Source organism: Festucalex cinctus, chromosome 17, assembly GCF_051991245.1.
Source record: "Festucalex cinctus isolate MCC-2025b chromosome 17, RoL_Fcin_1.0, whole genome shotgun sequence".
Taxonomy (NCBI): domain Eukaryota; kingdom Metazoa; phylum Chordata; class Actinopteri; order Syngnathiformes; family Syngnathidae; genus Festucalex; species Festucalex cinctus.
Genome location: NC_135427.1, coordinates 17,561,195 through 17,839,967, shown reverse-complemented (window position 1 = coordinate 17,839,967; position 278,773 = coordinate 17,561,195). Strand labels below are relative to the sequence as shown.

At 40.8% G+C, this 278,773-nt stretch overlaps 26 protein-coding genes, 8 long non-coding RNA genes and 1 pseudogene across 63 annotated transcripts in view; 19 read left to right on the top strand and 16 right to left on the bottom strand.

Annotated features, from left to right (window-relative positions):
* grnb (granulin b) overlaps nt 1–1,589 on the top strand; it is a 6,040-nt gene extending 4,451 nt beyond the window's left edge. For all 6 annotated transcript variants that reach the window (XM_077503326.1, XM_077503323.1, XM_077503327.1 and 3 more), the window contains exons 9-11: nt 241–486; nt 847–1,053; nt 1,306–1,589. In XM_077503326.1, the coding sequence (XP_077359452.1) occupies nt 241–486; nt 847–1,053; nt 1,306–1,407 (555 nt within the window). In that variant the 3' untranslated portion in view covers nt 1,408–1,589. The remainder of the gene's footprint in view (nt 1–240; nt 487–846; nt 1,054–1,305) is intronic.
* A 643-nt stretch (nt 1,590–2,232) lies between these two features.
* LOC144005020 (uncharacterized) lies at nt 2,233–3,449 on the top strand. The gene is made up of 3 exons (XR_013279485.1): nt 2,233–2,643; nt 3,013–3,099; nt 3,181–3,449. It is a non-coding gene; the product is annotated as an uncharacterized LOC144005020 (long non-coding RNA).
* A 442-nt stretch (nt 3,450–3,891) lies between these two features.
* Nucleotides 3,892–5,229, bottom strand: LOC144005019 (uncharacterized). Its single transcript, XR_013279484.1, has 3 exons — nt 4,933–5,229; nt 4,289–4,519; nt 3,892–4,016 (listed from the first exon to the last, which is right to left on the bottom strand). It is a non-coding gene; the product is annotated as an uncharacterized LOC144005019 (long non-coding RNA).
* Nucleotides 5,230–6,506: 1,277 nt separating this feature from the next.
* LOC144005032 (mitogen-activated protein kinase kinase kinase 14-like) lies at nt 6,507–17,490 on the top strand. The gene is made up of 15 exons (XM_077502878.1): nt 6,507–6,806; nt 7,595–7,819; nt 7,891–7,966; nt 9,226–9,664; nt 10,850–10,984; nt 11,032–11,182; nt 11,245–11,370; nt 12,936–13,040; nt 13,127–13,293; nt 14,266–14,416; nt 14,587–14,982; nt 15,055–15,140; nt 16,408–16,516; nt 16,577–16,677; nt 16,767–17,490. The coding sequence occupies exons 2-15, from the start codon at nt 7,633–7,635 to the stop codon at nt 16,929–16,931; spliced, it is 2,394 nt and encodes a 797-aa protein (XP_077359004.1). The 5' UTR covers nt 6,507–6,806; nt 7,595–7,632; the 3' UTR covers nt 16,932–17,490.
* Nucleotides 17,491–18,291: 801 nt separating this feature from the next.
* On the top strand, nt 18,292–25,684 carry arf2b (ARF GTPase 2b). The gene is made up of 5 exons (XM_077502884.1): nt 18,292–18,448; nt 20,520–20,677; nt 23,084–23,194; nt 23,286–23,410; nt 24,544–25,684. Exons 2-5 carry the CDS (start codon nt 20,530–20,532, stop codon nt 24,703–24,705), a joined length of 546 nt encoding a protein of 181 aa, XP_077359010.1. The 5' UTR covers nt 18,292–18,448; nt 20,520–20,529; the 3' UTR covers nt 24,706–25,684.
* A 672-nt stretch (nt 25,685–26,356) lies between these two features.
* LOC144005031 (SRC kinase signaling inhibitor 1-like) lies at nt 26,357–50,682 on the top strand. Its single transcript, XM_077502877.1, has 22 exons — nt 26,357–26,782; nt 27,257–27,430; nt 27,528–27,714; nt 28,810–28,936; nt 34,870–35,114; nt 37,813–37,839; nt 40,602–40,797; nt 41,823–41,952; nt 42,080–42,257; nt 43,069–43,835; nt 43,934–44,023; nt 44,804–44,844; nt 45,008–45,031; nt 45,348–45,517; nt 45,591–45,766; nt 46,324–46,454; nt 46,608–46,755; nt 47,052–47,250; nt 48,664–48,925; nt 48,998–49,128; nt 49,193–49,330; nt 49,415–50,682. The coding sequence occupies exons 4-22, from the start codon at nt 28,915–28,917 to the stop codon at nt 49,550–49,552; spliced, it is 3,213 nt and encodes a 1,070-aa protein (XP_077359003.1). The 5' UTR covers nt 26,357–26,782; nt 27,257–27,430; nt 27,528–27,714; nt 28,810–28,914; the 3' UTR covers nt 49,553–50,682.
* Nucleotides 50,683–51,670: 988 nt separating this feature from the next.
* On the bottom strand, nt 51,671–54,912 carry ccr10 (chemokine (C-C motif) receptor 10). The gene is made up of 2 exons (XM_077502883.1): nt 54,370–54,912; nt 51,671–53,112 (listed from the first exon to the last, which is right to left on the bottom strand). Exon 2 carries the CDS (start codon nt 53,109–53,111, stop codon nt 52,110–52,112), a length of 1,002 nt encoding a protein of 333 aa, XP_077359009.1. The 5' UTR covers nt 53,112; nt 54,370–54,912; the 3' UTR covers nt 51,671–52,109.
* On the top strand, nt 52,492–60,096 carry LOC144005356 (uncharacterized). Its single transcript, XM_077503482.1, has 10 exons — nt 52,492–52,536; nt 52,582–52,697; nt 52,761–52,917; nt 52,974–53,127; nt 56,243–56,422; nt 56,492–56,560; nt 56,656–56,709; nt 57,659–57,760; nt 57,857–58,013; nt 59,779–60,096. Exons 1-10 carry the CDS (start codon nt 52,492–52,494, stop codon nt 60,029–60,031), a joined length of 1,287 nt encoding a protein of 428 aa, XP_077359608.1. The 3' UTR covers nt 60,032–60,096.
* A 332-nt stretch (nt 60,097–60,428) lies between these two features.
* Nucleotides 60,429–63,400, bottom strand: LOC144005033 (C-X-C chemokine receptor type 1-like). Of its 3 annotated transcripts, none has more exons than XM_077502879.1 (2): nt 63,025–63,400; nt 60,429–61,982 (listed from the first exon to the last, which is right to left on the bottom strand). In XM_077502879.1, the coding sequence occupies exon 2, from the start codon at nt 61,978–61,980 to the stop codon at nt 60,889–60,891; it is 1,092 nt and encodes a 363-aa protein (XP_077359005.1). In that variant the 5' UTR covers nt 61,981–61,982; nt 63,025–63,400; the 3' UTR covers nt 60,429–60,888. The 3 variants fall into 3 exon arrangements, with proteins under 3 accessions (XP_077359005.1, XP_077359006.1, XP_077359007.1); XM_077502880.1 differs by lacking the exon at nt 63,025–63,400 and adding an exon at nt 62,408–62,524; XM_077502881.1 differs by lacking the exon at nt 63,025–63,400 and adding an exon at nt 62,097–62,204.
* A 1,897-nt stretch (nt 63,401–65,297) lies between these two features.
* On the bottom strand, nt 65,298–68,004 carry LOC144005538 (uncharacterized). Its single transcript, XM_077503789.1, has 3 exons — nt 67,796–68,004; nt 65,847–65,969; nt 65,298–65,776 (listed from the first exon to the last, which is right to left on the bottom strand). The coding sequence occupies exons 1-3, from the start codon at nt 67,987–67,989 to the stop codon at nt 65,350–65,352; spliced, it is 744 nt and encodes a 247-aa protein (XP_077359915.1). The 5' UTR covers nt 67,990–68,004; the 3' UTR covers nt 65,298–65,349.
* A 2,228-nt stretch (nt 68,005–70,232) lies between these two features.
* Nucleotides 70,233–71,784, bottom strand: LOC144005564 (DELTA-thalatoxin-Avl1a-like). The gene is made up of 3 exons (XM_077503836.1): nt 71,617–71,784; nt 71,445–71,554; nt 70,233–70,743 (listed from the first exon to the last, which is right to left on the bottom strand). The coding sequence occupies exons 2-3, from the start codon at nt 71,546–71,548 to the stop codon at nt 70,317–70,319; spliced, it is 531 nt and encodes a 176-aa protein (XP_077359962.1). The 5' UTR covers nt 71,549–71,554; nt 71,617–71,784; the 3' UTR covers nt 70,233–70,316.
* Nucleotides 71,785–74,095: 2,311 nt separating this feature from the next.
* Nucleotides 74,096–97,112, bottom strand: plaub (plasminogen activator, urokinase b). The gene is made up of 18 exons (XM_077503480.1): nt 97,035–97,112; nt 96,876–96,930; nt 96,692–96,793; nt 95,191–95,344; nt 93,169–93,260; nt 92,989–93,042; nt 92,864–92,908; nt 92,052–92,209; nt 84,010–84,026; nt 83,935–83,945; nt 83,677–83,830; nt 81,655–81,746; nt 81,475–81,528; nt 81,350–81,394; nt 80,506–80,695; nt 80,282–80,430; nt 74,499–74,794; nt 74,096–74,407 (listed from the first exon to the last, which is right to left on the bottom strand). The coding sequence occupies exons 1-18, from the start codon at nt 97,098–97,100 to the stop codon at nt 74,249–74,251; spliced, it is 1,893 nt and encodes a 630-aa protein (XP_077359606.1). The 5' UTR covers nt 97,101–97,112; the 3' UTR covers nt 74,096–74,248.
* On the bottom strand, nt 76,851–80,271 carry LOC144004993 (general transcription factor II-I repeat domain-containing protein 2A pseudogene; annotated as a pseudogene).
* A 3,407-nt stretch (nt 97,113–100,519) lies between the features above and the next one.
* On the top strand, nt 100,520–113,355 carry hid1b (HID1 domain containing b). The gene is made up of 19 exons (XM_077502765.1): nt 100,520–100,649; nt 102,785–102,934; nt 103,560–103,727; nt 103,867–104,013; nt 105,722–105,822; nt 105,914–106,024; nt 106,104–106,293; nt 107,195–107,251; nt 107,326–107,466; nt 110,485–110,575; nt 110,645–110,796; nt 110,863–110,941; nt 111,012–111,176; nt 111,880–112,110; nt 112,203–112,339; nt 112,429–112,557; nt 112,774–112,865; nt 112,973–113,131; nt 113,214–113,355. Exons 1-19 carry the CDS (start codon nt 100,584–100,586, stop codon nt 113,275–113,277), a joined length of 2,430 nt encoding a protein of 809 aa, XP_077358891.1. The 5' UTR covers nt 100,520–100,583; the 3' UTR covers nt 113,278–113,355.
* A 1,131-nt stretch (nt 113,356–114,486) lies between these two features.
* Nucleotides 114,487–119,972, top strand: fads6 (fatty acid desaturase 6). 2 transcript variants are annotated; one of them, XM_077502769.1, is made up of 6 exons: nt 114,487–114,825; nt 116,471–116,637; nt 116,762–116,942; nt 117,015–117,202; nt 119,238–119,394; nt 119,511–119,972. In XM_077502769.1, exons 1-6 carry the CDS (start codon nt 114,627–114,629, stop codon nt 119,684–119,686), a joined length of 1,068 nt encoding a protein of 355 aa, XP_077358895.1. In that variant the 5' UTR covers nt 114,487–114,626; the 3' UTR covers nt 119,687–119,972. The 2 variants fall into 2 exon arrangements, with proteins under 2 accessions (XP_077358895.1, XP_077358896.1); XM_077502770.1 differs by having other exon boundaries at nt 114,493–114,825; nt 119,215–119,394.
* Nucleotides 119,973–120,798: 826 nt separating this feature from the next.
* Nucleotides 120,799–133,297, top strand: trim16 (tripartite motif containing 16). The gene is made up of 7 exons (XM_077503578.1): nt 120,799–121,209; nt 122,688–123,046; nt 125,726–126,055; nt 126,143–126,314; nt 129,311–129,412; nt 130,699–131,073; nt 132,830–133,297. Exons 1-7 carry the CDS (start codon nt 121,068–121,070, stop codon nt 133,054–133,056), a joined length of 1,707 nt encoding a protein of 568 aa, XP_077359704.1. The 5' UTR covers nt 120,799–121,067; the 3' UTR covers nt 133,057–133,297.
* A 553-nt stretch (nt 133,298–133,850) lies between these two features.
* Nucleotides 133,851–137,393, top strand: tvp23b (trans-golgi network vesicle protein 23 homolog B (S. cerevisiae)). Its single transcript, XM_077502354.1, has 7 exons — nt 133,851–133,959; nt 134,199–134,278; nt 134,351–134,495; nt 135,605–135,694; nt 135,779–135,904; nt 136,566–136,694; nt 136,803–137,393. Exons 1-7 carry the CDS (start codon nt 133,948–133,950, stop codon nt 136,827–136,829), a joined length of 609 nt encoding a protein of 202 aa, XP_077358480.1. The 5' UTR covers nt 133,851–133,947; the 3' UTR covers nt 136,830–137,393.
* Nucleotides 137,394–138,833: 1,440 nt separating this feature from the next.
* On the top strand, nt 138,834–140,463 carry LOC144004738 (uncharacterized). The gene is made up of 3 exons (XR_013279438.1): nt 138,834–138,914; nt 139,188–139,211; nt 139,276–140,463. It is a non-coding gene; the product is annotated as an uncharacterized LOC144004738 (long non-coding RNA).
* Nucleotides 139,983–150,403, bottom strand: LOC144004736 (uncharacterized). Of its 4 annotated transcripts, XM_077502212.1 has the most exons (7): nt 149,479–150,403; nt 149,347–149,376; nt 144,586–144,655; nt 141,536–141,627; nt 140,463–140,491; nt 140,190–140,376; nt 139,983–140,088 (listed from the first exon to the last, which is right to left on the bottom strand). In XM_077502212.1, the coding sequence occupies exons 3-7, from the start codon at nt 144,630–144,632 to the stop codon at nt 140,054–140,056; spliced, it is 390 nt and encodes a 129-aa protein (XP_077358338.1). In that variant the 5' UTR covers nt 144,633–144,655; nt 149,347–149,376; nt 149,479–150,403; the 3' UTR covers nt 139,983–140,053. The 4 variants fall into 4 exon arrangements, 2 of the variants coding, with proteins under 2 accessions (XP_077358338.1, XP_077358337.1); XR_013279434.1 differs by adding an exon at nt 141,087–141,190 and having other exon boundaries at nt 140,190–140,491; nt 144,586–144,648; nt 149,346–150,403; XR_013279435.1 differs by adding an exon at nt 141,087–141,185 and having other exon boundaries at nt 140,190–140,491; nt 144,586–144,648; nt 149,346–150,403.
* On the top strand, nt 149,910–164,222 carry exoc7 (exocyst complex component 7). 8 transcript variants are annotated; one of them, XM_077502209.1, is made up of 21 exons: nt 149,910–150,290; nt 150,425–150,490; nt 150,642–150,826; nt 150,896–151,001; nt 151,985–152,210; nt 152,564–152,731; nt 153,713–153,805; nt 154,770–154,838; nt 156,416–156,561; nt 156,632–156,784; nt 156,861–156,959; nt 157,026–157,088; nt 158,428–158,494; nt 160,117–160,155; nt 160,258–160,323; nt 160,416–160,536; nt 160,610–160,705; nt 160,778–160,841; nt 162,022–162,063; nt 162,143–162,276; nt 163,931–164,222. In XM_077502209.1, the coding sequence occupies exons 1-21, from the start codon at nt 150,231–150,233 to the stop codon at nt 164,031–164,033; spliced, it is 2,166 nt and encodes a 721-aa protein (XP_077358335.1). In that variant the 5' UTR covers nt 149,910–150,230; the 3' UTR covers nt 164,034–164,222. The 8 variants fall into 8 exon arrangements, with proteins under 8 accessions (XP_077358335.1, XP_077358329.1, XP_077358328.1 ...); XM_077502203.1 differs by lacking the exon at nt 153,713–153,805 and having other exon boundaries at nt 149,911–150,290; XM_077502202.1 differs by lacking the exon at nt 154,770–154,838 and having other exon boundaries at nt 149,911–150,290.
* On the bottom strand, nt 161,875–164,897 carry LOC144004737 (uncharacterized). 2 transcript variants are annotated; one of them, XR_013279437.1, is made up of 3 exons: nt 164,588–164,897; nt 162,366–162,546; nt 161,875–162,268 (listed from the first exon to the last, which is right to left on the bottom strand). It is a non-coding gene; the product is annotated as an uncharacterized LOC144004737 (long non-coding RNA). The 2 variants fall into 2 exon arrangements; XR_013279436.1 differs by lacking the exon at nt 164,588–164,897 and having other exon boundaries at nt 162,366–163,010.
* A 10,485-nt stretch (nt 164,898–175,382) lies between these two features.
* On the bottom strand, nt 175,383–179,521 carry kcnj2a (potassium inwardly rectifying channel subfamily J member 2a). Of its 2 annotated transcripts, none has more exons than XM_077503502.1 (2): nt 179,349–179,521; nt 175,383–177,392 (listed from the first exon to the last, which is right to left on the bottom strand). In XM_077503502.1, the coding sequence occupies exon 2, from the start codon at nt 177,249–177,251 to the stop codon at nt 176,016–176,018; it is 1,236 nt and encodes a 411-aa protein (XP_077359628.1). In that variant the 5' UTR covers nt 177,252–177,392; nt 179,349–179,521; the 3' UTR covers nt 175,383–176,015. The 2 variants fall into 2 exon arrangements, with proteins under 2 accessions (XP_077359628.1, XP_077359629.1); XM_077503503.1 differs by lacking the exon at nt 179,349–179,521 and adding an exon at nt 179,138–179,201.
* A 706-nt stretch (nt 179,522–180,227) lies between these two features.
* On the bottom strand, nt 180,228–185,125 carry kcnj16a (potassium inwardly rectifying channel subfamily J member 16a). 3 transcript variants are annotated; one of them, XM_077502615.1, is made up of 2 exons: nt 185,098–185,125; nt 180,228–181,917 (listed from the first exon to the last, which is right to left on the bottom strand). In XM_077502615.1, the coding sequence occupies exon 2, from the start codon at nt 181,907–181,909 to the stop codon at nt 180,770–180,772; it is 1,140 nt and encodes a 379-aa protein (XP_077358741.1). In that variant the 5' UTR covers nt 181,910–181,917; nt 185,098–185,125; the 3' UTR covers nt 180,228–180,769. The 3 variants fall into 3 exon arrangements, with proteins under 3 accessions (XP_077358741.1, XP_077358739.1, XP_077358740.1); XM_077502613.1 differs by lacking the exon at nt 185,098–185,125 and adding an exon at nt 183,778–183,839; XM_077502614.1 differs by lacking the exon at nt 185,098–185,125 and adding an exon at nt 182,860–183,192.
* Nucleotides 185,126–185,992: 867 nt separating this feature from the next.
* On the top strand, nt 185,993–212,755 carry LOC144005101 (uncharacterized). The gene is made up of 4 exons (XR_013279495.1): nt 185,993–192,805; nt 194,477–194,560; nt 204,303–204,456; nt 211,677–212,755. It is a non-coding gene; the product is annotated as an uncharacterized LOC144005101 (long non-coding RNA).
* Nucleotides 195,568–207,278, bottom strand: map2k6 (mitogen-activated protein kinase kinase 6). 3 transcript variants are annotated; one of them, XM_077503018.1, is made up of 12 exons: nt 207,007–207,278; nt 205,491–205,554; nt 204,504–204,552; nt 204,324–204,437; nt 198,608–198,727; nt 197,715–197,850; nt 197,586–197,637; nt 197,381–197,477; nt 197,239–197,316; nt 196,789–196,928; nt 196,664–196,709; nt 195,568–196,596 (listed from the first exon to the last, which is right to left on the bottom strand). In XM_077503018.1, exons 1-12 carry the CDS (start codon nt 207,113–207,115, stop codon nt 196,516–196,518), a joined length of 1,086 nt encoding a protein of 361 aa, XP_077359144.1. In that variant the 5' UTR covers nt 207,116–207,278; the 3' UTR covers nt 195,568–196,515. The 3 variants fall into 3 exon arrangements, with proteins under 3 accessions (XP_077359144.1, XP_077359143.1, XP_077359142.1); XM_077503017.1 differs by having other exon boundaries at nt 197,381–197,508; nt 197,715–197,831; nt 207,007–207,277; XM_077503016.1 differs by having other exon boundaries at nt 197,381–197,508; nt 197,586–197,850; nt 207,007–207,276.
* Nucleotides 199,678–204,092, top strand: LOC144005298 (uncharacterized). Its single transcript, XM_077503397.1, has 2 exons — nt 199,678–201,065; nt 202,630–204,092. Exons 1-2 carry the CDS (start codon nt 199,723–199,725, stop codon nt 204,044–204,046), a joined length of 2,760 nt encoding a protein of 919 aa, XP_077359523.1. The 5' UTR covers nt 199,678–199,722; the 3' UTR covers nt 204,047–204,092.
* Nucleotides 208,868–214,091, bottom strand: btbd17a (BTB (POZ) domain containing 17a). The gene is made up of 4 exons (XM_077503014.1): nt 213,964–214,091; nt 212,117–212,402; nt 211,215–211,917; nt 208,868–210,869 (listed from the first exon to the last, which is right to left on the bottom strand). The coding sequence occupies exons 1-4, from the start codon at nt 214,058–214,060 to the stop codon at nt 210,498–210,500; spliced, it is 1,458 nt and encodes a 485-aa protein (XP_077359140.1). The 5' UTR covers nt 214,061–214,091; the 3' UTR covers nt 208,868–210,497.
* gprc5c (G protein-coupled receptor, class C, group 5, member C) lies at nt 212,814–223,591 on the top strand. The gene is made up of 5 exons (XM_077503015.1): nt 212,814–214,242; nt 215,557–215,786; nt 217,782–218,773; nt 221,872–221,978; nt 222,053–223,591. Exons 3-5 carry the CDS (start codon nt 217,804–217,806, stop codon nt 222,173–222,175), a joined length of 1,200 nt encoding a protein of 399 aa, XP_077359141.1. The 5' UTR covers nt 212,814–214,242; nt 215,557–215,786; nt 217,782–217,803; the 3' UTR covers nt 222,176–223,591.
* Nucleotides 223,592–224,346: 755 nt separating this feature from the next.
* oxld1 (oxidoreductase-like domain containing 1) lies at nt 224,347–228,261 on the top strand. Of its 2 annotated transcripts, none has more exons than XM_077503019.1 (3): nt 224,347–224,430; nt 227,332–227,685; nt 227,794–228,261. In XM_077503019.1, exons 1-2 carry the CDS (start codon nt 224,377–224,379, stop codon nt 227,665–227,667), a joined length of 390 nt encoding a protein of 129 aa, XP_077359145.1. In that variant the 5' UTR covers nt 224,347–224,376; the 3' UTR covers nt 227,668–227,685; nt 227,794–228,261. The 2 variants fall into 2 exon arrangements, with proteins under 2 accessions (XP_077359145.1, XP_077359146.1); XM_077503020.1 differs by lacking the exon at nt 224,347–224,430 and adding an exon at nt 226,077–226,383.
* A 905-nt stretch (nt 228,262–229,166) lies between these two features.
* Nucleotides 229,167–233,488, top strand: pde6gb (phosphodiesterase 6G, cGMP-specific, rod, gamma, paralog b). Its single transcript, XM_077503022.1, has 4 exons — nt 229,167–229,754; nt 231,498–231,674; nt 231,769–231,809; nt 232,984–233,488. The coding sequence occupies exons 2-4, from the start codon at nt 231,529–231,531 to the stop codon at nt 233,058–233,060; spliced, it is 264 nt and encodes an 87-aa protein (XP_077359148.1). The 5' UTR covers nt 229,167–229,754; nt 231,498–231,528; the 3' UTR covers nt 233,061–233,488.
* A 691-nt stretch (nt 233,489–234,179) lies between these two features.
* On the top strand, nt 234,180–249,079 carry nploc4 (NPL4 homolog, ubiquitin recognition factor). Its single transcript, XM_077503219.1, has 17 exons — nt 234,180–234,330; nt 236,270–236,350; nt 238,034–238,143; nt 238,224–238,469; nt 238,873–238,921; nt 239,547–239,641; nt 241,017–241,140; nt 242,719–242,898; nt 242,976–243,062; nt 243,146–243,217; nt 245,367–245,493; nt 245,567–245,727; nt 245,797–245,868; nt 246,853–246,945; nt 247,028–247,144; nt 247,214–247,316; nt 248,821–249,079. Exons 1-17 carry the CDS (start codon nt 234,316–234,318, stop codon nt 248,994–248,996), a joined length of 1,908 nt encoding a protein of 635 aa, XP_077359345.1. The 5' UTR covers nt 234,180–234,315; the 3' UTR covers nt 248,997–249,079.
* A 4,473-nt stretch (nt 249,080–253,552) lies between these two features.
* Nucleotides 253,553–255,028, bottom strand: LOC144005354 (zinc-binding protein A33-like). Its single transcript, XM_077503479.1, has one exon. The coding sequence runs from the start codon at nt 255,026–255,028 to the stop codon at nt 253,553–253,555; it is 1,476 nt and encodes a 491-aa protein (XP_077359605.1).
* A 3,383-nt stretch (nt 255,029–258,411) lies between these two features.
* On the top strand, nt 258,412–264,503 carry LOC144005529 (uncharacterized). Of its 5 annotated transcripts, none has more exons than XR_013279599.1 (6): nt 258,412–258,602; nt 260,243–260,307; nt 262,177–262,260; nt 263,641–263,944; nt 264,043–264,116; nt 264,294–264,503. It is a non-coding gene; the product is annotated as an uncharacterized LOC144005529 (long non-coding RNA). The 5 variants fall into 5 exon arrangements; XR_013279596.1 differs by having other exon boundaries at nt 264,043–264,153; XR_013279598.1 differs by having other exon boundaries at nt 263,641–264,116.
* Nucleotides 263,974–265,157, bottom strand: LOC144005531 (uncharacterized). The gene is made up of 5 exons (XR_013279600.1): nt 265,041–265,157; nt 264,736–264,759; nt 264,534–264,582; nt 264,164–264,200; nt 263,974–264,099 (listed from the first exon to the last, which is right to left on the bottom strand). It is a non-coding gene; the product is annotated as an uncharacterized LOC144005531 (long non-coding RNA).
* A 2,195-nt stretch (nt 265,158–267,352) lies between these two features.
* On the bottom strand, nt 267,353–268,065 carry LOC144005228 (uncharacterized). Its single transcript, XR_013279528.1, has 2 exons — nt 267,766–268,065; nt 267,353–267,684 (listed from the first exon to the last, which is right to left on the bottom strand). It is a non-coding gene; the product is annotated as an uncharacterized LOC144005228 (long non-coding RNA).
* Nucleotides 268,066–278,773: the final 10,708 nt, after the last annotated feature.

Below are 278,773 nucleotides of genomic sequence, written 5' to 3'. Positions count from 1 at the left end.
ATGGCCCTGGTTGATCTCTTATACTCTGCTGCCACCTGCTGGCCATTTTTGGAACGACTACCATTGCTTCAAACATTTTCTTCAGTTCAGAGGCTGTATCAAAGTCTGTATGCTCAAGCATAAAAAAACATATAAATACGTCTTTGGGAGCAATGCATTATTTGCAATAGAACGTATTCATACGTTTTTGGGAGCCAATCGAGTTAACGCGGCCTGTCAAATGTTTTGGTGGCCCACCAGGCCGTGTGCTGCGACGACGGCGCCCACTGCTGCCCTCACGGCAAACGCTGCAACTTGGAGGCGGAGACCTGCGACGACCCGTCGGGTGCGGCCCCGCCCCTCCGCTGGCGGGCCAAGACGCCCGCCGTCATTGTCCGCCCGCCCGCTGTTGGCGACATCAAGTGTGACGACAAGAGCAGCTGCGCGGCGGGCACCACCTGCTGCAAGTTGCCCAGCGGCGAGTGGGGCTGCTGCCCGCTGGTCAAGGTTGGCCCCGCCCTTTTCTCCTCACCTTCTCAAGGTTGAGATGGGGAAGTTGGAGCACTGATCTATATTATAGGACTGGATAGCCGGTAGTCCAAGACTTTTGAGGTGGCGAGGCGGCCATATTGCTCCTCCCAAGAAACGTTTCTCGCCATACCTTCCGATACATTTAGAGTATACAAATTGGAAAACATTTGTACGTATAGCGTATAGTTGTAGTCTGCTGACGAGGTGGGAGTAGCAAGATGGCCGACCTGTGTCGTCAACGGCTTGCACGGGCATGTATGGGCTGTCTGCTATCTACTCGTATATACAGGTCAGTGAGTTGGATGCACGTGTTATACTTTTTGCGCCCGCCCGCAGGCCGTGTGCTGCGAGGACCACCTGCACTGCTGCCCGCAAGGCTACTCGTGCAACATGGCCACGGGAACGTGCGAGAAGCCGATGAAGATGAAGCCGATGACGAAGACAATGGTCCCGTGCGACGTGTCGGCGGCCTTCGCTTGCGACGAGCGAGAGACTTGCTGTCGGACATCCGCCGGCCAGTGGGCCTGCTGCCCCTCCCATCAGGTACCGCCTTCTGATTGGCCAATCGCATGTGTGCAAATGACTTGTTTTCATCCAATATGACGACAAAATGTGAAAATATGAAGAAGGTCTTTTTTTTTTTTTCGATTTGACGTCTAAGTAAATGAAGTGGGCCACTGAATTGAACTTGCAAGTCAAGCCCCCACTGTAGTTGACAGGGCAGATCTGCCACATCCAATATGGCGGCCGCGCTTGACGAGCTGTGTGCATTGTGGCCGTGTTTTGTGTCCGCAGGCGGTCTGCTGCGCCGACATGAAGCACTGCTGCCCCACCCACTACTCGTGCGACCCAAGTGGCGGCTGCGTGCGGGTAGCGCCCACGTGGGCCCGCGTCTGACCCCCCTGGGCGCCACTTCCTGTTTGCAGAGGCCGGCCGGAAAGCCTCCTCTAGTGTTGCTCGGCAACAGGAAGTCCACTCAGTTGGACTGCTTTGATGTCGTGATTACTGCAGGCCAATCAGCTGCCGTTTGTTAACATCAACAAAATGAGTTCCATTTCAATAAAATAAAGTGAAATTGATTGTATTTATTATTTTTTGTAGCAATTTCAAGGAGTTTTGAGGCATGTTTTAATCAAAACGTTTTGATGAAACATTTTTGTCCATGGTGGGATCGGCTCATTTCTTGCCCACATCAGTTTTTCAAGTTTGTTACGCAAGCACGTTGCTAATTTTTCTTGCTATTGTGACAGGAAGTAGGCTCAAACAATATTGCTCAACAACACTATATATAAAGCACTTTCAAACGAGCATTGGGGTATATGCCACGGAAGAGGCGGGACTGTTTTTGCACATCAGTTTGTTTCCGGTTCGTTTTGCGACATGTGGGCTGCATCCAAAATACTTGTGCTTCTGACTTTGTGCCCCTCGGTTGCGCGTTCGCAACCCGGGCTGGAAACAAACTGATGTGCAAAATCACGTCCCGCCTCTTCCGTAGCATATACCCCCATACAAAGTGCATGGAACAGAAATCGCTCATGCAGTCAAGATAAATACAAGAACAAAACAAATATAAGTATACAAATAAATAAAATTTACATAAATAAATTAAGAAGTAGGTGAGTGAATAAATACATAAAGCGAATAAATATCAAATTTGTAACAAAATACAGCACACACATTACACATAAGCACTGCAACACGATCAAACCATTGACAATAGGTCGCTTGCACATCGTAATGCATCATGGGAGTTTTTCCTTCGGGCGCCATATTGGGTGTCCGCCGGTTCACAAGGTACACTCGCGAGTTACACGGTAGAGCTTATCAACCTGATGTAATTTTCGCAGTATTTTCACGATTTACCGGAAGATCAAAAACAACGATACAGGCAGAAGGTGTCTCTGTGTGGCGGGATTGATCCTAATTACGTCCTGACCAAGGGTGATTTTTTTTTTTTGACGGAGAAAGCTTGCTGGCCAAATGTGACATCATGGACATCTTTCCCTACCTCGTGTTGACAACATGCTCCATAACACGCCAACAAATCCCTGGAGGCTTACAATTATTTTGTAAGCGGGTGGATACAGAGTGTAAACTTTAACATCGCATCAGAAGAAACGGTTGCTGTTGCACGTAAGTAAACCACATGGTGTTGGTAATTCTGCACACAAAAATGTTGATTTGTTCTCAGGCTTCCTGTTATCATTGTGTTTACATGCACAGCTAGGTTTACCTGATGTGGTTTTTCTAACAATTTTATAACAGGCAAATATGGCAGAGCGTATAAGAATAAAAAGTAACTATGCACAGCCTCCCCGTGGCTTAATTAAATTTAATGCTACCCTTTCACTAGTTACATGTTACTTAATCAACTTATTCTAAATGGTTAAGGTTAACCACTCTCAGAGGACGTATTTTTAGTTTCAGTTTCCAGTACAATAAAACGTGTTCATGGTAACTACTGAGCATACTGACAGCTTTTCTTATGATCTCACGGTTAAGGAGGCTGTCACAACACCCAATTTCTGTCTGGTGCCAGATGGCAACAATTCCCATCACTTGTCACGACAACACCAATAGTATTACCAGGTATGTATGGCTTTACTTTTTGTAGTTTCTTATTTAATTCTATGTTTCATATTTTCATTACAATGTTTGTAATATTTTCAGATTCAGGCACAGATGAGTTTAACTGGACGGACTTCTGCGACTTTGTGGTGTGGACAAAGTGTGATTGAGCGAGTCCACCCAGATCGCTCGTTTTGGCCAGCTGGAAAAGCCAGAGTTTTTTTTTCCCAAAGTCCCCTCCTTACCTGAACTGCTCGGGAGAGCATTTACTAGATCAGCAGTGGACTTCCAGTGTTCCTGCTCAGCCGCTGTCACCTACCACTTGCTCATGTACTTCAAAGATGCGGAATAAAGTAGTTTTTTGTGCTGCAGCAGATTGTAAAATCAAATGATATCACTTGAAGTGTGCCAATCTAGACTGCCAAAAGGACAGTGGTTTTGTGACAAGTGTGAAACAAGGATTATTGGGAAAACTGTAACACAGTACTGGTACTTGTCTTACATTAAACAAATTTAAAAGAGAGCAACTTTTTCCTCTGTACATAGCATAATGAAAGTCATTGCGTACCCCATCAACATTACATCATACCGTCATCAGGATGGTAGGCACCTGTGCTAAAATAAACTACATTAATTAACAGTTCAATTTTTAACCCTGAAATTACTACATCTAATCATTATTCACTTCATTTTTTGTGCTTTTAGAAATAATAGAGATTTATGCCATTACTTTAAGAGGGACCATATTGCACATTGAGTCAAATCCTGTCATTTGTATTATGTATAGCTTTGTAAACAAACCCAACAATAGAATTTGTATAAACGCTGCCTTTATTAGCGCCAAACAAACAGTCGCATGTTGTCCTCCTCCAATGCTTTGATGCTCGCCTTCGTTTCCATCATGTCATTGGCAATCAAGTCGGTGTGGCATGAGATCCCTAAAGAAAAAAATAAATAAAAAAATCACAAAAAAATACTGTACCAGTAATAGGTTTAATATAGTAAAGTAGTATAGTTTTTTTGTCAGTGTAAAAGAAATGTACACATTTTGTTGCATTTTTTAATGTATGAACATTGCTACAGGCAAATACTTATTTCTATAAACACTTCCAAATGTCTCTAAAATATAAGGTGCGTGTACACACACAAACAAACACATACATTCACTCATGCATACAATATATCATGTAATGAATTCTGAGTGGCATACCAGAGTCAATGATGTCAGCAGTACTTGAGGGTACAGGTTACTGGAGCCATCTGGCTGCATAACTGCAACAATCTCTGCCACTTCGAGTCGTCTTTTCTTTGCTTGTCTCTCCTGTGCACGTTCATATCTTGGCACCGACTGGGCTGAGACATAGATGATGTAACTTGGGACCCAACTTTAATGTTGGAGCCCAGTCGGGATGATTGGACAGAAAAACGGGCGCAGGGCGACCTGTTAAAATAAACAAATATATAAACAAATAAAATATGGAAAGACTGGTTATTTTACCGCAGTAGGGTGGCCGTGAATAAGTTCTTTAGCATGATGTGTAGGCTACCGGGGGTCTGTTTTCTTGCATCAGCCCCTTCTGTCTCATTTTTTTCCAAGTTTACATTTTGCCACCAAAAAACATGTTATCGGCATTAAGAGCCCAAGACTAATCAATCCAATTTCAGCAGTAAACACTTTGCACTGGCACTACTTGGGTGAAAATGTTCGATGTTAGCTTTCGGCTAACGTCCGCTAGCCAGCTTGTACTACCGAACTTGCTTGCTCATGAATCCAAAACATAAGCAACTTGCCCATATATGGGCGGTCGAAACGTTATTAATCCTCATGCATTAAATAAAGGTAAACAAGCTTACCGCTCACAAAGTGATCGCTGCACACACGAGCCCAAAGTAACGACTTCCCTCCGGAGTCCCCACTCCTGTCTCCAGGCCCTGGTTCCTAATTATTTTCGGAATTCGGAAAAAAGACCGACCATTTTCCCCCTTGGCTTTGTTCGAACAGCCAACGATGCAGCAACAATGTACCATTTTAAACGCAGAAAACAAACGTGATAGATACGTGTTAGACCGAATCGCTACGTAAATGGAGGCCACCCAGCATGGCGACTACGAGAAATCCGAGGCGGAAGTGACGACATGTGCAAGCGACCTATACCTGGATCAATACAAATTGGTGACGACTTTTTTTTTTTTTTTTTGCAAAAATATGATGTAAATAATCCATCCATTGAAAAAAGCAGGACATGATTTCATTCAACTTGACAGTGCAGCAAACTTGCTGAAAGAAAAAGTGACGGCGTTGCAATTGTTCCGTTACGTTTGTCAGAAAATGCAAACAAAGATGAAATTAACGACAGTGGTAGTTGATTTAACAGAGTTATAGTTTTTCAATTTTTCATTTGAGTGAGTTTTGATTTTGTTTTGAGGTTTGCTTTTTTTTTTTAATGTTAGTTTTAATAAGTTTTCCAGGTGGTTTTGTTAGTTATTAGTTTTAGTTATTTAATAAATGCTTCGTTTTAGTTTGGTTTTAATTAGTTTTAGTTTTTTATTTATTTATTTTTTTACGTGTATTATTTGTACGCTATATTTAGAAAAACAACAGGGGAACGTCGTCATCTGAAGCTGCGTTTCTATTGGTTGCTGCGAGATGACGTCACTTTGTGACACTTTAAAATGTCCTTATTCCGGGGCTCCAGGTGGAGGAATGGAACCGTCGCTTGCCTTCAGTGCCGGTTGGCGCGGGTTCGCTCCACTTCCTGGGAGACCCCATGTGGCTTACATGAAGTAAGTGTGTGTGAGTGAGTGGTTTAAAAAAAAAAAAAACGAACAAAAACGTCCTTATTCCAGTTAATATAAAAGATAAATCTACTTGAAGTCATATTTCAAATCATCCCCAAATTAATTACCAAAGACGAAAACGACATTTTTGCTATCATTATAGTTTTAAATTAGTTTTGTAAACATCAAATGTAGTTTGTTTTTTCTTCATTTTTTAAAGCATTTTCGTTTTTATTTTAGTTCGTTAAAAAAATGTTTTATTTTGTTCGTTTTATTTAACTAAAATAACCTTGTTGATGTTACCCCTCTAATCTTGACTAAAAGTAAAAAAATAAAATAAAATAAAAATCTTGCTTTTTCCACAGCATCCCGAAATGAATCCTGAATAAACAAATGACTAATTTAAAGTACTCTAATATCAAACGTTAGCTATATGATCTCCGTACATTTGAAATGGTTTACATTTTCAACATTCGCTTCTGTTAGCTTAGTTTGCGATTATCTAGAAGCTGAGCGACTTTGAGCAGCTGAGCAAAGCGAGAAGTCGATGACGTTTGAGATAACTTGAGCGTCTCCATTGGTCCCTTGCTGTGACCCCTAAGAACCCCCCTCCCAAAAAACCCCAAAGCTGCCTCTCAGCATGTTGCCAGGGAAAGAAAACACAAACACACACGCACATGTATCAGTGTCACTGGGTGCACAAAAAAATGTAGTGGGGTGGTGGGGGGCAGACTTGTTGGACACGTCAAAAGTTGTTTGGGCCAATGGGAGGCCTCGGTGGGCGGGGGCAGGAAGCGGCGAGGCGACACTTGACCCACAAAGACGCGTCAAAAACGCTCAGGAAGGACCAGCACCCCAAAACTTGTCTGCCGGACCTGCCTCACGAAGAACGCAAGAACGACAACCCCACCACACCTCTCCGCCCGACGTGGAGGATCGACGACGCGCAGGTAAGCGGAGGAAACGCGAAGTCACGGCGTCATCGGGAAAACAATGACGTCATGACACTCGTCATCACTGTGATGACTTTTGTCATGTTTATAATTATAATTAAAGCCCTCTATTCTACTTTATACAACACCTAATAAAATACAAAAAATAAAAATAAATTCTAAAGTATTTGCCCTATTTTTTTCGTGTGTGTGAATTCAATGGACGTTGAGCTGCTCCTTCTGCTGTGCGCTCCTTGACCGCAAGGGGGCGGCCGAATACAGACATCATGGATATGCAGTTGCGATAGGAATTGAAATCATTCCGCGACAACACTCGTCTCTAAACATGAAATAGTCTTTCCTCCTTGGAACCGGCAGAAATTCATCGGTTAAAAAAAAAAAAAAAAAAAAGTTTGCTCTCGGCGAAACCTGCTAAGAATGGAAAAGCACGAGTGTACCTAATGTATTGTCCTCACTTGTTGTTTGGCGATTGTCAAAGCAGCGCCACCAAGTGACATTTTGTTTCCACTGCAAGGAAGCCGGCGTGAAGTGACAGTCAGAGTTTGGAGCATGCGCGCATTTTGGAGAAAAGAAAAACAAAAAGCCAGTTGGCAAAATCCCAAATGGGCTCACTCGTATCTAAAGGCAGTGACAACCTTGCAAACTATTTACTTTGGATGTCCACACTGTCTAAAAAGCAGAACTGATTGATCGAGACATAGTTGAACAGCTGCACGCCGGCGTCAAAAGCCACGCGGCTATTCTGGGCCCCGATGATGACGTCACTCGCGTTTGGCACTCGGCAGGCGGGAAGTCAACATTGGGAGGGGGTGGGGCCGGGGCCATGCTGGACCCCGGCCGAGGCTCCGGAGTCGAACACGAGTGGCGGCGGCGGGTCGGACGGGCCATGCTGCTCGGAACCGCCAAACTGCTGGAGGTGGACGCCGCCGCCGCGCAACCGCCGGAACCTTGCGGGGAAACTTCCGTTTCCGGGGAACCGTCGCCTCTGTCCGTCGTGGCGCAGGCTGAGAGTGAGACAAACACACACACCCACACACAATGGTTACTTTTGGACGAGTGTGACTGTTGTGTTGATTGACAGGCGAAGACTTTCAGGAGTTCAGCCCGACGCACGTCCGCCATTGCGGCTCGCGACTCGGCCTTCTCCACCTGTTCACGTGAGTGACGTCACGCGTCGCACTTGTTCCTATTGGCCCAAGCGGCATGCAAGTCTTCTTTGCAGTCGGCAGGTTCCGATTCCGAATCCGGAATCCAGTCCGGTGTCGGTGTCAGATGAGCTCGAGCTGCCAGATCTGATCGGGGTCGCCTGCCGATGACGTCACGCTACAGGATTGCCCGGAAATTGTCCGTTTACATTTGGGCAAAAATAAAATTTATGGACTAAAATTGTAAAAAAAAAAAAAAAAAAAAAAAAAAGCGTAAATAAACCTAAAAATATTAAAGCTTGATACTTTAAGAGTGGGGAAAAAATATATATATAGATTGAAGCGCCTGCCGGTGACGTCAGTACAGCAGCGCTAACGAATAGCTTCGGTTTGGTTTCTTTTTTTTAGCTGTTCATAAATCAATCATTAACAATCTAAACTGACGATATTTGTCACATCTGAGACAATTATTTTGTCTATTTAGTCAATTTATTTAATTATTTATTCAACATATTTTGCGTTTATATTCTTCGGGTTATTTACATTTTTACAATTTGAGCCTGGACATTTTGTGATTTAAATAACATCTTTAATGTTTTCTTTCAAATGTTTGACGTCAACTGGATCATTTCCAGCCAACGTATTGATGAAGTGCCCTGCGATTGGCTGGCAACCAGTCCAGGGTGTACTCCGCCTATTGCCCACAGCCAGCTGAGATAGGCTCCAGCACTCCCTGCGACCCTTGTGAGGAGCAAGCGGTTCAGAAAATGGATGAATGGATGGATATTGATGAAGTTGTTCAGTTGTTGAAACATATTGATAAAACGTAGGCTGCATGAGGTTTTGTTTTTTTTCCCCCCAGAATTCCACGGGAAATTGACTATTATGGCTTTTGGTTAGTGTTTGTGTGAATGTGTTTGGAAAAACTTTATCAAGATGTTTCAACTTGATCAATACGTTTGAATAACTATCAATACATTTGAATGATTTGATCAATGCGCTCCAGTCTCTTTACCAATAAGTCCAAACAACTTGAACGACTTTACCAAGACATTAGAACAACTTGATCAATACTTTTGAACGACTCTGCCAGTTTCTTAGAACGACTTAATCAATAATTTTGCAGCACGTTGGAAGGACCGAATTGTTGATGGTCACTTCAACGTTAGCTTCTTCGGCAAATTCCAAATTGTCAGCGACGGTGCGACCGCTAGGTCCATTGTTTGTTGTGACGGGCGACCAGTCGTCAACCTGTTTGTGTTTGCGTGCAGGAAAGAAGCCACGCGAGCGATTTCCCACGCACGAATGGAAGAAGAAAGAGACACGCTCACGAGTCTGCCGGCTCAGGACGGCCGCGTGATGACGTCATGCTGTGACATCATCACCCCGCCCCCTCAGTTTAAAGACTCGCACGACGGTGGTGGTGCTGACGACTCATCACAATTCTTCTTTTGGTCCCGACCAAGTGAAAGTGAAAGTGAAAGTGATTGGTCGGCCAGTGCGGAAGCGCGGGCAACCTGCACTTTTAGCTCCTCCTCCTCGTCCTCCTCCTCCTCCTCCCCTCTCTTGGCTCACAGAGAGTTTGGCTCCGCCCCCTCGCCTGCAGGCAACGTCGTATGGCTTGGAGCTTCCGCTACGCGTGTTGACGTGCGCCACCTGCTGGACTGGAGGGAAAACGCGCAACACAACCGAGGATTCCTCTTGCACGAGGTCGCCAAAAATACACACACCCACAAACACAACAACACAACACACGTAAACATCAACACAATACTCACTCGACACGTGCACACACAAACATATTCTAATTTTGGAATTTTTCATTTCAGTAAGTTTTGATTGTAAGTTTTGTGTTTTAAATGTAGTTTTAATTCGCTTTCAGGGTGGTTCTGTTCTTTTTATTAGTTTTAGTTATTTAATAAATGCTTAGTTTTAGTTTAGCTTTAGTTAGTTTCAGTATTAGTTTTAGTTTTTTCTTATTATATATATTTTTTGTATTTTAAATGTGTATTTTTAAAGTTTTTTTTAAATTTTTGTTTGTATTTAAATGTGTAATTTTTAAATGTGTATTTTCAGGTTGGTTATGTTAGTTTTTATTAGTTTTAGTTATTTAATAAATTCTTTGTTTTAGTTAGTTTCAGTATTAGTTTTAGTTAATCTTTAAAGTTTTTTTTTTATAAGTGTATTTAAATGTGCATTTTTTAAATTTGTATTTTCAGAGTGGTTCTGTTAGTTTTTATTAGTTTTAGTTATTTAATAAATGCTTTGTTTTAGTTAGTTTCAGTATTAGTTTGATTTTTTTTTTAATTTAAATGTACAATTCTTTTTTAATTTGTATTTTCAGGGTGGTTATGTTAGTTTTTATTCATTTTCGTTATTTAATAAATGCTTTGTTTTAGTTAGTTTTAGTATTAGTTTTTTTTAAATGTGTATTACTTGTGCGCAATATTTAAAAAACAGCATGGGCGTGACGTCATCTTTTGGAGCTTTTCTATTGGCTGCTGCTCGATGACGTCACTTCTGTGTGATACATTTTCAAATCTTGGTTAATATCAAAATAAATGTACTTCAGATCACATTTCAAATCATCTCAAAAAGGCTCACGCATGAAATTAATTACCAAAGACTAAAAGCAAGGACATTTTTGCTACAATTATAGTTAATTTTGTAAACAAAAAATGTAGTTTCAGTTATTTTTTTTTTTAAACATTTTATTTGATTTCGTTATTGAAATTGTTTTTTTGAATTATAGTTTGTTTTTTTCCTCAGTTTTAGTCAACTAAAATAGCCTTGCACACAAAACATAAAAAACACGGAATGTCATTACGTACACGCACACATGCAAACAGGCATCAGTACTGATCGCGAGTGTTGTTGTGCGTTTGCGTTGTGTAGAAGTTGCGTCCGGTGTCGGGCCTGTACCGAGAGGGTCGCGAGTACGACGTCTTGCGCCACATCCACAGCGGCGCATACGGCGACGTCGTGTGCGTGCGGGACTGCGCAACGCGCTTCACGTGCGCTGCAAAGAAGGTAGGCCGCATGCGCGTGTGTGCGCGTGTGTTATTTGTATCGTTCAGGTTGCGTGTTTGTGCGTTCAGGTTCCCGCCAGTCGCTTCCGGCAGGAGGAAGTGACGTCGTGGAGCCTGGCGGCATCCCCGCGGGTGCTCCGCCTGTTTGGCGCCGTGAAAGAGGGTCCCAACGTCGTACTCTTTATGGACATGAAGCCAGGTGACCTTTGACCCTTGTCCCTCTCCCTGCCTCACCCCGCCTGACTGACGCTCGCTCCTCAGCCGGCCTGGCCCAGCTGCTTGGCGACGGCGGGCTGCCCCGAGACCTGGCCCTGCACTACCTGCATCAAACTCTGGGGGCACTGCGACACCTCCACAGCAGGAATGTGCTGCACCTCGATGTCAAAGGTCACCACAATGACGCCTACACTTCAACACACTGACCTGTATCTATGACTGAATAGCTGCTAGCCCATACTTGTCTGTGCAAGCCATTGAAGTCACAGGGCGGCCATCTTGCTCCTCCCATCTGGCAAGCAGACTACTGTATCAACTGGACGCTATACGTACACATGAGACATATACAGCTCAGAGTCGGTTAGTATAAGCCCAGGGGTGGGGTGGGGGGGGTTGTGCCGGGGTGCTCACTATTTTTTTAACAAGTAAAACAATGAATAAATTAACAAGTGTATGATATGTGCAGCTTTGAAGACCCCCTTTTTCTTTTATCGCTCAATTCTTTAGACCCCAATATTAGATTTGGCAGAAGCATTTTTTGTTGAATTACAGTTAGAATTGTGAAAATAAATAATAAAATAAATAAATAAAATAAAATAATAAATATAAAACAAAAAAATGTAAATACAATAATACATATAAAAATCATAAAAAAAAGTAAAATAATAAAAATAAAATAAATAAAAGTGTTTCAACATAATCCCATGACTTCATCCCATTGATCTATATATATGACTGGATACCCGCTAGGCCAAGAGGCGGCCATATTGCTCCTCCCAACAAACGTTTCTCACCATACCAACAATACATTTACAGTATCCAAATTGGAGAATATTTGAGGCACTACTTAGTAGAAACAGCATAATTTATGCTGTTTTAAATGTATTAAACATAAACAAGAGGACTTCAGACATTCAGACATAAATAATATGCTTAATGATGTTTAGTACAGGAGGAAAGTTTTATATTATTTTTAATTAAAGAATTGTAACTGTAATTCAACAAATGATGCCAAATCTAATATTGGGTCAAAGGAACTGAGTGAGAAAAGAAAAAGGGGGTCTTCAAAGCAGCACATACCATCCACTTCCATCCATCCATTTTCTGAACCGCCTGCTCCTCACAAGGGTCGTGGGGGTGCTGGAGCTTATCTCAGCTGGCTATAGGCAGTAGGCGGGGTACACCCTGAAATGTTTGCCAGCCAATCACAGGGCACACAGAGACGAGCAACCACTCACAAGCACACCTAGGGACAATTGGGAACGCCCAATTAACCTGCCATGCATGTCTTTGGAATCTGGGAGGAGACCGGAGTACCCGGAGAAGACACACGGAGGCACATGCAAACTCCACCCAGGAAGGCCGGAGCCTGGACTCGAACCCGAGTCCTCAGAACTGGGAGGCGGACGTGATAACCAGTCATCCTCTGTGCCGGCACCGTCCACTTGTAAATTATTTATTTAATTTTTTACTTGTTAAAAAATAGTGAGCACCCCAGCACAGGCCAAGCGCCTCTGGCCTTTTACTAACTGCCTCCGAGCTGTATATGTCTCATCTGTACTATACCATATAGTTAGTCTCCTCGCGAGGTGGGAGTCCCAAGATGGCCGCCCTGTGACTTCAAGAGCTTGCACGGGCATGTATGAGCTAGCAGCTATCTAGTCATATACATATACAGGTGAGTGCTTCATCCGAACATCGGTCTGATTGCGTGCGGTGCACGCGTGTGGCTGCAGTGGACAACGTGTTGCTGTCAGCCGACCTGACCAAATGCTTCCTGTGCGACTTCGGACACTCTCGCGTGCTGGACGAGCGCGAGTGCGGCGCCAAAGGCATGATGGGTAACACGCACGCACACACACACACACGACTGATCATGTGACTGACCCGAGCACAACTAGACAAAGACGACTCCGTTTCTGTGCAGGAGCGTGTTTCCCGGGCACGGAGAGTCACATGGCCCCCGAGGTGGCGCGCGGCGAGCGTCGTCCCAGTGCCAAGGCGGACGTTTGGAGCAGCTGCTGCATGCTGCTTCACTTGCTCAACGGGCGGCATCCGTGGATTCGCCGGTTCACGCCGCCACTCTGCCTGCATGTAAGGCACTGCTTGCTCGACGCACGTGCGCAGAAAATGTGGCGGAATGCCCTGACGTGTGGGCAAGGAGAGCCACAGTTGCCAATGCACTTTTACAACAGGACGAAGACACAAATAGAGCATAAACCACTTACCTGTATATATGAGTGGATAGCCAATAGCCCATACATGCCAGTGCAAGTCGTTGAAGCCACAGGCTGGCCATCTTGCTCCTCCCACCTCGCAAGCAGACTACTGGATCAACTATACGCAATGCGTACTAATGAGACATAGACAGCTCGTAGGCAGTTAGTATAAGGTCGAAGGCGGGGTGGGGGGTTGTGCCTGGGTGGTCACTACATTGAGAAAGGAAACCACTTCACAAGGATGCAAAAAAAAAGGAGCCAAATGCAACATTCACAAGTTGGGGAAAAAAAAAATATGACAGATTTATTGAGTAGTCAACATGAATCTGAAAGTCAAGAAGGCGTGTCGTATGTTATTGTGTATGTGTGTCAGACAAGTCCCAGCTAGTACACCAAAGCATATTGTCTCATTGCCGTGGAGACAGCCTTCAATCTTCAAGTTAGGACACAGAAAGTCAACCAGAAGGCTTTTTCACCTCATTGATTTGTTCCAAATGTTCCAAATACATTTTGGGTCTTTCAGTATTGTATTCCATATAGAGCTGAAATAAAAGATCCATCCATCCATCCATCCATCCATCCATCCATCCATCCATCCATCCATCCATTTATTCATCCATCCATTCATATATCCATCTATTCATCCATCTATTAATCCATTCATTAATTCATCCATTCATTCATTCACTCATTTAGTCATCCATTAATTCATCCATTCTTTCACTCATTCAGTCATCCATTTATTCATCCACACATCATCTATTCTCCATTCATTCATCCATTCATCCATCCATCATCCATCCATCCATCCATCCATCCATTCATTCCGTCTGTTTGGTTTTGTCAGATCGTCAGGCAGCCGGCGCCGCTGTGGGAGGTGCCGTCCGACTGCGACCGCTTCACTCTCAAAGTCTTTCGTGGTGGACTGCGCAAGGATCCCGACAGGCGGGACTCGGCCGCGCAGCTCAAGAGGAAAATCGCCGCCGCCCTTGCAGCCGGTCTGTCTGCGCGAGTGCGTGAAAAGAAAAAAAAAACATTTCCAGGTTTTGCTAAATTCAAGTCAGATTGGAATTGGCTGGCATGTGTGGGATCGCCGAGGCGCTTCTGCGACCTGATTGGCTCTTGCATGTCACGTGACCACGTCGTCTTCTTCTTCTTGGCTCCGCAGCCGGCGGCGTGAGCGGCGCCTCGCTGCAAACGGCCCGCGCCAAACTCAACGCATCCCGGTCGGCGCCCGCCATGCACTGGGTGAGCCCCTGGCGGACGGCGGCGGCCGACGAGGACCACCCGGACGACGAGGACGACTCGCTCGCCCTGGAGCGAGAAGGCCGGCCCACATCCCTGCGGGACCAGCCCGCCTGGGACTCCGACTCGGATTCGGAGATGGAGGACATTTACGTGGCGGACGATGACGGCGACGACCACCGCGACGACTACGAGGGGGACTGCGAGGATGACGAGGACGAGTCATCGTCGTCACAATACGTCCGAGCCCTGCTGGACGTTTTCCCGGTTTTGCGGCGAGGACAGTGGGCGGGCTCGGAGGAGCCGCAAATCCTCCCAGGTGCTCGAGCGGATGAAAAGCGCACGTCACGAAACCGTCCGTCACTTTCACACACCACCTTTGTTCCCGTAGGCGTGGTCCACGCGCGGAGCCCCTCCCCCGAGCCACGAGACGACCCCCCCTCCTGCTTCAGCAGCTCGTCACAGGCCTCGCAAAAGGTGTGCGCGTGAATGCGGCCGCCTGATTCGTCTGCAGTTCTACAGAAGACGATTAGGGCCATGGAAGAGGGAAAAAAAAAGTTGGGCAGGATTCTCACTTTAGTCTCAGAATTCTCACTTTGAAGTCAAATCAGAATTCTGAGATTAAAGTCAGAATTATCACTATTCTCAGAATTTTCACTTGAAAGTCAGAATTAAGTCAGAATTCTGAGATTAAAGTCAGAATTCTGACTTTAAAGTGCTCACTTTAAAGTCAGAATCTGGGATTAAAGTCAGAATTCTCACTTTAACTTCAGAATTAAGTCAGAATCTGGGATTAAAGTCAGAATTCTCACTTTAAAGTCAGAATTCTGACTTTAATCTCAGAATTTAAATCTTAAAATTTTTAAAAAGTCAGAATTAAGTCGGAATCTGAGATTAAAGTCAGAAAAGTGAGAATTCTTACTTTAACACATTCACTGCCAGCCCAGCAAAAATGCATCATTTGATGTATTTTTCCGTCAATGGCAGTGAATGAGTTAATCTCAGATTAAAGTCAGAACTTTAATTCTCACTTTAAAGTGAGAATTCTGAATTTAATCTCAGAATTTTAAATCTTTAAAAAGTCAGAATTAAGTCAGAATCTGAGATTAAAGGGATAGTTCAGATTTTTTTACATTTCATCCTCACCTCCAGTGTGTGCGATCAGCACTGACTTACCCCTGACAGCGTTCTGTGACACGAGTTCGGGTCCAGTGTTGGTCGAGAGGGCAGTAGTCCGGCAAGTTGGCTGGGGCCACTTAAATAAAGCGTTTTTCTTCTGAAAATAATTTGTGTTTAAAAAAGTGATAAATTTTCATACAAAACTTCCTCCTGAAAAAAAGTCAGATTCCATTACAGCCGGGCACTATTTTTCTGTTGGTTCGTATCACTGCGCGTCACCCTGTAGACAGCTGATCCGCGCGCCTTCTGCCTTCGAAAAGACAAACAACTTGTAGATTAATTAGTGCGCGTCGATCAGCTGTCAACAGGGCGACACGCAGTGGTACGAACCAACAGAAAAATAGTGCCCGGCGGTAATGGAGTCTGACTTTTTTTCAGGAGGGAGTTTTATGATGCAAATGTGTCACTCTTTTGAACACAAATTATTTTCAGAAGAAAAAACCGGACCAGAATTCGTGTCCCAGAACGCTGTCAGGGGTAAGTCAGTGCTGATCGCACCCACTGGAGGTGAGGATGAAATTGAGATTCATGCAAAAAAATCCGAACTACTGTTTGTTTGACGCAGGACTCAGCGGACTCGTCTGACGACGTCAGCTCGGGGGCCTCCTGCTCCGGCAGGCGTCACGCCGAGATGTCGGCGTGGGCACGGGGGCCCCCCTCGCGCCGCTTGGACGGTAATGCCGCACAACAGCGGCCAATGGCGAGTGTCACATTTGGTCACGTGACCCCAGCAGGCGTGGACGTTTGGATCGAGGACGCCCGTGGGCGGCGCGTGAGGATTCGGGAACGGCGGCGGGTGCGAGTCGGCCACGTGGCTGTCGGGATCAGCGAGCAGGTGACGACCGCGCCCAATTTCGTTAAATTTTTCTTTGATCGTACTTCCATCGTACCGATTGTTGACATTACTTCCTGTTGTCCAATCAGATGTCAGCGAGCGCCTTCACCTTGGAGATGCTCGACAGGAAGCCGGTGTGCTTCCGGCGGGAGATCCGCGAGTCTTGTCTGTGGCTTCGCTGCGTGGACGCGCCCGACTCGTGCCCGCGTTGGACGTGGCGAGTTCGAGGCGGCAAGCTGGAAGTCCGTCAATGACGCCTGATGTTTTACTCCGGACCGGCAGAGGGCGCCGTCTCATTCAGCTGCGGCTGGAAAGTAACAAATGCTAACTTCCTTAGCATCAAAGTTTTTTTTTTTTCTTTATTATTATTTTTTTTCCCCACTGGCACCCCGGATGAGGAGAAGGGAATGTTTTTTTTTTGTTTTTTTTTTCCCCTTATCATCAAAGTAAACGTCCAAAGATGCTGATTTTTGTTCGTGTTTTAAGAAGGCTAGCTAGTAGCCTAGAAACAAGCTAAGGTGATCAATTTTGCTTGGGACAATGTCATTATGTGTTTGAAAAGGAACTTGACTTTTTCCAATTGTAAATTTCAACTGCTGGACACTTTCCTCTCATTTCAAGCGTTTCGATAGAGCAAGTGACCTACTGAGTGAACTTGAGTGAACTTGAGGGGGGAGAGGTGAGGGCCACTTAAAGATATGACGTCACACCACCAGGACACACATGACATGAGCAAAAATGTCAACATTTTTGGGGATTCATGTTTAAGCCCCCCAAATTTTCATTTGTTGAATAAATCAAGTCTAAAGTCAAGTTTATTTCTCCAAGGCTTAATCACAATTAAGAGTCTCAAAGGGCTTCCCAGGCCAGTTGACAAATATTAACAACATCCCCTCACATCTAAACCCCTTAATTGAACGATTCGAGATTACCTTTGCCTGGTCTTCAAAAATTCTACGTCTAATCTAGAAAAAAAAAAAGTCCCCGCCCCCCATGTCATTGATAACTAATACTAATTAATAACTAATTAACCTTGAAACTGGTCGGTTCGAGTTGTTAAATGGGGGGACTAGAGCTCAAAGCCCGTGAATGTCAAAATAAGTTACACGATTGATCGCTTTTATTTATTACATTACTTCATTTGTTTCAAATATCTAACTTAATGTAGGGCAACGTCATTTGTATTTGTACTTGCATTTGTACTGTCATTTCATTTCATTTGATTGCGTGAACCAGAACAACAATTTATCGTAATTAATTACTGGTCGCCATATAGTTTAGATAAAGTGTGCCTTAATTGTTTGTAATTGAAAAAAAAAATAATTACTGGTAGCCATCTTTGTTCATTGGCCTTGGCGTTTGAGGCGAATATTTTTAATTTTCAGTGTTTTTACTTTTACTGAGGAATTGAACGATTATGTCTTTTTAAAAACGCAAGCATTCGAGTAATAAAAAGTTGTATGTTATTTTTTTGTGTGCTGTCACGCCAAAAAAAAACGTCAAAGAATTTGTTTTGTTTGCTTGCACTTCCGCGACATTTTGTGCAACGACAGAGACAACGTCCGGGGCGGGCGCGCTGCGATTGGACGGCGGCGTCGAGGAGGCGGGATCACAGAAACTCTCCGCGCGCTGCGATTGGCTCCCGTCAGATAGTAGGGACGAGCTGGAGCGCCGGCGTCTACCCGGTTGCGCAAGACGCCATTTTGGTGTAACGGACAATCTAACGGAAAAGAACCGAAAGATCCGCAAGCGAGCCTTTGACATTGACAAGGTAAAATCGGCCCCCCGGAGCCCCCCGGCGGCTCAGCGACGCTCGTCCGTCGTGATACGACGTGACGACGCATCCGAACGCGGCGTTTTAATCGAGGGTTTGGCGTGAGGTGACGCTCGCCTGTGCTGTGACGCGGCATTTAGCGGCTAGGCTAAGCTAACACTTTCTCAACCGGCCGATTCGAAAATACTCGTCTTGAAAGTTTTTTTTCCCTCGTTTTCGCTTCTTCCAGTGGTACTTTTATTAAATGTTCCTACTAGATGCTCAAGTTGCGATTAAACAGCATTGTGTTTGGTAAACGTGATTTTTTTTGTTTATTTTTTGGGATCGTGATGATGACGCCCGTTCTGGGGCAGCTAATGCTAACGGCTAACGTATCCGCCCTGAGGGAATCTAATGCTAGCGCCCAATAACTTCCATCTTTTCACAATTATTGTTTTCAAAAGACATAAATGACCCTTAGTTGTTTGTATTTCTCTTCCCGCTGTAATTAAACCATTCGAGTCAGCAGTTGGGGCTCAAGTTTGTGCTTTTCCGCTGCCCTTCGGGCGTTTGGTGACGTTCCATGGTCGACTGTGGGCTAGTTAGCGGGCCGCTTAAGTGATTCGTCAGCTTGGACGAATGGAAGTCGACGACAAACCATTGCGCTTCAACACCTGGCAAATGCGTGACGTCACCCAGCTGTTAAGTTTTTTTGTTTTTTTTTTAGATGACAGGTAAACAATGTCGGCGCGTGTGCCAAATGTCAAACTCGCATGAGAGCAGCAGGACAACACCGGATACCGATTATCACTAGTCGAGGACGCCGAGAATTCTTTCACTCACTCACTCACTCACTCACTCACTCACCATTCACTCATTCCCTACTCGCGATCGCCACTTAAGTGGACATTTTAGGGAACTAAGTCCACAAGTTGAAGTCACCAGTCTAGCACGACTCAGAGGCATTTTGACATAAGGTCACTTTTGGCAAATGTTATTACCTTGTTTCTTCAAATAATTCAAGAAAGCCAAAGGGCACAAGTTTATAAAATAACAGTTAAGAGAAGCTGACATTTGGGTGATGTAGTGAGATGAAGTTTGACACTTAAACATGTAGAGGGGAAAAAAAGAACAAACGCTCCATAAATTGTTAAAAGAAAACATGACAAAGAATAAATATAGCATAGTTTAGACTGAGGCATTTTTTGTTTTGTGTAATTAGCCTCGGAAATGATGGAAAAGATGAGCTAGCATGTTAGTTCTGAGTCACATCTCAACGGACCTGGCCAAAAAAAACGTAAAGCCCTTTTCACACTGCACTCGCTCAGTATGAAAAAGTCGCAGGAACACGAATGAGCGGATTCCCGTGTGCACACATTTGAAAGTGCTTACGTCGGAGCCTACCAGGATGTAAATGCGGAGAGTTTGCAGCCTGCCAGTGAGACCACGAGATGTGTTTAATTGTTGCAAAAGAAAATCTCAATTTTATGGAGGTGGAGGATGTGCAGCAGAGAAAAACTTGGATAGTTTGGTCATGTCCTTACTTGTAAATAAGTCTGCCAAAATAACAGTCAATCTCGCTGCCAGATTCTCCCCAATTGGAGTCTGACATGATGTCATGCCGCCGCCGCTCTCCAATCAAACATTTTCTAATAGGCCCGTAACGCTCCATTGCGTGATCCTTGCCGGGTTTGACCACGATCATGGTGCGAAAGTGCACAAAGGACTCAATTGGACCCGTTGACGTCACATTTGGCACAAGCTTAAAACGATTCTTTCGCAGCCGATTTATCACCTCCAACTTTCGGAGGTAGGTTTGTCAACAATAAATTGAGGATGTGTTTTCTCACTATTATGATGCATGTCTAATATTCAAATAACAAACATTTTAAAGTCTTGTTCAAGGTGAGTAACGCGGTGACGGGTAGAAAATTGGGTGCAGCAGTTCCATCGCCACCACAAAGAATTTGGCTTGCTTCCACCTGCCGAAGTTAAAAAGTGGAGATTGTAACTCTGAAACGATGAATGAATTCATTTTCCTATCTGTCTGTCCGGTCGGTCCACTAACCCGATGCGTTCCTCCCGGCAGCGCTGTCGTCATGGGGAATATGTTTGCAAACGTCCTGAAGGGCCTGTTTGGCAAGAAGGAGATGCGGATCCTAATGGTGGGCCTGGACGCCGCAGGGAAGACCACCATCCTTTACAAGCTCAAGCTCGGAGAAATTGTCACCACCATTCCCACCATCGGTACGTCGCACTGCCAAGGAAACGTTTGTCTGGAGTCGGCCTCTCAAGTTGGATTAGCGATACTGTTTTTTTTTTTTTTTTTTTTCTTTCAGATGTTTGCAGATGTCTATCCCAATTACTAGTAGTCAAGGAGGCTGATAACTGATATTTCAAGCCCATAATCATTTGCAATACAAGAGAAAATAGCGTAAAAAATAAATAAAAAAGACTTAAACATAGAAATATACAGCTTTGTTTAAAAAAATTGAACAGTAATTATAGAAATTGTAGCGAGCTTCCAGGGTCATCAGCATGTGCTAAGCCTAAATTAAAAACTAAGCAAGTAAATAAATAAAATTGTTTTCTAAAGTTTTCTACTGTAAATAAAGTTTTGCAAAATTTCAACATAAATTCTCAATTTAGTGGTAATTATTATTATAAATTAAAAAATGTTGGGGCTTCCCATTTTTATAAAGTGGAAATTTACATAAATGCATACATGATTTTAATAGGGCCCCCCTATAAATGATTGTGCCAAATGTCCCCCCAAAAGAAGTAAAGTAAGAATTGGACATAAAAACACAAAATGTACTATTGCTGTGTCTCTAATAATAAAGTAAAATTGTTTTCATTTATTAACAACTGGAAGCTTAGTATAAAATCTGCCACAGGAATGTGTCGTGTTTTAGCTACTTTATTGACATAGCGCTGTGGTTGTAATTGATTTCAATTATTATTTATGGTTGTGATCATGTTCAATAAAACATACATGATTAATGTAACTGTTTTGGATTAAATTATATATGTAAATATTGAGGTTTTGACTAATGCACCAAGTAAGAGAAACAAGTTTTGACTATTTTGCAGCATTGCAACTTGTGGGAATGTCTTCCATATCAACGTCAAATTTGTAGTGGATGAAATCCTGAACTGAATTGAAAATCAATGTGAATTGAATGGAATCGTATGGCTTTTGGAAATCTGAATCGATACCCTATGGAGGACCAACGCAGCCAAAATTTAAAATAAATAAATAAATAAATAAATAAATGACTACAAGTGAAAATAAAAATGAATATTAAAAACATATAGTTCGAAAATTAATTAAAAAAATAAATATAAATGGAAATAAATCCGTTTTTATTTTCACTTTTAGTCATTTATTTAGTCATTTATTCATTTAGTCATTTATTTATTTATTTAGTTATTTATCTATTTATTTAGTCATTTATTTATTTAGTTATTTATCTATTTAGTCATTTATTTATCTATTTATTTAGTCATTTATGTAATCATTTATTTATTTATTTAGTCATTTATTTATTTAGTCAAGTATTTAGTCATTTTTTTATTTAGAATTTTGGCAGTTTTGGGCCGTACTGCCAAGTCGAAATGTTATTCAAATGAGGGGGTGGTCCTAAGTGTGTTTTGGGTTGGACTCCACCGTTGCAAACTGCCCATCATTGGTCGAGTGAGCAGCACGGCGAACAAGGAAGTCTCGCCGGGTTGGAATGGAGAGCTCCAGCAATGGGTGACATTCGTGTCCACTGTCACCTCAACTTGCGACTTGAGTTGCTAGACAACAAGTGAGAGCAGACAGTGGACAAGATAGTCGTCCATTGCTGGAGCTCTGCAAGCCGGCGAGACCGCCTCGTTCGCCAAGCTGCTCACTTGACCAATGACTGCCGTTGCAAACTGCCTGTCCAACCCAAAACACGCTTAGGAGAAGTTAGGACCGCCCCCTCATTTGAATAACATTTCGACTTGGCAGTACGGCCCAAAGCTGCCAAAATTCAAAATAAATAAATGACTAAATGAAAAAATAAATAAATGAAAAAATAAATAAATAAATGAACAAAATAAATAAATTAATGACTAAAATAGATAAATAAGTGACTAAATAAATGAAAATATAAATAAATAAATAACTGACTAGATGAATAGATAAATAAATGACTAAATAAATAGATAAAGAAATGACTAAAAATGAAAATAAAAACGGATTAATTTCCATTTATATTTATTTTTTTTGGATATCATTTTCGAATTATATTTTTAAAATTCATTTTTATTTTCATTTTTAGTCATTAATTCAGAATTTTGGCAGTTTTTGTCCTCCATAATACCCAGCCCTAATTTTCGCTGCAAATTGCATTGAAGAGCTCAATGCAACTGTACCTGACAAGGTTTGATGACAACAACAAAAAGTTGAAGCCAGACTAAATGTTGTGAGTCTTTGGCGTGGCAGCAGGGGGCTCCCTCTTGACATGCTGCTGAATGTCCTCCTCCAAAAGTGTTTGTGTTGTTCATGAGTTGTGTTTTCGTCGAGTCGTGCATCCGGAAATGTTTGGCTATGCGTCACCTGGTCCACGTGCAAACCTATATATATATATATATTTTTTTTTTTTTGGTCTGGCCCATGTGCAGGTTTCAACGTGGAGACGGTGGAATACAAGAACATCAGCTTCACCGTGTGGGACGTGGGCGGCCAGGACAAAATCCGCCCGCTGTGGCGCCACTACTTCCAGAACACGCAAGGTCAGTTCAGTCAGCTTGCCGACCTGCCGCCCAGGTGAATGCCGTTGACGTGCGTGCTGACGTGCGTGCTGGCGTGCGTGCGCGTTCGCAGGCCTGATCTTCGTGGTGGACAGTAACGACCGGGAGCGCGTCAACGAGGCCCGCGAGGAGCTCGTCCGGATGCTGTCAGAGGACGAGCTGCGAGACGCCGTCCTGCTGGTCTTCGCCAACAAACAGGTCCCACCACAACCACCACAACACACGCACACGCATGCATCATTGGGAGTTCATTCGTTTGTTTTAGCTAGCATGCTAGCTATCAAGGTTGTTTAAACTCACAATTGCTACATGCATCCATCAGGACATGATTGCAAATATATGACATTTGATTTTGCAAGACAATTTGATGAGGTCCACACTTGGTGCTTTTTGTTCTGTAACAGTCAAAAAATTTGCAAAATGTTTGCAAATGTCTTGAAAAGCAAAAAAAAAATAATAATCTGTCTGCTTTCATCCAAATATTTCCGGTAAGAATCTGAAAGACATTTGGACAATTAATTTCATGTGAAACGAGCTCACGAAAAGAGTTGACCAGTTTCTGCGCACAAACATTTTTTCAAAAATGTTGATTGTTGTCAAACGATTACATTTTTTAAACAGATTAATCACATCTTAGAATTTTGATTTTATATCACTTAATTAAAAAATTTTCTCATCAACATTTTTTGCCCACGAAATTTAAAGATCCCGTTATGTGTTCATTTTTTCAACTTTTAATGTTATAAGGATATCTTCAAAAAAAAAATAAAAAATTATCCACTGCACACGCTCGTCCTCCTTTTTCTGCTCAGTTAATTACTTGCATCATTTCTAATGGGAAAAAAAATGACCAATAGTTTGACATCAACAAATATTCAGAATGTCATACGTAAACATGTATTAAATGCTTTACTTGAATACGTGCGGTTATGTGTACAGTATTGCTCAAACACAACCTGTCAAGATGAAGGCTCATCTGTGGGTCAAAATTACGAGTGTGATTAATCTGCGTTAATACATGATTAATGCAATCATTTTTTAATTAATTAGTTAACTTTGACCGCAATAAAAGCAAATGTTTTATTTTTGATCCAAACAATAAATACATTGGAGAATATTTGCTGAAATTCGGACAATTTTACATTTTAAAAGGTTATTGATCAATTTGATCGGTGACTTGTTAATTCATCATGGTAATGTTGATGAATATTGTAATGATGTTGATGATGATTGACAATCAATACGGTTGGCGTCAAACAAATGCACCCTTTGTGCTCGAGTGACGTTTGGCGCTGTCTTGTCCACCCCGCCCTGCCCCGCCCCCTCCTTAGGACCTGCCCAACGCCATGAACGCGGCGGAGATCACGGACAAGCTGGGCCTGCACTCGCTGCGCCAGCGCAGCTGGTACATCCAGGCCACGTGTGCCACCAGTGGCGACGGCCTCTACGAGGGTCTCGACTGGCTCTCCAACCAGCTCAAGAACCAGAAATGAGCCTTCCTCATCGTCCTCCTCCTCTTCCTCTTTTCTTTCTTCTCTTTCTGCTCACAGCGCCTGGCACCCTACCCCGCCCACTCCAACTACCCCCTCCCCATTCGTTTCGGGGGTCCACTGTGGGCTGGGATGGGAACGATGTTGCCCCACCCCCCACCCCCAGAGGAAGCATGGTTTTCAATGACCCCTCCCCCTTCACTGTATTAAACGCCTGATTGCGAGATGTCATTTCAGTCCTCTAAGAAGCATTTAACCTGTATCAGGTCAGAGTTCACGACCCCCCTCTCCTTCCCCGCCTCACCCCTGCTGTCAATCATGAAAATCATGCTGTCTCTGGAATCATAACCCCTACCCCTACCCCCCCAGCACAACAAGGCGCGTTTGTGGGAGGAGTCAACGAGACTGTGACGAGCTTCATTGTCAAAACGTTTCCGACAAACTTTTTTTTTTTTTTTTTTTTCTTCTTCTTGTTCCTGTCTTGATTGATTGATGGATTAATTAATTGATTTGATTTGTACTTGTGATTGCGCAGCCAACCAAAAGCGTCTTCTAACAAACCCCCACAAAACAAAAACAGGAAGCAGTTTCAAGTGGCCAACGAAGGATTTGGGCACCTGACTAGACGGCCGCTCAGGACGGGCACTGGGTGGGCGGGGGCGGAGTCACGGGGGGCGGGGCCACACATGCGGTCCCTCCCCTGCCTGCCCGCCCACCGCACTGATTGTAAATGCGTAAACTGTTTGTGTGGGCTTTCCTTAACGCAGAAAAAAAAAAAAAAAAAAGATTTGATCCAAAAAAGGAAAAGAAACGCGCATGACGTCATCACGCACCGTTCGGAAAAGGTGGTGTGCCAAGCCGACCCGGCCGCCAGGTGGCGCCAAAGATTTGGAAAAGTTAATTTGGGCCACAGTGTGCGTTCCCCCCCCCCCCATTTGGTTTGGATCACTTTTCATCCGAATAAATGTTTATTTGTACAACACGCAAGCTCTTTCACTTCATTTCACATCACGTTTACTTGACTTTGCATTATAAATTAATTGCTCATTTATTTGATTCCAACATTTTTACGACATTTCGTTATAATAAATGCTTATTTGTGCAACAAAGGCAGTTTTTATGTACATTTATACCATTTTGATTTTTCATCCTCTGTACGGTGTTGGCAAGTATCGCAAGATTTGCTATAATTATATAATTAGTACTAATTTTCAATAAAGCGTTTGAATACTTTAAACAATAGCAAGTCAAAAGTGCATGCACAAAAGTTATGGTTTTCTTGATTGGAATAAACATTCATTGCTTTGGCAGTCATTGTAATCAATTGTCACTTTTCATCGCTCATTGGAAGTGATTGGTAAGTCACTATTTTAAAAAATTAGAAATGGTTGGCTGGAATTTGTAATTATTTTCACTGCTTAAAATGTTTATTTGGACAACCATTATTTTGTGTTCATTAGAATGAAAGTTAATTCAAGTTGTATTCAATAGGACCTTTACTTTTTTTTTGTTTCTTCCTCCCTCATCCGTGGGTTGGCAGGTGCCACGTCCGATGCTCAGCTGTCCGCGTGTGGCTCCTCCCTCCGCAGCCGACCCGCCAAAAGTAACCTCAACGTCGCCGTGATGACTTGCTGAGCGGATTACCCAGAATGCACTGCCAGTTGCCATATTGGTGGGAACTGGGAAGGTCCAGCTAGCACTAGCAGCGAGCAGAACGTGTGTGTAATCGTGGGCTGTATTAGCCAGGCGAAAAGAGTTTTTTTTTTTTTTCCCCTGTAGTTTTGTCTCGTCGTGTGTCTGCCCCGTTGTGTTTGTTGCACGCACGTAGGCGGCGTATCCCGCCGCGTGGTGACGTCACATGAAAATCCGCGAGAAGTATGTGGTCGCCGCTTGCATTCGAAGCCCCACTAAAGACAAGCCCGCGAGGACTTTTTTTTTTTTTTTTTTTTTTTCCTCCCGTTTTTGTCTTTTACAAGGTGTCCCAAAAGAAAAGTTTGGTCAACGACGTCCGACCGGAAGTGCGCCGCTCCCAGCCAATCAGCATCGTCTCCGCCAGCGGTACGTTCGTCAACAGCAGCAGGTGCGTCATAACGGACCCTTGATGAAGGGACACATGATGACCACTCCGCTTACATGAAGTGAGCTTGTGTGAGTGTGTGAATGAGTGATTACCATGATGACCACTCCTTTCTGAAAATCACCGTTTTTATTTAAAAAAAATAAAAATAAAAAATGCTGCTCTCTATATATATTTTATTAATTTTATTTCTCTTTTTTTTTTTTTACAGGAAATACCATAAAATATCTAAACTATAGAATAATACTGAAAAGAAATGTGAGTTTGCAGGACTGTCGTTTAATAAAGTTGTAATATCACCACTGATCACTAGATGGTAGACACGGCTTAGTTGCACTGACACTGTGTTTGCCTTATTAATTTGTTTTTTTGGTGGATTTGGAATGATATGCAGGACCAAGAGAGCAGCTTAATAATAATAATAATAATCAGTGAGCAGTCCATGTTTGTTGCTTCTTTTCATGCCTTCACATTTAGTGGCGACCAGTCTGTTTGATTTTTGGAGTGGCGGCGCCCTTTCCCGTGGCGAAAGGCGCGAGCGCTTGTCGTCGCCGGCTCTGCCCGTACCCGACCCCCTTCCCGGAGATGTGCGACCCCGCCCGCTTCCCCGTCGCCATGGCGACGCTCTTGCCGCCGTCTGCTGACAAACATGTGAGTTGTCCGCTTGTTGTCGTTTGTCTGATGCGTGACCAATCATCTTTGTGCTGGGGTACTCACTATTTTTTTTTTTTAACACACAAAAAAAAAGAAGGAAGTGACTTTGGATTGGCTGCATAGGATTGGTTGCATAGAGTCTTCCCCTTTCACCATGCATCCATGACCTCTGACCCCACTTCACTTGACGAGGACGCCACGAGATCTGTGATGTCACCGGCAAGTGCCAAACCATGATGACATCGCCATGTTTTGGCGTAAGGAGTCTCACGTACACGCAGGCATGTTAGCTTTTTGCTGCAATTGATTATTTATTTATCACCAGCACTCGAAGCGCTGAAAGCCGCCCCAAAAATAACACTCGCTTCAATTTATGTATTACATCACACATGCACACGCGCATCCATAGACATTAGAGGTGGGAACCTCTGGCTACCTCACCGTACGATATATGCGATACAGGGCTCACAATAACAATGATCTCACGATATGACGAAACCACGATTGACATATTGCTTATCTAATAAATCCACAATAATCTACGATAAAACTAATCGTATAATAATAATAATAATAATAATGTAAATAAATAATATATAAAATAATAATATAAATAAATAATAAACATATAATAATATAATTAAAAAATAAAATAAATACATAATAATAAATAAATAAATAAAATAATATAAATAAATTAATTAAATACATATGAATAGATAATAATAATTCATAATAAAATGATATAAATAAATAGAAATGCATAATATAATATAAAAAAAACGTATATTTTATATATATATATATATAAAATATACGTTTTTTTATATATATATATATATATATATATATATATATATATATATATATATATATATATATATATAAATTAATGAAAAAAACTAAGCTGATGAGTGTTCTTCGCCTGAAGACTTGCATCCATTTCCCTGGCACTCTTATGAGGCGCTCCCCCTAGTGGCCTGCCCAGTAATTGCTCAATAAGTCATCAATAATGGAGCCGTTATAGTGGCTGGATATTAACTTCAAATATTGCGATACTTGCGTAGACGTATTGATAATCTATCGAGAGACAATGTATCATGATTTATTGCAATATCGATATATTGTCACACTCCTAATAGACATGAGCACCAACACACACAAATGTGCATAGACAGACGCAGAAGCGCACACACAAGACAGTACATAAACAAATACACACACACGGTGTGTGCGCGCCGAGATGAAAGTTGTCGCAGTTGGGGTGTCGTCCCTTTAAGAGGCTGCGGCGCGTGCGTGCGTGCGTGCGTGTGTGGGTGGGGGCATATGCGCATCCATAAAAGCCGACTTTATCCCCGCGTCCGCCGTCTTGGCAGACGAGCTGCGTGAAGATGGCGAGACCATGACGATGAGCGCGGAGGAGGAGGCGGCAGTGGCGGCGTGAACGAGGGGAAGAAGAGGAAGAGGAGGCTTCCCCCGGAATGGGCAACTCGTCCTTCGCAGGCACGTAGCCGCCCGCCCGCCGCAGGTATTGTCAACTTTGCCGGCGCTCGGGACACTTCTCGCGCGCACGTGCAGCTCTCACGTGCACGCTCACGTGCGCATCTCCTCCGCCGTCCGCGGTCTTCGCTTTGCTGCGGCAGCAAGCGATGCCAGCGAGTCTTTCGTTTGCCGCGTCTAGCTTCCCTCTCTCTCGTCTCAATGACGACGCCGATACCTTATCGCCGCTCTCCAGATACTCGCTCGGGATCTTTTTGCATTTCCGAGGGCACGTTGAAAAACAACACAAACATGTTTGAATGTTTATTTTGGGAGAGGCCGAGAAGAAGAATATTGTACAAAGTGTGTCACCACAATCCCCGTTGACAGGAAAGAAATCACATTTTTTTTTTCTGTAAATAAAAAATTCTGCCCAACCGTGAGAACAATCAATCAACAGCCGTCGTCTTGTGTAAGCGTAAAAAGCAGGATGAAAAATCGCTTTGCATTCAATTATCGTCAGATCAAACTTCCTAAATAAAAAGAAAACTGCACCATCTGCTGGCCAAAAGTGTAATTGCGTCCAACATAACCAAATAACTTATTGGTCGTACAAAATGAAATTCACCAAATTGTGCAACGTACAAGCATGGAATCATGGAGGCGGGTTTCCTAATGCTGCATTCAAGGAATGTGGGAAATTGGACTTTTTCCGACCTTTGCATGGGAACGCCCCTTGAAAGGGGTACTTGACTCATTGAGACATTTTCAGCAGTGAAAAGTTCATATTTTGTCTATAATTAATGTAAAAAGTAATTGTTCTACTTGCTGTCGACTGCTGATGACATCACCTGTGCTAACGGCTAATCATGGCGCACCTGTTCTCTGGGTTTCGTCAGCAAACCGAGCCATGATTGGTCATTAGCACAGGTGATGTCATCATTAGTCGACAGCAAGTAGAAAAATGACTTTTGGAAGGTATTCATTGTACATGAAAAAATAATGAAGTTACCACATTAATTATCAACAAAATATTCACTTTTTACTGCTGAAAATTGATCATATTGCCATATTGCTCCTCCCAAGAAAGTTTTCTCGCCATACATATACAGTATCCAAATTGGAGAATATTTGAGACAGTACTTCGTTAAAACAACATCATTTATGCTGTTTTCAATTTTTATTTATTTATTTTTTTTAAATTAAAGAATTATAATTGTAATTCAACAAATGATGCCTCTGCCAAATCAAATATTGGGGTCTAAGGAACTGAGCCATAAAAGGTAATATTGTTGATTTTTTTTTAAACTTGTTAAAAAATAGTGAGCACCCTGGCACAAACCGTATTGTTGATACAGTGGTCTGCTGGCGAGGTGGGAGTAACAAGATGGCCGCCATGTGACCTCAATGGCTTGCACGGGCGTGTACGTGCTATGGGCTATCCACTCATATATACAGGCAAGTGCTTCAATTTGACGCCACTGAAAAATGACGACCCCCCCCACATCGAGACGCACATCGTCAATGGCAATCATGATCGACACCATTGATCGTTTTAGTTCTCCTAACGTTCATTTACTTCTTGAAAATTAATAACTTGACGTCCGTTCAGCAGAACAACAAACAATCGACAGCAATCGGCCATCTTTGTTGTTGACGTTTCGCTTTGAGGTGGTGACTTGCGTCAGTCCGAGTGGGATCGCTCAAAATTCCCAGCATCCTCAAATGCACCATTTGCACTTCAAAGTCTTTTTGTTGTTTATTTGGGATGCGAAGGTCACAGCACGATGGCGTTGGCAAAAAAAAAAAAAAAAAAGTTGTGAAGATGCCACCGCGTGTCTCTCGTGTCCCGGCAACGAGGCGTCGTCATATTTTTTTGGAAGTGCGGCGGGTGAGCGAGAAACTCTGCGGCATGGCACAAGACGGTGAGTGAGCGGCATCACTGACTGGTGTGGGGGAGGGAGGAGGGATGGGGGGGGGGGGGGCTCGCTAGGGGCACATGTGCGGCGCTCAGATAGAGAAGAAGAAGAGGAGGAAAAGTGGAGCGAGAGATAGAAGCTTTGCTTCATTCTCCGCCAGAGAGGATTAAAGAGGCGGCGGGCAAGGGCGGGAGGGAGGCGAGGAAAGGGGAGTCGTCCTCCCTCCACGCGCATGAAGACGAGGTTCGGCCAGCGGGGGGCGCCGGCCCGCCCTCTCCGGACCGCCTGCCAGGTACGCGCCCGCCAGGCTTTCTCGAACCCGTGCACGTGCAGGTGTGTGCCCCGTCGCACGCGTTTTGCCGTCACGGAAATGGCGCGGTGGCATTTGTGGTTGCCCGTGTTGGCCTTCCACGCCGGACGCGTTTTCGCCGTCGACACCAAGAAACGCAACGTGACCGCTCGCCGGTTTTCCCGCCTGCGTGAATATTTCCCTTTGAAGATTTTCCTTCCAATCTGAATGCCGCAAACGCGTTCCAGCGGAGCCGCTGAGACGATTTTTGTGGCGAGCGTGCACGCGGACGACTCGTGCAGCAGTGACGCCGGTGCCGAGCGAGCGTCCCGCCGCCGTCACGTGATCCCCCCACGAGATTGCCGCCACTTTGGCGGCCAATCAAAGACCTGCGATGTAGCGCCGACACGGCTGCCTGCACCGACACCGTTTTTTTGCTCAGGATTTTGAGGTTGCAGCAGCTCATTTGAATAATCGCTAACTAATTGATGATCCAAATCGTCAACAGCTATTTGAAAAATTGATCAATTGGCTGCTGATTCCAAAACTGTACTCATTTTTTTTTCAAGCAGGTCCATTTTTTTTTCTTCCCAGATGAGCCAAATTCAGTCGATTCCGATTGAACTTCACAATCGAAATTGCATTGGTTTGCGTGTGTGCCTAAAAGGTCGATGCTGGCAACATCCGACAACCACAAAACTAATCAAGACGATTCACGACTTTATGGATGGAACCATATCCAAACATTACCATACGATCATTATCACGATATGAAGGTCACGATATGATAATTATCACGATATTGTGGGGAGGTTGACGATCCAAAAAAAAGATCACAATATTGTACAAAAAAAAAGAAAAGAGCTGTTACTTAAAAAAAAAAAAAACACCCACCCACATTAGTGTGAATTTGAAACATAGAAGGGCCAAAACATGCCTTGTGAAAATTAAACTGCACTAAAAAAAGTAGCCAACAGAGAGTGCTAGAAGTGCACAAATGTAATTCAACCTGACTTTTTTTTTTAACAGATGTGCTGCTTTTCAATATCGTGACATGACGATGACGATATATTGTGGCGGTTTTAATATGGTGATATCACGATATTGCCGGTGTCGTTACATTCCTATTATTCATGATCTTTTCTAAGCATCTTCATTATTTTATTTTCCATCCATACACTTTGAAAATTTCTTCACAAAATTGAGATCATGTCAAACTTGACCTGATGGCCAAAAAACGTCAGATCTGTTTTGGATTCGCACCCCAAAATAAGTTAAAAAAAATTACAGTAAAAATAGTTTTTATTTATTTTTATTTTATTTTTTAAAGACATTTGCAAACAAGTGCTTTGACTCAACATTCAACATTTGTGCCGCTTTTCAGGCGGGCCAAACCAGGAAGTCAATCATCATCATTTTTTTCATTTCTCTGTCAATTTCTAAATCAGGCCCCAAAAATGTCCAAAATATGTCGTTGGTCCACTTCCAATGAATGCAAGCTGTGACGATTGAAACTTGTTTATCCTTCAAACGCTTGACGATCGGCCAAACATTTTGCCAAACGTTGGTCACGCTTGCAGATGCGATGGTGAGTTGAAGGAAACTCGGACGTTTGCGTTGTCTTCCCCCCGCTCGCCGGCAGTGCGGATGTTGATTGCGCGCAGCCCACCTGCCTGCATCAAGCCATAAAAGCAAAGTGACGGCGCCTGGCTCCTTCACGCACACGCGCGGAGGAGCACGTGTGCGCGCGTGGACGTTTTGGCCTCGATGGAGTGCGCGTGAAATACGAGTCACTCGCTCACTCGCCTGTTTGCAGCCGTCTCGCAAAGGAGATGAAACATCCGTCATGTGCCCGCTTGAAATCTTTACCTGTGCGCGTGCGCACGCGTGTGCGTGCACTTCATTTTCATTTCAAGCACACAGATGAGAAACACACACGTTAGCAACATAGAGAGAGAGAGAGGCCGACTGAACATCATCTTTCAATCGGATTGGCTGATTGCTTAAGCGTGCGTGTGTGTTGTGTCTTCTTGTACATAATACATTGTGAGGACCAAAATACGTCTTTATCCAACAGAATGAGGACATTTTTGTGAAGTGAGGACATTTTGGCTGGTCCTCACTTCGCAAGACCTCTTTTTGAAGGTCAAGACTTGGTTTTAGAGTTTTAGAGTTTAGGTTGGAATTGGGTTAAGGTTGGGGTTAGGGTTAGGCAATCATTTTTGATGGTTGGGGTTAGGGTAAGGGTCTAGGAAATGCATTATGTCAATGGATGTCCTCACAAAGATATATGTACAAGGATGTGTGTGTGTTTGTGTGTGTGTGTGAGAGAGAGACGGGCGTGGGGGGGGGGATTAGGTGTCAGTGGTGTGTGCCAACAGGGGCATCCCCACCGTTGACAAAAACCTTTCTGGGCAAACATGCATTCGTAAAACATTTTACAGTTACTTACGTTATTATATTGGTATTATTTATTTATTTATTCATTTATTATATATCTTGTTTAAGAGTGAATCGATTCGATCTCAATTCATAGGTCACGATTCGATACAGATTAGGTTATGGAATTTAAGTTGATTATTGGGATTTTTTTGTTTGTTTTGTTTTGTTTTGTTTTTGTTTTTACTCAAAGTTCGAAAATACTAATCAGTATATTTGGACACGTAAACTGTAAGATTTGTATGAAAATATATTTAACTTCAGGCTGCAATCTGTTTCATGTTTGACAAGCAATGAAATAAAATATGAATGTTCCATTAATATAACATTCTTCTGTGCTTAACGTGTGAACCTATAACAGTAAGTAAGATGTTTTGTTGAATATTTCTATCAAACAAATATTTAAACATCGATTCTGCCGCATATTGAAATGATTTTATATTGAAAATGTATATTTATTCATTTATTTTAATTATTTAAATTATATTATATCATATATATATAAAATTATTATATTTTATTATTTTAAATGATATTTAAACATCGATTCAGCTGCATATTGAATTTACTTTAAATTGAAAATGTATATTTATTTATTTATTTAAATTATTTATATTATATTTTATTTATTAATTTATTTTTATTATTTTATATTGTATTTAGAATTTATTTATTTATATTTCATTATTTATTGTATTTTATTTATTTTAAATGATATTTAAACATTGATTCGGCTGCATATTGAATTTATTTCATATTGAAAATTTATATTTATTCATTTATTTTAATTATTTATATTCTTATTTTATTTATTTATTTTTATCTTATATTGTATTTATAATTATTTATTTACTTATTTGTTTATATTTTATTTATTATTTTAAATGATATTTAAACATCGACTTGACCGCATATTGAATTTATTTTGTATTGAAAAATGTATATTTATTTATTTATTTTAAATATTTATATTTTATTTTATTTTATTATATTTATATGTATTTTTTTATATTTAATTATTTATTTACTATATATTTTTTTCATTTATTTATTTATTTACACAATTTATATTTGATATTGAATCAATACGAGAAATGCGCGCTGTAATATCGTGATGTATCGCCAAAATGTTTTTTTTGTTTTTTTTTAAACACCCCTACTGCATATCAATTGCATTTTTCAGCCATTTTATTGTACGGACAGCTGGTTTGAAAAAATTGACGCGTAGAGTGAACGCGGCCGTTTAGTGGGCCGCCATTTTGTGTGCAGTTTTTGCCACCTGACGTCGTTTTCTCATCTTCCCGACGCAGGTGTGGAGAAGCGAACGAATCCCATGATCTCCGCCAGTGATGGCGACTTCCCGCCAGATTACCGCGCGCCGGCGGGATCCCGGGGGGGCCGGCGCTTGGCCGCCAACGGCAGGTCGGCGTCGCCGTCGCCGGACCGGCGCCGCGACTCCTCGGCCGACGGCGGCGGCCCGCGCGACATGAACGGCGTCCGCGAGGCCCACGCCGGCAACCACATGTCGCTAGGGGGCGCCGCTCAAGGACGACAGGTACGCTCACGCACCACGACGCGTTCAAGTCCTCACTAGCAAGAAGACACTTTGCTGCTATGGCTTCACAAGATATCAATACAAATATTGTCATGGCGAGAATGGCCCGTGTAATATCGCAAAAAATTTCACCATCTAATAAGTCAACACGTGCTTACTCACATTACAAACACAAAATCATCTTCAAATAGATTCATTACTGCAAGGTTTTATATATATATATATATATATATATATATATATATTAGTGCTGTCAAAGTTAAAGCGTTAACTACTTAATTAAAAATTATCGCATTAACCATTGTATTACCACAGATTAATCGCACAATTAATTTTGACCGCAGATGATCCTTTTAAGCCAACAGTGGATGGTCACATTAAAGGTAGCTGTTGGAGTTTGAGCAATAAACATAACTACATGCATTAAAATAAAGCATTTAATAAATGTTTACATATGCCGTAGGTCATTTTTTCCCATTTTAAATTATGCAAATAATGAATTGATGAGAAAAAGCAGGATGAGCGTGTGCAGCGGGCAAAAATGTTGGGGGAAAAAAAGATTTTTTTAAGTCAGTGATTAATCATGATTAATCAAAATTCTACGATGTGATTAATCTGATTAAAAAATGTAATCGTTTGACAGCTCTTAAAAAAAAAAAAACCTGCAACTCTCCACCAACCGCCACTAGTTTGTACCTCTGTAAAATTGTTTTTTGGTCACATCTGGAGAAGAGTCACCTCTGGAGAGGAGCAAAAACTCAAAACGATGAGATCACCACTGCCACCGACTGGAGTGGATGTGGAATTACGCTTTTTCTAGTATGCCCCCCCCCAAAAAAAAAAAAAACAAAAAAAAAAAAAACACAAATTGAGAAGGCCTGCACTACTAGTATGTGAAATATCCCAATAATATTGAAATTGTAATATCGTAAATTGTGTTTTTCCGATATCGAATGGCCTTCCTAGATACATTTTACCTTGGGGCGAACCTGGAGCGGACTCCAAAAAAATTCAGCCCACCAATTTTGGTGGACGGCTTTACGGCTATTGTAAAATAAAGAGTAATTGCACCTCCACTTCATTAGGTGGCAGTAGTGCTCTCATTTGTGTATTGTTTTTTGTTTTTGTTTCAAGCAAACGGATGCACTTCAAATCTTTTCTGATAGACGAAAACTTTGGCGTAAGAAAGTTAATATTTCTTGGATTTTTTTTGTTTTGTTTTCTTGAATGTTCAAAAGGATATTGATTTGTTATTGATTATTTATTTAGTACGAGAGCAACATGTGACATCAGCAACATGCTAGTGCCGTGATTTTGCGTCATGTGAAGAAATGTTGTCCGTTTACCTGCTGGGCTTCATGCCGCGACGTGAAGGAGCGTTGGCGTGACGGGATTGGCCACCGGAAGGGGGGGCTTTTTTTTGTTTTTTTGTCAGGGGCGAGAGACACTGACAGACAGCTGAGAGAGCGAGAGAGGAGGGGGAGGGAGGGGGCGGAGGGAGGCGAGCAGGATGCGGATCTCCTCCCAGGCGCCTCCGCCGCCGCCGCCGCCGTAGCGACCAGTGAGGAGGAAAAACCACCACGGAGGGGGAAAAAAAAAATGGAGCGGCGGGAAAAGGAGGAGAGAGGACGACGGATGCGGCAGCGGGCGTGCTCGCTGAGTAACCACGGTAACCGTCTGCGCTCACTTGGCAGCATGAAGGACGGCACTGTCGTCGTTGTCTTGATGGTGCGCGCGTGCGTGATGTCGGCGTGCACGTGCGCACGCACGCGTTTGGCCGCAGAGGAAGAGGAAGGGCGTGTGTCAAGATGGCCGCTTGCGCGTTTGTGCTGACGATGATGTCACTTCCTGGCGAGCGCGCAAATATCTCAATGATGGCAAATGATACCGGGACGAGTCATCAATCTTGAGTGCACATCGATACCAAGTAGCGATACCACGAGTGCTTTTGATACATGAAATTGTCGAAAAAATGTCTTCGCGTTCGGACGATCGTCTGATGTATCAAACGGCGCCAACTACTGGCAAGGATGACATTTTTTGTATCAGTGTAATTGAAGACAGCAGCCTGCACGAGTACTCGATACTTGGAATATTTATCATTTATAAATAATAACTTGTTCATAATAATAATAATAATAATAATAATAATAATAATAATTATTATTATTATTAATTGTTAATGAGTTGAATAAATATTTTAATACTTACTTGATAATTGTCGAAAAATGTCTTCACCTTCTGATAATCGTCTGCGTCAAACTGCGCCAACTACTGGCAAGGAGGACTTAGTACATTTTTTTTGTATTGGTGTAACTGGTGTCAGGAGTCTGCACGAGTACTCAATACTTGTAATAGTTATCATTTATAAATAATACATTGTTAATAGGTATAATAATAATAATAATGAAAATGATAATAATAATAATAATAATAAGAAGAAGAAGAATTGTTAACAAGTTGAATAAATATTTCACTACTTTGATAATTGTCAAAAAAAAGTCTACACCTTCTGATGATTGTCTGATGCGTCAAACTGCGACAACTACTGGCAAGGACGACGTAGTACTTTTTTTTTATATCGGTGTAACTGGTGTCAGCCTGCACGAACGAGTACTCAATACTTGGAATATTTATCATTTATAAATGGAAGCTTGAGTGACTTTTTTGTCTTCCTTGTTTGTTTTTTGTTCCTCAGCAACAAGCTAACTACTGGAGCTTCAAGGTCAGTGCTTTTCCTTCTTTTCGTTCTCCTTCCATCCTGCCTCGTCTTCATCATTTTCATCATCCTCTTTGACCGCCGTCGCGGCAAAAAAAAAAAAAAAAAAAAAGTCAAATGTGCGCCACAAAATTGCGTAAACAAATTCAACATTTTTTTTTTTTAAATGTTCTATTCAAATTCCGGAAGCTGCCACAGCAAAATAAAAAATAAATAAATAAATAAATTCCAAAGTGATCAATTTTCAATATTCATCACAAAATAAATGATTTCATCACATGAAAGAAATGTGGAGGACTTAAGACAAAAACAAAAAGCTTTCAAATGTGTTCTTCCTCTTGCTCTTAATTCTGCTGCATGTCTTGTTTTAGAGCTCAGTGCTGCCCCGCATGTTGTGGCACAAGGTGGTACTGCACTCTCAATTCACATCACAAGAATGCAAAAAACAAACAAAAAGCGCAATTGCATATGGACATGCGCCGCCGCTGATGAACACAAAAAGTCATGACAAGAAGGGGAGAGCGACGCTAATCCTTCACTCGGCTTGCCGAGATGGCACCGTGACCAACCGTTGTCATGGCAACGGCCGTGCAGGCGAGCTGCGGCCGCGTCTGCCAAAAAAAAAAAACGCACAAACAACACGAAGCATGAGGCCAGCATGTTCCTGTTGACCATTACGCTAGCGGGCACTCAAATGTTTGTCTTTGTATCTTTATGGGGACTTCTCATTGCTTTTTCCTAAGCTCAAGCATGAAAACTGATTGCCCGCCCCCATTCCTTACCCTAACCTCAACCCTAAACCAATTCCAACCTAAAACTCGAAAAGCAAGTCTTGACCCTCAGAAAGTGGTCGAACTTGTGGGGACCACCCGCCAAAATGTCCCCACAATCCAAGTCGGTCCCCACAATGGGAGTTCAACCTGTAACAAATGTGTGTGTATGGGCCCAACAATGTCGCAAAGACAAAGCGTGCACGTGCATGCACACAGCTACAAAATGGAGCAAAGATGAGGAAATCCGTCGCTGACTTGACACCCATCCTGTGTGCGCCTTTGTCTTTGCTACATTGTGGGGCCCATGCACGCATGTTTGTCCGGGTTTAACTCCCATTGTGGGGACATTTTGGTGGGTGGTCCCCAAAAGGTCAGACCTCTGTTTGAGGGTCAAGAGTTTGAGGTTTGAATTGGGTTATGGTTGAGGTTAGGTTAGGCTATCATTTTGGATGGTTGAGTTTAGGGAAAGGCATGATGTCAATGACAAGTCCCCACAATGATACAAAGACAAACGTGTGTGTGTGTGTGTGCACACTCCCAAAGTGCAGATGTGAAACGCGTCCATCATGTTGTCAATAATTGTTCCTCGTTTGTGAGCCGGTGCTTGTTAACGTCGCCACGGCAACAACGCTGATCCCCCCCCCCCCGAGTGTCATTCAGAACCCAAGTTTTTTGTTTTGTTTTTGTTGTGTGGGAAGGACTCGACCCGGACTCATCGGTCCCAGTGAGCCGATTTGAAGGATTTGGACTCGTCTTGCTGCCGGCCAGCTGATAATCGTAAATCGCTATTCCCGGGTCGGCCCGAGTGAGTGAGGCTCGCGTTCTGGCTGTCGGCGCTGGTCCGGTTGCGGGAAGGCCACAAACAAGAAGACTGCAAGCGGTCACATTTTTGTGCACGTGTCTGATTTGGTTCCGACACATTCACTCATTCTGACGCACAACTTTACTGGACTTTTTTTACTCAGTCCACAGTTGGATCCAAAATAATGTGCCAAAAAATCGATTCTCATAAGAATGGCAATTCTCATTTAGTACAATTCAGAATCTATTTTAAATGTCCTGAAACGTATTTGATTTCAATACAATTTCTTGTTTGTGTGCTGGGATTCATGTTGTACCCGATTTGGCCACTTGGGGGCAGTGTGGTTCCGTGCGTTCTGATACAGTTAAGTTGTAGTCAAATTAGAAAGAAGAAGGAAAAAGTCAACATTGAGTTATGCCAGTAAAAGTAGATATTTTTTTCATATGCCGGTGAGTAATGTGAAGATGCTTCTCGGTATACATTCTTGAAGCGTTTTTGTATGAATAGTTGTTCTTTTGAGGAATAAAATTGCCTCCAGTAGTGCGCTAATTAGCATTAGTAAGTAGATCATGACAAGTATTTGCTCATCTATAAAATGAAGCAGAAATCATCGTCAATCAAATCATTTCCGAAAATCCATTCTGAATCCAATCGCAGACCCACAAATTGGAATGTGGTCGAATCGTGAGACAGTCAAAGATTCCCACCACTAAAAAGAACCCAATTTGCATATAAAATTAATAGACCAATCAATCCACTATTGGGTCAATTTGAGCCAATTTTCAGGGTTATTTTGTAGAAAACAACCCAAATATTTGGGGGTTGTTTTGTGCAAAACATTTTTATTTCTGAACTCAAACGTTTGGCTTCAAATATCCCAATATGGGTCAAAATGGGACTGAGCTAACTTTGGAAGTTATTGATTGAAGTCATATTGATATTTGATGTTTGGTGAAGCCAATTTTTGAGTTGAGGACCAAACAAGACCATTTTTCATGTTGTTTATGTTTTGGGATTGAACATAAAAGGCAAAAAGTTGGGTCAGTCCCTTGTTGGCTTATTTTTGTCCGAACCGTTTTGAGAATGTGGAGGATTTCCTCATTTGAGGTCGGCTTCCGGTTTGGGGAGGGAAAACGTCTCACGTGGGTTGCTGGGTAACCGACGGTGTTGTGTTGTGGGCGTGGCACCGGCAGAGTCGGACGCCGGCGCGCGGCAGCCGGCTGAGCCCGACGCGAGGTGGCAGAGTTTCCTTCTCGTCGGCCGAGCACCTGGACGACGACGCCATGTCGGATCGCGAGCTTCCCGTGGCCTTCAGCCGCATGAACCGCCTGCGCCAGAGTCTCCCGCTGGCTCGCACCGCCGCCGGACAGGCCAAGATGCACGCTCCAGGTAGACGCGACAAATTCCTTCCTTAAATTCCTTCCTTCCTTCCTTCCTTCCTTCCTTCCTTCCTTCCTTCTTTCCTTCCTTCCCTTTTACTCTTTTCCCTTTTATTCCTCCTTTCTTACCTGCTTCCTTCCTTGCTTCCTTTCTTCTCCTTCCTTCCTTCACCTCTTTCAATTCTTGCCTCTTTTCTTTCTATCCTCCTTCCTTCTTTCTGCTTAATCTCCTTTCCGCCTTCCTCGATTCTTTCCTTCCCTTCTCCCTTCCCTGCAATTTTCCTTTCCTGCCCTCCTTCCTACCTGAACCCCTTTCTTCCTGACCTTGCTTCCTTCCTTCCTTGCTTCCTTCCTCGTTTCCTTCCTTCCTTCCTTTCTGCCTTCTTGATTCCTTCCTTCCTTTCTTTGTTCCTTCTTTCTTTCCTTCCTCCATTCCTCCCTTCTTTCCTTCCTTGCTTCCTTCCTTCCTTCCTGCCCTCTTCTGTTTTTCCTTTCCTTCCCTTCCCTTCTACCCTTAACACTTCCATTCCTTCTTTCTTGCCTGCTTCCTTTTTCCCCTTCCTTCTTTCACCTCCTTCAATTCTTGCATCTTTTCCTTCTCATTTCCTTCGTATTTTTCTGGGTTGTCTCCTCTCCTCCTTCCTCAGCTCGTTCTCTCCATTCTGCCTTTCGTTTTTCTCTTCCGATTTTTTTTCCCCTGTCCTTCTCTCCTTCCTGACCTTCCTTCCTTTCCTTCCTTCCTCGCTTCCTTCTTTCCCTTCTACCCTCTGGTCTTCCATTCCTCCTTTCTTGCCTGTTTCCTTTCTTCCCCTTCCTTCCTTCTTTGCCTTCAGCTCTTGCCCCTTTTCCTTCCCATCCTTGTCTCCTTTCCTCCTTCCTCGGTTCTTTCCTTCCTTTCTGTCTTCCCTTCTCTCTTCCTTCCAATTTTGTTTCTCCTGCCCTCCTTCACCCTCCTTGTCTTTCCCTCCTTTCTACCTGAATGCCCTTCCTCCTGACCTTCCTTCTTTCCTTCCTTCCTTCCTTCCTTGGGAGCAGGCATGCTGTTCCTGCAGCTGGGCGAGGAGACCCGCCGCGTGCACCTGACGCACGAGCTGAGCAGCCTGGACACCCTGCGAGCGCTGATCGTGCACATGTTCCCGCAGAGGCTTAGCATGGCCACGCTCAGGTGCGCGCCCCGTCGTCTTCTCCTCCGCCGGACTCGACGCAGCCTCAGCGCCGTCGGGATGGAGCCGATGAACTTTGGGCACGGTCCCCTCGTTCCCGTTCCGACATTTTTTCCCCCCACTTTTCAGGTCTCCCAGCACGGCGCTTCTGATCAAGGACGAGAGCCGAAACGTTTTCTACGAGCTGGAGGACCCGCGGGACGTTCGGGACCGTTGCGTCATCAAAATCTATTGCAAGGAGCCCGTCTACGGGACCTACCCGGGACAGCGACACAACTCGCACCTGCTGGCCAACGGAGACCTCAGGGTGAGTGGCGCCGCGCTGTGCCGTCCTTCAATGCCGCCTGCTTTGACGTCCGACGCGTCAACAACGAGGACAAATGTTCCGCAAGGTCTGATGACCGTCCGCTCATGCTTTCGTCTTGCTTCCATTTAGGCTTCACTTCCTCCTTGTCTCCTTCTTTCCTCCACTCCACCCATCCTTCTCTTCCTTCTTCTTCACTTTTACCTTGTTCCTACCTTCCTTCTTTACTTCCTACTTACCTTCCCTCATAAGAACCCTCCTTTTTTCTTAGTCTACTTTTCTTTTTTCCTTCCTTCCTTCCTTCCTTTTTTCCTTCCTTCCTTCCTTCCTTTTTTCCTTCCTTCCTTCCTTCCTTCCTTCCTTCCTTCCTTCCTTCCTTCCTTCCTTCCTTCCTTCCTTCCTTCCTTCCAACATGCCCTTATAAGAACCCTCCTTTTTCTTCGTCTACTTTTTCTTTCTTGATTTCCTTCCTCCCTCTTCCCTGCGTCTTTTCTTGCTCCATGTCACCTCCTTCCTTTTCTTCCTCGCTTCCTTCTTCATTCACACCTGCTTCCTTGAGTCCTTTTTTTTTTTTTTTTTTTAAATATAAGAAACCGATGGAGCCGTCAGGCTTCCTGTTCTGTCTCCCTCTGCTGGTGATTTTTTTTTTTTGGTGTTTCTCAGACTGTGAAGACAAATTCCTTGCGTGTTTGCGTGGCGTGCTTGTTCCGTCTTTCCCTCATTGCTTCCTTCTTTCCTGCATGACGGCACCCTGTTGCAATCCCGCGGTTGCTTGGATACGGTAAGCGTTTGTGTTTTGTGTGTGTGGTTCCAGCGCGAGATGGTGTACGCCCCCCAGGACTCGCCGCCAGGCCGGCGTCTGGCCACGCCGGCCGTGTCCTCCCAGCATCGCTCGGCGTCGTCCTCGCCGCCTCAGGGCTCGCCGTCGCGAACGCGCCTCCTCTACGGCGGCGGGCGTCCCTCCTCTTACGCCGGGCCACCGCCGCCGCCGCACCATCACGCGGCGTCGCTGGCGCACCATTCGCCCCCGCTGCCGGCCTTTGGCGCCTCCTCTAGCGCCATCCTGGAGCGTCGCGACGTGAAGCCGGACGACGGCGCGCTGCTGCTGCGTGGCGACGAGCGCGGCGGGGGCGGCATCTACGCCGACCCCTACTCTCTGGGCGTGGATACCCGCGTGGGGCTGGCCGGGGCGCCGCACTCGCCACTCCCCGGCCGGAGCGACCCGTACGGCTCCTTGTACCGGCGAGGAGCGGGCGGGGCGGTGTGTTCGCTGATGGAGGGCGGCGGCGGCCTCTACAGGGCGGGCGGCGCCATTTACAACGACGCGTACGCGGCGTCGGTGTTGGCCGTGGGCCTGCGCGTGCCGCCACCCTCCTCGCCGCAGAAGATTGGCGACGCCTACGCCAGCACGCTGCCATCCCGCGGCTCTCCCGCCAGGGGCGAGCGGCGCCGAGACTCGGCCATGTCGTCCATGGGCGGCGACAGTCCCCGAGGGCGGGGCTTGGCCTCGGAGCAGCTGTGCCTGATGGCGGCGGTGGCGGGCGACGGGGGCGTGGTCAGAGGAGACGAGACAGAAACCAGGTGAGGTGAAGTCTGAAGTCTGAAGGTGGAGGACGATGACGATGACGATGACGATGACGATGACGATGACGATGATGATGATGATGATGGGTGTGAAGGGAGCGCATGGAGGTGATGGAGAAGCAGATCGCCAGCCTGACAGGACTGCTGCAGCGAGTTCTCAGCAGAGCGCCCGAAGACCACAGCCCGTAAGACACACCTTCATTCCTTCCCTACATCTTGCTTTTCCTTTCTTTCCTTCTCACCTTTTCTTTCTTTCCTTCCTTCTTTCCATCCTTTCTTCCTTACATCCTCCTTTTCCTTTCTTCCTTCCTGCTTTTCCTTCCTTCCTTCTTCGCTCCCCCTTTTCTTTTTTCATTGTCCTTCCTTCCTTCCATCCCTACATTCTACTTTTGCTTTCTTTCTTCCTTCCTGACATCCTGCGTTTCCTGTCTTTCCTTCCCTCCTTCCTTCTTTCCTTCCTTTCTTCCTTACATCCTCCTTTTCCTTTCTTCCTACCTGCTTTTCCTTCCTACCTTCCTTGATTACTTCCCTCCCTCCCTATATCCTACTTTTCCATTTGTTCTTCCTTACATCCTGCTTTTTCTTTCCCACTTTTCTTTCCTTCCTTCCTTTTTTCATGCATTCTTTCCTTCCTTACATCCTGATTTTCCTTCCTTTCCTTCCCACCTTTTTTCCCTTCCTTCCTTACATCTTCGTTTTCCTTTCTTTCTTTCCTTCCCTCCTTCCTTACATCTTCCTTTACCTTCCTTCCTTCATCCTCAATTTACTTTTTATTTCCTTCCCTTCTTCCTTACATCTTCCTTTTTTCTTCCTTCCTTCCTTCCTTCCTTCTATCCTATTTACTTTTTCTTTCCTTCTGTCCTTCCTTACATCCTCATTTCCCTTCCTTTTTCCATGCCTTCTTTCCTTCCTTCCCTCCCTCCCTCCTCGCATCGTGGCCTTCTCGCCTCTGTGTTTCCCGGCAGGGACAAAATGGAGTCGGCCAGCGATGGCTCGGGAACGGAGCGTAAGTAAACTGAGCAGAGCCGCTAGCATGTAGCCGCCGATAGCTAGCTTGTAGCCGCTAATTGCTGTTAGTATGCTAGCTTGTAAAGGCTAACGTGTAGCGCACCTCCACTCTGTGCTAACTGCTGCTAGCATGTAACTGCTGATCATGCTTCTTGTTCTAGCTGGACCCGCTAAAAAAAAGAAAGGTACACAACAATTGTCGTTTGGCAAACATGCATGCATGCATTGCTATGCATGTCTGTGTGTCTCTATGAGAGTGTTAGTGTATGAGTGCGTGTGTGTGCGTGCACTGTTAGCATGTATGTTTCTATGTGTGTGTGTGCGCATATGACATGATGCAATTGTGCATGAATGTCCATCGGTAAAAATCAAACCATTAAAAAAACAAGTTTTAGTTTTGGCTCCCAGTTGTGCCATTTAACAAAGCAAAAAAAGGAAAAAAAGAAAAAAAAGAAGCGATATTGTGTATTTGTCAAACGTCTAAATGTTGATTTGCGGCAGCCGCGACGCCGTCGGGCCCCCTGGCGCTGATGCCGCCGCCCCCGTCCGTGCCCGCCGACGGCGAGCAGCCGCTCAGCGTGTCCCGCTTGCAGATGCAGCGCCACCTGCTGGGCCTGCAGCAGAGCACAATCGCGCTGCGGACGCAACTTTCGCAGTTGCGCAACATGCAGGTGCGTGCGCGTGTGTGCGCTTGCGCGTGTGTGCGTTGTTATGAAAACGTTGCTCGTGTGTGCTCGTGGTCAGCTGGAGAATCAGGACTGCGTGGTGTCGCTGCTGAGGCAGACGGAGGCGGAGCTTAGCGTGCTGATGCAGGACTCGGCCCGCACTCAGGAGGATCCCCTGCAGCGGCAGCGCCTCCTGGTGGAGGAGGAGCGCCTCAAGTACCTCAACCAGGAGGAGACGCTCGTGCACAAGCTGCAGTCAGTCCATCCGCCGCCTCGCATGGCATCACATCGCCTCGCGTCCGCCAAAACCTCCCTCCCTCCTTCTTTAATCCTTCCCGTAAAATTACTGGGTCAAACATAACACAACTTGGGTCAATTGAAACCAACTTTGCTTTGTTTTGTCTTATACAACAATGTTTCAAATCGGCTCAAACTGACCCAAGTAGCAAGTTGGTCCATTTTTTTCAATTTTTTTCCCCCCAAAAGTTGGCTTATTTTTTTACTCAGCAGTTTTAAAGGTGTACCTTCCTTCCTTCCTTCCAACCTTCCTTCATTACTTCCCTCCCTACGTCCTACTTTTTCTTTCTTTCCTTCCTTCCTCCCTTCCTCCCTCCCTTCTTTCTTTCCTCCCCTCCTTCCTTCCTTCCTTTCTTCCTTCCCTCCTCACATCCTACTTTTCCTTTCATTCCCTCTTTCCTTACTTCTTTCCTTCCTTCCATCTTTCCTGCCTCCCTCGCTTTCTTCCTTGCCTTCCCTTTGCCGCCGCGTCGCCTTATGTTGACCTCTGACCTTTTGACCCCGGTGCACGGCAGCGACCTGGAGCGGTGGGTAGAGGACCTGCAGAAGAAGTCAAGCGCGACGAGGCCGCCGGTGAGCCAGCAGGACCTCCAGCAGAAGACACAAGAACTCAAAACGCTGGCCGACACGCTCGGCAGCCTCAAGAGTGAGTATACTCGAGTACGAAGGGGAGGGACTCCTCGAGTACCCCTCTCGAGTATGTCAAGTTGAAAGTCCTGCATGGAATGTCATCTGGTCTTCCTCCTTTTCTGTCTTTTTTGTCCTTGATGCTGTTCCTTTGTTTGCGATGGCCGGTCAGGCCAGTTCCCGGGCCTGCAGAGCAAAATGCGTGTAGTCCTACGAGTGGAGGTGGAGGCGGTCAAGTTCCTGAAGGAGGAGCCTCATCGTCTGGACGCACTGCTGCAGCGCTGCAACAACGTCCGCGACACGCTCAGCACACTGCGAAGGTAAGCCAGGCTGCGCACGCACAACATAACAGCCATCGAGACAACCGCAACGCTGCTCTTCCTCTCCTCCGCGTCATCCCTGATTTTACTCTTTACCTTCCTTACTTCCTTACTTTTCTTACTTTTCTTCCTTCTTTACTTCGGTTCTTCCTTCTTTCCTTCCTTCCTTCTGTCCTTCTTCCCTTCCATCCTTTATTCCTTTCTTCCATCCTTCCTTCCTTCTTTTTTTCCTTCCTTCCTTCCTTCCTTCCTTCCTTACCGCCTTCCTTTCTACTGCCGCCCCCCGGCCCACGCAGGCAAGCCAGCGAGAAGGAGCAGGAAGATGTGGACGACCAATCGGAGACGAGTTCTCCCCTCAGCCTGCCAGACGAGCCGAGTGATGAACGGGTGACGGGTGGCCCTCCCGAGCCGGACAAGACACCACCGATGAGCTTCCGAAGTCGCGTTGGGGCCGAGAAGGGCCTCAACGCTCACGTGTCGGCCGATATCACGCTGGTGAGTCACGCCACCAGATTGGCTGGCTTCTTTTTTTTTTTTTGGCTTGACTTGTGAGTGCAAACTTGAGAAGAGCGCTGGCAGTTGACTCCATTCATTTGGATTCAGCGATTCTTCCAAAAATGAGTCTTCAAGCTGCTTGTTGCCACTCCGGGCTGAAGTTTACTCTAAATCTAAACAGGAAACAAAGACGACAAAAACACCTTGACACCTTGTGTATTAGTTTGGCCTTAGGAACCCTTCCACTAGCTTCATGCTAGCACATTATGGGGTATATGCCACAGAAGAGGCGGGACTGTTTTTGCACATCAGTTTGTTTCCGGTTCCGTTTGCGACGTGTGGGCTGCGTCAAAAATACTTGTGCTTCCGACTTTGTGCCCCTCGGTTGCGCGTTCGCAACCCGGACCGGAAACAAACTGATGTGCAAAATCACGTCCCGCCTCTTCCGTGGCATATACCCCATAGAAAATGACATAGACAGGCTAATGATTAGCATCTGTGTGGCGTTGTTGACAGCCATTCAAGCTGTACAGATTTGGTGATGATGATGACTGTGATGACAGATGGTGATGATGAGGATGATGGTGATGGATGATGATGATGGATGGTGATGATGATGATGATGGATGGTGATGAAATGATGATGGTGACGGATGATGATGATGGATGGTGATGATGATGATGATGGTGACGAATGATGATGATGGATGGTGATGATGATGATGATGATGATGATGACTATGATGATGATGATGGTCATGATGATGATTATGATGAATATGATGATGGATGGTGATGATGATGATGATGGTGACGGATGATGATGATGGATGGTGATGATGATGATGATGGTGACGGATGATGATGATGGATGGTGATGATGATGATGATGGTGACGGATGATGATGATGGATGGTGATGATGATGATGGATGTTGAGGATGGTGATGACAGATGATGATGGATGGTGATGATGATGATGATGATAACAATGACGGATGATGATGATGGTGACGGATGATGATGATGATGATGGTGATGATGGTGACGGGTGATGATGACGACGGATGATGGTGACTGATGATGATGTTGAGGACGGTGATGACGGATGATGATGATGGTGATGATGATGATGTGACGGATGATGATGATGGTGACGGATGATGAGGTTGATGATGATGATGGATGTTGAGGACGGTGATGACAGATGATGATGATGGTGATGATGATAATGACGACGATGACGGATAATGATGATGACGGATGATGATGGTGATTATGAAGACGATGGATGCTGATGATGACGGTGAGGGATGATGATGATGGACGTTGAGGACGGTGATGACGGATGATGATGATGTTGATTATGACGACGATGGATGCTGCTAATGCTGCTAATGATGACGCGCGTCAGGCGGCGGAGCGCGACTGGGCGGAGAAGCGCGCGAGCCTGACGCAGTTCAGCGCTCAGGACATCAACCGGCTGCTGGAGGAGACGCAGGCCGAGCTGCTGAAGGCCATCCCCGACCTGGACTTGGCCGCCAAGACCGTCACCAAACCCGCCGTGCCCCCCAAACCGCTCCTCGCATCCGCTGAGCCGCCGCTGCCGGGCAAAGTTCAGCTGGCGGCGCAGAAGCTCAACAGCATGGAAGGCGTCGCCTCTCAGCGAGCCTCAGGTAGAAGAAAAAAATAAGAATATTGACCACAGGTCATGTGACATCATTTCATATTTTCCGGTGTGTTTGCAGTGGACGCGGGCGTGTCCCGGTGCCGCACGGACAAGCCGTCCAAGTCTCCGCCGCCGCCGCCGCCTCGTCGGAGCTTCCCGTCGGCGCTCGTCGCCAACCGCGTCGTCACCGACGACCACAAGAGCGCCAAGGTGAGCTCCGAGGTCCTCTTGCAGCTGGTGGCGATCCGCCGGGTGACGCCGTTGTCCTTGAAAGATGGAGGACGGCGAGCTGCCCACGGCGCTGGTCAAGCTGAGACGGACCGCCCCCTCCGACGCGCCCCGACCCGCCTCCACGCCGCCCGCCGTGGCACCGTCGGGCCTTCGGGATGACAACGACGGCGTGGACAAGGAGGTAGCGTTCGTCTGCATTCGGAGTTGTTGCCATGACGATAACATTTGACAAAAGTCATGCAAACGACGTCCGCTTGTGTCGTAGGTCGTCGGCAGTTCGCCGGCGTCCATCAAAGGTCCGACGGTGGCGGCCCGCCTCAAACATCTGGAGCAAGGCGGACGCAGATCCAAAGAGGATGTCCACACGTTTGCGGCAGGCCAGCAGCAGGTTTTTCATTTCTAGAAGCCACAGTAGCGCTTGGCGGTCGGGCAGGGGGCGCCACCGACACTTTTTCTTCTTGGCTCCTTTTTCCTTCTGCGTCTTGTTTGGAATTAGCTTCATGCTAACGTGCAATAATCTACGTCTCACCATTCGTCGTCTTATTTGAAATAAAAAAACAAAAACAAAAAGTGAATGAGAGACGCTAAACGCCGCTGGCCTGATTTGCACCCACACGCACGCGCGCTGGGAATGACCGATAAGCACAAAAGGGTCATTTGGGGTCATTCCCGCTTTTCTGACTTGGTCGGGATCTGCTCGGACGACCTTTCAACTCATTTGCATGACAATTCATCCGTAGTCACATGATCAGTCGGCGCCCGACGACCCGCTGACCCGCTGACCTTTAACCTCTGGCTCCTCCTCTTCGTTGCGTGTCCAGCTCGTCTGATTTCGCGGCGGTGCTGCGACATCGCGGGTGATGACATCACCAGTGATGTCACCGGTGATGACATCACCAGCGACACGGCAGTGTTGATATAGATTTTAGAACATATTGATGTTGTGATTATGAAGATGTACAAAAAAAAAAAAAACAAAGTCAAATGCCATCTATGTTTTCTACTTGTTTTCTATTTTTATACGCACGTAACACATCAACTGTGTAAATGATTATTTTTATGATTTAGAGATGTTTTATTTTTTCGGACAACCATCCAACTCATTTTGGAGCATGAAATGGCGAGCATCCGTCCATCCGTCCATCCGTCGATCATCTTCCTCGAGTAGCTTCCATGGACTTTTGACGTCCGTTACAAGAATCAAATCCAAGTGGCATGCAAACCGTACACACGTGCACGATGACGACTTATACCAAGAATTATAATCATCATAATCGTGATCGTAATGTCGCCGATTCTGTGGTCAAAACTTGAGTGTTCCAATGTACTGTACAGCCGGATAGAGTTTTATAAATCGCTATTAAAAGTGGGAATCAAAGAGTAAAAAAAAAAGTTTGGTGTGAAACTTGAAATCGTGATGCTCGCTGTGTGGGTCCCTCGTGACGCGTGGCAACGCCGGACAAAACCTTGTGCTACTTTTTCTACGTCCTCCTTCTCGTGTTTTGTGACAATAAAAGTAACCGGCTCGTCTGACACGCTTGTCTGCTCTTTCATGCCACCGGCTTCACGCCGCATGTCAACTTGAACCGCTTTCACACCACATCAACTTGAACCACTTTCACACCACTTGAACCACTTTCACACCACTTGAACCACGTTCACACCACGTCAACTTGAACCATTTTCACACCACATAAATTTGAACCACTTTCACACCACTTGAAGCGTGTTCACACCACATCAACTTGATCCACTTTCACACCACGTCAACTTGAACCGCTTTCATACCACTTGAACCATGTTCACACCACGTCAACTTGAACCGCTTTCACACCACTTGAACTACGTTCACACCACGCCAACTTGAACTGCTTTCACACCACTTGAACCGCGTTCACACCACGTCAACTTGAACCATTTTCACACCACATAAATTTGAACCACTTTCACACCACTTGAAGCGTGTTCACACCACATCAACTTGATCCACTTTCACACCACGTCAACTTGAACCGCTTTCATACCACTTGAACCATGTTCACACCACGTCAACTTGAACCGCTTTCACACCACTTGAACTACGTTCACACCACGCCAACTTGAACTGCTTTCACACCACTTGAACCGCGTTCACACCACGTCAACTTGAACCGCATTCACACCACGTCAACTTGAACCTCTTTCACACCACTTGAACCGCGTTCACACCACGTCAACTTGAACCGCTTTCACACCACTTGAACCGCGTTCACACCACGTCAAATTGAACCGCGTTCACACCACGTCAAGTTGAACTGCGTTCACACCATGTCAAGTTGAACCGTTTTCACACCACTTGAACCGCTTTCACATGTCAACTTCAAACCGCCTTCACACCATGTCAACTGAAACTGCTTTCACACCACTTGATCCACTTTCACACCAGAATCGGGTGTGAACTTGTGAATGGAAGGTGAATGTGTGAATGATGTGAACTAGTTTGACACCAGAGGCAGGGCAAGTAAAAGAATGTGGATTGTATCCAAGCATTTAATAATTTCATACAAAAAGTCTAAGCATTTTGCCTCAGAATACGTGCATGTAATCCGATTACAATGCCTGTAATCTGATTACGGTGCCTGGACTTGCATTGTAATTGTATGAAATCCAATCTGAATGCATGAAATCAGATTAGATCAGAATGCAAGAAATCGCATCACAATGCGTGGAAGCAGACTCGGACGTATGTAATATGATCGCATCAGATTACATCATGTAGTCAGATTACAATGTAGATTTTAAGATTAGCACAAATGGAATTAGATTGTAAAACACGGAATCAGATGAAAACGGATGGAATCCAATTGGAATGCACGGAATCGTTTTCTGATACTTGTAATCAGATTACAATGCATGAAATGGTATCAGAATATTACGCCGTCAAACTAACACTTAATCAGACTGGAATGTGGGCAATCAGATTAGCTGGCACGCGTGGGCGGTGAGAGCGAGGCGGCGCCGTCGTCCCGGCGCCCGCGGCAGAGGAGCCTGTGCGCGTCCCTGCGGAAGCGCCGTCCCGCCAGGACGTACACGACGGGATTGAGGCAGCAGCGGGCGTACGCCAGACTGCGCGTGACGTACTCGGGCAGCAGCGCGCAAAGCGGCCGCGCCATCTTGACCGCCAGCACCGCGCTGTGCGGCAGCTGGAAGAGCAGGAAGAGCGCCACCAGTGCTGCCATCAGCTTCAGCGTGCGCCGGCGGCGCCAGCGCTTGGCCCCGCCCCCGCCGCTCCCCGCCCACAGGACGCGAGCGATGCCCGCGTAGCACGCCGCCATCGTCGCGGAAGACAGAGCGAAGACGGCGATGGCGGCGGCGTTGGCCGCCATTTTGACCCGGGCGGCGGCCAGCGTGCCGCAGTAGGCGTCACTGCCGGAGCCCGCCACGCCGGAGAAGAGGATCTCGGGCAAACTGAGGAGCGCCGCCACCAGCCAGACCGCCGCTGACGCCATTGACCTCCAGAACGCCGCCGTCCGAGCGCGGTGGCGCGCCGGGCGCGGGACCACTGCCAGGTAGCGGTCGGCGGCGATGCACGCCAGCAGCAGCAGGCCGCAGTACGTGTTGACGGCGTAAAGGGCGCGCACCGCCTTGCACGCCGGCGCCGAGAAGATCCAGCCCACGTTGGTGTCGGCCGCCTGCAGCGGCAGCGTCAGCAGCAGCAGGAAGTCGGCCAGCGCCAACTGGAACAGGAAGCCGTCAGTGGCCGAGCGCCGGCGCCGGTACGCCGCGAAGGTCGCCACCACCAGGACGTTTCCCGCCACGCCCAGCAGGAAGATGGCGGCGAATAGGCACGTCTGGAACACCTTGATGGCGGACTCCTGCTCGCCCGCCTCGCACCAGTCGCCGCCATCGTCGTCGAGCGACCAGTTGGCGTAATCGGCAAAGTCGTATTCGTCAACCGGATCTTCCCCGATGCCCGACGACATCCTGCCAACAGTGCACGTGAGTGTTAACAACTTCGCCGGGTCTTCATGTTCACCACACGCCAACGACATGCCAATGTACACGCAAGTGTGGAAGTGCACACGCCGACTGACAAAAACGTTTCAATGTATTTGCAAGTACGGAACGTTTTTATTTGCACATGTAAAGCAACGACAAAAATGTCAAACGGAAATCATGCACTGCAAAATTATGAATACTTCATTTACCAAAAGCTACCAAAAAAAATACATTTTTAACTTGCGCATGCTAAAGTTGTTGATACATCGCGGAATTATTGGAAAAAATGCTAAGATTTTAGCAGGTAATATTTATACTATAATACTAATAATGATATCATGAATACAAAAATTTATGGAGTTTTACAAACATTTATATACATCAGAAATGAAAGGTGAGGATTCAGGATAATTTCTTAAGTCTGTCAAATTCAAATGTTTATCAGAACAACAAAAAGAATATTTGAGTAATAAAACGTTTGCTAGTGATGAGATTGGAAAAAAGAAAAGAAAAAAAAAGATTCCAGGACCGGATAGCCTTCCTCTTGAATTTTATTCAATATTTTGTCCCAGTATTAGATCTATTTTCTTCTCTTTTTTTTTCTTTTTCTTTGTTCACATAGATCTTGGTTTAGCTTGTTTGTCAGATTGTTTATTTATTTATTTGCTTTTTTTTTTTTTTTTTTTGGTGTTTGTTGGTTATGTTTGTAACTTTCAGATTCTCTCTTTTTTGTTGTGTTTTTTAATGGAAAAAAAAGAAATGTTTCAATTACAGTTAGTAGTTGTCTCATTTATGTTTATTTCATTGGAGCTGTAGGCTAATTTAAATATTCATGTACAATATGTACAAATGCATTTAATACATATTTGCAAGTATGTTTGAGTATGTTGAAATGTACATGAAAATATGTATGAGTGTATTTCAAATTTAAAGACATATAGACGCATTTGCAAGTATTTTGCCAGGCAAAAATGTTGAGCAGTTCTACATTTCTGAAAATATTTAAACTAATCAACCATTTATGAAATTCCGCATTGAAAAAAAATGTCTAAAGCTGCTATAGTTTTTTTTTTTTTTTTGTTAGTGACTTGAGTTGTTTTCATTTCATTTCATTTTCATCAATCAATCAAAAAATTACAAACGGATAAAAACAAAAGTGTAAGCGTACGGCCTCCGTCCAAATTTTCAATTTATATATAGTACAATATTTCATATAATATTTCAAGTATGTGTCAGCCTGACCTTGCCGTTGTGCTGTGTCGACGATTTGTGTCGAGGACGTCGGCGTCATCTTCAATCTTGTCCGATTCCGTCAGCCAATCGGGTTGCGGCTGTGTAAGGGTGACCGACCCCGTGACCTGGCAGGCAGCTGGTGGCTTTCGCTGACCTCTGACCTCCGAAAGTTGAGCCGGCGTTCAACCCTCTTTCGACGGGCCTTCGAGCTCGTCACACCCAAGCGAGCGTTCCACCGCAGAAAACAAAAAAAAAAAAAAAATCCACAGTGAAACTTTTGGCTTGGTGTGTGCTTTTTTTTGTGTGTGTACTTTTTGTGTGTTTGTTGATGACCTCACCCAGGAAGTTGAGACAAACAAAATGTCCAAGTCATCTTTCGGTGCGAGGCCAACGCAACTTCCTGATGCCATTAGCCGCACGCTAACATCCTGCTCTTGAAAAACCACAACACAACTGTGTGTGTTTTCTCACACGCTGTGCGGCCCCTTGACGAGGGAGGAAATCCCTAAAGAGGTTGTCGGGCTCTCTGAGTGCCAACAGGAAGTTGAGGTGCCGCCCTTTCGCCCTCATCGACGCCACTTTGTCCGCCACGCAAACTTTCTATTTTTTTTTCTCTTTTTTTTCTTTGCTAGCGTGCTACGCTACACTTGTTTGTTGATGCAAATGACTCCTGATTCACTAAAAGTTGTACAAAAAAAGACATCTTCCTGTTCAGGGTTATTATAGTTTTGGAATTTTTCATTCAGTTAGTTTTGATTTTGTTTTGAGTTTTTTTTTTTTATAGGTAGTTAGTTTTAATTAGTTTTCAGGGTGCTTCTGTTAGTTTTTATAATCCATCCATCCATTTTCTTGACCACTTATTCCTCGCAATGGTCGTGGGGGTTGCTGCAGCCGATCTCAGCTGGCTTTGGGCAGTAGGCGGGGGACACCCTGCATTGGTTGCCAGCCAATCGCAGGGCACACAGAGACGAACAACCATCCACACTCACAAGCACACCTAGGGACAATTGGGAGCGCCCAATTAATCTGCCATGCATGTCTTTGGAATGTGGGAGGAGACCGGAATACCCGGAGAAGACCCACGTAGGCACGGGGAGAACATGCAAACTCCACCAAGGAAGGCCGGAGCCTGGACTCGAACCTGAGTCCCTAGTTTTTATTAATTTTAGCTATTTAATAAATACTTTGTTTCAGTTCGTTTCAGTAGTAGTAGTTTTAGTTTAAAAAAATGTGTATTACTTGTGCGCAATATTTAAAAAACAGTAAGGGAGCTTCACACTTCTGTGTGACACGCCTTCAAATGTCTTTATTCCGGTTAATATCAAAGTAAATCTACTTAAAAATCACATTTAAAATCATTCCCAAAGGCTCGTGCATTCAATTAATAAAGACTAAAACGAAGGACATTTTTTTTTCTATAATTACAGTTTTAGTTTTGCAAATAAACTATAGTTTGTTAGTTTGTGTTTTTTAAAGGGCATTTTATTTTATTTTGTTAACCAAATTGTTTTTTGAATTTAAGTTTGAATTTTTTCCTTAGTTTTAGTTAACTAAAATAACCTTGTTCCAGTTGCTCCTGATTATTATTAATTTTTTTTTTACACGAAATCAAGTTTTCCAAAATGTCAAAATATGTCAAATGTTAATTTGTCACTTCTCTTTTTTCATTCATTTCAAACAAAACGAGGTATCCCTTGGAAAGTTGATTCAAAATGTGAAAAGTTCTCCATCCAAGTTAGCTGTTCTATTTGTCAAAAATGCTGAATATCGTTGCCGATAATCGGCCTGGCCGATAATTGGTCTATCCCTAACTTATGCACGCGGATGGATGTGCACACAGATACACATCTGCACTTTGACAAATATGCAAACACACTCGCAGCAGAGAGGGCAGGGCTTCTCCCTCTGCGGCGCTGGCATCCGTCCGTCCGTCCGCCCGGTTTCTCCACTCCAGACGGATCTCCTGAAGACGACGACCACGTCTGCCGGCTGCGTTTTCTTTGCCTTTTGTGCGCTGGCTACCCGATGGCGTCGGCGTCGCTCGTCGCGTTTGTCATCACGAGTAAGTGCGAGCGCCCGTCATCGTTTTCCGTTTTTGTGCGTTTGCACTCGATTGTTTGACTTGTTGCAGGTTTGTTGAGCGTGCGCTCGCTCCAGCAGACGCAAGTCCTGCCGGATAACCAAAGCATCCCGGAGCAAAGTAAAAAAAAAAACAAAAAAAAACAGCCAAACTTCCACTTTTGTCTCCACTCTTTGATTGTGCCGATGATGTCATGATTTGGCGTCTCCTTGCAGCCAGCGTCCGGAACCTTCCGGAAGTCTCCACCGGCTGGTATCGTGCAAGCACACGTGAGTAGCCAAAAAGTCGTCACGGCTTTCAAAGTTCAACACTCAACTTGCGCTCATCACATCCATTTGGATCTTGATGATTGACATTTTCATGTGGTGGTGTTTCCCGTCTAAATGTCCGCCATCTTTTCCTTTCATTTTCGGCTTTTGCTTTTCAATTCTAATTTTTACAAAAGAGGGTTAGGGTTAGTGAAGAGAGGAAAAAAAGAGGTTGGGAGCATTCTGACTTAATTCTGACTTTAATTACAGAATTCTGACTTAAGTCAGAATTGTCACTTTAAAGTCAGAATGCTGAAATTAAACTCAAAATTCCAAGATTAAAGTCAGAATTCTGAGATTAAAATCAGAATTCTAAAATTGAAGTCAGAATGTTGAAATTAAAGTCAAAATTCTAAGATTTAAGTCAGAATTCTGAGTCAGAATTTTAAAATTAAAGTCAAAATTCTGAGATTAAAACCAGAATTCTTAATCAGAATTCTAAAATTAAAGTCAGAATTCTAAGATTTAAGTTAGAATTATGAGATTAAAATCAGACTTCCGAGTTTAAAAACAGAATTCTAAAATTTAAGTCAGAATTCTGATTAAAGTCAAAACTCTGATATTAAAATCAGAATTGTAAGATTCAAGTCAAAATTCTGAATCAGCATTCCAAAATTAAATTCAGAATTCTGAGATTTCAAAAAAATCTAACATTAGTCAGAATTCTGAGATTAAAATCAGAATTCTAAGATTCAAGTCAAATTAAATTCAGAATTCTAAAATGGAAGTCAGAATACAGAGTTAAAAATCAGAATTCTGAAATTAAAATCAGAATTCTGAAATTAAAATCAGAATTCTAAGATTCAAGTCAGAATTCTGACAAAGTGAATCCTACTTAACCCTCTTCACTGGCCCTAATCCTCTAACATAGATTTTGTCTTTTGCGTCATGTTTTGTTTGTGGTTGGCAGATGCGCCTCAGGTGGGAAAAGAAAACGCGAGCCTACCGCAAGACGAGCTGACTCGAGTTCAGGACCAACTTGAGAAGGAAAACGTCATCACCGAAGATGACGGTTGGTTGACGGCAAAAAAAAACAAAAAAACAAAAATTGGAAAAAAAGTGACAATGTTGCAACTGACGTGACGTGGGCGCGTGTGCGTGTATGCAGAAAACTTTCAGGAAGTTGAAGACTTTGCGCCGCTGGGCGTGGCTTGCCGCGCGGACGCGTTGGCCAAGTTGAGCATGTCCGTTTGCGCTTCACCGTTTGAGCAGCAGATGGCGCCGTTGGAGGCGGACGCGCGCTGCGTTCTCGACGACGTCATCGGGTAAGAAGGAGTCTGCGCTGAGTGATGATGTCATCAATATGTGGCGATGAAGGCCGCCATGGGATTGGTCCACTCGTTCCCAAACAATCGTGATTAGGGAGTCGGAAGGATCCAAATCTCTCTGCAGGGGCAACTTGACATACGAGTGATCCCACTTGCAAGTTTTTCCAGACAAATATGACTTTGACTTGCCAGCAAAAAAAACATTTTTGGATTTGTCATTTTCAGTGAAGCCAAGTGAAGTAAAACTCAAAGACAATCAGGGACATTTTTGTTTCCCGTTTTGCAGCTTCGCTTCCTGGCCAAGGAAGTCAAATGTCCTTCCAGTAAGATGATCCTGTGTCGGAGGTGTGTTGAGAGTCGCGATAATCGGCTCCCAAACAGGCTGACGATCAGAAATATGAATCGTTTTCTCAAACCATTTGACGTTTTCTTCTGTGATGTGAACAGATATGAGCCAATCGAAGAAGTGTCCTGACTGATCACCCCCAGATGGTGCTAACTTGTTCCACCGAATGAGTTTTGGAATTTGGGGGGGTGGGTTCCCTCAACGGCAGCAAGACTTTTCGTGCCATCCTCTCTGGAAACATTCAGCAAGCATTGGCACATGCCCGGCAGCGTCCGCTCGTCTTGGACTTTATGAGATCATGTGCCAACTCTGATGACCTTGGAGGATCTCAGAGGGCCTTGTAGAGCCTCTGAGGATCTTGGAAGATCTCGAAGGATCTTGGAAGATTTTGAAGGATTTCGGAAGGCCTTGTAGAGCCTGAGAGGATCTCGGAAGATCTCGGAGGATCTTGGAAGATTTTGAAGGATCTTGGAAAGCCTTGTAGAGTCTGAGAGGATCTCGGAAGATCTTGGTGGATCTCTGAGGACCTCTGATTGATTTCAGAAGATCTCTGGTGGTCTCTGTAGATCTCTGGGGACCTCTGGGGATCTCAGAGGACCTCTGAGGATCTCGGAGGACCTCTGGGGATTTCAGGTAATCTCTGGAGATCTTGGAGGACCTCTGGGGATCTCTGAGGACCTCTGAGGATCTTGGAGGACCTCTGGGGATTTCGGAAGATCTCTGGAGATCTTGGAGGACCTCTGGGGATCTCGAAGGACCTCTGGAGATCTTGGAGGACCTCTGGGGATCTCAGAAGATTTCGGAAATCTCGGAGGATCTCAGAGAACCTCTGAGAATCGTGGGAGATTTTGGAGGATATCAGATATCGGAGGATCTCGGAAGATCTTGGTGGACCTCTGAGGATCGTGGAAGATCACGGAGGATTTTTGGAGGATCTCTGAGGATCTTGGAAGATCTCTGAGGATTTCGGAGGACCTCTGGGGATCTCGGAAGATCTGTAAGGATTTCAGTGGACCTGGAAAGACCAGATCCCAGACCTCTGGTGGAGCAGAATGTCCACACGTGTGGCGTGTGTGGATATGATTGCTCAATGTGAGCAAAACAGTTTGATGGCATATTTTCAGATCTTTTTTCTTTCCAATCTTTGAAGATTGGAAAGTCTTTGTGTGCGTACACCAAGTGGGGTCACTCGTCTGTCAAGGCACGACGAACTCTTGCGGATTTGCCGAAAGGTCGTCCCTCCACAAGGAAGCTTGCGGCCGCCATTCGGGAGTCGGGAATGATTCCGAAGGCAGTCGTCGCCGACTCCCAAAAGCCGGCCGAGCGATTCCTTGCGGGGTACGCGGCGAGTGTGTTGATTTGCGTGGCGATGATGTCATCAAACGTGACAGGGCGGTGGGTGGGTGTCGCCCGCAGCGCCTACAACCAGCTGAGCGGGTGCCTGGAGAGTCTGTCGCACTGGTGCGGATGTTACTACCCCAACGCCGCCGTGCACGCCGCCTTCCTGCGCGTCCACGCCGCCTTCTTCCGCCGCTGCCCCCCGCAGTCGGAAGAACGCCACCTGGAGGACGCGCCCCTCAAGCTGGTCCTGGGCCTGACGCTGGCGCCCGTCGCCCTCGTGCCACTGCTGGTCTACGCCGTCGGACGGAGGAGCAAGGTGGACAAATAACCGCCAAAAAAATAATAATAATTCACCGCCACAAGCCAAAAAATAAATAAAAAGGTGACATCTGATTGATTGGTCGCACTTTTATTTTATTAACAGAAAGGAGATTTTGGAGTCTTTTGGAGTTTCTGTCATTGTATTTTTGGTTTCTATTGGTGCTTTTTGCGGTCGTCTGAGTCCTGGTTTTTGACTTGTCATTCTTGATTCTGTTTTTATTGGGGGGCTTTTATGACGGGAATTTTTTTGGATGATTTTTGATCCAGGATTTTTGAGTGTTGGTTTATGAGCAGCATTTTGTTTTTTGTTTTTGATTTTTAGATTCCATGAAATTTTGAGTTGTGACTTTTGAGTCATTTTTGATTAATGAATGAGTCGTTTTTTTTAAGTGTTTTTTTTTTTTTTTTTTTTTTTTTTTTTTTAAGTTTCTTTTTTTGATTCAGGGATGTTGAATGGTGCTTTTTGAATGTTGGAATTGCGTTTTTGAGTGATAGTTTTGGAATCCTTATTGTTTCATGTTCATTTTTGAGTCCCCCCAAGTGTGGGTTTTAGAGTTTTAATTGTTTGAGTCATAGTTTTGGAATATAGTTTGAGTTGACTTTTTTTGATTGGTGATCTTTGAATGAGTTTTTTGGGGCTTCTGGCTCATTATTTTCTCATTTTTTGTTGTTTTTGACCTGTGACATTTGAATTGTGCTCTTTCAGTGATGATTTTCAAGTGTTTTTTTTTGTTTTTGTTTTTTGTTTCAAATATTTTATTCCATCGAATGCTTTCGTCACATGATTTGTGTCTGGCTTTCATTGAGCCAAAAAGAGCCGCCACATAGGGCGCGGTTGCGGAGTTGCAGAGTCTTCACGAGTCATCACGCGACGGCGCCTTGTCCGTCGGAGGTCTGCGAAGTGGACCTGCTGGCCCTGGACCCCGGCGGCGGGCGCTCCCGGCACAGCAGCGCCCTGGCGTTGCGGCGGAACTTCTCGCCCACGAAGGCGTAGAGCAGCGGGTTGACGCCGCTGTGCAGCAGCGCCAGGCCGTTGCTGAGCACCAGCGCGGCGCTGAGCGAGCGTCGCGCCGCGCAGTCGAAGTCCACCAGCCGCGCCCGCATCAGCGTGTCGGCCATCAGCACCAGGTGGTACGGCGTCCAGCACAGCAGGAAGGCGGCCACCACCGCCGTGATCACCCGCATGGCGCGCTGCTTGTGGAAGCCGCGCGTGCGCAGCAGCCGCGCCACCGTCACGCCATAGCAGGCCAGCATGACGGCCAGCGGCAGCAGGAAGCCCACCAGGTGGCGCAGGGCGCGCGTGGCCACCCGCCACGCCCGGGCGCTGCCCACGTCGAAGCTCTCGGCGCACGTGGCCCGGCCCGAGTCGCCGTCGGCCGGCGCCGCCTCGTTGAAGAGCGCCGGCAGCGCCAGGGCGGCGCCCAGCGCCCACACGCCGGCGCACGCCAGCCGGCTGCAGCGCCGCCGCCTCTGCGGACCGTCCCCGCCGCCGGCGCGCACGATCAGCAGGTAGCGGTCGACGCTGATGCACGCCAGGAAGAGCACGCTGGTGTAGAAGTTGGCCTCGAAGATCAGGCTGAGCGCTTTGCACGGCCCGTCGCCGAAGATCCAGCCGTGGGTCAGTGCCGTGGCCCAGAAGGGGACGGTCAGCGCCATCAGGCCGTCGGCCAATGTCAGGTGGAACAGGTACACGTCGGACGTAGTCAGCCAGTGCCGGCGCCGGCGTCGCGCGATCACCAGCGCCACCAGCAGGTTGCCGGGGACGGCCAAAAAGAAGATGGCCGCCAGGAGCGCGCTCAGCGTCGCCACCGCAGCGCGGCCCGGCGGGCTCGCTTCGCACACCAGCGTGTCCGGGTCCAACTCGAACACAGACGCGTTGGAGCGGGGGCCGTGCGAGTCGTTCAGTACGTCCGCGTAGTCGCCAAAGTCGAACGGCACGATGATGGATTCCGACATGGCTGCGGGGGAGGGAGGGATTCAATTGATTAGGACGCCCGGAAATTGGTCACACAGGAAGTTGACAGGACATTGACTAGGTAGGAAGGAACGCACAAGTTTATAAGTATGCTCACGGAGTTGATTAGGAAGCACAGGAAGTTGATTAGGCTACACAGGACGTTAATTATGACACACAGGAAGTTGATTAAGCCAGACTGGAAATTGATTGGGGCTGTACAGGAAGTTGACTAGGACACACAGGAAGTTGCTTAGACTACGCAGGAAGTTGTTCAGGACACGCCGAAAGTTGATAGGGCTGCACATGAAGTTGATTAGGATACACAGGAAGTTGATAGGGGCTGTACAGGTAATTGATTAGGACAGACAGGAAGTTGATTGGGGATACACAGGAAGTTAATTAGAACACACGGGAAGTTGATCATACCAAGTTAATTATGGCTGCACAGGAAGTTGATTTAGACACACAGCAAGATGATTAGGACACACAAGAAGTTGATTGGGACTGCGCAGGAAGTTGATTTGGGCACAGAGGAAGTTGATTAGGGCACACAGGAAGTTGATTGGGGCTGCACAGGAATTGATTTGGGGACAGGAAGTTGATTAGTACACACAAGAAGTTGATAGGGCTGCACAGGAAGTTGATTAGGATTTCACAGGAAGTTGATCAGATCACACAGGAAGATGATGCATGACCATATTGAGTGAAGGCCCATATTTCACATTAGAAAACAAATTTCACTGCCCACCATCAAAGAAAAAATGTCCCAAAGGGTCAATTTGGTGCCAAGCAACTAAAGATGTAAGTTGAAGAGCTTGACTGAGACAAAAAGCAGTGCTTTGCCACCATCTTCTGGCATTTATAGGCAATTTGAACTCTTTATCGGAGAGGTGACAATATTTTTGGTTGCGATTCACAACAGATCATTTTAGTTTGGGAATAAGCAGTCTAACAAGAAGTTGATGTTAGTGTCAGCATGTAGGAAGTGGATTGATGTTTGGCAAAAAAAAAAAAAAAAAAGCAGACAGAAAGCAAGAACTCACCTGCTGATGGGTCGCCAGAAGACGAATGGCGAGCAAGACAGTTGGACACGGCAAATGTCTTTTGCCGTCTTTCCCAATTTCCTGTTTACCGCGCAACGAATGGCTTCCTCCTCCAAGACCCGCCCACTTCCTGTCATGCGGCCATGGTAGCCACCTGACGACGTTTCCATGACGACGCCCCACGGTGGCAATCATTTCAAAATCATCAGTTTGACTCTCACGCAAAAAATTCTGCTTAAGACATAACTTATTTGGTCAATCAGCAATTTAACTAACGAGCATCCATTTTAATCATTGTTTGGAGCCACTGATGAACTTAAAATTGTTGATTTCATGTGAAATTTTTGTTTTGTGCTTTTTCAAAATTAAACATCTGTTTTGCTTTGTAAAACATCAAGTGAACCAGGAAGTGAATCAATTTTAAAACAACAATAATTGCTTCGCAAACAGTAATCAGGAAGGAAAAAAAGATTTTCTGATTTTTATTTATTTATTTATTTATTTTTTTACTTAATGCAAAATGAAAGTTTAAAAGGATCGTTTAAAATAGGTCCATTTAAATAGTCTCTGGGCATTTTTGTTTGTTTTGAAATTCCAAAGTAAATACAAAATGGTGGACTTCCTGTTAAGGCTTCATTTTTTTCAGTGAAATGTACAACCTAACAGTGTAAATGCTTTCATAAATTTGCAAAATGTTATTAGATTAAATTCAGGAATTTAGTTTTTATTTGGATTACCACCTATAACCCGGAAGTGGTTGTTCGCTCGGCGGATGTGACGTGGCGCACGCTGAACAGTCCAAAAGTAGAGAGCGGGAGGAAAGGAAAGACGAGTGAGAGCAACGCGATCGACCAAGCTTCAGTAAAAAAAAAAAAACGTCTTCAACTCGTCAAGGTCGGTTGTCTTTATTTCATAAAATGGCTTTAATTTCATGTTTGGTTAATACTGACAGTATTTGCTATCATTGTGTGTATAGTAACAGCAAGTGCATTTATGACGTTTTGGGACTGTATGAAAGGTCTTAGCTACGATTAAGATAAGAAGTGGTCTGATGTTATTTAATGTATTTTCTTGATGACAAATATTCATTTTATTTTCATTCCTTTTAGTGTGAAACTGCATGAAAGAATTAAAAGACACAAAACATGAGTATGAAGCGTGGTTGATTGACCAGGGTGTAGCTACAAATGGTGCTTTGTTTAAAAAAAAAAAAAAAAAAAAAGCTATTAATTGCTGATAAGTCAAATTCCTGCTTAACGAAGCATTCTCAGTTGTACGTTTCACCTGCAAGCAAGACTCACAAAAATTGGGAAGCCATACAAAGTCTTTCTAAAAATTGGTTTGTGATCGTCTTCATCAATTGGCTCTTTTATCTCAAGATTATTTAATCTGAACCAGTATTGAAAGCTTATTTTGTCTCACTCAAAAGTAAAAACTCATGAAACTTTGCGCACACTTTAGGCCTGGCAAAAATCAAATGAATTAGAAAATTATTTACTGTGTGATTTCTTTAAAAAAAAAAAAAAAAAAAATGGCTCAGTAGTGCCCCCTAGCAATTACCAGAAATTTTAGTTGCTTTGTATTATGTTTTGAGTTTTGTTTTTTAAGTTTGGTTCGTTTTAATTAGTTTTCAGGGTTTCAGGCTGTTAGTTTTTATTACTTTTAGTTATTTAATAAATGCTTAGTTTTAGTTTTTAATTTTAGTTTGGATTAGTCAATTTGTTTTTTTTTTTAAATGTATATTGTGCGCAATATTTAAAAAAACCGCATGGGAGCGACGCCATCTTGAAGGTGCTTTTCTATTGGCTGCTGCGAGATGACATCACTTCTGTGTGACACTCGAACGTCCTTATTCTAGTTCATATCAAAATAAATGACTCAAAATCAAATTTAAAATCTTCCCTAAAGGCTCATGCATCAAATTAATTACCAAAGACTAAAATGTGGGACATTTTTGCTGTCATTATAGTTAGTTTTACTTCATTTTGTAAACATCAAATGTAGTTTCAGTTAGTTTTTGTTTTTTAAAAAGCATTTTCGTTTTTAATTCGTCAACAAAATTGTTTTTGTTCATTTTTTTCCGTTAGTTTTAGTGAACTCAAATAACCTTGGTTCGGACCAATCACAAAGCAGCAATGTGTTGGGGGGTGGGATTAACCCCCAAAACTTTCATGTGCCGCTTTTCAACTTTGACCCGCTGGTGAAGTTGTGGGCGTTTTTTCTTGTGTGTTGAATGTTTTGTGCGGATCATCCAGCAAAAAAAAAAAGAGACAAAAGAGCAACTTGTTTTTATTGATCATGGATTGAGTGACCGTGTTTGCGCGTTCAGGGGTGGAAGTGCAAGTCCCACATCTCCACCTTCATGATGGACTTGCCCATGGGCGACATGGTGACCTTGACGTCCATCTTGCCGCTCTCGTAGGTCAGACCGCAGCCGTTGGCCTCCTGGCGCAAGAAGCTCTCCATCTTCTTGTCGTTGTACATCTTGTTGTAGAGCTTGTCGTCGGTTTCGCAGCTGAGCGGGAAGATGCCCACCGCCACCCAGTTCTTGTAGAAAGTGTAGTCGTAGGGCACGGAGAACATGATGGCCAGCTTGGCGACGGCCGTCGAGCCCTCGAAGATCTCGTAGGTCAGCACGCCCACCGCGCCCGAGGCGGCCGCGTCCGTCTTGTTGAAGTTGCACACTTCGGTGCGCATGGGCCGCACGGTGGGCTGCGGCGGGCTGTGGCAGTCGCCGCTCTCCAGGTACACTCTGGATGGAAACGCAAAGTCACGACAACACTCGCCGGGCGAAATGTCGAAATCGCGCGTGTGAGTCTTACTTGGGGTGCCTGAGGACGAAGCCGTTGGTCAGGTTGGTCATCTCGATGGTGACGTTCCTGCGGCTCTTCTGCGTGGCCGCCAACGCCTCGGCGGACTCCATGGATGGACGGCAAAGGTGACCTCTGGGGGGAAAAACGGGTCGCCGTTTTTACAAAACAGACCTGAAAAGTTTGTCCGCGTGGCTGTTGGGGAGTCGGGAACGAGTGAACGATTGAGACGGGACAAGAAACATCGGCTCGTTTTGCGCGTGCGCGCGGGGCAGCAGTGGGCAAGTGGCGACGTTTTCGACGTGCCCGGACCCGCGAGTGGCATCGTTGAGATTAGGGCTCGGTACCTCAAGATACGATATGCGATACAAGGCTCACGGTAACAATTATCTCACCATATGATGATACCGCGATTATACATGATACATTGCTCAGGTAATAAATCCACGATAATCTACGATAAAAATAATAATATACATTAATAATAATAATATAAATGAATAAAAAATATACATATTAATAAATAATAAAAAATAGATAGTAAAATTAATAAAATAATTCACAATAAAAATAGAAATAAATAGAAATAATAATAATGATGATGATGATAATAAAAACTAAGCTCAGTCTTCTTCGCCTGAAAACTTGTCCATTTCCCCGCCACTCTTGAGGCACTCCCCCTATAGACCTGCCAAGTAATTGCTCAATAAGTCATGAACAATGGAGTATATAAACTACAAATATCGCGATATTTGCATAGACGTATCGATAATCTATCGAGAGACGAAGTATCACGATTTATCGCGCTACGGATATATCGTAACACTCCTAGTTGAGATGCGTACAAAGGACGGATTGTTACGATTTGCCCGAGTCGGTTTTTACCAACTATTTTGTCGGCATGTTTGAGTCTCATTTAGTATCTGTAAGTTTTATGCTTCATTCGAGGATGGTCGGAAATCTGCCTATTCAGAGTTGGACCCAGGACGCATCTACGGGAACAAACTCGGAAATTCCACTTGCGAAGTCGGGGAGGAAAAAAAAGGACTACAATGTGATGTCACTCTCCGATGGTGACTCCTATGCAAAAACAGACCGTGAACGCTAAAACACAATTGACCTATTAGACATAAGTTCACGTAACACAACGTACGTGACAGTATGCTGCTTCTCCCAGCATGGAATTATACTATTTAATTGTATGGAATGCTTATGAAATAAAACAATAAATGAAGCAAAATTGTGAGCAACTAAGTTTGCTGGAGGTTAAAATGAGTTTCAAGAACCAAAATAGAAAACAATTTACCACTATCCACCATTTTGGTTGTTTACTTTTGACTCAAACGCTTTCAGGTCGGAACTGGGAAAACCCAACTCTGATATATCCGACTTCCGACCGTCCTCCAATGCAGCATTAGCATTGCTTCGCTAATTAGCACCAGCCAAACCGATTTTCGCTTAACAGCTTTTTGGTTCATCTGCTTTGGCAAGTGTACGCAAGTTAAGTGCAAATGTGGAGCCACGCCCATCCAACAAGATTGGTCAGAACAAAGGAGGAAAAACCAGACGGGAGTCCAAGTGTGGAGCAGCAAGACAAGACTGCATCCTGCTTCTCAAGCGCTTGTCAAACGCTTCAACTTGTTTTGGCCAAAGCGGGAGTTGGTTGCGCGTAACCGCCACGACGTTAACAGCCAGTGTGTGGAAAAGCAAAGTGCCAAGTAACTCCGTGAAAACGCCGGCCTGAGGAGCTACTGAGCAAAACCAGTCCAAATATCAAGACACGCTTCTGGTCAAAACCAAGACCACATTGGAAAGCGTCCAGGACTTTGCGAGTTGAAATTGTGGCTCCCCGTTGTCCGACAAGTCTGAAACATTTTGTGACCGTTTCTGGTAATCCTGAACAAAGCCATGTGTAGTCTACCTGGCGACCGATCAACATGGTTGTCACAAAATCTTCTTACCTGGAACGATGGCACAGGTGCTGGCTGGCTGGCTGAGGGCTGGCTGGGCAACTGCTGAGCAAAAATCCGCCGCCGCTGGTTTCTCTGCTGCCGGTGGGGGCCGGCGTTGACTCCGCCCACGGCGGGGCGCGGTCGGACCAAATGTCCCCGCTTGATTGTTCGACGGGCGGTTTTGGGGCCGGCCGGGCTGGCATTCCTGCCAGCAGTGCCGCACCCCGCCAACCGTTTTGCGAGGTCCCGCTCGGCCGGTGCGCAACCGGATGCGCCGCATTCTTGTAATTAGGTGGCCGCCGTCTGCCTCGCCCGGCTCAGCGTGGCCTCGTCAGACCGCATTCCATCATCTTCATGCGGATGGACTCAAAAGTTGACTTGCTGATGGCATTCGATGCCTGTTCAGGCCATGTTGAGGTTTCGGATGAAAGAAAATTTGCGTTGCCAATGGGAATCCCCCAAAAAAATTTCCTCAAAAAACAAACAAACACATCCAGACTGAGCTTTCGTGCATGTTGTTTGTCCACATGTATGTTTCATGTGCGTCTTAAATGTGTGTTTAGTACATCTTGAACACTCAGTTTCAAATGTTTTGTGAATTACTTTTGTCTTGTTGTACAGCATGCTTTGTATGTTCAAGGCATGTTGAGTTGGTGTTTGACGTGTTTTTAGTGTGTATGACACATGCTTGTGCATGCGTTAACCATGTTTTTTCTGTCATGCATGTTTGGTTTGTCTTTGCATGTTTCCCATGTTTATCTCTGTTCCATGTAGTTGTCGTGTTTTCCGTGTGTTAGCTGAATGTTTATTGCACGTTTTTTATGTTTGATGCGTGAATGTTATGTGTCCGTGACTCCGCCTATGTTACAGGCATGTTTACTTTTGTGTTTAATTGCGTGTTTAATTCATGTTGTGTGTTTGGCGTCTGCCTTGTGTGTTTGCATGTTTGACATGTTAACTGCATACTTATTGCATGTTTCGTGTGTTAAATGCATGTTCCTTGCGTGTTTTGTGATGAATGTGATTATAGTGGTGTGTGCTAACTTTTTGCTTGTGTGTTCAAAGCGTGTTTAGTATGTGTGTCATGAAATCTTTGTGCGTTTGTTTCATGAATGTTAGTACATGTGTTTATTGCCTGTTTTGTGTATTTAGTGTGTATTTAATTCATGTTGTGTGTTTGGTGTCTGCCGTGTATTTTGTATGTTTGACGTGTTAACTGCATATGTTGCATGTGTCAATGCATGTCTCGTGCGTGTTTTGTGTGGAATGTGTTTAGCGTGTGCTAACTGCTTGCTTGTGTGTTCAAAGCGTGTTTCGTATGCGTTTCATGAAATCTGTATGTTTCATGTGTGTTAGTACACGTGTTTATTGCCTATTGTGTGTTTAGTGTGTTTACTTTACTGTTCCGTGTAGTTGTTGTGTTTTTCATGTGTTAGCTGAATGTTCATTGCACGTTTTGTGTGTTTGAAGCGTGTTTCTTGTGTGTCCACTACGGCTGGGTATTGCCGCCTACCTCACGATACGATACGTATCACGATACAGGTGTCACGATACGCTACGTATCGCGATACATATGTATCCTAATACTTGATCTTCAACGTGATACGTATCCTGATATATTACATTAATTTTCAAAATATTTTTCTTAGCAGCTCTTCTGGTTTACCACCAAGCAGCTTTCACAAACACGCCGGGAAACTTAATAGACATGAGCCGATATGAGCAACAACAAAAAAAAGTATTAAAATTACAGCTCTAAAATGTGCTTATTTGAAATATTTGGGGAAATAAAAACAGCATTTTTTTCATTTTTTTTCATCTAACACATTCTATTTCGTTTTTAAACAAAATATACGAAAATTGGTACATTAAGACACGTGCCACATGTTAAGTTTATAAGTAAATAAATTATATTCTTCCTCTGCATTCATTTTTCTTAGCAAGACAGTGTCCAATCACTGGTGATCTATTTTTGCATTAATTGAATGCAATTAACTTCAAAGATGCTGCTGGTTTTTATTTTTTAGGTACAACGCAAGCTGCAAAGGCAAATGTTAACTGCCTATTTAAAGTTAACGAGCAATATCGAATCTGACGCCTGCGTATCGATACGTGTATCGTAATGAGGCCCGCAACGATATATTGCCGTATCGATTTTTTTGAGCACACCCCTAGTGTCCACGTATGTTTAATTCCGTGTTTGATGTATTGCTAGTGCGTGTTTAATTCATGTTTTGTGTTTGTGTTTTTGCGTGTTTTGTGTGGAATGTGTTTGGCCTGTGCTAACAGCTTGCTTGTTTGTTCAAAGCGTGTTTAGTTAGTCTTTGATGAAATCTTTGTGTTTGTTTGATTAATGTTAGAACGTGTTTATTGCCTGTTTTGTGTATTTACTGTGTTTAATTTACATTGACGCGACAGAAGAGACACCGAGAGTTGCTTTGGCATGTTTTTTTTTTTTCTTTAATTTTTTTATTGAAGCAAGATGAGGACGGGCGGGGCCGGCGGGTGTCGGTCAGCTCCCCGCCCCCGTTCAGGCCCTCCTGTCGTGGATCTCCAGCTTGATGATGGCGTGGCCCTCGTCGGACATGCAGGCGGCCACGTCCACCTCGCGGCCGCGGAACTCCACGCCCGAGCCGTCGGCCTTGTGGCGCACAAAGTTGGTCTCATCTTTGGATTTGTACATGAAGTCGTAGAGCTTGTGGTCGGTGGCCTTGCCCTTGGGGAAGAGGCCCACGGCCATCCAGTTCTTGTAGATGTTGTAGTCGAAGGGCACGGAGAACATGACTGCCAACATCTCATTGCACATCTTCTTGTGCATGTGGAAGAGCTCGTAGGTGAGCAAGCCCACAGCGCCCGAGGCCGTCTTGTCGTCCTTGGTGAAGGAGCAGACCTCGCCGCGTTGCACGCGCACGGTGGGCTGCGGCGGGCTGTACGGGAAGCCGCTCTCCATGTGCACCCTAGAAAGCGCAACGCCAAGCAAACCTTTAAGCAAATTGATCGCTTTTTGTTTTTTTGAATAGGGCTGGGTGTCGGTTTGGATTTCCAAAATCGATTTGATTCAGAAAGGCCCGATTTGATTCGATTCATGATTCATCTTCGATTCAGATTTCATGCAGTACCAATTTGACTTTGATACGGAAGACATTCTTAGAAGCACCGCTGCTGCAAATAAGAGAAACTACTTGCTTTTACGTGGGGCATTAGTATGAACAAAAAAAAATGTGAATGTTTACATTTAAAATTGATTAATCACGTATATTTTATTGAACATGACCTGATCAAAACAATAAACTATAAATGAAATTGATTACAACCACAAAACACAAAGCTCGTCTTGGGCTAGAAGGTCACATTTGCATTTGGTAGCCATATTTAAAAGTATCGATTCATTGTTTTATGAATCAATATTGGGCTATGAAAAAGTATGATTTGATATCGATATGTAGATTTGTTTTTTTTTTTTTAAACCCAGCCCTCGTTTCGAAGGACACTTGCAATATTTAGGTAAGTTTGTCTTGCTGAATGTTCGTCGAGGCCGAGCGTCCGTCTGGACCTGGACATCGTCAAACAATTGCCTGAACCGGAATCAATCAAGTCAAAGCGGGCAATGGCAAAACCTCAGCAAGATGAATTGGAAAAGAAGCAGTGGCAAACTCACATTGGGTTGTGGAGGCAGAAGGAGGAAGTCAGGTTGAGGACCTCGATGGTGCAGTTGCGGTTGGTGGTCAGGTGGAAAGCGTGCGACTCGGCCGTCTCGGGCATGATGGCCTAAAATCATCATCATCATCGTAACCATTAATCAATAATCACTCATCATCCCCTTTACTCACTTTGATGGAGGTCACACGATGACGAAGACGATGGCAAAGACGATTTGAGTCCCACGCGCACAAGACTGCGTCTGCCGAAACTGTTCGCCGTTCGGCGTGGTGACGATCCGGAGGACACGCCTCAGCCGACTGGGCGGGTCCGGCCGCTCCCCTCTCTGCCGATGAAGACACGCACCAAACTTCTCAGGCAGGTTCATACGCGCGCACGTGGTCCAACCAGTTTGGTCAGTGAGCGAATCTGCGACCGTTTGTTCAGGTGCAGAATTAGCACCACCCCAAAAAACAGCAAAATAATTTTGTCGTTGCCCACCATGGCCACCTGGGGGTAGTAGAAGGCGGTTATGCAATCCATCGAGACGTCTTAACTGTTCGCTGCTTACCAGCATGGCACGAATGTTAGTCGATAAACAATATCTGACTGAGTCCTGGGACTTTCTATCACCGTGTGTTGTTGCACGGTTGGTGTTCAGTCTGTTGCATAAAGTGTTATACAAGTCGCGCCACAATATAGAAGCTAATTAGTAGGGGTGTGCCAAAACAAATCGATTCTCACAAGAATCGTGATTTTCATTTAATAGTGAGTCATGTTAAGATGTTTTGTATGTATGTATCTCAGTTGTGTATGAATAGCTGTTTTTTTGAAGGATAAAAGTGCCGCAAGTAGCGCACTAATTAGCATTAGCCAGTAAGGCTGGAGTAGAGCATGACGATTATTTGCTCATCTATAAAATGAAGCAGAAATCATTGTCAATCAAATCATTTGGAATCGAAAATCGATTCTGAATCGAATCGTGAGACAGTCAAAGATTCCCACCCCTATTAATTTGTGTTCGCAACTGAAAGGCTAAGGTACGTGGTTTTTTTAAATCCACAACGTGTAATGAATGATCTTTGTTTTTCCATTGAGTTATAGAGTCTGCTTCAGCCAGGCGTGGCAAGAAACGACTTCCAGCTTTTTGGGGGGCGTGGCAACTCTTCACAATTTGCTCTTTGTTGAGAGAGGATGTGGTGGTAGGGGGGGGAAGTCTCAACTGATCAAATGTTACATGTTCACGTGTTGATGCGTGAGTGAATGTGCACACGACGCCCCGCCCACTGCCGTTTTGCGCTTGTTGCATGCAACGCTGCCCTCTGCTGGACATTGTCAGCTACTTCTCACTTACCCCGCTTGGAAGTTTTCTGTTTTCGTCTTCAAAGTCCAACTGGTGAGCAAAATCATTTCTTTTATCGATGGCGAGCATTTCCTATATTATTATTATTATTATTATTATTATTGTTATTGTTGTTATTATTTTAATATAATTATCGTGCTGTAGTGATTAGAACATAATTCACCCACGGAACCTTGGGACGAAGGAGGAGTTGGACGGGATGAAAGGATGAAAGGATAAAAGAACAAAATGTTGGTAGGTCTGTGAGCCTCGCGCAGAGTTGTGGTTGCTGTTAAACGCTGAGAAGCTGATGTCAATAAATCGCCGGTCTTTGGCTCCGGACTTCAACACTCTGCCTCCGACTCCCGTCACTGCTCGCTACATTGTGCAACAACCAATTGGAAACCAATTTGATTGGCCCACTGCGTAATCAGTGCAAAAATGAATATGGATCATGTCTAAAGGTTAGAAGGAAAAAAAAGTGTTTCGGGATTGGTTGTAGTTTAAAAAAAAATCAAAATATAATAAAAGAAGTAAAATTTTGCGACGGATCACACTTGACAAAAGATTTCACAAACGGTTCGTGTTTGACGCGTGACGTCACATGTCCAGCAGGTCTTGGTGTGACGAAGCCCCGCCCACTGTCGTCTTGCGGTTGTTGCGTGCAACACTGCCCTCTACTGGACGATGTCAACTACTACTTCATTAGCTTGATTGGAAGTTTCCTGTTTGCCTTTCAAATGCAACTGGTGAGCAAAAAAATCATTTCTTCGTAGTTGGCGTCATCGACAGTGATCAATGACAAACATCTCTCATATTATTTTTTATATAATTAATATTCAACAACCAATTGGAAACCGGTGTTGACCTGCTGCGCCTTTTTGATTGGCCCGCCGCATAATCCAGAAGGAAAATGAATATGGCTAATATTGGAAAATTTAAAAAAAATTAAAAATCTGATGTTTATTTTATTTTATTTTTTAAGGTAAAAAAAACATGACCAATTGTCTTTTATTTATTTACAATAGAATAATAACTTGTAGTTTTGTCATATTTTAAAAACTTTTCATTAAGCAACAAAACTGTTCCGATATCACTTTTTTAAGATAGCATTTTTTCCCCAAGTTAAGAAAAAAAACATCCAAAATATGTCACATTTCAACTTTTTATTTTTTTTCAATTAAAGAAATTGTCACACTCAAAGTAACATTCACATTTTAAAAATTTTGTGTGTGAACCTTTTTTTTGTGTAAAAAGTAAAGTAAAAGTAAAAAAAAAAAAAAAAAAAAAAAAAAAAAAATCAAATCATAAATAAGTTTGGAATGGAATCAACTTTATTAAAATTGGGGAAAAAAGAAAAAAATTCCTTTGTTACCAGGAACACAAAGCAGTTTTCCCCTTGTTGAAATGGGGGGGAAAATGGACATGGTTGTTGACTGGTTGCCACGGTAACACATCAGCACATGTCGCCGCCCTAGTGGTCAAATGCCGGCGTGCTGGCGAATCCATTGTCTGTAGTTGCGGACTTTGGCGTAGACGCCGGGTCGGCGCTGGCGGGCGCAGCCTTCGCCCCAGCTGATCACGCCCACCGCCACGAAACGTCCGTCCACCTGGCACGCCAGGGGACCGCCCGAGTCGCCCTGAACGCAACACGACAAAATGTCACCCTGGAAAAATATTCCAAGATGGCGTTCGGGAGTCGGGACAAATCAGACTTGCCGCCGGTTTTACCTCGCAGGCGTCCTGCGACCAGTCGTCGCGTCCGGCGCACAGCATGTTGACGGTGATTTTGTCGCCGTAGTAATCGTGTCGGGCGCACACTGCGGCATCCAGCAGGTTGACGTGCGCCCGCCGCAGGAACTGCGAGTGGTACCACAGGCCGTACTTCTCCTTGCCGAAGCCGGCGATCTCGCACGGGAGACCCGGCGGGAAGTTTTGGCCCTCCTCGGGCAGGCACAGACGACGTACGCCGGGACTCTCACGGGCGCAGCGGCCGTCTTGTTTTTTGGACTTCAGCTTGACCAGCGCTGTGCAGTCAAAGTCAGGTGTTACCACTGACCTGAATATATGACTGGATAGCCGATAGGCCAAGACTGTTGAGGTGGCGAGGCCGCCATATTGCTCCTCCCAAGAAACGTTTATCGCCGTACTATCCGATACATTTACACTAGGGGTGTTAAAAAAAATCGATTCGGCAATATATCGCGATACTACATCGCGCAATTCTTGAATCGATTCAATAGGCGGCTGAATCGATTTTTAAACTTCCATTTTTGATGGAAATATATTCAACAAAACGTCTTACTTCAGGTTAGGGTTCACACCTTAAACATGGAAGAATGTTTTATGAACTGAACATTAAGCCTTAATATTTTATTTTAATGCTGCTAAAACATGAAACAGATTACAACCTGTATAATACAAAAGTTTCAGATAAATAAATAATAAATTTTCATACAAATCTTACACTCTACAAGTTTACTGATTAGTATTTTCTAAATTTGAATGAAAAAAATCGCAACAATCGACTTATGAATTTGTATCGAGATTAATCGGTATCGAATCGAATCGTGACCTGTGAATCGTGATACGAATCGAATCGTCAGGTACTAGACAATTCACACCCCTAATTTACACTATCCAAAAAATGTGAAAACATTTGAGACAGGACTTAATAGAAACCGTATGATTTAGATTGTTTTATATTTATTAAAGATAAACAAAAGGACTGCAGGGATTTTACAACTTGCCTTAAATACATTCAGAAATTATATGCTTAATGATGTTTATAGGAGGAAACTTGGACAAAGAAAAAGGGGGTCTTCAAAGCAGCACGTTAATCATGCTAAGTTAGCATGCTAAGCTAATGCTGAAACTAATGCTAATGTAGGAGCCATATAGTACGTTTTGGTGGGTTCTTCCTGTTGTGGGTGTGTGTGTTGTACACGTACTCAACTTCCACCCGCACATTTTACTACCACGATGATTGGCGGTGTCACAACTCACCAGTGGGAGTGGTCTGTCTTGCTTATTAGTAAGTGGACTCACCTGTGGGGGGAAAGGTGTGTGTGTGTGTCTGTCATTGATCACCTGGTAGGGTGAGCGTGTGTAAAAAACTTTTTGTTGACAGCACCAATGCGCATCAAAACAAATCGCTATCTTGGAATAAACTCAAGAACCAACTTGGAACCGTGAAGTGCAACCAGGAGAACGTCGCTTCAGGCTGTGGAGGAACGAGCTGCGCTTATTAAAAGGTACCTTGTTCTGCAAACTAAGTAAGTGCCTGTGTTCGCGGTGTTGTGGATTAAAATTGAAGCAAGTAAACTTGGTCAAAGGTAGAAGAAAACGGAGTGCGTCAGCAATGTTTTAACTCCGCACGTCTTAGCCTGCCGTGGCGTCACAAACAACTAGACGCCGTAATAGATAATATTAATGTTAAGTTAGCATGCTAAGCTAATATTAAGCTAATGCTAATATTAATGCCAAATTAGCATATTAAGTTAATGCTATACTAATGCTAATATTAATGCTAATGTTGTTAGCATGCTAAACTAATGCTATGTTACTGTTAAGTTAGCATGTTAAGCTAATGCTAAGCTAATGTTAAATTAACATGCTAAGTTAGCATGTTAAGATAATCCTAAATTAGCATGGTAAGAATGCTAAGCTAATTCTAAGATAATGCTAAATTAGCATGTTAAGTTAATTCTAGTGCTGTCAAAGTTAAAGTGTTAACTAATTAATTAATCACAAAAAATTATCGCATTAATCATTGTATTACCACAGATTAATCACACTATTAATTTTAACTGCAGATGATCCTTTTTAGCCGACAGTGGATGGTTACGTTAAAGGTAGCTGTTCGAGTTTGAGCAATAAACATAACTACATACATTAAAGTAAAGCATTTAATAAATGTTTACATATGCTGTAAGTCATTTTTTTCCCATTTTAAATTATGCAAATAATAGATTAGAAAAAGCAGGATGTGCGTGTGCAGTGGATATATATTTTTGAAGATGTCCTCATAACATTAAATGTCGAAAAAATTAACACATACAACAGCTCTAGTTAATTCTAATGTAATTTAGCATGACAGGTTAACATAATAAGCTGATGGTAAGCTAATGCTAAGCTAATACTAATGTTAATTTAGCATGCTAAGCTAACGCTGATGCTAAGCTAATGCTATGCTTTCAATAAAACAATTATCGGCTTATCGGTTGACATCTGCACTTTCTAAATCAGGCATGTCAAACTCAGTTTGGCTCTGGGGCCGGATCCAGACTTTCTGTTCTCAGGTGGGCCGGATCAGTAAAAGAATGTCAACTCCAACTATTTAGTTTTGTTTTTCAGTACTATGCTTTATCATTCAGCCTACATTTGTAGCCCACCCTACATATTATAATCACGGATGACAAGGGATCTTTTCTAAGCACAACACATTTATTCACAAACAATGGAGAAAAAAAATGATTTTCATGTTTGGCATTGAATGTGTTAACAACTGGTTTATTTTAACAGTTGAGTGAATGCAGTTTTACACCTGAACCAACTCACCACACTAAACAAACTCAAGTGGGAGCTATGAAAAAAAATGTTTTGCCTTAATTGTCATACTGCTTTGAAATAATAATAAATAAAAATATATAATAATAAATAAAAATACAAAAGAAAAGTTTTAGCAGTGCATGGGCAATAAGATTATACTACATCAGCTCAAACTACTAGGCTGGGCCTACTGAAGCTGAGAATATACTGCACAATATTAATTGTCTTTAATATGAAACCAGATTAATCTTATTTTTAATGATCTGTATTCATGAGTGCAAACAAATGTCGTGTCATCACACTTTTTTCTCTCTCTCACTGCACTCCTGCAGTCTACTTGCTGCTGCTGGCTCCTGAAACTTGGCATCTTTTTGCCTTTACAAGTGCGTCGATATCAGGTTTCAAATCCTGAGTAGCAGCACATTTAACAATGTGATTCAAGTGTTCATTTGTTAACCTTGAGCGCTGCTTTGTTTTATTATTGTTCATCACGGAGAAAACCTGTTCACAAAGATAAGTAGTCCCAAACATGGAGAGAACGTTTGCAGCCATGGCTGTTAATTTGGGGTAACCTGGCACAAGATACTGATAAAACGTATCCAATCCCACGGACCCAAATTTATCCTTCATAGCGGAATCGCACTGGAAGTCAATAAGCTCGAGCTGAATGTCAGCTGGCACATCAGAGGGCTTCACTGTAAATGGCGAGCGAAAAAAGCCGAATTTGTTCTCAAGTTCACTGAAAACCTGAAACCTCCGCTCAAACTCTCGCAGCAAATCTGTTATGTTGTCTTTATATTTATCCAAATCGGGACGATCCGGTGCCTTCGGACGCACAGCTGTGAGACATGAGAAGTGCGTGGTGTCACCGCTGGATAGCTGCGTCTCCCACAGCGACAGTTTCATTTTGAACGCACTTATGCTGTCGTAATATTGAGTGACAACTCTATTACGGCCCTGCAATGTAGTGTTAGGTGTATTCAAGTGTTGCGTAATATCAACCATGAAGGCAAGATCCTGCACCCATTCCTTGCATTGAAGTTCCTTTACTGGGCGTTCTTCTCCATGAACTGTCCAATTTCGCCTCGAGCTCAAAGAAGCGCTTGAGTACTGCACCTCTGCTTAACCAGCGCACGTCAGTGTGGTATGGTAGGCCAGCATGAATGTCATGATCACTGAGAAATGAGTCAAACTGGCGGTGATTTAGACCGCGAGCTCTGATGAAATTGACAGTTTTCACAACCACGCTCATAACATGGTTCATTTGCAGTGTTTTGCAACATAACGCCTCCTGGTGCAAAATACAGTGAAATGCCCAAAACTCCTGTCCTCCATTTGCGGTCTGTACTTTGTCACGGAATTTTGTGGCAACGCCTGCCTTTCTCCCCACCATTGATGGCGCACCGTCGGTCGCCAGGCTCACAGCACGGGACCAGTCCGCCTCCACCTTGTCCAGCGCTCCAACGAGAGCGCTGAAAATGTCATCTGCTGTCGTGGTGTCATTCATGGGCACCAATTCAAGCAGCTCCTCGGTGATGGTCAAAGTTTCATCAACACCTCTAATGAATATGGCCAGTTGAGCAATATCTGTGACATCGGTGCTCTCATCTATTGCAATTGAAAATGCGATAAATGATTTGTTTTTCTCTTGCAATTGGCTGCTCAAGTCACTTGAGAGTTCTGTCACCCGATCTGCGACAGTGTTCCTCGTTAGACTAATATTGGCAAAGGCCAGTCTCTTTTCAGGGCACACGACTTCTGCAGCCTTCAGCATGCATGTTTTTACAAACTCCCCATCAGCAAATGGCTTGGATGCCTGCACCAGCTCGTTGGCAATAATGTAGCTGGCTCTTACAGCCCCATCAGCGATATCGCGGCTGCGCGTAAAAGCAGACTGCTGTTTCTTCAGACGAGTGACCAATTTGTTTATCTCGTCTTTTCTTATTTGTCCTTTCAAGTCGTCATACTTGTCTTTATGATGAGTCTCGTAGTGGCGCCGAATATTAAACTCTTTGAACACTGCAACTTGCTGATTACAAACCAAGCACACTGGTTTTGCATTCACTTCTGTGAATAAATAATTCTCAGTCCATTTTTCCTGGAAAACCCTGCACTCCGTGTCCACTTTTCTTTTTTTTGACAGTGCCATTTTGGGAAGGGTGTGTTGACCGATAACTTGTTTAGTAGTAGTGGTGAATGGTGAAGCAAGCTTACCGGTTAATTTCTAGTTGGACACATCACGTTGCGAATGTTTATTTCCTGGTACGAACTCGTGTCAGTGCCGCATGCTGGACGTGAGCTCTTTTACTGCCCTCTAGCGGCCGGAGCGAGCATTTGGTTTGTATTTATTTAAAAAAATCATAACCTTTGATAGAAATGAGCTATTGACTCGCTTTTTTTTTTATATACTCAGAAATTTATGACGGGCCGGATAAAATCATCCAACGGGCCGGGTCCGGCCCGCGGGCCGTATGTTTGACATGCCTGTTCTAAATTATTGGTTTATCGGTGTCTGTTGAAAATACCATTATTATGCATCCCTAATAAAAACATGTCTACTACTACGACTACTACTACTACAACCATTACCAGTAATTACTAATAATTGTGTTTTTCCTATATGTAATTACTTTAGAATTTTAACATAATTTATCCTTCAAATTCCTTCTTAGGCATTCAGCTGAACATTCAGCTTTCAGCATTCCCACGCAATTTCTCCAGAAATTGCACTTAGTCTAATTTGTCTTAATATTTTGTATTTCTTTTTTACATTTAAACATTTTCTTGTTTTGTGCCAAAAAAAACAAACAAAACAAAAAAACAGTTGAATAATTGTGATTTCAATTATTGCCGAAATAATCGTGATTATTATTTTTTCCATAATGGAGCAGCCCTATCAGTGGGTGTTGCCGACTGCGGCGTCCATCCAAATGGGCCCAGGCTTAATGAGCCGAGCATCTTACCGATGTCGTTGTCGTAGTTTCCTTGTTGGTTGTCGAAGTCGGGGTGCAGGACGATCCTGTCCACGCGAAACGTCTGCTCCAGGGCGTCGCTCTGGTTGAGGGCGCTCTTCCCCAGCGCCACCAGGAAGCGGCGCTCGTTCACACGGGATCTAAAGTAGTACACGTTGATACATTTCTTTTTTTTGGGGCCTTGGACAGGAAGTGATATCGCGGGTTGTCCTTACCCGTCAGGGAAGCAGTGAGCGGCGCTGAGGACCCAGCAAGGGGCGATCAAGCTCCCGCCGCAGCGGAACACCTTCTCTTTGGACCTGCCGCGCCACAAGATGGCCGCCAGCCACGGGTGCGACTCCACCGGTGCCACCGCGCCGCCTACGATCCGCATCTGCTTGCGGCGCGAGCGGCGCCCGCACGCAGCTGGCGAGGGGACGGCGACGGCGCCAGCGGTTATATTACATTTTTTTGAATTTTTTTATTTGAGTTGGTTTTATTTAGTTTCGCTTTTATTTATTTTATTTTTTTTTAAGTTTTAATTAGTTTTCATGGTAGTTTTTGTTAGTTTTTATTAGTTGTAGTTATTTAATAAATGCTTAGTTTTTGTTTAGTTTTAGATAGTTTCAGTATTAGTTTTAGTTTTTTTTTTAATGTGTATTACTTGTGCGCAATATTTAAAAAAACAGCATGGGAGTGACGTCATCTGAAGATGCTTTTCTATTGGCTACTGCGAGATGACATCACTTATGTGTGACACACTTTCAAATGTCCTTATTCCGGTTAATATCAAAATAAATCAACATCAAATCACATTCAAATCACAAATCATCCCCAAATGAATTTGCAATGACTAAAATGGACATTTTTGCTATAATTATAGTTTTCTAAACATAAAATGTAGTTTCAGTTTTTGTTTTTTAAAAATCATTTTCGTTTTTATTTGATTTTGTTAACAAAATAGTTTTTTGTTTTATTTTTTTCCGTTAGTTTTAGTGAACTAAAAAACCTTGGAAGGCGCCGACGCAAAGTCTCACTCGCGCTCAAATAGGCGTGCATCATTGAGGGGGCGGAGCTCACCTGCCGGGGGCGGGGTGGTCTGTGGGGGCTGAGTTGTCGGCGGCACTACAACAACGCAAAGCGCATTTTCAGGAAATGTTCTGGCATCACAAACATGACAGTGCAGACGAGGGGGCGGAGCTTACCTGTTGGCGTGGTGGGCGGGGCGTTGGTGGGCTTCGGCATCATGAAAGGTTGGGCTATACGAGAGCACAACACAAATTATTATTTTTGGAATGGTCCCATGCGGCAAACGCACAATAAGAATAATGTAAGTGTGTGCCAACAGGTGGCGCAAAAGCAAAAAAAGCGCCGACGGGACTTACGCAAGTTGCATCGTGGGACGTCGCAATATTCCCAAACCAGCCGGCCGTCTTTCCACACGTGGCACCACGGACGACGCTTGAAGCGAACGTTCCTGTTGGACCATCCGTGCGGTTAGTCCACAAACGTGCGCCACTTTCCAATTTGCTTGGTTATCATGTCGTACTTCTCCAACAGCGACGACACGCAACCTTCCAAACTCGCGCAGTTTTGTTACTAAGCAGAACTGTGCGCCGCAAATGTTAGCCAAAAGTTCAATCCTGCATGCACCTTGGAAGCAACTGCATTGCAACCTGCATGCTTGAAAACAATTTGCTACGTCAACCCTTCTTGGACTTTCTCCGGAATTTGCTTCTTCTTCTTCTTCTTGAAATAGAAGAAGAAATTGAGCTTTTGCGGGGGATCATGCGACATATTCTGTTCAATTCCAAATTTTTCTTTCATTCTTTATATTAAAAAAATAAACAAATGAAAGGGGATAGGAAGAAGTGAAACTTATGTGCCCCTCATATAAATAAATATCATAATTCAATTCAAATTTTTTACTTCAATTTTATTTATTTTATATTATGTAATATATTTATTTTATTTCAATTCAAAAATTTTCTTTCTTTCATTTAAAAAAAAAAAGAAAGGGGATAGGAACAAGTGAAACTTATGTGCCCCTGAACAAAAATAAATAAATTTGAATTTTTCTAATTCAATTTTATTTATTTATTTTATATTATATATTTAATGTATTTCATTTCAATTCAAAAATTTTATTTGATTCTTTAAAAAAAAAATGAAATGAGTTAGGAAGAGGTGAAACTTATGTGCCCCTGATCGAAAAAAATAAATTCAAAATTTTTACTTATTTATTTTATATTGTTTATTTATTTGATTTCAATTTTAATTCAATTTTAAAAAAATCTTTCATTTATTGATATTATATATTTAATTTATTTCATTTAAGTACAATTCAAACGTTTTATTTGATTCTTTTAAAAAAGAAAAAGGGATAGGAAGAAGTGAATCTTATGTGCCCGATATAAATAAAAAATTCAATTCAAATTTTTTACTTCAATTTTATTTTATATTTATTTAATCAATTTCAATTCAATTTTAAAAATCTATTTCATTTATTTATATTATATATTTAATTTATTTCATTTAAATACAATTCAAAAATTTTATTTGATTCTTTTAAAAAAGAAAAGAAAGGAAACCTATGTGCCCCTGATAATGCATAAATAAATAAATAATAATTCAATGTTTTTTAATTTTATTTATTTTATATTTATGTATGTTTAATTCAGAATTAGTATTTCATTCATTTAAAAAAAGAAATGAAAGGGGATAGGAAGAAGTGAAGTGTGCCCCTAATCAAAATAATAATAATAAAATAAATGACAGCAAGCAGATTCTTTCATGGTGACAATTCAAATGATTCAACAGCATGACCTTGTGCTATATATATATTTTTCCAGTAATTGAGCTTTATACATTTTTTTGTTTTAATACAAATGGATTTAAGATTATTTAGTTTTATCATCCAGATTGTTCTACAAATTGACACCTTGAGTTAAAATACATTGTTCTTTTTGTTTTGTTCTGTATTTAGTTTTAGGAAAAAATATATGTTCCTCTTAATTCGTACTCACATCTTTTTCCTTTTTTTATTATTTGCATGTTAATTGGTAACAATTCATGATGGGCTTATCCATTATTTTAAAGGCGATTAAAGTCCATCAATTGATTGAGTTTGAAAGTTTTTAGTTGTATAAATAAATATTCAGATTCGTGTGGTCTCTGTATCCACATCCAAACACGACCAGATCACCTGCCAAAAGTGAGGGAACGCCGTCCGTTTTGAAAAGCATACAAACTCGTGTGAATTGAAACAAAGTCGCCGTCATACATTTCCCAAAGTGAGAAAAAAAAAGAAAGAAGTCGTCAGTTCGCCAACATTTTCAGAGCGTGAGCGAGCATGTGGCGAATGTGGCGGTGCGCCGTTGCCGTGGCAACGCGTCAGTTCCAGTGACCTGCAGTAGTTGTGCGTGCCGCCGTCCACGTCCAAGGTCAGGTAGCGTCGCCCGGTGTCGGCGTCCCACGGCTGGCACGGGCGACCGCTCTCCGACACGGCGCGGAAGCCACGGTAGTAAAGGCCGACGCCCTCGTAGCAGTCGGCCACGCCTCCTGCCGCAGAAGCACACACCGATCAGAGATTGACAACTTTGTGGCAAAAAAAGTTCAACAGGACCATCTCAAAAGTGGAGATAGTGTCTTCACTACATAAAAACTGGACTCAAATCTGTGGATATTTTGGATCATGAACAAAAACAAGAAAAATATCCTATTATTGTGTCTCTGCTAACCTGTCCACGTTGTGACACTGTCATGTGACACCAAGGTTATTTGAGTTAACCCTATAAAGCATGTACCATGAAATATATGAGAGAAAATTCAGATTCTTTGTAAATAGAGTATTTAGTGGTCCTTATGAACATTTTTTTTTTTTTAAATCAATTTTGTGTCATATTTAACACATGCGGTCACAATGCTTTAAATTCATACAGTTATAACTAAAAAAATATAATAAACAGACAGATCAACCATATTTGTATTTCCAAAAATCAGAAAGAACATTTCCCACTATTAATAATTATATTTGTCTCTCCTTTCTCAATTGGGGCGATCTTGCAAAGCCGCTGCAAAAGCCATCAGCTGGGTGATACTGCCCTCTAATGGATTATCCGTGCAATGCATGTGTCAGATCATATACGTCAGGGTTTTAATGTGAAAAAAAAACAATATATTATAAGAGAGCTCAAAATGTCTTCTATTTAATATGTTTGGCTTTATATGGTTAAAAAACTAATGAAAATAATGAAATTAAAAATTCTAGTAATTTAGTTAACAAAATAAAATAAAAACGAAAATGCTTTTAAAAAATGAAAAGTAACTGAAATTACATTTCACCCTACTATATCACCCTGTGTGACACTTCCCTTTTCAAATCTGCAGCTAGAGAGTGCAACATGCATAAACACATGGGACAGACAGGAGGTGGATTCACTGTGAAATGTTAAAAAAAAAAAAAATTACAGTTGTAACTTAACATGGATAAAACGCTATAACATTCCAACAATAATAATGCGGCCACTAACTAATGCTGGTTAGCTTACTAACTTGTAGCATAGAGCCAGAGTAGCCACTGTAATTGTGTGTCAAGTTTATTTTCATCAAAAAGATGTGAGAAAATTTGATGTGAAATTGTTCCGAAAAGGTTCAATTTAATCAGCTGACCAAATAAAGGTTGTCCTGACTAAAACTACTCTAAAACGTTGAGTTTTTTGTTGACTAAAACTAGACCAATAATTTATATTATGCATAGGCTATAAAGTAATAATAATAATAATAATAATAATATAGAAATATATTCTTAAAAAAATAAATTAATAATAATAATAATAATCTCGCTTAGGTCACCATTTACTGGTGTATTGTTATGTTGAATCCCCCACAGATTTCCTTCACACTCACTTCCCCCCAGGTTTCTTCACTATTATACTTATCTACTTGCTATCTCTCTCTTTATATAAATTATATAAATTGCCTAATTACTCTTTTGCTATCCTACAATATGTTAATATTAATAAGCAGCTTATATAGATGTATACATAAGACTGAGTCTATATTGCTTGTATGCAGAAATTAGCTCTGGTCTCCTGGAATGTGTGTGGCGCTCGCTCCCAGGCAAAAAGAATAAAAATTTTAGACCATCTCTCAAAATTTAAGGCAGATATTTGTCTCCTACAAGAAACCCACTTACAAAAATCAGAAGAAAAATTATTTATAGATAAAAATTTTAGTCAAGTTTACTCTGCCTCCTATAATAGTAGACAAAGAGGTGTCTCTATACTTATACATAAGAATTTATTCTTTACTCTAAATAATATAGTAACAGATTTAGAGGGCCGATATATTATTATCCAGGTAACTATATTTAATAAAGTATATACAATTGGTAATTTATATGCCCCAAATAATGATGACCCTGATTTTTTCCATGAATTTTTCTCTCGGTTACTCGATTTAGCAACAAATTCTACTATTATTATTGGAGGTGATTTTAACACGGTCTTGAACCCGTTAATAGATCGTTCTAATAATACGATATATACAAGGCGATTACGATCCGCTAAAGTAATAGATGAGTATATGGAGGATTTTGGCCTCAGCGATGGCTGGAGACTTCAAAACCCAACTAAGAAGGAATTTACTTTCTTCTCTGCTGTGCACCGATCATTCTCAAGAATTGATTTTTTCCTTACAAATAATTCTATTGTTGATAAAACTGCTATAAAAATACATTCTATAATTATAAGTGATCATGCACCAGTCTCCCTCACTCTACAAATTGACTCTACCTTTAAACCTCCCCCGATATGGCGTTTTAACATCTCATTACTGAAAGACGTAGAGTTTGATAAAATTATTAGAAGGGAGTGGGCAGATTTTTTGGAAATAAATGACTCTCCAAATATATCTCCATCTCTTCTCTGGGAAGCAGGGAAAGCGGTAATTAGAGGGAAAATTATATCATATTCAACTTATAAAAAGAAACAGGATCAAAAATTAGAAAAATACCTGGAAGATAAAATTAAACAACTAACGGATGAATATGTATTAAACCCAAATAATCAAATATGGATAGAACTACAGAATATAAAAATACAGTTAGATAACATGTTATCTAAAAAGACAGAGTTTATAATACAACAGTTGAGATATAATAATTTTGAACATAATAATAAATCAGGTAAATTCCTGGCAAATCAACTTCAACGGAATCGGGAAAAATCTCTTATAACGGCTATTAAAGATATAAATGGTGAATGCACACAATCACCAGAAGAAATTAACCATATTTTTTATAACTATTATCGAAATCTATACACAGAAATTAATAGACCTAACCCTGAATATATTGAGGAATTCCTAAACAGCTTAAATATACCTCAGTTATCTATTGAACATAAAGATATTCTCGATACCCCGCTTACTATAGATGAGTTGTATCGTGCTTTAGACAGTATGCCTAATGGCAGAGAACCTGGTCCAGACGGCTTTCCGGCTATATTTTTTAAACATTTCTGGTTAATGTTTGCTCCATTATTTCTAAGAGTAGTAACTGAAATTAAAAGTAAAGGTGATATACGTCAAGATATGAATATAGCAGCAATTAAACTTTTATTAAAGCCAGAAAAAGACCCTACCCTCCCGTCAAGTTACCGACCGATATCACTAATTAATACCGATATTAAAATTATCGCTAAGGCCTTGGCATCTCGATTAGAGACGGTAATCTCGACAATTATTCATAGTGATCAAACAGGTTTTATTAAAGGTCGTCATTCTACTAATAATATTAGGAGACTCTTTAACTTGATTAGTATGTCACAGCGGCATGATAAAAAGGCAGTTGTTATTTCGCTGGATGCAGAAAAAGCATTCGATAAAGTTAACTGGTCCTTCCTCTTTGCTGTCTTAAATAAATTCGGCTTCGGGGAGTCATTCATTCAATGGGTCTCAATATTATATGATTCTCCTAAAGCTACAGTTACTACTAATGGGATTACATCACAGAGTTTTACTTTACAAAGGGGAACAAGACAAGGGTGCCCAATTTCTCCTTTATTATTTGCTATATTTATTGAGCCGCTTGCATTAGCTATACGTCAGGATAGACGGATCCAAGGAATCCACTCCGGGACAATAGAACATAAAATTAATCTATATGCCGATGATATATTACTCTATTTAGAAGAACCTGCTATTTCGCTAGGGGAAGCATTTAAATTAATAACTAAATTCTCTCACTTATCAGATTACTCTATTAACTGGACAAAATCAACATTATTACCTATTACAGAAAATTCATGGAATCCTACAAGTCAGGATCCACACTACTCCTTTCCTACAGGTAATTTAAAATACTTAGGTGTTAAAATTTCACCTAAGTTAACTGAATTAACTTCTTTAAATTTTTCACCATTATTGGATAGTATCCGTAGTGACCTGGAACGCTGGAATAATCTTCCGATCTCTTTAATAGGACGGATAGCTACTATAAAAATGAAAGTTTTACCAAAGATTAATTATTTATTTTCAATGATTCCATTTAAACCTACGTCTAACTGGTTCCAATCGCTGGACTCTGCTATCATAAAATTCTATTGGAATAAAAAAAAAGCCAAAATTAGTCTATCTACTCTTCAGGAAAGTAAATCTAAAGGAGGTTTAGAGGCACCAAACTTTATGTACTATTATCTAGCTAATCAACTACAATATCTTGTGCTATGGACACAACCCAACAGAGATACTAACTGTTGGTTGGAATTGGAGCAGAAGGATTGTAATAATCTTAGACTGTCAGATTTACTCTTTATTACAAAATCAATAAGACGACATAATTGTTTTAAAAACCCAATGATAGCCGCCACCCTGACTGCCTGGTGGAAGGCATTAGAAATTACAAACTCCCAATTGGCGCCCTGTGGGCTCTCTCCCATTTGGCATAACCCCGACTTTCAACTTAATAATCAGTCGTTCCATTTAAGCCTATGGGAGCAGAAAGGAATTACACACCTTCATCATCTTTTCTCAGATAATAAGTTTATATCATATACAAACTTGGTCCAGAAATATGAAATAAAAAAGGGAAATTTCTTACATTATCTGCAAGTTAAAAATATGGTTAAGAAACAAATCCCAACACTTCAAGATACGCTCCAACTGCCTGTCTTAGCTAAAGATATTATAAAGCTTTCTCCAACAACAATAAAGAAAATATCAAAAATATATAAGTTATTTTTATACACAAATAAAACGTATTTACCGACTTTAAAATGGGAAAAAGACTTGTCTATAGTTCCGGAACCAGACTTTTGGACCCAAATCTGTGAAAATGTATTTAAAATGACCAAACAGACAAATTTGCAACTTATCCAATATAAGATACTTCATAGAACATATATTACACAATATATGATGAAAAAAATGGGACTCTCTGACTCCGACATTTGTCTCCAGTGCTCACAAAACACTGCCGATACTTATCTTCATGCTTTATGGTCATGTACTCCAGTGCTGCATTTCTGGACTAAAATCTTGGAAAAGCTCGCTGATATATTAAACTGTAGGCTTCCTTTATCTCCAAGACTGTGTTTACTAGGTGACTTAACAATAACTGAGCGACCATGTAAACAATCTCAATCTATATTTATAGCCCTTACTATTGCTAAAAAAATAATCCTTGTCAATTGGAAAAATAAACAATCTCTAAATATCGACCACTGGTTAAACTTACTAATAAATTATATCTCAATGGAAAAAATCTCTGCCTTAAATAAAAATCAAGTATCAAGATTTAAACAAATATGGTCTATGTACATAGAATATTTTAATCTCAATTTGGCAACTTAATCCTGCCAAGATTCTGCCTGTTAACGAGAGCCACCACATCGTTACAACTTCTGTTTTCGCTGCTCCTGTATTTGGTATTTTGTATCTGATTGTTTTTATTTTTATATAGTCAGGAACCTAGTTGCTGCTAGTGGGCTCGAGCATACCACACTATACGACACTATACTCAATAACTCCTTAAGATCTATTTCTAGTGGGCACTAAGCATCAACACTTGGTGTTACTGCATGCTAATTAGTCAATTTTCTTGACGCCGTCCCCTGTGGTCGGGCGGGGGTGGTTCTGCCCCCCCCCCCCCCCCCCCCGTTGTCTGCTCGGTGGCGGTTGCGTCTTGGCCGCTCCCTGGGCCCCCTGTGGGGTGCGGTGTTGGGGTGCTTCCCCTGGTGCCCGGGGCGGTGCCGTCCCGGCGCGGTCCGCTGCTCCGTGCCCGGCGGCGCGGTTCGGGGTGGGTGGGCCTCCGGTGTGCCCCGTGGTTCCCTCTCCCCTCCCCCTTCCTCCCCCCCGTCGCCTCTCCCTCCTCGCCTCCTCCCGCCCATCCTCCTCTGCCTCCCGGTCCCTTTTCCCTTGTCGCCCTCCCTCCTCCTCTCCCCCCCCGCCTCCTGCCCTGCAGCCGCCCTTTCGCCTTCTTGTCGTCTTCTCCCCGCTTCCCCCGCCCCCCCCCCCCCCCCCTTCCCTGTCTGCCCTGCGGCCCCTCCCCCTCCCTCTCCCTGGGCCTGGGGCTCCCTCCCCGGCCCGGGCGTCGGGCTCCGGGGGCCGGGCGAGGGTTTGGGGCCTGCCCCGCTCCGGTATAACTCCTGGTGCCCCGGGCGGGCCCCGGTGGCTGGTGGGCTGTCCGGTAGCCCTGCTGCGCTGGCTGTCCGCCCATTGTGGTGCCGGGTGGATGAGGTGGGGGGCGGCGGGGGGTGGGGGTGCTGGGGGGCGGGCGTGCCACCTACACCCGCCGGGTTGGGTGAGGCCCCGCTGGTCGCTCCTCTTACTCACTTCACTAGCTTGCACTATACACTTTGTAAATATACACATAGGGCACACAACACATTTCTTGGTGGGGTGGGGAAGGGTGGAAACACCGTCTTCACCCTTCAACTCCCCTCCAATTTTAATGCACCTCACGTCCAAGGGGAGGGGTGAGTTGGGGCGGGGAGCCATCAGAGGGGATGGACTGCAGTGCCTGGCAGCGCTGTGGTCCCCCCCATTTGTGTCCCTGCCCCACCACTTTGTCCCTCCATTCCCTTTTTTAATGCACCACACATATACATATTCATTTTTTGGGGGGGGATACGGGTGTGTCGGAGTAGGGGAAATTTTTTCCCTCTGCTCCGACTCACCTGCTCCCAATTTTAATGCACCACACGCACACACTTGTATATACACTGGGTGGGGCCACATTCACGGTGTAAGGGTAGAGCTCGCCAGTCGGCGAGCTGGCGGACTCAGTAACAGGGTTAGGTGTCACTTGTACTCTGGCGTGACGACCGGGGCCTCTCCCCACCGGGCTCGGTGTTCTGGTGTCCCGCCTTCTCCCCTGGTGCTTCCTCCTCTGCTTCCCCCCTCCCGCCGCGGTGCAAATCTCGCGCGGCTGGAGGTGGGGTGGGCACATCTTCCCTCTCTGCGCTGCTGCCCGGTGCCGGTTTCCGGGGGGGGGTGGGGGGTTCTCGCGGGGGGCCGGGTTCGCGGGGGGGGGGGTGGCGGCCGTCGGGGGGGGGCGGCTTGTTTGGGGGGGGGGTGGAGGTATGGGTGGGTGGGGGGTTGGGTGCTGGGGGTCGGGGTGTGTTCGGGGGTTTGGGGGTCGGGGGTGGTGGGGCCTGGGTCGTGGTGGATGGCGGGTTTGGGTGGGGTGCGGGGGGGTCGTGGGGGGATGGGGGCTGGGGACCGGTGGGGCGCTGTGGGGGCCCGCTGGGCCTCGTTCTGCGGCCTTGGGCTCGGGGGTGTGGGCCGGGGCTGGGGCGGGGGTGTTCCGGGTATCTGGGTCGGCTCGCTGACCGGTGTCCGCTCGGGTGGCTTGGGGGTGGCCTTGGTGCTGCCGCGGCCTGGGGATTCCGGGGGGGGTGGGGGGGGGGGGGGGGTGCTCGCTTTGCTGGACCGCGGTTGACGGCTTCTCTCTTTGGTGGTGGTCCTTATGCATGCCAGATCCGTCGCACCAGCATCTACTGAAACTCAACAGAAGTACCCTCTCCCTCCCACAGCCCCTTGAATCAGTTGGTGCTGGTGTCTGTGGTTCTCACTTTTCTTTATCTATCCTTCCCTCCTTCCTCTCTTTAGTTTTTCCTCTGGTCACTTGAGATCTTAATTTATTAGAAGTATGAGGTTTCTGGGGTTGGCATAAGACTCCGGTTTTGTAACCACGCAGGAGGGGTCTTGTTGGTGCTGGACTTCACTTTGATGGATTGGATGTACTGGCTTCTATTGATCTCACTCTGCCTTATCGATCCTTCCCTCCTTCCTCTCTTTAGTTTTTCCTCTGGGCTCTTGAGATCTCGCTAAATTTGCTGGAATTTAGAGGCTTCCGGGGTTGGCGTAAGACTTTGATTTTGTAATCATGGGGAAGGCAGGAAGTGTTTGGTCGGTGCTGGATGTCACTTTGATTTACCTTTCTTTTCTCTTTATTTCTTTTTTTTCTGACCTTTTCTCTGGTCTCCTGACCATTTAAATCTCACGACTCTGGCAAGATTCTGAAGTACCTGGTTAAGGCGAAGGGTAATGGGATATTTATAAGGTTTTAGGTGAATGAATGAGTATAAATTTATACGTATTTGCACGCACGCACGCAAACGCACGCAAACGCACACACGCAAACGCACGCACGCACGCAAACGCACGCACGCAAACGCACGCACACATACACACACACAAAAAAAAAAAAAAAAAAAAAAAAAAAAAAAAAAAAAAAAAAAAAAAAAAAAAAAGGGAAGCAGTGAGCGGCGCTGAGGACCCAGCAAGGGGCGATCAAGCTCCCGCCGCAGCGGAACACCTTCTCTTTGGACCTGCCGCGCCACAAGATGGCCGCCAGCCACGGGTGCGACTCCACCGGTGCCACCGCGCCGCCTACGATCCGCATCTGCTTGCGGCGCGAGCGGCGCCCGCACGCAGCTGGCGAGGGGACGGCGACGGCGCCAGCGGTTATATTACATTTTTTTGAATTTTTTTATTTGAGTTGGTTTTATTTAGTTTCGCTTTTATTTATTTTATTTTTTTTTAAGTTTTAATTAGTTTTCATGGTAGTTTTTGTTAGTTTTTATTAGTTGTAGTTATTTAATAAATGCTTAGTTTTTGTTTAGTTTTAGATAGTTTCAGTATTAGTTTTAGTTTTTTTTTTAATGTGTATTACTTGTGCGCAATATTTAAAAAAACAGCATGGGAGTGACGTCATCTGAAGATGCTTTTCTATTGGCTACTGCGAGATGACATCACTTATGTGTGACACACTTTCAAATGTCCTTATTCCGGTTAATATCAAAATAAATCAACATCAAATCACATTCAAATCACAAATCATCCCCAAATGAATTTGCAATGACTAAAATGGACATTTTTGCTATAATTATAGTTTTCTAAACATAAAATGTAGTTTCAGTTTTTGTTTTTTAAAAATCATTTTCGTTTTTATTTGATTTTGTTAACAAAATAGTTTTTTGTTTTATTTTTTTCCGTTAGTTTTAGTGAACTAAAAAACCTTGGAAGGCGCCGACGCAAAGTCTCACTCGCGCTCAAATAGGCGTGCATCATTGAGGGGGCGGAGCTCACCTGCCGGGGGCGGGGTGGTCTGTGGGGGCTGAGTTGTCGGCGGCACTACAACAACGCAAAGCGCATTTTCAGGAAATGTTCTGGCATCACAAACATGACAGTGCAGACGAGGGGGCGGAGCTTACCTGTTGGCGTGGTGGGCGGGGCGTTGGTGGGCTTCGGCATCATGAAAGGTTGGGCTATACGAGAGCACAACACAAATTATTATTTTTGGAATGGTCCCATGCGGCAAACGCACAATAAGAATAATGTAAGTGTGTGCCAACAGGTGGCGCAAAAGCAAAAAAAGCGCCGACGGGACTTACGCAAGTTGCATCGTGGGACGTCGCAATATTCCCAAACCAGCCGGCCGTCTTTCCACACGTGGCACCACGGACGACGCTTGAAGCGAACGTTCCTGTTGGACCATCCGTGCGGTTAGTCCACAAACGTGCGCCACTTTCCAATTTGCTTGGTTATCATGTCGTACTTCTCCAACAGCGACGACACGCAACCTTCCAAACTCGCGCAGTTTTGTTACTAAGCAGAACTGTGCGCCGCAAATGTTAGCCAAAAGTTCAATCCTGCATGCACCTTGGAAGCAACTGCATTGCAACCTGCATGCTTGAAAACAATTTGCTACGTCAACCCTTCTTGGACTTTCTCCGGAATTTGCTTCTTCTTCTTCTTCTTGAAATAGAAGAAGAAATTGAGCTTTTGCGGGGGATCATGCGACATATTCTGTTCAATTCCAAATTTTTCTTTCATTCTTTATATTAAAAAAATAAACAAATGAAAGGGGATAGGAAGAAGTGAAACTTATGTGCCCCTCATATAAATAAATATCATAATTCAATTCAAATTTTTTACTTCAATTTTATTTATTTTATATTATGTAATATATTTATTTTATTTCAATTCAAAAATTTTCTTTCTTTCATTTAAAAAAAAAAAGAAAGGGGATAGGAACAAGTGAAACTTATGTGCCCCTGAACAAAAATAAATAAATTTGAATTTTTCTAATTCAATTTTATTTATTTATTTTATATTATATATTTAATGTATTTCATTTCAATTCAAAAATTTTATTTGATTCTTTAAAAAAAAAATGAAATGAGTTAGGAAGAGGTGAAACTTATGTGCCCCTGATCGAAAAAAATAAATTCAAAATTTTTACTTATTTATTTTATATTGTTTATTTATTTGATTTCAATTTTAATTCAATTTTAAAAAAATCTTTCATTTATTGATATTATATATTTAATTTATTTCATTTAAGTACAATTCAAACGTTTTATTTGATTCTTTTAAAAAAGAAAAAGGGATAGGAAGAAGTGAATCTTATGTGCCCGATATAAATAAAAAATTCAATTCAAATTTTTTACTTCAATTTTATTTTATATTTATTTAATCAATTTCAATTCAATTTTAAAAATCTATTTCATTTATTTATATTATATATTTAATTTATTTCATTTAAATACAATTCAAAAATTTTATTTGATTCTTTTAAAAAAGAAAAGAAAGGAAACCTATGTGCCCCTGATAATGCATAAATAAATAAATAATAATTCAATGTTTTTTAATTTTATTTATTTTATATTTATGTATGTTTAATTCAGAATTAGTATTTCATTCATTTAAAAAAAGAAATGAAAGGGGATAGGAAGAAGTGAAGTGTGCCCCTAATCAAAATAATAATAATAAAATAAATGACAGCAAGCAGATTCTTTCATGGTGACAATTCAAATGATTCAACAGCATGACCTTGTGCTATATATATATTTTTCCAGTAATTGAGCTTTATACATTTTTTTGTTTTAATACAAATGGATTTAAGATTATTTAGTTTTATCATCCAGATTGTTCTACAAATTGACACCTTGAGTTAAAATACATTGTTCTTTTTGTTTTGTTCTGTATTTAGTTTTAGGAAAAAATATATGTTCCTCTTAATTCGTACTCACATCTTTTTCCTTTTTTTATTATTTGCATGTTAATTGGTAACAATTCATGATGGGCTTATCCATTATTTTAAAGGCGATTAAAGTCCATCAATTGATTGAGTTTGAAAGTTTTTAGTTGTATAAATAAATATTCAGATTCGTGTGGTCTCTGTATCCACATCCAAACACGACCAGATCACCTGCCAAAAGTGAGGGAACGCCGTCCGTTTTGAAAAGCATACAAACTCGTGTGAATTGAAACAAAGTCGCCGTCATACATTTCCCAAAGTGAGAAAAAAAAAGAAAGAAGTCGTCAGTTCGCCAACATTTTCAGAGCGTGAGCGAGCATGTGGCGAATGTGGCGGTGCGCCGTTGCCGTGGCAACGCGTCAGTTCCAGTGACCTGCAGTAGTTGTGCGTGCCGCCGTCCACGTCCAAGGTCAGGTAGCGTCGCCCGGTGTCGGCGTCCCACGGCTGGCACGGGCGACCGCTCTCCGACACGGCGCGGAAGCCACGGTAGTAAAGGCCGACGCCCTCGTAGCAGTCGGCCACGCCTCCTGCCGCAGAAGCACACACCGATCAGAGATTGACAACTTTGTGGCAAAAAAAGTTCAACAGGACCATCTCAAAAGTGGAGATAGTGTCTTCACTACATAAAAACTGGACTCAAATCTGTGGATATTTTGGATCATGAACAAAAACAAGAAAAATATCCTATTATTGTGTCTCTGCTAACCTGTCCACGTTGTGACACTGTCATGTGACACCAAGGTTATTTGAGTTAACCCTATAAAGCATGTACCATGAAATATATGAGAGAAAATTCAGATTCTTTGTAAATAGAGTATTTAGTGGTCCTTATGAACATTTTTTTTTTTTTAAATCAATTTTGTGTCATATTTAACACATGCGGTCACAATGCTTTAAATTCATACAGTTATAACTAAAAAAATATAATAAACAGACAGATCAACCATATTTGTATTTCCAAAAATCAGAAAGAACATTTCCCACTATTAATAATTATATTTGTCTCTCCTTTCTCAATTGGGGCGATCTTGCAAAGCCGCTGCAAAAGCCATCAGCTGGGTGATACTGCCCTCTAATGGATTATCCGTGCAATGCATGTGTCAGATCATATACGTCAGGGTTTTAATGTGAAAAAAAAACAATATATTATAAGAGAGCTCAAAATGTCTTCTATTTAATATGTTTGGCTTTATATGGTTAAAAAACTAATGAAAATAATGAAATTAAAAATTCTAGTAATTTAGTTAACAAAATAAAATAAAAACGAAAATGCTTTTAAAAAATGAAAAGTAACTGAAATTACATTTCACCCTACTATATCACCCTGTGTGACACTTCCCTTTTCAAATCTGCAGCTAGAGAGTGCAACATGCATAAACACATGGGACAGACAGGAGGTGGATTCACTGTGAAATGTTAAAAAAAAAAAAAATTACAGTTGTAACTTAACATGGATAAAACGCTATAACATTCCAACAATAATAATGCGGCCACTAACTAATGCTGGTTAGCTTACTAACTTGTAGCATAGAGCCAGAGTAGCCACTGTAATTGTGTGTCAAGTTTATTTTCATCAAAAAGATGTGAGAAAATTTGATGTGAAATTGTTCCGAAAAGGTTCAATTTAATCAGCTGACCAAATAAAGGTTGTCCTGACTAAAACTACTCTAAAACGTTGAGTTTTTTGTTGACTAAAACTAGACCAATAAAATTACATTTTGTTGGACTACAATAAAGACTAAAATGCTAGATTAAATTAAAAGCGGGATGGGGTTGACTAACTTTGATCAAAACTAACAAGCGTGACCAAAATTGGACTAAAACTGAGACTCCGTTTAAAAATGGTGACTCAAATGAAGACTAGTCTTTCTCACGCGTTTGGCAGAAGTTTCCCTCAAAGTGGTCGGGACACAAACAGGACATGTGTCGGCCCGTCGTCAGGCTGGGGACGGACGTTCCTCCGTTCTGGCAGATTCCTGCGAACGCATCACACAGCAGCCCCGTCGGCCTCCTCATTCCTGCTCAAACGCGTCCCGACTTGACTTGACGCCGGCTCACCTGAGCTCCACGACGACGACAGAGCCGTCTGCCGCCGCGGCCGCCGGCCCTCAATCTGATCAGAGCACCAAAACAAACAAAAAAATATGTTTTTACGCCAAAGTCGGTGGACAGAGTACGGACGGACGCGCCCGGAACGCTTACGTCAGCACCACCTACCGACGAGGAGCAAAACAGCAACGCCAAGAGGAGCAAAGCTGCAGCGGGCCGCATCGCGTCCTCCATTATCCGCCCAACTTGTGGGTGGGGCCTCCCAGGAAGTTCAAATGCATTTCCTAAACCATGACAACTGATTGCCTAATCCTAACTCCAACCAAAACCAATTTCAAACCAAAACTCTAAAACCAAGTCTTCAAAATTCGGTCTGGACTAAACCAAAATGTCCCCACAACAGTAAAAAAGCCAGAAAATGGTCCCCATGATGGGATATTATATAAACACAAGTCACTCAACACCTGCGATTGGCTGGCAACCAGTCCAGGGTGTCCCCCGCCTACTGCCCAAAGCCAGCTGAGATAGGCTCCAGCACCCCCACGACCCTTGTGAGGAATAAGCGGCCAAGAAGATGGATGGAAGGACTTCACTCAACACTGTGTCGTCAGTTTGCTCACGTACAGGTAATGCTGCGTTCGAGGATGGTTAGAAGTGGGACTTTTCCGAGTTCAAACCAGGAAGTGTGTACGGCAACGCCCCCTTGAACAAGTCGGGGGGGAAAAAAAGAGCCTGACTTCACAGACTGACTACAAGTGACGTCACTCTAATGGCAAAAATGATAAAACAATTTACTCGAGTATAAAACTAGATAGCTTTCTTTATTCATAAATATTCAACATAACTTGACGTAACCCAACGTAGGACCAAAATAATATTTAAAAAAAACATTTTATCACTATCCGCCATTTTGGTTGTTTCCTTTCGCCTCAGAACTGGGAAAATAAAACTACTCTCACTTCCGACCAGCCTCGAATGCAGCATTAATACGCGGCAAAACCTTCCTAATTGGATGACGTGTCTGGCTGCTGATGCGTTCACGACCCCTCACCGAGCGACGGCTGCAGGACCACGCACGTGTGTTTGTTTGTTTGTTTGTTTGTTTGTTTGTTTAACCACTCACTCACACACACACAATCTCACTTCATGTAAGCCATATTGGGTTTCCCAGGCGGAGGAGCGAACCCGCGCCAACCGGCACTGAAGCAAGTTCCACTCCTCCACCTGGAGCCCAGGACCTCCACACGTCCGCGTGATCCGTCGATGGGAGTGACCTCACCAAGAGCGTTTTTATTTTTACTTTTCGTCATTTATTTATTTATTTATTTATTTATTTATTTATTTATTTATTTTTTATTTTGTATTTTGTCAATTTTGTTCCTCCATATATCAAGTCTTCGACAGGTCTCGGGAGAATCGTTTCCCTCACGATTGGAGAAATGCAACATCTCAGTCAACAATGATCAAATTGAACTTGTTTTGATCACCGATTAATATATATATATATATATATATATATATATATATATATATATATATATATATATATATATATATATATATATATATATATATATATATATATATATATACACTCCTGATCAAAATCTTAAGACCAGTTAAAAAATTGCAAGAATTTGCATTTTGCACTGTTGTATCTTAAGAAGGTTCTAAGTAGAGTTTCAGAATGCAAAAAGGAGAAATGGGAACAAGAGACCAAATGTTTTGAACAGGCAATTAATTGAAAAGAACAATTTAACTGAAATAGGCTGTTCATCAGCTGATCAAAAGTTTAAGACCATAGCTCAAAAAAAGCCCTAAAACAGAAATTAAAGTCTCGAAAACAGACTCAGTAATGAGTAACTCCACCATTATTGTTGATCACTTCAAAAATTTGTGTTGGCATGCTTGATGCGAGTGTTTCCAAAAGGCTTGTAGGAATGTTGCTCCAAGTGGTGAAGATGGCTTCACGAAGGGCATCCACTCTCTGGAACTGATGTCCATTTTTGTAAACTTCCCTTGCCATCCATCCCCAAATGTTCTCAATTTGATTTAGATCAGGGGAACATGCAGGATGATCCAAAAGAGTGATGTTATTCTCCTGAAAAAAATCCTTTGTCAGACGGGCATTGCGAATTGCAGCATTGTCCTGCTGAAAAACCCTGTCATCACCACACAGACGAGGGCCCTCAGTCATGAGGGATGAACGTTGCAACATCTCCACGTAGCCAGCTGCTTTTTGACGCCCCTGCACAACCTGGAGCTCCATTGTTCCATTGAAGGAAAAAGCATCCCAGATCATGATGGCGCCCCCTCTGCTGTGCCGTGTTGAAAAAAATTCAGGTGGCATCTCCTTGTCATGCCAGTAGCGTTGGAAGCCATCAGGACCATCAAGGTTAATTTTTTTCTCATCAGAGAATAAAACTTTCTTCCAACTTTGAACGTCCCATGTTTGGTGCTCCCTTGCAAAGACAAAACGGGCATTTTTGTGGCGTTGAAGAAGACGTGGCCTTTGAAGACGTTTTTTGTTTTTGAAGCCGTTCCTTTGCAGATGCCGTCTGATGGTTATTGGGCTGCAGTCAGCACCAGAAATGGCCTTAATTTGGGATGAGCATCGCCCCGTCTCTTGATGGGCAGCCATTCGGATCCTCCGGCTCGGTGCCGGTGAGATTTTTTTGGGTCTACCACTTGATTTTTTTGATCCATAAACCTCAGGATCTTTTAAGAAATGCAAAATGACTGTCTTACTGCGTCCAACCTCAGCAGCGATAGCACGTTGTGAGAGGGCTTGTCTATGCAGCTCAACAATCCTGCCACTTTCGAAGGCAGTGAGTTTTTTTTGCTTTTCCCATCAAAAGGTCTTGACAGTGTGATTACTTGACAGAAAATGACATGGAATCCAAATTTTTGCACAGATTTGGGCTTTTAAAGGATGTGGTCTTAAACTTTTGATCAGCTGATGAACAGCCTATTTCAGTTCAATTGTTATTTTCAATAAATTGCCTGCTCAAAATATTTGGTCTCTTGTTCCCATTTCTTCTTTTTGCATTCTGAAACTCTACTTAGAACCTTCTTAAGATACAACAGTGGAAAATGCAAATTCTTGCAATTTTTTAACTGGTCTTAAGATTTTGATCAGGAGTGTATATATATAAACTTTTGGATTCCGGAAGTCTTCCAGCTAAGATCCTGCTCGGGGGATGGTGCTGCTTTCGTGGGCGATCGGAGTTTAGATGACTAAAGTTATTTCGGAAGCTGTGTTGATGAACGCTTTCCAAATGTGATATGTTTTCAACGTGTAGAATATACATTTATATTTATACATAGACGTTTTAAGGGCACATGAGTGAGGATAAGAGGTTCACGATGGATCGTGAAGTGTTTGTCATCGTGCTTCCGAGAGAGAGAGAGAGAGAGAGAGAGAGAGAGAGAGAGAGAGAGAGAGAGAGAGAGAGAGAGAGAGAGAGAGAGAGAGACAGACAGACAGACAGACAGACAGAGAGAGAGAGACAGAGAGAGAGAGAGAGAGAGAGAGAGAGAGAGAGTGAGACAGACAGACAGAGACAGAGAGAGAGAGAGAGAGAGAGAGAGAGAGAGAGAGAGAGAGAGTCGTCTAGAGTCCGAGCGGGCCCTGAACGCCGCCTTCTCATCAGCAGACCTGCTGCCAGTTGCTGCAAGAAGCCACCTGCGTCCGAACCGACACCGCCGAGACAGACAATGGGGAGCGGCGACAGCAAACTTCACTTCAGGAAGGCTGTGATCCAGCTCACCAGCACCACTCAGGTCAGGTCAGACAAACACACCGGACTTTACCGGGCACAGGACGCCAACAGCTGGCACGACAAACACGCACAACGACACACTTTTTTGGGGGGGGCCAACAAAGCGGTCTTGTTTGGCAAGCAAAACATCGGACAAGTGACTAACTTGCACCTGTCCAACACCACATTTGATCAAGTATTTTGATTGACAGGCGCAAGTCAATCGACTGTTACAAACTTTACGCATCCCCACGTGACCAGCACACGCTCGTCTTACAGCAGGGGTGGCAAACTGCGGTCCTCGAGGGCCGGTGTCCTGCAAGTTTTGCAGATTTCCCTACTCGAAGTGCAGCTGATTCCAATTAACAGGCTCGTTATCAGGTTTCTGCAGAGTTTGCTGATGAGCTGATCATGAATCAGCTGTGTTGAAGAAGGGAAATATCCAAAACCAGCAGGACTGCGGCCCTCGAGGACCGGATCTCGCCACCCCTGTCTTACAGGGAGTCCTCGAGTTACGTCGGAGTTCCGTTGCTGCGCTAGCGATGTAATTGATGAATTTTGACTTAAGTACAATTTCCCCATTAAAGTCGGTATTTAAATCAAAAATAATTTGCATTAAAAAAAAAAATCTAAAATACATTTAAATAAATAAATAAATAAGATGCTGTACTTGCCATGGCCGAAAAAGCCAAAAATCCTCCAAGAGCACAAGAGCTAGCACTAGCTAAGTTAGCTAAGTGTTTTTTTTTTTTTTTTTTTTTTTTGTTTGTTTGTTTTTTGCTTTAAAGTTAGCTAAGTAGTGGATGAAGGGAAAAATACTGCGGTCCAGGAGCCAAAAAGGCGGACGGGGCCAAAATGGCGGAGCGGGCATAACCATTGGCAAGTCGAAATGTCAAGTGCTCCTTAATTCTTTCTTTTTTTTTTCTTTTCTTTTTTCTAAAAGAGCTCAGAATTGTTCATTCGGTAGTCTTACCGATTCAACGTCTTATCATCATTGCTCTTTTTTTAAATTTTATTTATTTTTTTATTTTGTGTGTGTGTGTGTGCGTTTGCGTGCGTGCGCGTGCGTGCGTGTGCGTGCAAATACGTATAAATTTATACTCATTAATTCACCTAAAGCCTTATAAATATCCCATTACCCTTCGCCTTAACCAGGTACTTCAGAATCTTGCCAGAGTCGTGAGGTTTAAATGGTAAGGAGACCAGAGAAAAGGTCAGAAAAAAATAAAGAGAAAAGAAAGATAAATCAAAGTGAAATCCAGCACCGACCAAACACTTCCTGCCTTCCCCATGGTTACAAAATCAAAGTCTTACGCCAACCCCGGAAGCCTCTAAATATCAGCAAATTTAGCGAGATCTCAAGAGACCAGAGGAAAAACTAAAAAGAGGAAGGAGGGAAGGATAGATAAAGCAAAGTGAGAGCCACAAAGTGCTCCTTAATTCGACGACTCCCTGTATTTGAAATTGACAGTGCAGAAAACGCATAAACATGACTGAATTATCATTCAAGGACTGGTTTGAAAATCGGCTAAAATGCAAAGTAAAATGTTTGCTGAAGTTTCATTCGGATTCAACACAAAGAATCAGTCTGCTTCCTTGGAGGATGGCGAAAATTGAAGATTTCCTGTTGAAAGGATGAAATTGGAAGATTTGGACCTTTATTTTTTATTTATTTTTTGTTCAACAAGTTCCTTTTAACAATTAATCGGTGATCAAAACAATTTCACTTTGATCATTGATGACTGAGATGTTGCATTTCTCCAATCGTGAGGGAAACGATTCTCCCGAGACCTGTCGAAGACTTGATATATGGAGGACCAAAACTGACCAAATAAAAAAATAAATCAATAAATAAATGACTAAATGACTAAAAGTGAAAATAAAAAAATAATTAAAAAATTAAATACAAATGTATTTATTTATGTATGTGTATATTTTTTGCTCTTTATATATATATATATATATATATATATATATATATATATATATATATATATATATATATATAATTATTATTTTTTCCCTCCATATTTTTTCTCGGGGGGGAAAATCAAGCATTGGAATTGTGCCGTGAGGCGGCCAACTGGTCTCGTTGATGGACATTTGAGGAACTAACATGTCCGCTAACGAGCCAATTATCTTCTGTCTTGTGTGTAGCCCGTAGAAGCGTCGGATGATGTCTTCTGGGAGCAGTTATGGGCGGGGCCGTCCATGTCGGTCCAGGACATCTTCGCCTTGGTTCCGGCGGCCGAGATCCGAGCGCTGAGGGAGGAGTCGCCGTCCAACTTGGCAACCTTGTGCTACAAGGTGCGAGCATGTTAGCGGCTTGCCATGATGACCCCCGATGTTTTGGAGGCCAAAGAAAATTCTAATTCACCGATTAATCGGACAATTTCAAAAATACATCATGAATGAAAGCATGTTTTTTTTTCTTGCCAATCATAAAAGCGCTAATATCTGCTGATGAATGGGTCATGCGCACTGACCTATATTTGTATGACTGGATAGCCCGTACGCGCCCGTGCAAGCCGTTGAAATCACAGGCCGGCCATCTTGCTCCTCCCACCTCATGAGCACACTACTGTATCAACTATACAGGATATGTACAGATGAGACATGTACAACTCGTAGGCAGTTAGAAGGTTGGAGGCGGGGTATTTTTTAAAAAGTAAAAAAAAAAAAGAAGTCGACGGTATGTGCTGCTTTGAAGACCCCCTTTTACTTTTATGGCTCAGTGCTGTCTCAAATGTTCTCCAATTTGAATACTGTAAACATATCTGATAGCTTCATGGGAGGAGCAATATGGCGGCCTCATGATCTCAAAAGTCTTGGCCTATGAGCTAGTAATCCCGTCATATATATGTATAGATCAGTGGTCGTGTGCTCGTTACCACGGGCAATACGTGTGACCTCACTTCCTGTTTTGTGTCAGGTGGTGGAGAGAGTGTCGCGTGCGGCGGCGGGCGGCTGCCCGTCGGAGCGCGAGCGCGCGGCCGTACTGAACTGCGCGCGTCTGCTGACACGCGTGCTGCCGTTCGTCTTCGAGGACGCCGACTGGCGAGGCTTCCTGTGGGCCGGCCTGCCCGCCGCGCGCAAACAGGTACGACCCCCCCCCACGCCCCCACAAAGAAGCGTCATCTGAATCCGATTTTTGTACCAATGAACTCTTCCTGATCACGTCAAAACGTTGCAGTTGGCCAATCCCGGCCTCTCGTTTGTGTTCCACTTCCTGTTTGCAGCAGCGTTGCCAGGACGACGACGACGACAACCTGGGCGACGAGGGCCCCGACGGGGGTCGACCCCTGGCCGAGTCGCTCCTCCTGGCCGTCGCCGACCTGCTCTTCTGTCCCGACTTCACCGTTCAGGGACGGAAACGTGGCGGGCAGGCGAGTCGTCTTCCGTTACCCACAATGCACTGCGTTCCTGGGAGATCATAGTTTTGGAATTTTTCATTTTTATTAAGTTAGTTTTAGTTTTTATGGTGGCTATGTTAGTTTCTTATTAGTTTTAGTTATTTAATAAATGCTTAGTTTTAGTTAGTTTCAGTATTAGTTTTTTTTTAATGTGTATTATTGTGCACAATATTTAAAAAACGCTCTAGGAAAATAATGGTTTTGGAATTTTTCATTTTTATTTCGTTTTTTTTTTTTTTTTAAGTTTTAGTTTTCATGGTGGCTATGTTAGTTTTGTGTTAGTTTTAATTATTTAATAAATGCTTAGTTTTAGTTAGTTTTAGTTTTTTTATGTGTATTATTGTGCACAATATTTAAAAATGGTCTAGGAAAATCATGGTTTTGGAATTTTTCATTTTTATTTAGTTAGTTTTAGTTTTTATGGTGTCTATGTTAGTTTCTTATTAGTTTTAGTTATTTAATAAATGCTTAGTTTTAGTTAGTTTCAGTATTAGTTTTTTTTATGTGTATTACTGTGCACAATATTTAAAAAACGCTCTAGGAAAATAATGGTTTTGGAATTTTTCATTTTTATTTCCATTTTTTTTTAAGTTAGTCTTAGTTTTCATGGTGGCTATGTTAGTTTTGTGTTAGTTTTAATTATTTAATAAATGCTTAGTTTTAGTTAGTTTTAGTTTTTTTTATGTGTATTATTGTGCACAATATTTAAAAATGGTCTAGGAAAATCATGGTTTTGGAATTTTTCATTTTTATTTCAATTTTTTTTTATTTAGTTTTAGTTTTCATGGTGGCTATTAGTTTTTTATTAGTTTTAGTAATTTAATAAATCCTTAGTTTTAGTTAGTTTCAGTATTAGTTTTTTTTAATGTGTATTAAGCGCAATATTTAAAAAAAAAAAACATGGGAACGACATCATCTGAAGGTGCTTTTCTATTGGCTGCTGCTCGATGACACCACTTCTGTTAATATCAAAATAAATGTACTTATAATCATATTTAAAATCATTACCAAAGATGAAAACAAAGCACATTTTTGCTATTGTTATAGTTAATTGTAGTTAGTTTTGTAAACACAAAATGTAGTTTCAGTTAGTTTTCATTTTTATTTTTTTTTTATTTTAACAAAATTATTTTTTGAATTTTAGTTGTAGTTTTTTTCCTTCGTTTTAGTGAACTAAAAATAACATTGCTGCGCTCCAGAAGCTAGGCTAATGGTTTCTTTTGCCGTTTCTCACTGTTGATTTTGTGTTAGCCCTGCGGCTAAAGCTAACAAGGCGTGTGTTTGTTTGCTCACGCCACTAAACTGCTTGTTAGCTTTAGCGGCTATCGCATTTGTGCCTTCTGTAGTCAGCACAGTCAGTAAGTAGCGGTTATGTTTGACTAGCGGGCGGGAGAGACTCGACAACCTGAGTAAACACACGAAGAGCCCAGGAGGCATCAATCCCCTCCAAAGCTAGCATAGAAGCAATGACAATACAGTACACATTGTTTTCATATTTTTTTTCAGAAAATTGGGAACCCAAAGCTCAAAAAACTTGACATGACTGAGAAAAACTGACATCAGTTTTGGATTCCATACCTAAAAATAAGTTCAAAACATGTCAAGAAAAAAATGGTGTTGTCATGTGTAATCTATGAAGTCGTGATGCTAACAGCTAACAGCGAGCCTTCTCGGCCAACAGGAATTTGGCGCGGACGGCGTGGACAGCTGCGAGTTGATCTGGGAGGCGGGCGTGGGCTTCTCCCAGGCGCCGCCACTCAACTCCGCCCACGACAGCAACAGGTGAGCGAGGCCCCGCCCGAATTGGTCCCCTCGACGTCGTTTTTTGTTTTTTTTTGCGTCAATGGCGTGTTTTTTGTGCTTGCGTTTCGAGGACGGAGCTTCTCAAGCTGCTGCTGACGTGCTTTTCCGAGGCGCTTTACCTGGCGCCAGCCGAGCGTCGACGCAACCCGTGGGTGCTCTTCTTCTGCTCCGCCGACAACAGGTTAGCGCGCACGTGCATGCTAACCCTGCATGAGCATTCATTCCATGTGTGCATGACCATGAGTGAGGTTGTTTGGCAGACACGCGCTGCCGCTGTTCACGTCCCTGCTGAACGTGGTGTGCGCCTACGAGCCTTCGGGATGGGGCCTCCCATACGACCACCTGCTGTTGTCGGACCAGCGCCGGCTGCTGGTGGAACAAGCGCTTCAGGTCCTGGTGGTGGCGCTGGAGCAGCGCCAAGCCACCGTCGGGGTCGAGGACAAGACAGACGTGAGGATGACGCCGGCGCCGTGTTGGGAATCGCTTTCTAATCTTTCCACTTGGAAAAGATTGAAATTCAGCTTGAGTCGTCATAACAATAATAATAATAATACAGCTAATTAATTATAATTTAATTCATTAGAATAATATAAAAGAAATAATACAGTTTAATTAATTATAATTATAATAATACAGTAATTCGTTATAATTTAATTCATTATAATATATAATAATACAATTATAATTAAATTCATTAATAATAATAATAATACCATTAATTATAATTTAATTCATTATATTATATAGTAATAATAATGATAATAATAATAATAGTTATTAATTATAATTTACTTTATTATAATAATAATAAAAATACAGTTCAATTATAATTATAATATATAATAATACAGTTAATTCTAATTTTATTAATAATAATAAGAAAATAATACAGTTAATTTTAATTCATAATATATAATAATAAATAATACTTTAATTCTAATTATAATATATAATAATACAGTTAATTATAATTTAATTATAATATATAAAAATAATAATAGTCACTTATAATTTAATTAATATAATAATAATAATAATAATAATACATTAACTAATTCTAATTTAATTCATTATGATCTATGATAATAATAAAATACAGTTAATTATAATTTAATTCATTATAATTTAATAATAATAAAGTAATAATACAGTTATTTATAATGTAATGTTTTATTATTTAATACTTTAATAATAGTTAATTAATTATAATTTAATTAATAATAATAATAATAATAATAATAATAATAATAATACAGCCAAAGTTTTTTTTTTTTTTTTTTTTCTTCTTCTCTCTCTCTCGATCAATCGTGAAAACAAACAAATGTTTTTGCCACCATCTTTCCTTCTGCAGTCGGGTGGTCCCGAGAACCAGTTTGTCAACTTCCTGTCCAGGATCCACCGAGAAGAGGTGAGATTTGCGTTGATCATCGCACGCACGGTTTTCTTACTTTATTTTGTTTTGTTTTGTTTTTTGTCTTTGAGGACTTGAACTTCATCCTGAAAGGTGTGAGTCGGCTCCTCAACAATCCTCTGGCGCAGACGTACCTGCCCAACTCGGCCAAGAAGATCACCTTCCACCAGGAGCTCCTTGTTCTCTTCTGGAAACTCTGTGACTTTAACAAGGTGATGCTAATGTTAATGCTAAGCTAACTGGAATGGTAACACTAGTTTAGTTTAGTTTATTCATTTTTTCCTTTCGGACACATTACAGTTTACATCAATCACATCACATCATTTGCAACATTGACATCCGAAAGAAGGGCTGGCGGGTAGAAGCCGAAGCTTATTCGAGACCCGTCCCCATCGACCCATTACTCCAACGCATCAATCATATACATTATTTAGAATAGTCATTCATTTTTATCGTTATCCATCCCATACTATCCCAGACACTGCTCGCTCAGTTCATCTTGAATGTCCGTGTGAAGATTGTGGCTAGTCCCACTCAGACCCGTCACCAGAAAGAAATTGTAGGGGGGGCATTACCTTTTTTTGGGGGGGCACACTTTATCAACATAAATCTAATGTTCATCAGGTTGAACAGCGGCATTGTGACAACTGCAAAAGTGTTCAGAAATATTTTCTGTCACTTAAAAGCGGCAGTTCATTCTGAAATCTCAAAGACAAACTGAAAAAAAAATGTGTAGTTCATTTTGCATTTATTCAACTCACAAGTTCATTTGAAACAAATCCACTCTTCACTTCTGTAAACAACTATGTCCGAATGAATGACTCTGTGACACAGCCCCTTCGATCTGAAATTGGCTAGCAGTTGCCTTCATTTGCGTGTTGGATTAGGGCTGTACGATATGGACAAAATTTCCTTTCATTTTTGCCAGACATCTCTATTCTTTGATCTTTGACTCAGCATGAGACTTCACATCATTTTACTTTTTTTTATGGTGCCTTCTGTATTTTGTGTTATTTTATTTATATACTTATAAAGATTTTTTTTTTTTAGTATTTTATTTGCGTGTATACTTATTTACTTATATTTACTCGAATTAATTTTATTTTGTGTTATTTTTAGGGCTGTCAAAGTTAAAGCGTTAATAGATTAATTAATCACAGAAAAATGTCGCATTAATCACGTATTAACGCAGATTAATCGCACTATTTTTTTTTTTTACCGCACTTGAGCCTTGAACGTAACCGCAGATGGTTACATTGAAGGCTGCGCAGGTCCGTGATTAGATCAATGCACGGCATTTCCTACGCCTGTTGTTCCAAAATGAGCGGAGTAACTCCAGTTGGTATGCTCGGTGGTAAATTTCGCTTTAAAAACACCCCAACGGGACTTTAGATAAAACAAAAGTAATTTCCGTTTAATTAATAATTGCTTAATTGCACCCAATTGATATGATGCTGTTACGTTTTGAACAATACACGCATGCATGCAATTGCGTACATGCATTTAATCAATGTTTGCAAATGACATTCAGATAATAAAATGCGTTCATGTCAAAATATTACGGTATTTTGTATTTATTTTATATTAAGCAAGTAATTTAGCTGAATAATCGTGATTAATCAAAATTAAAAAGTATGATTAATCAGATTAAAAATTTTAATCGTTTGACAGCACTAGTTATTTTATTTCACTTGTGTCTACTAAAAGACTAATTTCTATTCCATGCACAGCACTTTGTATGCAGCAATGGCTGTTTTAAAGTGATTTAGAAATAAGGTTGAGTTATGTCGATGATATACAGAAACAACATATGGGTTCAGTGAAAAACTAAGCAGAATATCAATCCAAAAGGATGTGTAAAGTGCTGTTTTTTAATTAGAACTTAGTGACAGTCATCAACTTGAACAAACTTGGCAATAAAAAAAGAGAATTCAACTCACATTGTACTGCAACTGCTTTAGTGATAAATAATTTTATGCTCCTTAGTTGTTGTTGTGTATGTGTGACTGCTTGGGTCTGTTAACAGCATACTGTGTATTGCTACAATTCATCCGTGCTGTGTGGCTTGACTAATTAAAATAAAAGTTTGACACTCACTTGTAAACGTAACCAGTGGACTCAGGATTCCCATTGATATCAACTGTGTCATCCTGGATCGAGGTTTGGCGTTTGGTGGCTCCCATTAAAGCGGCACGACTGCTCACTGCTCAGTCTTTGTCCCAGCGCCAGCCGGCAAATGCGCACTATCTACCCGGAAGTAGATTTGGCTAAGGCACGTCTGCAGAGCGCGCGTCTCCCCCCCGCCCCACCCACCCCATCCCTCCTGATCCTGATTGTCATTGGCTTGCTTAGTTGTCAATCACAGCCAAACTTGAAAGGAGGTATTACTTAAAACAGAAGACGCAAGTTTACGTGACTGATAGGACGAATACTTGGTGAGTCATCTTGCTAAGGCGGGCACGGCTGACTGACAGGGCGGGCACGGACCCCCAAGGCCCGCCCATGGCGACGGGTCCGGTCCCACTAACACTAACCCTGATGCTAATGCTAATAATCTAATGCAGTGGGTTCAAGTTCAACCTTGGTCCTCGAGTACCCCAGTCCAGCCGGTTTTCCACGTCTCCCTCAGCCTGCACAGCTGAGGATCGTTATCGGACTTCTGTGCAGAGCTTGTTGATTAGCTGATGGCGTGAAACACCTGTGTTGGCTGAGGGAGACATGGAAAACAGGCTGGATAGGGGTTGAGATACACTGACCTCATGTAAATGCTAATGCTAACACTAGAGTGATTGCTAACATTACCACAAATGCTAACCCTATTACTGATGCTAACGTAACACTAATGCTGATGCTAAAAATCTAGGCACTCGTATCTCAAGGCACTACTTTACTAACCCTGAAGGTATTGGTCATGCTAATGCTAATGCTAACCCTAAGGGATATGTTCATGCACCCTAAATACGGGAAATGGAAATACTAAACCTAACTCTAAAGGAAATTGTAATGTTAATGCTAACGCTAATGCTAACCCTAAGGGATACGCAAGTGCTCCCTAAATACGGGGAATGGTAATATTAAAGCTAACTCTAAGGGAAATGCTAATTCTAACTCTAATGCTAATACTAACCCTAAGGGATATGCACATGCTCCGTAAATACGGGGAATGGTAATATTAAAGATTAACCCTAAGGGAAATTGTTGTGCTAATGCTAATGCTAACGCTTGTCCAGAAATTCCTCTTCTTCGTGCTGAAGAGCAGCGACGTTCTGGACGTTCTGGTCCCCATCTTGTTCTTCCTCAACGAAGCCCGCGCCGATCCCTGTGAGTGGCTCGACCGACCCCTGACCCCGCCTCCAGAGTCCCGTTTACAGTTCTCATGTCTTGCGTCAGCCGGCACGGGCCTGGTCCACATGGGCGTTTTCATCCTGTTGCTGCTGAGTGGCGAGAGGAACTTTGGCGTGCGCCTCAACAAACCCTTCACGCTGCGCGTGCCCATGGACGTTCCCGTGTTCAGCGGGACGCATGCCGACCTGCTCATTGTGGTAAACGTCGCCAAACACCGACGATACAGGCGGCAAACTTTGAGCGCTCGCGATGTCCCTCTGCAGGTCTTCCACCGGATGATGACGTGCGGACATCGGCGCCTGCAGCCGCTCTTCGACTGCCTGCTCACCATCATCGTCAACGGTGAGCGACCATTTTTTTGGCGTCGCACGTCTGTCATTTGCCCGCCATTTGCGCCGCTTGTTTGTTGTAGTTTCTCCGTACCTGAAGAGTTTGTCCATGGTGTCGGCCAACAAGCTTCTGCACCTGCTGGAGGTTTTCTCCTGGCCCTGGTTCCTGTTCTCGGCCCCGCGCAACCACCAGCTGGTCTTCTTCCTGCTGGAGGTTTTCAACAACCTCATCCAGTACCAGTTTGACGGTCAGAAACACCCTCATTGACATCTCGCGCACAACAGGACCCCAAACCACTGATCTATATGTATGACTGGATAGCCGATCGGCCAAGACTTTTGAAAGGTGGCCAGGCCGCCATATTGCAACTCCCAAGAAACGTTTCTCGCCATACCATCCCATACAGCTACAGGATCCAAACTGGACAAATTTGAGACAGTGCTTTAATAGAAACAGTATCCTTTATAATGTCTTTTAAAAGTATTAAACATAAACAAGAGGACTTCAGACATTTTACTACTTGCCTTAAATACATGTATAAATTATATGCTTCATGATGTTTAGTACAGGAAGAAACTTGGATATTTTTGCTTTAATTTTAAAGAATTACAGTATAACTAATTCAACAAAAGATGCCTCTACCAAATCTAATAAATAATAATAAATAGAAAACAAAAATGGTGACCATCCTATGCGGCAGAAACCCCCCACCCCGCCTCTGGCCTTATTTTTAGTAATTGCTTAATTTAGTAATTGCCTACAAGCTGTATATGTCTCATCTGTACCGTCTGTTGATACAGTCTAGTATGCTTGTGAGATGGGAGTAGCAAGATGGCCGCCCTGTGACTTCAACGGCTTGCACGGGCTCATATGGGCTATCGGCTTATCCGGTTATACATACAGATCAGTGACCCCAACCCATTTAGTCATCGTTGTCGTCCTCCTGGCAGGGAACACCAACCTGGTGTACTCGCTGATCCGGAGGCGGAGCCTATTCCAGCAGCTGGCCAACCTCCAGGCCGACGCCGATGCCATCCGCAAGGCTCTGCTTCACAAGAAGAAGAAGAAGAAAAAGAGCGCCGGCACTTCCTGTGGTGACGCGGAGTTCTGGTCGAGACCCCAACAGGACGAGTCGGCCCAAGCCGGCGCCCCCGAAGATGCGCCAGATCTGCACCGCACCCGTATGGAAAACCCGCTCTATGCTTATGTAGTAGCCTTGATAGGGATGTAACAGTAACGGCGATATCATGACCTCTGACCTCTTTTGCTTCAGGGATCCACAACGTCGGCGAAAAGTCTGGAACCGGCGGCGACGCGGTGGCGCTTTTGGACTCCCCAAATACCGCCGCTGAGTGCAGCGTTGTGGGCGGGGCCAGCGACACCGAGTCCAACTCGGAGCGAGACCACGAGGTCCGAAATTCCGCCACAGACAAGAAAGCGGACCGCCATCATTCCTCAAAAATAATGATGATCACGACAATCATGTGTTTTGTTGACAGGACACGCAGACAGAAAGTGAAGCGGCCACTCGCCTGCCCGCCACTGGCGCCGCCTCGTCGCCGTCCACTTCGTCGCCGTCCGCTTCGTTGCCGTCCGCCTCATCGGCCTGGAGCGCCACGCCGGACTGGGTCAGTTGCCGTTTGCTTTGAGCAATTTATCGAATGAAGTCGTTTGTTGTTAGCAAAATGAACACATATTGTACTTTTTAAAAGAGATGCTTGACTCATTCAGCCATTTTACAGCAGTAAAATGTTGATATTTTATCCATAATTTATGCGGTAACTTTATTGTTTTTCCATGCACAATTAATACTCATTAGCAATTTAGCAATTTGTGATTTTTAGGTGCAGTCGTGGAAGTCCAAACTTCCTCTGCAGACCATCATGCGACTTCTGCAGGTTTTGGTGCCTCAAGTGGAGAAGATCTGCATTGACAAGTAACACGCACTTCGACCCTTTAGCCACAAGATGGCGCCAAAGTTGCACTTTTTATTGCATTGCCTTGCTGACAACAAAATGTTTTTTTGTTTGTTTGTTTGTTCAGGGGTCTGACGGACGAGTCTGAGATCCTGAAGTTCCTCCAGCACGGGACTCTGGTGGGCCTGCTGCCGGTGCCGCACCCCATCCTCATCCGCAAGTACCAAGTCAACGCCGTCACGTCCTCGTGGTTCCACACGCACACCTGGGGCGTCGTCTACCTGCGGTGACACTAGCTTTTGTTTTCAACGTTTTGTTTTGTTTGGATGACGAGGCCAGGCCCTGACTTGTTTTTCTGGTCGTCGTAGCAACCTGGATCCTCCCGTCTGGTACGACACCGACATCCGACTCTTTGAGATCCAAAGGATTTAACGTCACCTTCGGGAAGGAAAAACCAAAAAAAGTTGTGAAATAAAATGTCGTCATCAAATAGCCTCGCTTGAGTCGTCCGAATCGTCATCTTGTCCGCTTGAAGGAATCGATGATGAGCAGCTGCACGTTATTCATTAGGGATGTAACGGTACCGGCAATATCATGATATCACGATATGAAAACGGCCGCAATATGTCGTCATCATGTCACGATATTCAAAGCAGCACATCTGTTCGAAAAATATATCGATGTCAATATCTGTAGGAACTCAATGTGTGCTTGCCTTAGGAAGTAAGTGCCTCAATAGGTATATTCTAATTTTATATATATTTATATAATATTTATTTATGTAATATTTATATATTTATATTTTTCATTGCTGTATTGTACAAAAGCACAATATTGTGCTTTTATTTAGTATGAGCTAATTTTTATTTAAAAAATTACCTTTTGTAATATTGTCATCCTCCCCACAATATCGTGATAATTATCGTATCGTGATAATTTCATATTGCGACATATGGATTAGGGGTGGGAAGCTGTGGGTAACTCACAGTATGATATGCGATACAAGGCTCACGATAACGATTATCTCATGATATGACGATACTACAATTATTGATATATTGATCAGGTAATCAAGCCACGACAATCTACCATAAAAGTAATTATAAAATAATAATAGTAATAATAATATAAATACGTAATAAATAAAAATAAAATTAATAAATAATAAAGAAATCAAAATAATATAAATAAATACAAATATATAATATAAATATAAAATAAATAAAATAAAAAATGAAACAAATAAAGAATTCAAAATATAAATAAATACAAATATAGAATATAAATATGTTTAAATATATATATTTAAAAAAATATAAAAATAATTAACAATAATAATAATAATAATAGTCTTCTTCGCCTGAAGCTTTGCGTCCATTTCCCCACCATTCTTATGAGTCGCTCCCCCTAGTGGCCCGCCAAGTCATTGCTCAATAAGTCATCAACAATGGAGCTGTTATAGTGGCTGTATATTAACTACAAATGTCACAATACTTGGCATAGACATATCGATATTCTATTGGGAGACAAAGTATCACGATTTATGGCCATTTCAATGTATCGTCACACTCCGAGTTTAGATATCGTGACATCCCTAATATTTATGCTTTGCGTGTGTAAAAACTTGTCGGAATGTTCCAGAGAAAAGATGACGTCAGCGAGGCTGGCAATGTGATGATGATGATGGTGATGGTGGGCGTGTTTATTGATCTGGTTGGCAACGTGACCTTTGAACTTTGCACTGCACTGGCTTGCGCGCGGACGAACGGACGGCAGACGACATGGACGGCGGCAAACGCGGGACGGCGACGACGAGCCGGCAAGGCAACAATGAGAAGGTGAAGAAGGACGAAGAGGAGGTCAGCATGAAGGAGCTGACGAGGAAGGTGGAGGAGGTGGTGAAGGCGAGCAGTTGGTGGGAGCGGAGGGGCCTGGATTGCACCATCCTGGCCGGCGCCTTCCTCATCTGCCTGCCAGCCGGTCTGTCATTCATCTTATCACTTGTCTCGTCCCGTGCACGCTTCCTTACTTCCTCTCGCCTTCTCCTGCTTTCCTCATTCCTCCTATTCTATTCAAATGCAAACCTTGTCACATTTTAGCTTTAGCCACATTAGAAACGTGTGCTTCTACTAAACAAGATCAAATGTGGCAAGGTTTTCACATTCTCCACATGGTTTGGACAACTCTGCTTTTTAAAACGCTTGTGGATTCTTTATTGTCCTTGTCTATTGTAACAATATGCAGTATGGCACCGCGCCACAAGGTGGCGCCAATGTTTTTATGACTATATGTACAGCACTTCTTTTTTTCTTTTTTTGCCGTCATTGATGCCGTGGACTTGAATGATAGATAGCCCAAACTCGCCAGTGCAAGCCATTGAATCAATTTGAATGGCGGAGATTAGAGTGGTGACAATCTTTGCGTAACTGTACACTTTAAAGCTTGCAAGTCAACTTCCCCGATGTCAGTAAACCACATGCTATGCATGTTAATAAAAAAACGGCAACTTTCCAGCACTTGAAACGTTTCTATCAGAGCTGATTCCATTGGATCCAATTCATTTTCATGAGCGTTTGGTAGTTTCGCCTACCTAAAAACTACCCACAATGCACCTTGAATTACCCATAATGCACCTTGATTTCAAGATGCACACTTTGCTTATTTTTTTAAAAAGTAAAATAAATAAATAAATAAATGACCAAGTGGAATGTATGTGTTGCTTTGAAGACCCCCTTTTAATTTTGTCGCCCAGTTCTTTAGACCCCAATATTAGATTTGGTAGAGGCTTCTTTTGTTCAATTACACTTAAAATTCTTTAATGTTTTTAAAGAAGTGTACGAGTTTCCTCCTGTAAACATTAAGCATATAATTTCTACATGTGTTTAAGTCAAGTTGTCAAATGTCTCAAGTCCTCTTGTTTATGTTTAATAACTTTAAAACAGCATAAATGATACTGTTTCTACTAAGTACTGTCTCAAATGCTCTCCAATTTGGATCCTGCAAATGTATCAGATGGTATGATGAGAAACCGTTGTTGGGAGGAGCAATATGGCCACCTCGTGACCTCAAAAGTCTCGGCCTATCGGCTATACAGTCTTAAACAGGGAGTCCTCAAGTTAAGGCACACTCAACTTAAGGCGTTTTTACAATGGTTATGCCCGGTCAGCCATTTTGGCCCCGTCCACCATTTTGTCTCCTTGTCCGCTATATGGCCACAGTGTCTTCGACTTGTCCGCTATTTAGCTAACTTAGCTACTGCTAGCACTTGTGCACTTGTGGGAGTATCTTTGGCTTCTTTGCCCCCCTTTCTTTTCCATCCAGCTCTAAGCCGTAATGGTAAGTGCAATAAATTTTAATATATTGTAATAAATTTAATACACCATAAATCATGATGTTTCAACTAAGTACTGTCTCAAGTGTTTGATAGTGTAAACGTATCGGATTGTATGCTGAGAAACATTTCTTGGGAAGAGCAATATGGCCGCCTCGCCACCTCAAAAGTCTTGGGCTACCGGATATCCAGTCATATATATAGATCAGTGTGTATATGCCACCAAGGAGGCGGGACTTCCGTGTTTTCACGCATCACTGCTTTTGTTTCCGGCGCATGCGTGCCTTTTTGCAGGTTTCCTGCTCATGCGTTGCGCCGATTGGTTGCGCTTCACGTGCGGGCTGCTGCTGATGGGCGTGGCCCACGCCGTCATCACGGTGAAGGGGAGCCACCTGGCCAGTCACGGCGCGCTCAGCCACTCGCCCGCCGCCAAACGATTCTGGGCCCTCTTCTTCATCGAGGTCACCTTTCTTCTTCTTCGTTGGTGCTCGTAATAATGATGATGATGATGAGCGTGTTGTTTTTGTTGTCATTGGTGGCCGTCGTGCAGATGACGATGATGTTTGTTGTTGACGTCGTCGACAGATCTGCGGCGCCTTCTCGTCGCACGTGGCGTCGTCGGCACACGTGGCGCTGCACCACGCTCACACCAACGTGCTGGGCCTGGGCGACTCCAGCACGTGGAAGCTCCCGCACCTGCCCCGCCTCCTCTACCTGTTCGTGGCGCCCCTGGCCATGCCCGTCATCACGCCTCTCGTCGCCCTGGGTCAGTCGCTTTTTTTCTCGTCGTTTGCCGTCATTCGTACGCAATTGTCGGACGTCTCGTTGTTGTCGTCAGCCGAAGTGGGCGGAGCGTCGGCCGCACTGGCGCTGAGGACGCTGCTTCTGATCCTGCTGGGCGTGGCCTCGCACCTGTGGCTGCTGATGAGCGTGTCGGGCTTCCGCTCAGCGACGGGCGCCGCGCTCTGCATGTTGGCCACCAGGGCAATGTTCTCGCTGCCCTTCGTACACGTCAACATTTTCCAGGTGAGACGACCACGACATGCTTGCTTGAAATAATTTGGATTTCAAACATGGATGAAAAGGGGGAAAAAATATTTCATCAAAATAATATTGAATGCATTGAGAAAAACGGAAAAGCTAGCCTGCGGGTGGAGCACATCAAACACGGGAGGGGAAAAAAAATCAATCAACATCATACGAGATATCTCCCAAGATATCGACGCCAAAATAAAACAACAAAGTCATAATATTACATGACAACAAATGTAAAAAAAAAAAGAAGAAAAAAGCAATGATGATGACATGTTGAGTCAGTAACATTGCAGCTGAATGAACAATACTGAGCTCTTAAAAAAAAAAAAACATGACAACAAATGTCAAGATGTTGAATAAATTGTCATACAGAATGTAAAACATTTATTTTTTTTTTTTTAGGAAACTCAGGTTATTATGATAAAGAGAACAATTTTACAAGAAAAAAATCAAAAATATTCAATGAAAAGAGAAAATTAGGTCAAAAAAATATATATATATATATATATATATTTTTTTTTTTTTTCAATCACTTAGTCCACTTTCAAACCAAAATGCAGTCTAAATTCAAAATCAGCACTGTGCTTAAAGGGCTGTCTGCCGGATTCACTCAGGAAAATGCACTTTTTAAATACAGGATGTACACACTAACTTTCTCTCAGTCTACACATCTATTTTTTTGTTCATCTTTTGTGGTAATTTCGTCCTAAACCCCCACCTCCCCAGCCTGTATTTTACCATTTTGTGTTTGTTTTGTAAACAGCGGACGTTTCTGTGGGAAGACAGTGTTTACAACCCTCCAGCCAATCGCAGAGCGGGGGGGTGGCGTGGCGCAAACGGGTCGGGCGAACGTGTCAGCTGCGTGACGTCACTCCCGCGGCAATTTGAAAGCACGCACGGATTTTTTTTTTCTTCACTCATTTACACACGTAAGCTTCTGTAAGTGAGTGAGTGAAAAAAAAAACCATCCGTGCGTGCTTTCAAATTGCCGCGGGAGTGACGTCACGCAGCTGACACGTTCGCCCGACCCGTTTGCGCCACGCCACCCCACCGCTCTGCGATTGGCTGGAGGGTTGTAAATACTGTCTTCCCACAGAAACGTCCCTCTGTTTACAAAACAAATACAAAATGGTAAAATACAGGCTGGGGGGGGGGGGTGCGGGTTTAGGACAAACTCACCACCAGAAATGAAGACAAGCTCTGATCTGTAAATTGAGAAGTAGTTTGATTGTTTAAATCCTGTATTTAAAAAGTGCCTTTTCCAGAGTGAAACTGGCAGACAGCGCCTTTAATAAATACATAAGAATTTTTTTTAAATGTATATCACATTAAAGTTATTAATAAAATCTTAAAACCAAACATGTCTTGAAGATGTGACGGAAACGTCAAACAAAAAATTATTCTTTTGCGGACCACTAGAGGGCTCCTCGTGGTACGACTGCACTGACCATACACACCCGTGCAAGCTGTTGAAGTCGTGCGGCGGCCATCTTTCTACTCCCACCTCGCGAGCAGACAACTGTATCAACTATACGTGCAAATTAGACACGTACAGTTCGTTGGCAGTGAGGATAGGGTTGGGGGCGGGGGTTTTGTGGCACTTTGGTCACTATTTTTTTAATAAGTAAAACAAAAAAAAACATGTCTAAAGTCCTCTTGTTTAATACATTTAAAACAGCATAAATTATGCCGTTTCTACTGTCTCAAATTTTCTCCAATTTGGATAGTGTAAATATATCAGCTGGTATGGTGAGAAACGTTTGTAGGGAGGAGCAATATGGCGGCCTCACCACCTCAAAAGTCTTGCCCTATTGGTTATCCAGTCATATATATAGATCAGTGAATCACCGGGAAGGAGAATTCAGCATACGCTTGCGACTCGATCGGCCGCATGTAAAATTGGTGTCAAAAGTGTCAATTTGAAGGAAGTGGGACCTAAAAACAACCCAAAACAAAAGTATGTGTTGTCTTGAGAGCACGTTGCTTGCACTCGTTTTCTTCAGCACATCGGCCTGTCCATGTTCAGTCGCGGGACACGGCCGGCGCGTCTGCTGCAGATGTGTCACGGCGTCCTCAACCTGCCGCGCAACGTCCTGCTGGACTGGACCTTCGGACACTCGCTCATCAGCTGCCACGTGGAGCACCACCTCTTCCCCTTTCTCTCCGACAACATGTGTCTCAAGGTAGAGCGCGCGTTGCCACGGTAACAGCTGCCCGCCCGCCGGCTGGTAATGGCTACATTTGATAAGATGCTAGATGTGCATTTTTTTTTTTTTTTTTTTTTTTTGTCGTGGTCAAGGTGAAACCGCTGGTGCGTCGCTACCTGTCGGATCGCCACCTCCCGTACCAGGAGGATGGCTACGTTTCCCGCCTTCGTCTTTTCTTCCGCAAGTATCAGGAACTGATGGTCGCCGCCCCGCCCATCACCCAGCTGGTTGGCGTCCAGTGATGACGTCGGGGCAAATTGTCACGTGACAACCATATTTGCTGACGTTTGCTGTCCAAAGGACAAATTGGAATTTTGTATCAATAAAATGAAAATAAATTCTGTGATGAACGCGATTGGCTGGCAACCAGTCCAGGGTGTACCGCCTCCTACTGCCCAAAGCGAGCTGAGATAGGCTCCAGCACCACCCGTGACCCTTGTGAGGAATAAGCGGTCAAGAAAATTGATAGATATTTTTTTTGCCTTTTACTTAAAGTGATTGAGGTCACAACCACATGATGATGTCACCAATTAATAAAGCTTGTTGCTATGGTGTGTATTATTGTGCTTTTTTTTTTTTTTTTTTTTTTAACTGTTCGGAAGTCCGAGCCTTCAGACAGGAAGTAGATTTTTTTATTTTTTTTTCAGGAAGCAGATTTTTTTTTTTTTCAAAAAGGAAGTAGATTTTTTTTGTGTGTGTGTCTTCAGGCACCTGAATGAGCGAGCAGACGGACTGTGCGATACTTGAGATTTTGGTATCGATCGATACCAAGTAAATACTGATTCCAATATCGCCGATATCAAGCACTTTTAGGTTCATAAAATATATTTTAAATCATTTGTTCTTTTAAATATTTTTTTTCTTTTTTTTCTTTCAAATTAGACTTTGTTGTTAGGTTCTTAGACATGCCATAATATAATATCCTCAATGGAAACATACCTAGGCTGTTATTTCAATTTGCAAAGTAGTAATAATCATCATATTCTTCTGCATTCAAGGAAACATAAGCCACCAAAGTTCCTCTATAGTCACATGACATAAACGATACATGTTGTGCTACACAAGTACTTAGCTCATCTAGTACTTAATTGTAAACCTCAAACGAAGCATAGTATGACTCATTGTCATATGTCATTCACTGTCAAAATAATTAATTGCTACCGCCCACCGCTATGATTGACAGGCACGTGTGATACAAAGGAATTGCGCAAGATACTCATGAAAACCCAAAATTAAAAAAAATTTTAAAAAAAACACGTAAAATATCGATAATAGTGGTAATAGTGATAATATCGATCCGATACCGGCAGTCGCGTTAGTATCGATTCTATCGATACTTGGCTCAGTCTGCACATCCCCGACTGGGCGGGGCACTTTTGTGCCGACTGCGCGTGCGCGCGCATGTTCCACCGGCACCGGAGTACTGCAGGAATGTCAGCCGAGTGGAATCTTGTCAGCCGGTTCGGCAGGCAAGACGCTTTCTTCTTTTGGGCTCCGCCCGCGCGGCCGCCGAGCGGACTACCCCCGCCACTTTTTTTGTGCGGCTGACGTCGTTGAGGTGTGGCCGCCTCGCCTGGCGTCTTCTCGCCACTCGAGCGACTCGCAAGTCAGGAAGTGAGACGAGCTGGAGCTGCAGCAGCGACTCAAATATGGAGCCCGCCGCGCAAGAGGAGGATTCCCGGCAGCGGGACGTGGTCGTCGTCGTCCCTCAACGAGACCCCCAGGGAGACCCCCAACCTCCCCCAGACGGACCCCCTCAAGTGGAACAGGCTCCCCCTGACAAGGACTTGGGTGAGGAGCAAAAAAAGTGCGAGTGAAGGCGGAAACATTCCTTCTACATCCTTGTACTAGTGCACTCTTGATCGACTAGTAGCATAAACTTCCACAAACTTTTTATTTTTTTTATTTTTAACTTTAAATGTTCTTTTCCACTATTGTCAGTTTTGTACAACTAGAAGAGCAACTAGGAGGACAACTACATATTACTAGTAGTGAGTCAAAATTGTACACTAGTCTCTCACATCTAGTAGTACAACTAAATGTTAAAGGGATACTTCACTTATTTAGCCCATTATAGCAATACAATTTCATATTTTGTCTGTAATTAATTTGATACTTTAATTATTTTTCAAGTACAGTTTAGTACCTTTTAAAAACACATTTTACAATTTGCTGTCGACTTAAAATGACATGAAGAGCTCAGGAAACCAATCACAGCTCAGCTCAGTTTTCTGGTCATGTGACATTCACAAGCTGAGCTGTGTTTGATTACCTGAGCCTTTGTGATGTCATTTTCAGTCGAGAGCATGGAATGAATGAAAATATCACATTTATTAAAGGCAAAATATTCATGTAAAATAAGTAGTGTCCCTTTAACTAGTAGCATTTGATTATGTCACCCGTTGTACTAATGGCATGTAGTTGTCAACTAATGAACCGTTTTGCTTGACTCGTGTATGCATGTTGTTGTCCTACTAGTGTGCTGCTGAATTGTCTTACGAAAGAGTGTACTAATAGCATATGTGGATCTTATGCTGTGTACGGTATAAATGCTCAAATGGTTTTAGTGCACTAGTGGAACAAACGAGTAGAACAACTTTGTTCAATTACTGTGTAACATTTCTGTGCACTAGTAGTGAAACTTTGGCATACGAGTACAACTCCATGTTACTAGTGAGGTAATACTGCGCACCCCTTAACGTCTGCATGCTACTAGTCATATTTGTTGATGTCACTAATATGGCTAGCTAGTAGCTCGTAGTTGTCAACTAGTGTACACTTGGTTTCACTAAAAAGATGGACTTGTTCTACTAGTGTGCCCTAGTCGTGTGCTGAATTGTCTTCCAGCCAGGACAAAGAGTGCACTAGTACTTTGATTTTGAGCTGGATGTCAATCATGAGAAATAAATTCTCAAAATGCTTTTCGTACTAGTAGTAGGCAGACTAGTAGTTTTGCCTCAATGGTAAATTGTGCACTGGGAGCTAGTAGACTAGCTAGTAGTGCACTAGTAAATTAGCTACTAGTGCACAGTTTTGCCTAATTGGTAAAATGTATTTTTGGTGTGTACAAATGTCATAGTGGAAGTAAAACACGTTTATTGTACACTTTACTACAGTGTTGCACTAGTAGCATTCCGAGTGTTTGTTATGCAATAGTGGACCCTACGAGATGCTACTAGTGTCTCACTTGTAACATGTCCTACTAGTTGTTGCAATTGTTTACTAGTACGAGGCACACGTATCAATGGCTCGTGTCGGTGTTTGGGCAGGGGAGGGGCAGGATGAGAAGAAGGAGGAGCCTAAGGATGAGGAGGAGGAGCCCGACAAGGACGCGGTGGTGTGCGACTCGTGCATGGAGCGGCCGCGTCGCGCACTCAAGTCCTGCCTGACGTGCCTGGTGTCGTACTGCGAGGAGCACCTGCGGCCGCACCTGGAGAACGCCAAGTTCCACAACCACCGGCTGGTGGCACCGCTGCGCGACATCGAGCGCCGCACCTGCGAGCTCCACAAGTGGCCGCTGGAGATCTTCTGCCGCGCCGACGCCAGCTGCCTGTGCCGAGATTGCCTGGACGACGAGCACCGCGGACACTGCACCCTCCCCGTCGCGCAGGCGCGGCGACAGCTCCAGGCAGGTGGACGGCCGGCGTCCGTTTGCGACATGCGGCGTCCGTTTGCGACATGCGGCGTCCGTTTGCGACAGGCGGCGTCCGTTTGCGACATGCGGCGTCCGTTTGCGACATGCGGCGTCCGTTTGCGACAGGCGCCGTACGTTTGCGACAGGCGGCGTCCGTGTGCGACAGGCGGAGTCCGTTCGTGACAGGCGGCGTCCATTCGCGACAGGCGGCGTGAGTTCGCTCCATCTCGCTCAAGATGATTTCTGATGTCTTGTGGGCAACTACGGCATGTGTCAACCTCCTGGGCCAAGCAGAGGTTTCCCTCCTCCAACACACCTGCATCCAACCATCAGGATTGTTGGTATGTTTCTGCAGAACTTGCTGATGAATTTTGAATCGGGTGTGTGGGAGGAGGGAAACTTCAAAAATACGCAAGACTGCGTGCGGACGTCCATGGCCGGAATTTAACGCCAGATAATCACCAATCTGCGAGTTTAATTTAAAAACAAAACAAAACAAAAAAACGCTAACCGATTCAGTCTTAAGACGGAGCAACATTTCTATTTACTGTATATAATTGTATAGATTTTTTAAATTATATTATACATTTTCTAATTTATATATTAATTTTATATAAAAAATATTTAAATGTTTTTTGTTTTTTTGTTTTTTTAAATATAATTGTATAGATTTTTTTGTGTTATTATAAATTGTACTTTATACATTCATTTTATATAAAAGATAATTATTTAAATTATTTTTTTATTTTCAAAAATATGTGTTTATTTAAATATAATTGTATTGATTTTTTATCATATTATACATTATATGTTATATATTAATTTAATGTAAAAATATTTATTTAAATAATTTTTTTATTTTTAAAAATACTTATTTAAATATAATTGTATTGATTTTTTATCATATTATACATTATGTTATATATCAATTTAATGTAAAAAATGTTTATTTAAATTATTTGTTTCCCAAAATATGTATTTATTTAAATATAATTGTATAGATTTATTATATTATACATTATATATTTTAAATATTAATTTTATATCAATATATTTCAATTATTTTTTGAATTTTTAAAAATACTGATTTAAATATAATTGTATTGATTTTTTATTATAAATTATATACGTATGTTATATATTAATTTGATGTAAAAAAATATTCATTTAAATTATTTTTTTAATTTTTAAAACTATGAATTTAAAAGTGTATGTTATTAAATGAACCTTTCCATGTCAGTGTGCTGGATTGTAAAAGTTGAGGAAAATTGTCACCAAATGCAGAATATCGTCCAATCTGATTTAGTCAGATTTATAAAAAGTATTCCATCATCGTGGGAGATGATGTTACAGAAAATCTACTGGAAAAAACTAAGGAACTATATTTCTGCTGCACAGTGAAGACAAAAGTTGGCTATCACACTGTAGTGTGACATTTAAATGTGGTCAACATTCAAACGGGACAAATTTATAAAATGTTACATTTCAACGTAACGTGGAAAATTGGATGTTTGAATGCGTCGAGCTCACTAGAACTTGCTGGCATTAATCGCTTTCAGATTGTTACATTGATTGATTGTTACTGATTGATTGCGTGATTGACTTTTTGGTTTACTTGATTGGTGGATTGTTAAAGTTGAGTGATTGGCATCAAGAAGTTTTTGCTAACGTGCGACACAAGTGACAAGATCAAGCTTCAGCTATTTGCGTCTCTTCGGACAAGCGCTGACCTTCGCACGCACGCACGCACACACACATGCCGGCTTAAATGAGGAATGCGATAAAGATTGTGACCCACCGAGTCCGAATTGTTTACACAAACAATGTCAAATGTGTGACACAGACACATGATCGTCGGGGATTCGCTTTCCTCTTTTGACTGGCAAATTCAGGTAAATGTAAAAATAAAATGTTTATAGAATACAAATACAAATATATAAATAAATACAAAATATTTAAAAAATTACAAAAACATAATACATCATTAAATAATAAATAATAAAAAATTGAAATAAAATTTTAAAAACCAATAAAATACAAACAAAATAGGAATAAAATAAAAAAAAACAAAAAACAAAATAGGAATAAAATACAAAAAAACAATTAAAAAATAGGATTAAAATAAAAAATAAAAACATAAAAATAGGACTAAAATAAAATAAAATAAAAAACGTTAAAAAAAAAAACAGGAATAAAATAAAAAAAAAACCCAAAAGGAATAAAATACAAAAGAAAATAATTAAATAATAGGAATAAAATAAAATAAAAAACAGAAAAAATAGGAATGAAATACAATAACATTAAAAAATAGGAATTAAATTTTTAAAAAAGACATAAAAAATAGGAATAAAATACAAAAAAAACCCATTGAAATAAAATACCAAAAAAATAGGAATACAATACACTGCAATTGGCTGTCAACCAGTTGAGGATGTACCTCTCCTACTGCCCAAAGCCAGCTGGGATAGGCTCCAGCACCCCTGCGACCCTTGTCAGGAGTAAGCGGTTAAGTACATTGATAAATAAAATACATAACAATAACACAACATTCACTCGAATACTAAAATGACATGTTTGCAAAACAAAAGCAAAAAGTGCAATTTAACGAAAAACAACATTTATGAAAAACACGTCACATCATGCAGCAAACGTGTGCGCGTGCGTGCTCCTCAGAGGGAGCTGCAGGAGAAAGACGTGGAGATGAGCAAGACGCTGACGGCGGCGGAGAACGCCGTGGACCAGCTGCAGCTCAACACGGTGTCCATCCAAAACTCGGTGGCGGAGGTGCGCGCCGTCGTCCGCGCCCAATTCGAGCAGCTGCGGGCCGCCGTGGAGAAGGCGGAGCGGCAAGTCGGCGACCTCCTGGAGGCCGAGGAGAAGCAGGCGCTGGGCCAGGCCGACGGCATCCGCGCACACCTGGAGCAGAGGTGCGGCGAGCTCAAGAAGGCCCGCGCGCAACTGGACAAGCTGGCGCGCAACAAGAACGACGTCGACTTCCTGCAGGTGGCGCCAAAAAAAACACATTTGTCACGCCTCCATTTTCTTTCCCAAAAAGAAAGACTGGATCCATCTGATGATGTGTGCGTGCAGGAGTATTGCGAGTGGAAGACGCAGGCGTCGGACATGTCGCTGCCCGGCGTCTACATTGGCCTAATGGACGGCCTCAAGTCGGTGAGCGGCGTCATCGCTGAAGCCACGCAGGAGCTGTGCACCGCACTAGCCACATCCTACATGGACAAGGTCAAGGAGACGTGCAACGCCGGTCAGTTCCAAACTTGCATCGCCTCACCACAAAACGGCCAAATTTAACGGAAAAACTAATTAAGTGGTTTAACCAAAGTTTGCTGCAAAAACAACAAAACAAGATTTTGTTCAAAAATCTATTTGGGGATCTAGGAATCAGAATAATTCCGAGCGCAGTAGTGTCGACATTTCGGAACCATCTAAAATGCAGTTGGGTCAGCAAGAACCCAAATTGGGTCAAGAATGGACCAAACCAACTTCTTTAGTTATTAAACCCAAATAGTTGTGTCAAATTAAATTACTAGCCCTTGATTTCTGGGTTATTCATGTGACCCATCTTTCTGGGTTATCTCGCCCATAAAATTGAATTAGGTCACAAATGAACCGACCCAACTTTTTGAGCTATTTAGCCCGTAAAGTTGGGTCAAATAAATAACCCCCAAATCAAGCCTTTGGGTTGGGTTATTTATTTGACCCACTTTTTGGGCTAGTTGACTAACCCAATTGAATTGGGTCAAAAATTAACCAACCCAACTTTTTGAAGTATTTAGTCCGAAATGTTGGGTCAATTTAAATGAGTAACCCAACTTTTTTACCTATTTAGCCCATAAACTTAGGTAAAATAAATAACCCACAAATCAAGCCTTTGGGTTGGTTTATTTATTTAACGCAACTTTATGGCCAACCTAATTGAATGAGGTAAAAAAAATTAACCAACCCAATTTTTTGGCGTATTTACCCCCAAATGTTGGGTCAAAAATAACCCAAATTGGGTCAAGAACGGACCAACCCAACTTTTTTAGTTATTTAACCCAAAAGCTGGGTCAAATTAAATGAGTAGCCCACAAATCAAGCCCAAAATTGGGTATTGTGTGAGTTATTAATTTGAGCCATCTTTCTCGGTTATTTGGCCCATAAAATTGAATTGGGTCACAAACGAACAGCCGCAACTTTTTGAGCTATTTATCCCATAAAGTTGGGTCAAATAAATAACCCACAAATCAGCCTTTTGGGTTGGGTTCTTCATTTGCCCCAATTTTTGGGTTAGCTGACTAACCCAATTGAATTGGGTTAAAAAAAATAATAAAAAATTAACCAACCCAGCTTTTTGAGGTATTTAGCCCCAAATTTTGGGTCCAATTGAATGAATAACCCAGAAACCAACCCAATTTTGGGTTGGTGTTGCGGGTTATTTATTTAACCTTGGCTTGGTTTGTGGATTATTCACTTTTTGGGTTCATTCAATAAGCCCAAAAAGTTGTCAGACCCAATTCGGGTTGTTTTTGACCGAACCGTTTTGAGAGCATATTATGTCACCGCCATGGAAAATCCGTGTGCAGCGATTTGAGGCCCGTGCGATGATTCGCGACCCAACTTGAATCTCGGCAGGCGTGTTCTTACACGTGTGGAATGTTGCGCCTGCGTGTCAGAGATGACGTTCAGGTGTGGAGCGTCGTCCCCTGTCCAAAAATGTCTCGTCACTCCGGTGGGAAAAAAAACAATCCGACTGGAGCATTTTGCCATAAGAAAGTCAGGTGACGCTAGTTGGCAAAAGGTTGAATAGAGGCGAGTCGACTCGTCTCTTGTTGAAAAACAAACTTTTGGAAGTCACGACGACAACTTTTGGGACAACATTTTCACCAAACAAAACAACCTCCGTTCAACTTGTGTTAACTTCGAAGGAAGCCTAGCTAGCAGTTAGCATGTGTGACTCAGGGTTCAGAGGTCATGTGCTGGACATCCAGACTTGGACTTTCCATTTTGCCGACTTTGCGTGTTCTGCCGATGTTTCAACTTCCTCCCATATTCTGAAAAAGTTGTCCGTTGGCGACCAGTATTTGTGGGGAAAAAAATATTGTTAAAGGGATATTTCACTTATTTAGCCTATTATTAGCAATAAAAAGTGAATATTTTGTCTATAATTAATTTGATACACATTACTTATCATGTAAAATGAATACTTTTTAAAAAAGAATTTTGCCACTTGTTGTCGACTGAAAATGACATCACGTGCTCAGGTATCGACCAATCACAGCTCACCTGTTTTCTCGGTTTTGTCATGTGACATTCACAAGCTGAGCTGTGATTGGTTACCTCAGCACATTGTGATGTCATTTTTAGTGGACTGCAAGTTGCAAAATGTGTTTTTAAAGGTACTAATTGTAACATGAAAAATAATGAAAATATCAAATTTATTATAGACAAAATATTAACGTTTGACTGTCAAAAATGGCTAAATAAGTAAAGTATCACTTTAACTGTGTAAAAACAAATTCAGCATTTTAGGTGAAGAAAATGTGTCATGTTATGAAAATAGTCGTATTTTTTTCAATCAATAAATTTCGAAAAATATTTGAGAATAAGACGTGATCTAAAAAAAATAAAATCATATTATTATTAGAGATGTAACGATATCCAAACATCATGATATGATATTATCACGATATGCAGCTCACGATATAATTCTCATGATATTGTGGGGATGTTGGTGATATTTAAAAAAAGGTCACAATATTGTCAAAAAGAAAATTAGTTCATACCAAAAAAAGCACAATATTGTGTTTTTGTACATAACAGCAATGCATATAATCCACCTATGATCTCTAATAATAATAATATTGAGGCGCTTACTTATTAATCCATGCACACATTGAGTTCCTCCACATATTGAATCGGTTCACAGGCATAGTAGGTTCCCCTTCATCTGAGAATTAGCACAGATTTTAAACATAGAAGGCCAAAACATCCCTAATAAAAATTAAATTGCACTAATAAACTAGCTAGCAGAGGGTGCTAGAACTGCACCCATGGAAATCAACCTGACTTTTTTTTTTTTTAACAGATGTGCTGTTAAATATTGTGAACATGACAACGACGACATTGTGGCAGTTTTAATATCGCGATATCACGATATCGCACTTATCGTCACATCCCTAATTATTAGGATATAAAAGTCAAAGTTTGTTTGATTTGCAACAAGTGTTGAAGGACGACGTGTTTTGTTTTCCTTTCCAGACAAGGTGGGAATCAAGACGACGGTGCAGGTGCAGGACATGGTGGCGTCCAAACAGCACACGAACCTTCCCGAGCCGCTCACGCGCGACGACTTCCTCAAGTGTGAGTGTGACAAAACACGTTTGTTCGCTCTTCAATTGGCGTCAACAAACAAAACCAAATACGGAAGCAGGTGGCGCCGTTACCAGTTACACTTGGGAGGCTAGAAGAAAAAAGACAACTTGAGCTTTTTTTTTTTTTTTTTTTTTTTTTTTTAGCGGTGTGGTTCTGTTAGTTTTAGTCATTTAAATAAATTCTTAGTGTTAGTTAGTTTCAGTATTAGATTTTTTTTTAAATGTGTATTGCTTTTTTATATTAATTTTACTTAATTTCTTTATTTATTTTTATTTAGATTTTATTTTTATTTTTTATTTTATTTGTTGATTTTATTTATTTATTTTTATTATATATTTATTATTTAATTTTTATTTTAATTATTTTTTTTAAATGTGTATTACTTGTGCGCAATATTTAAAAAAACATGGGAGTGATGTCATCTTTTGTTGCTTTTCTATTGGCTGCTGTTCGATGACATCACTTCTGTGTGACACTTTCAAACGTACTTATTCTGCTTTATATCAAAATAAATTGCTTCAAATCACATTTTAAGGGATACTTGACTCATTGAGACATTTTCAGGAGTGAAAAGTTCATATTTTGTCTCTAATTAATGTGGTAACAACATTTTTCATGTATAATTAACACCATTAAAAAGTAATTTTTCTACTCGCTGTCGACTGATGATGACATCACCAGTGTAACAACCAATCCTGGCTCAACTTGCTGACCAAACCCAGAAAACAGGTGAGCCGTTATTGGTCGTTAACACGGGTGATGTCATCATCAGTCGAGTCGAGTATTCATTGTACATGAAAAATAATGAAGTTCTCAAATTCATTCTGGACAAAATCTGAACTTTTCACTGCTGAAAATTGTTTATTGAGTCAAGTATCCCTTTAGAATCATCCCCAAAGGTTCATGTATTAAATTAATTGTTGCTCTAATTATAGTTAGTTTGGTAAACATAAAATGTATTTTGTTAGTTTTCGGGGAGGAGTTAAAAGCATTTTTAATTTTTCTTTAATTCATTGTTTTTTGAATTTTTGTTTTTGTGTTTTCCTTATTTTTATTTAACTTTTTAAACTTTTCTTCTCCCCCACTTCCTTTCAAGCAAAATCATATTTCTTTTCCTCTTATTTTTTTGTTCATATTCTGAAACTATAGTATGAAGTTGTTGCCTGAAAAAAATGAAATAAGTAAAATCGCCTTGCTGCCCAACAGCTGAATGCTGCAAAAAGAGCGTAACGTGTTTTTTTGTTTTGTTTTTTTTGCGTGCATGCATGTGTCAGACGGCACCCAGGTGAGCTTCGACGCGGACACGGCGCACGTGTTCCTGCGCCTGACGGAGGACAACCGCAAGGTGGCTAACACCACGCCCTGGCAGCATCCTTACCCGGACCTGCCCGAGCGCTTCCAGGACTGGCGGCAGGTGCTGGCGGCGGAGAGCTTCTACCTGGGCCGCCATTACTTCGAGGCGGACATCGGCGGCGAGGGCACGCACGTGGGCCTCACCTACAAGAGCATCCGCCGCAAAGGCGACGACAGCGGCGGCTGCATCGCCGCCAACAACTTCTCCTGGTGTCTGCACTGGAACGGACGCACCTTCTCTGCCTGGCACAGCGGCGTCGAGACGCCGCTCAGCGTCGCCAAGTTCACACGAGTCGGTCTGTATCGTTTTTCACCTATTTGAGCGCTAATGCGTACCAAAGCAATTTGAGTCTTTTGAGTGTGACCAAATATCGATATGGTGATAAATCTCCTGATAGATTGTTGATACGCCTACGCAAGTATCGCAATGTTTGTAGTTCATATACAGCCACTAGAACGGCTCCATTATTGATGACTTACTGATGACTTGGCGGGCCACTAGGGGGAGCACCTCATAAGAATGGCAGGAAATGGACGCAAGTCTTCAGGCGAACAAGACTCATCAGCGCTCAGTGACTTGTGGAAGACATTTATCTGACTCACTTTTGCATATGGTTCTATGAAAAATTATTTCTTTAATTTTTACATTTTAAAACAAATTTTATGTTTCGACTTTTTGAAGCACACCATTTTGGAGGAATATTAATATTGATGTAATTGGATTTAATATTTGTCATTTTATTTATTTACTTTTGCTATGTTACACAAAAAATTGTGTAAAATGTCGTCAATCATTTTATTTATTTATTTACTTTTGTTATGTTACACAAAAAATTGTGTACAATATCTTCAATCATTTTATTTATTTATTTACTTTTGCTATGTTACACAAAAAATTGTGTAAAATGTCGTCAATCATTTTATTTATTTATTTACTTTTGTTATGTTACACAAAAAATTGTGTACAATATCTTCAATCATTTTATTTATTTATTTACTTTTGCTATGTTACACAAAAAATTGTGTAAAATATCTTCAATCATTTTATTTATTTATTTACTTTTGCTATGTTACACAAAAAATTGTGTAAAATATCTTCAATGTTAACATTTTAAAACATATTTTACATTTCGACTTTTTGAAGGACAATTTCTGAGGATTATTAATATTGATTTAATTTAAAGTAATTTTATTTATTTACTCTTGCAATGTTACACAAAAAATTATTTTATATATTCAGTTTTAACATTTTAAAACATATTTGATGTTTCGACGTTTTGAAGAACACAATTTCTGAGGGATATTATTTATTTCATTGGATTTAATATTTTAAGTAATTTTATTTATTTACTTTTGTAATGTTACACAAAAAATAATAATAGTAATATATCATCAATTTTAACATTTTGAAACATATTTTACGTTTCAAATTTTTGAAGCACACTATTTCTGAGGAAGATTAATATTGACTTAATTTGATTTAATATTTAAGCAATTTTATTTTACTTTTGCAATGTGACACAAAAAAATGTAAATTATATCTTAATTTTTTACATTTTAGAAGCTAAAATTTGTTTTGACTTTTTGAAACGCACAATTTCTGAGGAATATTAATATTGACTTAATTGGACTTAATATTGAAGTAATTTTATTCATTTACCTTTGCAATGTTATGCAAAAAAATATTGTCAGTTCATAAAGGGAAACAATTGATTATTTAACTGACTGACATGTTGTACAAGATTAATGTTTAATAAGAAAGACAAAAATTTGTCATTTGTATTTGTTTAAAAAAAATACACGAAAGTAGTCAGTGTGAAGAAAACAGCAGTTTGAATATTGTGCGCAAAAACAATTGATTTTCTCATTGAAAAAATAACATCAGTTTATGTCTTGAGTCGTTTTATCGTGGATTTATTACCTGAGCAATAAATCGCTAATCGTGATATCGCGAGGTAATAGTTATTGTGAGCCTTGTATTGCATATCCTATCGTGTTTTAAGGTACCTAGAGGGTTCCCATCCCTAATTTTGCCCGCGTTCCTCCCCTCAGGCGTGTACGTGGACTCGGCGGGCGGCGTGCTGGCCTTCTACGGCGTGGACGACAGCATGACGCTCATCCACCGCTACGAGGCCGACTTCCTGGAGCCGCTCTATCCGGCCTTCTGGCTGCCCAAGAAGGAGAACGTGGTAGTTCTGGTGCCGCCCGGCGAGCCCTTGCCCCTCAAGAGCCCCTCCCCGCCCACCTCACCCGCAAACGCCGTCCCCCCTCCTCCGTAAAAAAAAAAAAAAGAAAAAAAAAAGAGCATCGTGTGTCACTTGCCACCCGGCAGGAAGTTCTCCTTCTATTTATATCTTGTCATGGCGCATGCACATCCTGCATCTCTCCATGGAATTGTGCAGAATTCACTTCAAGGACAAACAAATCAAATACACATGATGTATATCAGGGTTCCCATGACAATTACACATTTATATGTTTGACATGAACTTGATCTTATTAAAAAGTTTACACTCTCAAGTAGATCTTTGTTTTATTTTAATTTTTTTTTAGCAAAACAGCCCAGCCTAACATTTACTGACTGAAGGTAAGTCAAATAAAAATAATACATTATGGGCTTTCCGTTTTTTTTTTATTAAATAAAAGCACTTAATTTGATCATTTCAAATGAATGTCATCAAAGTAACGTACTAAATAGATGACAAAAAAATACAGTAATAACGATTAATCTCTGAATTTGACAGCGTAAAAACAATCATAATAAATTTAAATATAGTATTACTTTTCCAAGTATTTTTGTGTTGTGTTATTGTGTTATTGTCGTTCGTTAGGCCAATGACATGGGGACGCTCAGGTCACGTGAGCACGCCGGCGTCCAATGACGTGTCTGTAAACTCGTAACCAGGAAGTTTTTAGCTCTGGTATCAACGATGCTAACAGACGTAAATATAAATAAATAAATACAATATATAAATAATAATATATATTTAATATATAAATATAAACTAAACTATAACTATTTTGTTAATGTTAAAAACGATCAAGTTTAGTTTGTTTTTGCCAACCCGCTCACGTGACTTGACACGCATGTTGGGTCACGTGAGCATGCCGACAAGGTGACGTGTCTGTCCGCTAGCATGTAAGCAGGAAGTGTTCGTTTGAGCTTCGACATGCTAACAGACGTAAGTGAACCTTTTTTTAATGTTTACAATAGGAAACTTTTCGATCTTTTTCAACGGAAAAGCGGTGTTTAGTACGCGTTGAAAATAATTTATTGCTCGCCGAGTGTGACGTGTACCATTGTAGGAAAAGGTAGTAAGCTAATGCTTATTGTATTGTCAAACATTTGTAGAAATTAGCTTTAGGGAAAAAACTGTTTTCAATCCCGTTTTTACGATCACACTTGCATTGCGTCCCTCAGGAGAACAACGATGAAGATGTTGCTCTCTTTGATGCTGAGGAGGACGCCGGGCAAAGAGTGGCCAAGAAGAAAAGCATCAAGTCAGTCAAAAGTTGCCTCGTCAAAAAAAAAAGATGGAGTGATGATGATGATGACGATGATTTCGTTTGCAGGCATCCGGTGGCGTCTTTCTTCCACCTGTTCTTCAGGGTGATCGCCATCTTAGTGTACCTGCTGTGCGACACCCTGAGCGCCGACTCCATCGGCGGTATGGTGGCCATCATCCTGCTGCTCTCCTGCGACTTCTGGACCGTCAAGGTGGGCGCCTCCGTCTCCAACCATCCATCCGTCCGTCCAATCGTCAATCCATCTGTGCCTGTGTGTGTGGCAATATCTCCCCTCTCTCTCTCTTTTTTTTTTTTTTTTTTTTTTTGGAACGATAGAGTGGTAAGAGTGCTTCCACTTTTGTACTTTTTTGATAGATTTATTGTGTTTAAGATAAAAAAAAATACAGCAACAAACAAGTTTGTATTGTTCAAAATTCTACTGCCATATTGTGCCTGCTAAACTGCAAATGAATATTGCCTGCAAATATCAGGAACTGGCGTCATTGACACTAATAATTAGGAGTGTGACGATATAGTCAAACCGCGATAAATCGTGATACTTTCTCTCCTGATAGATTATCGGTACATCTACGCAAGTATCGTGATATTTGAAGTTAATAGACAGCCACGAAAACAGCTGGCTCCATTCTTGATGACTTATTGAGCAACTAGTGGGAGCGCCTCGTAAGAGTGGCGGGGAAATGGATGCAAGTCTTCAGGCAAAGAAGACTCATCAGCTTAGTTTCTTCTTCTTCTTGTTGTTATTATTATTATTATTATTATTTTTATTATTATTAATTTTATTGTAATTATTTTATATATATAATATATATATATATATGTATGTAATTGTATATTTTTTATATTATTATTATTATTATTATTATCCATTTTCCATCCATTTTCTTGACCGCGTATTCCTCACAAGGGTCGCGGGGGGTTCTGGAGCCTATCTCAGCTGGCTCTGGGCAGTAGGCGGGGGACACCCTTAACTGGTTGCCAGCCAATCGCAGTATTATTATTATTATTATTGTTGTTGTTGTGGTTGTTATTATGGTGGATAATTGTGTATTTATGACCTGACCAATAATAGGGATAATGGCGGTATCCTGAGCATAGTATCACATATTTGTATGGTATCTCACCCCTCCTAATAAATAATTGATATGGACTTGACCCTCGGGGGGAAAAAAAATGGATGGGTGTCCGTATTGTGCGTGTGCATGTCTGTTTGTCCACGTGCACACGTCTCTTTTGCCAGCCGGCGTGTCGATGGTAATTTCTGTCGGCCAAATGTGGCGCCATTGTGTTGTGGTTCAGAACATCAGCGGTCGTCTGCTGGTGGCGCTGCGCTGGTGGAACAAAGTGGACGAGGACGGACAAAGTCGCTGGGTCTTTGAGTCGCGAAAGGTGACGATGATGGCGACATTGCACGCACGCACGTTCGGCTTCCCCGGCGGCTGACCAAATGTTTTTTGTTTGTTTGTTGTTGAGGGTCCGAGGAGAAAAGCAAGTTCCAAGTCGGACTCTCGCATCTTCTGGCTGGGTTTGATGGTGTGCCCGCTCGTTTGGGTGCTCTTTGCCTTCAGCGCCCTCTTTCGCATCAACATCAAGTGGCTGGTGAGGCCGCCGGGCATGGGCGGGGCTTGTCTTCTTCTTCTTCTTCTTCTTCTTCTTCTTGTTCTTCTTCTTCTTCCTATCATCATCATCATTAGTATTATTAGTACATTTTTTTTCTTTTCCTTTTTATTCTTGTTCTAAACCTTGGGAAAAAAAGAAAAGGGGGAAAAAAGGAAAAAATGTAGTATCATTTTTATTATTATTATTATTTTAAGAATTATGTGTTACTTAGCAACGCGTAAGCTCCCCCCCCAAAAAAAAAAAAAAATTACAACTCATTGAGAAGGAATGGTCTGCCAATATTTACACAAATAGATTTGACATCATTTTCTGATTTGAGTCCACACCAAAAAAAAAAAAGAAATACATACATAAATCCAAATAAAAGCCCCCAAAATCAAGACACTTGTATGCTCCCATCTCCCATTTTCAAATTTGTTGACCAATTCAAACCATTCCAACATCAATCTGTTCAGATCATTCCCCTTCTGTTTTTTTAATTAAAACCCCGTAATAGTTTTTTTTGCCTATATATATATATATATATATATAGTTTTTTTTTTTTTTTACAATTTTTGTCTATATATATTTGTTTATATATAAGGGGCTGTTGTTGTTGTTGCTATGGTGACGATATGAATGTGTTTTGTGTGTCGCGCAGCCTGTGGTGCTGATGGGCGTGGTGCTGCAAGGGGCCAACCTGTATGGATATGTCAGGTGCAAAGTGGGCGGGAAGGCAGAGTTCAAAAATATGGCCACCAACTACTTTGGCAGGCAGTTCCTCAAACAGGTCTTTTAATCATTTCTTTCATTGATTGATTGATTGATTTGAAGGTTTTTATTATTTATTTATTTGTGTTGCCTGTGTTGACTCATATTTTTGTGTTTTCCTCCTCAGACGTTGTCCAAAGAGGAGGAATCTTAAAGAGTGGCGGCTCATCTACGAAGTTCATTTCATCACATATGGGACGCATGTTGCCATTTTTTTTTTTTAAATTAATTTCCACTTCTTTTTCCAAGTTGTTGTTTTGTGTTAGTCATCTTGGGTGAAGAACATATTTGTCTTTGAATTGATTCTATTATCTTTGATTTCCTCTTAACTCCAATGCTTCAGTTTGTCGGGTTTACGTTGTCAAGTATTTCAGGATGTTATTTATGTAAAAAATAAGAAATAAGCAATGTTTGTGTACATACATTCATGAACTTGATTATTGTACAAATCATAGTAATGCAGTCAAACTTTGTTGTTTGAACAGACATTAAAAGCATTAACACTAAGGAACTTTCAGTTTACGTTGATTATGGCGACGCCATGTGGACAAAAGTGGAACTGAGGGACGTTTTCTATATCGCAAGACTGATTTGTTCTTTGAAAGCAGACAAAATGTCTTAACTTTTTTTTCCTTGAAGTGTTTTGTGTTCATCTCATGCACTTTTTTTTTCCCTGATATTGGTTTTGTGCAAATAAAAAACACATTTCATCTATCGAGATGTGGTGTGGTTTGTGTTGACCAACAAGCACTTTTGCCAACGCGTGTCATTCCAATGACAGCTTGTCAGCTAGCTCCGGAGAAGCCTGATGACGATCCTCACCTGCTTCGGAATATGGAGACATGAGAAAACAGGCTGCATAGATAGTGTGAACCGAGGAACGACCAGGGTTTGACAAACATTGATCGAGGCCATTAAGTTCGGAAAAAAAAGTCCTCAACATAGAAGTGAGTTGCTTGCGTACAGTACCACATGTCTCCAAAAGATGGCGCACTCATTGGCTGACAAGGTGACATTTTCAGATTAAGATACCTGGGTTGCGGCTCGTTTGTCATTGTTCAATAATGTGATAAAACAATAAGCGTGCCGTTATAAGACGCGCATCATCATCAAACCCGCCAAGGAAATATAGTTTTAAAAAAGAAAAAGAAAAAGAAAAAGAATTGTTGAGTCGTGGTGAAAGTTTCGAGGTAAACGGAGCAACAAGAAATATGATAGATACGATGCAATATTGCCCTCCTGTGGATGACCGGAGTAACTACATTCAGGGTGGGACGAGAATTGACTCGTTCGTGAGCTGTGAAAACAATCGTTGGATTCCCACTTGTGTAGGTTACATAACGCAGCTGACTACCAGGATGTGGATGCGGCAATTGGAAGGAAAAAAAATAAAATAAGTAAGTATCTGATGGTGTTAATGGCTGGTAAAAGTTGGGGGCGCCCCCAATTTTCGAATTACAAGATACTCATCACCTTCATTATTTTTTGCCAACCAGCAATCGAACCCGAGTCTGTGGAATCCGAAACCTTAGTTACAAACCCCTCAGCCAGTTTCTCCCACTGTAAAATTTGATCTTGTCACATTTATTGGGTTCATAAACTCAAATGGAAATCATACAAATACACTTTAAAAATGCCAAACAGCTTCGACCACGATGGCCGAATGGTATAAGACTTTGCCTCCGGTTCTAGTGATCGCGGGTTCGATCCTCGCTTCCGCAACCTCGAACTAACATAAGGATGAAATGTGAAAGTTGCAGAAAGTGAGGCTCGAACACGAGCACAAGTAAACCGAAAGCAATGTCGTATACCACTCGACTACGTTTCCTTTGAGAACTCTGGGGTTTTCCGTTCTATTCATAGAATCACCGGTTGTATAGTTCGCTTGAGTCATTTGTCACTCTATAGCATAATTATGAGAGAAAGGAGAAACGGTGGCAGGGCAGTTTGGACGAGCGGTTAACGACTTGGCCTCCGGTTCAGACGAGGAGGGTTCGATCCCCCGTCGGGTATTTTATGGATTTTATCAGGATTTTTTTTTTGTCTAAATGTAGTTGACTTTTTGTCCCCTTGGTTAAATAAAGCTTTTGGAAAAAAAAAATAGCACGTGACGACGAAAACCTATATAAGGTGCGACTAATCGAACGTGAGATCTTTATTTTCTTCACCAGCCTGACGTCGACATCGTCCGCCTGTTCTCCACTCATCTCGGCAAGATGACCAAAAGCTTTGACAACAGGTTTGTTTAATTTAAAGATTCCTTTTAAACTCGTAGTTTGTAACTTTTACCATCTTGACCATTTCAGCGTGCAAACACCTTGCTAGCATGGTAGCTAAAATGTTTGCTCGATCGCGGTCAATGAACGTCAACCGCGTACTAAAATGACACAAACTCATTTGACATGTATGGCAAGAAATGCTCTAATGAACGTTTTTTATTAAACTCTTAAACGGAAGATTTTGAATAACAAGTAGTTTTTAACTAAATCACTGTTTTCTTTCCCCTTTCCAGGAGACGAGCACCGTTTGGCAGAAGGTAGGTTGCCAGCGTTTGTACATTAAACAAATTGAATGAGAATTAACTTTTAATTTGTCCACAGGCTTGCATCTTGAAGCGAATGGACTCCCCTTGAAGTCAACTTGCTTACTTCCCCTATCTTTTTTTCTCCCCATTGGTTAAATGTGCATGCATGTTTCCAAGCTAGCTATGTAATGTCTGTTTTTTGTTTTTGTTTTTTCAGGCCAGCTAGCATGCCGCAGGCGTCCAGCTCGCCACTGGTGAGAAAAAGTCATACACATTAAAATGTGATATGTTTTGAGTTTCAGCACATGGTGAAGATGAGCTACAACATGCTGAATTGCCAACAGAAGGCTTCCAGTGATGTGATTCACGTGACAATCACAATGTATGAATTTCGAAGGGCCCGGATGACAAAATGTTGCGCTGTACACTACCTCGTTAATTAAGTCCACCTTGCAGGCTTCTTGGGAAACAAGTTTGACAGGTTGGCCTCACGTTGCAAGACTGAAGGAGGGTAATGACCTGTCGGGTGACTTGCACTGACCGTTCCTGACTGACATCCTGTTCCCTCCCCTCAGTGTTTGCAGGTAAAAATATCATCTTGGTTTGAAGCAAAGCTGCCTGAGGAACAAGAATTGGGCACCATGCTGGGTTTGAGCATGCTACAAAACAAAATGGCCGATGTGAACTTTTGATAAAACATATTTGAACATGTCTCTTTTTGTAGCCCCCCCCCCCCCCCCCAAAAAAAGCTAGCTGCATTGAACTGCGCTTCACTCAGGACCCTCAAAGGTATGTTTTTTATTTTTTTGTGCTGATGCCTCGATGTCCACTAGGTGGCGCCAAAGCATTTGTGGTCATAGAGAACTGTCTGGCCACCAACATCCTGCACCTGTAGAGGGGGAAGTGAACATGTTGTACATGGTCGTCATTGCTGATTTTTTTTTTTTTTTTTTTTTTGGACATGTTTAATAAAGTGAAATTGAAGCTTGCCTGGTTGTTGTGCGCTTCTTTCAATGTGACTTGAATGTTTTCTTGCTGGTCGGCTTCCTGTGAATGCAGCAGCGTCAGAAAGTACCCTCCGGTCCGGCTGGGCCAGCGTCTCCTCAATGTCCTCCAATGTTGTCGCGGTGAGGAACATGGCGCCCGTCCTGGCTAAGTTGTGGGATCCCCTTCTGTGCTGGTTGAGTTGATTCACATTTCAAAAACGTACTTTGCACAAGTTGACTTGACTCACTGATGTGGTTTTTGTCTTTAGGTCCACACCATCTGCTCCTGCTCTTTCACAACTTCACCTGTGATGACAGACGGTGATCAAGTCATCCAACCTCAAGGTTTTTAAGCCTTTTTTTTTATAATCTTAAGGTTGTTTTTTTTTTGCCATTCTACCATTTAACGTACTCTGCAAAAAATAAAAGGTGAAAAACGTAATCTTTTTCTGAACTTTTTGTAACAATACAACTGCCACATTCCAAAACGTTTCTTAAAATGTATCTTGTAAAAAAATAAAAATAAAGGGGTGTGGCCAAGATGCATGGTAGGTGGAGTTATGCAAATTATGAACAGGATGCAATCTGATTGGTGGATTCTCAGTTAAATGACAATCTGATTGGTTGGCTCCATAAGTGGGTGGGGGTTATGCAAATTACACAATCTTGTGATTTGCATAAGTGGGTGTGTCTATGCAAATTGCACAATATAGCCTGTTTTGTGTGTGAAAGTAGGTGTGGCTATGTAAATCAATTTGCATACTGCCAGCTGATTGGCTGAATCTGAGTGGGCATGGTCAATTATGCAAATCAATTATGAATTTCCCCTAAAGTGGGTGGAGCTATGTCCATTCATTTGCATGTTGTGGTTTAATAGTAGCAAAAATGCAATTTTTCACACCTGGAATAGATCGCAAGTGGATTGTTCACTTTGTCCTCGAAGACGGTTTGGCCTCTGATCCTAGCAGGCTTCCTCAAATCGTGCTGAAAATGTCAACATCTGGCCTTGAAAAATGAAGAAAGCCGGCTCAGACGGGAGGCCCAAAATCTTCGAGGAAAACCTGAACAATCCGCTTGCAATCATTGACAATACATGGATAAATTGTCACCATTTGAACACGTCACAGAAGGAAAACACGGAGACACTGATTCCAGTTGAACAATTTTTCTTTTTTTTGGACACAATTTCATGTTTGACTCATGTTACAAACACTGCTGGCACACCACAGACGCCATGTTGTGTGTGTGTCATGTGAGCCATCTCGCCATCGGACAAAAATTTTTTTTTTTGGGGGGGGGGAATGGCTTTGTGACATCATGCACATTTGCCTTCAAATATTGCGCACACACCTGTCCTTGAGCGGCTAGCTGTCAATGTGATAGTACGGACGACCTGTCCACATGTCAAGTCGGCTGCGTGTTCAACCAACACATCCTCCATCCTGGCAGGGGAGAAAAAAAAAAAAAAAAAAAGTCACATCAAATGACTCACAACTCAGCTAAGTCCAATTGTTAGCTAGCTCAACCAAAAACTGACTGAGTAATGATGCCAAATTGTCATTAAAATGCCGATGTAAAAAAAAAAAAAAAATCAAAGGTTAGCATATGCAATCATCAGTAAAAGAACAATTTTTCAAACTATTCACATGTGCATTTGAAGTCGCACGCATGCCTTCAACACATATTAAAGTTGACATCATCTACCTGTCAATCAATGAAGTCCACTTGGTCAAGAAATCAGAGTGTACCTAATATTTGGACACTTGATTAGGTACACTTGAGGCTATCTACTGACACCTCATCACTTGTCTATCGATTATCATAATCTCTATACATGAGTCAAAACGACAAGCAAACAATTTGGCCATTTTGGATAAAGTCATTGGCTACATGAGCGCAACCAAAAAAGCAACTGACTGACATCTCTCCATTGGCCAAACACGATTCATCGACACGGAAGCACGCGCAACCACACAAGTACATCGTTCAATGATCCTCCACATGTGCTTTCATTTTTTATTTTTTATTTTTTTAAACAAATAGTATTTATTTGAGTAAATAGGCATTTAAAATAAAAAATAAAAAAAGACGTTGCTTTGATTTAACTTTTTAACATATTTATTTTAATAAGTAGGATTTTTTTTTTTTTAAATACATTTGAAAAAAGTTTTTTTTTTTAACTTTTTTTTTTTTAACTTTTTTTTTTAAACTTTTTTTTTTAACAAATTGTATTTTAACACCCTCCTGAAGCTGCTGCCCCCACGACCCGACCCCGGATAAGCGGAAGAAGATGGATGGATGGATGTATTTTAACAGACAATTTTTTAAGAAATAATTTGAAAAAATACGTTGCTTTGATTTATCTTTAACGAATAGTATTTATTTTAATAAGTAGGCAATCTTTTTAAATATACATTTGAAAAAACAAGTTGTTTGATTTAACTTTTTTTTTTAACAAATACTATTTATTTTAACAAGTAGGCATTTTTTTTTAAATACATTTGAACAAAATTGCTTTGATTTAACTTAAATTGTATTTATTTTAATAAAAAAAATTTTTTGTAAAATACATTTGAAAAAGGAAGTTGCTTTGATTTAACTTTTTTAACAAATATTTATTTTAATAAGTAGGCTTTTTAAAAAAAAATACATTTGAAAAAAGATTTTGCTTTGATTTAACAGACAATCTTTTAAGAAATAATTTGAAAAAATAAGTTGCTTTGATTTATCTTTTTTAACGAATAGTATTTATTTTAATAGTAGGCAATTTTTTTAAATACATTTGAAAAAACAAGTTGCTTTGATTTAACTTATATTGTATTTATTTTACTAAAAATATTTTTTATAAAATGCATTTGAAAAAAGAAGTTGCTTTGATTTCTGTTTTTTTTTTAAAAACAAATAGTATTTATTTTAATAAATAGGCAATTTTTTAAAATACATTTGAAAAAAGTTGCTTTGATTTAACTTTTTAACATATTTATTTTAATAAGTAGGATTTTTTTTTTTTTAAATACATTTGAAAAAAGTTTTTTTTTTTAACTTTTTTTTTTTTAACTTTTTTTTTTAAACTTTTTTTTTTAACAAATTGTATTTTAACACCCTCCTGAAGCTGCTGCCCCCACGACCCGACCCCGGATAAGCGGAAGAAGATGGATGGATGGATGTATTTTAACAGACAATTTTTTAAGAAATAATTTGAAAAAATACGTTGCTTTGATTTATCTTTAACGAATAGTATTTATTTTAATAAGTAGGCAATCTTTTTAAATATACATTTGAAAAAACAAGTTGTTTGATTTAACTTTTTTTTTTAACAAATACTATTTATTTTAACAAGTAGGCATTTTTTTTTAAATACATTTGAACAAAATTGCTTTGATTTAACTTAAATTGTATTTATTTTAATAAAAATTTTTTTTTGTAAAATACATTTGAAAAAGGAAGTTGCTTTGATTTAACTTTTTTAACAAATATTTATTTTAATAAGTAGGCTTTTTAAAAAAAAATACATTTGAAAAAAGATTTTGCTTTGATTTAACAGACAATCTTTTAAGAAATAATTTGAAAAAATAAGTTGCTTTGATTTATCTTTTTTAACGAATAGTATTTATTTTAATAGTAGGCAATTTTTTTAAATACATTTGAAAAAACAAGTTGCTTTGATTTAACTTATATTGTATTTATTTTACTAAAAATATTTTTTATAAAATGCATTTGAAAAAAGAAGTTGCTTTGATTTCTGTTTTTTTTTTAAAAACAAATAGTATTTATTTTAATAAATAGGCAATTTTTTAAAATACATTTGAAAAAAGTTGCTTTGATTTAACTTAACAAATTGTATTTATTTTAATAAAAAGAATTTTTTGTAAAATACATTTGAAAAAAGAAGTTGCTTTGATTTAACTTGAACAAATAGTATTTATTTTAATAAGTAGGCAATTTTTTAAAATACTTTTAAAATACATTTGAAAAAAAATGCTTTGATTTAACTTAACAAATTGTATTTATTTTAATAAAAGAATTTTTTTGTAAAATACATTTGAAAAAATAAGTTTTGATTTAACTTTTTTTAACAGTATTTATTTTAATAAGTAGGCAATTTTTTTAAATACGTTTGGGGGAAAAAAAAGTTGCTTTGATTTCTTTTTTTTTTTTAACAAGTAGTATTTATTTTAATAAGTAGGCAAGTTATTTAAAATACATTTAAAAAAATAAATGTTTATTTTGTTTATATTTTCTAAATAATTCATTTTGCAATCATTTATGTTTTTTTTGTTTTTTTTTTAAGCACATGTTGCGAAGCATTGAATGTTGTTCTGTTTGTCCAAGTACATCAAAGTGGCATCAGACACGCCTGGTCAAGCACACAGCATGTGAAAAAAAAAAAGTCGACTCACCTGTGGAAAAGCAGCTTTCCAGGTACATGCTTGTGTTGTCGAGCCATCCGTGTCCCAAACGGCCTCCATCATGTCAACAAAACACCAATGGAAGCAGTCAGTCAAGCTCATTTGCATAAAACTAAAAGTTTTCATACAATTGAAATACTCCTAAATATTCATGTCACTACTTCCTAAATGTCATATTTTTCAAGTTTTGATGACATTCTGTCTGTTGATTATTTTTCATAGAATACAAGGTGATACATGGAGTCAGCAAGCAGGTGAGTGCCTTCAAAACTAAGCCACGCCCCCTCCCGGTCACTCCGCTCTGCTGACTCCACCCGTATCACGCCCATCACCCGCACAAGACCGGCCTTCGCCAACCGCTGATGCCACGCCCTCTGGAATTTATGCTGCATTCAAGGACGGTCGGAAGTCGGAAATATCCGAGTTGAAACTTCCCAGTTCCGACCTCAAAGCGTTCGAGGTGAAAGTAAACAACCAAAATGGCGGATAGTGATAAACTGTTTTTTATTTTGGTCCTCAAAACTCAATATGACCTCCAGAAAACGTACCTTTTTGCAATTTTGCTTCATTTATTTATTTATTTTTTAATCTTATTTCCTAAGCATTCCATACAGTTAAATAGTTGACCGTATAATTTCACGCAGGGATATAGCGACAATACTGTCACGTATGTTACGTTGCATGAAGTTATGGCAAATATTTATGAATGAAGAAAGCTCTCTTTCCTTTACTTTTCCTTTTATTATTTTTTGAACATATAAACAGATGAACAGCAGAGATAAAACAAAAAACAACAATCAAAATAGAAGAAAATCCCAATAACATAATCATTCAATTAATCATAACTTACATGTTCAAAAGGGAGTAGGAAGAAGTTAAAAACTTATCTAGTCCTACCCCTTTTACTAAATATATTTAAACTTATTTCATTATTAATACAATTTTAATTTACTAATTATTAAAAAATAATAATAAAATAATAAATGATATATATAACCCAAGTTATATATATATATATATATATATATATATATATACACACACACACACACAAGTGCACTTAACATATTCACATTTACCAAAAACATATATACATAAATTTACTAAACATATACCATAATACCTATCCAGATCACTTACACATACTCACATGTACATTTTTCATATACTGGTCTGACATAGATAATTTTTTGAACTTTACTTTTAAACATTTTTTTAAACTCCAGCATTGAATCACAATTTTTCAGAGCAATTTCCAAATGATTCCACAGATCAACACCTTTTACAGATACACACCTTTGCTTAATATTTGTTCTTGTTTTGGGTTTTTTGTACACACTTGTACCCCTTATATCATAAGGACTGTGTCTAATTTCAAATAACTTCTGAGTACTGTGGCAGAGTAAATTGTTATAAACTTTATACATTATTTGTGCTATTTTAAAATCCACCAAGTCATAAAATTTCATTGCATTTAATTTAATAAATAGTGGATGTGTTGGCTCTGTATACTTTGATCCATTAATAATTCTTATAGCTTTCTTTTGCAATTTGAAAATGGTGTTAGTATTTGTTTTATATGCCATTCCCCATAATTCCACACAATAGGTCAAATATGGTAATAATAATGAACTATATAATATATATAATGATTTCATGTTTAAAACATCCTTACTTTTATAGAGTATCCCTATGATTTTTGACATTTTCCTTTTAACAGTTTCTATGTGTGGCTTCCAACATAATTTATCATCGATAATAACTCCAAGGAATTTATTTTCATTCACCCTTTCTATTTCAATTGAATTCACCATAATTTTGACTTGATGAGTGATTTGTCTAGTGCCAAAAACTATGAACTTGGTTTTATTTAAATTCAATGATAATTTATTTACATCAAACCATTTTTTTAATATATTCAATTCATACTCCACAGTAGTCAGAAGCTGCTTCAGGTTTTCTCCTGAACAATAGAAAGTTGTATCATCAGCAAATAAGACACTTTTCAATGTTTTTGAGACACAGCAAATATCATTTATATACAGTATAAATAATTTAGGACCGAGCACAGACCCTTGGGGAACTCCATGAGTGATCTTCATGTGTTCTGATTGTACATTATTAAACTGCACATACTAATATCTATTTTCCAAATAACTTTTCATCCACTTATAAGCTAAACCTCTTATTCCATATTTCTTTAATTTATTCATTAATATAGAATGATCTATAGTATCAAAAGCTTTTTTTAAATCCATAAAAATCCCAACAGTAAATTTTTTATTATCTATTTCGGTAGATATTGCTTCTACAAGCTCCATGACTGCCATTGAGGTGGTCCGTTTTTCTCTAAACCCATATTGGGTTTCACTTAAGAGCTTATGTTTCTCAATAAAATTATCCAATCTATATGAAAATAATTTTTCTAGAATTTTTGAGAACTGTGGCAACAATGATATTGGTCTGTAGTTATTAAACGTGTGTCTTTCTCCACTTTTATGAACAGGAATGACTTTGGCTATCTTCATTTTTGATGGAAATATACCAGTTTTAAATGAGAAATTACAAATATATGTAAAAGGTTGTACAATATATTCTATAATACTTTTTACTAATGTCATATCAATGTTAAGACAGTCAGTAGACTTTTTATTTTTTAATGTTTTCACAACATTTAATACTTCAATATCATTAACACCATTAAGGAACATAGTGGATGAATTATTTACAATGTTCTTATCTATTTCATGTTTGTTTCTTGGCTCTGGGATTTTGTTTGCCAAGTTGCTGCCCACGTTAACTAAATATTCATTAAAATTATTAGCTATGTCAGAAATTTCATCAATTACCATATCGTTATCTTTTATAAAATATTGTGGAAAATTTGTTTTTTTAGAACTTTTTTTAATTACATGATTTAGTGTTTTCCATATTTCTTGTGTATTGCTTTTATTCTGTTCTAATAATTCATAGTAATAATCTTTCTTTCTTATTCGAATAATATTTGCTAATTTATTTTTATAGATCTTATACTTTGTTTCAGCTTCCACAGTTCTCAATTTAATAAATCTTTTATATAAATTATTTTTCTTTTTACATGCCTTCTGTATCCCCTTCGTCATCCATGTCTTATTTGGACCTTTATACTTTCTTGTAATCTTAATTGATGGACAATGTTTATTATATAAAGAAATAATGGTTGACTGAAATTCACTATATGCAATATCAGGATCGTTATTTGAATAAACCTCAGACCAGTTGTGTTTCTCTAAATCCAACTTAAAGGCAGCCATGGAGCGTGTTGTTGCTCTAGTTTCAAATGTGTAAGTAATCGGCTTCATTTTTTTATCAAAATAATCATAAAAAATTGCAAAAATCGGGAGGTGATCACTTATATCATTAATAAGGAGTCCACTTTCTATTTTAAGGTCAATTTTATTTGTGAATATATTATCAATTAGTGTAGCTGTATCGATTGTTATTCTACTAGGTTCTATGATAACAGGAAATAAACTATTACTATACATCATATTTATAAAATCTGTTGTTTTCTGATGTCCATTAGGATTTAATAAATCAATGTTAAAATCACCACACAATATTCGCAATTTTTTATCATTTGTATAACTAAGGATATCTAGTTATATACTCGAGTAAATTGTGTTTTGCCATTCACGGTGACGTCACATTGTAGTCCGCCCGTGAAGTCGGGGTCCTTGGTTTTTTTCCGACTGGGCGAGTGGAATTTCCGAGTTCAGGGGGTGTTCCCGGGCGCACTTCCTGGTTTGAACTCTGATATTTCCGACTTCCGACTATCCTCGAATGCAGCATTATGCTGTATTCGAGAATGGTCGTAAATAGGACTTTTCCGAATTCAAACCCGGAAGTGTGTACGGCCCTTGACCTCGGATATTCCACTTGCGAAGTCGGAAAATAAAAAGACCCTGACTTCACCGACGGACTACAACATGACGTCACTCTACAATGGCGACCCGTTTGGAAACAGACCGTGAATAGTAAAAAACAATTTACTTCAGTATAAAGATAACTTTCTTCAATCATAAAGTGAGAGATTTGAGAACCAAAATAAAACTAAAAAAATTACCACTATCCGCCATTTTGGTTGTTTAATTTCGCCTCGAACACTTTCAGGTCGGAACTAGGGAGAAAAAAAGAAAGAAAGAAAGAAAAAAAACATCCTCGAATGCAGCATTAACTGATGGACCACAATGTGACGTCACTCTACAATGGCGACCGTGAATTATTATTTTTTATTAAAAACACAATTTATCAAAATAAAAATACGTATTTATCACTATCCAACAACTTAGTTGTTTACTTTCGCCTCGAACGCTTTCAGGAAAAAGCAACTCGGATAAATTCCGACCATCCTCGAATGCAGCATCAACGAATCCCACAAGGCATCAGGTACACTCAAAACATTTTCAAATCCTCAAACTGGATTTTCGTTCATCCTGCTGGCTGTTATTTTTTGTATTATTATTATTATTATTATTATTATTATTATTATTACTATTATTATTATTATTATCTCACGCGTATTCGGTTTTGACAAGTGGACTAATAAACACATTTTTCACTGGACAATCGTATCGTGTCTCGTTAGATTGTGTAAACGCACTAAAATGTTTTCGAGTCTAATCTAAATAGGAGACGATGGTTCTTTTTAAACAAAAATATACTTAGCGGACCATGCTGCGAAAACATGGAAAAAGTTTAGCACGAGTTACCTTTTCACAACACGTCGCCACTTTTCTTCATCTGACGTGCAGGGAGACGAGCAGCAGCCGACGTGGAGACAATATTCCTTTATTGTGAACGCCTCTGTGCATATAAACAATCCAAAAATACATACTAACGAACCAAATAGAACGCGGCACTGCAAAAAACGTGCTGAAAACAAACAAAACGCCAAGCAAACGATTCCTTTGTTCCTTTTCCGGTCGGTGTTTAACTTCCGTGTCAAGCCGTCGCGAATAACGAACTAGAGGACAAATTTGTAATTAAATGCGTGTCGAACGGTATATCCACAATTCAAAGTTTAAGCTTTAAACATTTTAAATTAGTCGTTCTGTACTTAAGATCAGTCCATAGCAGTAGCGACCCTATGTGGAAGTGTTGGGAACTGCACACGCGTGACGGACACTGAAAATTAATTTAGAATTTACAATAATTTTTTTTATCCACTTTTGGTCTCATTATACCACTAAACACATTTATGTCAAAGCCTGATTAAAAAAATACAATACAATAAAAAACCCTGAACAACATGGGCGAAACGCTTCCTGCCGGAAATTTCTTTTTATAGTACTTTCAAAATAAGAGTAATCATGAACCGACGCTTTACAATACATGAATAAAAATGTCGCAGCGCTGACAATAAATTATTTTATATGTTTTTTGAAAATCAGCAATAGTTTGACAGAAGCAGTTAAGTAGTTTACCTTATTTGTTCCGTAGAAAGGTATTTTGCTTTGAAGTCATACCCAGAAGCGTCTGACGAAGCTGTAGCTAGCTCGCGTAGCCTATCCTCTCGCGACCAAATCATGAATTTGGTCACCTAAGTGGACTAGTTTGTTGCTTTTTAATCAGCAAGTGGGCGGCTTGTTGCCAAGATGATCCCCACCGAGGACGCGTCCGCCAGGAAGAGAGAAATCGAGGAGAAGCTCAAGCAGGTCGTGCGAGTTTACAAATTTAAGCCTCACGTCTATGAACGCCTTCACTGTTGTTGTTGTTGGAATTGTGGTGTTGTTCCCCTACTCGCTTTCATTTCACAAGGAGAACTAACGCGGGGTGTCTTCTTGTACAGGAACAAGAGACTCTGGCATTCATTCGCGAGAACCTGGAGAAGAGTGATCAGCTGACCAATGGAATGGTCAGACACACACACATACACACACACACACTCAACAAATTGCTTCTAGGTGTTGAAATATTAATGTGTTAGTCAAGGTAGACTTGTCCATCCTTGGCGTCAGACATGTTTTGACCCCAACCTGTGTGAACTGTGTTTGATGGTGTGACAGGTGTCTATCCTGTCGTCGTTCGAGAGCCGTCTGATGCAGCTAGAGAACTCCATCATCCCCGTCCACAAGCAGACGGAGAACCTGCAGCGTCTGCAGGACAATGTGGACAAGACGCTGTCCTGCATGGACCACGTCATCAGCTACTACCACGTGGCCAAGGACACGGACCGCATCATCAGGGAGGGGTGAGGAGTGCTGGGGTGGGGTGGGGTGGTGTCGAGTTGATCCTGACACTGTTGTCGTTTGCGCCCCAGACCAACGGGCCGCCTGGACGAGTACCTGGCGTGCATTGCCAAGATCCAGAAGGCCGTGGAGTATTTCCAGGACAACAATCCCGACAGCCCTGAACTCAACACGGTGGTATGACTTGCCGCTCGTCCCTTCAGACGCATTTTACGCATGGAATGAATCACACTTGACGTGTCACCAACCTTTTTCTTTTCAAAGTGCTCTTTTTTTTTTTTTTTTTTTGGTACTTTTCATAGTTTGAAAAGTTTGAAGTGGTGTGCATCGCAAACCAAAACAAGATGGCCGCCGAATGACAAACAAGCTCGTTTACACGAGAACAATCATTATTACTCATGGATTTGCTCACTATCAAACTTATTTTTGTTAACTAAAACTACAATTGGGAGAACAAAAAAGCATTTTTGTTTAAGAAATAAAATATCAAAAATGCTTTTAAAGAACTAAAACTAACTGAAAGTACATTTTACATTGATAGAAACTGACAATAATTATCATGCATGAGCTTTTGGGCTTCATTTTAAATATATTGCAAATACTTGTGCACTGAGCAAATACTCCATATATTAAAAAAAACAAAAAACAACTAAGAGTAATCAAAATTAAGCTAAAAATAAGAAAAACAAATAAAAACTGAATTTTAAAAAAAGTCAAAATGAAGTAAAAAGGAACTATAAAGAAAAATTCCAAAACGATTATAACCCTGCTCGTTATTCAGTCAAACCTTTCCATTCGTAGTTTGCTGTTCTCAATGTCAGCCAGTGCAGTTAAATTATTGCTTTGGCGCCATCGTGTGGCAAAGAACAGCGCTGAAGTGAGTTGATGAGCTTCAGTGAGACAAAAGTAGTGCTTTGCCGTCATTGTATGTTATGCTGCAGCGCAGGAACTATGTCGCAGTACGTTGATGAGCTCCATGTCGACAAAAAGTGTGTCAATTGAGTTGCTTTGGAAATATGGCTACAGTATATGCTCCTCCCCCTCCCTTCGACCAATAGCGAGGCAGCACTGAAGTTGGTTACGCCCCTCCATAGTGGGGAAAAAACAAATGGCAGCTGTTGTTTGAAAGAATGTTCCTTCAAAACTGTTGTGTTCCGCAGAAAGGACTTTTCGAGAAGGGCAAGGAGCTCCTGGAGGCGGAGTTCCGCGGCCTCCTGACCCGCTACAGCAAGCCCGTGCCGCCCGTCCTCATCCTGGACGCCATCGGCGCCGCAGACGACGAGCTGGACGTCCAGGAGGACGTGGTGCTGGAGCACCTTCCGCAGGCCGTCCTCCACGACATCATCTGCATTGGCGGATGGCTGGTGGAATACGGACGCAATCAAGGTCAGACTCTCGCGCGGCAAAAAAAATCCATCTCAAGGGACGGCCATTTTTTTTTTTTAATGCTTTTATTGACACAATTCAACACACATATACATTCAAGAACATATCTTGCATCGTGACAAAATCTTCGTTCATTTTAAAGATAACTAAAATACACAAAAAATAAATAAAATAATTGAAATAAAATAGACATTTCACATGAAAACAGGTCAAGGGGTCCCGTTTTCACTTTCATGTTAATCATCTGAACCAAAAGTGTAGATATTTAAAAAAAAAAAAAAAAAAAAAATCTGTCATTTGCTGTGAAAATAATGTTATGTTTTGTTTTTTTCCCCCTGCTGTTCATCTGGCAGATTTCATGACGGTCTACTTCCAGATCCGCTCGAGCCAGCTGGATCGTTCCATCAAAGGGCTGAAGGAGCACTTCCGCAAGAACAGCGCGTCTTCGGGCGTCCTCTACTCGCCCGCCGTCCAGGCCAAGCGCAAAGACACGCCCACCAAGAGGCTTCCCAAGAGGCCCGGTAAGACTGCGTCGTCACCTCTCGCCGTACGGCCACCATATTGGATGTGGCAGGGGGGGCAGGCAAGGCAGTGCATTTTTTCGGTTTGTTATTATCAATGTCGGTGCGACCCAGTTAGTGCTACAAGTGTGACACGTGGCAACTAGTAGAAGCTCATCACGTCACACTGGTCAACTCGTGCAAGAAGTTGTTGTCCTCAGTTTCCGCTTTGCCACATCCAATATGGCGTCATCCACTAATGGCGTATGTGTACTTGTGGTTACCGTGTTGTTATTAACCCTTGGCTCTCCTCTCTCAAGTTTGTGTTGCTGACACTTGTCCCTTGCTAGGAGACCACCTCAGTCGTCGTCACGGCGATGACGCAGCATGTGTGTGCGTGTGTGCATGAGTTGGAAGTGGCGCTAATCAAAACTACAGTCAACCCCCCGCCCGGCTGCTAGATGGTCAAATCGTAATGTAGCATGTAGTACCACGTCGTGCCTCACTACTTGTGGGGCAGCACCGAGCTGCACCTGAACACATGCCGTAAGAAGAAAAGGCAGATAAGGTCCTCAATGAAGCTACAGTAATAGTTTTCACAGGCAGAAAATATGCCAATAAATATTGTCGTATGTTTTCGTAATCGATTTATTTGTCGAGCTTTTTTTTTTTTTTTTTTTTTTTTTTTTTTTTTTTTTTAAATGAGTATTATATGGGAAACATTTTTTTTTATTATTATCTGATTGACTGCGTAATATAAAAACTGTCCAGATGACGCGCTGGTTATTTTTGTGGTAAGTGTGGAATGTATCCCCCGAGGCGAGGGTTGACTGTAGAACTAACTGCATGCGGTCTGTGGTGGTCTTCGGTGGTCTCTCACTGGTTCTCTCGGCTGTGCTTTCTTTCTCTACTTTTGCTCTTCTTCCTGTCGGGATCCTCCTGACTGACCTTTGCTGACCTTCCTCCTCCTCCTCCTCCTCATGCTGCTCTTGGGGGTGCCAGGGACCATTCGCAAGGCTCAGAACCTTCTCAAACAGTACTCACAGCATGGGCTGGATGGCAAAAAGGGTGGGGCCAACCTGGCACCTCTGGAAGGTAACTGGCACACGTCTTCTTTATCTTCTTCTTCTTCTTCCCTGTGGTGTGACGGCGTACAGTCACAACAGCGCTGATGCGGACGGCACACTTGGGACTGGGGACTTGGACCTTAGATTTATTCTTTTTTTTTTTTTTTTTTTTTTTTTTTATAAATACAATTTATTAAATAAATATAATATATTTTTAAATTAATAATAAATATTATATATAATATATAATTAATATATATTTATTTTAATATACTTATTAAAATATATTCTAATAATAATAATAATAATTATAAATATATATACATTTCTATTTTATATATAATAATATTAATTCTATTACATTTATTTCTAATTTATTATATAATATTATATAATAAATTTTGAAGATTTTATCCCAGTATGAGATGAACCAGAACATCTTTCTTCGTCATATCTTCCTCCTCTTCCTCGTCCTGTTCTTGCTCCTCCTCCTTTTCGACCTTCTCTTCTCCTTCCTGTTCCTCCTATTCTTCTTCTTCTTCTTCTTCTTCTTCTTCTTCTTCTTCTTCTTCTTTTTCTGTTCTTTTTCTTCTTTTTCTTCTTCTCCTTCCTGTTACTCCTTCTCTCCTTCTTATTTTCCCCGTCTTCAACCTCCTCCTCTTCCTCTTTTTGTTCCTCCTCTTTGTCCTCCTCCTTTTACTTCCTCTTCTTAGTTGACCCCTCCTATTTCTACTGTCGCTGCCCCTCCTCTTTGCCGTCACCCTCCTCCTCCTAGTCATGTTTGCTCCCTTCCGCCCGCTCGTCTGTGGTCGTGCTTGCGGTCCGCGGTGGTGAAAGGGGGCTCTGGTGCGGTGCGGCCGAGCTGTTGTGACGTGCGTTCACGTTTCTTGCGTCTGGGTGCTCGGTGGTGGGCCGGTGTGGAGTTTAGCTTTGCCCCTCCCCCCCAAGGGCCTCGTCTAGGCGGTGCGGTCTGACGAGGTCCGTCTCAGCAGGTTTCGATCACGACCCGCGGGTCAGACTCATCTCTGAGGCGCTGGCCGACAAGCACGCTGGCCCCCCAGGTGAGTCCCCACCCTCCAACCCCGCCCCCACCCGGGCCCAGTCGTTCTCTATCGGACAGACTTTAACACGGAGAAGAAGTCAAAATACTTGTTTTCATTTTGAATTTTGGGATTTCATTTCAATCATTGCAATTAACCAATTATTGCAAATGTTTTGGAAGGTTAAATGTAAAATGATGTTACAATTATTTACACAAATCTTTTATTGATGACATCAGTGAAAGAAAAGGATCAAATAAAAAAAAATAAAAATATGAAATGTGGGAAATTGTATCTTTAAATAACTCATTTGAAAAATAAAATTTTTTAATTTTTTTTTTTTTTTTTTACGCTAACTGCCCCATAATTAATCAGCTAAAAGAATAGAAAATACACCAAATTAATTAAATTGCTTATCAAAATAATACAATAATTTCTTTTTGCTCATATTTATAATTACAGTAAACGCCACAATGTATATTCATAATTAACTATTCACAAATGTTTTTGAAGGTTAAATGTAAAATGATGTTACAATTATTTCCACAAATCCGTTATTGATGACATCAGTGAAAGAAAAGCATCAAATAAAATCAATATATGAAAAATGTGGGAAATTGTATCTTTAAATAATTAAATAATTAAAAAAAATATATTATTTTATTTCCGCTAACTGCCCCATAATTAATCAGCTAAATTAATAGAAAATATACCAAATAAAATGTTGTTTATCAAAATAAGACAATTTGTTTTTACTCATGTTTATAATTACAGTAAACGCCACAATGAATATTCATATTTAACTATTCACAAATGTTTTTGAAGGTTAAATGTAAAATGGTGTTAGTTATTTATTTAAATCCATTACTGATGACATCAGTGAAAAAAACCCATGAAATTAATATATGAAAAGTGGGAAATTGTATATTTAAATAATTAAATTGTTTAAAATAAAAAAAAAAATCATTTTTAGAAAGTACTCTTTTTTTTTTTTTCTTCTTTTTTTTAATTAATCAGCTTAATGAATAGAAAACGAAATGTTTTTTATAATACAATTTTTTTTACTCATATTTCTAATAATATAATATTCATATCTCATTTTTCATAAATTATTTTTAATGAAATAATTTCAATAAAATTGAATAATGGATTGTAATGAATTTATTGAGTGCCGCACAAACGACTAAAAACATTTCACTTGCAAATAAAGTCAAAATAAGACAAAGTAAAAACAAAGTTTGAAATAATATTGAAATATTTTGGGATCATAGATCGTGTAATATTTACACTTTATTAATGGTATATTATTAATCATGAATATACAAATGATATATTTATTAATCTGAAAAAATGAAAGATGGTGTTCAATGTGTAACGTTTGCTTTAATTTATTTTTATTCAAAAATATCACTCCAGGAATAAGACAAGTTTGAAATATTATTCAACCATTTTGGAATCTTGGTTTGTGTAATATTTACACTTTATTAAAGGGAAATTATTCATCATGAATATGCAAATGCTATATTTCTGAATCGGAATAAATGAAAGATGGTGTTCAACGTGTAACTTTTGTTTGGTTTGTTGCAAAATGTGTCCAGGCAAGGACGAGGGCCTGGACGCGGAGTTGGACGCGTACGTGCACTGCATCAGCGCCTTCGTCAAGCTGGCGCAGAGCGAATACGCCCTCCTCAGCGAGGTTATCCCCGAGCACCACCAGAAGAAAACCTTCGACTCGCTCATTCAGGTGACCACGCCCCCCGACTGCACCGCGTCTACGCTCTTCCGGATGTTCGACGTCAACGTGTCTCCTGCAGGAGGCGCTGGATAACGTGATGCTGGAGGGCGACAACATTGTGGGCGCTGCCCGCCGCGCCATCTTGCGCCACGACTACTCGGCCGTGCTAGCCATCTTCCCCGTCCTCCGCCACCTCAAGGTCAACAAGGGCGACTTTGACGCCACGCTGCAGGTAGGCGGCAACGGGTGGGCGGGGTCAGGGAGGCGGGGTCTGTCGGGCTTGACGGTCTTCGTGTTTTGTTTTGGAGGGCACGGCGGCGAGCACCAAGAACAAGCTGCCGGCGCTCATTGCGTCCATGGAGAGTATCGGCGCCAAAGCGCTGGAGGAGTTTGCCGACAGCATCAAGGTAACTTTTCCTCGCCTCTTCATCATCATCGTCATCATCATCTTATTCATGCTGTCGTGTCCCCAGAACGATCCCGACAAGGAGTATAACATGCCCAAGGACGGCACCGTGCACGAGCTGACCAGCAACGTAAGACCAAACGTTTTGTCTACGTCGTCCACTTCCTGTCTGAGGTTATTTGAGTCAACTATACCTAATGAAAAAAACTAAAACTAAAGTTTAAAAAATAATTTCATTAATGTAATCAAATAAAAGCGAAAAGGAAAAGCATTTTCGCTTTTATTTGATTACATTAATGAACAGCGATTAGCAACACATTGCACACAGTGCAAGTCTCACCGCCTCCGCTTTCCACATTAAAGATGATAACTTTAGTATCTCCACTTCCAAATACCTCAGCGCCATTTCCTTGTTTAGCCCCGCCACTTGATGCCATTAAGTCTCACTCTCACTATAGTAGAGCGACGCCATGTCGCATGCACTGTATGGCACCGCCCAATGCCAGATTTAATTAAAAAAAAAAAGTTATAAAAAAAAAAAAAGAAAAGAGAAAATAAAATAAATAATAATAATACTATAATAACCGGGCGGCACGGTAGTCGAGTGGTTAGCACGTCCGCTTCCCAGTTCTGAGGTCTCCGGTTCGAGTCCAGGCTCGGACCTTCCTGGGTGGAGTTTGCATGTTCTCCCCGTGCCAGCGTGGGTCTTCTCCGGGTACTCCGGTCTCCTCCCACATTCCAAAGACATGCATGGCAGGTTAATTGGGCGCTCCGAATTGTCCCTAGGTGTGCGTGTGAGTGTGGATGGTTGTTCGTCTTTGTGTGCCCTGCGATTGGTTGGCAACCAGTCCAGGGTGTCCCCCGCCTACTGCCCAGAGCCAGCTGAGATAGGCGCCAGCAGCCCCCGCGACCCTTGTGAAGAATAAGCGGTCAAGAAAATGGATGGATGGATATAATAACCTCATATCTTTATCCGAGTCTAAAAAACTAAAAACTAAAAAAAAAAAAAAAAAAAAAAAAAAGCAAAAATACATTATTTTATAAATGAAAATATTATATTTACAAAACTAACTAAAACTAACCATAATGATAGCAAAAATGGTTTTGGTTTTAGTCTTTGGAAATTAATTTAATGCACGAGCCTTTGGGGATGATATGAAATATGATTTCATGTAGATTCATTTTGATAAATAGAAAAGCACCTTCAGTGCTCTCCCATGGTGATTTTTTATTTTTTTTTAAATATTGCCCACAAGTAACACACTATAAAAAAAAAAAAAACTAATACTCAAACTAAAACTAAGCATTTATTAAATAACTAAAACTAATAAAAATGAACAGGACCACCCTGAAAACTAATTAAAACTAACTCCGTTTAAAAACAAAACTCAAAAAATGAAATGGAAAAAATGACAAATTCCAAATCTATGATAACCCTGTTTCCTGTGTGACTGTGGCTCCCCCTTCAGGCCATCCTCTTCCTGCAGCAACTGCTGGACTTCCACGAGACAGCGGGGGCCATGCTGGCCTCGCAAGGTTAGCGTGTTAGCATGTTAGCGTGTTAGCGTCCGCACTCTGCTTGACCCCCGTGTGGACCCACAACCTCAACCTCCACAAAATCTCTCGTCCTGGTTTGCGTCCGCAAATTCACCACATTCTTGGAGTGTGACGATATATCGATATTGCGATAAATCATGATACTTTGTCTCCCGATAGATTATCGATACGCCATACGCCAAGTCTGTCAATATTTGTAGTTATTATTCAACCACTCTAGAGGGAGCTCTTTATAAGAGTGGCAGGGAAATGGACACGTCTTCAGGCAAAGAAGAAGACTCATCAGCGCACTTGTAAAACTTACTAAAAATTGTGTATTATAGCTTCAATTTTAACATTTTAAAACATATTTGATGTTTTTGAAGCAGACAATTTCTGAGGAATATTAATATTGATTTAATTGGATTTAATATTTCAGTCATTTATTTATTTACTTTTTCAATGTTACACAAAAAAATATGTATTATATTTTCAATTTTAACATTTTAAAACATTTATGTTTCGACTTTTTGAAGCACACAATTTCTGAGGAATATTAATATTGACTTAATTGGATTTAATATTTAAGTAATTGTATTAATTTATTTACTTTTGCAATGTTACACAAAGAATGTGTATTTTATCTTCAATTTCAACATTTTAAAACAATTTATGTTTCCACTTTTTGAAGCACACAATTTCCGAGGAATATTCATATTGATTTAATATTTAAGTAATTTTATTTATTGATTTACTTTTGCAATCTTACACAGAAAATTATGTATTATATCCATCCATCCATTTTCTTGACCGCTTTTTCCTCACAAGGGTCGCGGGGGGTGTTGATGCCCATCTCAGCTGGCCTTGGGTAGTAGGCGGGGGACGCCCTGGACTGGTTGCCAGCCAATTGCAGATGTATTATATCTTCAATTTGAAACATTTGAAAACATATTTTATGTTTCAACTTTTTGAAGCACACAATTTCTGAGGAATATTAATATTGACTTAATTGGATTTATTATTTAAGTCATTTTATTTATTTACTTTTGCAATGTTACACAAAAAAAAATATGCACCATTTTTTCAATTTTAACATTTTAAAACATATTTTATGTTTTGGCTTTTTGACTCACACAATCGCTGAGGAATATTAATATTGATTTAACATTTAAGTAATTTTATGTATTGAGTTACTTTTGCAAACGTTACACCAAAAATAAATGGTGTCAGTTTATAAAATGAAACAATTGACTATTTGACTGATTTGACATGTTATTTGTATTTGTTTAAAAAAAAATAAAATACACTCACAAGTTTGAATATTGTGTACAAAAAGAAATTATTTTCATCCGTTTATGTCCTGAGTCGTCTTATCCTTGATTATTGTGGATTTATGACCTGACCTATATATGGATAATGGCGGTATATCGTGAGATAATCGTTATCTGTATCACATATCGTATTGTATCGTCCCACCCCTCCCAGCTTCCACTTCCTGCTTGTCGCATGCCACTTCCTGTGCTCCTCCCCCCTGCTGACGTTTCTACTTCCTGTGCACTAACATCTTCTTCTTCCTCTTTCTGGCCTGTCGGGTTCGGGTTCGGCCACTCCCCTATTTTTAGTCCTGGGGGACACTTACAATATCCCTTTAGACCCAAGAGGTAAGCACGCCCCCTAGAGGCCTTTTTGTGCTACTGCAGCAACGGCAAATGGTTGGGCCCGTTGCCCTGGCAACCCTCACGCTTCCTTTGTGTTTTTTTCAGAATCCACGTCGTCATCAAGCAGCTACACGTCGGAGTTCAACAAGCGCCTCCTCAGCACGTATATCTGTACGTACGCACGCACGTGCATGAGCACACGAGCACGCACACCTGACGGTCGTGGTTTTTTGTTTTGGGTTTTTTTTTGTATATGTGTTCAGGTAAAGTTCTGGGCAACCTTCAGCTGAACCTGTTGAGCAAGTCCAAAGTGTACGAGGATTCGGCACTGAGCGCCATCTTCCTGCACAACAACTACAACTACATCCTCAAGTCGCTCGAGAAGTCAGAACGCGCGCGTGTGCACGTGTTACGTGGGTCATGTGACACGTGTGTTAACGTGCATGTGTGTGCGTAGATCGGAGCTGATCCAGTTGGTGACGGTGACGCAGAAGCGGGCCGAGACGTCCTACCGAGAACTCATCGAGCAGCAAATACACGTTTACCAACGCAGGTACAAATCTTCATCATCCTCTTCCTCGCCGCCATCATCGATTTGTTGTGCTCTTCTCTTTTTTTTCATCAGTTGGCTGAAAGTGACGGAACACCTGACGGAGCGCAACCTGCCCGCTTTCCAGCCCGGCGCCAAGGTCAGGATCGAACCAAAAATGCACTGGAACTGACTGGAAAAAAGAAATGACAAATGAAAAAAAAAATATAAACTAAAAATCATACCAAATCATATATAAAAAAAACTGACAAAATATATATATATACTGTGCTGTATAATAAGTAAATAAAAAACAACAACATAATACACTTTGGCACTGCATAACTCATGACGACAGGCACCATGAAAAATGCTGAGTTGTTCTGCGATCAGTTATCATCATTAATCAGTGATAATTTATTAAACCTAACACTGTGCCATCCAAACAAATGAGCTCTACTGTATAAATGTTAAGGATGATGAATCTAATATATAGACAGATCTCTGGCCCCACATAGTTAGTCATCATGTGCTTTTTGTAAGAAGCAGCTTTCACAAACAAAACCGATTTAATCATAGTTTTGAAGTTTTATGATTCCCATAGTGGCAGTTAAGTTCTGTCACATTATTGATAACCATGTCTTGCAGCAAAACCAAAGTACACAAACATGCATTTTTTTTTTTTTGTTCATATTAAACTACATATAATTTATTTTCAGTTTTGGTAATGTTTATTATCAAACATTTAACATTTATTTGTTGTACTTGTTGAGTACTTTAAAATATAACATACTGTATAACAAATACAGGTATCATATGGATTTGACAGTTAGGTACATTGTAACAAATTTCTGTAAAAGCTATGGGTAAAAACTAAGTACAGTAATTTCATATATAGTTAGCGTTCAAATACTGTAAATTTTATTGTAAATTTTACAGCAACTATGTTTTGGCATGTACAGGTATATATTTGGATTACATGTAGCTATATACAGTAAAAATTTCGGCGGGTATAGGAAAATAAGCTAATAGCGGACCCCATATTGTCACCAGAACAAGGACAAGAATTCAGCGAATTGGTAATATTTTAGTGCAAGGGCAGTCTGCATCGTCTTCACGTCGCATTTCTCTGATAAACAGGCAACATTACAACTAACGAAACGAAAAAAAAACATATTAAAAAATATCTATAATTTACGGATTTTTGAAAAAATTTTTAATTAACGTGGATTTCCATTATCTCAAGTATATTTTGTAACGTAACATCCGCGATAAACAAGGTAACACTGTATCCATATCTGGCCCCGGGATGCGTGGTCATGGCTCTCGTCTCCTTTCAGCTCAAGGACAAAGAACGGCAGGTGATCAAGGACAAGTTCAAGGTCAGAGCGCCGACCGGACTCGTGCGTGCGTGCGTGCGTGTGTGTGTGTTTGACGGTGGCGTGCATGCGGGTGTGTCAGGGCTTCAACGAGGGCCTGGAGGAATTGTGCAAGATCCACAAGGGGTGGGCCGTCCCAGACAAGGAGCAGCGAGACTTCATCCGCCTGGCGCAGAAGAGAGCCGTCACGCACGCCTACGCCGGATTCCTGCACAGGTACGCGCACATGCAAATTGCTTACAAGATATGTTTTCCGGTAATTGATTCATATTTCGTGAGTTGCACATGAATTTCTTGCCACGTACATCATCCACGCTGTCGATGACGTCACAATTGGACATAAGCCAGAAAGAATTTGGCCCCTCCCTCCAATCGTCCGCCCTGGAAATGCTTGATGAAATGTGGCGTCCATAAATCCGTCTGTCCATACATCCGTCCATCTGCGGTGGCGGTTTTAAGAAAACGATGACGGTTGATTTTGCAGTCCTTGTGGAAGAAAATTGATTGACCGTTGATTGCACACATGACTCCAAATAAAAAATAAAAAAAAATACTTCAAACAAATCTGCTCGTGACTTTTGTAAGAAATTCTTACAATTGTAAAGAGATTTTATGGACACCCTGACATGTTATACACAGTACAAAAGTTTGCCACTTTTGAACACCATTTTTCTACACTTGTTTTTACTTATGTATGATTTTATTTTTATTTTTATAAAGATTTTAATTATTTTCAATGCAGTTTTTCCACTTACAGTTTTGCAGTTGTTGTTTTTTAAAGATTTTCATTTGTTCACACTTTTTTTTTTTTTTTTGCATTTTTCTGATTCAGTACTTTTTTAACATTTACCCCTTTTATTTTTTATTTTTAAAATTTAAATTCATGAATAATTTTATTTAAATTTATTTATTTTATTTTTTTATTTCATTTTTATTGTTTTTTTTTTGTTTTTTTTACATTTACCCCTTTTGTTAGACTTAGTTAGACTTGACTTTATTGATCCCTTTGGTTATTTATTTTTATGAAAATTAATAAATGAATAATTTTATTTAAATAATTTTTTTTATTTAAAAAAAAATGCAGATTTTTCCTTAAACATTTTATAGATTTTCACTTGTTCGCACAAAATCTTTTATTATTTTTCATTTTTCTGATCCAATACTGTTTTTTTGTTTTTGTTTTTTTACATTTACCTATTTATTTATTTTTATTACAATGAATAAATAAATAATTTTATTTTAATTTTTTTTTTTTAAATTGCAGATTTTTCCATAAAAAGATTTTCACTTGTTCGCACAAACCTTTTTTTTTTTTTTTTTTTTTTTTCTGATGCAGTACTTTTATTTACATTTCCCCCTTTTTATTTATTTTGATTTAAATGAATAAATACATTTATTTAAATTATTATTATTTTTATTAAAAAGAAATTAGATTTTTTTTAGACATTTTAAAGATTTTCACTTGTTCACACAAACCTTTTTTTTTTATACCGTTTTTCTGATCCAATACTTTTTTTTTCTTACATTTTCCCCTTTGTTTATTTTTATTTGAATTAATAAATAAATAATTTAATTTAATTTCCTTATTTTAGAAATTGTTTTTTAGAAATTTTTAACATGTTAAATATTTTCACCTTATTAAAAAAAATCCAGTTTTTTGATTGATTGATTGATTTAAATGAATAAATAAATAATTGTATTTAAATGTAGTGATTTTTATTTAAAAAACATAAAAAAGGAAACAATTTACACACTTCTTTTTAAGGCCATATATATATATTTTTTAAACATTTTATTCCAAACACTTGCCATGCTTTTCTTTTCTTGACTTTTTGTAAATGTGAACTTGCACTTGCACTTGCACTTGCAGATGCGCCAACCTGCCGTTCACCAAGAACCCGGAGAAGTACCACAAGTACCGTCCGGAAGAGGTGGAGAACATGATCGACCGCCTCTTCGACACGTCTGCTTGAACTACACGCATGGATGGATTTTTTTTTTTTTTTCGCGGTCAATAAAATACATCAGAAAGGCATCAAACTGTCCCTTACGTATTTGATATTTTCCCCCAAAAGGGATATTTTACATGGATTGACTGGTTTAGTAAATTAGAAAAATCCCTTATAAATTTAGACTGTTAAGGAAAATAAAATAAAATAAAATCAATCAAATCGTTTTTATTTTTATTTTCAAAGAACAGATTGTGTGTGCAATGGTCACCACTAGGTGGCAGAATCTCTCCACCCGAAACAGGTGCACGTTTTTGCACAACTGTGGAGGACCATGAGTGGCAAAATGAGCTCCATAAACGTCAAATGAGAAAATGCGTCGTGAAGTATTTTTCATTATTACAACACTACACAAGGAAACACATGCTAAGTCAAGTTAGCAGCTAACTAGTGAAACGTTGCCATCGTTCACGTCCTTGCGACCTACAAAGATTACAAGTGTGCGTGTTTGTTTGTGTGTGACATCATCGATGTGCTCTTTATTTTTATTTTTTTTCGCATTACGAACCGTCACTTGCCTTTGGTGCCGGTTGGCGTGGGTTCGATCCTCCGCCTGGGAGAGGCCCATGTGTGGCTTACAAGAAGTAAGCTTGTGTGAGTGAGTGGATGTATAAAAAAAAAAAAATATATATATATATATATATTTTTTCGCATTACATTGATACAAAATCTCAATATGTATTTTTGTGGGGGCGGAGGTGTGTGTTGATAGCACTGACATTAGTTAGCCAGGACTAAAGGAAAAGAAGTTAAAAAAAATACAAATAAATGCCAGAGAGGTGACCTTATCCCATGGCGCCCCTCTCTGGCAGGGAGAGGAATTTGTCCGTCGGTATGCGCACCTGCGTTTGGGAAAGGGGGGGTGGGTTACAGGATCTGAAAGTCCAACAACATCCTCTGAAGACGCGCACATGCTTCACACGTACTTCAAAATAAACACACAGACACAAAATTCCCATCCATTCATCCTTTTCATCACTTCCTGCTTCCTTCCGGCACAGAAATAGTCAACAACAACAATAGCAGAAAATAATAATAATTAAAAAAAAATCCTGAGTCAGCTACTTGTCACTGTCTGCTGGGAAGTTTTCAAGAGCAGGGAATTCACTTCATATATATATATATATATATATATATATATATATATATATATATATATATATATATATATAATCACAAGAACTGAATATTTGTTGCTTTAAGTACTACAGATTTGTTTCTCTTCACGTTTTTTGTGCTTGACAGTGGGCACTTAATCTAAAAGTCCCCAAAACAAGTCCAAGGTCCATTTTTTTGTGCTCTCTTCAAAGGGTTTGGTTTACCCCAGAAAATGGCAAACTGTTAACTTGCTGACTGGCGGCCATTCTGAGTGATTTCGCTCCAGGCTGTTTGACTGGATTTTGACTGATTTTACAAGGCCCACAGAATATTGTGTTCTATTGCTATAAAGACATGGACCCGACTAAAAAGATTAGAGTCTCTTCTTTCATCAGGAAAAAAGTATATTTCTATCTGTTTCCGTTTTGCAGCAATTAGCATTCGAATATAGCTAAGTTTCATCATTATTCACTATACTCTGCTGCCACCTGCTGGCCGTTAACTACCAATGCTTTAAACGACCTATTCAGGTCAGAAGCTGCAGCAAAGCCTTCTGTATTCTCTAGCATTACATTTTTAAAAATAAATAAATAAATAAAAATGTATGAATACGTTTTTGAGAGGGCAAGGACAAAGTATTAAAAAAAAACATATTGATACGTTTTTGGGTTCGAATGAGCTAATTTCCATAATGTCTCACTTTTTGTTTGCAAGTGACTTCCTGTACGCTGTCGTTAAAAAAAAAAAAAAAAAGGTTCACACGCTCATTTGTAGCCCGAAAACATAAACAAAGACGAGATTGACAGCTAACATGTTGACACATGCTAAATTTGAATGGTTAACTGACGACACATGCTAATGCTAACGGCTAATTGATGACACATACGAAGAATGTTAGTGGTGACCTGGAGGCACCTCTGTGTATTGTATATAAATATTCATTTGGTGAAGACCTGCTTGGAAACAACAATGTGTGTGTGTGTGTGTGTGTGTGTGTGTGTGTGCAAACGTCGCTTTGTTTTGTTGGTCTGCAAATAGCCCAGCGGCGCTCGTGCTGAGGCCACCTGTCTCAATTTTGAAAGGTTAGCCCAACGACTTAAAATGTGCTCATTTGTTTTGGGATCAAACTATAAAGCATTGCAGCTAATTATACTCAGGAGGGGGAGGCCTCCAGATTTGAGACGTACACACAGGAAGTTGATGTTCGACACAGGAAGTGGATGTTTGGCCCAAAGGAAATTAGCTCAGATGAACTATTAAGGTGCGTAATGAGTTTCAAACTTTGATGTCTGTTTAGGACTTCATCGAGTCAGTTCCTCAACAACAAAAAACTAAACTAATGGCAACAAATTCACAAACAAAACAAGAGCAAAAGTCAGAGCAAGAACAAACAACAAAACAGCAACATGTTGGTCCATTTTTTTGTTTTGGTTGTGGATCACCGTCTTCCTGCAGCACGTTCAAAACGTTTGATGACCCCCAGCTGGCAGCAGATAAAATAAATAAATAAATAAATACATTTAAAAAACCAAAAACAAATAAGGACATTTTATGTGACCAACCCCCCCCCCCCCCAACGCCAAATGGAGCTAACCAGTGTCTTGTCTAAGATTAACGCTCTTATTTTGAAAGGCCCGCGACGTAACGCTGTGACGGATGTACCATTTTAATGCAGTAAAGTCCGCGAGGAGCTATTGCTAATTAAAATAGGAAAAATAGAAGAAAAGGAAGTGTGGATTTTTTTTTAACTGTGAATGAGCCTTTTTTTTTGTGGGGGTGTGTTTTTATGCTCTGTTCTTACCTTGGTGACGTACACTTTGCTAAGCGGGACGAGGTGAGTTTAGACTCGTATTTTCTTTTATGCAACGAACATTTTATCGGTCAAATGATGATAATGAAGCTAAGGTGTTGAATTTATGTTGTTTTGTGTGTTTATTTTTTATTTTTTTTATTTTGTTTTAATTTTTTTTTAAAGATGGATATAAATGGCCAGTTTGTGTTGAATGCCCCCCTCCCCCAACCGCCATTTTGGAACTGCGTCGTTGTAATTGTATCGATTCCACTCGACGGAAAACATACTTTTATTTGCATTCTAAGATACCAGATGTTTAATGTGGGTTAATCGTGTATATTGTGCTATGATAGGTTATGAATTGGGTTCGATACAGAAACCAGACCGAACAAATGGACTGAGTTGGATTTGTTTGTTCGAGAGACAAGATGGCGGAGATGGCGAGCCACCCACGAAGCTCTTAAATTGTGCCTCACGCTGGACCTTTGCTTGTTTCTTCAAACCTGGTAGGATCGATCAGTTTTTCCTCTGCTACACACCACGGGACTCTCAAAGACTCAGGATTTACTATTCTGGACAATCAATAAGAAGAACATAAACATTTGGAACTCGAGACAGAATTTCACTGAATCGTTTTGAGTTGAACATTGTGTCACTTTTATTTTTTGTCAACCACATAATGCTAGTTTGATTTGGTTTGAACACCGAAAACTGGGAATTGGTTTAAATTTAAAGTTGCACTTAACAAAACTCGATTTGGATATTTAACTTTCACTGATCAACTTCCTTAGAAACAAAAGCGAATAAATTCAAAATAGACGTGAATTATAAAATTGGAATTTAATAAAACCACCCGGGTTAAAAACTGAAGCTATTCACAACTATATTCTACAAAGCTAAATAATGAGTTTAAAAGGGGATTTAAAAACAAAAATTCACTTGACAAAGGAGGGAAATATTTTTTTCTTTCACAAAAGTGTATCTAAATGTCAAATTGTATGTAAATTGTCCCTTGTATGTTAGCTAAAATAAGCCGGCAGTTCAAACTCATTCTTTGCCTGTGGTCATTTATTTGGTTTGTATAATTTCCACTACTACAATAGCAAAATCTGTCACTGGTCCTAGAACAATTAACTTTAATCACTCTAGAAGTGTTACAGGTTCACCTGCATGGTATCTACCTGACAGTAAACAAACCCAAGCACCTGCCATTCTCAGCTACGTTCTACACAGAGTATACATAGATGGAGCCACATTGGACTGTAACTTGCACAAAAATAGATACAAGTATGTTTTGTTTTGTTTTTTTGTTTTTTTTTCCCCTTCCAAAATTTCAGCATATTTTTCAGAACGTGCTTGTCAAACCAGTGGGACAGATGCGGAATGGTTATTTCTAGCGCAGTAGGCTACGACTGTTCTAGTCTGGCCCATTTTGAGGTCAGCTTAATTGACCCATCAACTTAAACGACTTTGAAACAAAAGCGTCACCCAGAAAAAACGAATACGTCGCTACGTGTACGGCCGCGTGCTCACAGCTCATTCAAAATATATGAGGGCGAATCTCGTCTCTGATGGGTTCCCTTTTATTGTTGTTGAATCAAAGTGTCACAACGGCACTTCTACAAGAGAAAACATATCAGATAGGATGTTCAAATAGATTGCGTGAAGTTTTTGAACATGTGTGAAGTTTGAGTGTCGGGCCGGTCGTCAGGTTTGTGTTTGGCCGCAAAGTGGTAGGAAGTGAGCGTCGAGGCGTCGACACGTGGGAACGTGAGGACGGCGGCAGGTGGCGGGAGCTTCCCGCCGTCCCCTCTGACCTCCGCGTCCGCCAACTTTTCCGCACGTGGAGGTCACTGTGACAGGAAGCGGACGGCAGGATGTGCAAATACTTTTTTTTTTTTTTTTTTTTTTTTTTTTTTTTTTCCCTGCCGCTGGCGTAAATTTAGATCGCAGCTGTCAAAGGTGGAAAATATTCCGGGCTGACGGGAAGGCCACCGGTTGAGCCGCTCAATTGCTTTGCGCTTCGTCCTCACCTCGGCCTATTTACACCGCAAACAAATCCCGTTTCAATCGCTCGCATGCGCACGCACATACTCGATCCCATTTAACATGATCACACCTTACATCTCTATTCAGTCGTATCCAATTTGTACAAAAATGTTGCAATGTATTCAGGGTCAAAGACAAATTCAGTCCAGATTTGATCCATTTTTAATTTAGCTTTGACATTCATATTTCCAAAGCCCCGGCACCGAAATCACTGTCAAATTCAATCAGATTTGAATCCATTTTGCCTTTTGTATTCAAGGTCCAAAGCTGTAACATGAAACCAAATTTAGTCCAAATTGAATCCAATTTGAGTCTCAATCCCATTCAATATGATCAGAGTCTTGCATCACTTTTTTTTTTTTTCTGATTTGTACAAAATTTGTCGTGTATGCAGCATGAGAAGATGCGACAGGAATCCAGATTTGATTCGATTTAAAATGAACACTGAAAATTAGGGGTGTGAGTTGCCAAGTACCTGGTCTTTCAATTCGTATCACGAGTCATAGGTCACGATTTGAATCGATACCGATTAATCCCGATATTAATTATTTTGATTATTTTTATTTATTTCAGTTTATTTATTTTACCCAAATTTTGAAAATACTACCGTAATCAGTAAACCTGTACATGTACAATGTCAGATTTGTATGAAAATTTATTTATATGAAACTTCAATCTTACAACTGTGAGCCACTGTATTTAACAATCTGTTGCAATCTTTTTCATGTTTGAACAGCATTGAAGTAAAATATTAAGGCTTAATGTTCCATTTAATATAACATTCTTGATTCTTCCATGCTTAACGTGTGAACCCTAACCCTAAGTAAGACGTTTTGTTAAATATTTCCTTAAAACAATGAAGTTTAAATATCGATTGGCTGTCTATCGAATCGATTTGAGAATTGCGCGCTGTAATATCGCGATATATTGCCAAGTCAATTTTTTATTTATTTATATAAACACCCCTACTGACAATCCCATTCAATATGATTGCACTTACTTTTCTTAAATCTTATCTGTACAAAATGTGTCATGTATGCACGATTAGATTGTGAAACATGAAGCCGAATTGAATTCAGATTTGATCCAGTCTAGCGTTCCGATTCCCCATGGCCAGGTACTTAATTAAAATCCTCGTCAAATCCAGTCTGATTTGGGCTGACTGAATTTTCCATGCGCTTGCACGATGCAGGGCCAAAAGCCAAAATCTGAATTCAAATGCCGTCTACATGTAATCCAGTTTAAATCTATTATGGGCTATTGACCACTTTGGTTTGAGACAGTTGATGAATATTGATATTTCTCATTTTATTTTTTTGCTGCAGTTGAATGTTGGAATGCCTTGAAATGTTTTTTTTGTTTTTGTTTTTTTTTGTCGCCATGTAGTTTAGAATAAAAACTTTATGAGCAATCGTATAAGCAGATTTGAGGTTATTGTGATGATGATGACTCTCTTCATCTTCATCCTGGCCGGGCTTTCCCACACTTGACTCGACTTGAGTTTTTCCAGCCGAGCTGGGCAGTTGTCCGAGCAGCTGCAAGAGCGGAAAAAAGGGTGTGCCGGCACGGCGGACGACAATAAGCACTTTTAACCTACGTCCGCTTTTAGCGCCTCGTTGCCATGTGAAGGATGCCCGAAGTGTTTGGGTGCGTGTGGCAGGAAGGTGTGGGGCCAGCAACACGACACCTGGTCCAGAGGCTAACAACAAGGCTGGCCTGTGATGGCGGGAAAAGCCAAAGACTTCCTGAGATTGTCTGAGGCCCAAACAGACTCTTGATCTCGTTGTTCTTGTTGCCGTGACGCAGCCAGCGGCCAGTCACAACACTCACCAGGAAGATCACGAGAAAGACTTGGCAACATCCTTAAAGGAACACAAGACTTATGAAAAATTAACCAGCTATTCTGTGAAATGGTTAATTTAAACTCTTCCCTGAAAAAAATGCCAATTTATCCAATCCATCCATTTACTACCACTTATCCAAGGTCGGGTCACGGGGGCAGCAGCTTTAGGAGGGAAGCCCAGGCTTCCCTCTCCCCAACTACTTCAACCAGCTCATCCGGAGGGATCTCCTGGTGGTCCCAGGCCAGCCGCGAGACATAGTGTCTCCAGCGTGTCCTGGGTCGTCCCCGGGGCCTCCTGCCGGTGGGACATGCCCGGAACACCTCTCCAGGGAGGCGTCCAGGAGGCATCCGAACCAGATGCCCGAGCCGCCTCAGCTGGTTCCTCTCAACACGGAGAAGCAGCAGCTCGACTCTTGAGTCCCTCCTGGATGACCGAGCTTCTCACTCTATCTCCAAGGGAGAGCCCGGACACCCTGCAGAGCAAACTCATTTCGGCTGCTTGGATCCGGGATCTTGTTCTTTCGGTCCCGACCCACAGCTCGTGACCATAGGTGAGGGTTGGGACGTAGATGGACCGGTAAATCGAGAGCTTCGCCTTTTGGCTAAACTCTTTCTTCACCACAACGGACCGATATAGAATCCGCATCACTGCAGATGCCAATTTATGTTGAGCAATTATGTTTTTATAGCATTTTTTATGAATATTTTTACATTAAGTACTGTATCGGGCATTTCCAACAGTCACTTGATCATCGTGACGTATCGCGTGCATAAAATACACAATGAATGAATGAATGACAACGAAGAACTCATGTGGAATGATTGCGTCCCACGGCGGACATCAAAGGTGGAATTTCGCCTTACAACAAAGAAGCACTTCTTTAAAAGCCATGGAGGACATGCCAAAGATTTGTTTCCAACCGAAAGCCGGATAAAACTGGCAGATCCAGTAGTCAGAGAGTCCAAGTGGACGGTAAACATCCGGGTGACTTGTATTCTGCTAGCACATGTCGTGTGCTAAGCACGCTTTAGGTGACATTAGGAGCGGCCACCCCCCACCGCCCCACCCCAACACGGAATGACATGAAACCGGACGTGTTGAGGACTTTACTCTGAACAGTATTTGGGATCCAGGACGTCTTATTCTCACTCATTACGTCAGCAAATTCCCATTGAAATGAATGAAGACGGTTTCCGGTTACACGCGGGATACGCATCACGATCACGTGACCAAGAACATGGCGTCCTTCACAGTGAGTTCGAAATTGGAGACTTAATCGGTTTTGTGTAACTTGATCTAAATGTCAAGTTGGAAGTGGAGAAGGCAGAAGGGCTCAGCTGTTGTTTTGTTTTTGCGCTGGTCAACACACTGACCAGAAAAGAAGCTGGTACCAGCAAGCGCCAGTTTTGGACTGCCTTCAAAGGCAAGGGACTGTTTTGGCATCAGTCCTGGTCTGTGATGTTCTCAGCATTTTTCTGTCCTTCAATTGGTGCAATGGAAATGTTCACATGTCGTCGAAGGACTTGATCAAGCAAAATGCGCATGAAGCGAAAAGCACGCCGTTCATCTCGTTTTGTCTCGGATTAAATTAAAGGGCAACAACGGGCTGAAATCTGATTAGACAAAGAGATCCCACCATGTAGAAAGACAAAACAAATGAATGCCATTTGAAAGTTGAATCAAGTTTGGGAATCTTTTGCCGCAGTAACAAAAAGCCAACGACAGACATTCTTGGGCTGCTTTGCCAGCGATTGGGGGGGATGTTGGGGCGGCACATTGTTGTGCCGGCTGCGGCATAAAAGGAGGATCACGCCTGGAATTTGGTCAACAAACTCTGGAAGCTTCGTTGCGCTCCCAGATGAGCTCCTACCGCAGGTACGGAAGCACCGGAGAAGTGCCTTCGTGTCCGAACGGAAACATTTTTGCCCCTTTTGGAACGTTTGGCTTCAACTGGATTTTCAAAATAGGCCAACAAACACAGAACATAGAGTGCACATGTTGTAATTTACAACAATTAACCACATTTTTTTTCATTACGTACTTATGGATGAAATGGGGAAGCTGGTGGTAAAAATATACACGAGCGATGTACGTAGTGCATCGGTTCCATTCAAATGAATTGGAGTGAGCGGCTTGCCGTTGAATACGTCATTTTTCCATCTTTATTCTCATCGGCAGCGTTTCACGAGCGTGTGAGCGCATTTAGCAGTGAATGTGAGCAGGGGTTTTTCATTAGTGTATATGAGAGTGTTTCAGTGGTGTGTGAGAGGTCGTCTTGAATTATGTCAGCGAGGACCTTTTCACAGTCGTGTTCCCACGCACACTCGCACAATGCTTCTCTTCAGACAGGAAGTGTCCTGAATGGGGGCCCTTCCTGTTCACAACTTTCGAATATATATATGTATGTGTGTGTGTGTGTGTGTGTGTGTGTGTGTGTGTGTGTGTGTGTGTGTAGGGGTGTGTGTGTATATATGTGTGTGTGTATATATGTGTGTAGGTGTGTGTGTGTGTGTGTGTGTATAGGTGTGTGTGTGTGTGTATATGTGTATATATATATATATATATATATATATGTATATGTATATGTATATATATATATATGTATATGTATATGTATATATATATATATATATGTATATGTATATATATATATATATATATATATATATATATATATGTGTATATGTATATATATATATATATGTATATGTATGTATATATATATGTATATGTATGTATATATATATATATATATATATATTAGGGGTGTGAATTGCCTAGTACCTGACGATTCGATTCGTTTCACGATTCGATTCGATACCGATTAATCCCGATACGAATTTTTAAGTCGATTGTTGCGATTTTTTTCATTCAAATTTAGAAAATACTAATCAGTAAGCTTGTAGAGTGTAAGATTTATATGAAAATGTATTATTTATTTATCTGAAATTTCAGTCTTATAGAGGTTGTAATCTGTTTCATGTTTAAACAGCATTAAAATAAAATATTAAGGCTTAATGTTCAGTTCATATAACATTCTTCCATGCTCAAGGTGTGAATCCTTAAAAAAAAAAAAATCGATTCTGACGATTATTGAATCGATTCGAGAATCGCGCGATGTAGTATCGTGATATATCGCCGAATCGATTTTTTTAACACCCCTGATATATATATATATATATATATATATATATATATATATATATATATATATATATATATATGTATATATATATATATATATATATATGTATATGTGTGTGTGTGTGTGTATAAAGAAAAAAAAAAAGCAGTAAATTTATGTTTGTGTGAGAGCATGATGAAGCACTGAGAGCGAGTGCCACCTTATGCTTGGCGCGCGTCGCAACCAGCAGCATCGACACTTTGGAGTCTGGTGCTCGCAAAAGCAAAGTGTGACGCTCACTTGACTCCTACCTCACAATGTGGGCGGTGCACTTTTCTTTTGCGAGATCCAACAACAATCACAAACGGTTTAATGATTTTATTTTGACAAGGATGTCAAGTCAACTGTCGTTCAACATTCATCATCATGATTATTAGCAGGCTAAATGTGTAATCTTTATTAGCTTCATTATACTTTTACGATCATTTATTACTACAGGTACTGGTAGTGTCTATTTGTTGTTAATTATCTATTATATTATCTATCTTAATTTGTTTACATTAGCCTTTTTATTGTCATTTATTGGCTAGATTATTGTTTGTGACAAATCATAGGAATGGTATTACTTTCAGTTCTTTGTATTCTATTAGCACGTTTAGTTGCATTTATTTTATTGCTTATTATATCTATTATTTGACATTTGTATTAGCATTTTAAATAAGTGCTGATATAATCAGTGCAATTCAGTTATGTCATATCAAGATGGGTTAATGCACACGTGTATCTTAGGCTGTCCACAATTAAAAGGCCACCTGACAATGGCCACCTTCTGATATATCAACTCATGACAAACATTTAGACTTTTTTTTTTTTTTTTTTAATTGGAAAAAAAAAAGGAGGCATGATGGAATAGATGCTAACAATCATAATGATGATAATAATAAAACATATTGCTGGTAGAAAAGTGAACATTTGGAAGACTGAAGATATTTCCATGTGACAACTCCTGATTGGAGTCTGCTCACTAACAAGCACAACTTGTTTTGTTTTTGTTTTGTTTACCTCCACCAAGGACACATCATTGTTTAATATAAAATTCCAAGAAGCTGGAATCCTCCAAGATCTAAAAAAAAAAAAAAGTAAATATTTTTTTCAGGTTCAAAAGTGCCTTGGCGGAGGTCACCTTGTTGGGACTGAAGATGAAGAAAAAAAAAGAAGTTACAGAAACCACAAGAAATGTCTTTGTACCGTTCGCAAACCAAAAGGAAAAAATACATTTGATTGTTCGTTTTGGAATATGAATCACAATCAGAATTCCTAAGTCTTTGGCACGTTCACACCCATCATAGAAAAAGAAGACGGTGAGAAAGAGTAGGTTGAGGAGGAGGAGGAGAACAAAGGGGGAAAGTAAAAGAGGAAGAAGAGCAAGAGAAGGTGGAGGAAGAGGGGGGTAAAGGAGCAAGAGGAAAAGCATAGAAGTAGTAGGAGAATGACATGACAGAAGAGGTGGAGCAGAAGAAGGATGAAGGGAAAGGAGTATAGAAAAATCACCAACATTAAATGAGGAGGAGAATAAGGGGCAAGAGGAAGGAATAAGAGTAGAGGAAAAGCAGGAGGATCACAAGGAGAGGACGAGAAGGAATGGAAAAGAAACGAGAACTATGAGGAGAGGAAGATGAAGCAAAGCTCAAGATGGAGGAAGAGAAAGACGAATGAGGGAAAGAGGAAACGAGTCGGAGGAAAAGAAGAATAAAAGGGAGAAGAAGTGGTAGGAAGAGAAGTGAAAGAGGAGAAAAAGAAGGCTGAGGAGGAGTGCAAGGCAAAGAAGAGGTCCGGTAGCAGCAAATTTCAGCAAAGTTCAACATCAGCCGGCCAATGGCGTCCTCCACTTGTACCGTCACTAGACACACCCCCATTATAGTCACATGTGCGGCGATCCAGCACCATGGTGAAATGGGGTGTTCCTTGCGTCCTACCAGCCAGAACGGAACGTGCCTTCCAAAGCATGTCCGTCCACCGTCAGCTGGCGCTTACGCAGTTCATATCTCCGACTCTCGCCTGAACGGCACGGTTGGCGCGGCGAGGGTCCGATCGTGGTCGTGGTCGGCGTCTTGGACGGCGTCCGGTCCCACGCTGCCGCCGTTGCCCTCGTCAGTGTCCTCCCGAGGGTCCATCGCCATCTCGTTCTCGTAGCAAAAAGATCCTGAGGCGGACATGATGTATTTGTTCTGTGCCAGTTCGCGGGCACTGCACTGCGGCGTGCCGGGCACCTCGTAGGTGGCGTGGAAGCGCGAGTAGTCCACTTTGTAGTAGTTTCTCTCCTCGAAGAGCACGGGTTCGAAGCGATGCCCCCACAGGATCTCGCCGGCCACGTAGGAGCTGCGGCACTGCGTGGTCATGGCTGTGGCTTCGACCATACCCTCCAGGATCACCACCACCTCAAAGTCACAGGTGCGCAAGTCCTGCTTGGACACGCCATAGAAGGGACTGTCCTCGTCGATCACGTGCACCACGGTGATGGGCGACACCAGGAAGATGCGGTCCACGCCACTGTCGAACCCCACGTCGATGTCGGTCTGGTCCAGAGGGATATACTCGCCCTCGGCGGTGGTGCGAGAGCGGAGGAGCTGCGCCCGTACGTGAGCCTCCACCAGGTGACTTCGCCGCAGGTTTCCCACCCGCCACATCAGGCACAGCTTGTTGTCCCTCATGGCCACTGTGGCATTGTGGCTGAACACCAGGGTCTCGTTTCTTTTCTTGGGCTTGGCCATCTTGGCCATGATGGCACCGATGACGAAAGCATCAATGACACAGCCCACGATGCTCTGGAAGACCACGGCGAAGACGGCGGCCGGGCACTCGTCCGTCACATAACGGTAGCCGTACCCGATGGTGGTCTGCGTCTCCACCGAGAATAGGAAGGCCGCCGTGAAGGTGCTGACGTTGGAGACGCACTTGTGCCCGGCGTGGACCTCCAGGTCGCCGTGGAAGATGGCGAGAAGCCAGAAGACGCAACCGAAGAAGAGCCAGGAGAGCAGGAAAGCCGAGCAGAAGATGAGCAGCATCCAGCGCCAACGCACGTCCACGCACGTGGTGAAGATGTCGGCCAGGTAGCGCTGACCCTTCTCGCTCACGTTGACGTAGCGAACGTTGCAGTGGCCGTCTTTCTTCACGAAGCGGCTCGGCCACTGCGGACGTGTGCACACCTTGCCGTAGCCGTTAGCCGGCTTGATGCCCGCTTCCTCGGAGGACGCCTTACCGCCGTAGCGGCCCATGGCCCGGGCCCACAGTCGCGGTTTGCGCAGGAAGCGTCGCAGGAACACTTTGGAATCGCTTGAAGAACGACGCTCGCTCGGGAAATGATGCCGCCTGATCGCGCCGGGAGATGGGAGTCACTGCTCCGTCATGGACGCCGTCTGTGGAGGAGGACAAATCATTAGGAACACACAACCATCTACCAGAATCCGGAGCCATAATTTCAGAGGTAACATGGACAAAATGTTTCAAGTATAAAACTTTTTCACACTGCACTTGGTTTTCTTGGTTTTTACCATGGGGCAAGGTGCAAGTTTGCCCATATTTGGAAATGATACCAGGAAGTAGCATGGATGCTTTCCCCACGAGTTGGACTGCTGCCGTTTGCACTCCGAAATCTCTCTGCCAAACACTCTTCTATTGAATGCGCCCGCCGATTTAATTTGCAGCATCATTGATGCCACGTTGAGCATTTTCCAACTTGGGGAATAGCAAAGCGGCACATGGACCTTGAGCTTTTATGGATGAAATGCATTATACTGCTCCTCTTTGATGTGTGCGTCTTGGTTACCAGGGGCAGTATAAGACAAAACATCTGGATATAGAGTGACCCACTGCTCGATTTGCAGGGCAGGCGGACCGACCTGCGAGTAATCAACGCTTTTGCCATGGAACCCCCCCCCCCCGCCCCGTCCATCAAATGAAAGAAGACGAAGAGGAGAAAGAGGGACTTGTTGACTGTCAAAGCCTAGGAGGTTTCCTCAAGAGCCGCTCGCTTGTCCCCAAGGAGTCGCGCAACACTTGTTCATTAGGTGCCGTTGCCATGGCTACCGGGCCCTAATCGGAGCCGCTCCCCCAAACTTCTTTTTCCAGATGATGAAAGTCATTTGAGCATTTTTCCCGCATTAGCTGAAGGACCATATACTAGTTTACTGTTTGGGCTGCACTAGTAGAATTAGTGAAGTGTTTTCCACTGCCACTTTTGGTCTAGCAGTATGCAAATAAACCTTATACTACTGTGCTGCACGTGTAATTGCCACTACTTGGCCCAACTCTATGCATTAGTAAAGCACTTGCACCCCCCTTCTCAAGACATTTAGTGCTGATATCATTTCAACTAGAAAGCCATTTGAGCTTTTTATTCCATATATTTAATATCCAACATAAGGTTACATATATTGCAACACTCTGCAACTACAAACTTTGTACTCACTAGTAAAACACTTGAGTACTAGTAACATGTTTTTTCACACAATAAATTAGATTATTTTTTTTTCCCCTGTATGCAGCTAAAGGTCCCTGTACTAGAAGAGGATTTGTCCTCACTAGTGAAACAATTAGTGCACAAGGACAAAGGCTTAGTCTTACTTGTGACTTTTTTTTTTTCCCCCCCAACTAGTACATGGATCTGACATTGGATTGTGCCTAAATGAGCATTTATTTGCTGTTTGTGTTGGTCCGTGAACCCGGGTACTATTTTTCCTCAGGACAACTATTTAAAAAACAAAACAAAAAAAAACCCCACTGTTACTAGTAATCCAAAACTGTGCATTAGTTAACAACTTTGTGCTACTAGTAGCACTAGTGACATTATGCATTTATACTAGTGAAGATCCACTGCTTCACTTGTTGCTTGCAGATGTCATCTAGTTCTGTTTTGCCTCATTAGTTGCTGGAGTTGTTTTACAAGTGCGCAGAAATCAGAGTTGGAAGGAAAAAAAATATTACGAATTATACTTTAAAACCTAAAAAATGACTTTTAAAAAACATTTGCTAAGTAATTGCCATAAATAAAAAGTATGATTCAAATTAATTATTTAGGTAGTTTGCTCTTCTTCTTTTTTTTCCCCCACCCAAAGTCAACTTAAGAGAGGGACTTAAAAATAAAAAATGGTTTGAAAATCACCTCACAATGTAGATTGATCTTCTACTAGTGCACTGACTTGTGAGGACTTCAGTGTTGCTCCAAGTAGCCAAATCTTAATCATACCCTACACGTGTGCGCGTGTCGATCGAGGCCGCACAAATGCCGACGACAAATGTTGCCAACAGGTGCGCGCTCGGAGCGCTCTTGCAATCCTCACATACTCAACGTGCATGTGTGTGTGTGAGCTCACCGTGGTGGACTTGGATCCAAAACTTTGCTGGTGCGTGTCAAAGCTGGCAAACTTCATCCAGGTTGTTGTGGTTGTCCACCAGGTTCTCTCACTCAGTGCACGGAGAGCAAATCCACCCGCTTCGTGCGCGCAGTGTCATCCGGAACTGCACCAATAGTGTGCATGTGCGTGCGTGTGTCTGCCTTTGCTGTGTCTCACAGGTCCGGCGCAAAGTGTTTTTAAACGCAAGGCACGAACTGGGTACGCCCACCCCGCCCCCCAAACCCCGATCCCCCACCCGTAGCCAACCCCCGATAGGCAAGGTGACCACCAGGCCAACTTCCAAAATATTCGACAATTTTTTTACCACCTTCCTGTGGAAATGAGAAAAACAAGTGCAGCTACCGTTTCCAAAGGTTCCGTACGGAATATGGATGATGATGATGATTATTATTATTAATCCGCAATTGTTTATAAATGTGTACTTTACCACTTGCACTTATGTGTTTTACATTGTTGATGAAATATGAATATTGAAGAATTTTCCCATTGAAATGTGTTTTATTCACCTGCCACCTGTATGCTAATTATGGCACATTTATGCAGGTATTTTACCAATGGTTATAGATACGCGTATTATAACATAATTGCTGTCATCATTTTATTGTTTTGTATATTTAGGTCAAACTACTTGGGGGGAGGGGGAAAAAAAAAACATCAAATGTGCTACTCATTGCTTGTTTGTGTGCGCATGTTAGCCACACTGAGGTGCTGTGGAGTGAAGTTTTCAGGTCGTTGACCCTCGAGTAGAACTCATGCAGTACACACACAATCTCTGTCTCTGTCTTTCACTCACTCACTCACTCACTCGCACACAGTAAGCCACACATGCGCAGGTGATGTTTTCATATCAGGCGAGTGCGTTTTTATTTTGTGTCAACAGACGTGCTTGCGTGAGCTCACAAATGTTTCACTTGGTTCAGTTCTTCATTCAAGTCTTTCTCAACTTTTATTTTGATGATAAAAAAATGAGTCAAAACTAGTAGTCTTGAGGAGACAACAAACAGAAGTAGCAAATGTACTAATAAGCTCGTGCTACATGAGCAAAGCGAGACTTCTACTAGGAGGTTCTGTTAGAAGTTTTCTTGTCAAATTTAAGGTTTTCTAGCATTTAGTTCTAGTAAAAGGTTCAGACTTTTAACTTGTAGGAAGCTCTAGTAGGAAATTCTCGTGGACGTTTTCTAGGAGGGTGTTGTCTTAGAAAGATGGAGATGTTTTCTATAGTGGAAGGTTATAGTACAAGACTCCATAAGAAGGTTCTAGAAACATCTTCTCAAAGGATCTAATATGCTTAAAAATCTTCCACATGTTGGTGGCAAACTTTTATTTTTCGTTGGTAAGTGTTGATCTCCCGTTTTCAAGCGTATGTTTTCGTACCTCAGCTAGATTTCCACATGTGTGCTACCAGCTAGCATGTCAAGATGTTGGCAGTGGAGATCTGACACCGGCGTTAGCGCTTTTGCACAGCTCGGTGAGGGTCTCGGCGAGGGCCGCTGCCGCCTCTTAAGCTGATACGCCTTGGCGCTGATCTGGGGCACCAGGACCTTGGCGGTCTGGTTGAAGAGCACATAGTCGACGGTGTAGCGCCGCCTGCCGGCCCGGATCATCTCTTGGAAGACGTGACCCCATAGGATGTCGTCCTGCGTGTAGGAGGTCCGCGTCTGGTGTAGAGTTCCTGTGCTGTCGTCGGTGTACGTGAAGGACACCACCACCTCTAGGTCGGCGTGCTGCAGCTCCGCCGGGCTCATCCCGTAGAGCGGGCTGCCCTCTTGGATGCGGTGGCAGATGGTGGTGGGCGCCACCAGAACGATGTCAGGCTGCTGGATGTCGAGGTCCCGATAACTAACGTCGATCCTGCCGGTGGCGTGGGCATCGGTGCGCACGATCTGAGCGCGCGCCGTACCCTCCACCAGGTGATGGCGGCGGAAGTCGCCCACCCGCCAGGAGAGACACAGGTGGCCATCGCGCAGGTTGACCACGGCGCAGTTGCTAAATCCCACCGTCTGCGCTCGCTTCCTGGCCGAGGCCATCTTGGCCACGGCAATGCCGATGATGAAGGTGTCGATGAAGCAGCTGACGACGTCCTGGATGGTCACCACCACGATGGCCATGGTGCAGTTCTCCGACATCCCTCTGAACCCATAGCCGATGGTGGTCTGGGTCTCCAGCGAGAAGAGGAAGGCGGCGGTAAAACTGCGTACCTCGTAGACGCACGGTGCCGTCTTATGGTCGTGGACGTCGCCGTGAGCAAGCGCAATGACCCAGTAGAGGATCCCAAAAAAGAGCCAGGACAGGATGTAGGACAGAGCGAAGGTGAGCAGCATCATCCTCCAGCGGATCTCCACCAGGGTGGTGAAGAGGTCGGTGACAAAAAGGGGCCACTCCTCGGGGGCGTGGCGGAAAACCACGTTGCAGCTGCCCTCTTTGCGCACATAGCGCTGCTTGCGGGTCTCGGGATTCTTTTCCGTCTTCACCGCCGCCATGTCGTCCCCGCGGTCAACGCTTTGGTACCACTTGTGCATCCTGGCGGCTGGCAAACAAAAAGCGGAAACACACGAGTCACACGTCGGCAACATTCAACAAAACCTTCCACAATGTTAACGGAGCGGCGGGTTCGAGGCTTTTTGTTTAGTTTGAATTTGGGTTTTATGCTCACTGCTCATCGTTTGTACTACACTATACATTTGTACTGCATGCACTGCACTAGTGTTGTAGTCAAGAACACACCAAAACAGACGAAGACATTATCGAGACTCCCAAGACTTTTGGAAAAGGTCAAGACAGAGACTAGGCTAAGACTGTATTAAAAAAGAAAAATAAATCACCAAAATAATAGAACAAAATGACCAGTCAGTCTTTTTTTTTTTTTTTTTTTTTTAAATCATATTTGCAAGAAAAAACAAATTAGGTTGTTCCTGAAATAGTCCGACGAAAATAATCTGACATTTTGGGGTCGTGGCACTCACAGCAGCTGCATTCTGTGTTTCTCACTGATCACAGTAGTTCTTGACCGTTCTTGATAAAAAATCCAGTCTTCCCTGTCCGAGACCAAAACAAGCCTGAATAAAAATGCCTTCCACTCCGAGACAGGACCAAGACAGTTAAAAAGTGTTCTCTAGACCAAGACCCATCTGGGGAACTAGAGTACTACACTGCACTATACTTTTCTACTACATTATACGTACATTTGAACTATGCTATACATTTGTACCATGCCATAGTCTGTCATATTCTATATATTTGTAAGAAGCGAGACCTTGATACAATATAGGACGTTAGCACTGTACTGTTATAAGTTGAGTTTGTAGGACGCTGAGTACTGCATTTGCCCCCCCCAGGGTTGAGTGGGTTTGTATGTATGTTTTTGGGCCATGATGTGCTGCTGTTTTCCCGACATGGCGGCGGGCAGCGTGTCTTTGAGGCGCATTTTGACCTCAAAGCCGCCGTCGCTGTGTACAAAACACATGCTGACCTTCCTTCCCCACGAACTTTCCACTGCAGATTTCGACGTTCTTCACAATCCTTGACACTGCATGATTCCCTTAATTATTACACCATTACATGCTCACTTGCTGCCAGTGGTCTGTGCCCCCCCAGGCAGTGGAGGTAGGAGTGCTAACCCCAAACACACACACACACACACATACCATCCTTGGCTGAGTACAACACAAGCTGCTATTTAGCCCACGGCCACGTTCTACAACGACCTTCAACTGTTTCATGCAAACGGCGAGTATTACAAAACGTCGTTACAAGTTAACGCTGGTCGCCTCTCGCTCCGCTGAGCACACCAGCTGTTAATATACTATTAGGGCGCCATTAGCAAGCAGTCGCCATAACAACAGTCACCAACACATAAGGGAAGATGTCCATTTCGATTAAGACGGTTTAGCAAACATTTTTTTTTAGAAAATTCTATTAAAAGCTTCTAGAACTCTGTTTTCTAGTAGAGTTCTAGTAGAAGGTATAAGATATGAAGTCCTAGGGTTGGGTTACACTCTACTAAAACATTTCTAGAGAAAGCTTTTAAGCAAAAGGTTTTAATAGAAGTTTTGCAATTAACGGTTCTGATAGAGGATTCTATTAGAAGGTTTAAAAGTTTTCTCGTAGAAAATTCTGGGACAGTTTTGTTGGGTTCAAGCACTACAAGTTTTCTAGCAGAGGTAGGCTAAGGCACCAAGGTCTAGTACAAGGTTCTAGTTTTTTAATAGAAGGTTCTAGTTTTTTAGTGGACGTTTGTAGTAGATGATTATTCTAGAAGCCTCTGGTAGGAGCGTCCACCGGAAAAATTTAAGTAAAATCTTTTGGTGGGCGGCAACTTTTTGTGGCCAAATGATCTCAAAATCACAATCGAGCACAAGAAGAAGAGGATTAGGAGAAAAGTTGCTACCTGAGCTTTGGCGTGCCTCCGCAGGCGTGCTGAAATGAAGCAGCACACCTGTCATGGCAAAACACGGCAGAGTGACACCTCCCAAAATACAGGTGACCTGGCCTGGCCACGCCCCTAACAGGAGCTTTCCGCAGGGACACACCTTCGCCGGCTTTTCAAAATAAACCTCAATGTCTACTCAGACTCGTATCAAGTGACAAGCTCGCTACAAATTGGCCTGTGCTTTGCAGCGTGGGTTTGTGTTTCGCAACTAAATCAGGAAGTGTGTTGACACTCACAAAAAACAGTTTTCGGCCTGGGGGTCCAAACACATTTAGCCAACTTAAAAAAAAAAAAAAAAAAAAAAAAAAAAAAAAATCATGTGCAAGTTAATGGGCACAAAGTGGACTCTCCTTTCCAAGAAAAATAAATCTTTTGTTCCCAATAAAAATCCAACAACCTTTCTCTTCTGTGTTAAAAGCCTCGTCAGATCACGGTTCTTTGGGTTGGACTTGGGACCTTCATCTTAATGAAAGGTTCTGTTGGTTTGCGTGTGCCACTAACCTGGTTGGTGCATTTTGAGTGAAGGCCAGTGGGGTGCTTCTTCTGCCGGTTGTTCAGGAGTCTTTTCAGGTTTGTTCAAGCAATTGAATCGTTCAGCCAACCATTCAAGAGGTTCTTTCGGCGGTCATTCCGACACTCATTTGGTTGTTCAGGTGGTCGTTGAGGCCTTTATTCAGGTGATTTTCGGTGTTTGTGTGTCAATCATTCAGGCAGTCATGCAGGCGGTCGTTGCGATGGTCATTCGCTTGTTCAGGCGTTGAAGGTTTTTGTACAACTTTTCTAATAGACGATTGTGGTCAGTTTGTAGGCGAACGTTTAATCAGAAGGCTCAAATAGAAGCTTAAGACATTAAGTTCTTAGAGAAAATTCTAGGTCGGAGGTCTATCAGATGTTTGTTTTTAAGCAGAAGCTTTAAGTAGAAGGTTCTGGGAGAAGTTTTCTTGTAGTTTGTAGCTGGTCGGTCAGGCGTTTTTCATTTTTGGTGGTTCAGGCGTTCCTTCTTTTGATGTTGTATTTGGTGGTGCAGATGTTTTGCTGTCAAGCTGTTGTCTTAACGGTCTGGTAACTTGCGAGTCACCAGGCAGTCGACGTGCGGTCAAAGTCTGACTGGACTGTGTAATCATTTAGCAACCATTTGAATATTGCAAATCTAACGAGTTGTTCGAGCCAGTGCTTCTTGCCTTGCGTGACAAGAACCAATGACCACGTCCTCTCAGCTAGCTGCAGTTAGCGGTGCATATCAGTTAGACACATCAGCACATTTGTATTTGAACCTACTTGAGTGCAGCTGTACTCTACTGCAGTGTTTCTCAACCCTGGTCCTTGGGGCACACTATCCAGCCAGGTGATTCCAATGATGAGCTCATCATCAAGTTCTGCAGAAGCCTGATAACGATCCTGATTATTTGAATAAGCTGTGTTGGAGAAGTGAAACGTCTCAGACACGCTGTACAGGGGCCCTCCAGGACTGGAGTTGGTGACCCCTGGCCTAAATACTACCAACGTAAGACTTTTTATAATAATAATTGGTCAATTCTTGCAAAAAAAAAAGCTAACGACATATTACATTTAGCAGATTGATAAAAAAAAAAAAAAAAAAAAAAAGTTAACCACATATAATTGACTACTCATAAAATATCATTTGTATGTGTTTAACTATTGTTGTAAGATTACCTTTGAGTGTCCAGAAAGGCGTCAAATGAAATGTATTATCATTATAAAATGAGGGAATTATCAAAAATGTTATTCTAAATTGATTTTAATTAAATACGTGATTAATCAATGAACTAATTTAAACAATAAAATACAAAATTAATCTTCAAATGACCATTGTCACTTTTGATTTTTTTTAAATTACTTAATGATCAAAATAAACATGATGCATAAACATGGTTTTAATTGGACAACAATTATATTGAAATTCATTAGAAAAAATACATTTACAAATGAATTTTTATTTCACGGTCATGTACTATTTTAGCATAAAAAGTATATTTGTTTTAACAGTTTTCTTAAATTTTTTGTATTGTATTTATAAACATCACTTGGCTTAGTCAGCAGTTATTTTTTGAACACTCGATACTTTTTATAAACTGTGCTTAAAGTATTGAAAGTATACACAAAATCAATGTATAGAACATCTGTTATTTATATAATTCAAATAAACTTTCACATACACAAGTTTTATTTTTGTCAACCTCGAGAAGCAAACAGTTTTTTTTTTCTTTCTCCCAGGATGCACTGGGGCCAAGACGGGTGCCCATCTCGTCTGCTGCCATGAAATTGTGTGTGTGCGTGCGCGCACGCGTCGTTGATTATATTGTTACAATATTCCAGCCGCCTGTAACATTTTCCGATGCGCTAATATTTTCCATGATATTTTTCCAGCGTGGCTGCAGGCGCTGTCATCGCTTTGCGTTCCTCAACATTTCGCCGCTGCCGCCTTTTAACGGCCTTATTAACCTTTCACACACGCAAACTCGCACGCTTTGTGAACGCAGCTTTTAACGAGGAGTGTTAGCACGTTAGCATACGCTCATTAGCGTCCCGCCATGCACAGTGGGGGGTGCAAACTGGTGCGGGCGAAACTAGGTCACGCTGACCTTGAAGCCGCACGTTAACACCTTTGTCACGTACGTGTCACGTGAAACACACTGCTACTTGCCACTTTTTGAACTTTCGGAGCCCTGCTCACTCGATTACGGTCGATCGGTGCCAGTTAGCGGGCAAGTGTGCGGACATTTTGGTGGGCAGGTGGTCAAACTAACAAAAGGGGCAGATATGTCGCAGTCGTATCATCTCGCATTTAGGGAGGAGTCATTGGCTTAATTGGAGTTTTATTGGCTGCCGATTCCCAAAATGTCATTGTCGCTTTATTTAAAAAAAAAAAAAAAAAAAAAAAAATGCTAACATCGTAATTTATTTTGCAGACCCCCAAATGACCCCCCCAGGGGCCGGGATACTGAAATTCCCATGGTTGTGGAGCACCTGAAGGCTCAATAGCGTGTTCCGCAGCTTTTATTATTTGCAGCTGCTGTGCATGTGTGCTGTTTGGCGGGAAAAGCTGCACATAGCGCGGATGAATGTTGGAGCTGAAGGACGCGTCCTGCGCTTTTTTGGGAACGAGCCAATCCAAACGGTGGAGGCTGAGGATCATGCCGGTTCCGATTCGTAGCCTCTTGCTAACGCGTCGTGAGGAGTGTACGTCTTACAGCTGTCCTATCACTTCCTGTCAGCACAGTGACCACTTCCTGTCTCCTAATGAAATCAGAAATGAAGACTGGAATAGATGAAGAATGTGGCGGATGAGCTGCGTGGGTGTTGTCGCCGTTGCGTGTCGGACACATGGACCACACGTGTGCTGGTGTGACAACAACAGCAGCAATCGAGACGCCGCACGCATGACTGTGATCGCTCGGGCTCCAGATGCGAGGCCGCGCTCGGCCTTCGCCTGCGTGTGTCAGGCGTGTATGTGTGGACTTTTGTGTGTCTGCCATGTTGTCCCGCTAACGTGCTAGCTGCCCATTACAAGCCGAGCGTGCACGTAAATGCTGCAATGTGGAATGGAAGTGACACTTTTGTTTATTTGGCAACCGTGTTTAACTTGTTTACCAGCTAACAAACTAGCTTCTTCCGTTCAGCTAAGTACAGCTCATTAGCATCTTCCTGTGTGTGAGAAATTGTTTGTGTTGAATGTGCATGCACCCCTATGTACCGTACGTGTGTTATAAAAGTTCGTGCACATGTACAGCAGCCAACGTGCGTATGTTGAATGCATGTTAGTGTGAGCACACGTTCGGTTTTATCTGAGACAGTCCTGCTTTTGAGCCTTGTGTCCCAGTTTCTAGTGCATTTCGACGGCTCCATTGTTTTGTCGCACTTTTATGCAGGTTGCATGCCGGCGTCCCAGTTTTGAGCCCACATGTATGTCAATCACACAGTCATAGCGATTCATACAACAAACCAATTTTAAAAAGGAATTCAAATGTTCAATTCCTTCCTATTTACATTCACGTTTGCGTTCTCCTCATCTGCATCTAATTGCTAACGGGCAATTTTTCGTTATATTGGAACGAGAACTACTTTCCTGTCTATGAATCAGGTGAAATGAAGTCCTACTAGCGACTAAGCTAATACTGCGGTCGTTGATCAGACCCCTCGCAAGCAGAGCTTTTCTGGCAGCATAATTCCAATGTTACAATGCGGGACAGGGACCCTGCCCCATTGGCAGAGCAAAAAAAGGTTGCAGAATGGCGAGTGCATTATTTGTTTAGCACCGTTGAACTGTCAACCAAGATAGCATTTCGCCTGTTATAGCTCATATTTTCTCGTGATGAATTTTGTTCCAGTCAGTTCTGTCCCTGTCTGTCACCAGATTGACTTGCTATAAATTTGTACATATTATTCTCTTAAAATTTGGTCAGCCTAACGTATGTGCAAGTGTCTTTATTTTTTACCTGACTACTTGCCCATCCGTTTGTACACCTGTGTGCGGAAAGTCACCCGGCAGTGTTTATATATTTGGATTTTTGATCCTCATTCTTGTTTTATGATGGCCGTGTGTAAGGTAATTAGCCGCAGACGCTAATCACACGGCAGACAGCACGTTCAGGCGCTAACGGCCTCGTAAAGCGCACAAACGCCAGTCCAGCTCCTGACGGAAAATTCGCACGTGGCGGTGGATCAAACGCCGGGCATTCGCACCGGTATCGCAGAGTACGGCCAAGTAACGGTGAGTCCTGCCAAGTCCCGTCTGTGATTAAGTGCAGCCAAAAGTGATTCCTCTTTCATTTTCGAGCGCAGCCACTTTGGAGCCACGGGAAGTCGTCGCTAACATGCTAGCCGTACCTCAAATACCAATATTTCAAATAAATGACATTGGTAAAATAAATCTCCAAAACATCACATTGTTCAAAATGAATCACAAAGAAATAAATCAAAATGGCCCAAAGCACCTGACCAGGTGAGCGTGGAAAACGTTTAGTCATTTGGCGGGGAGATTTGGAAGGCAAACAAAAAAAAAGATGGCAAACAAGTGGGACTGTGGGAACAAAGAGGCTAATAAAACTGCTGCAACAGAGAGTGGTGGTATGCATGGGGAGCAGAGAGCCAAGGTTGGGTGGGGTCTTGCCAGTCGGTCTTTAGAGATGAACATTGACCATAGATATGATACAGAGCCCGCATAACTGCAGTCGCTGCAACGATCCACCTGTCCCCCCCCCCCCTGTTCTTTCCTCAATCACAAACAAGACCTGCCCCCCACCCCCATCCCCACCCCCAAATACTTGTCACTAGTGTTGTTCCAATACCGTTGTTTGGCCCCCATTACCGATAATCGGCCGATACTACCGATACTTCAGTTTTTTTTTCCTCAACATGAAAAAGCTGTCCTGCTATTGGTTCAGAGCATTCAAGGACCGCTAGGATAACTTAGATCGGCATGCAGTGAACATGTCGCATATCAGTGAATGTCGTGCACCAGCAAGACACAAGACGTAATGGTATTGGCACATTACTTGTGAGTAGTCACAGATACCGATACCACTGTTTTAATGCAGTATCGGCACCTCTGCCAATACCAGTATCGGTATCGGAACAACACGACTTGTCACCATCCTGGAAAGGGCACGCCACCCTTTTATAATGAGGACCACGACATCAGATTTGGAGGTGCTGATTCTCATCCAAAGCGGCCGCAAGCTCCTCCAGCAAAAGTTGAGCATGATGAAGTCTACAGAACCGCATCATTTGCCAAAACCAGAAACACAATCCTGTTGTCACCAAACCGGACCACTTCAACACCTCAGCTCCACCTACAAATTCTGACCCCAAAAGTTTTAAACAGAATCTGTGACAAAGGGCAGTCTTGGCAGAGTCCAACCCTCACTGGATCTGGCTTACAACTCTGATGCTAGCTGTGCAGGAATCGGACAGCCCCTATCTGGGTTTTACACTCCTGGAGCAGCCACATCACAGAACTCCATAAGGGGTATGGTTGAAAGCCTTTTCGAAATCCATAAAACTTGTAGATTGGTTGGGCTAAGATCCTTTTACCCTCTGGAACCCAGAAGCAGAACCTTGCTAAAGATGTCGAGACAGTCCACCGTTCCACAGCCGGGACGAAACCGATCAATCCCAAATGCAGAAGGCGAGAAAACAAGACGTCCTTCGCATGACCTCCATTTGACCCATGAACAAGTTGCATAAATGAAGTGTGAGCGAGTGCATGTGTTGGGCCGTGTGTGTTGAATTAGTGCGGCGGCGGTGAGTCAGGAGCCTTCAGATGTCTGACATGCGGCTTCCGACCATTCCGGCCTTAAACGTTTTCTCGTGTTTGCACGGCTCAACTTTGTGTGTCCACTTCTTGTAAATGTTTATTTGGCACGCACACGCATTCACACGCACGCACGTCATGTGATGAATGTGAATAGTAATCGGCAGTGTTTAGGTTTCCTCGCTGCAGATGTCGTCATGGCGATCCCGCGGCGTATGCGTGACGGTGTGCGATTGTTGTGATCCGTCACAGCCTAGCTTCGTCTCTCGTGCAATTCAAAAATAGTTGAGCGATGGGATCACGATGAGTACGAAAGGGGAAGTGGAATCAAGTTTTGTGTGACCCCACATCCTTCCCACAGTTGCTGTCATGAAAGGATGGCATTGTGCCACCTGCTATATCGTGGCTCTCCTTTCCCATGTTGCATATTTTCAAGCCCTTGTTTTTGTTTGGAGCAGTAGCTTGAAGTTGCAAAATGACTCTTAGCGTCTTTGTTAAGTTGCATCAAGACGATGCAAGAGGATGCATAGCACAGAGTTAGTCCTGTAGTTTTTAATGACATCCTCCTGGCAAATGACACTGGAGACTACGTATGTCTCGTTCTGTTCGAGCTGACTGCAGCGTTTGAGAGAGGACCACATTATTCTGTTGGCTCCTTTACAGCACCAGGTGGGCATTAGTGGTGTAGCGCTCTTGAATGGTTTAGATCCTCTTTGGCTGACAGAACGTTCTGTGTTAGCCTTGGGTGGTCCAAGTCCTGCACTGCCCCACTTTCATATGGTGTGCCACAAGGTTCTGTTTTGGGGCCCCTACTGTTCTCATACTTCCTGCCTTTGGCCTCCATCCTAAGAAATCATGGGATTTCTTATCATTGCGATGTGGATGAGTCAGATCTATGTCCTGCTTAGTAAAAAGGACACTTTCTCATTGAGGCCACTTCTGTCCTGTCCAGATGAAATCAAAGCCTGGATGGCTTTAAATTTCCTGAACTTCAACGAGGAGAAAACAGAAGTTATGGTCTTTGGTACCAGTGGCCCTTCTCATCTTGCTGACTTGGGTCTTAAGCCAACAGTCTCAAACTTGGGTGTTAAGATGGAGGGTGAGCTTAAACTGGACCGGCAAATTACTGCTGTTGTCAAATCCAGCTTTTTTCATTTTAGGCAGTTGGCTAAGGTAAAGACTCTTCGATCTCAGCATCATTTAGAAACGGTAATCCATGCCTTTGTTACATCTCTACTGGGTTACGGTAATGCACCTTACCTTTGAATTAAGTGAATTGAGTGTCTCCAGCTGGTCCAAAATGCTGCTGCTCGTCTCCTAACTGGTGCCCGTAAGCAGGAGCACATTACCCCTGTCCTGGCCTCACTTCACTGGCTGTCTGTGAAATTTAGAGTTCATTTTAAGATTCTTTTATTTGTTTTTAAATCTCTAAATGGTCTTGCCCCACCTTACCTCGCTGAGCTCTTGCACCCCTACGCACCTGCCCGCTGCCTCAGGTCAGTAGATGAGACACAATTGGAGGTATCGAGGAAAAAACGGAGGCTTAGAGGGGATCGAGCCTTTGCAGGTGCCGGTCCCTCCCTTTGGAACGACCTTCCACAAATTAGGCAATCGCCCTCTCTAGCCACTTATTTATTCACTTACCTACTTCTTATTAATTTATTGACATATATTTTATTTACTTGTATACTTACAATGTTTTTTTTGTTTTTTTTTGTTCTTGTTTTACTTACCTTTACTGCATGACCGATTTCTGATCCATGTACAGCACTATGTATACTGCAATGCTTGTTTTCAAAGTGCTTTATAAATAAAGTTGAGTTGAGTTGGGAATATGACCTGTCAGTGTATAGATCGTAGCTGTGTGTGAGTAATGTGATCGTGTCATTGGCGGGCGGGCAGGCGTGGTGGCCCTTCTTTTCTTTCATCAAGGAATGTGGCGCTTGCGTCGAGGAAACTGGGCACGCCGATTCCCAGGCCGCCGATTGGTGTGCGCCGCGCTGCATCCTGGGAAATGGCCCGCGCTCCATTGTCCACATGGGTGAGTGTGTTCCTGTACACTTCGCTGGCCTCCCGAGGGGTCGGGCTGCCAGAGGCATGTGTGAGTGTGCGTGCGTTTTATGTTGATTGTCTATTAATTCTTATGCAAGTTTTTGGGACATGAGTGGGCAGGTGTGGTCCCCACACTCACCCGAATGCTGACATTCCCACACACGTTTGACTGCACATTGATGGATTGAGTGTGTGTGTGTGTTGTGGGGACATCAATCTGTTTCGACAATCGTTTATGGGCAGGGCTGTCCAAACTGAAAACTCAAGGGATGCAAGGGCCACTTTTGGAACTCTTTGACTTTAATTTATCAAGCACAACAAAATCAGACAATCTTTTCACCGTTATTGACCCAATGATAGGTAAAGGGACGACACGACAGTACATAAATGTGACGATAAATGCATCACCGTGCTGTGTTTTGTTCAATGTATTTTTGACGTGTCACATGTCAGGTGTGCCGCAGTTCCAGGAAGTCCCGCTGCAGGTCAACAATCGAGTTGTATCGGGACCCCGCCGCCACTCTGATCCCATCTGGAAATGGGGTGTGACCTCTGAGAGGACCCGAGCTCCAGGGGCCTCCCGGGCCCCTTGGAGGCCAGGCAACTGAATCAACACGAACCACGAGGTCCCGTTGACCCCAGGACGCTCGTGGAGGACAGGTGAGGGACAACATCTGTCACCATCATTAAGACATGCCTGGCAAGCTCTCACATACTTTGCTGAAATGCTCACACACTGCTGACAAGTTCTCATGCGAAACAAACACTTTGTCTTACACACTACTAAAACACTGATCTCACACTACTCATTTTTTCCCCAAAAAACTACTGAAAGACTCATCCTACTGAAATGCTCTCATATTAACAATATTGAAACATTCTCACGCGACTGAATTTTTCTCACATCTTAGTAAAACATTGACATTCTACTGAAATGCTGACTTGAATGACTGAAACACTCAAATACTTCTGAAAAAATAGCACGCAAAACAAAAAGTCTTACAACTAAAACACTGATCAAGCATGACTGAAATGCTCTTACATATACTACTGAAACAGTCTTATACATTACTAAATGCTATGATACACACCACTGAAACATTCTCTCATACACTATTAAAATATTAGTGAAGCACTATTAAGATGCTGTCTCGTTGACTGAAACAGTCACTTAAACACTTGTGAAAAACTCACACAAAACAGATTTGTTATACACACTACTAAAACACGCTACTGAAATAGTCTCACAGCCTACTGAAATGCTCACAATTACAACTGAAATATACTCTCACACACTATTGAAATGTTTTCACATACTAGTGAAACGCTCACACAACTGAAACACTGTCTCACTTGACTGAATTACTCACAATCACAACTGAAAAACTATGACCGCTTACTTCTTGTGCGTCTCATACGGCGCTGACCCAGCCCAGGTCGCGCTTGGGGCTTCCGTGACAGCGAATGTTGATGAGAGTTTGCGGCCAAGCGCGCGTTAACGGCAACACGCGTGCGGAATCGGATCATCCGCCGCATGATGATTGGCGCGACCGCACAGATTCTGGCGCGCGCTCTCAGACACAACATTTACTTGGCTCTCACGCTTCCAGAACTTTTCTTCCAAGAAAGCCACTGAAAGATGCGTTCGTTCGGCTGCCAGGACTCTTTCGTCGGCCGTGACGTCTTGTCGGCTTCCTGCGCACGCAACTGGAGAGAAATTAGGGAGAAAAATTTAAACCTCGCATGCTGACCTTTAAGCCCAAGAAACACGAGCATGCATGCACACACAAACACAACATGCACACGTACATATTCCCTTGTGCCAATTCCGAATGACGACGGGGCACACGATGGCCATCCATTCTCTTGCCGGGTTCAAGTTGAGCTTGTAGTATAGGTTTAGTTAGCCCCACCTACCCCTTGAAAAGAACTCACGCGGGAGCCGGCGAAGGCCACACGCCTGCCAGGCCCCCTTTGGTCTGAAAGCGTCTGTCCGTCCGTCTCGCAGCCATCGGCAGGTCAGGTTGCGTCACGGCGTCATGTGCACACCGACGCCACCGTCCTTCCCACCGATTGTTGATGCCTGACCGGCCGGCTGGGAAGCGGGTAGCTTCCTTCCTCTCAGCACCCCAAACACAAACAGGAAGTAAACACACACACGCACAAAAAACACACACAGTCACACATGAGGGATGATGATGATGATGATGATGATGATGTGGAGCTGTGTTTTCTTCTTTTGTCTTGTTTTGGTGAAGTATTTATTTATTTTTTGGTTTGTTTTGGGTGGGAACTTTCTCGTCACACGTGTTTCTTTTGGGACCCATTTAGCGGTGGACGCGTGGGCCGTTTTTAAAATGCCGGAAGCATTTGCAGAGAGTTCCTCCATAGCCCTAAAGACACAGACACCAGCCGGTAAGAAATGGTTGCCACTTAATTCGAAAGATCGTTGTTTGTATAAAGTGTGTTTTTTGTTGCTTGTCGTTTGCTCATTTATCGTTTTCGTGAGTTGTTCCCATCAGACTCGGTACTAAACAAAATTGCCATCAATGTGTTCTGTTGCCAATTTGAAAGGGGAAGTATCCCAAGCATGTTGATGATTGTTGTGATGATGGTGATGATGATGATGATGATGATGATAGAAAATGTAAGGTGGGGGTGAGGTGGTCCAAAAATCTTAGCAGAAATCCGAAGTACTCCAAATGGGAAAATGAATGCTGTTGTTACACCACCTAGTGGCGAACTTGTGGAATTGCACTTTCAGCATCTGCTCAGAAGACAACTGTTGGAATGAATGATAAGCATTTTGTTTGCAGTATTTTTGTATTCTATGTAAATTTATAATGATCACACTAGGATATTTTTTTAAATTATGAATGAGCTCTATTATATTATTTAAACATTTACTGTTTTAGTATTTTATGATAGGATTTAAATTAATGATTTAAACTAAATGAATTAGCCAATTACTTTGTTACATAAATGAAAAAGTGAATACCACATTTAAAGGGATACTTGACTCATTGAACCATATTCAACGGTAAGGAATTATTTTGTCTATAATTAATGTGATAATTTCATTATTTTTCAGAAATAATATCTTCATGGCTCAGTTTGCTGACCAAACCCAGATAAAAGGTGAACCGTGATTTATCCTTACCTATTTTCTCAGCACAGTTGAAGTCATCTGCAGTCGACTGCAAGTGGGAAAATGTTTTTATAAAGGTATTAGTATAAATATGAACTTATCAAATTAATTCTGGACAAAATATTAACTTTTTGCTGCTGAAAATGGCCCAATGCTTCAAGTATCACATTAAAAATATTTTTTTTGATGAAATGGAAGAAAAGTGAACAAGTTATTGTATTTCACAAGCATGAGAAATAACTCATGCGTGATATTAAAAAAAAAGTCCATGTGATCTCTTGGGTTTCAATTTTATTTTCTTTCATATTAGGTGAAAAAAATAATAAAATTCTTGATTACAATTGCACACGCAATCAACAAGAAGAGTAAAAATTTGTCAACAGTCGTGAGCCTTGGGGAAGGTATGCACGCGCATGCCGGGTAGCAAACAACAAAATGTCTAAAAGTCACACAAGGCAAAACAAATAAGAATGGCAAATGCAACAATTTGACTCCCTGGAGGAGGTCAGAGATGTTTTAAAGTGAAAACAAAAACTAACCGCCATCGATTCACTTTCTACAACATTTATCCTCGTTAGGTTGCGGGTGAGCACAGCTGAATTTTTTTCTGGACTGGTCAGCAGCCAGTTACAGAGCACACATAGACAAACAGTGGACTGCTCACTATTGAATGTCAGAACACAAAGCAACACACAATAAACAGCGGATCAGGTTTGGGTTATTTCCTTTCCTGGATTTCACATCAATTGGCCCAAAATTGTGATAAGTGACAACAATGCACATGTGACGCGATGAAACCTTTTCACCTTTCCATTGGACAAAAGTATGCAAACCCTTCTCCAAGAGCTAATCGGAGTCAGCCACATTCGAGTCCATGTGACAACATTGGAAGCATTGATCAAAGCTGCTTGTTGTGTTCAACGAAAACATGGGAAACATACAGTTGTTGGTATGCTCTTCATTCAGGTCGTCTGTTGTGAATTAAGAGAAGGTCGTGTCACAATTTAGGACCAATTTACAGTATGTGGATATGCAGCTCATTGAGAGTATAACAGCTGTTTATACAAAGACATGTGCACAATCAATCCATTATTCGACAAATCGCCGTTTTGGGTTTTCTACAACCACCACAGGTGACAGCGGACAAACATGACAAACAAAAGTGTTGAAAATTGACAGGCTTCCTGGAGGAAGGGTAGAAGGGCTCCCATTCGCCCAGAGTTCAGCAGTCTGCCAGGATGACCTTGACGAAGGCCGCCACATCGGTGTCTTTGGTGTCATGACACGTAAAGAAGGGATGTTGCTGAGGAGGAAAAACTGTTGGTGCTAAAGCACTACAGCGCCCCCAGGTGTCTGATGAGCATACTCACCATGAGCTCTGCGTAGGTGGGTCGCTCTTTGGACACTTTCTTCAAGCTGAACAAGAAGGGGAACAAAAGCACATTTTAACAACATAGCTAATGAAAGACAAAAGAAGGAAATAGACGTGGCGCACCACAGCGAAATGAATTGGACGAATTCTGGCGAGAACTTGTCGGCAGGAAGCTGAGGAGAAGGTTCCTCCACCACCTGCTTGAGCTGCTGGAAGGGCGTACCCCAAGAGTCGTATGGGAAGCCCAGGATGGCCAGCTCCAGCTGGACACGCGGTTTCAACGTGGACGCCGGCCGAGGCCAGACGGACGAGCAAAGGACGAAGGATGAGGAGAAGCAGGAAGAGGACAAAGAAAGGAGAGAAGGATGTGGAGTATCAGTAGGGGGATGACAGAAGAGGATGAGAATGTAGAAAGAACAAAAGAGGTGAAGGTGGTCAAAGGAAAAAAGCATAATTGGGAGGAGGAGGAAGAACCAAGAGAATAAAAGATGAGCAGAATGAAAAGAAAACAAAGTTGGAAGGAGGAGGAGAAAGTAAGGGAAAAGAAGAAGAGTAAGGGTTGTCTTTGGTTACCATGGTGATCCCCAAACTCCAAATGTCGGATTTGACGTTGTATCCTTTCTGGTTAGTATCAGGGTTGATCCTCTCCGGCTGAGGGAGGAAAAACATCAGCGAGTCACCATCATCCGGCTCACGAATGTACGTGCGCACTCACCGCCATGTAAGGCTTGCAGCCGGCGTCCATGGTTTTGGCCACCGAGTCCACCAGGTAGCCACTGATGCCAAAGTCGCACATCTTCACTTGCCCTTGGCTGTTGATCAACACGTTGGATGGCTTCACGTCTGTGTTGTGACCACACGCCATGTGTGACCACGGGCCACACACAACACCACTCGACAAGTCCGCCGCCGTGACCCACCTCTGTGGATGACTTGCAGCTTGCTGTGCAGATGCTCCAACGCTTTCATGATCTGAAACCAAACCAGCACAGCCTGAACCGCGATGGGGAGAAGGATAAGACGTGGTGGCGGCGAGGGCGTATACTCACAGAGACGGCGATCTTTCCCAGGATATCCTCGGGAATGGTGCGCTCCTTCTCCATCACCTTCTTGTAGAACTTGTCCAGCGACGTGTCCATCAGCTCCATGCAGATCCACACATCTCCCTGGCAAGCGCACGTTCACCTGTTATGATGATGTCATCTCACTACAGGAAGCGTGTTACAAGGACTTCCTGTCAAATGTTTCTTACCAGGACAAATGTCCCAATAAACAGGAAGTGAGTTACAGAACAACACAGGAAGTGTTAGGATGACATCATCTCACTGGACAAAGTTTCCTACTCTCCCAATGAGCAGGAAGTAGCTGTGTCCACATTCATCGGCCGGGTCCTCCGAAGGACCCTTTGCGGACCGGGTCCTCTGAAGGACCCTTCGCGGTCCGGGTCCTCCTTATGTAGCCCCTGTGGGCTGCATAAATCATGATTATATTGTACAGGCCTTCCGTTAATTTGATCTCAGCTGCGCGTGCCCACTGGGGGCAGAGAAATGCAGAATCTCACTCAATCATGAATCTTTGCAAACGGCCAATCAGAAGGGACATGACTGAACGTGCCATGCTATTTGGGGTTCATGAAGGAGTCAGCGTAGAAGAGGAGCAGAGCAGTGCTCCTAAGCAGCGTTCTCTCAGGGCCCGTCTATGGAAACGAAGGCCATATTTGAAGGTTGGTTTCGAGGGTGTGTAAAATTGGACACTGGCGTGCAGTCGGGTTGTGCCAGAGACTGACAAATTCGGCCTTCGGAGGACCCAGCCTAACGTCTTCCAAGGACATTGTCCCAGTGAGCAAGAAGTGCTACAAGGACATTTGGTCACTGGACAGGAAGTGTGTCAGGATGACACGACCTCACTGGGCAGCAAGTGTGTGTTTGCGAGTAGGAGTCACCTCTCTGAAGAGCGCCCCGTAGAAGGTGACAGTGTAGAAGCAGTCCACGGTCCTCATGGAGATGTCCAAGTCCATGAGCAGTCTCTTTTGCTCTTGAGTGTTGACGGTGGCGCGGATCAGCTGAGCGAGGAAATTTTTTTTAGCAAGTTTTACTTTGGGGAAGACAGAAGAGATTTCAGAGGAATGCTGGTGATTTCACAAGTTTATTGATTAGTTTGAGTTGATGTAAGATTTTTAACTTGAGCATTTTACTCAAGCAGTCACTAAGGACCACTGGAAAGTAGCCTTCTTCACACATACAATTTCAAATTAGAAAAGAGCATGGGACAGTTTGGGAGCTCATTTCATTCAAACTTGTTTCAAATATTCATACATGAAGTATTGTCTTGAAAAAACTATTTTGACAAAAGGATTTTTTTAAGACAGTCGTTTGAAATAGTTTTGCTTTCTGTTCACAAGCCCATGTGAAAATCAAACAGTTGGGTTTCAGTAGAATGAAATCCCAGAAGAGGATAACCAAGGCAAAACTTGTGTAAAGGGTTGTTTTTGCAACCTGTGGAAACCTGCGCACCATACCAACTGTTCTAGGGTCACGCCCCCGAGCAGATGCTGCAGTCTGTGGAAGCTCGTCTCCCATGTCGGCTGGAAGTCATAAAAGCGATGACGAGCTGAAAGACGTCTGTCCTTTGGAATCGGCAGACAATTGAAACGACAGTAGACAGAGGAGGGACTTTGGCATTTGAGAAGTTGCAGTTTTTAGATTTATTTTTTTTCCTCACACATACAATATTTGACGCTCCCACAAAGACTTAGTTGTTTTTTTTTCTCTCTGTGTGTAAGAGAGAAGTAAATGTACTGAGTCTACACGGCACCTCATACTTGTGTCACTAAAAAGACAATTGAAAATGAATAACTGCCGAGTGGCAACTTGAACAACTTGAATGTCTGCTTGGCAGATGTGCTTGACTCCCTGATGCCATTGTCCAATTAATTGCCATCTCAGAACACACCCTCCACTTGTCACGGTACAAAATTGGGAGGTACAACCCTACTTTGAGTCACTTAAAAGTGAACATTCAGATCTTGTGGACTGAGATGCTTTCTTCGCAAGAAACATGGCTCAAAGAGTTGCGGACATTCTCCGTTGTTCAGCTTGTTTGGCTGTCTTTAAAGATCCTGTCATGCTGCCGTGTAGTCACAACTTCTGCCGTGCGTGCTTGCAGAACTGGTGGGAGGTAAAAGGTGCTCGATCATGTCCACTCTGTAGGATGGAATTTAGATCGATTGATGTACCTTTGAACTTGGCACTGAGGGATATGTGTGAGGCCTTTTCACAAGCCTCAGTGGAGCCGGAGCCCACCTGCAGCTTGCACAAGGAGAAACTGAGACTTTCGGACCAACACGAACTTGTGTGTCACATCTGCAAGGATGCCGAAAGCCACGCTAGTCACAAGCCTTGTCCCCTGGAAGTTCCCCAATTTCCCAAAGAGAAACGTCAGGACGTCCTGCATGATGCGAAAACAAGACTAGAAGATTATAAGAAGACTAGACAACTGTGCAATAGTCTCGCGGATTACATCAGGGTCCAGAGGAAGCAGGTGGAAAGCAAGATCAAGAAGGATTTTGAAGAGCTTCATCGCTTCCTGCAGGTTGAGGAGGAGGCCAGGTTGGCTGCTGTGAGGGACGAAGAGCTGAAGAAGAGTCAGATGATGAAGGAGGAGATTGAGGCCCTCGGCAGAGGCATGAACGCTCTCTTAGATGTGATCAGAACCATGGAGGAGCAGCTGATGTCTACCCCAGTTTCCTTAAGTGAAAAGCTGCCGCTGCCCGCCAAGCCCGAGCTTCCCCGAGGAGCACTGCTGGATGAAGCGAAGCATGTGGGCAACCTCAAGTTCAACGTATGGGAACGAATGAAGGAGACGGTCTCCTACAGTCCCGTCATTCTGGACCCAAACACGGCCCAGGGAGGACTCAATCTGTCTGAAGATCTGACCAGTGTGAGTTCTGGAAAAGGACCGTACCGTCCAAAGAATCCCGAGAGATTAACTTGTAACGTTGCCCTCGGTTCTGCTTTAGTCTCGGGAACATACACATGGGATGTTGAGGTGGGAGACAACACCTACTGGCGAGTGGGGGTGTTGTGGTTGGACCCCTATTTGCCCGATAGCAAGATCGCTTGGAGCATCGTATTTCGTGATAATAAATACTCAACGTTTAATACCCCAACTGGATCCTTGAATCCACTAGTGAAACTGCAGCGGATCCGAGTTCATGTCGACACTCAAGAAAGATCAGTTTTGTTCTCTGATTGTCACACAAACGTTGAATTAGCCAAAAAGTACCCTTGCGATTGGCCGCGTTTGACTGGCAGTATGAAACTGTATCCTTACCTTTCCACAAAGGATGAACGTCCTCTGAGAATAATTCCACTGAAACTACAAGTTGCCACTCAATGCCAGTGACTATGTTGGAGAGATTTTGCTCCGACAATTGTTTGACATGCAGCAAAATGCTGTCATGAAAAGATTACACATGAATTGAAAGTTATGTCATTTTATGATTTTTTTTTTTTTCTCCCGCATGTATTTTATTTGCTTTTCGAAGAAGAGTTTTTGCTGTGTGCAATGGTCACCACTTGGTGGCAGAAATTCTCCAACGAATTGGACTTGATGATTGACACCTGCATTGAAATTTAGCATCATCAAATACTGTCGAGGAAATATGTGAAATAAATACATTTGAAAAGATGTGTGCGTGAGAATGTTTGTTTCAGTGCAAATGAAGCAAGAAAAATCATACTCAACAAATTCTCAAAATCCAACAAGTTCATGCACAAGTTGCAACTTATGCACAGTCATTGAGTCAAATTCCTGTGTGTTTACTTGATACATTTGGCGAAGCTCGGCTAGTCATATTATCATACCAAGTCAAATAACACCCCCATCCAGACTTTCAAGAATGCATAGAGACTATACTTGTCACAGACACATATGCACGCAACTCCTATTCCCGGTCAAACGCTTTCTTCCAGTTGCTATGACGTCGGCACTCGTGCACAACACACGTGAGCGGGACCACTTCAATAATAATACACAGACGGAACAAACTGAAGTCACTTGAATTCTCGAGGTAAACAGTTTCTCTTTGTGGTTGAACCAGTTGGGTAAAGAACGTCTGCACCTCTGCGATTGGCTGGCAACCAGTCCAGGGTGTACCCTGCCTACTGCCCAAAGCCAGCTGAGATGGGCTCCAGCACCCCCCGCGACCCTTGTGAGGAATAAGCGGTCAAGAAAATTGATGAATGGACTATGCACCTGGTATCAGTACAGCTGTTGAATTTCTTCATGTTCTAATCCTAGCCAACGGTAAAACAAATAAAAACAAAACAAAAACAGGATCTGGAGTCAGAACCAGTTTGCCAACATGTTCCTGGTTTTGTGCACCATACTGATTGTTCTCAGGCCACGCCCCACAACCACTGATCGCCGTCTCACGTTTCCTGGCATAGCCATGTGCAATCACCCTTGAAAAGGAGGACGTCACTAACGGTGTTTCTGAGGTTTGTTTCTTCACTCATTCACGTGTGTAAACACGAGTTGAAAACATTGCGATGGAACAGACAAACGAAGGTGGAAGGCACGTCTTCATTCAAAGGCAAGAAGGCAAGAAAACGCAAGACGAGCTCCAAAATGGAGGCAGTTGAACTTGAGGGTGGGACTCGTTATATGACAGAGCCAGCTGGCATATGAGGAGAAGCTGAAAATCTTTACTCGTGATTTTTCTTATTAAAGTCGTGAGTTAACCACTTTTTCTGTGTTAGCTTTTTTTGATGTGAAAGAGATTACAATCTTGAGCAACTGGAATATCTGCTTGTCTGTTGTGATGGACTTCCTCGTGCCATAGCCTGGTTAAAATATCATTTCTCGAAACAAGAAGCTAACCTGTTTAGTCACTGGATGAAAACTGAACAAAACTGGGAGGCGAACACACCTGACTGAGTTGCTTAAAGTGAACATTTAAAGTTTGTTAGCCGGTGTCTTCACAAGGATCATGGCTTGCCCAGTTGAGGACCATCTCCAATGTCCATCCTGTTTGGACATCTTTCAAGATCCTGTCATCCTGCCGTGTAGTCACAGCTTCTGTCGCGAGTGTGTGCGGCAGTGGTGGGAGATGAAAGGAGATCGATCGTGTCCAGTCTGTCGGGCAGAGTTTAAATCCTTAGATCCACCTATGAACTTGGCACTGAGGAACGTGTGTGAGGCCTTTTCACGAACCTCAGTGGAATCGGAGGAAATTTGCAGCTTGCACCAGGAGAAGCTAAAACTCTTCTGTTGGGACCACAAAGCGCCTGTGTGCCTTATTTGCAGAGATTCAGAAATCCACACTGGCCACAAGTTCTGTCCCATTGATGAAGTTGTGAAAGGTCACCAGGAGAACCTCCGGAAAACCCTCAAGTATGTCAGGAGAAGACTGCAATATTCCAAACAGAAAAGGGACAAGTGCATTGAACAAGCAGAATACATCAAGGTCCAATGGGAGCAGGTTGAACGGAAGATTAAGGAGGATTTTGAAGACCTTCGTTGTTTCCTGCAGGCTGAGGAGGAGGCCAGGTTGGCTGTTCTGAGGGAGGAAGAGCAAAAGAAGCGTCGGAGGATGAAGGAGGAGGTTGCGGCTCTCAGCAGACATATGGCCGCTCTCTCAGACATGATCAGAAGCACAGAGGAGCTGCTGACGTCTGGCCCAGTTTCCTCCATGAAGAACTTCCAGACTGCGATGGCCAAAATCCAGAAGCTGCCCGACAAGCTCGAGCCGCTTCCGCAGCGAGCTCTGCTGGACGAAGCCAAGCATGTGGGCAACCTCAAGTTCAGCGTGTGGGAGCGAATGAAGGAGGTGGTCTTCTACAGTCCCATCATTCTGGACCCAAACACAGCCGGTTCAAAACTCTGTCTGTCTGAAGATCTGACCAGTGTGAGTTTTCAAGGCAGACTGCAGCGTCCAAGGAATGCAGAGAGGTTAAAGGGGAACATTTTGCTGGGTTCTGCCTTGGACTCAGCAACACACAAGTGGGATGTTGAGGTGGGAGACAACACTAACTGGAAAGTGGGTGTGGCTTGGGGGGACCCTTGTTTGCCAAATAGTATGCTACAATCAAGTATTGGATTTTGTAATGGTGAATACAGAATATGTGCTGAGCCACTTGGATCCTGGAATCCTGCAATGAAACTGCAAAGGATCCGAGTTCACGTGGACATTAACGAAAGATCCGTTTTGTTCTCTGAATCTCATACAGACACAATATTGTGCAAAAGGAATCCTTCCGATTGGCCACTTGCGTCTGACAGCATGAATGTGAATGTGTATCCGTACTTTTACACAAAGGATACAATTCCTCTGCAAATAATTCCACTTCCACCTCGTGTTACCACTTCAAGTCCGTGATTGAGATGAATCGTTTTACATGCACGATTAAAATTGATGAGATGAATTGAAATTTGAAATGTCATTTTGTATAAGATGTTTTGGACCATAAGAAAAATATCTACCTGAGCAAATCGTTTTTTTGTTTTGAATTATTTGAAGAATTTTCTTGTCAATGATTATGATTATTGAATGTGAATGCTATGCCGAAGTTCCTCCAAATGTCTTCATGGTCTTAAAGTTTGTGGTGAAAAGATTGCATGCTTTTATTTTGAAGGGCATCTGCGGTTGGGCCCACCTTGACGGCCATGATGACTCCGCTGGGCACGTGCCTCATTTTGTCCACAACGCCGTACGCGCCACGGCCCAGCTCGCCGATGCGCTCCAGGTCGTCGGCCTTCACCTCGAAATTCTGCCCGGCGACAAAACAGGTGAAAGCACAAAGGAAGTCAAGCAGGTCAACAGGCAGGAAGTTTACCTTGTCGCCGATGGTCACGCACGCTTTGGAGTCTAAATCTCTCGGCGGGCTGAAGCACACAAAAACATGATTGATTGATTGATTGATTGATGAGTAGCTGTGTCCCAATACTGTATTGCAAGCGTGTGCGAACTTTTGTTACAAATGGTCACATCTTTAGTTTGAAATTGGATAGACTGACATAAACTTGAATACATTAATAAATAATAAAATAGATGAAATATTTTAAACAATTGTTAAATGTTGAAATACGTAAATATTGAAACGGCTAAATACTGCATTAAAATAGTTCCAATACATTTCGAAATAGTTAAATTTTAAAATAATTTTTAAAATATTGATATAAGTATTTGATGACAATTTGTTTTGGAGTGGTCATTAATTTTGTCACATGTTAATGTGTACGTAAAACATAGGTACAAAATACAAGTGATGACCATTTGGTTTTTAATCAAAAGTTACATTTATTATAATGAATGAGCACTTGTATATAACAAAACCAATTGTAAGTTTAATGGAAAGTGGAGAATATAAAATTATTTTTAAAAAATGATTAAAAGATGATTCAATATGTTTCTCGATAGTAGGATAGGATTCCGTGGAATGATTTTAAAATGTAACAGATTCAGTTCAAGTCCAAAACAATTTTCTAATTCAAATCATTTTGTTACACCTCTACAGTATATATCTGAATATATTAGCTTTAAAAAATTAACGATTAAAAATGTAGATGTATTTTTACATTTGAATACTGTCGCGTTCTTATTTATAATAAATTAATTTGCCAAATATGTATATAAAAGAATCAAAAATCAATGTACGCCATCTCAGTTAAAGGTTGTATTTTTGACTTGACCATGCGCGCTTTAAAATGCGGGGCCTTTCCTGGCGAATGTCGTGAGGGTCGGCCAATGAGAGCGGAGAGTTGCCCGGTGGGCGTGTCGTGTCAGGTGTTGGTGCATGTGAAAGGCAGCATGATGAGCTTACAGAGCGGGAGGGGGCGCTTGTTGGAAGACTTCCTTGGGGAGGGCGAGGGCCAACTTGCGCTTGCCTGCCAACGCAAACAAAAAACAAAAAAACATCAGTCGCTCGGCACGGCGGACTCATGGCTTGGATGCGCGGCTCGCAGTCGGAGGTTCTGGGTTCCGGTCTCGACTTGCTTGTTAGTCGCCGTGAAGACGAAACTACTGCTCGGGCGTGATGTGGCTTGATATTGGCTGGCGACCAGTCTCTTGTTGGTCTGCGACCAATTCTTTTGCGAAAATATTCCGTTCATGTTGACTGGCAACTAATCAGTTGTTTTTGTCTGACATGATAGTGACTAGCGACTAGTCCTTTGTGGTGTTGAGGGTTCAAATGTGAAGCGATGGGCAAGGTGCCAAGTGAGCCACATGACAAGGCGGAAGGAATTCCAAATATTCTTCCAAGGAATACCACAACAAGGACGAGGGGAAATGTTTGGCGTGTTCCAGACGTTTTCCTTGTCGTTGACGTAGTGACTACCAAGAAAAAGTTTTTTTTTTTGTTTTTTTGTTTTTTTTTATATAAAGACTTCAAATCTAATGTAAACACTGATTGGTTGCACAGAGAAGGGGCGGGGCCTAGACGGTCACGTCCTGATGTGGGTCTGTCTGTCTTGGTCTTTGCTACATTGTGGGGCCCCTCCACCCGTCTTTTTCTAGGTTTAACTACCATTGTGGGGACCGACTTGAAATTGAGGGGATATTTTGGTGGTCCCCACAAGTTCAGACCTTTTTTTGAGGGTCAAGACTCGGTTTTAGAGTTTAGCTTTGAATTGGCTTATGGTTGAGGTTAGGGTAAGGCATTATGTCAATAAGTCCCCACCATGATACAAAGACAGACGTGTGTGTGTGTGTGTGGGGGGGGGGGGGGGGGGGGGCGCCTTTTCTTCATTTTGGGGCCTATACACGCCGTGTTTTTCCAGGTTTAACTACTATTGTGGGGACCGACTTGAAATTGTGGGGACATTTTGGTGGTCCCCACACGTTCTGACCTCTTTTTGAGGGTCAAGACTTTGTTTTAGAGTTTAGTTTTGAATTGGCTTATGGGTGAGGTTAGGGTAAGGAATTGGGGGTAGGTAATAATTTTGGATGGTTGAGTTTTGAGAAAGGGTTAGAGAAAGGCATTATGTCAATAATAAGTCCCCACCATGATACAAAGACACACATGCGTGCGTGTTCACCTGACTGAGTGTGTTATAAAGGTACCACACACACACACACACAGTAGTTGTGTAACAGTTGAAGTGTACGTGCATGAGAGGATGTGCACGCGCAAAAATGTCAAGTTGACAGCAGCAAGTGGGTCATGCGCCAACCACACACACACACACACACACACAGGCAGGCAGGCGTGCATGCACACGCGACGTGACCAATTGCAGCGCGCGTGCGAGCGAGCGAGCAAGGAACTTTGCAGAATTGCACGCGCAAAAAAATGTCATCAGAGCGGAAGTGGGTCTATTGCACGACGACACGCTTACCTCCCTTGGCTCTGCCGGGGTGGGGCCCCACGGAGGGAGGTGGGGGGCCGGCCCCCTCGCCCCCCTCCTCGTCCTCCTCCTGCTGCAGCGAGATTCTCGCGGCGCACATAGGTGCACGACGATCCGCGTGCACGTCGACGGCGCGCGTGCGTGCTTTCTCCCCTCCGATTTGCGCCTCGTGCACGAAGGAATCTTGCAGAGAAGCCAGCGCGCGTGCACGAGGGGCGGGGGTTGCTGCCAGCCTTCAACTGGCGAGCTGCTTCCTGCTCTGACGTCCGCAAGGCATCATGGGAGATGCAGTCCTCACCTTATGGCACTTTTATCTCACTTTTGTTTTCAAACAGCGAAGAACAATGATGACAATTCTCCATCACAATAACGTCGACTTTGTATGCATGAAAGTTTCTAATGTTAACTTTTATAGATTATTTGTCATGGATGAATGGATACTTGATCCGACTTTGAATGATCATGATTGACAGATAATGTGACAAAGACTTTTCTTCCTTTGTGACACGCTTTATGATTCGCTGATGTATGAAACGGCAGCGGTGTAGTAGGCACATAGGACCTACTCCACTTTCTTGCCTTGAGTATCACTACCTCATATCAGCAACATTCACCAGTACCCAATACATGAATATGATATAAAGCAGCGATGAGCCCGATACTGATTCCTGGCTCTCTGATTATTCATAGGGATGACCAATAATTGCTTTTTCAGACCGATACCAGTACGACTACCGGTACTCAAGTCGAGTAGTTTCAGATACCAAAACCAAGGACCAATCTGATACTATTAGTACTTTTGATATTAAAAAAAAAAACCAACTGACAGTTTTCAAGGCAGACCCTTATATGGCAATAAAGCATTTTCCCTTCAAATTGCTTGAAATAAATGGTAATTTTCCATTCTTCTCATTTCTAGTTTATCGGAGTATTGATTCTGTAGTTAAAAAACTTGATGTGATGGAGAAAAACTGAAATCAATTTAAAATTCTGAAACCAAAAATGAGTCCAAAACGGCCATTAATTCAACAAAAAATGGTCTCCCTCAGTGTTACTGACTTAAAGGCCCAATCTGCTGGTTTCACTCTGGAAAAGGCACTTTTTAAATACAGAATTTAATCAAACTACTTCTCAATTTATAGATATGGGCTTTTCATAATGTGTGGGGGTGATTTTATCCTAAAACCCCAACCCCCCCAACCTGTATTTTGCCATTGTGTGTTGTTTTTGTAAACAGCGGGACGTTCCTGTGGAAAGACAGTGTTTACACCCCTCCAGCCAATCGCAGAGCGGGGGGTGGCGTGTTGCAAACGGGTCGGGCGAATTTGCCGGCTGCGTGACATCACTCCCGCGGCAATTTGAAAGCAGCACGGATTATTATTTTTTAAACTTCTGTGAGTGAGTGAGTGAGTGAGTGAGTGAGTGAGTGAGTGAGTGAGTGAGTGAGTGAGAAAAAAAAATCCGTGTTGCTTTCAAATTGTCGCGGGAGTGACGTCACACAGCCGGCAAATTCGCCAAGCCCCGTTTGCGACACGCCACACCCCGCTCTGCGATTGGCTGGAGGGTTGTAAACACTGTCTTTCCACAGAAACGTCCCGCTGTTTACAAAACAAACACAAATGGCAAAATACAGGCTGGGGGGTGAGTGTTGAGGACAAAATCACCAACAGAAATGAAGACAAGCCCTGATCTGTAAATTGAGAAGTAGTTTGTTTGTTTAAATCCTGTAGTTAAAAAGTGCCTTTTCCAGAGTGAAACCGGCAGACTCGGCCTTTAACTCTGAATTTTCGAAGAATCCAATAGAAGAACTTTACAGATTAATTCAATTTCAACAAGTTTATTATTGTGCTTTTGTAATATTTGGTTTCAAGTGTAAAGTTGAATAAATGTGGAAAGAGTTGAAGGGAGCACATCTACAATGTAGTCAAAAGTAAATAAATAGCACCAGAAGTTTGAGAGGCAACACGACGTCAGCGTGGCGGGAAGACGACGATGACGACGACACGACAAATGAGAGCACAAAAATGTCAATCGGCAACCCTCTATTTGCTTTCCCATCCGCTTATGAAAATGTACTTTTAAAAAAAATAAAAAAAATTGCGGATGTTCGCTCATCGTCCATCACTTGACTCTACCTAAAAAAACAAACAAACCAAAAAAAAAACTCCTTATGATTGCCATGATCAAGATTTCCCCCAAAATCGCAAACAAGTGAACCAAAAAAAATGGCATGTGAGCAGAAAAAAAATCCTACAAATAATCATCAGGGAGTTCCACAAATAATGAGGAAGCCAACAAAATTGCAAATATGTTGGGCTCCCTTGCGTGTATAGTTGACCATGGTAGTCGCACCACTTGACGGTGGAGTTTGCAGTTTTTCGCTTCACGCCACTAATTCCAACGCTAACCTGCACGAGCCCGATTCTCAAACACAGCCCCTCATAATGGAACAAAATTATGGAATTGTGGCATCATGATGAATCAAGAAAATGCCATCAGCCTTCAACAAAAGACTTGTGCTAGCAATGCTAAGCTAGTAATAGGACTTTTGACAAACCGGCATTAGCTGCTACGGTGGTAGCTTTACTTATTCGTTGATAGTCTTACATTAACACAAAATTTATCTTTGGAAGACTTATTTCTGTGAATGCACAATCATAAGATCCAAACGTGGAGCAGAAATGCTAAGACCACGTTTGTTCTAAACCCTCTCGGCTGCCTTCGGTGCACTTGTTCTGCTTCTGGTTTGCTCAGTTGTTTGTAAACCGGGATGGGCATGTTTTTGGGATACATATTCCAAAAGAGTCATCAAAGGTCGGATTGACACTTGTCTGACAGTTGATCTTACAATGCCTTCTGAAGGCAAAAACCTGCAAACTCCCGCTCGAATGAGAGATGAAAGAGATCTGATCAGCTGCAAAGGTGGAATGGAGACAACCGGACTCTTGTTGGCTGTTAAAAAATTTGACTTTTAAACCAAAAGGCTTCTTCACTTCCTAATTTTAGTTTTGGACTGTCCTCTTTGTCTCTGGTGGTGATCATATTAGGCTTGTTGACATTATGTGCATAGCGATCAGTTTTTCACCCGCTTGGTGGCTGGGTGTCTGCTTTTCCCATCAGGGTCAGTCTTTGTATGAGTGATATCAGGACTTTGTTTCAAGCGGACAATAAGTGATGTAGGATGACACGACACTCCTGGAGGTTTACATTTAGAGGTGAAGAAGCCTCTTTGGATTAAAGGTAAACCGTCTTCAACAAACACGGGGATTCCTATTGCCTGTGTTCAACCTTTGCGACTTAACGTGACCTTGCGACTGAAAATCTCCGCAGACGTAGAGGCAGAGATGGGAAATCCAGAAAGTAAAAACCCTGCCATAGTTTAGGCAGTTAAACGAGATTGTTGAGTAGAAGCACCTGTGACTAAAGCCAAACTGTGGCAGGGTTTTTACCTTCTGGGGTTGCGATTGGCATGTGTGCATGATTTAGTTCTTGCTGGCGACGAGGCTCTGGTACATGGGCTTGACCACCACGTGGAGCATCAATGACCCGTCCACCAGGTACTCAGAGGTCCGGCGGTGCAGGTCGGCATCGGCCAGGAAGTCTCCGTTCTCCTCGGTGCTCTGGTGGAAGTCGTACACGTGCTTGACCAGCAGCCGGCCCTGCTGCTGCGCCACCACCAGGACAGTCTTCTGGAAGCTCACGCCGGCAAAGTCGGCGCTGGAGGTGGCGGGCGTGACGATGATGCGGGGGCGCCCGCCCTCCGCACGCGTGGGCTGCATGGCGCCCGTCTCGATGTACATGGGCCTCATGCTGAGGGGCAGCCAGCGGGGCGAGAACAGGACGTTCCAGGTAACCTGCGGATTTACATGGTTTCCGATTTAAGCTCAGCACTTGCCTGTAAGCTAAACCTTTGACAACGTAAAGTTTGGGGTTTGTGACCCGAAAAGGGGGGAGTCCATATTGAAGGGAATTTACTGTGTGCTTGAATGAACTAATACGACCCAGTAAAGAGAGATTGAATAAATCCAGGTCGGATCAAATCAGTTGGAGCGGCTTCCAACAAATATTTGTGACCATTTACAAATACTCTTTATTGACCCACTTTGACGGTAGTCAACGGAAAGCTGCGTTGGAGTGGAATGTAACTGCCAAATTAGGAGAATACAGCAAAAGAGTAGACGGGGGAGTTAGTAAATTACCCGCTTGCTGGCGTCATGACCGCTGGGCCCGAGCTGCGTCTGGAAGCTGGTGCTGCGGTCATCGCGGGTGGGGTTGCTCACCACCCAGGGGGAACCCCACAGCGGGGCCAGGTAGTTCCTGGGCACAAACAAGCTGCAATTGACGTCAAAGTACTTGGCCATGTGCACGGGGGAGGCAGCATGGAACTGGTAGGACATGTAGAGCAGGTCGCGGACCGACTCCCGGTAACGGGCCAAGACCGCCGACTGGGTCTGAAGGCGGAAGAGCTCTCGGGGTGGCATCATGGCGTAGCGCACCGCTCTCAGCGCATTCTCCGCCGTCAGCCCGTCGGGACGGTTATGCGAGATCCACTCCTCAAGCCCGGCAAAGAGCTCCATCTCACTGTGCAGAACCAAATCGGACCGGCGTAGAAGCGTCATGAGCAGCTGGGAGCTGAGACCGGTCCACTCTCCGCTCTGCAGGACCGAGGACAGGTTCCAGGCCAGGTACTGCAGGCAGCCGTCCCGCAGCGCCGCATCGCCTGCCTCCACCGCGTACTCGTACCAGCCCGCCACGTGGCCAGAAGGCGATTCCCGGGCCAAGTTAAGAGTCATGTAGCGAGTGAGGCCCTGCTGCAGTGCCACCACCTGGTACTTGGTGGCCAGGCGGTGCAAGGGGGTGGCCTGATCTAGTCGCAGGGAGAGGTCGCCGCAGTACAGGTATCTGTAACCGCAGGGAATGGAAAAAAACTGTCACGCATTCCAAAAACATGTTAGCATGTTAGTTTTACTCAAGACTCTAAATTATCCGTAGGTGTGAATGCTGGTTTGTCTTCATGTGCCCTGACATTGACTGATGTGTTTTTTATTTTGTTTTTAATGTTGTCTGTATTTTTGTTTGTGCGACGCGGGACTGGTCCAACCTGACGAACTTTTCGAAGACTGCGGCGCATTCTGGGGTCTCGCGCAACGTGAGCATGCTGCCGTTTCGATCCCGCAGCATGTCCTCCAGGACCGGACTCTGCAGCGACAGAACCAGCGCGTGGACCGCCATCAGCTTCACCTCGTCGGCGTTGGGGGTCTCCACCCGCAGCATCACGTCGCTGCCGTTGCCCTGCAGCAGGAGCGCCTCCAGACGCTGAACCAGTGTCAGAGAGTGGCTCAGGGTGTCCATGCCGCCGTCTGGTCCGCTGTCCACCTTCAGGGGCCCTGAGGCGAGGCAAGACAAGTTTATTTGAAGAGCGCCATCGTGTAAATCCAAAGAGAGGTTCTAAGAATGATTTTTTTCCCCTATGTGTATATTTCCAAAGTGTATCCAAAACTAGTGAAGTGAGTTAAGAGGAGCGACCAGTGGGGCCTCTCCCAACCCGGCGGTTGTTGGAGGCGCGCGCGCGCAAACCGCCCAAGCACCCTGAAGGGCAGACAGGGCCAGTGCGGTGGGGAGACCGGTCAGCCCTCTGGCCGCCGCGCCCACCCAGGGCACCAGTAATTCTACCGGAGTAGGACAGGCCGCTACCACCTCCCGCCCAGTCCCCGGAGCCTGAAACCTGGGCCAGGGAAGGAACCCCAGGGGAGGGGGAGGGGGGAGGGGGACGGGGGACGGGGGACGGGGGACGAGGGGAGGAGATGACATGGAGTGTAATAATAATTGAGAACAAGAGCAAGTGACAACATGACATCAGGACGAATTCGAGCAGGCTTCCTCAATTCTGGTCATTGAGGGCCGGAGTCCTTCAAGTTTGAGATGTTTCCGCCCTCCAACACACCTGATCCATATAATCATCTCATCAGCCAGCTCTGCAGAAGCCTGATAACGATCTTGGTCTTTAGAATCAGGTGTGTTGGAAGACGGAAACATTTCAAACCTAGAGGGCTTCTCCACGCTCGAGGACCAGGATTGGGGAAGCCTGAATTAGTGGATGGAATTTGTGTAGAAAGTTCTCGCACATGCTTGAGAGTTGACAGTGAACTCAAATCGCATGAAATTAATTGACGTGTTGTCGAACCTTCACTTGAGACATTGGCCCTAGACTAGAAAGTTCTCCTGGGACTTGTACCTCATCTCAGGACTAGATCCTTGACATTTCTTGAAACTAGAAGCTTCTCAATTGATAGGAACTTGACTTTGGAGGGAGAATTCAAGCCAGAATCACTAAATCCAGCAAAGTGTCTCTGGACTTGAGGCTCTCACTGAATCTGAGACACGTTTAGTGCCAATTTTAGGGCCCCAAAACACTTGACTTGTCTTTTCTGTGTTGAGTTTTTGGTTCATTGTGAAGCTTCTGCCCGCTGTTACTAGGAAAGTCATTAGGTCATTGATCATCAGTGGCCTGGTAACTGATTGTGGGTCACATTTAATTAAAACTCAGCCCCCCTGTGTAGTTATTGATCCACTTGTCATGAGTCCTCACCGGCATGATGACCAGATTCATCGTTTCTCGACTGGTTCCTGGTCAACTACTTGATGAAATTCTACTCCAAAATTAGCAAATGCTCATTTTCTCCAGCTGGACTTGAACTGGAGTCTGTCCTGACCAACTTGGGCCGAGATGTGGACTACGACCGAGACAGATTGTCAACCAATCACATGGCAAACGTTTGCAAACATGTTCATACCGAAGGACAATTTGGAGTCTAACAATGAATCTCTTAAATGTAGGAGATTGCCGGAGTACCTGCCTGGAGAAAACCTTACAACAACTTTACGTGGACCCACGATCAAGTCGATTTTTCAGTCCCGCGTTTGAGAATTTAAAAAGCTTTGCCTCACCCGCCGCCGCCGTCAGCACGCACGCAGCCTGAAGCAGCAGTTGCATCACCACCTTCATCTTCTTCATCTCTGAGCGTCCTCCTCTTCCTGCCTGCATCTGATGTGGATGACGATGACAAGGACTTTTGAATGTGGGTCATCGGATGTGCCCGCTTCCTGGGTGGAGCCTGGCCTGGGAGGCCGTACGCCACCATGGACGACGACAAGGATGACTCCAGTTCAGAACCTGACACGCGGGTTCAAACAGAAGAACTTTAATGTGCGGTCCCCACAAACAAAGTAAGTTTGTATAGATGTGCCGTTGCCACGACAACAAAACACCCTTCATTTGTATGGTACATACTGTATGAAGAATAATACAACATGGATACAGCATATAAACTTTCATCCAATATAAATGCATTTCAATACAGTATATGCTCTTTAAAAATATATTCAGATGAAATTTACATGCATGAATATAAAATAAAAATAGAGTAGTAGATGTGCGTGTCGGAGATTATCAGCTCCACTGCACTTGAGTGTCCTCCAAACTGCTTGCACTTACACAAGGTGACCACTAGAAGACAGCAAGTCATTGCTACTACTCAGTGTACTCCATTTAGACTTGTGGTGGGAACCCCTGGGTACCTCACTATACGATACAATGTGCGATACAAGGCTCACAATAACAATTATCTCACGATATGACGATAACATGAGTATCGATATATTGGTCAGGTCATAAATCCACAATAATCTACGAAAAAACTAATAAAATAATTAATATAAATAAATGAAAAATGGAAATAAATTTAAAAAATGAGAATTAGAAATGCATATAATAAAAGTAATATATATATATATATATATATAATTTAATTTAAAAAATATATAATAAGACGAAGCTCATGAGTCACCTCAAGCCTTGCATCCATTTCCCCGCCACTACGAGGGGCTCCCCCTAGCGGCCCGCCAAGGAATTGCTCAAGTCAAGAACAATGGAGCCGTTATAGTGGCTGAATATTAACAAATAATCGCGGTACTTGCGTAGGCAGACAGGAGGAGAGACAAAGTATTACGATTTATCGCGATATTGATATATCGTCACACTCCTTATTTAGACTGTGTGCACGCGTCTGAATTAAGAAACTTGTTTGAATTATAAATGTTATGAGTTTTTATTAATGACACTCATTTATGTGATATGTTATTGATTTGTCCCAATAAATAGGAAACTGATACTTATCAATATGTAACACCATTTCTATAAAATGATCACTTATGCAACATTCCTAGGAAATCACAATGCCTCATTACTGTTTTTTTTGTTTTGTTTTTTGTTTTTTTTTGTTTTTGTTTTTTAAGGCTGCAGGCTCCTCGTGCACATTGGTGACGCTACATGTTTATTATCTTTATTTTTATTTATTTTTTATTTTGGCCAGAAAATCTGTTCCATATTGCAATTTTAAAATAAGATTTTACCAACTATTTCTTTCAAGTCACTTCCCAAAAATAAATGGAAAATAGTAGTTCACTGTATTTGTATTTATTTATTCCTTACTATTGTTTTCCTGGTACTATACATGCAAGCAGGTATTTTCATCATTACAGGATATCGCCACCAGGCGTCTCTCCACCCTCAATTGTAGTGGCGCAGCAGCTTACTGCGTTCAAGCGTGGCCCCTCCCCTTCCAACCTGGCCAAGGGATTTTCTCCTTTGCGCTTCAGCGGGTGAACACGCAAAGAGTGCAAGTGAAGCCACCTGAGAGCAGGTGAATGTGGCGTTTGTCCCCACTTTTTTGCCTCCCGTCTTGACTGATCAATCTGAGCTCGGCCGTCAGGTACGTCAATGCATCACTCGCACTCCATTTGTTACTTTCAAATTAATTTTTAAATTCTATTTGTCACCCCAGTCTCTGTAAGTTTTACTTTTTGTTGTACTTTTTGGACGCGTTAAGTACATTTTCATATTTAATATTTTCATATTTAATTTTATTTTTGAGTTTTTGTCCGATGATTGTGTAGTTTTTTCACCCTTCTGCTTGGTTAGCAGCTAGCTGCGCTAGCATTAGCATCTTTCATCATATCAGGATGGATGGGGATGCTTGACAAATGCCAATCATGCAGAGGTCACCATGGCAACCATCACAGGGACCTTGTTGCTATCGCGCAGCTGTGACTTAACACTCAATAGTACACGACAATACTGAACAACGCCACACAACACGATAAACAAAATGATACACTATTGCAGTTCATTCAACTATACAATGCTGCAATAAAAATACACTCAATTAAACTCAATAAAATCACACTCGACATTAAATTTGAGTGCACTAGTGACTGTACACGTCCGCTATGTTGACTTTTCGGAAGCTCATTTGTGCACTTTCACCCGCGTCAAACTTGAAATATTTGACTTGAGTTAAACATTAATGTTTCTCTCTCGCCTCATCTCACAGCTGACAAGTTGTGTGCGTGCGTGCTTTTTTTTTTTTTTTTCCCCCCAGCACTGATACATTAACGATTATTAGTAGGGGTGTGCCAAAACATAGATTCATAAAAGAATCAAGATTCTCATTTATTAATCAAATCGAATCGATATTAATATCCAAAAATCGATTTTATTTAAATTAGAAATGAAGAAGAAGGGGAAAAGGCAGTTGTAGCCCACATGCTGTTTTTGTGGGAAAAAGGCACTTACAATACAAAATTAATAAATGTTTAAACAAAACAAAAAATACACTTTAATGTCTCTTATTTGTCATTTTGTCTTACAAAGCAGACTGGAGTAGATGATGACAATGTTGTGCATATCTATAAATTGAAGCAGAAATCATTTGTCAATCAAATAATTCTGAATCGAAAATCGTTTGAATCGAGAATCGAAAATCGATTCTGAATCGAATCGTAGACCCAAAAATCGTAATCAAATCGAATTGTGAGACAGTCAAAGATTCCCAGCCCTAATTATTAGAAGAGCCGATTATTGGAGCCAACATTCACTTTCCCTAAAAGGGAAAATATCGGTGTCCAAATCCAACAATTAACTTTGTCAAAAATGATTTAAGTATGTATTTATTGAACCACTTTTTAGATTTACAAAATGTTGCTCTTTTTTTTCTTTTTTTCTTTTTTTTTAATCTGAGGCAATATTTTTGTTTTTTAATTCTAACAAAATGTCCAGGGTCATTATGTATTTAAAGGTTAAATGAAAACTTCAACAAGTCAAATAGCTCCCTCTTATTTAAAAAAAAAAAAAAAAAAAAAAATCTTTCTTTTAGTTTTAATTTTAAACCAAACCAGAAGGGGCCGAGAGTTTCCATAGTCGGCAGCATCTCCTCAAATGTTCCCGGGAAATGTTAAGAAATAGTTAACACAGTTTGAAATTGATCTCTTATTGGCTGTCAGCGCTTTTCAAAATAGTCGATGCTGCTATTTGTCAAAATTCACAAAATCAGCTCTGATAGTTGGCCTGGCTGATAACTGGTCGGCTTGAATAATAAATCAAATCAAATAAAAATAAATTAAACAAATATATATATAAATAAATAAATGAAACAATATAAAATAAATAATAAAATATAAATAAAAAATAATAAAAAATAAAATAAAAATGTTAAGAAATATTTCCCTGAAATTACCACAGTTCGAAATTGATCTGTTTTTGGTCGTCAGCTTTTCAAAATGGCCGATGCTGATATTCGTCAAAGTTCACAATATCAGCTCCGATAGTCGGCCTGGCTGATAATCGGTCTATCCCTACTTGAATAATAATCGGTGCATGTCTCCCCACCCAACCTGACGAGTATTTTTGTGTGTGTGTGTGTTAACAGGAAGTCTTCGCTGACGAGCGCGATGTCATCCAACAACACGAGTCGCCCGTCAGGCTGCGGCCCCCAAGTGTCACCCCTCTACTTTGCATTGTGCGACCTGGACGCGGTGTGGGGCGTGGCGGTGGAGGCCTTTGCCTCGGCGGGCGTCGCGGTCAGCCTGGTCCTGTTGATCGCGCTGCTGGCCAACGTGCCGTTCACGCGCGAGCGCCAGCGTAGGAACGCGGTGGCGCTCCACGCCGGCTTCCTGACGTGCACGGCCGGCCTCTTCGGCCTGACCTTCGCCTTCGTCGTGGGCGAGGACCTCTCCACCTGCGCCTCGCGCCGCTTCCTGTTCGGCGTCCTCTTCGCCGGCTGCTTCTCGTGCCTGCTGGTCCAAGGCGTGCGCCTCAACGCCCTGGCCAGGACGGAGCGGGCCCCGCGGGCGTGGATCTCGTGCCTCGCCGCCTTGGCGCTATGGTCGGTGGAGGTGCTGATCAACGCCGAGTGGCTGATCATCACGGTGGCGCGCCGGCCGGACGGCGAGGGGGCAGCCGCCGCCGCCTGCCGGGTGGCCAACGCCGACTTCGTCATGGCACTCATCTACGTGATGGCGCTCCTGCTGGCCGCCCTGGGCGCCGGCCTGGGCGTCATGGCGGGAAAAGGCAAGCGGTGGAGGAGGGAGGGCGCCCTCACGGCGGCGTGTGGCATCGTGTCTGTTGGCATCTGGGCGGCGTGGATCGCCATGTACGTCTACGGGAACCGGGGCGGCGGCGGGCCCCGCTGGGACGACCCCACGCTGGCCGTGGCCCTGGTGGTCAACGCTTGGGTCTTCCTGGCGCTGGTTGCCGTCCCGCAAGTCTGCTGCCTGGCCGGGGATGCGGATGACGAGCCCGAGTTTGGGGAGGACGCGTACCCGGGCGGAGGAATCGGCTACGAGAACATCCTCAAGGAGCGGAACGCTGGCAAAGTCTTCGCAGACAACAAAGCGTTCAGCGTGGACGAGAACGCGCAAGGTAGGGGTTGGGTACCTCACAATACGATACGATATGCGATACAAGGCTCAATGTAATGATTATCTCACGATATCGCGGTTATTGATATATTGCTCAGGTCATAAATCCACAATAATCTACGATAAAACTAATCAAGGCATAAAACTGATGTTTTGTTCGATGAGAAAATATTAAATCCAATCAAATCAATATTAATATTCTTCAGAAATTGTGTGCTTCAAAAATTCGAAACATAAAATATGTTTTCAAATGTTAAAATTGAAGATACGAGACACATTTTTTATAGAAACGTATGCATAAGTGAGTCAGATGAATGTCTTCCACAAGTCAGTGTGCTGATGAGTCTTCTTCTCTTGAAGACTTGCGTCCATTTCCCCGCCACTCTTATGATGCACTCCCCCTAGTGGCCTGCCAAGTCATTGCTCAATAAGTCATGAACATTGGAGCCGTGGTAGTGGCCGTATACTACAAATATCGCCATACTTGCGTCGGTATATTGATAATCTATCGGGAGACAAAGTATCTCAATTTATCACCATATCGATATATTGTCACACTCCTACTGTCAATAGCCAACAATTTTTTACAATTAAAGATGCAACCATTTATCGATTATCAATTTATTCAATTTTTGGTAATTGATGAATAGATTAGCAATGATTTTTTTTTTTTTTTTTTAAATTGTCTAAATGCTGGCGGCACGGTAGTCGAGTGGTTAGCACGTCCGCTTCCCAGTTCTGAGGTCTCCGGTTCGAGTCCAGGCTCGGACCTTCCTGGGTGGAGTTTGCATGTTCTCCCCGTGCCCGCGTGGGTCTTCTCCGGGTACTCCGGTCTCCTCCCACATTCCAAAGACATGCATGGCAGGTTAATTGGGCGCTCCGAATTGTCCCTAGGTGTGCGTGTGAGTGTGGATGGTTGTTCGTCTCTGTGTGCCCTGCGATTGGTTGGCAACCAGTCCAGCGTGTCCCCCGCCTACTGCCCAGAGCCAGCTGAGATAGGCGCCAGCAGCCCCCGCGACCCTTGTGAGGAATAAGCGGTCAAGAAAATGGATGGATGGATGTCTAAATGCTTGTAATTTCAGATCCTCAACAGTCGACATTTTCAGATTTTTGTTGTCCTCCGTGACTGATGATGATCTGAGTTTTCAACCAGAACCATCCATCCATTGTCTTGAGTGCTTATTCCTCACAAGGGTCGCGGGGGACCAGAATCAACAATTTTATTTATTTATTTATTTATTTATTTATTTATTTATTGACGATGAGCCATTTTTCCGATTATCCTCACATGACAGACCAAATCAGTAACTGAATCATAGTTCATTTATGTCGATTTAAAATACTGTCCTGGTTTTGGGGGGGAAAAAAAAAGATGAAAAAACATTTTAATGTGATCCTTTAATAGAAAAATGATCAACAGCTTTAGCAATTACTGCAATAATTGTTAGTTGCAGCCCTAGAATAAATATTCTATTGATTATTCCATCAATTAATTGAGTAAAATTATCTTTGCATTAAAGTGGACCACAAAACCATTTTTTCACCGTTTGTGAATTAACCAATTATTGTTGTTTGTTTGGCATTGTGAGTGGATTTTAAATAATGACTAAAAAAGCTTTTTTTGAAATTGATTCAAGATTATGCCCGACAATGTTTGCAAATTACTTATTTTGATGAACACAAAAGATCAATCAGTCTGTCAAAAATGAGACATGGATCCTTGAGAGGCTGAAATCAGATGATTTGGACCATTTTGAAGTTGTTGTTGTTGTTGTTTTTTTTTATTCAATTCAATTTTATTTCATTCCTTAAGAGAGAAATGAAAAGGGACAGAAAGAAGTAAAACTTATCAGTTTAATAATGACGATAACATTTACATCCCAAATGACCACTCGATTATTCAACGAGTTGTTGATTCATTTGATAATCAGTTGTTGAGATTCATTAATGTATTTTCATTTGAAGACAATCGGTCTTGAAAGTGAATTTCAAAGTGAGTTGACATTCGGATGTGATAGCGCCACTTGCTGCTTGACTTGAGCTCTTGCTGACGGCCACGTATGTTTGACGATTGACAAGGTTGAAGTCGGCACAAAGTCAACAAGATTTCCCCCTTGGGAAAATGTCAGCTTCCTGTTAATGTGTCATCGTCGTCCCTGAGCGCGTCCTGTCCTGTGTTGACGCCGTCTCCGTGGTAACACGTCCCTGCCCGTGTGACACTTTGGCAACACTGCTGTTAATGAAACAGCAAAAGCCTCACTTCAATCATTGCCAAATAATGTTTGCCAACATTTGAACTTTCATGACAGGAGAGGGGACGGGAGGCTAGAGGAGAAATGGCAGCAAAACAGGCTAAAAATACTGACGTCGAGCAGGGTGAGAGGCAATTTGCATACCAGGTGTGGTGTAAGTGTGAGTTTGTGCTCATTAACTCACCTGGCCAGGAGACCAGAGGAAAGATCAAAGGAAAGAAAGATGAATCAAACTCCAGCACCAATCAGACACCACCTGCCACCCACAGGCTTCCAAAACCAGAATCTTGCACCAATCCCAGAAACCTCCCAATTCCAACAGATTAGGGAGATCTCAAGAGACCAGAGGAAAAAACTAAAGGAAGGATAGAGGAAGCAGAGTGAGATCCACAGACACCAGCCTCCACTGATTCAGCAACCACTGGGAGAAGAATACATTTTCAATTGAGAGTAAAAAACGTATTTTCCATCGCTAGGCTTTTTCCCAAGTATTTTTTGCTTTGGACCTGCCCCAATGGGTCCACGCAGCAAAGTCTCGGGGACGCCGGCAGGCTCGGATCTTGTCTCGGGTCGGCCGGAATCCTGGCAATCGCGATAATCGACTTTCAGATTCGTGTCGGGATTAATCGGTATCAAATCGAATCGTGACCTATGAATCGTGATACGGATCGAATCGCCAGATACGAGGCAATTCACACCCCGAGTGGCTGGATATGAACTACAGATATCGCCATATTTGATTTAGTTGTATCGATAATCGATTGGGAGACAAAGTATCACGATTTATGGCCGATATCGATATATCGTCCCACTCCTAATGTTGACTGCTGCGGTGTTGCGCTTGCAGCCGCCAAGATGGTGTCCCCGTACAGCGGCTACACGGGTCAACTGAGGAGTTGCGTGTACCAGCCCACCGAGCTGGCCCTCATCGCCAAAACCCGCGTGGCGGCCTCGGTGAGTACGCAACGATGCTCGCGACTCTCGTGCACAGGTGATCTGTCAGGTATTTTCTTTTGTTCCTCCGGCAGAATCCTCCGGAAGCCTCCTACGACTCGGCCATTCCCCGAGCGTCGGCAGCCGGCAGCGGCGGAGACGTGGCAAACGTTACGGACGCGTCGGATAACGCCTCGCACAGGACATCCGACTGGTGACGCCCTATGGTGATCGTTTGCCAACATTTGACCTTTGACCTTTTCACAGCTGTGATGGAGGCCAGAATTGAGAACTTATTGTATTTTTTTTTAATTCTCTCCATGTTCCATATATGGTCATTTGACGAGTGTACACGACACCACACAGGAAGTCGAACTGTGGATGGATAAGACGGCTATGATTTCATGAGTTTGCGTCCAGATTTAGCCTGTTGAAAACAGCAGCATCGCCACGGCAACAGTGTGCTAACGCTAAACGGCACTACACAAATAGTACACGACCCTCAAAGTAGCGCTGGGTATGGATTTCTAAAATTCATCAATTCATGTTGATTGAGATTCAAGGCTTTCACAAAATTCAAATTTTTATGTTATATATATTTATATTTGGCACATTTCTTTTTACATGATATTCAATTTGAATTAAATCATTGTAAATGTAAATTGAAAATATTCTGAGTTATAAGTCAGTTTTTTCACGTAAGAAATTACTTTGAAATTCCTGTCAAGAGTACAAAAAAAATTTACACCAAAAAAAATATTAAAATTCTATTTGAAATTTTTTAGTCAGTTTTTCTTGAATGTAAGAAACTACTTTGAAATTCCTGTGAATGGTACACAAAAAATACACCTTTAATTAAAATCCAATTTTTTAGTTTTTGTCAAATTCACCTGAATTTATGGTAAAAAGCAGCATCAAAAGGATTAATTTATGTTTTTTTGGAATTGCTAACGGGCTATGAAAAGGAAAACGGATTCAAATGAATCGATTTTTTTTTTCCTCAAAACCAGCCCTAATCAAAGCTACAGTTGACTGACTGCATGTTAATTTTTCTGTTACGTTCTCCACAACATCCGCGACGTAAAACTACAAAATTCAACACGACACTAAACTGCACACCAGCAGAGCAGACAAAAATTTTTTTTATTTTATTTTACATGCCACGTGACTTGAAGAATCGTCAAATTGTTTGAATGCTTCCATGTGCAAATCTTCTGAACGCTATTTTTTTCCATTTTCCTTCCTCGGAAAATAAAAGCGCATCCGCTCGTTTCCTGTCGTGCGCAAAGCCTGATGGGAGTCGCAGTCCGTCTCTCCGTCCGTCCGCTCCATCCCGCCTCAGGAAATAGGTCAAGGTCGTTGGAGGACGTTTTGATTGGAAAACTCTCTCGCTCGTCCGTGCGCACGTGTTTGTATATCATCTAGTTTGTGTGCGCGTGTGTCAGTTCCACAAAGCGGACCTTGCAAGCTTAAAATCCTGCTGGTTCGACTAAGTAGTGTCTCAAATGTTCTCCAGTTTGGATACTGTCAATATATGGAATAGTATGACGAGAAATGTTTCTTGGGAGGAACAATATGGCCGCCTCACCACATATATATATATATATATATATATATATATATATATATATATATATATATATATATATATATATATATATATATATATATATATATATATATATATACATACATACATATTAGGGCTGGGAATCTTTGACTGTCTCACGATTCGATTCGATTACAATTTTTGGGTCTACGATTCGATTCAGAATCGATTTTCGATTCTCGATTCAAAATGTTTTGATTGACAAATGATTTCTGTTTCAATTTACAGATATGCACAACATTGTCATGATCTACTCCAGTCTGCTTTGCCAGACAAAATGACAAATAGAGACATTAAAGTGTCTTTTTTTTTTTTTTTTTTTTTTTTTTTTTTTTTTTTTTTTTTTTTAAACATTTATTAATTTTGTATTCTAAGTGCCTTTTTCCACAAAAACAGCATGTGGGCTACAACTGCCTTTTCCCCTTCTTCATTTCTAATTGAAATAAAATCAATTTTTGGATATTAATATCGATTCGATTCGATTAATAAATGAGAATCTCGATTCTTATATGAATCGTTTTTTTGGCACACCCCTAATAAATAAATAAATATATATATACATATATATATATATATATATATATATATATATATATATATATATATATATATATATATATATATATATATATATATATGAACACATAAACAAATAATAAAGAGATAAAAGTCAAATAAAATAAAAAACTCAGTGTCGTCTACACCCCCCCCCCCCCCCAATCTCCCAAAAAACAGGACTAGTCCGACAAGTGATTCTTTTGAGGTTTTTTTGGTGCGCAGGCAGGAAGAGGAACAGCAACGTGTAGCACAATGTTCCCTTTGTGCACTCGGGACAAAGACGGCGCTGTGAGGAACAAACCTTGGGTGAGGAACACCTGAGCGACACATCTGCACACGCACTAACACAAAGTACACAATCGCTGTTTTTTTTTTTTTTGGTTGTTTGTTTTTCCCTGAGTTAAACTCACTCCGAAATTTGCAAGTCAAAAAGAGGAAACAGGTCGGCTTTCTCTCCTTTCTGTCTGTCTCCTCCATCCTTGCTCTCTGTTTGTGTCGTCAGGCGGCGTTTCCATGAACGCTGCTTGAAAACATGGAGCTCAGCCCCCAAGGGGGCCACCGGAAGATAAAAACACATCAGTTAAGGGCAAATAACACCTAAAAACGTGGCTGGAATACATGAGCAAGCATTCAAGTAAAACATGAAAAATACAAACTATGGTTGATATGTATTTTTTCATACAGTGCAACATAACTCACAGGCATATATTGCTTATCCTCTGGGTGGAATGTTGCGGTTATCTCCGGCAGATTCTTGTGTATGATTGATGTGAGTATTATACTGCCCCCTGGTGGCCAAAACGTGCACAACCAGAATTCAGTAGTTTTTTCATAAAGTACAATACCATCAATTTTTTTTTTTTTTTAACTCATTGAAATGCACTTTACATTTTTTTGGCACAGAGAATCTAACATTTATTTATTTATTTATTTTATTTTATTTATTTTTTCTTTTTACCGGTCCCAAACAAGGTTATTTTAGTTAACTACAACTGTGGAAAAAACTAAACTTCAAAAAACAATTTTGTTAACGAAATAAAATAAAAATGAAAATGCTTTTTAAAAAAACAAAAACGAACTAAAACGAACTTTAATGATAGCAAAAATGTCCTCGTTTTAGTCTTTGGTAATTAATTGAATGCATCAGCCTTTGGGGGATGATTTTAAATGTGATCTGAAGTTGATTTATTGTGATATGAAGCGGAATAAGGACGTTTGAAATTGTGTCATACTGAAGTGACGTCATTAAGCAGCAACCAATAGAAAAGCGCCTTCAGAAAATGTCGCGACAATGCTTAAACATTGCCCACAAGTCACACACTTTTGTTTAAAAAAAATATCTTAAACTAAACTAATCATTTATTAACTAAAACTAATACAAACTAACAGAACCACCGTGAAAACGAATTGAAACTAACTACATTTAAAAAAACAAAACACAAAACGAAATCAAAACTAACATATGAAAAATTCCAAAACTATAATTAACCCTGGTCCCGAAATTGTTTTTATGTATTCCTACATCCATCCATCCATTTTCTGAACCGCTTACTCCTCACAAGGGTCGCGGGGAGTGCTGGAGCCTATCTCAGCTGGCTTTGGGCAGTAGGCGGGGTACACCCTGGACTGGTTGCCAGCCCATCGCAGGGCACTGTATTGTATTCCTACAAGTACTGTAATGCATAATTAGTTTACTAAAAGGCAGAAGGTACATAGAGTCACAATAACACAATAATAGTTTTGTGTTCATCTACATAGGCCAACATTGAGCAGAGTAATTCAATTTGTAAGTAAACTGAGGGGGTAACATTATTAGTTCAATACTGTACATATTTTAGATGTGTTTTTGTGATTTTTACTGTCAAAAGGTCAATCCAAATTGGGAAACGATGACAAACAGTACAGCACTGCCATCTGCGGGACATGATTTGTAAACGCAAACTCGTCTTTGTCACCGCCCACACGGTTCATCATTGGTTAACACGGCATTTTTTTTTAATTGTTTTTTTTTCTGATTGGTTCAGATTTCTCGCTAGCGGCCAATCGCTGCTTTTGTTGACAAGGTTTTACTTCCGGGAGAATGAGAGGACGTTCACGCTTACGACGAGGAAACTCCGGCTAGTTTTTTTGTTTTGTTTTGTTTGTTTTTAAGACACGAGTTTGATAGCATTGAAAACAAATCCGAGTCCCAATCGAACCTTTTGTTGGTTCTCGATGGTTTATTTGCTTGTGACAAGGTCGTCGGCGTCTTTACGACAGGTCGGTTGCCTCCATTAGCCTCATACGTAACCGATCATCTATTTTTTTTCCACCCGGTCCGTGACAGAAATAAATATGTATTCTTTGTGTTTTAGATGACAAAGCAGCGCTTAAAGTGCATTGTGTCAAGATGACGTTGAATGAATGACCCAATCGAAAGCGAGCTTTTGCTTTTATTTCGCCCGTTAGCTGTCAATATCAGTCATATCACTAATGTTATATTTCGGTTTCTATTTTTTTTTTAAATAAACTTTATTTAAACAAAGCAGGTTTTACTGAACATTTAGAAAGGTCAACAGTCTAAACGATATACTGTAGGTTAAAATTTCATCAAAACACGCCCGGGAACATTTAAAAAATAAAAATAAAAAAAATAAAATAAAATACAAAAGTTTGAAGATAGTGTTAATATAGTCATATTCATGTTTTCCCACCTTTTTGTTTCATACGAGCAGATAGGTGTCATATTGATAGAAAATTCAGCAGAGGTAGGTTTCTTATGCACAAATGTAGGTCTATGAATTTAGAACTTTACTAAAATATATATATATATTTTTTTTATTATATAAAATGGCGTGTGGGTGGTCCTATCATATTCAATAATACCAAGTAAAACATGTTTCCAAAGTCAACCGAATCATCCAAACATTAAAACAGGAAGATCAAAAGTGTACAATACATTCATAAATTAGAGAGATAAGTATGTGTACTTCTTTCCTACTCCTTCAACTTGTCAATTATGGAATGTATTGTTGTCAATTTTTTCATTCTTTTTACATTTTTAGTTTTACTTCAACTTGCACTTTACACTTGTAATGTGTTTATGTTTCTATGTTCAAAACAAACCAACCAAACCAATAGACTGGCCAAAGGTGGAATTTCATCTTGTTTATGAAGTATAAGTGAAAGGAAGGCAAATCCAAGTTCATTCTGTTAATTTTTTTGCAGCTGTGCATGACGTCATGGAGACGGGGTCCGCTCAATCAGATCATACGCAGCAGGTGCACAGACGAGGCTCCACCTCCTATGCCGTCGACCCCTCTGGAGAGCATGGGTCCGTCCACCGTCGGCGTCGGCCCCCCCGCGGCCCCCACGCACTGCTGCATGAGCGGCTGCCACAACTGCGTGTGGATCGAGCACGCCGAGCGGCTGCTGGCCTTCTACGGTAGCGACGGCGGCGGCGAGCGAGCGCTGGCCGCCGTAGAGGAGAGCGCGCTGGACGACAACCTCAAGACCTTCCTGAAGATGGAGATCCGGCTGCTCAAAAAAAAAGACGTGACGTGAGCGCCCCCCCGCCCCTTGGTGAGTTTGGACGTCATCCAACTGCCTCCGTTATCCAGTCTTATATACAGGTCAGTGATTCCGACCGACTGGTCCCGACGACGTGTGTCACACATTGCGTGTGTGCAGAACTTTCTGGAACGGACTCAACGGAGACGCCTCGAGCAGAAAGGACGGATTTGGATCTGGTCCGGACGCTCGAGTGTGACTCGACTGAAGACGATCGAAGGCTCGTCTATCAAGTCTGTTTGCACTGTGAAACGTTTTTTTAATTTTTTTAATTTATTTATTGTTGTGAATAAAAGACACGTACATATTTATTGCACTTGTGTTTTGAATGAAACAGTGGCAGATGCAAGCGGTCGTGTTGTTGACGGCTCGTCGCCACGGCAACGTGTAACTGTCGGGATTACGCCACCGCTGAACGTGTGACGTGATGGAAAATGACAGATTAGTGACATCAACATCATGATCATCATCGGGTGCACAGGCGGGGTTACCTTAGGTCACTCGGCGCCATGTTGCATCCTTCAGTGGTCGCTTGATGATGATGATAGCCGTGTGTGTTTTCATCCATCAATGAAATCTTTGAATCCAGTCATCTGTGTAAGCGCCGTCATTCTGTTCATCCATCCGTCCGTCCGTCTGTACTTCTCTTTGTGTCCTTCTGTCCTGTTGGGCATGAGGTCTGCAGATGTATTTCAGTAATCAGCAGCTCATTCTGTATTTAATAATCCAACAAGCTTAGTTTCTCTCCTCCCACACCGGCAAAAAGCAGTGAGGATGTGCCAGTATCACCGATATCGATATAAGATACTTTTTTTAAATGATAGTATATAATTATTATTATTATTATTTTTTTAATGAAATATCATTGAATTGCTTATTCACAATCATATTTCAACCTGTAAGGATTTTTTTGTTTCCTTTTTAAACAAAGGACAAAATTAGGTTGAAAATTAAGTTTATTCATAAATGGAAAATACTTTATCAATCCTTTGTCTCCCCCCCAGAAACATTCCAACCATAGCAAAGTAATTTTTTTTTTCTTAAAAAAGTGCAAAGTGGAAAATAAATATAAACAAATACGTTACTGTTCAAAAACTATAAATATTTAAAATAATAATTATATATATATATATAAACTAAAAATTCTGCCTTCATCACTTCTTTTTCAACTTAAATAAACAAGATGTTAGAGATGATCATGCATCAACAAATATAAAACATAATACACAACACATAAAACAAATGATTTTTCTTTTACTTTTCTTTTTTTAAGAGAGCTCAGAATTATTCATTCAGCAGTCTTACTGATTCAACATATCATTGCTCTCTATTTTATTTTATTTTACTTAATTTTTTTTATTTATATTTTTGTTTTATATATTTTTTTTATTTTATTTCTTAATAAATAAAATAAATAAGTGAAACTAATATTTTTCAAGTACAATACTGGAAGTGCAGTTCAGGTTGTAGGCTCCAGCACCCCCTGTGACCCTTGTGAGGTAAAGCGGCTCAGAAAATGGATGGATGGAATACAGTATGTGTTGATGCAATCTCTTACAATGATGAGATGCTAAGTCGTGTGATGTCACGATGGAAACTGCGATATGCCCGTTATCTGTTTGACCAAACCGCGGCAGTGCATAAAAGAGCCAAGCTGAAACTAAATTACGAGATCGCTATTAGTGCCAGTATCGATCCGATATCGATATTGACTTGGTATCAACAATATCGATATTTGGATCGACCCGCAGTCAGCTGTGTTCACATTCACACCCACAACAGCGAAAAGCCTCCATTTTTCAACAGTGTCTTCGGCGAAATGACCAACATTCGGTTTAACCCGCCTCTGCACAAATTTGTCGCTCATGAAATTTGGAGCGCCGTTTGTTTGTCCGTCTCTCTCTCCCCAGTGATGCGTCGTACTGCCCCTCCCGGCCATCTAGTGAGCTCGGACACGACCACGACGAAGCGTGTCCGCGCTAATCCATCCCGGCCATATAAGAACGACTCGTCGTCCTCCTGCGCTCATCTGCCATCTCGTCATCGCATCGGGCCGACCATCGCGCAAGAAAAGCCAGCACGTGAGTAGAACCCGTCCGCCTTGGGGAGAAATTTGGGCTGAATGCTGCGGCGGCGGCGTTGCTCACGAGTCGCACTTGACGCACGTCTCCGTGCAAGACAAAAAAAATGAAGGACAGGATGAGGATTGACATGAGTAGGCAAAGGTTTCACGATCAATACTGATCAGAATATTGACAAGAATATGCTTTGATCAAGGACTTTTCTTGACCTGTTTTATGTTCTTAAATATATATAAAAAACTTGGCTCGCATTAAAAGTGGACAAAAAAAGTTCACAGTGCAAGCATTTTTAAAATTGTTGCATTTTTGAAATATTATTTAAAAAACTACAAATGTAAAATAAAAAAAAAAGTTTTAAATTAAATTAAAAAATATATATTGGCAATTTGTCATGTGAATGTTACAATATTTTGCACTTTATTTTATTTGCACTTTTTTTTATTATTGATTTATTATTTAGTTATTTGCACTTTATTTGCATTTTGAAAGACTACATTTTTTTAATAGAAAACTAAACAAACATTTTATTGTGAATCACTTTAAATGTTACAAAAAAGTGATTAAAAACTGTTGTTTAATTTAAAGGTGCAAATGTTAATTTCATAACCTTATTTACAATTTTGTCATGTCTTTTTTTGTCAAAAGAATGAGAGTAATGTGACGATTTTGTCATTTGAACTGGTGAATGAAATGTTTTGTGCTGTTGTGCGTTTGTCATTGAGATTGTTTTGTGCGAAGCTTATAAGAGCGTCCGTGTTTGCTCAGCACTTGCGCGACGTTCTCGCTAACCAGATTGAAGGCAGATTAGTAAAGTGAGCCCCGGATTAGGATTAGCTCCTATTGTCTCGGGGTCACACTGACCCAACATTGTGTTGTTGCACCAAAAAAAAAAAAAAAAAAATCAGACCTGGCACTTTGTCTTGGAGTGGCACGTACACGTCCATGTGCACGTGTTTTTTGTATTTTTTTTTGTTTTGTTTTTTGCTTTGTTGTTTGTTTTGTATTGTTGTTGTTTTTTGTTTTTTTAATTATATTATTATATTACACAACATTAATTGTTTTTATTTTTTTATTTTGTTTTGTTTATTGTTTTGTTTATCATATATTGTTTTATGTTATGTTATATTATTTATTTATTTTTATTTTGTTTTTTTAGTATTTTTATTATTTTATTTATTATGTTATTTATTTTTATTATTTTTATTTTGTTTATTTGTTTATTATATTATGTTATATTGTTTATGATATTATTGTATTATTTATTTTTACTATTATTTTTATTTATTTTTGTTTTGTTTTTTATGTGTATTTTATTTATTCTATTTTTTTTGTCTATTTGTTTGTTTATTATATTGTTATATGTTATATTGTTCATTATATTATTATATTATTTATTTTATTTTTATTGTTTTGTTTTTTATTTTATTATATTATTTGTTTTTATTTATTGATTTTGTTTTGTTTATTTATTATGTTTATTATTATTATATATTTTATTATTTAGTTTTTTAAATTATTTGTTTGTTTAGTTTTGTATTTCACTTGTTTGTCATCGCATCCACTTTGAGGAAATGAAATGCACACATACACAAACGTGCTCAACACACTCATGATACAAGTCGACGTCAAAAGCAGCAACGTTTTCATGACCTTCATTTACTATAGATGATTCCATTATTTTTTTATTTTTATGTGCGTGTGTGCGTGTTTGCTTACGTGTTTTCATGTCCACGTGTTCCACAGAAGAGCAACACAGACAGACGGACGGGTGGAGATGAATCTGGAGGCGCCCAAAGCCGAGCTGAAGTCGGCCACGCGGGTGAGCGGGGGCCCCGCCACCCCGCGCAAGGGGCCCCCCAAGTTCAAGCAGAGGCAGACGAGACAGTTCAAGAGCAAGCCGCCCAAAAAGGGCGTGCAGGGGTGCGTGCGTCGTGCCGCATTGTTCGCTCAAGTCCAGCAATCAATGATCATGGATGGATCACCATTGATTGTTGTCCGTATCGTTTTTGTGCAGGTTCGGCGATGACATCCCGGGAATGGAAGGTTTAGGAACCGGTCAGTCTTTTACACACGTACACCATGTTGGGGAAATTCACTGACCTGAATATATGACTGGATAGCCGATAGGCCAAGACTTTTGAAGTCGTGAGGCAGCCATATTGCTCCTCCCAAGAAACCTTTCTAGGCATACCATCCCACACATTTACAGTATTGAAACATTTGAGACAGTACTTAGTAGGGGTGTGAATTGCCTAGTACCTGACGATTCGATTCGTATCACGATTCACAGGTCACGATTCGATTCGATACCGATTAATCCCGATACGAATGGTCACGATTCGATACCGATTAATCCCGATACGAATTTATAAGTCGATTGTTGCGATTTTTTTTCATTCATATTTAGAAAATACTAATCAGTAAGCTTGTAGAGTGTAAGATTTATATGAAAATGTATTATTTATTTATCTGAAATTTCAGTCTTATAGAGGTTGTAATCTGTTTCATGTTTGAACAGCATTAAAATAAAAATATTAAGGCTTAATGTGCCGTTCATATAACATTCTTCCATGCTCAAGGTGTGAATCCTAAAAAAAAAAAAAAAAAAAAAATCGATTCTGCCGATTATTGAATCGATTCGAGAATCGCGCGATGTAGTATCGCGATATATCGCCGAATCGATTTTTTTTTAACACCCCTAGTACTTAGTAGAAACAGTATAAATGATATGATTAATGATGTTTGCAGGAGGAAACTTGTTTATTTACAACTCTATACTCACTGCCTATGAGCTGTATATGTCTCATCGGTATGTATACCGTGTAGTTTACGCAGTAGTCTGCTCACGAGATGGGAGGAGCAAGATGGCCGCCCTGTGACTTCAAGGCTTGCACGGGCGTGTGTGGGCTATCGGCTAACCAGTCTTATATTCAGATGAGTGGGAAAATCCAACAAATGTTCAAATGACTTTTTGTGAGTGCCTGCTTCCATTTTTTTTTTTCACTCGTCATAACAAAGCGCGTACGAGAACAACGTCAAGTCAAGTCATGTGGCACGGAGCTGAAATAGGGCCCGGCCCATACAGATTGTTTTCGGCAGATTCTTAAAATTGGCAAGAATAAAATTAATGTGAATTGCAAGCCGAACATTTGAGTGATTGTTACGTGTATGATTTCATATTTGATATGATTTGCATGTAGCCACCATGTATGTATTTCATATGTTTCAGACATTACGGTGATTTGCCCGTGGGAGGCCTTCAATCATCTGGAGCTGCACGAGCTGGCCCAGTACGGAATCATCTGAGCTTATCCCGAACTTGTCCACACAAAACCGGAACAAACGCAACACCCCCAAAAAAATAAATAAAGAGAAAAATATTTTTGAAATCTTTTGTTGTCTATTTAGGAAAGGAGTCAGGTGGTTAGTTGTTGTTGTTGTCGTCCGTCTGTCCTCTTGTTTGTCTGTATCCGCTCACAGTTCAAGTTGAACTTGTTTGTCATTAGCGTGTTTGCATGCATCTTCAATTTGATGCTGACGTCATCCTCGTCGACACTTTTCTACTGCCATCATCATCGTCGTCATTTATGCGTGCAGAATAAACTCATGCCGTTTGCAGTTTATTTGGATTTATGCTTTCATTGTGCTCTTTTTTTGTTTTTTTTTGTTTTTTTCGGCAGCCTGGTCGGCATTGCAAGTGGCACGTTCAATAAAAGAACAATTGTTGATGGAGAGCTTTTCTTGTCTTGTCTTGTCTTTTATGGTATTAAAAAAAATGATTGAAAAAAAAAAGGAGAATTCAAGTGTCTGTTTGTTGTCAATGACTGGTGGGTCAAAAATGTAGTCATATTTATTATTGAAATAAATGAAAATATATTTGTACAGTCTATTATTTTTTCATATCTCATTGCAATCATAAAAAAGTATCATTATTGATGCAGTAAATATATTTCTAAGATAAACAACTTTACAGCTACATTTGGGAAAAAAAATCAAATGGTTGTTCATTGAAAAAGACCAAATTCAAGGTTTAAACTATTTTGTATTAAACAACTGATGAATTCATGATAAGTCCAATCGTTTTGATTGCAATTAAAACATTTAATAATTATTTTAGAATGAAATCATTACAATTCAATTAATTTAAAACAACTGATTTTCATCATCTCATTGTAATTTGTTAAAGTTATTACAAATAATGGACATATTTGTAGAAAACAATTTTATACATACAGTTTTTTCGGAAATAGTTATAATGAATACATACAATGACTTCATTTATATTTATGATGTGACAAGCTGACCTCACCTCGTGCATTTTGACATTTTGATATGTAGTGTACATAAAGCTAGAACGTATGAAAAGTGACTGCTAATGTGATATTTGTATTTTTTTTATTTTATTTTTTAAAGACAATCGGAACTCATGAAAGAACATGTTTTCGGGGGAAACTGTTGTCTGGGGGACCGACTGTGTGATGGAGTTTCGTTGACAAACACAAACGTCTGTTAAAGCTCGTCCTATCATTCAACTTGTAGCAACTGACGAGACGACAACAGCATGGCGGAAACCATCGTAAGTAGAAACAAACAAGCAAGCAAGTCACGAAAATAAAAGTGTCGTTTGTGGCTTTTGCTGGCCTCGGCGAAGGCGAGCTAGCCGGGTTAGCGTTAGCAGTTAGCGACAAGTGTTAGTGGTAGTGATGAGGCAGCACAATTAGGTAGCTAGCCGGCTAACGTTCCGGCCCGTTCAAAATGGATGGGGCCCGGACGGCAAACCGGCTAAAGTCGATGTTGGCTTTGGGCTAACATCAACAAAAATGTCACTTGGAGTCTGGAGAGTGTTTAAAAAAATATTTAATGTGGTTGTACGTCGACAGCTAAGTTGTTTTTTGGTTGCATTTGGTGTCATTAACATCAATGAACTCCTTGTCAAAGTAGTCACCACACTCGTTTTATTTTATTGTGGCACTGTCATCGTTGCGATACTGTACTGTTGGGGTACTTGTTATTATGACTGACTTTAGACTTGCAAAGTGTATCTTAAATAGACAAAGTGAAATTACGTGGGAATGCTGAAAGCTGAATGCTAATAAAATATTTCCCAAGCGAGATTTGAACCAATGGACTTGCATGTCTCGTAACGCCAGGCAAGTATTTAAAGAGATACTTCCCTTATTTAGCCCACTATAGCAATAAAAAGTTCATATTTTGTCTGTAATTAATTTGATACTTTAATTATTTTTCACGTACAATCATTACCTTTCAAAATTCATTTTGCAACTTATTGTTGACTGAAAATGACATCACAAGGGCTCAGGTAACCAATCACAGCTCACCTGTTTTCTAGGTTTGGTCATGTGACACAAGCTGAGCTGTGATTGGTTACCTGAGACCTTGTGATGTCATTTTTAGTCGACAGAAAGTTGTAAAATGTGTTTGTAAAGGTACTAATTGTACACGAAAAATAATGAAAATCTCAAATTTATTATAGGCAAAGTATTAATGTTTGACTGCCAAAAATGGCTCAATAAGTAAAGTGTCCCTTTAACATGTGAGCCAACTTGGCTTGTTGAAAATCATAGCTAATGGCCTATTTATATATAAAAGTGTTATCTAAAACACCCATTCATTTAGATGGAAAAATGGAACTAATGATATCCAATGATAAAATGCCAAAAATAAAAAATAAAATCCACGCAATAGCGCCACCTAGGCATGCAGTACCCGCCATTCATTTAGATGGAAAATTGGAACTAAGATAGTTGGTATACACATAAACACTTAGCATAATTTTCAAAGGATACATTTGCAATGTACAGTCGGAGGTGGGATTCGAACCCACGACTTCCTGGTTACTGGACAATGCATTTTACCAAGTGCTCCACTGAGCAGGATCAGAGAGCTGGTAATGATAAGTCGCATGTATGGAAGTGGGTGTGGAAAGTGGTACTTGGAATAAGTTCAACGTCTGTCCCATTGAAAATGAATGGGGAAAAGTTTATATTTATCATTAAAATGTGCGAATACTGTAAGTACTGTCAAATTAGACGATATATTCCCGGCGTAAAATTTTTAAACAAGTTGAAATTTGAATGGTGTAGATCGGAAGCATTATGTAGGAGTTATTACGCTCCAAAAAAATGTGGAGAATTAAAAGCTGAATAACGTGGTAATACTTTCAGACTTCCCACAATTACAGGCACAACATTTACTAAGAATACAAGTAACAATTATTTTGTTGATTATTTTGATTGCTAATTAAAAAAAAATCATGCCTTCATTCAAAAATAAGACATGAATTCAAATTGATAGTGCAGAAAATGTAAGCCGTAATCTCACAAGCAGGCAGGCTTTTCCAATCCATCATTTGGCAGAACATTTGATTTGTCTTTTTGATGTTTGTGATGGTCATCTGTCAAGCGGACATTTCGGGAAATCCACCCAGCCATCCAATTTTTCCGATTTAGCGTAAAAGATTTTTTTAGTTGTTGTTGTTGTTTGTTTGTTTTTAGATCATCCGGGTTCAGTCGCCAGAGGGGATGAAGAAAATCCCTTCGAGCAAGCGGGAGACGGCTGCTGCCTTCTTGAAGAAGGTACCACTCGTACGGGAGAAAGTCACAATATTTGACTTTTCGAACGACAAACGATTCACATCGTATTTTACAATATTTTCAACGAGCCGCTATTTTGTAAAAATATCATTTGGACATCAGTGTTTTCACTATTTGTCATTCATAAAGATCTGAATATTTCATATATCACACGTTCTACAACTTCTAATGGCATATTTAAATAATCACAAAAATATTTTCAACCGTTTTTTTTAGTCAAACATTGTGTTGGAGCTCTCAATGCACATTGTGCTGCTCCTTCTGCTCTGTGCTTTGGCCACTTGGATTTGGTTGCAAAAAAAATGAAAAATATATTATTGAGCCATCCTTTTTCTTTCCTATAAATGAATTTATGAAATTGAGATCATTTTGAGGTGTTTGAAGTAGTGGTGTGCAATTAATCGAAATTCAATTACAAGTTCAGTTATTACACTCCACTATTACAAAATCAGTATTGTCGTAAAAAAAAAAATATATATATATATTTATAGTAATTTTTCAGTTGTTTAAATTATTTAAACAAAATTTAAACAGTTGCACCTTTTTTTTTTAATTTTAAGATAACTAAATTAATACAATTTTGATTCATCCAAAAGGAGCTTGCGTAATTATAGTGGTTCAAATAGTTTTATTTGTCTTAATATATATATATATATATATATTTTTAATTTGTTTTTCACGTTTAAACATTTTCTTGTTTTGTACCAAAAACATAAATGCACAAGTTGCACTCCAACCTCCAAGTTTATGCCTAAATAAATAAATAAATAAATAAATATTAGTGTTTTTAGTTTTTTTTTAAATTGGTTGAATATTTTTAAATGCTTAATTTTTTTCTTGTTTTGTACCAAAAACACAAATGCACAAGCTGCACTCCAACTTCAAGTAAATAAATAAATGACAACTTAAATAATTAAATAAATAAATATTCTAATGAATTCTGTTTGGTCCGAAAGGAACTTACATAAGTATAGTGTTTCTATTTTTGTAAAAATTGGCTTAATATTTTTAAATGCTTACAAAATGTTCTTGTTTTGTACCAAAAACATAAATGATCGTCCTACTGCACAGTTGCACGAGCTGCACTCCAACTTCAAGTTTTTGCCAACATAAATAAATACATATTCTTATGAATTCTGTTTGGTCCAAAAGGAACTTACATAATTATAGTGTTTCTACTTTTTTTTTCTTTTTTTTTTTAATTGCCTTAATATTTTTAAATGCTTAAAAAAAGTTCTTGTTTTGTACCAAAAACATAAATGATCGTCCTACTGCACAGTTGCAAGAGCTGCACTCCAACTTCAAGTTTTTGCCAACATAAATAAGTAAATATTCTTATGAATTCTATTTGGTCCAAAAGTTTCTATTTTATTTTTGATTGGTAGAATATTTTAAAATGCTTAAAAATTGTTTTGTTTTATACCAACAAAAAATAATCATTCGAATAAAATAAAATATTGCAAAATAATCATGATTTTATTTTTTTGCACAATCGAGTAAGTCCTAGTTTGAAGGGCTCATTGTGTGTGTGTGTGTGTGTGTGTGTGTTTGTGTGTGTGTGTGTGTGTGTGTGTGTGTGTGTGTTTTTTAAATACAATTCCACTCTGTTTATGTTTTTTGTCTTGTTGGCTGGTATCTTTGTGGTCGTTTGTCGTTTTTTTGCAGGTGGCCAAAGAATTTGGCTTCAACTCCAACCGCTTCTCGCTTTACCTGAACCGCAACAAAACGGGCGAGGTCCTCTCACAGAACAAAAGCCTCGGCCTGCTGAAGATCAAGTGAGCGTCTCTGCTGACGTGAAAGTCTGTCGGACAGGAAGTGGTGTCACTAAGATGCGTTTTTTTGTTGCCAACCGCAGGCACGGCGACATGCTCTTCCTGTTCCCGTCGAGCTCGCCGGCCTCCTCCTCCTCCTCCTCTTCAGCGGAGGTGATGGACACGGCCGCCCCGCACTCGTCCTCGTCGCCGTCCGCTTCCTCCTCATCCTCCTCCTCCTCGCTGTTGCCCCGCCCCCAGCTGGCGCTACCGATCCCGCCGGAGGACGACATCGACCAGTTTCTCACCAAGCAGGACGGCAAGATCTACAGGAGCCGAGACGCGCAGCTGTGAGGAGGCGCTCGCGGCGTCGAGATGTGCGCGAAAACGCACTAGCTTAATGCTAGCATGCAATGTTGAAAAGCCGTAATCGAGCTAGCCGAAATTAGCGTCAACATTGCAGCATTTCGAAATGTTTGACATACCAGCAGAGATGCTCACAAGCGACGCGGGAACAACAAATGTTACTGCAGTTTAGTTGGGGACCATCTCTGCCTCTTCTTACTTTTTAATGACGCTGTGTCTCTTTCTGGAAGAGCTCGGTGCTGCCTGCTGTGGCACAATGTGGAACTACAGCCCTGCTGTAAATTGCAAAAAATAAAATAAAAAAAAAGCCCTCGCCATGAAGTGGCCATGCTAACGAAATGCAGTAAAGCACTACTTTTGTTTGAATGAAGGTGTCTGTGCTTGCAGATGTCGCCATGGCTCCTTGGGGAAGTGCGTTCACTGTGTGCCGCTCGAGGTCAGACCACACTCTCATGCTCCTTCTCTTCCTCATCTTGTCTTTCTCTTTATCATTCTTTTTTCTTTGCTTTTTCATTTCTTTTTTCATTTCTTTTTTTTCATTTTTCTTTTCTCTTTTTTTTCTTTTTTCTTTGCTTTTTTCTCTTTATTTTTCAAATTTCTTTTTTCTTTTTTCATTCTTTTGTTGCTTTTTCTTTTTATTTTTTTATTTTTATTTTCATTTTTTTTCATTTTTCTGTTTTTTTCATATGCCTTTTTTCTTTTGCTTTCTTTTTTATGCTTTTCTTTTTTCACTGCTTTTTTCAGTTTGGGTTTCTTTTTCTTTTTTCTTTGCTTTTTCATTTTTTTTTCATTTTTCAGTTTTTTCTTTTCTTTTTTCATTTGCCTTTTTTTCTTTTTTCTTTTTTGTTTTGTTGCTTTTTCTTATTCTCTGCTTTTTTCAAATTTCTTCTTTTCTTTCTTTTTTTTTTACCTCTTTTTCTTCATTTTCTCATCTTCTGTCTCCATTATCCATATTTTCATTTTCCCTTCTTATTTTCTTGCTCCCCTTTCTCTTCTTCATCTCTTTTTTTTTCCCCTCCTCCTCCTCACTTGTTTCACCACGTTTATCTCACACCTGTTAGCCTTTTGACGAGGACTACCTGAACCACCTGGACCCGCCCGTCAAGCACATGTCATTCCACGCGTACCTGCGGAAGCTGACCGGAGGAGCCGACAAGTAAGAGAGCGCGTCCGTCATCGGCCGTTTGTGCCACTTTCTTAATCACGTTGCCATTCATCTGTCGCTCATTCCATACGATTATGGAATTTTTACCATGATCACAATTTATTTATTTTTTGCTGCCACAATGATACGAAATTGATGATGTGCAATCAAGCGTTTACGTAAGCTCTAGTCCACATGTGTCGAGATCCGGTCCTCGAGGGCCGGAGCACTGCATGTTTTCTAGGCTTCTCTACTCCAACGCACCTGATTCAATGATCAGGATAATTATCAGGCTCCTGCAGAGCTTGCTGATGAGCTTAAATATGAATCAGCTGTGTTGAAAATGGAGGCCTCGAAAACCTGTATGGCTGTGGCCCTCGAGGGATTCAGTTTGACACCTATGCCTAGTCAATCAAGCGACCACCAGCTAACGGTTTTGTGAAGATGCCGGGATTTTTTTTTTTTTTTTTTTTTAATAAATTCACTGACATTAAACAAGATTATAGCAAATGTATTCAATTAGGTGATTTTTTTTTTCTTTTTTTTTTTTTTTTTTTTAAAGGGATACTTAACTCATTGAACCATTTTTAGCAGTAAAAAAGTGAATATTTTGTCTAATTAATGTGGAAATCTCATTTTTCCATTCATAATTAGTAGTATTGCGATATTAAAATTGCCACAATATCATCGTCGTCATATCACGATATGAAAAGCAGCTCATCTGTTAAAAAAGTAAGGTAGTATTCCATTTGTGTAGTTGTAGCACACAACCCTGTGGTTAATTTATTAGTGCAGTTTAATTTTTATTTGGAATGTTTTGGTGTTTATCCCTCATATAAAATCAGTCATACCAACAAATATAATTAAATTGTTGGGGTGTTTTTTTTGTTTTGTTTTGTTTTGTTTTGCAAAATCATGAGTTCTTACACAGTATTGTGAGTTTTATTTATTTATTTATTTATTTATTTTTTAAATATCTCTAGCCTGCCCACAATATTGTGATAATAATCGTATCGTGAGGTTCATGTTGTGATATTTATGGCATCATCATGTTAGGATATCGTTACAGTCCTAGTTTACTGACCAAACCCAGAAAACACGCGAGCCATGGTTGGTTGTTAGCACAGGTGATGTCAGTGAGTCAGGTATCCCTTTAATTTATTTATGTTTATCATTTATTGGCAATGGTAATCCATTTATTTAAAAGTTTGATTTTGCACAGAAAAAAAAAACAATTTAGTATCAGGAGAAGTCAAGCGGATCTCAGAATGGCTGAGTGTCAACATTCCACTTTTGCAAGGATTGGAAATCCTCCGAATAAACTGTTGTATATTTTCAAATATTTTGATGTTGTGTCCATCACCTTATGTTGCTTTTGCCATCCTAGGGGCAAGTTTGCGGCCCTGGAGAACATCAGCTGCAAGATCAAGTCGGGCTGTGAGGGTCACCCGCCCTGGCCCGAGGGCATCTGCACCAAGTGCCAGCCCAGCGCCATCACGCTCAACAGACAGGTATGACCACCGAAAAAACGGAAAAACAAAAACAAAAAAACACCTTTCCGTCCGTCATTGGCGCCGTCTCCGCAAAAAAAGCAAATCTTCTCGCTTGTCATTCAAAGTGTCAGGCTTGCCTGCAAAGTCACATGACGCATGCACTTTTCCTCATCCCGGTGAAAAAATACCGGCTGCCGGTTGTAGGATTTTTTTTGTGCTTATAGGTTGCTACCACTGATCTGAATATATGACTTGAATAGCTGATAGGTCAAGACCAGGGTTGTTGTTGTTGTTGTTGTTGTTGTTTTTTTTTTAAATGTAATTAATTTTAATTCGTTTTCAGGGTGGTTTTGTTAATTTTTCATTAGTTTTAGTTATTCAATAAATGCTTAGTTTTAGTTTGGTTTTAGTTAGTTTCAGTTTTAGTTAAAAAAAAAAAAAAGTGTATTGTGCGCAATATTCAAAAAACAGCATGAGCAAGGTCATCTTTTGGTGCTCTTCTGTTGGGTGTTGCTAGATGACGTCACTTCTGTGTCACACACTTTGAAACGTCCTTATTCCGGCGGTTCATATCAAAATAAATTACTTCAAATCACATTTAAAATTATCCCCAAAGGAAAATTAATTATTAAATTAATTACCAAAGATGAAAACGAAGGACATTTTTGCTAACATTATAAACATAAAATGTAGTTTCAGTTAGTTTTCGTTTTTTTTTAAAAGCATTTTTGTTTTTATTTTATTTTGTTAACGATATAGTTTTTTGAATTTTAGTTTTAGTTTTTTGCTTGTTAGAATAACCTTGGCCAAGACTTTTGAGGCGGCGAGGCCACCATATTACTCCTCCCAAGAAACATTTCTCGCCATATGATCATATACATTTATAGTATCCAAATTGGAGAACATTTGGGACACTACTTAGTAGAAACAGCATCATTTGTGCTGTTTTAAATGTATTAAACATAAACAAGAGGAATTCAGATATTTTACAACTGGCCTTAAATACATGTAGAAATGATATGCTTAAAGATGTTTTTACAGGAGGAAACTTGTATATTTTTTATATTAATTAAAGAATTATAACTAATTCAACAAAAGATCTATCTGCCAAATCTAATATTGGGGTCGAAGGAACTGAGTGATAAAGGAAAAAGGGGGGCTTATACGGATTATTATTTTACTTGTTAAAAAATAGTGGCCTCCTCCGAGCTCTATATGTCTCGTGTACGTATAGCTTACAGCTGATACAGTAGTCTGCTGGTGAGGTGGGAGAAACAAGATGGCTGCCCTGTGACTTCAGCGGCTTGTACTAGCATGTATGGGCTATCGGCTATCCAGTCATATATTCAAATCAGTGGTCACTATGTCCAGTCAGGGTCTCTTTTTTTTTTTTTTGTTTTTTTTTTTTTTTCTCCCCTCCTCATTTTGCATCTTGGTAAATCATAACCTATCAATCTTCCACTCTGTTTTTTTTTTTTTTTTTTTTTCCAGCTTCTGGGGGATTATGCAAGATTTGTAACTGTTTTTGTAATTTGTCGAAATGTGAGCATACAAGCAAAAGTGTTGAAAAAATCGGATTGCGTGTTTGCTGGCCAGAAATATCGTCACGTGGACAACATCATGTTTGAGAACCACACCATCGCCGACCGCTTCCTGGACTTCTGGCGCAAGACGGGCAGCCAGCGGATGGGTTACCTGTACGGCAGGTACACGGAGCACAAAGACATCCCGCTGGGCATCCGAGCCGAGGTGGCCGCCATCTACGAGCCGCCGCAGGTGACCGGCTCCGCCCGCCGTCCATCTGGCTCAAGTCAACGCTCGTGTTATTTTATTCTTTTTTGTTTTGGTTTCAGACCGCCACTGCGAACAGTCTAGAACTGCTGGAGGACCCGAAAGCGGCCGCCGTGGACGAGATCGCCGCCAAACTCGGCCTCCGGAAGGTCGGTCGGTTGTCTCGACGGCTCGCCTCATTTTGCCGTCTGCTTTTCTTCACATCACGTCACCCTCAACTGCTTCTCGGCAGGTGGGCTGGATTTTCTCAGACCTGCTCTCAGAGGACACCCGCATTGGGACGGTCCGCTTCACCAGAAACCAGGTGCACAATTTCAAAAGTGCAGGGGAGGCTGACGATATTTAAAAAAAAAAATAAAATACAATAAAAATCACGATATTATCAAAAAAATTAATTCAGACTAGGGGTGTTAAAAAATTTTTATTTGGCAATATATCGTGATATTACAGAGCACACTTCTCATATCGATTCAATATGCTGCCAAATTGATTTTTAAACATCCATTTTTTTTTTTATGAAAGTATTCAACGAAAGATCTTATTTAGGGTGAGAGTTCACACTATGGCTGGGCAATATATCGACAAAATATTGATATTGCGATATTGAGCCATGCAGATGACTATGCATATCGCAAAGACATGCAATAAGTTTCAAATGGAATTTGATGCTTTAACCTGAATTTGACCAGTCATATGTTAAATTGTACATGTAAACTGTAAATTGTATATGAATATGTAAAAAAAAAAAAGTGTATATGTCAAGTATTATAAAATGTATGTTAAATACATTTTCATACAAAACTTAGTGTACATGTACAACTGTAGTTTGAATCGTGATACGGATTGAATCGCCAGGTGCTAGGCAATTCACACCCCTATTTCATACTAAAAAAAAATAATAAGAATAATATTGTGATTTTGTACATTATAGCAATGCATATCAACAACCTACCATCTCTTTTGATGCACTTATTTGCAAATGCACGCACATATTGAGTTCCTCCGCATATTGACTCGATTCACAAGCATATTACTTATTCATCTGACCATTAGTGTGGATTTGAAACATAGAAGCGTCAAAATATGCCTTGTGAAAATTAAACTGCACTAAAAAAAGTAGCCACCAGAGGGTGATCGAACTGCACAAATGGAAATCAACATGACTATTTATTTATTTATTTATTTTTTATTTTATTTATTTTTTTCATATAGCCATTTTCAGTGAAGCAACTATGGAGTTAGAATCATGCCAAAACCCCGTAAACACACAAAAAAAGTGTGATCTACGTACACCAAATGTGACCTACACACACAAAGAAGCCTATCTTCAATTACAAACAAAAAAAAAATATCAAGTGCAAGTGCGTACATAAAAAGCAATTCTACAACTACAGCTAAGGAAGATATATATATTTTTTGTTATTGAAGATATGCTTCGATTTGCGTAGATCGTGTTTTTTTTGTGTTTACGGGGCTTTGGCATGATTCTAACTCCATAAGCAACCCCCTTCACCTTGTTTTACTGGATTTTTACTGATTTTTCAAGGCCCACAGAATATTGTGTTCTATTTTTATGAAAACATGGAACCTACCAAAAGAAAGATTAGCGTCTCTTCTTTCATCAGGGAAAAAAAAAGTACATTTGTATGTTTCCGTTTTGCAGCAATTAGCATTAGAATATAGGTACATTTCATCAGTATTCACTAGGGGTGTGAATTGCCTAGTACCTGACGATTCGATTCGTATCACGATTCACAGGTCACGATTCGATTCGATACCGATTAATCCCGATACGAATGGTCACGATTCGATACCGATTAATCCCGATACGAATTTATAAGTCGATTGTTGCGATTTTTTTCCATTCAAATTTAGAAAATACTATCAGTAAATTTGTACATGTACACTGTAAGATTTGTATGAATATATTTATCTAAAACTTGAGGCTTATAACCGTGAGCCACTGTACACAAACAGTTTGCAATCTGTTTCACATTTGAACAGCATTAAAATAAAAATATTAAGGCTTAATGTGCCGTTCATATAACATTCTTCCATGCTCAAGGTGTGAATCCTAAAAAAAAAAAAAAAAAAAAAAAAAAAAAAAAAAAAAAAAATTCGATTCTGCCGATTATTGAATCGATTCGAGAATCGCGCGATGTAGTATCGCGATATATCGCCGAATCGATTTTTTTTAACACCCCTAGTATTCACATTACTGGTGAAAAACAGTGGTGAAAAGAGCTTGTTGCAACATGGCCCTGGCTCATCTTATACTCTGCTGCCACCTGCTTTTACGTATGCTCTTGCATACGGAAAACAAAAAAAAAACGTGTAAACACATTTTTGAGCAGGAAGGACAAAGTATTTAAAACGTTTTTACACGTTAGTAGGATTAAATGAGTTAACAGACACACCCCTAGTTCCCGACTGATTGAGTTTATCGGCGACAGGACTCTCACTTCCTGAGCGCTGAGGAGTGCATCACGGCGGGTTTCTTCCAGAATCAACATTCCAACCCGTGCAAGCTGTCTCGCGACGGACATTTTGGATCCAAGTTTGTGACGGTGGTTGCCACAGGTCAGCCCGCCGCCGCCGCTGTCGTCGACCCGAGCGACATTTTAACCGTTTTTGTCGCCGATTTGCTTGTCAGGCGGTCCGGACAACCAGGTGCACTTTGAGGGCTACCAGGTGTCCAATCAGTGCATGGCGCTGGTGAGGGACGAGTGCCTGCTGCCCTGCAAAGACGCCCCCGAGCTGGGCTACGCCAAGGAGTCCAGTCCCGAGCAGTACGTCCCAGACGTCTTCTTCAAGGTTAGCGCTCGTGCGCCGCCGTTCGTTCGCCGATTTGCTGTTTTTGCCAATCGGCCCTTCTGTCAACAGGACAAAGACAAGTTTGGCAACGACGTCACCTTCCTGGCACGGCCTCTTCCCGTCGAGTATCTCATCATTGACGTGAGTTCTTTCTCGATTCACAATCGAACACAAAATTTGTTCACGTTGTATAAACGTTTGTGATCGAGGTGCACCGATCACAATTATCCAGCCGATCACCGATCTCCAATCTTATAAAAAGTCTGTCCTGCCGATCTAGATTTTTGCTGATCACGTTTTAAGGTTGAGCGTCACAAATCGATATACGAGATCGTCATTTTGCCGCTCACATGACAACCACTGATTGGGCCCAAAACAAGGAATAAGAAAACGATTGTCAATCAAAAGTACACCGGTGCATATCTGGGATGTTCTTCGGTTTTGAGAGGGCTTGTTGTCGCACCAGAATGCACTCGACAGCTCCGATTAGGGCCCGACTGTTGACAGGCCAAACGTAATAAACGTTGACTTTATGAATGTGGTGTTTTTGCCACTTTATTGACATAGCGCTGTGGTTGTAATCGATTTCAATGATTTTTTTTTTTATGGTTTTGATCAGGTCATGTTCAATGAAACATACATGATTAATGTAACTGATTCAATTATGAATGTCATATTTTGACTAATGCACCAAGTAAGAGAAAGAAGTTTCGACTATTTTTGTAGCAGTGCTACTTCTGGGAATGTTTACCAGATCAAAGTCAAATTGGTGCTGCGTGAAATTGAAAATCAATGTGAATCGAATCGTATCGAATCTTTTGGAAATCTGAATTGATACCCAGCCCTAATAAAAGTACGAAATAAACACCAATCACAGGCTAATAAACAGTAATCGGGGGGAAAAAAAGTTTTTAATACACTTGAATGCAAAATGAATCCGATTAATTGATTGAATAATCGATAGATTAATCAATTCTTAAATTGTTTGCTAGCACTAAAAATGATGGACATCAGCGTGCTAAACAAGAGAAATTGCGCAACTGAAGAGACATTTGTGGAAAGCGAAATCCCCGATTCGATTTGTCGCCGATTTGTGTGCCACGCACGATGTCGTTTGCTCGCCAGATCACCACAACCTTCCCCAAGGACCCGCAGTTCACCTTCAGCTCCGCTCAGCGCTTCCCCATCGAGAACAGAGAGATCCTTGGAGAGACGCAAGTAAGACGCTTGCTGGCTGGTCGACCCCGAGAAATCGAACTAGCGCCGATTGTTTCCTGCGTCTTCTTTTTTTCCTCCTCAGGACTTCCACAGCCTGTCCACATATTTGTCGCAGTGCGCCGCCGCCTCCTTCCTGGACGTCGTGTCCGACTTCCATCTGCTCCTCTTCTTGGTCACCAACGAGGTCATGCCTCTGAGGGTGAGTTTGATGACGATGACGCGTTTCTCGACCGATCGGCGTCTGATGTTTTTCCCCCGCTTTTTGCAGGACAGCATCGGTTTGCTGCTGGACGCCGTCAAGACGTGCGACGAGGACCTCGCCGACACGTGGAAGAAGTCGGAGCAGTGGGCCACCATTGAGCAGCTGTGCGGTCAGTTCCTCCTCACGGGGGTTTTAGGCTATTGATTAGTTGTTCAATAAATCGATCAATTGGATAAAACGAAAACATGTTTTGCTTTCCAAATGACAGCAAGATCGATTGTTGTGTTCCTTGGTTGTTGTTGTCGTGACATGCATCAGGAAAATCGTCGTAACAGATGTTTGCAAACATTTTACTTTGCTTCAGCACAATTTAAAAAAAAATCTATCTGTGCGACGATTAATGGTTGAAATCGCAACATTTGTATAATTTGAAACTGAATTTAAATGATCAATTTCAATTATTACACTCGCAATTACAAAATCAGTATAATTGTAAAATAAAAATATTAGTACTTTTAATAACTAATTTAATCGTGTAAAATAATCAATTACAGTTTCAATTAGTACACTCCTCAATTACAAAATCGTAAGAAAAGCATTATTAATACTAATTTTTGAGTTGAGTTGTTAAAATTGATATGTCAATTACACTCCACAATTACAGACTCAGAATAATTATAAAATAAAAAGTTTAATACTAATTTTTGAGTTATTTAGATATTTACACTTTTTAAACAACTAATTTAATAATTTGGTTTCATCCAAAATGAACTTGCAGTGTTTCAAAGAATTTTAAACACTTTTTGTTTTTACGTTTGAAACTGTGATTGTAAAACGATCAATTTCAATTATTATACAGTGTTCCCTCGTTTTCCGCTGGGGTTAGGTTCCAAAAAATACCCGCAATAAATGAAATCCGCGAAGTAGTTAGCTTTATGTTTTACAACTCTTATAAATGTTTTAAGGCTCTAAAATCCCCGACCGCACAATTTATACACTTTTCTCATTGAGGCATTTACATGCTCTCACATTTCTGTCTTGTTCAAACATTGACAATGTTCAAACCTTCATAAATTTTATAAAATGGGTATATTACTGTAAAAAAAATATGCAAAATTGCACTTAAAAAAAAATCCGCGATACAGCGAGACCGCGAAAAGTGAACCGCGTTATAGCGAGGGAAGACTGTACACCACAATTGTAAAATCGTAAAAAATGATTATTAATACTAATTTGTGAGTTGTTTAAATTTATATATTTGCACTTTTTTTTAAAGTTTTAAGCAACTAATTTAATAGTTTCATCCGAAAGAAACTTGCATAATTGTATTGTTTCAAAGAATTTTATTTGTCAAATTTTTACATTTAAGCATTTTCTTGTTTTGTATCCAAAAAAAAGATTGTCCTAATCTTGAATTCAATTCCTACCAAATTAATCGTGATTAACATTTTCTCCATAATCGAGCAGCCCTAATCATAATAATTGCCAATTCATTTAATAATTGATGAGTTGATGATGAATTTCCCTGCAGTTATTTTTTATATATAAAAAAACAGCAATTTCATAAAAGAAAAATAACAATCTTGATTTAAAAAAATAATAATAATAAATCATCCGTTTGGGTGTCACGTGACCAAGCGTTTAATTTTAGTTTGTCTCCTCCCCCTCGTTAGGCACGGTGGGCGGCCAGCCATCGTCGTCGTCGTCGTCGGTGGCGTTCGCCAGCCTGGGCGGCCCATCGTCGTCGGCGCCGCCGTCCTCCTCGTCCATGTGGTCGTGCGCGCACTGCACCTTCATGAACCAGCCCGGGACCGAGCACTGCGAAATGTGCAGGCTGCCCCGCACTTAGCCAACAACCAAATGGCAAAAGCCCCGCCCCCTTCCCTTGTCACCCCCTTTTGAGTTGTAATAAAAGGCCTTCTGCTGTCAGTATTGAGCGCTTTGGCTCGTTTGCAGCTCATCTGATTGGACGCTCGTCACTTGATGGTCGCTCGCTCGCCACGCCCTCGCCTGGACGTTCGCGCGACGCAATCGCAAAGACGGCGAGAAGCAAAAAAGGTGCTGCTTTGAGGTACAAGTTTTGATTCCTTCCCTCATCTCAAATCGGTTTTTCTCCACTGAAAGGAATGCAAACGCATCTGAAAGTAACAAAAAAAAGTTCAAATGTTTTTTTTTCTATTTTTTTTAATGTTTTCATAAGAAATATTAGATCCCCACTGATATGGATTTTTTTTTTGATGGCAAAATAAATTGGCAGCAATTCTGATAACTAATCGGTTGATTTAATATATATTTGTATTTTTTGTTATTATTATTATTATTATTATTATATATTTTTCTACGCATTATTATTATTATTATTATTATTATTATTATACATTTATATTTCTCTTGATGGCAAAATAAATTGGCAGCAATTCTGATGACTTATCGGTTGATTTAATATATATTTATATATTTTATAAATTATTTGTATTATTATTATTATTATTATATATTTATCTACGTATTATTATTATTAGTATTATTACATATTTATTTAATTATTATTATTATATATTTATATTTTTCTTGATGCAAAATAAATTGGCAACAATTCTGATGACTTATCGGTTGATTTAATATATATTTATATTTTATATATTATTATATTAAAAAATTATTATTATTATTATTATTATTATAGATTTATCTAATTATTATTATTATTATTATATATTTATCCACGCATTATTATTTTTGTTATATATTTATCTAATTATTATTATTATTATTATTATTATTATTATTATATTTTTATCTACGTATCATTATATATTTATATTTTTCTTGATGGCAAAATGGCAGCAATTCTGATGACTTATCGGTTGATTTAATATATATTATATTTTATATATTATTATTATTATATGTAATATTATTATTATTATTATCATGTCATTATTATTATATATTTTAATATGAATCATATACTGATCCCCTTAACAGAAGAATAAAAAATGTGAATTCCAGGCAGAATATTTGATTTATTTACAGTAAAGGTACTTTGTTCAACTTCACAACAGAAAAATTGGCAAAATATTGGCAGATTGTTTTTTGTTTGTTTGTTTGTTTTTTTGCCAATTTTTTAAGGGGGGAAATGTTTATTTGAATGTCAGTATCTTGGTCTTATGTGTAAAGATGTTTTTGTTTTTGTTTTTTTCGTTTTTTACAAAAAAAAAAAAAAAGGCTAAAATGTGCCGGTTATAAAATATCAGCAAATTAATCGGTCGGGCCCTAATCAATATCTCACTCAACAGTGTTGTAGTTTCACAGTAATAACGCAGGAAAATGGGCGGGAAGAAAGCACAGCTGTACCTTATGTTTTGTCCTCCTCCCGTGATGTTTTGTTTTGTTTTTTGTTTTGTTTTTACGGCTAAATGGCGCCATCAAGTGGCACTCTCCTTCCACTGCAGGGGAACAATCTCGCCTGATGTTGTCAAATGCTGCTTGCCATCTAGTGGTGGGGATCTGAAGTGCACATATCTCAAAACGTGTTAACTCAAGTTTATTTCTATAGCGCTTTCAAACAGCCTGAGCTGTCAAAAAGCAGTTCACAGAAACACAAAAAAACAACCATAACATGGAGGCGCTTGTATCTCAAGGCAGCACTCATTTGATTTTCGGTGCAGCCCAACTAGTCTAAATACAATATTTTCTTGAATATTGCATGAGTGCAATATGAGTTAAGAAGCAAAAATCCAGCAGTTTTTATTAATATCAGAAAGAAGGCGGCCATTTTGCCACTTGCTGTCGAGTGAAAATGACATCACAGTGGCAAAATGGCCGCCCTGAGATGGATTTTGCTGCTTAACTCATATTCCATAAATGAAATATGAATCAGAATGTCATGTTTGGACTAGTGAGATCACATGTAACGTTTTATCGTCAAGAAATCGTTTAAGGTTGACTTCCACTTCAATAAATTCAGCCTGTGAGATTTGTGACACAGTAAAGGGATACTTGAACCCATTGAGCCATTTTCAGCAGTAAAAAGTGAATATTTTGTCGATAATTAATGTGGTCGACTTGCTGTCGACTGATGACGACATCACCTGTGCTACCGGCCAATCATGGCTCACCTATTTTCTGGGTTTGTTCAGTAAACTGAGCCATGATTGGTCTTTAGCACAGGTGATGTCATCAGTCGACATTAAGTAGAACAATTACTTTTTAAAGGTACTAATTGTATATGAAAAATGATAGTTACCACATTATTTATGGACAAAATATTAAGTTTGTATGTTGCGTTCACTTGCTTTCCGAGTTCCATGAAACGCCGCCCCCACATAAATTGCGCAAGATTTTTAGGCTGGAAAATTATAGCTAAGTTAGTTAAGTAGTTCAGTTGAGCTTTCAAGGTACGTCCAAAGATGCGACTTACTAGAATACACGCGCAAAAGACGCCACGTTCACGTTCTACTTACGAAGTTGCACTTTTTGTGCGGCTCGTTTTCTAAATTGACCTTGACTTGTGTTTGTGAAATTGCACGTATGAGATGCGCGACAAAACGTGTCAGGATGGAGACGTGCTAAGTGCCGTCTGTGAATCTCTGGCGCCCCCCTGAGGAAGTGACGTGCTTTTGCGAGGAGGATTTGCAACGTTTCCGAAAACCAGGAAGGAAATTAACGGGACGCGCTTGGGCAGAACTTTCCGGAGTGCAAAAGTTTTGACGGGCGTTTTGGCTATTTCTGCTCCTTGAGGACTTTGACCAGAATTCCGTTGATGATGTGAGAAAATATATTTTTTTTAGTTGAGGTGATTCTGAAGTTTTTTTATTTTTTTTTATTTTATTTTTTTATTTTTTTTGAGGCGTGTGAATTCTTGAGTCACGTTAGCGATCGCATTTTTGTTGAGCAAGCTTCCTCTTGACGTGATTTTCATTTGAAGGAAATTCAAGGAATAAAAACCAAGAATTCAAATTTGGAAATTGCTTTTGGTCTTCCTCTTGACGGGGTAATGAATTCAGATCTTAATGATGATGCTTTTGTGTCCTTTTTACATGATCAAGACGATATTGAGTTTGCTTATGTTGCTGCATGAAAAAAATGTTATTCTTTCATTAGATAAATAAAATGTCATATCTTTAGATATGTGTTAAATATCGCAGTAATGTTCATTCCATGTCCCAAGAGCCAGCTTCTGTAGCCGGGGATCAGCCCGGCAAGGTAAATCCTTTCTTTTAATTTGGAAGGCCGGACCATACTTCTGTTTCCTGTTCACGTCTCTGTTTGTCATTTGGCTTGTCCATTTAATTTTTAGCTTGTGCAAAACAGCGTTAACTTATTAATGTCTATCCAAAACAATCTGTCAGAACATAAGTTATTTTTAACGGTCACTCTCGTCTCACGGGTAAACCAACATGCCATTGCCGGCAAAAACGTCATCTTGGATTGGACTTGGGTGATTGTACTTCTCCAGTCTCCTATTGAGGTGGATTACAACGTTTTGTGGTAAATGGCGCCAGCTACTGCACAGGAGGGGCATAACAATTAGTAGTCCTCTGATTGAAACAAATGCTGTCCGACTGCATTGCAAGACGTGCGGCACCACTTTCGCAGTGCCGTGATATGTCAATCATTTGGCACCTGGGGGTTCAATCACATTTGGGGGGGGGGGGGTCTGGGGGGCAGTGCCACCCCGACCTCGCCTCTGGCTCTACCAATATTTGGATGGATAAAAAACACAGTCAATTATTTGCATGTGCAATTATGTTTTAATATCTGAAGGGCATTTGTTTGAGTTCTCGGGAGAATTTTATATATGTGCCCCGCCCCCCTTTCCCCCAATGTGAACATGACTACCTGATTACAAATATAGCCACGTGCCCATTTATGAGGGTGTGTGCACTTGCGCAGCCACATTTTCTCACTTCTTCGTTTTGGCTCTCCCTTTTTCAAACGTTGAATTGAATTTTGTGCAGGTTAGAGGTTGAATAATGGTGATGAAAAGTTTGAAATTGGCAGAGCCGAGCGGCTACTCGTTACCAACCCGAGCATGATATTCTGGAAGGAAAAATGGACGAGAGGCGCTTTGCTGCTGCTCGTGGCACGCAACTTGAGTTGCGTGTAGGAGGGAGGGCCTTTTTATTGAACACGCCCACTCCACAGGTGGCCTGATCATGGCAAAAGTGGAGCAAGAATTCAATTCCAAATGACATTTGCCCACCATTAAATCAATAAATACAAACAATTATGGAGACACATAACCAAAAAAAAAAAATCATTTGATAAACGGGGGGGTGTAGTTTTTTTTAATCCACCGCAGTATCGATTGATTGCGTTATCAGAAATAAATTCACAAGTTTAACATATGCTACATTTTTGAACGATCATTTAGCTTTGTTGGGCTTCAGCAACTTGTCACTAAATGTCTGCCCGTGTCTTCTTCTTTTTCTTCTTCTTCTTCTTGGTGGGTTTTGAAGATACGACTTTGCCATCAAAAGAAACGAGTTCCACCCGTGGCCTAAGTGGGATTATTTGCAGAGGCATTTTTGGATGGCCGGTGTAAAAGATGGGCAAGAGTAGTCCGCTTTCATCATAATCCTTCCAGTAATTGTGTCCTTTGGAATATGTGCTGTATAATTCAACCTTTGTCAAAGAATCAGAGAATGAAAGTAATCTTTTGGCAGGGTCCACATGAACTCTGATCCTCTGCAGCTTCATGGGCGGGTCATGAATTTTTTTCAAATATGAACTACATATGTATTTGCCATCATAGAATGATATCCGTAGCTCATGGTCTTGATCGTCATCATCCTGATATTCTACCCCCACGTGCCAGGCATTGTTGTCTCCCACCTCGACATCCCACGTGCGCCATCCCACATCGGAAGGAAAGCCCCACACGTAACCGTGCACATATTTGGGCATTGGCCATTCTTCCAAATCGAAACTTGTTGGACACTTTCCAAGAAGAGTCACGCTAGTCAGGTCTTCAGACAGGCTCATTTCGGAACAGGCCGTGTTGGGGTTGAGAAGGACGGGACTGTAGGAGACTGTCTCCTTCATTCGCTCCCACACGTGGAACTTGAGGTTGCCCACATGATCGATTTGGCTCAGCGGAGAATTGAATATGCATAAACTGTGCCAGTTCACCTCTTGAATTCTGCTCATTGCAGTCTTGAAATTCTTCATGAAGGAAACGTGGCCAGAGATTGTCAGCAGTTCTTCCGCGCTTTTGATCACGTCTGATAGAGTGGCTATGTCTCTGTCGAGAATTTCAGTATCCTTCTTGATTCTTTGATTGTCCGCCTCCTCATCCTTCCTCACAGCAGCCAACCTGGCCGACTCCTCAACCTGCAGGAAGCGATGAAATTCCTCAAAAGTCTTCTTAATCTTGCTTTCAATCTGCTCCCTCTGAAGCTTTATCACCTCGGAATGTTGAATCCGCTCGTCTCGATTATTTTTCCGACTTCCTACGATATTGTGTAGAAACGAAACTCTATTCAGGAAACTCACTCTGGACTCTCGCGCAGCTTCATCAAGGGCACGGAACTTGTGGCCAGCGTGGATTTCTTCATCTCTGCAGATGATGCACACCACCTCCTGGTGGTCCTCGCAGAAGAGATTCAGTTCCTCCTCGTGCGAGCTGCAGATGTCGTTCAACTCCACTGAGTCTTGTGTAAAGGCCTTACACACTTTCCTCAGTGCCAAGTTTGAAAATGGATCCGTCGATTGGCACCTTTTCCGACACACTGGACACGATTGATCTCCTTTCTGCTCCCACCACTGCCGCACGAACACATAACAGAAGCTGTGACTACACAGCAGGATGACAGGATCTTGAAAGATGTCCAAGCAGGCCGGACAGCGGAGATTGTCCTCAACTGTCCCGGCCATGGTCTTCGTCAAGACACTGATTCCGTCGCCAAGCTTTCAAGCAAGTCTGAGTCTGTTTGCGTTGGCTTGCCACTTTTGTTCTTGTGTTGTGAAACAGGATCTCAGCAGGTGTGTTTGACTTCCTGATGCCATCGTCTGCTAAGTGGATGTTCAAGTTGCCACTTGGCAGCTTTTCATTTTGGATTTTTAAGCTTCAACTTAAGCTCGAAGAGGCAACGCGGGTCCCCCTTCCCATGGGCTCACCACCGGTGGGAGGGGCCAAGGGGGTCGGGTGAAGAGTGGGCTAGGCGTAGCCAAGGAGGGGGACCTTGGCGGACCAATCCCCAGCTACAGAAGCTGGCTCTTGGGACATGGAATGTCACCTTTCTGGAGGGAAAGGAGCCCGAGCTGGTGTGTGAGGCCAAGAAGTTCCGACTAGACATAGTCGGATTCCTCAGCAGAATCAAGCCCGAGTTAAAGTGTTAATTGGAATAATCGTGTTAAATCGTTCACTTTTTGTTCAAAATAATACTTCTGTGAAAAAAAAGTGATTGTTTCACTAAAGATAATATGACACATTCATCACCTCTGCCTCGAATTTACAATCAGAGGTTAATGTTATGACCAGCTGTATATGAAAAAGAGAAAATCTACCTCATTCTGAGCATATCCACGTACTTTTTGTGGGTGCAAAGCAGTTGCGTCATCGTTTTGCTCGCATTCGCACTTGCCATCATGCTCGTCTTTCACTCCTCACTGTCTTGCGTCTGGTTGACCCCGGGTTTTCACCGGATGCGGTTGCGGTGCGGTTGCGGTGCGGTCCGGCGACGCAAGCAATTAGATTCCATTCATTCGAATGGTGCAGTTCACACCGCTTGCGGGTGCGTTGCGTGTCGACTGCGGAAGGCTTGCGGCACGCCGCAGGCCTTCCGCAGTCGGATAGACCTATTTTCTATTTTTGCCGGACGCCGCAGCGGTAGGCCTATATGTGTATATATATATATATATATATATATATATATAGATAGATATATATATAGATATATATATATATAGATAGATATATATATAGATATATATATATATAGATAGATAGATATACATATATATATATATATAGATGTATAGATGGCAATGAATGAGATGAATGACCATGTATAGTAAGTTGGGTTTTTTTTTTTAATTAAAAAACTAAGGAGTTTTTTTTCTTCTTCTTAAAACGACCATGTATAGTAAGGCGTTTTTTTTTTTTTAAACGACCATGTACTGTATAGTAAGGCGTTTTTTTTTTTTGTGCGTTTTTTTTAAACGACCATGGAAAGTAAAGTGTTTTTCTTTTGTTTGTTTTTTTTGTGTGTTTTTTTTAAACCACCATGTATAGTAAGGCGTTTTTTTGTTTTTTTTTACGACCATGTATAGTAAGACTTTTTTTTTTTTTTTTTTTTAACGACCATGTATAGTAAGGTGTTTTTTTTGTTGTTGTTTGTTTTTAAACGACCATGCATAGTAAGGCGTTTTTCTTTTGTGGGGTTTTTTGTGTTTTTTTTTTTTCCTTTCGTTTTTTTTTTTAAACTACCATGAATATTACAGCGTTTTTTTTTCTTTAAATTGTCCATGTATAGTAAGGCGTTTTTTTTTTTTATTAAAAAAACTAAGGCGTTTTCTTTAATTTTGATTTTGTTTTTTGACCATGTATAGTAAAATGGGGGTTGGTGGTCTGGTTCCTGGAGTGCGGCTAGAATGGGCCGCTCTGCTGGGTGAGCTTGGCCGGGCAGCGCTCAGGAGTCATCAAAAACTACAAGTGCTGGCAACGGTGGTGTGCTGAGCTGACTAGAATCGAAGCTAAAATTGCTTGAAAGCAGTGGGCCGAATGCAAGCCGATCTACTCTTCTGGAAGCCACAACATGTGTGAAAGCTGATTCGAGGTCAGCGAAGACGCTACTGGTGAAAGCGAAAAAATGTGCTTGCCTTAGCTGCTCGCCTGGCGGGGTCTGCTGGTGGCGTCTGGGGACAGATTTACCAGCTCCAAATGACTGGGACTAGCCACAATCTACACACGGACATTCAAGATGAACTGAGCAAGCAGTGTCTGGGATAGTAAGGGGTGGATAACGATAAAAATCAATGACTATTCTAAATAATGTATGACTGATGCATTATAGTAATGGGTCGATGGGGACGGGTCTCGAATAAGCCTCGTCTTCTCCCCGTCAGCCCTTCTTTCGGATGTCAATGTTGCAAATGTGATGTGATTGATGTAAGCTGTCATGAGTCCGAAAGGAAAAAATGAATAAACCAAACCAAGTGGTTGCGGCCGTGATTGGTTAAAACTTGTACAATGCCGCATCATCCAATCAGCTCGAATTATTGTACAGAATGTCCCGCCTTTTCCCGATCAAATTACTGTGGAGAGGTACCAGATGGATACCATCTGGCTTTTGCCAGACAGGTTACTACTACATGGTAGTTAAAAACAAAAACAAAAAAAAACGCCTGACTCTACAGGTGCTAAAGGATGGAAGATTGGCAGGATTTGAATGGATTTTTAACTGTAAATTGAATAAAATTGTAGTCCGTCCTACTTCACAAAATGAATCATTTTTGAATAACGGTATCCCCTTTTTGTTTTTTTCTTAAAGCCCACCGGCCAACCAGATTGAAACTGGATGGCTTTTTTTTTTTTGTCATCTGGACAGTCATCAAGCATATGAAATCGGAATTTTGCGAGATGGATTGAAAACACATTCTGGAGGTTATTTCTTTCATATTTCATTTGAACAGAATTTGCCTCATTCTGAAGAGCCTTGAATAGATTGCTTTTGACTGTCCATGAAATCGCTCTACAGCAGGGTCACTTGATTAGTCTGTACTTTAGCCAAAAGGTCTGTATCTAAAAAAAAAAATAATATTTATAACCTCCCGAAGAAACTCAATGATTTAATGCATTTTATGACTACAATGTCAAATGAAAAATTGTTGAATGAGTAAAAATACTCGGATTTAAAAAAACAACAACAAACAAACAAAAAAAACACGTAGCTGACCACTGGTTTGTGCGAACAAAGGGCGCCTGACATATTACCCAAAATTGACCTCAAAATAAAACAAATGACTCTTTTTCGGTTATTTCTAATGCATTACTAAGGCGATCTGGGTAAATAAGACCCCTTAACCGGAAGCATAAGAGCCGGTGACCGCGCATGCACAGTTGCAATTCCGATTTATTTAAAATGTTTAAAGTTTAAACTTTAAATTCTGGATGTACTGTTTGATACACATTAATCACAAAATTTTCCCTGCAGTTTGTTATTCACGACGGTTTTTATTAATATTTTAACAAGATAGCGCCTCGATTCAGCTGCGACCCGGAAGTTAAACACCACCCGGAAAAGGAAGTAGTGAATTCTTTTGCACTGCCAAAAAAAAAAAAAAAAAGTTTGGCTTGGCGTTTTGTTTGATTATAGCACGCTAGTCGACATTTTTGATTGTTTACCTGCACGGAGGCGTCCACAATAAAGGAATATTGTCTCCACGTCGGCTGCTGCTCGTCTACCTGCAGGTCAGCTGAAGAAAAGTGGCGACGTATTGTGGAAAGGTAACTCGTGCTCAACTTTTCCACGTTTTCACTGCATGGTACCCTAGAAGTATATTTTTGTTTAGAAAGAACCATCGTCTCATATTGAGGGTGTCCTCGGTTGACTTGATTAGACAAAAATATTTATGTGCGTTTACACAATCTAACGAGACACGACACGATACGATTTGGCCATGTAAAATGTGTTTATTAGTCTACTTGTCAATAACGAGAAATTGTGAGATAATATTAAATACAAAAAATAGCACAGCAGGATAAAAGAAAATCTAGTTTGAGCATTTGAAAATGTTTAGATTGTTTCTGGTGCCTTGTGGGATTAGTTGATGCTGCATTCGAGGATGTTCGGAATTTATCCGACTTGCTTTTTCCCGAAAGCGTTCGAGGCGAAAGTAAACACCAAACTGGTGGATAGTGATTTACTTTGTTTTGTTTTGTTTTTTATTTCGGTCCTCAAAACTAATTTTGACCCCAGAAAACGCTCTCTCGCAGATTTCCTTGATATTTTATAGGCATATAGTTCCCCGTATAATTTCATGCAGGGAGATAACGGCATACCGTCACGTACGTTGTGTTACGTTAAGTTAATGTCGATTATTTATGAATGAAGAAATGTATTTAGTCTTATACTCGATTAAATTGTGTGTTACCAGTCACTTTCTGCGTTTCCCCAGTAACCTGTATATATAACTGGATAGCCGGTAGCCCGTACACGCCCGTACAAGCTGTTGAAGTCACAGGGCGGCCATCTTGCTCCTCCCACCTCGCGAGCAGACTACTGTATAAACGATACACGATACGTACAGATGAGACATGCTGCTCGTAGACAGTTATAATTCCTTAATTAAATAAAATATAAATGATTCCTCCTGTAAACATCATTAAACATATAATTTCTACATGTATTTAAGGCAAGTTGTAAAATGTCTGAAGTTCTATTATGCTTAATGAATTTAAAACATCAGAGATCATGTTGTTTATGCTAAGTATAGTCTCAAATATTCTCCAATTTCGATACTGTAAATGTATAGGATTGTATACCGAGAAACGTTTCTTGGGAGGAGCAATATGGCGGCCTTGCGGCTTCAAAAGTATCGGCCTATCGGCTATCCAGTCATATATTTAGATCAGTTGCGTTTCCAAATGGGTGCCGTTGTAAAGTGAGGTCACATTGTAGTCCGTAGGTGACGTTGGACTACTTTTTTGCAAGTGTGATTTCCAAATTCAATTGGGCGTTGCCGGACAAACTTCCTGGTTTGAAGTCGGAAAAGTCCGACCGTCCTCGAATGCAGCATAAGTTCCAGAGGGCGGGGCAGGACCGGTTGGCGAAGGCCGGTCTTGTGCGGGTGATGGGCGTGAGAAGGGTGGAGTCAGCGGAGCGGAGTGAGCGGGAGGGGGCGTGGCTTAGTTTGGAAGGCACTCACCTGCTTGCTGACTGCATGTATCACCTTGCATTCTATGAAAAATCATCAACAGACAGAATGTCATCAAAACTTGAATAATATGACATTTAGGAAGTAGTGATGTGAATATTTAAGAGTTTTTCAATTGTATGAAAACTTTTTGTTTTATGCAAATGAGCAGTTCTGATATGCAAATGAGCTTGACTGACCGCTTCCATTTGTGTTTTGTTGACATGATAGAGGCCGTTTGGGACACGGATGGCTCTGTGACACAAGCATACACCTGGAAAGCTTCTTTTCTACAGGTGAGTCGACTTTTTTCACATACTGTGCGCTTGACCAGGTGTGTCTGATGCCACTTTGTCATTTGTCAGTGCACGCTGACTTGCTGCTTGATGTACTTGGACAAACAACAGAACAACATTCAATGCTTCGCAACTTGTGCTTTTGTAAAAAAAAAAATCACAAATGATTAAAAAATGAATTAAATTAATTGGAAAATATAAACAACTTTTTTTTTTTCAAATGTATTTTAAAAAAATGCCTATTTATTAAAATAAATACTATTTATAAAAAAAAAGTTAAATCAAAGCAACTTCTTTTTTCAAATTATTTTTTAAAAATTGTCTACTTATTAAAATAAATACTATTTATTAGGGGTGTGAATTGCCTAGTACCTGACGATTCGATTCGTATCACGATTCACAGGTCACGATTCGATTCGATACCGATTAATCCCGATAGTCGATTGTTGCGATTTTTTTCATTCAAATTTAGAAAATACTAATCAGTAAGCTTGTAGAGTGTAAGATTTATATGAAAATGTATTATTTATTTATCTGAAATTTCAGTCTTATAGAGGTTGTAATCTGTTTCATGTTTGAACAGCATTAGAATAAAATATTAAGGCTTAATGTTCCGTTCATATAACATCCTTCCATGCTCAAGGTGTGAATCCTAAAAAAAAAAAAAAAAAAAAAAAATCGATTCTGCCAATTATTGAATCGATTCGAGAATCGCGCGATGTAGTATCGCGATATATCGCCGAATCGATTTTTTTTTTACACCCCTACTATTTATTAAAAGTTAAATCAAAGCAACTTCTTTTTTCAAATTTTTTAAAAATTGTCTACTTATTAAAATAAATACGATTTTAAAAAAAGTTAAATCAAAGCAACTTTTTTCAAATGTATTTAAAAAATGCCTATTTATTAAAATAAATACTATTTATTAAAAAAAAAGTTAAATCAAAGCAACTTCTTTTTTCAAATTATTTTTTAAAAATTGTCTACTTATTAAAATAAATACTATTTAAAAAAAGTTAAATCAAAGCAACTTTTTTCAAATGTATTTAAAAAATGCCTATTTATTAAAATAAATACTATTTATTAAAAAAAAGTTAAATCAAAGCAACGTCTTTTTCAAATGATTTTTAAAAAATTGTCTACTTATTAAAATAAATACTATTTGTTTAAAAAAAAAAAAAAGATAAGTCAAGGCAAATTTTTTTTCAACTGTATTTTAAAAAAGTGCCTGCTTATTACAATAAATACTATTTGTTTAAAAAAAAAAAAAGAAGTTAAAAGCACATGTCCATGAGCATTGAACGATGTACTTGTTTTGTGGTTGCGCGTGTGTCGGCGTTTTGCAGTCGATGAATCGTGTTTGGCCGATGGAGAGTTGTCAGTTGCTTTTTTTGGTTGCGCTCATGTAGCCAATGACTTTTACAAAATGGCCAAATTGTGAGCTTGTTGTTTTGACTCATGTATATAGATTATGATAATTGATAGACAAGTGATGAGGTGTCAGTAGATGGCCTCAAGTGTACCTAATCAAGTGTCCAAATATTAGGTACACTCTCAGTCTGATTTCTTGACCAAGTGGACTTCATTGATTGACAGGTAGATGATGTCAACTTTAATGTGTTGAAGGCATGCGTGCGGCTTCAAATGCTCATGTGAATAGTTTGAAAAATTGTTCTGCTTTTACTGATGATTGCACATACTTGCCTTTGTTTATGATTTTTAACTGAGACATTTCTAATGACAATTTGGCATCATGACTTACTGTCATTTATTTTTATTTTTTGGTTGTGCTATCTTGCAATTGGGCTTAGCTGCGTTGTGAGTCATTTGATGTGAACGACCATTTTGTTTTTGCTTGTTTTGTGTCAGGACGGCGGACGTGTTGGCCGAACACGCGGCCGACAGACTTGAGGACACGCGTCCGTCCGCGCTACATTGACAGCTCATGGACAGGTGTGTGCGTGCGCTATTTGAAGGCAAATGTTGTGCGTGATGTCACGAAGCCTCTTGCTTGATGTACGACACGCAGCAGAACCTCATTCGATGCTTATGAACGTGTGCTCGATTCAATGCTATTGTTGTGCACAATTGTTGCAAAAATAATGCTTCAGGTATTTTTTAAATCAATCGATGGATGTTATTTTTGCACACTTGTGGAAAATAATAGTATGAAAACAAATGTTGCGCACGTCCAGAAGCATTGACTGATGTTATTGTCTGTTAGTTGTTTTTTGTCCGATGACGAGATGGCTGACTTTCACTCACGTGACATCACGCACACACAACATGGCGCAAGCAGTGTTTGTAACGTGAGCGCAATATGAAATTGATGTATTAAAAAAAAAAAAGGTCAAATATATTGTTGAAGTGGAACGCGCGTCTCTGTGTCTTCTTTCTGTGACGTGTTCAAAGTGTGACAATTTGTGTGTGTGATGCATTCAGGTGCTTGTATTGACAGGATTGCAAGTGGATTGTTCAGGTTGTCTTTGAAGATTTTTGGCCTCCTGTCCGAGCTGGCTTTCTCGCTTCATTTTTCAAGGCCAGGTGGCGACGTTTTAAGCATGGATCGAGGAAGCCTGCTCCGACCGGAGGCCAAAACTTCTCCGAGGACAACTTGAACAATCCACTTGCGATCCATTTAAGGCCGGAAAAAGAGCATTTTTGCTCCGATTAAATTTCATCATGCAAATTAAGGGGCATAGCTCCACCTACTTCTTGGAAAATATGTAATTAATTTGTATAATTGACCACACCCCTCAGAATCAACCAATCAGCTGGCTGTATGCTAATTTATTTGCATAACCACACCCACTTTTACTCTCAAAATGGTCAAAAATAAAAAATTTGCATAGACACGCCCACTTATGCAAATCACTGGCACATAGTAATTTGCATGAACCCCGCCCACTCACAGAGCCACCCAATCAGATTTTGCTACTTAACTAGGAAACCACCAATCAGATCCCTTCCTGCTCAGTAATTTGCATAACCCCACCTCCCGTTCAACTTGGCCACACCCCTTTATTTTACCAGATACATTTTTATCAAACATTTCAAGAAATGTTTTGGTTGTATTACAAGAGTTGAGAAAAGATGTAATTTGTGAATTTTATTTTATTTTACATGTTTAGGGCAAACTGAAAAAAAAAAATACAATTTAAAAAGTACCAAAAAAAAAGAAAATAAAAACTGAATTTAGAAACAAAAACTTAAAATTAAACAAAAATAGCGAACTGGGAAAAAATTAAAATGAATACCTTAAAATTTAAGACTACAAAAAAAAAAAATAAATCTTGAAGTTGGATGACTTGATTGGCATCTCCTTGTCAGCAGGTGAAGTCGTGAGCCAGCAGGAGCAGAAGGTGCCGACCTAAAGACAAAAACCACATCAGTGAGTCAAGTCAACTTGTGCAGCAAATGTTTTGGAATGTGATGAAACTCACCAACCAGCACATAAAGGGATCCCACAACGTTGGTCCAAATCGCTCACACAGCTGCATCGCCAGGAAGGCCGCTATGTTCCTCCTCGAAACCACATTGGAGGATAATCAAGAAGAATCTGGCCCAGTCGAACCTGCGAGTCAATTCTGGGACTGTCAGTGACAACGCTGCATTCACAGGAAGCTGACCAAGAACAGTTAAGTCACATTGAAAGAAGCGCACAAGAACCAGGCAAGCTTCAACTTCACTTTATTAAACATGTGGCAACAATCAAAAAAAAAAAAAAAAAAAAAGTTGCAGGATCTTTGTGGCCAGCCAGTTTCTCCATGACCAGAAATGCTTTGGCGCCACCTAGTGGACAATAGAAGGTAATCAACGTCAAGATTTCAGCACAAAAACAAAAAGGTAAATGTGCCTTTTGAGGGTCCTGAGTGAAGCACAGTTCAATGCAGCTTGGGGGGGGGGGGGGGAATAGAAAAAAGAAAAAAAAAGACATTTTCAAATATGTTTTATCCAATGTTCACGTCAGCCATTTTGTTTTGCAGCCTGCTCAAACCCAGCCATGGCCACAATTATTGGTCCTCAGGCAGCTCTGCTTCAAGTCAAGAGGCCATTTTTACCTGCAAACAGGAAAAGCAACAAAAAAAAAAAAAGCAGGATGTCAGTAATGGTCAGTGCAAGTCTCATGACATGTCCTTTACCCTCCTTCAGTCATCTTCACCATGTGCTGGAACAAATTAAAACATGAAATCAAATTTTAACGTGTACGAGTGTTTGTGTCTCACCAGTGACGAGAACAGGACTCAGCTGGACACCTGCGGCATGCTAGCTGGGCTGAAAAACACGCTGACATTACATAGCTTCGAAATATGGCAAGCACTTTTAGCCAATGGAGGGGGGGGGAAATAGGGCAAATAGACAAATTGATTTCAAGGGGAGTCCATTCGCTTCAAGATGCAAACCTGTGGACAAACGCTGGCAACTTACCTTCTGCCAAACTGTTCTCTTCTCCTGGAAAGGGGGAAGATAAAGTGCCTTACTTAAGTTTCCAAGTACCGTTTAATAAACTAAGAAGTTTGAACAAACAAGTACTTACCGGCCGCAAGCATTTATTGCCAAACATGTCAAATAAACGAGTTTGTGTCATTTTAGCACGTGTTTGACGTTCATTGTTGGAGCAAACATTTTAGCTAACATGCTAGCAAGGAGTTTGCACGCTGAAAAGGTCAACATGTTAAAACATCTTAAAAAAAAAAAAATACCAGTGTAAAAAGAATTTAAAGTCCACAAACCTGTTGTCAAAGCTTTTGGTCATCTTGCCGAGATGCGTGGAGAGCAGCAGTTGGACGATGTCGACTTCATGCTGGTGATGAAAAAGGAAGGTCGCTCGTTTGATTAGTCGCACCTTAAATAGGTTTTCGTCATCACGTGCATTTTTTTTTTAAAAGCTTTATTTAACCAAGAGAACAAAACAATGTCTTTCAAAATTCAGAAGAAAAAAAATGGTCTTGCCTGACGCGGGGCTCGAACCCTGCTCGTCTGCACCGGAGACCGTGTCGCTAACCATTCGCCCAAATTGGCTTACTGGTGTTTTCCCTTCTAGTCGTCATTATGCCATAGAGGGACAAATGGTGACCCGCGAATTATACAACTGATTCTATGAATAGAACCGAAAATCCGAACGTTGTCAAAGCCGAGATGGTCGAGTGGTATACGACATTGCCTTCGGTTCACTTGTTCTCGTGTTCAAGCCTCGTTTTCTGCAACCTTTCCATTTCGTCTTTATGTTAGTTGGAGGCTGCGCAAGCGAGGTTCGAACCCGAATAGCTTGAACCGGAGGCAAAGTTTTATACCATTCGGCCATCATAATTGAAGGTGCTCGGCGCTCTACCTTCTGTATTTGTAGGATTTCCGCATGAGTCTATGAAGCCAACAAATGCGATAGGATCCGGTTTTAGAGACGCGGAAACTTGGCCGAGTGGTTTGTAACAAAGTTCCCGGATTCCAAGGTGCCGTGTTCGATACCAGGTCTTTCCTGCTTTTATGGGATTATTTCTCAAATGATTGAAAATGATGGAGACGCAGGGATCGAACCCGATAACACCGGTGCCGGAGTCGTTGTTTTATTCCATTCGGCCAGCTGCTCACAATGGTTTCGGCAAAAATTAATGAAGGTGATGAGTATCTATCTTGTAATCCGAAATTGAGTTGACTTGTTCAGGGGCACCCCAACCTTCACCAGAATTTAACGGCATCAAATGCTTCTTTCTTTTTGTAATTATTTTTTTATGGCTATTACTTTCAATTCCCGCATCCTGATAGTCGGCTACGCAATCTAGTAGGAATCGAATGATTGTTTTAAACAGCTCACGAACAAGTCAACCCTTTTCCCACTCTGAATGTAGTTACTCCAGTCACCCACAGGAGGGCAGTATTGCATCGTCTCTCACTTGCTTCCTCTCATCATTCACCACGACTTTGAGCACCAACCACACGGACGACTATATTGGCGGCTTTAATGATGCGCGTCTTATCACGGCACGCTTATTGTTTGATCACATTATTGAACAATTACATACGAGCCGAAATACTGATGTCCGAAACCGTGCGCCGTCTTCTGGAGACATGTGGTACTGCACGCAAACCACTCATTTCTGTGTGGAGGACTTTTATTCCAAACAACTTTTGAACCCGATGGCCTCGAACAGTGTTTGTCAAGCCCTGGTCCTTCCTCGGGGCACACTATCGATCCAGCCTGTTTTCCACTTCGTCTCCATATTCCAAAGTGGGTGAGGATCGTCATCAGGCTTCTCCAGAGCTCGCTGACGAGCTGTCATTGGAATGACACGCGTTGGCAAAAGTGTTTGTTGGCCAACACAAACCACACCACATCTGGATAGATTTAAATAATTTTTGTATTTGCACAAAACCAAGATCAGGAGGAAAAAAAAGGGCATGAGGTGAACACAAAACACTTAAAGAAAAGAAAAAAAGTCCAGACGACACTTTGTCTGCTTTCAAAAGAACAAGTCAGTCTGGCGATTAATTTATCAGTGCTCATCAGGAAGTTAAAGTTTTCACCCTAAAACTGCTTCTCAAACTAGAGTCCACAAACTGTACGTTTTTATTTTTCTTAGAATAAAAAAAAAAAAAAAAAAAAAAAAAACGAGGTGTAGTTTGAAGTCAAGCAATTGCTCGGGGCCCTTTAGCCAGCAGGGGCCCCCAGAGGGCCAACAGCTGACCGTCAAATTCAGTCAGGTTTCTTTTTTTTCTTAAAAACATGTATAGTTAGGCTGGTTTATCTTTTTGTTCTTGTAAATTATCATCAAAAGCTTTTATAAAAAAAAAAAAAAAAAACATAGTAAGGCCGGGTTTTTTTAAACGTAAAAAAAAAAAAAAAAAGTATCGTAAAGCGTTTCTTTCTTTTTTAATATATAAACGACCATGTTTAGTAAAGCATTTTTTTAACAACCATGTATAGTAAGGCGTTTTTTTAAAAAAAAAAAACATCCATGTATGGTACAACATTTTTTGTTCACACAAAAAAAAAAAACATAGCAAGTGTTTTGTGAAAAAGATTCATTTCAAGTAAAAAAAATTAACGTTGACAGCAATACTTTATGTTTTTATTACAGGTCAAAGATAAACAGTTATTTCTTCCAAAAAAAAAAAAAAACAATTCAGAAAAAAACGATATTGATGCCAAAACACAATGATCTAACTATGAAATTATCCAAGCATCCATTTCCAAATGTAACATTTTTCCAAATTGAGTTATTTACAAGTTCGTATGCAGTCTTGTCCACCTTTTATGGCGCAAACTTTCTTTGGGTGTGGTCGAGCAGGTGAAAGCATTGTCGTCCTTTTGTGCAAACACGATGAACACAAATCACCAGGATGGATCATCATCATCATCATCATCTCCACGTCTTCTCACTGTTGTGCACATTACAAATGAATAAAAATCACCATAAACATATTTACTTCTTGCAATGTGAAGAAACAAAATATTCTTACCGTTCTTTACGCTGCAAACAGGAGAAGCTTGTGTGGTTGTTGTGCTGGATCCGCAATAATGTAACGTAAGGGAAAAGGTACATGACAAAAAAAGACTTTTTTTGTTGCTGCACTTGCATTTAATATCACAAGCCTGGTTTCCTTATCTGACGGCATCCAATTTATCTTTCATCATTTCATTTATTCAGTGCTTTTTTTTGTTGTTGTCGAACTCCACATGCTCCACGTTCTTCCTTTACTGTGGGCTTCTTCTACTCCGCCTACATGCTGGCCCTCCTTTGATCAAAGCTACTGTCGCCATCTGCTGGCAACTCCACCTCTTACTATTATTTTTTCATCTCAATACTTGCTATATGTATATATATTAGGGGTGTGAATTGCCTAGTACCTGACGATTCGATTCGTATCACGATTCACAGGTCACGATTCGATTCGATACCGATTAATCCCGATACGAATGGTCACGATTCGATACCGATTAATCCCGATACGAATTTATAAGTCGATTGTTGCGATTTTTTTCCATTCAAATTTAGAAAATACTATCAGTAAATTTGTACATGTACACTGTAAGATTTGTATGAATATATTTATCTAAAACTTGAGGCTTATAACCGTGAGCCACTGTACACAAACAGTTTGCAATCTGTTTCACATTTGAACAGCATTAAAATAAAAATATTAAGGCTTAATGTGCCGTTCATATAACATTCTTCCATGCTCAAGGTGTGAATCCTAAAAAAAAAAAAAAAAAAAAAAAAAAAAAAAAAAAAAAAAAAAAATCGAAAAAAAAAATCGATTCTGCCGATTATTGAATCGATTCGAGAATCGCGCGATGTAGTATCGCGATATATCGCCGAATCGATTTTTTTTAACACCCCTAATATATATATATATATATATATATATATATATATATATATATATATATATATATATATATATATATATATATATCCATCCATTTTCTTGACCGCTTATTCCTCACAAGGGTCGCGGGGGCTGCTGGCGCCTATCTCAGCTGGCTCTGGGCAGTAGGCAGGGGACACCCTGGACTGGTTGCCAACCAATCGCAGGGCACACAGAGACGAACAACCATCCACACTCACAAGCACACCTTGGGACAATTCGGAGCGCCCAATTAACCTGCCATGCATGTCTTTGGAATGTGGGAGGAGACCGGAGGGTATATATATAAAATATCACGATATTGTGATTATCGTTACATCCTGACTTAACGTACTGGTTTGTTTTTTTTTTTTGTTTTTGTTTTTTTTGTTTTTTTATGAATGCCTGACTTTACATGGTCATGTTTAAAAAAAAAAAAAAACACCTTAAAAAAATGCCTTACTTATGGTGATAAAAAAAAAATCTATCTCAGTATACCTGGTCATTAACAAAAAATGCCTTACTAAACATGGTTGTTAAAAAAAAAAAAAAAGACAACAAAAAAAACCGCTTTACTATAATTGTCATTTAAAAAAAACAAAAAACCTTACAGTTACTATACAGAACATGGTTGTTTAAAAAAAAAAAAAAAAAAAAAGCCTTACTATACATGGTAAAAAAAAAACCGCCTTACTATACATGGTCGTTTAAAAAAAGAAAAAAACTAACAAACAAAAAAAAAACACCTTACTATGGTCGTTAAAAAAATGGCTTACGATACATGGTCGTTTAAAAAAAAAAAAAAGCCTTACTATCAATGGTCGTTTAAAAAAATAAATGCCATGGTCACAAAAAAAATAAATAAAATGCCTTGCTATACATGGTCGTTTGAAAAAAATCGCTTTACTATACATCGTCGTAAAAAAGAAACAAAAAAAGCCTTACTATACATTGTCGTTTAAAAAAAAAGAGCCTTACAGTTACTATACATGCTCAAAACCCCCCGTCATTTAAAAAAAAAAAAAAAAAACATAAAAAAAACGCCTTACGATACATGGTCGTTTAAAAACAAACAAAAACAAACAAACAAAAAAAAAACACCTTACTATGGTCGTTAAAAAAAATGATTTACTATATATACATGGTCGTTTAAAAAAAAAAATGCCTTACTATACATGGTCGTTTAAAAACAAAAAATGCCATGGTCACAAAAAAAAAAAAAATGCCTTGCTATACATGGTCGTTTGAAAAAAATTGCCTTACTATACATCGTCGTAAAAAACAAACAAAAAAAAGCCTTACTATACATGGTCGTTTAAAAACAAACAAAAAAACAAAACAAAAAAAAACACCTTACTATGGTCGTTAAAAAAAAAAGCCTTACTATACATGGTCGTTTAAAAAAAAAACACCTTACTATGGTCGTTAAAAAAAAAAGCCTTACTATACATGGTCGTTTAAAAACAAACAAAAAAAACAAACAAACAAAAAACACCTTACTATGGTCGTTAAAAAAAAAAGCCTTACTATACATGGTCGTTAAAAAAAAAAAAAGCCTGACTATACATGGTCGTTTAAAAAACAAAACAAAAAAAACACGCCTTACTATACATGGTCGTTTAAAAAAAAACAAAAAAAAAACATTAAAAAAACGCCTTACTATATATACATGGTCGTTTAAAAACAAACAAAAACAAACAAACAAAAAAAAAACACCTTACTATGGTCGTTAAAAAAAATGCCTTACTATACATGGTCGTAAAAAAAAAAAAAAAAAAAAAAAAAAGCCTTACTATACATGGTCGTTTAAAAAAAAATTGCCTTACTATACATGGTCGTTAAAAAAAAAAAAAAAAAAAAAAAAATTGCCTTACTATACATGGTCGTTAAAAAAAAAAAAAAAAAAAAAGCCTTACTATACATGGTCGTTTAAAAACAAAAAAACAAAAAAAAAAGCCTTACTATACATGGTCGTTTAAAAAAAATGCCTTACTATACATGGTCCTTTAAAAACAAAAAAACAAAAAAAACAAACAAAAAAAACACCTTACTATGGTTGTTAAAAAAATGCCTTACTATACATGGTCGTTTAAAAAAAATGCCTTACTATACATGGTCGTTTAAAAAAAAAAAAACAAACAAAAAAAACAAAAAAAACACCTTACTATGGTCGTTAAAAAAAATGCCTTACTATACATTGTCGTTTGAAAAAAAAAGCCTTACTATACATGGTCGTTTAAAAAAACAAAAAACAAAAAAAAACAAAAAAACAAACACGTTACTATGGTCGTTAAAAAAAAAAAGCCTTACTATACATGGTCGTTTAAAAAAAAAAAGCCTTACTATTCATGGTCGTTTAAAAAAAACAACAAAAAAACATTTAAAAAAAAGCCTTACTATACATGGTCATGAAAAAAAAATGCCTTACTATTCATGGTCGTTTAAAAAAACAAAAAAAACAAAAAAAAACACCTTACTATGGTCGTTAAAAAAAAGCCTTACTATACATGGTCATTTAAAAACAAACAAAAAAAAACAAAACAAAAAAAAAACACCTTACTATGGTCGTTAAAAAAAAAAAGCCTTACTATACATGGTCGTTAAAAAAAAAAAAATGCCTTACTATACATGGTCGTTTAAAAAAAACCAAAAAAAAACACGACTTACTATACATGGTCGTTTAAAAAAATAATGGTTTACTATACATGGTCGTTAAAAAAAAAAAAAAAAAAAAGCCTTACTATACATGGTCGTTTAAAAAAAAAAAAAAAAAAAAAAAAAAAAAAAAAACACCTTACTATGGTCGTTAAAAAAAAAAAGCCTTACTATACATGGTCGTTTAAAAACAAAACAAAAAAAAACACCTTACTATGGTCGTTAAAAAAAAAAGCCTTACTATACATGGTCGTTTAAAAACAAACAAAAACAACAAAAAAAAAAAAACATCTTACTATGGTCGTTAAAAAAAAAAAAGCCTTACTATACATGGTCGTTTAAAAAAAAAAACAAAAAAAACACGCCTTACTATTCATGGTCATTTAAAAAAAAAAAGCCTTACTATACATGGTCGTTTAAAAAAAAAAAAGCCTTACTATTCATGGTCATTTAAAAAAAAAATGCCTTACTATACATGGTCATTTAAAAAAAAAAAAACTTAAAAAAAACGCCTTACTATATGGTCGTTTAAAAACAAACAAAAAAACCCCCCTTACTATGGTCGTTAAAAAAAATGCCTTACTATACATGGTCGTTTAAAAAAAAAAAAAAAAAAAAACACGCCTTACTATTCATGGTCATTTAAAAAAAAACGCCTTACTATATGGTCGTTTAAAAAAATTGCCTTACTATACATGGTCGTTTAAAAACAAAAAAACAAAAAAAAAAGCCTTACTATACATGGTCGTTTAAAAAAAATGCCTTACTATACATGGTCGTTTAAAAAAAAAAAAAAAAAAAAAAAACACCTTACTATGGTCGTTAAAAAAAATGCCTTACTATACATGGTCGTTTAAAAAAAAAATGCCTTACTATACATGGTCGTTATACATGGTCGTTTAAAAAAAAAAAAGCCTTACTATTCATGGTCGTTTGAAAAAACAAAAACAAAAAAAAAACAAAAAAAACACCTTACTATGGTCGTTAAAAAAAAAAGCCTTACTATACATGGTCGTTTAAAAACAAACAAAAAAAACAAAAAAAAACCAAAACACCTTACTATGGTCGTTAAAAAAAATGCCTTACTATACATGGTCGTTTAAAAAAAAAATGCCTTACTATACATGGTCGTTATACATGGTCGTTTAAAAAAAAAAAAGCCTTACTATTCATGGTCGTTTGAAAAAACAAAAACAAAAAAAAAACAAAAAAAACACCTTACTATGGTCGTTAAAAAAAAATGCCTTACTATACATGGTCGTTATACATGGTCGTTTAAAAAAAAAAAAGCCTTACTATTCATGGTCGTTTGAAAAAACAAAAACAAAAAAAAAACAAAAAAAACACCTTACTATGGTCGTTAAAAAAAAAAGCCTTACTATACATGGTCGTTTAAAAACAAACAAAAAAAACAAAAAAAAAACAAAACACCTTACTATGGTCGTTAAAAAAAAAAGCCTTACTATACATGGTCGTTAAAAAAAAAAAAATGCCTTACTATACATGGTCGTTTAAAAAAAAAAAAAAAAAACACGACTTACTATATATGGTCGTTTAAAAAAATAATGGTTTACTATACATGGTCGTTTAAAAAAAAAAAAAAAAAACACGACTTACTATACATGGTCGTTTAAAAAAATAATGGTTTACTATACATGGTCGTTAAAAAAAAAAAAAAAAAAAAAAAACACCTTACTATGGTCGTTAAAAAAAAAAAAGCCTTACTATACATGGTCGTTTAAAAACAAAACAAAAAAAAACACCTTACTATGGTCGTTAAAAAAAAAGCCTTACTATACATGGTCGTTTAAAAACAAACAAAAACAACAACAACAACAAAACATCTTACTATGGTCGTTAAAAAAAAAAAAGCCTTACTATACATGGTCGTTTAAAAAAAAAAAAAAAAAAAAACACGCCTTACTATTCATGGTCATTTAAAAAAAAAAAGCCTTACTATACATGGTCGTTTAAAAAAAAAAAAGCCTTACTATTCATGGTCATTTAAAAAAAAATGCCTTACTATACATGGTCATTTAAAAAAAAAAAAACTTAAAAAAAACGCCTTACTATATGGTCGTTTAAAAACAAACAAAAAAAAACCCCTTACTATGGTCGTTAAAAGAAATGCCTTACTATACATGGTCGTTTAAAAAAAAACAAAAAACAAAAACACGCCTTACTATTCATGGTCATTTAAAAAAAAACGCCTTACTATATGGTCGTTTAAAAAAATTGCCTTACTATACATGGTCGTTTAAAAACAAAAAAACAAAAAAAAAAGCCTTACTATACATGGTCGTTTAAAAAAAATGCCTTACTATACATGGTCGTTTAAAAAAAAACAAAAAAAAAAAAAAACACCTTACTATGGTCGTTAAAAAAAATGCCTTACTATACATGGTCGTTTAAAAAAAAAATGCCTTACTATACATGGTCGTTATACATGGTCGTTTAAAAAAAAAAAAGCCTTACTATTCATGGTCGTTTGAAAAAACAAAAAAAAAAAAAAAAAAAAAAAAACACCTTACTATGGTCGTTAAAAAAAAAAGCCTTACTATACATGGTCGTTTAAAAACAAAACAAAAAACAAAAAAAAAAAAAAACACCTTACTATGGTCGTTAAAAAAAAAAAGCCTTACTATACATGGTCGTTAAAAAAAAAAAATGCCTTACTATACATGGTCGTTTAAAAAAAAAAAAAAAAAACACGACTTACTATACATGGTCGTTTAAAAAAATAATGGTTTACTATACATGGTCGTTTAAAAAAAAAAAAAAAAAACACGACTTACTATACATGGTCGTTTAAAAAAATAATGGTTTACTATACATGGTCGTTAAAAAAAAAAAAAAAAAAAAAGCCTTACTATACATGGTCGTTTAAAAAAATGCCTTACTATACATGGTCGTTTAAAAACAAAAAAACAAAAAAAAAAGCCTTACTATACATGGTCGTTTAAAAAAAATGCCTTACTATACATGGTCGTTTAAAAAAAAAAAAAAAAAAAAAAAAAAAAAAAAAAAAACACCTTACTATGGTCGTTAAAAAAAATGCCTTACTATACATGGTCGTTTAAAAAAAAAATGCCTTACTATACATGGTCGTTATACATGGTCGTTTAAAAAAACAAATGCCTTACTGTACATGGTCGTTTAAAAAAAAAAAAGCCTTACTATTCATGGTCGTTTGAAAAAACAAAAACAAAAAAAACACCTTACTATGGTCGTTAAAAAAAAAAGCCTTACTATACATGGTCGTTTAAAAACAAAAAAAAAAAACAAAAAAAAAACAAAACACCTTACTATGGTCGTTAAAAAAAAAAAGCCTTACTATACATGGTCGTTAAAAAAAAAAAAATGCCTTACTATACATGGTTGTTAAAAAAAAAAAAAAAAAAACACGACTTACTATACATGGTCGTTTAAAAAAATAATGGTTTACTATACATGGTCGTTAAAAAAAAAAAAAAAAAAAAAAGCCTTACTATACATGGTCGTTTAAAAAAATGCCTTACTATACATGGTCGTTTAAAAACAAAAAACAAAAAAAACAAACAAAAAAAATACCTTACTATGGTGGTTAAAAAAAAAGCCTTACTATACATGGTCGTTATAAAAAAAAACAAAAAAAACAAACAAAAAAAAAACACCTTACTATGGTCGTTAAAAAAAAAAAGCCTTACTATACATGGTCGTTTAAAAACAAAAAAAACAAACAAACAAAAAAAAAACACCTTACTATGGTCGTTAAAAAAAAAGAAGCCTTACTATACATGGTCGTTAAAAAAAAAAAAAGCCTTACTATACATGGTCGTTTAAAAACAAACAAAAAAAACAAACAAAAAAAAAACACCTTACTATGGTCGTTAAAAAAAAAAAAGCCTTACTATTATTCATGGTCGTTTGAAAAAACAAAAACAAAAAAAAAACAAAAAAAACACCTTACTATGGTCGTTAAAAAAAAAAGCCTTACTATACATGGTCGTTTAAAAACAAACAAAAAAAACAAAAAAAAAACAAAACACCTTACTATGGTCGTTAAAAAAAAAAAGCCTTACTATACATGGTCGTTAAAAAAAAAATGCCTTACTATACATGGTCGTTTAAAAAAAAAAAAAAAAAACACGACTTACTATACATGGTCGTTTAAAAAAATAATGGTTTACTATACATGGTCGTTTAAAAAAAACAAAAAAAAAACACGACTTACTATACATGGTCGTTTAAAAAAATAATGGTTTACTATACATGGTCGTTAAAAAAAAAAAAAAAAAAAAAGCCTTACTATACATGGTCGTTTAAAAAAATGCCTTACTATACATGGTCGTTTAAAAACAAAAAAAAAAACAAAAAAAGCCTTACTATACATGGTCGTTTAAAAAAAATGCCTTACTATACATGGTCGTTTAAAAAAAAAAAAAAAAAAAAAAAAAAAAAAACACCTTACTATGGTCGTTAAAAAAAATGCCTTACTATACATGGTCGTTTAAAAAAAAAATGCCTTACTATACATGGTCGTTATACATGGTCGTTTAAAAAAACAAATGCCTTACTGTACATGGTCGTTTAAAAAAAAAAAAGCCTTACTATACATGGTCGTTTAAAAACAAAAAAAACAAACAAACAAAAAAAAAACACCTTACTATGGTCGTTAAAAAAAAAGAAGCCTTACTATACATGGTCGTTAAAAAAAAAAAAAGCCTTACTATACATGGTCGTTTAAAAAAAAAAAAAAAAAAAAAAAAAAAAAAAACACCTTACTATGGTCGTTAAAAAAAAAAAAGCCTTACTATTATTCATGGTCGTTTGAAAAAACAAAAACAAAAAAAAAACAAAAAAAACACCTTACTATGGTCGTTAAAAAAAAAAGCCTTACTATACATGGTCGTTTAAAAACAAACAAAAAAAACAAAAAAAAACCAAAACACCTTACTATGGTCGTTAAAAAAAAAAAGCCTTACTATACATGGTCGTTAAAAAAAAAAAATGCCTTACTATACATGGTCGTTTAAAAAAAAAAAAAAAAAACACGACTTACTATACATGGTCGTTTAAAAAAATGCCTTACTATACATGGTCGTTTAAAAACAAAAAAAAACAAAAAAAAGCCTTACTATACATGGTCGTTTAAAAAAAATGCCTTACTATACATGGTCGTTTAAAAAAAAAAAAAAAAAAAAAAAAAAAAAAAACACCTTACTATGGTCGTTAAAAAAAATGCCTTACTATACATGGTCGTTTAAAAAAATAATGGTTTACTATACATGGTCGTTAAAAAAAAAAAAAAAAAAAAAGCCTTACTATACATGGTCGTTTAAAAAAATGCCTTACTATACATGGTCGTTTAAAAACAAAAAAAAACAAAAAAAAGCCTTACTATACATGGTCGTTTAAAAAAAATGCCTTACTATACATGGTCGTTTAAAAAAAAAAAAAAAACAAAAAAACAAAAAAAACACCTTACTATGGTCGTTAAAAAAAATGCCTTACTATACATGGTCGTTTAAAAAAAACAAAAACAAAACACGACTTACTATACATGGTCGTTTAAAAAACAAAACAAAAAAAACACGCCTTACTATACATGGTCGTTTAAAAAAAAACAAAAAAAAAACGCCTTACTATTCATGGTCATTTAAAAAAAAAATGCCTTACTATACATGGTCATTTAAAAAAAAAAAAAACTTAAAAAAAACGCCTTACTATATGGTCGTTTAAAAACAAACAAAAACAAACAAACAAAAAAAACCACCTTACTATGGTCGTTAAAAAAAATGCCTTACTATACATGGTCGTTTAAAAAAAAAACAAAAAAAAACACCTTACTATGGTCGTTAAAAAAAAAAGCCTTACTATACATGGTCGTTTAAAAACAAAAAAAAAACAAAAAAAAAAAAAACATCTTACTATGGTCGTTAAAAAAAAAAAAGCCTTACTATACATGGTCGTTTAAAAAAATGCCTTACTATACATGGTCGTTTAAAAACAAAAAAACAAAAAAAAAAGCCTTACTATACATGGTCGTTTAAAAAAAATGCCTTACTATACATGGTCGTTTAAAAAAAAAAAAAAAAAAAAAAAAAAAAAAAAAAAAACACCTTACTATGGTCGTTAAAAAAAATGCCTTACTATACATGGTCGTTTAAAAAAAAAAATGCCTTACTATACATGGTCGTTATACATGGTCGTTTAAAAAAAAAAAGCCTTACTATACATGGTCGTTTAAAAACAAACAAAAAAAACAAAAAAAAAACAAAACACCTTACTATGGTCGTTAAAAAAAAAAGCCTTACTATACATGGTCGTTAAAAAAAAAAAATGCCTTACTATACATGGTCGTTTAAAAAAAAAAAAAAAAAACACGACTTACTATACATGGTCGTTTAAAAAAATAATGGTTTACTATACATGGTCGTTTAAAAAAAAAAAAAAAAAACACGACTTACTATACATGGTCGTTTAAAAAAATAATGGTTTACTATACATGGTCGTTTAAAAAAATGCCTTACTATACATGGTCGTTTAAAAACAAAAAAACAAAAAAAAAAGCCTTACTATACATGGTCGTTTAAAAAAAATGCCTTACTATACATGGTCGTTTAAAAAAAACAAAAACAAAACACGACTTACTATACATGGTCGTTTAAAAAACAAAACAAAAAAAACACGCCTTACTATACATGGTCGTTTAAAAAAAAACAAAAAAAAAACGCCTTACTATTCATGGTCATTTAAAAAAAAAATGCCTTACTATACATGGTCATTTAAAAAAAAAAAAAACTTAAAAAAAACGCCTTACTATATGGTCGTTTAAAAACAAACAAAAACAAACAAACAAAAAAAACCACCTTACTATGGTCGTTAAAAAAAATGCCTTACTATACATGGTCGTTTAAAAAAAAAACAAAAAAAAACACCTTACTATGGTCGTTAAAAAAAAAAGCCTTACTATACATGGTCGTTTAAAAAAAAAAAAAAAAAAAAAAAAAAAAAAAAACATCTTACTATGGTCGTTAAAAAAAAAAAAGCCTTACTATACATGGTCGTTTAAAAACAAAAAAACAAAAAAAAAAGCCTTACTATACATGGTCGTTTAAAAAAAATGCCTTACTATACATGGTCGTTTAAAAAAAAAAAAAAAAAAAAAAAAAAAAAAAAAAAAAAACACCTTACTATGGTCGTTAAAAAAAATGCCTTACTATACATGGTCGTTTAAAAAAAAAAATGCCTTACTATACATGGTCGTTATACATGGTCGTTTAAAAAAAAAAAGCCTTACTATACATGGTCGTTTAAAAACAAACAAAAAAAACAAAAAAAAAACAAAACACCTTACTATGGTCGTTAAAAAAAAAAGCCTTACTATACATGGTCGTTAAAAAAAAAAAATGCCTTACTATACATGGTCGTTTAAAAAAAAAAAAAAAAAACACGACTTACTATACATGGTCGTTTAAAAAAA

Excerpts from the sequence above, each read along its gene's own strand:
- LOC144005298 (XM_077503397.1), top strand. The coding sequence starts at position 199,723 with ATGGCTCAAAGAGTTGCGGACATTCTCCGTTGTTCAGCTTGTTTGGCT. Across the intron at positions 201,066-202,629 it reads CAAGTTGCCACTCAATGCCA|TTTGTTAGCCGGTGTCTTCA; the intron begins GTGACTATGTTG and ends GAACATTTAAAG.
- nploc4 (XM_077503219.1), top strand. Across the intron at positions 243,063-243,145 it reads CCAAACTCGGCCTCCGGAAG|GTGGGCTGGATTTTCTCAGA; the intron begins GTCGGTCGGTTG and ends GCTTCTCGGCAG. Across the intron at positions 245,728-245,796 it reads TCCCAGACGTCTTCTTCAAG|GACAAAGACAAGTTTGGCAA; the intron begins GTTAGCGCTCGT and ends TTCTGTCAACAG.
- gprc5c (XM_077503015.1), top strand. The coding sequence starts at position 217,804 with ATGTCATCCAACAACACGAGTCGCCCGTCAGGCTGCGGCCCCCAAGTG. Across the intron at positions 218,774-221,871 it reads CGTGGACGAGAACGCGCAAG|CCGCCAAGATGGTGTCCCCG; the intron begins GTAGGGGTTGGG and ends TTGCGCTTGCAG. Across the intron at positions 221,979-222,052 it reads AAACCCGCGTGGCGGCCTCG|AATCCTCCGGAAGCCTCCTA; the intron begins GTGAGTACGCAA and ends TTCCTCCGGCAG.
- LOC144005538 (XM_077503789.1), bottom strand. The coding sequence starts at position 67,989 with ATGCCAGCCCGGCCGGCCCCAAAACCGCCCGTCGAACAATCAAGCGGG. Across the intron at positions 65,970-67,795 it reads CACCTGTGCCATCGTTCCAG|AGGTCACCTTTGCCGTCCAT; the intron begins GTAAGAAGATTT and ends TTTTCCCCCCAG. Across the intron at positions 65,777-65,846 it reads TTCGTCCTCAGGCACCCCAA|AGTGTACCTGGAGAGCGGCG; the intron begins GTAAGACTCACA and ends GTTTCCATCCAG.
- LOC144005032 (XM_077502878.1), top strand. The coding sequence starts at position 7,633 with ATGCTGGACCCCGGCCGAGGCTCCGGAGTCGAACACGAGTGGCGGCGG. Across the intron at positions 13,294-14,265 it reads CGCCGCCACTCTGCCTGCAT|ATCGTCAGGCAGCCGGCGCC; the intron begins GTAAGGCACTGC and ends TGGTTTTGTCAG. Across the intron at positions 14,417-14,586 it reads CGCCGCCGCCCTTGCAGCCG|CCGGCGGCGTGAGCGGCGCC; the intron begins GTCTGTCTGCGC and ends TTGGCTCCGCAG.
- kcnj2a (XM_077503502.1), bottom strand. The coding sequence starts at position 177,251 with ATGGGCCGCTACGGCGGTAAGGCGTCCTCCGAGGAAGCGGGCATCAAG.
- LOC144005356 (XM_077503482.1), top strand. The coding sequence starts at position 52,492 with ATGGCGGCGGCGTTGGCCGCCATTTTGACCCGGGCGGCGGCCAGC. Across the intron at positions 52,918-52,973 it reads GGCGCCGGTACGCCGCGAAG|GCACGTCTGGAACACCTTGA; the intron begins GTCGCCACCACC and ends GGCGGCGAATAG. Across the intron at positions 56,561-56,655 it reads CCAAAGCATCCCGGAGCAAA|CCAGCGTCCGGAACCTTCCG; the intron begins GTAAAAAAAAAA and ends GTCTCCTTGCAG.
- tvp23b (XM_077502354.1), top strand. Across the intron at positions 134,496-135,604 it reads GCGACTTCTGGACCGTCAAG|AACATCAGCGGTCGTCTGCT; the intron begins GTGGGCGCCTCC and ends GTTGTGGTTCAG. Across the intron at positions 136,695-136,802 it reads GCAGGCAGTTCCTCAAACAG|ACGTTGTCCAAAGAGGAGGA; the intron begins GTCTTTTAATCA and ends TTTCCTCCTCAG.
- LOC144004736 (XM_077502211.1), bottom strand. The coding sequence starts at position 144,632 with ATGGCTCGACAACACAAGCATGTACCTGGAAAGCTGCTTTTCCACAG. Across the intron at positions 141,628-144,585 it reads GGAAAGCTGCTTTTCCACAG|GATGGAGGATGTGTTGGTTG; the intron begins GTGAGTCGACTT and ends CTCCCCTGCCAG. Across the intron at positions 140,089-140,189 it reads AAGAAGCGCACAACAACCAG|GTGCAGGATGTTGGTGGCCA; the intron begins GCAAGCTTCAAT and ends CCCCCTCTACAG.
- LOC144005354 (XM_077503479.1), bottom strand. The coding sequence starts at position 255,028 with ATGGCCGGGACAGTTGAGGACAATCTCCGCTGTCCGGCCTGCTTGGAC.
- LOC144005033 (XM_077502879.1), bottom strand. The coding sequence starts at position 61,980 with ATGTCGGAATCCATCATCGTGCCGTTCGACTTTGGCGACTACGCGGAC.
- LOC144005031 (XM_077502877.1), top strand. The coding sequence starts at position 28,915 with ATGGGCAACTCGTCCTTCGCAG. Across the intron at positions 43,836-43,933 it reads GGAGACGAGACAGAAACCAG|GGAGCGCATGGAGGTGATGG; the intron begins GTGAGGTGAAGT and ends ATGGGTGTGAAG. Across the intron at positions 46,455-46,607 it reads CACGCTCGGCAGCCTCAAGA|GCCAGTTCCCGGGCCTGCAG; the intron begins GTGAGTATACTC and ends ATGGCCGGTCAG.
- arf2b (XM_077502884.1), top strand. The coding sequence starts at position 20,530 with ATGGGGAATATGTTTGCAAACGTCCTGAAGGGCCTGTTTGGCAAGAAG. Across the intron at positions 20,678-23,083 it reads CACCACCATTCCCACCATCG|GTTTCAACGTGGAGACGGTG; the intron begins GTACGTCGCACT and ends GCCCATGTGCAG. Across the intron at positions 23,411-24,543 it reads TGGTCTTCGCCAACAAACAG|GACCTGCCCAACGCCATGAA; the intron begins GTCCCACCACAA and ends CCCCCTCCTTAG.
- plaub (XM_077503480.1), bottom strand. The coding sequence starts at position 97,100 with ATGGAGGACGCGATGCGGCCCGCTGCAGCTTTGCTCCTCTTGGCGTTG. Across the intron at positions 81,395-81,474 it reads CCCGCCCACCACGCCAACAG|TGCCGCCGACAACTCAGCCC; the intron begins GTAAGCTCCGCC and ends GCGTTGTTGTAG. Across the intron at positions 74,795-80,281 it reads AAACTACGACAACGACATCG|CGCTGGTCAAGCTGAAGTCC; the intron begins GTAAGATGCTCG and ends TTGACTGCACAG.
- fads6 (XM_077502769.1), top strand. The coding sequence starts at position 114,627 with ATGGACGGCGGCAAACGCGGGACGGCGACGACGAGCCGGCAAGGCAAC. Across the intron at positions 114,826-116,470 it reads CCTCATCTGCCTGCCAGCCG|GTTTCCTGCTCATGCGTTGC; the intron begins GTCTGTCATTCA and ends GCCTTTTTGCAG. Across the intron at positions 116,943-117,014 it reads CACGCCTCTCGTCGCCCTGG|CCGAAGTGGGCGGAGCGTCG; the intron begins GTCAGTCGCTTT and ends TGTTGTCGTCAG.
- map2k6 (XM_077503016.1), bottom strand. The coding sequence starts at position 207,115 with ATGTGCGCCGCGAGAATCTCGCTGCAGCAGGAGGAGGACGAGGAGGGG. Across the intron at positions 197,851-198,607 it reads ACGGGGCGCTCTTCAGAGAG|GTGAACGTGCGCTTGCCAGG; the intron begins GTGACTCCTACT and ends TCATCATAACAG. Across the intron at positions 197,509-197,585 it reads GCTGCAAGTCATCCACAGAG|ACGTGAAGCCATCCAACGTG; the intron begins GTGGGTCACGGC and ends GTCACAACACAG.
- trim16 (XM_077503578.1), top strand. The coding sequence starts at position 121,068 with ATGGAGCCCGCCGCGCAAGAGGAGGATTCCCGGCAGCGGGACGTGGTC. Across the intron at positions 123,047-125,725 it reads AGGCGCGGCGACAGCTCCAG|AGGGAGCTGCAGGAGAAAGA; the intron begins GCAGGTGGACGG and ends CGTGCTCCTCAG. Across the intron at positions 126,056-126,142 it reads ACGACGTCGACTTCCTGCAG|GAGTATTGCGAGTGGAAGAC; the intron begins GTGGCGCCAAAA and ends GTGTGCGTGCAG.
- kcnj16a (XM_077502613.1), bottom strand. The coding sequence starts at position 183,832 with ATGACAGGTGTGCTGCTTCATTTCAGCACGCCTGCGGAGGCACGCCAA. Across the intron at positions 181,918-183,777 it reads GGAGGCACGCCAAAGCTCAG|CCGCCAGGATGCACAAGTGG; the intron begins GTAGCAACTTTT and ends TTTGTTTGCCAG.
- hid1b (XM_077502765.1), top strand. The coding sequence starts at position 100,584 with ATGGGGAGCGGCGACAGCAAACTTCACTTCAGGAAGGCTGTGATCCAG. Across the intron at positions 107,252-107,325 it reads CCAGGATCCACCGAGAAGAG|GACTTGAACTTCATCCTGAA; the intron begins GTGAGATTTGCG and ends TTTGTCTTTGAG. Across the intron at positions 107,467-110,484 it reads AACTCTGTGACTTTAACAAG|AAATTCCTCTTCTTCGTGCT; the intron begins GTGATGCTAATG and ends ACGCTTGTCCAG.
- btbd17a (XM_077503014.1), bottom strand. The coding sequence starts at position 214,060 with ATGCAGGCAGGAAGAGGAGGACGCTCAGAGATGAAGAAGATGAAGGTG. Across the intron at positions 211,918-212,116 it reads GTCTTCGAAAAGTTCGTCAG|ATACCTGTACTGCGGCGACC; the intron begins GTTGGACCAGTC and ends CTGCGGTTACAG. Across the intron at positions 210,870-211,214 it reads GTCATGACGCCAGCAAGCGG|GTTACCTGGAACGTCCTGTT; the intron begins GTAATTTACTAA and ends GTAAATCCGCAG.
- oxld1 (XM_077503019.1), top strand. The coding sequence starts at position 224,377 with ATGTTCCCTTTGTGCACTCGGGACAAAGACGGCGCTGTGAGGAACAAA. Across the intron at positions 224,431-227,331 it reads CTGTGAGGAACAAACCTTGG|CTGTGCATGACGTCATGGAG; the intron begins GTGAGGAACACC and ends ATTTTTTTGCAG.
- pde6gb (XM_077503022.1), top strand. The coding sequence starts at position 231,529 with ATGAATCTGGAGGCGCCCAAAGCCGAGCTGAAGTCGGCCACGCGGGTG. Across the intron at positions 231,675-231,768 it reads CCCAAAAAGGGCGTGCAGGG|GTTCGGCGATGACATCCCGG; the intron begins GTGCGTGCGTCG and ends GTTTTTGTGCAG. Across the intron at positions 231,810-232,983 it reads AATGGAAGGTTTAGGAACCG|ACATTACGGTGATTTGCCCG; the intron begins GTCAGTCTTTTA and ends CATATGTTTCAG.
- exoc7 (XM_077502209.1), top strand. The coding sequence starts at position 150,231 with ATGATCCCCACCGAGGACGCGTCCGCCAGGAAGAGAGAAATCGAGGAG. Across the intron at positions 153,806-154,769 it reads CAACCTGGCACCTCTGGAAG|GTTTCGATCACGACCCGCGG; the intron begins GTAACTGGCACA and ends CCGTCTCAGCAG. Across the intron at positions 160,324-160,415 it reads CCTCCTCAGCACGTATATCT|GTAAAGTTCTGGGCAACCTT; the intron begins GTACGTACGCAC and ends ATATGTGTTCAG.
- ccr10 (XM_077502883.1), bottom strand. The coding sequence starts at position 53,111 with ATGTCGTCGGGCATCGGGGAAGATCCGGTTGACGAATACGACTTTGCC.
- LOC144005564 (XM_077503836.1), bottom strand. The coding sequence starts at position 71,548 with ATGCCCGAGACGGCCGAGTCGCACGCTTTCCACCTGACCACCAACCGC. Across the intron at positions 70,744-71,444 it reads TTCTGCCTCCACAACCCAAT|GGTGCACATGGAGAGCGGCT; the intron begins GTGAGTTTGCCA and ends TGCGCTTTCTAG.